At 45.1% G+C, this 288,358-nt stretch overlaps 2 protein-coding genes across 8 annotated transcripts; both read right to left on the reverse strand.

The window, feature by feature from the left end:
* Positions 1-305: 305 nt before the first annotated feature.
* On the reverse strand, positions 306-33,827 carry LOC143767383 (gastrula zinc finger protein XlCGF66.1-like). 2 transcript variants are annotated; one of them, XM_077255685.1, is made up of 7 exons: positions 33,703-33,827; positions 16,790-16,933; positions 16,481-16,660; positions 16,274-16,397; positions 16,102-16,190; positions 15,842-15,932; positions 306-2,837 (listed from the first exon to the last, which is right to left on the reverse strand). In XM_077255685.1, exons 2-7 carry the CDS (start codon positions 16,865-16,867, stop codon positions 1,927-1,929), a joined length of 1,473 nt encoding a protein of 490 aa, XP_077111800.1. In that variant the 5' UTR covers positions 16,868-16,933; positions 33,703-33,827; the 3' UTR covers positions 306-1,926. The 2 variants fall into 2 exon arrangements, with proteins under 2 accessions (XP_077111800.1, XP_077111799.1); XM_077255684.1 differs by lacking the exon at positions 33,703-33,827 and adding an exon at positions 29,311-29,370 and having other exon boundaries at positions 308-2,837.
* Positions 33,828-56,111: 22,284 nt separating this feature from the next.
* LOC143767394 (uncharacterized) lies at positions 56,112-226,756 on the reverse strand. 6 transcript variants are annotated; one of them, XM_077255702.1, is made up of 5 exons: positions 226,660-226,744; positions 148,205-148,313; positions 148,030-148,127; positions 139,869-139,962; positions 56,112-58,837 (listed from the first exon to the last, which is right to left on the reverse strand). In XM_077255702.1, the coding sequence occupies exons 1-5, from the start codon at positions 226,684-226,686 to the stop codon at positions 57,843-57,845; spliced, it is 1,323 nt and encodes a 440-aa protein (XP_077111817.1). In that variant the 5' UTR covers positions 226,687-226,744; the 3' UTR covers positions 56,112-57,842. The 6 variants fall into 6 exon arrangements, with proteins under 6 accessions (XP_077111817.1, XP_077111818.1, XP_077111815.1 ...); XM_077255703.1 differs by having other exon boundaries at positions 226,610-226,663; XM_077255700.1 differs by having other exon boundaries at positions 148,205-148,480; positions 226,610-226,663.
* Positions 226,757-288,358: the final 61,602 nt, after the last annotated feature.

Genomic DNA, 288,358 nt, shown 5'->3' on the forward strand with positions numbered 1-288,358 from the left:
TAATTTAAAAAAAAAAAAAAAAAAAAAAAAACAGAAGCAATTCCTCCCTTGGAAACTCCCTGATTCCAAAGTCACTGAATCACAAGTCACACACTTACCGCCGTTCACACTTACGCTCAGGTCACACTCAGCTCGCTCACACTCGCTGTGCTGAAGATTTATAGATTTTTTTTTTTTCTCTCTATCTCCCCTCAACAGCAATCCACCTTGCTGTTCAGATGCACTTCCAAAAAGGAAGTTGGTTTTCAGACCAAAACGTCCCTGCGTGGTATGACTTGGAAATGGAAATCAATAAGGGTAAACCCCTCAAATCTCTGTTTTTTAAGGCCATAGCTAGCTCCACACTAAATAACCCCTCACACCCATTATTTCAAGCAATTTCCCTTGCTTGGTCCAGAATCTCCAGATTAGAGGGTCGTAGTCAAATCGGACCCACACTTCATAAATTATCTCTATCTTTCATCTACTCAATTCTGAACCAAAACTTACACCCCCTGTGGGCTGACCTAAAAATTCATACCCTGGGTGACATCTCAAATGGACCTAAACTTATGGATTTTAGCTCCCTAAAAAATAAATTCAAAGTCCCACCATCCTCCTTTCTCGAATACATGATACTGAGGGAAAATATAAGATCCTTTCTAGACCTCAAGCTGAGATTTTCGGAGACATCCCTAAAAATTTTAACCAACCCAAACCACCAAATTTTCTGGAGTCATAAATTTATTTACGATAGCTTTAACAAAGACACATCCTTTGTCAAAAACGCTTATATAATAACATGGGAGAAATCCCTTAACCACCATGCCACCGTAGATGAATGGGAAGAGGCATTCTCAGCATCATATCATTCTACAATTTCTATGTCCCTTTTAGAATCCCACCTCAAGGTATGCTCCAGATGGTACTACACTCCAGCGAGGTTGTCTCATATCAATCCATCCAACTCCCCCCCTCTGTTGGAGGGGTTGCGGCCATAGAGGAGACTTATTACATATTTTTTGGAACTGCCCCACCGTTGTTTCCTTTTGGTTAAACATCTCCCCAATTATCTCCAAATTAACAGGATCTACCTTTACTCTCCTCCCACAACTGGCCCTTCTCTCATTGGACACTAACCTCATTGACAAGTCTTTGCTACACATAATTTTACACTTATCTATGGTAGCCAAAAATTCAATTGCCTACCATTGGAAAAAAACAACGCTACCCAGCGTTGATTTTATCATTAAATTAATGTCACAACATAGAGAACTTGAACTCAAATTCGCTTTATTCAACAACGAATTTAGCAAGTTCTACCAGAAATGGTACAAATGGGAACAGTGTTATCCACCCTGACCACCCAGTATCTTATCCCACTTTTATCACCAAGTATGTTTCTGGCACGGTCTGATTATGCCTCATCTAGACAACACCAGTCCTCTAACCTCTCCATAGTCATCTTATTTACCTGCCTACCTTGTCAAGGTTTTCTCTTTCTGTATTGACCTTTGTTTTATAGTTGCCAATTATAAGTAAGTTCTTTTCAAGGGCTGCGCCCCTTGTTTATTCAGGCTAAAAAGTCGCCAAATCGTTTTCCTCTATATGATAAATTCACTGTAGTTGCCATTATAAGGCGATTCGTTTCAAGGGCTGCGTCCCTTGCTTCATTCATGTTAAAATGTTAATATCCTCACTAATAGGTGAGATCTGTTTGTTACACACCCCTTTATTTTTCCTAATACTCATATCCCTTCCCTGCCTACCCTCCCCGGTTAAAATATAAAAACCCCAATAAAGTTTTTGGGAAAAAAAAAATAAAAAAATTTCTAGACATGAAAATAGCTTCCTCCCTATAGGAGTTCTCCAACAGGCAACAAGGCTTTATTTGTAAAATGTTTACTACATTCTGAATGTGCAAAATGTTTTTTTTTTTTTTTTTTTTTACTCTGCATGAGTTCTCTTATGTTTGCTAAGAGTGGAGCTATCATTAAAAGATTTCCCACATTCTGGACATGAAAATGGTTTGTCCCCTGTGTGAATTTTCTGATGTCTAACCAGGTCCCATTTGTTCCTAAAACATTTCCCACATTCGGAACATGAATGTGGCTTCTCATTTGTGTGAATTTTCTGATGTACAACCAGGTATGATTTGCATCCAAAACATTTCCCACATTTTGGACATGAAAATGGTTTCTCCCCTGTGTGAATTCTCTGATGAAAATCAAGCGTTGTTTTCTGTGTAAAACATTTCCCACATATGGAACATGCATATGGTTTCTCATTTGTGTGAATTCTCTGATGTGCATCCAGGTGTGATTTGCATGAAAAACATTTCTCACATTCTAAACATGAATATGGTTTCTCCCCTGTGTGAGTTCTCTGATGATAAAGAAGTGTTCCTTTCTGTGTAAAACATTTCCCACATTCGGAACATGAATATGGTTTCTCCTTTGTGTGAATTCTCTGATGTGCAACCAGGTTTGATTTGATTAAAAAGCATTTCCCACATTCGGAACATGAAAATGGCTTCTCCCCAGTGTGAATTCTCTCATGTATAACAAGATGTGATTTTCTTATAAAACATTTCTGACATTCTGAACATGAAAAGGATTCCTCTCGTGTATGAGTTGGTTGATGCTGCATATCCGTACTGTTATTTTTACTATGCTCAACAGTCTGTGATGAATCAGAAAACAGGACTTGTTGAAAAGGAACAGTTGAAAGCTCTTTGATGTGAAGATTTGGAGGTCGATCTGGGATAAGGATCTGTTCTTCATGCGAATCTCGTGTGACACCATGATCTTCTGCTATAAAATGTGATAACAGATGTCCCTCTGAGCTTCTATAGCCATCTGACAAAAAATAAAATGGATTTTAATTTTCTTCAATAACAGGGAATAAAATTTCTTACATTACATATTTTAAAGCAATTCTGTAGAAGCATTTCTATACATATTGGGGTAAATTTCAATTGAGTAGGAGAAAGTTGACTAATACAACCCCCCGAAAAATTATGGAATCACGGGCCTTGGAGGATTGTTCACTCAGTTGTTTAATTTTGTAGAAAAAAAGCAGATCACAGACATGACACAAAACTAAAAAGTCATTACAAAGGGCACATTTCTGGCTTTAAGAAACACTAAAAGAAATCAAGAACAAAAAATGTGGTAGTCAGTAATGGTTACTTTTTTAACCAAGCACAGGGGAAAAATTATGGAATCACTAAATTCTGAGGAAAAAATTATGGAATCATGAAAAACAAACAAAAAAACACTCCAACACATAGTTACATAGTTATTAAGGTTGAAGGAAGACTTTAAGTCCATCTAGTTCAACCCATAGCCTAGCATGCCCTAACATGTTGATCCAGGGGAAGGCAAAAAAAACCCATGTGGTAAGAGTAAGCTCCATCATGGGGAAAAAAATTCCTTCCCGACCCCACATACGGCAATCAGACTAGTTCCCTGGATCAACGCCTTATCAAGGAATCTAATATATATACCCTGTAATATTATACTTTTCCAGAAAGGTATCCAGTCCCCTCTTAAATTGAAGCAATGAGTCACTCATTACAACATCATACGGCAGAGAGTTCCATAGTCTCCCTGCTCTTACAGTAAAGAATCCGCGTCTGTTATTATGCTTAAACCTTTTTTCCTCCAGACGTAGAGGATGCCCCCTTGTCCCTGTCACCGGTCTATGATTAAAAAGATCAGCAGAAAGGTCTTTGTACTGTCCCCTCATATATTTATACATTAACATAAGATCACCCCTTAGTCTTCGTTTTTCCAAACCAAATAGCCCCAAGTGTAATAACTTATCTTGGTATTGCAGACCCCCCAGTCCTCTAATAACCTTGGTCGCTCTTCTCTGCACCCGCTCCAGTTCAGCTATGTCTTTCTTATACACCGGAGACCAGAACTGTGCACAGTATTCTAAGTGTGGTCGCACTAGTGACTTGTATAGAGGTAAAATTATGTTCTCCTCATGAGCATCTATGCCTCTTTTAATGCATCCCATTATTTTATTTGCCTTTGTAGCAGCTGCCTGACACTGGCCACTGAATATGAGTTTGTCATCCACCCATACACCCAGGTCTTTTTCATTGACGGTTTTGCCCAGAGTTTTAGAATTAAGCACATAGTTATACATCTTATTACTTCTACCCAAGTGCATGACCTTACATTTATCCCCATTAAAGCTCATTTGCCATTTATCAGCCCAAGCTTCTAGTTTACATAAGTCAGCCTGTAATATAAAATTGTCCTCCCCTGTATTGATTACCCTGCAAAGTTTAGTGTCATCTGCAAATATTGAAATTCTACTCTGAATGCCCCCTACAAGGTCATTAATAAATATGTTAAAAAGAAGAGGGCCCAATACTGACCCCTGTGGTACCCCACTACTAACCGTGACCCAGTCCGAGTGTGCTCCATTAATAACCACCCTTTGTTTCCTATCCCTGAGCCAACTCTCAACCCACTTGCACATATTTTCCCCTATCCCCATTATTCTCATTTTATGTATCAACCTTTTGTGTGGCACCGTATCAAAAGCTTTTGAAAAGTCCATATACACTACATCTACTGGGTTCCCTTTGTCCAGACCGGAACTTACCTCTTCATAGAAGCTGATCAAATTAGTCTGACATGATCGGTCCCTAGTAAACCCGTGCTGATACTGGGTCATGAGGTTATTCCTCTTCAGATACTCCAGTATAGCATCCCTTAGGGCTTGTTTCCACATGCGAGAATCACGTCCGTGTCTCGCATGTAGAAACCAAGCTCTGGCGCCGGCACTCAGGAGCGGAGCTGTGCGGCTCCATGTGTTCCTATGCGGCCGCACGCTCTGCTCCGGAGTGCAGACACCCGAGCTTGGTTTCTACATGCGAGACACGGACGTGATTCTCGCATGTGGAAACAAGCCCTTAGAATGCCCTCCAGGATTTTACCCACAGTAGAGGTTAAACTTACTGGCCTATAATTTCCGAGTTCAGTTTTTGTCCCCTTTTTGAATATTGGCACCACATTTGCTATACGCCAGTCCTGTGGTACAGACCCTGTTATTATGGACTCTTTAAAGATTAAAAATAATGGTCTATCAATGACTGTACTTAATTCTTGCAGTACTCGGGGGTGTAACCCATCCGGGCCCGGAGATTTGTCAATTTTTGTAATTTTTAGACGCCGCCGTACTTCCTGCTGGGTTAAGCAGGTAACATTAAATTGGGAATTATTATCACTAGTCATATTGGCTGCCATGGGATTTTCTTTTGTAAATACTGATGAAAAAAAGTCACTTAGCATATTGGCTTTTTCCTCATCCTCATCCACCATTTCACCCAGACTATTTTTAAGGGGGCCAACACTATCATTTTTTAGTTTCTTACTATTTATATGTAGTTAAAGAATATTTTGGGGTTATTTTTGCTCTCTCTAGCAATGAGTCTCTCTGTCTCTGCATTTTGTTGCACCACCTCTGGCTTTTATAACAGCTTGCAGTCTCTGAGGCATGGACTTAATGAGTGTCAAACAGTACTCGCCATCAATCTGGCTCCAATTTTCTCTGATTGCTGCTGCCAGATCAGCTTTGCAGGTTGGAGCCTTGTCATGGACCATTTTCTTCCAAGGGTTGTAGATGTCAAAGCAGGGTCTAGTGGATTATTATGTTTGGTAACCAGGTTGTGCACGTTCAATAGTTCACTTCTCTGTAGCTTTGCCATAGGTTCAGGTTTCTTTGTGCCCTTCGGCAACCATTCGCAGTAAAACATTTAGTAAAGACTCATGATGGCTAATGTAGGTCAGTGGTATTAGATGTCCATCACATACAATAGATATCAAACCACATGAGCCAGGCCTTTGAAGTAAGTGCAGTGCTCTGGTGCCAGGTACATTTCTGTATTAATTTTTTTTATGTTTTTGAAACGTAAAGAGTGGAAGATAAGCATTTGTGGCTTAGTTTTGACCTGAATACTGGATTCTCCTATCATCTGTCTCTCTAGGTGCAGCTAATCTCGATAATGTGATTTTTCTCTTTTGCCTGCCTTAATGGAACTCGAACTGTTGCTATCTATTGACCTTAACGTGTATCTCATCTGCATCCCTCTGCTAAGGCTGTCCGCCTGCCCAACTTCTGTGTATGTGCAATGCCCACCAGGGCTGTGGGATACTTGGTACCGGGTCCGGTACTTAAAGGGGATGTGTCACGGCGGTGGCAACCCGGTCTGTGGCCCTGGGTGCACAAGTAAAAGGGACAATCTTTAAAGGGGTTTGAATAAAGTTTGTTCGTGACACCACCTGTGGTACTCAGTCAAGCGTGACCGACGCTGCTTAAAGGGGTCCTCTGAGGTGATGTTGTAGCAGCAGGGATGGTATGGCTTCCCACAGGCAAAGCTGGGTCCCCAGGGCTCCCGGTGTAGTAGGAACAGGCGGAAGGTGGTGTAGAAAGAAACGGAGGACACAGAGTTGCAGTCTCTTTACCTTTTTTACTGATGGATTCAGGCAGCCACAGTCCAGGGTACTGGATCACAGGTGCAGGTATGGTCCAGCCGGCTTGTAAGCAATTCTGGAATCCCCTTTGCCAGGTAGGGTTGAAAGCCTTCCCTCTAGCGCTGTGATGTAGTCCCTTGCTGCCGTAGGCCTCTCACAAGGTCCTCACGTTCTCTCTGTCCCCTATATTGGTAGGACACTACCTGTACGACAGGTAGCTTGAGCCTTTTTACAGGATCTCTATCATAACCCGGGCTCTTTTCTGCTACTGTGTTCTCAGGTTTTAATGGTGGACAGGTGACTTGCAATCCAGCTGTCCCACCGGTTTCTGCATTGAGACGTAGAGTACTTCACAACCTCGGTCGTCCGGCTACCAGTATCTGAGCTCAGCATGGAAGAAGCCCAATCGCTGCTTCTTCCCAGCTATTCACTCTCCTGCACTCCACTTCCCCTCTCAGTCTCATTACAGACTATTCTGCTTTCTCTTTGCTCTTCCCAGGAGCTGCAGCACCTCTCGGGGCTGCATGGCTCCAGTCTCCTTCCTCACTCTCCTCTCACTGACTGGCTCACTCCTCCTCCAGACCAGAATATATATATATATATCTATCTATCTATCTATATCTAGGAAAACCGGGTTCAGAGCTCCCCCTTCTGGCCTGGAGTCAGAACAGTGTTGTGTGAGCTGAATACCTGATAAAGGGATCCTTCCTTGCTTCCAAGCGTGACATCACTCTCCCCATAAGGAAAGCAATGCCACTGTAACAACCAGGAACCTGGGGTGTTACATATGACCTGATCATCTATGATCATCAGTGTAAACTTATAGTTATTGAATATATTGCAATTTATGTCCTGGGAACTTCCTGTATCAAAATTAAAATCCTTGGGGTTAAAAAGTGAACAGCAGGGACTCTCTGGACTCACTGTCTGGTTTTGTCAATACCAAACACATGGCAGCTTTTTCCACCTTGCTGGTAAGTACATTCATAACATAATCAATGTACTCTACCAATAAGGCCACATTCAGACATCAGTGATTTTTCACATATTGATTAATATTCCAGGTGTCATCATTGTTTTTCATACGAATTTCTACAGTGATGGGTGAAAGTTTCAATTTTTACCATCAGATTGTCAAAAGAGATTTTTAAATTTGGTAAAAGAAATTGCAAAGCTTCTCCTACTGACTGCAAATCATGGACGTACCATGAACTAAACACCGCTGCCATCCGTGTGCTGTTCATTATTTTTATAGACCAATAGACCTGTATGGGTATTTTTAATTTGTGACTTTGATCAAAAACGGACATGTCTCTATTAGGGATGAGCAAACGTGCTCAGTGATACTCGAATATCACTAGATTATTTGGGTGCTTAGATGTACTCGTTACTCAGCAAGCATTAGGCAGTGCTCGATTTCAAACTAATTCCTGCCCAGCATGTTTGGCCCCTGTTACACAGCCAACAAGTATGCGGAGATTGCCTGCTAGTCGCTGTAATGCCATATCACAGCTCTGTGACAGTTCTTACTAGAGTTAGAGTGCTTGTCCAGGCATGTGTGTACACAGCATAACAAATCAGAGTCCTGTATTGTTGATAGTATGATGGTTCAGCTTCAGCACCACTTTTAGTCCATTAGCTTTACTTAGCTTTACTGCTTGTATCAGCTAGAGAGAGAGAGAGAGAGAGTTGCAGAAGCAGAGAGAGTGGCTGAATACAGTCTCTAGGTGGGGATTAGGGCTTTGGAGTCTGTTGCTAAATATACGGCTGCAGCAGTTGACCACATTCGATTTTTTTTGTTTGTGAAAAATTGACTATATTGTTAACCATAGAGTATTACCCACTTTGTGGTACAATTTGTTGTTATATAAAACTCCACAAAAGTGTTGAAACATTTTTCTGTATTCACTTACCATCTATAGATACATAGATGTTTCTATCCATATATCTATCTGGCTAATTTCACACATCAGGTTTTCGCCTTCAGGCACAATTCGGCGAGTTTTGAAAAAAAAAAACGATCCTTTTTTTTCTGCTGGATCCATTTTTTCCTCATAGAGTTGTATTAGCGCCGGATTGCGCCTGATGGCGACACATTTCATCCGTTTTTTGATGGATAGATATAGCCATAGATAGGCCGATGTTGATAAATGAACATAAAGAAAAAAAAAAGGGGGAAAAAAAACGACGTGGGCTCCAGCACAATTTTCTGCGAAAGAAGGGGAAAGCCGACGGCCGGGGGCAAATATTTGCAGCCTGGAAAATAGAATTATTCTTACCGTTAATTCGGTTTCTAGGAGCCTTGCACGACAGCCTCAGGAGGTTGTCTCCATACCCTAATGGGGGACAGGAAGCACAAGAGGTTAAAAACCCCTCCCACCTCCCATTAACCAGTGACTTACAACTGAACCCATAGCACCGGTTACTTTTTAGGTTCTCAGAAAAACATCCAAGAACATCGGGAGGGAATTATCGCTGTCGTGGAAGGCTCCTAGAAACTGAATTAATGGTAAGAATAATTCTATTTTCTCTAGTTGCCTTCCACGACAGCCTCAGGAGGAATGCCAACCAATTCTGTATTTAGGGAGGGACCACAACTTGAAGAACTTTCCGGCCAAAGACTAGATCCCGGTTGGACGAGAAGTCCAATCTATAATGCTTAGTAAAAGGTGTGTAGAGAAGACCATGTTGCAGCCCTGCAAATCTGCTCTGTGGAGGCACCAGCCCTTTCAGCCCAAGAGACGGAGGTAGATCTGGTGGAATGAGCCTTTAGGCCAGCAGGAACCGCAATATTCTGAGCTAGATACGCCTCAGTAATGGCCTTTTTTATCCAGTTGGCAATGGTACTCTTCGCTACTTTCTTGCCCTTGTTTCGGCCAGATAAATGAACGAAAGATTTTGGTCAATTCTTAAGGATTTAGTTTGTTCCAAATAGTGTAATACTAAACGACGTACATCCAAAGTATGGAATCTGTGTTCTTCCGGACTTGTAGGATTGTGACAGAATGATGGGAGGACTATGTCCTGAGATCTGTGAAATTCTGACACTACTTTTGGAAGAAAACATGGATCTGGTCGGAACACAATGGTTCTATGGTTATGCTAAGATAAGGTTCTCTAATTGAGAGAGCTTGTATTTCCCCCACTCGTCTTGCAGTAGAAATGGCAACTAAGAAGGCAGTTTTGCAGGACAAAAGCTATGAGGAACAAGATGATAACGGCTCAAATGGAGGAGCCATAAGGCCCTTTAGGACTATGTTTAAGTCCCATGATGGCACAAAAAATTTGCTATTTTGGACAATGTCTTGATGCCGAGACCATAAACCTTTTTATCCAACGATGACCTGCAAGGTCTTGGTCAAAGACAGAACTCAAAGCTGACACTTGAACCTTTAATGTACTCAGCTTCAACCCCAACTCTAATCCTTTTTGTAGAAAATCTAATATTTGTGAGATATTAGGATGGAAGGGGTCAGGATTATGAGGATGACACCACGAGGAGAACCTTTTCCAAATTTTGCTATATATAGCGTTGGTGACAGGTTTTCTGGATTTTTGTAGAGTAGAAATCACTGACTCTGAAAGACCTTTAGCTCTTAATACCTGGGCTTCAATAGCCAGGCTGCCAGCTTGAATTTTTGGGGGTTCGAATGATAAAAGGGACCCTGGAGGAGAAGATCTTCTGAGGTTTGTAGAAAGACTGGACCATCCACTTGTAACTCTCTGATGAGGTGGTACCAGCTCCTTTTCGGCCATGCCGGAGCTACCAGAATAGTCGGGACATGATCGTCTCAGATCTTCCAAAGGGTCCTTGCAAGCAACGGTATTGGAGGAAACACGTATGCTAGTCGGAACCTCCATGTATGGGCAAAGGCGTCTACTCCTTGAGACTTGTCTTTGGGGTCTAGAGAGAAGTAGTTCTCGACCTGTGCATTCTGACTTGATGCTAAAAGATCTATGTCGGGAAGGCCCCATCTGTTCGTCAACATTCTGAAAACATCCGCCTTCAGGCTCCATTCTCCTGGTTGTAAGTCGTGACGTCTTAGGAGATCTGCATGAACATTTACTGAGCCTTTGAGGTGTATTGCTGATAGTGAGAGATGTTTCTCTGCCCAGCAAAAAATTCTGCTTGATACTACTTTCAACTGGTTGAACTTCGGACTCCCCTGGTGTTTGAGATGCGCTACAGTCGTTATATTGTCCGAGTAAACTCTGACATGTTGACCTACAATTAGACTGTTGGCGGCTAGAAGGGCCCTCTCCACTGCCATCAACTCTCTGAGATTGGAAGAACTGGAGCTCTCTTTCCGATTCCAGTGACCCTGGAATGGGACCTGTGACACCACCGCCCCCCAGCCTTTTTGACTGGCATCTGTTGTCACTGTCACCAGTGGATTTTGTGTCCAGTCCACCCCTCTTAGCAGGTTTGTCTGGATCACCCACCAGGTTAACGAGGCCTTTACCTTCCCTGGAGTGAACACTCTTCTGTTTAGGAAATTTGGATTTCCATTCCAGCTTTCCAGAATATGTGCCTGCAGAACTCTGGAGTGGGCCTGAGCCCACTGGACTGATTGTATGCAGGCCGTCATCGACCCCAGAAGAGACATTGCTGTCCGCAGAGTAGGAGACCTTTGCTTTTTGAAATCTAGGACCTTGGATATCAGGTTCTTCCGGTGCTCTTCTGGTAGAAAGGATTTTTGATTTTCCGAGTCCAATAGGACCCCCAGAAATTTTATCACCTTTGATGGTAATAGATGAGACTTCTTCATATTGGGTATCCAACCCAAAAGTCGTAAGATGTTCAGGGTTCTGGCAATCCTCTGATTGAGAATTTCGGCGGAAGAACCAATAATTAGGAGGTCGTCCAAGTAGGGTACTATGGCGACGTCTTGGTTTCTGATATGAGATACAGCTTCCGCCATGACTCTGGAGAAAACCCTTGGGGCCGAGGAGATCCCGAAGGGGAGAACATCGTCTTGGAAATGCAGAATCTTGTGATTCAACTGGACCGAAAATCTTAGATATCTCCTGTGACCTCGTATGTATCGGAATATGGAAATAGGCATCCTTGAGGTCTATTGTTGCCATATATGAATGAGGAGCTATCAGAGGGATGGCTGATTTTACTGACTCCATTTTGAATTTGCGGTAAGTAATGTATTGGTTGAGAGCTTTTAAATTTATTATGATCCGGGCTTGTCCGGAAGGCTTTTTTACCATAAATATACGGGAGTAATGCCCTTCATCTCTTGGAGTACCCTGAGAGATGTGGTTTAATAATTCCTCTATCCAGCGAAAAAGAGACCGGGCTACGCAGGTGGATGCAATATTGGACCTGAGGGCCGAAGTGGAAGTTTCCCAAGACTTTTTGAGCAGGCTTTCAATCTTCCTATCTAAGGGATCCTTTAACTGGGAGGAGTCTTCGAACGGCAGGGCAGTCTTTTTTGCCACTCTAGCCACCTGAACATCTATTTTTGGGATGTTCCATTTAATGGAATCCTCATCCAGAGGAAACCGGTGTTTGAAGTCTAACGGGGTGGTTAGCCGTTTTTCAGGAAGTTCCCACTCATTATTGATCATATCAATGATGCTTTTGTGTACGGGAAACCCAGGTTGTTTATCAGTATGTGTGCCGAATAACTCATCCTGTATAGACTGAGGAACGGGTTCCTCCTTAAGCCCCATAGTATTCCACACTGCGGACACCAATTCCTCAATATATTCAGAGGAAAAAAGGTATTTTCTGATCTCAGCAGTTTTATGAGGTAGGACCTCTTCCCATTTAACTGAAGATGACGCATAAGAGCCATCAGAATCTGAATATTCCTGGATCTTCCTCTTTTGGGGAAGTGATGGACCAGGTGAGGGTGGTGGTGGCAGTGGAGGGGGAGCAAGCGTGGCTAAAGAGGTCTGAACCTCCTGTCTAACCAAGGAACGTATCTCTTCAATTAATGAAGGATGTTCAGCCCGGATTACTTTGTCCGTACAGGGTTGGCATAATTTTTTCTCCCATTTCAAGGGCAGTTTTCCATTACAAGTAGCACATTTGCATTTAGTAGTAGCTTTATGGCCAGGCTTGTCTCCCTGAAATGATAGAGGAAGCAGTATAAGAAGGTACACAGAAAAACTACCTTTAAATGGGACCCGTCCCTGCCACACTTACTGGGGCTTGGGGAACGCTGGGCTCTGCAGCTTCAGGGCAAGACATATCCATGCTGAGCAGGCTTACCTGAGACGTCTTCTGCAGCTTATATAGAAAATAACGCTGCCCCAGCGCGTGGCAATTAGCCGCCCCTCCCCCTCCGCAGTCCCAGGCAGGCATGCGAGGATGCAGCGTGCCTCATACGCCGTTCAGACGTCCATCACAGCAGAGTAACGCTCCTTCACACAGGAGCGCCGACCCGGAAGTGAAGCGTCACGTGACTTCCAGGTCGCCGAACAGAACACACAGGAGGGGGAGATGCCGGAGAGCTCAGGGAGGCCTCCGGGAGGGGATCACCGGCCCGCTTTATTCCCGCAAGGGGACGCAGGAGGACCGGGAATGAAGTCCCAGAATCCGAAGGAGACAGGAGCACAACGGAGGAGGAAGCCCTGGGGGCCCGACCACAAGAAATAAGGTACACTGCTAGAGCCGGCCGCGCAGCGCACCAGGAACCTCTCCATGCCCCATGGGGAACAGGAAAGACACTGGTTAATGGGAGGTGGGAGGGGTTTTTAACCTCTTGTGCTTCCAGTCCCCCATTAGGGTATGGAGACAACCTCCTGAGGCTGTCGTGGAAGGCAACTAGAGAAAGGGGGTAATACCCATGGCCCCTCCCAGGCTATGAATATCAGCCCGCAGTTGTCTGCATAGCCTTTACTGGCTATTAAAATAGGGGGACCCCCCAAAAAAATGACGTGGGGTCCCCCTATATTTTATAGCCATAAAGGCTATGCAGACAGCTGCGGGCTGATATTCATAGCCTAGAGAGGGGCCATGGATATTGCCCCCCCCCCCCCCCCAACTACAAATACCAGTCCGCAGCCGCCCCAGAAATGGCGCCAATTCCGGCACTTAACCCCTCTCTTCCCACTCCCGTGTAGCGGTGGGATATGGGGTAATAAGGGGTTAATATCACCTTGCTATTGTAAGGAGACATTAAGCCGGGTTAATAATGGAGAGGCGTCAATAGGACGCCTATCCATTATTAATCCTACAGTAGTGAAAGAGTTAAAAAAATAAAGACACAGCCAGAAAAAAGTATTTTAATATTCTTAATTTCTCCATACTTACCATACTTCAGCGCCTGCAAAAAACGTAAAATAAACCGTATACTACCTATCCGCCATAGTCCAATTAATAACGAGTGTCCCATGACGATTTCCCCCATAGAACAGTGACATCTGGTGATGTCACTGCTCTATAGGACCCTCAGTGACACACTGACAGGAGACAATGGCTCCTGCAGTGCATCACTGAGAGGTTACTATAGTTCACTGGTCTCACTTTATGGCAAAAGCTGAGTTGGAACTTTTTCACACAGCAATGCCAAAAGTGAGACTAGGGACTATTTTTTTACAGCGGCGGAAAAATACAGTGCGGAAGGATACCTTCCTCCTGTCATTGTATTCCTGGAGCCCCGAAAGAGCGGTCGCATCAGCTGATGCTACCATTCTCCACGGGAGTTCGTCGTGGGACACTCGTGGATTTCTGCGGATCAGTGAGTATATTGTTTATTTGTTATTTTAATATTTTTTACAGATGACAATGGCTTCAGGGATCAAAGTGACAAGTGATGGTGAGTATGTACTCTGTTATATGTACTGTATGTCTATATGTATGTATTGTAAGTAATGTATGAATGTATTGTATGTAGTATGTATGTATGTGGTATGTTGTATGTATGTATGTAGTATGCTTGTAGTATATAGTATGTTGCATGTATGTATGTATGTATGTATGTATGTACAGTATGTACAGTAGTATGTATGTTTGTGGGTTTTTTTTTACATTCAAGACATTAGCCCGATGATGGGACTACTACTGTCCCATCATTGGCTAATGTGTCAATCACTGTCATTGTAGCAGGCATAGCCCGATGGGACTTGTAGTCCCATCGGATGATGCCTGCACACAGACACAAAGACCCCCGAGAGGCCCGCACAGACCCCTGGCGGCCCGTACAGACCCCCAAGAGGCCCGCACAGACCCCCGCGAGAGGCCCGCACAGACTCCCGGCAGGCCCGCACAGACCCCCGGCAGCCCGCACAGACCCCGAGGCCCGTAAGACCCCGAGAGGCCCGTACAGACCCCCGGCAGGCCTGCACAGACCCCCCACGGTCCCTCGCAGACCCCGCCCGCACACACAGACACACAGTCTCCACCCACGCACCGCCCACACTCTTCCCCCCTCCGGAACTGGCTGTGCAAGGAAAGAAAGGGTTTATTTTCATTCTGACATTTGTGTCCCATTGACTTGCGTTGGTTTCTGGTATCGGTGATATCCGATATTTTTTGGGTATCGGTCCGATCCAACCCGATATTGGAAGGTATCGCTCAACACTAATCATAACTGAAGGCGTTAAACAAGCGGCTGGTCAGAACCAAGTCCAAAGTCAGGCAACAGATCTCAAGGCACAGGGAGCACAATGCACAAACCTCACAAGATGAATGAGCGTCTGGCAGTGGTCTTGGAGAAGCTGCTCAGTTAAGTAGGCATGGCCATTACCCGGGATAGTGAACACCTGAGACAGACAACGCCTCCTAGTCACAGATTGGCTAGTCGTGCTGTCAAACACACCGACAGCTCAACACGCCCCTGAACCCGACTGGATGGTAATGATGTCAATCAAAGTACTGACAGCTTCAGCACACCCCTGTATCAGATAGGTTGGCCGAGCTGTCAGTAACTGCATCCCAGACACCCTGAGGGGTGGAACCATGACAATTAGTTATTTGAGTGACTGGACCAATGTGTCTCTGCTGCGACCAGATATTATCTTTGACCCCTGCCATTAGTTTCAATTGTTCTGGTTTTGGGTATGTGACAATCTAATGCTTTTTAATTTAATATATGGAAAGACATGCCAAATTTTAAAAAGGTGGAGGGAAGCATTAGTAACGTATTTGCTGAAAAGCTAAATGAAATTAAAGTGTCTCCTGTGGTTGGGTGCAGAAACCACATTTGTGGTGATCAGCACTGGATTCTAATTTTTCATTTTGCAAAAACAATATAATTTCAATTTTACAGTTTCAATGTTTCCCAATAAAAATGCAATAATAAAAAGTATAGTTTCAAAAATATGTGTAGGTCAAAACTTAATTGAAGAATCCAGTGACTCAATCACTGCAGAATCAGAATTCTGTGAATTTAGTGGTCACTACTCACCTGTGCTGTCATCTATAGGAATCTTCTCTTTACACCGCTCATCACCCCTCACATATGTCTCTGCAGTATCACTATAGGTCAGATCTTTATTCTGAAGATGGAGAAGTCATGTGATCAGCTGTAATCCTGAGATCTCCACCATTCTAATTACACAAGTATAAACTATATAATACTGGTGCATCAATCAAGAATGAACACAAGATCTTAACAGCCGTCTACACATCACAGGGGAGATCACATGCCATCTTCTCTCCATGTACCTGATGATCCTGAGGAACAGCATGATGTTCTTCTGAACAGTCCTGTTCTTCTGAACATCTCTCTGGTGTTGTCCTCTTACTGAATAGAACTGGAGGAAACACATACAGGGACTGAATTCATTCTTTACATACAAATAATTACAGTTTGTGTATTTTTCGTCCTGTCCATTACCCGGTGATGTGAAGGGCTGTGAAACCTCCATCATGATGTCCTTGTACAGATCTTTGTGTCCTTCTAAATACATCCACTCCTCAATGGAGAAATAGACGGTGACATCCTGACACCTTATAGGAACCTGACACATACAATGAAACCGTCATTCCCTCGTTCCCTTCATAGCATTACTGTATAATGTCCCAGCATTCCCAGCAGTGTCACCTCTCCAGTCAGCAGCTCAATCATCTTGTAGGCGAGTTCTAGGATCTTCTGGTCATTGAGGTCTTCATGTATCAGGGGGTGAGGTGGAGGGTCGGTGATCAGACTCAGGGGTCTTCCCCATCCCTCAGACACAGGGGCCTGACACCGCTCACTAGAGGGCTTCTTCACTACTATGTAATCCTGATTATGGAGAGACACATTAATAAATCTCACTACAGACATTTCCAGAGTCCTCACCTCTCCAGTTCTGTCCATCTGTTATTCCCATAGATAAGAATGATGTAATGTGATGTCATCAGAATCTCTCACCTCTCCAGTAAGCCGGAAGAGGATCTCTACGGTGAGGTGTAATATCCTCTCTGCCATCGTGTCCCTGTCACTATCCATCCTAGATGGGTCAATCAAAAAATTCTCTTGAAGATCTCCACTGAGAGGATTCGATATTGTAGGGAGCTGAATGAAACAAAAATGTAAAATTATAGAGATCCTGATTAAAAATTAGAAATAACATTTAGAAGTTGTATTCTTTTTGCTCATATGGACTAGAACATGAGTGGAATAGTTTACAATGCCAGCTCCTCCATGATCACAATCTTCTTCCATAACGATAATTCAAGTCTCACTTGCCTATACTGGAATCTGCATCAGCAGAAAACTACAATGTAACAAGGATGACACCTTCATTATCCACTAACTTTTCTATAGGATACCAAAGGAAGTGGATCTAATCCGCACTACTGGAATTCCAAAATCAGGATCCAAGACCAAGATTAGAGAGAAGTGGTTTATTGTCAACGTGTTTCAAAGTCGATCTGACTCCTTCTTCAGGACAACCCCAGTTAACAATAAAGATATGTAAAAAAAAACCCAAAATAAACATATTTGGTATCAATGTCTTTAGACAAGTCAGTTTTATGAAAATATAAATTAATTAACCCGATCTGTAAAAACTCTAAAGAGAAGAAAAATCAAAATGCCGGGAGTACGCCTTTATTTCAATTCACTTGGAATTTTTTTTCCAAATTTACAGCAAATCATATGATAAAAAGAATGGTATAGTTCAAAAGTAGAACTATTTCCACACAAAAAAAGCCCACACTTGGCTTTGTTAGCGGGAAAATAAAAAAAGTTTTGGATCTGCGCTAAAGGGGAGGGAGAAACGAAAGAGCAAAAACAAATAATTACTCAATCCTTGCGAGGTTATAGGGACTCTGTCAGCACAGAATGACTGCTCAAACCCAACACAGACATTCGGTGCATCATGGCAGGGCCAAACATTTAAGTGCACCTTCCCACATGCTTTTTTCTTTCTATCTCCATCCTTATCCCCCTTCTTTGACTGACAGCTATAGCTTCATAGAGCAAAAGAAAAGAGATCTGTTAGAATCTATTTCTTTTTGACCATCCGCCATCTTGTTGTGGTTCAGGCTGCTGGTCTTTTTTCTCTGGTGCTGGGTTTGTCCTAGGTCAGGTGATTGTATCACCCTTTATTACCCAGCACCTGCCTCTCAGTCCTTGCTGGACAACAGTGTTCATCCGCTAGGGTTCTGGCTTGGTGCCTTGTTAGCTTTCTGTGTATGATATTGTGCAGTTCTGAGATCTCTAGTTCTGCCAGTTTTGTTTTTGGTTTTCCATTCGTTTCTACAGCTTCCTCTATTTTCCTACTAGGAGGTTACCTGTTTTTGTTCCCAGTCCCTAGATCCTACAGGGTACCCTTCCCTGCTACCTGTAGGTCTACATTTGAGTTTAGCCTAGGAAACGTTGGTGGATCTATTAATAAGGAATAGGTCGCCCACTCCATCGTAGGGTTTCAGCCTAGTCCTAGTACCAGGTCAGCTTTTCCCCCTTCTATCCTAGTCCTGAGTTCAATATAAAAGTCACCAAGCACAAAGTAATGTAGTGGCCGAGAGTGAGAAAGTATCACTCTCCCAAAATAATCACCAAAAAGAGGTAACTGAGGAGGACTACTCCAGATAGGATATGAACAAAAAAAATGGCGTATACACAAAGTCCAACCAATCATAATAAAATATATTTTATTGCGACAAATCATATGTACAAGTAAATTTAATCAACATAAATAACATCCAATAAACAGGAGGGAAAGGAGGAAAGCTGGGTATTTGAGGGGCCGTGGGGGTCATTCTTAACTATGGGTAAGCATATGGACTTTTTTACAGCCCTGTTTGACTTATATTAGGGACTGATTCCTACATATTTAACAATGTTGCTTGATGGATTTAGTTCTTAACAGGTCTATGTGATATGAATACTACCATGCTTATGCCTTTTTTGGGATACATTTGGCCTTCCTACGCTCTCTCTAGCTTATCCCCAGTTTTCCTCCTTTCCCTGCCGTTTATTGGATGTTATTTATGTTGATTAAATTTACTTGTACATATGATTTGTCACAATAAAATTTATTTTATTATGATTGGTTGGACTTTGTGTATACTCCATTTTTTTGTTCATATCCTAGTCCTGAGTTGCAGATCCGTAACAGTTTGTCCAGCCACATATATATATATATATATATATATATATATATATATATATATAAAAAAATCCCTCTCCCGGATTCCGGCAATAGGAACAGCGTCCAAGAACTGGCTCAATGCTTGCAAGGGTTAACTTTGGAAGTAACTAGCATGCAACAGCATGCGAGTAATTGCCTTGGAACACACTCTGAAGAACCAAAGGTAGGATTACCTGAGTTTTTTTTCTGGTAAACGGCAAGAATTTACATTTAAAAAAGCATGTTTACTATATTTTCGGCTTAGACCCAGATCCTCAGGGGATGAATTACAGCGTGTGGGGATTATCATGTCTTTATTGCGAAGTGAACCCCAAATTTGGGCATTTTCATTACATCCTGATGATCCTTGTTTGAAGTCAGTAGAAGCATTTTTTACTGCAATGGGGTTGTTATATGATGATCCTGATCGGGTCACAGCAGCTGAGGCAGAGCTCAGAGCTCATTGCACCCTGTTCAGACGATGGTCTGCAGAGGTCAAGAGTCACTTATTAGCAGGTTTGAGTGAAAGGGTTAAATATTTACTTATTGAATATCCTGCACCTGATACTTCGGAAACTGTTATGCAGTTAGCTATCCGTGGGTATAGAAGATTGAGAGACAGGCAGAATGAAGATAAGTCTCCTACTATGCTGGACCCAGCTCCTAAGGATACCCCCATCGACAGCGGGGAAACGATGCAACTTGGGGCGATGTCCTCTCGTTCCCAAGAGAGGGAGAGGAGGTTCTCTGAGGGTCTATGCTTGTATTGTGGTAGGACTTTTTTTTGTCAAAAAAAAAAAGGATGGGGGTCTTAGGCCGTGTCTGGATTTTCTGGAGATTAATAAGATCACTGTGCGCAATCCTTACCCATTGCTGCTAATTCCGGATTTGTTTAACCAACTAGCCAGAGCAAACTGGTTCTCTAAAATCGACCTTCGTGGGGCATATAACTTGCTGTGGGTGAAGGAGGGCGATGAATGGAAGACAGCCTTTAATACCGTCATTTTGAGTGTCTAGTGATGCCTTTTGGCCTTACTAATGCGCCTGCATTTTTTCAAAATTTCATCAATGACATTCCATTCTGAGGCCGTTGACCGGTAGAAGTGTTATTGTTTATTTGGATGACATTTTGATTTACTCACCTGATCTGTAGTCACATTGGCAGAAAGTCCCCAAAGTTCTACAGATTTTGAGCGAACACACACTTTGCTAAATTGGAGAAGTGCGAGTTTGCGGTACAGAAAATTTGTTTTTTGGGGTTCTTTGTCTCCAATGATGGGTTTGAGATGGACCCGGTGAAGGTTCAGGCAGTTTTGGAGTGGCCTAGGCCTGAATGTTTAAAGTCGGTTCAAAGATTTTTAGGGTTTGCTAACTATTATAGAAAATTCATAAAGAATTTTTCTGTTATTGCTAAACCTATAACTGACCTCACCAAGAAGGGTTCTAATACTGTCCAATGGTCTACTGAGGCTGTTAAGGCTTTTGAGCATCTCTAGGAGAGGTTTAGCTCTGCTCCTGTTTTGATCCAGACAGATGAGACTAAGCCATTTCTGGTAGAGGTGGATGCCTCATCAGTAGGGGTGGGGGAAGTTCTGTCCCAGGTGGAAGAGGATGGGGTGCATCCCTGTACTTTCTTTTTTAAAACATGTTTGGAGACTGAGCTCAACTATGATGTTGGGAACCGAGAGTCGCTGGCTATTAAACTTGCGTTTGAGCATTGGCGACACTTTTTGGAGGGGGCTAGACATCTGATACAGGTTTTTACTGATCATAAGAATCTGATATATCTGGATGCTGCTAAACATTTGAATGCCCGTCAAGCTAGGTGGGCACTGTTTTTGCCTGCATTCATTGCTCTGTAACTTATATCCCTAGAACAAAGAATGTCAAAGCGGATGCTTTGTCTCGTAGCTTCTCTCCAGCTGTTAATACTGAGAGGGAGGAATGTATTTTGGAGAGAGGGGTGGTGGTGGTGGCAGCATTGGGTTCTGAGTTGGAGAATAGCACCCTAGAAGCCCAGAATGCTGCACCAACAAACACTCCGTATGGTAAAGTATTTGTGCCTAGAGCCTTGACGAGAGCTTTGTTTACAAAATGTCATGAGTCTTGTTTGGCGGGTCATCCAGGGATTTCGAAAACTAGAAAGTCGATCGGTCGAAGTTTCTGGTGGCCAGGGTGGCAAAGAGAAATCATCAAGAGGGTGCGTCAGTGTACCGTGAGCGCTAGGTCAAAGGCCTCACATGCCCCGGCTGCAGGGTTGCTTTGCCCTTTAGAGGTTCCTAGTTTACCATGGACGTATCTTGCTATGGATTTTATCACTGATCTGCAGGCTTCTGAGGGTTTTCCTGTCATCTGGGTTGTTGTGGATCGGTTTAGTAAGATGTGTCATCTAGTTCCGTTCAATAAATTACCCTGCACCAAGACTCTAGCTAAGGCATTTGTGAAAGAGATTGTCAGGCTCCATGGTTTTCCCACGGACAATGTTTCCGATAGGGGACCACAGTTTGTGGCTCGATTTTGGCATGCTTTTTGCGACAGATTAAAGGTTCATTTGTCATTTTCATCAGATTATCATCCTGAGTCCAATGGAGAGACCGAAAGGAAGAACCAGGACGTCGAGCAGTTTTTGAGATGTTTTATAGCAATCAGGAGATCTGATTCAAAAATTATAAGTTAAACTGCACATCATGTAGCCAGAGTCCTACAGGACACTATTTAAGACGCATGCCACAACCAGGGAGTTCATCCTGGAAAAAAGTCCATACCAAGTATTAGAAAAGACAGCGCCTCAAACGTTGGTGAAAAATGAATCACATTTTATTCGGCCTCCTGTGGCAACGTTTCGATCCAAAAGATCTTGAGAAAGATCTTTTGGATCGAAACGTTGCCACAGGAGGCGGTATAAAATGTGATTCTTTTTTCACCAACATTTGAGGCACTGTCTTTTCTACTACTTAATCAGGAGATGTGGTCAGAATATCTACCACTAGCTGAGTTTGCTCTTAATAATAATAATATGTCTTCCTCGGCTGGGTGTTTTTTTTTTTGCTGCACAGGGAGACATCCATCTTTCGGACCATTTTCTAAGATTGGGGCGGTGGTGCCTGAGGAGGGGAGTTTTTCTCGATATTTGGAAAGGGTTTGGACCAGGGTACACCATAATTTGAAAGAGGTGAATAGCAGGTAAAAGAAATATTTTGACAAGAAAAGAAGGGAGGCGTTGTTTGAAGTTGGGGACATGGTCTGGTTGTCCTCTAGGAATCTGCATTTGAAGATCCCTTCTAAAAAACTGGGGCCCAAGTTTGTAGGACCCTTCAAAGTGATTCAGGTTGTCAACTCGGCAGCGGTGAGATTGGACATCCCCTCGTCCTGGAGAATTCAGTTTTTCATGTATCTTTACTGAAAAGAGTTGACACGCCAGATAAGGAGACAATACTGATTGTTCCTCCAATTGATGAGGACAGCGAGTTTGAGATTTCACGCATTCTTGATTCCAGGGCACAGGGGAAGGTTGCAGTATCTCGTATCCTGGAAGGGTTTTGGTCCCGAGGATAATTCCTGGGTGAAAGCTTTAAACGTGACATTATTATGTCATAGAAATAGATAGGCTGGAGAAAAAAAATAGAGCAATAGAGTCTTATACGATAAAAATTAAGAATTAAAAATAGCAGATTTTGCTCACCTGATCCACAAAATTGTGTGTTTTAAAATGTTATGCAGCTGCTGCGGATCCAAGGGCCATCAGACCACTTTCAATAGAAACCAGAAGGGATTTTGTGGACTTGCTTGCGCAGCTAATTACTGAAGATGACAAAATCAGAAAATCATTTAAATAATTGGTTTTATTTGACGTGTTTCGAAGTACAATACAGTTCTTCCTCAGGAAAGAGTGTGTTGTATTTCAAAAGATGTCGAATAAAACCATATATTTAATTATCTTTAAATTATCTTCTGAATTAGACGTCTCCAATGATCAGCAGCGCGAGCAAGTCCACAAACCCTTCTGGTTTCTGTTGTTATGCTATGTGAGCTTTGCAACCAATCAGCAGCCACTTCTCTAACTTCTTTTGGGAAAAACTAACACATGGAAGAATTGAGACATCGATGGAATGTTGTCTACACATGGTGAGTATAGCTGTTATTTTTCTACATAGAGGAAATGTGGTGGTTGAAAATGGGTTGTTCCGAGTAGTGGACAACCCCATTATTGTCCATAAACTATAATATTGATAAGTCTCCAGTGTTTTACTTTTGACATCTTTTTAATGTTTGTTTTTTTTTTCACTTTACTCTCAGTATAATGTTTTTTTTCTGCCACTTTCCTATAAGGTTTCCCTACAGGACATGAACAAAAAATAACATCAAAAACAGGTGATAAGTGCCACAAAATAAATTCAGCACAAACAACTCAACTAAAAAGAAACATGACACACAGCATCCGTTTTTACAGACATTTACCACTTTGAACACTACAATGGACATGTTTGTCCCAAGCATGGCATAGTGCCAACTCTAATTCCGACACTTGTCCCTGTCAAAAGTGACCACTTCACCTAAGGTTGACAGTTTGATGGGATGCTCTGTCAGCTCTCCCACTGCAACCAGATGATTGTGAGGTGCTGCTTCAGTCCTGACAATGGCCTCTGGGTCTGCAATGTGTAATAGTCTCAAAGTCTATGAGACACAGAGGCGGCGTCTTATAGACTGGCTGTCAAAATGGACACTGAACGGCAGGGATAGTGCACTGCACTACAGTAGTACAGTGCAGGCCCGGATTAGCAATCTGCCAAACCAGACAGATGCTCAGTGGGCTGCAGTACTAACCCAGAATGCCGGTTACAGCCCTCAGTTTGCAGGCAACTGGCCCTTTAAATCTTCTACATACGGACATTGTGTGCAAGCAAACGCACATGCACTTGCTATGCTGCCGCACGCAGACAGGCCTGTTACTGTCCGACTTTGGCCAGTACCAGGGTCAGAACATTTTCCTGCGGGCAAAGTTTGCACTTTACGGTCCTGTCCTCGGTAGGTAAATTGAATTGGCTCCTCTGTGCCCGACCAAGGACGCGTTGCAGTCTCCTATGGGATGTATATACAGTAGTTGCAGACTCCTATGTGAAGTATATATAGCAGTCAGTTTCCTATATAATGTACACTGACAAGCAAAAGAGTGACAAAGTTTTGAAATGTTGATTTTGAAGCTCTATATCTCACCATGCACTAAAACTTCAATAGTAAAGGCTGAGTCACATATAACAATATCGTTAACGATATCGTTGCAACGTCACGCTTTCGGTGATGTAGCAACGATCCCGCTAACGATCTCGTTATGTGTGACAGCGACCAACGATCAGGCCCCTGCTGGGAGATCGTTGGTCGTTGGAGAATGATCAGGACCATTTTTTGGTCGCTGATCACCCGCTGTCATCGCTGGATCAGCGTGTGTGACACCGATCCAGCGATGTGTTCACTTGTAACCAGGGTAAATATCGGGTTACTAAGCGCAGGGCCAATGGTTACCATTGTAAAAGTTAAAAAAAAAAAACCCAGTACATACTCACATTCTGATGTCTGTCACGTCCCCCGGCGTCCACAGGGTAAAAACTGCTCCGGCCGAGAGCTTCCCTGCACTGACTGTCAGCGCCGGCCGTAAAGCAGAGCACAGCGGTGACGTCACCGCTGTTACTGCCGGCGCTGACACATTCAGTGCAGGGAAGCTCTCGGCAGCAGCGCGTGCATTAGCAGCGCTCTTGCCGAAAGCAGTTTTAACCCTGTGGACGCCAGCGGGGGACGTGACAGACATCAGAATGTGAGTATGTAGTGTTTTTTTTTTTTTTACTTTTACAATGGTAACCAGGGTAAATATAGGGTTACTAAGCGCGGCCCTGCACTTAGTAACCCGATGTTTACCCTGCTTACCCGGGTGCTGCAGGGGGACTTCGGCATCGTTGAAGACAGTTTCAACGATGCCAAAGTCGTTCCCTTGATCGTTGATCGCTGGAGAGAGCTGTCTGTCTGACAGCTCCCCAGCGACCACACAACGACTTACCAACGATCACGGCCAGGTCGTATCGCTGGTCGTGATCGTTGGTAAGTCGTTTAGTGTAACTCCAGCTTTAGACTACCATCTTTTTGAAAACACAGAGCAGTGAAGATTCATTTCCCTTAGTAGTGGGCACAGTATTAGCCACTATTAAACAGAATGAATATTCAGTGCTATCCACTCCTATGGGCATAGAGAGCTGTGAATATTCATTGTTTTATAGCGGGAACACATGATCGCCCAGCGGCTGCAACTAACACTGTGCCCGCTATCAAAGAAAATTAATATTCACTGTTCCCCACGCCCATAATCCTGGCCTTGCAGAGCAGTGTGCATTCTGGCAGCTGTTTTTTCTCATTAACCCCTTACAGACATCGGGCATAATAGTACGCCGATTTCAGTATCCCTCCTTTTGATGTGGGCTCCCACATCTTTCCCAGGACATGTCAGCTGTTTTGAACAGCTGACATGTGCCCGCAATAGCCACGGGTGGAATCGCGATCCACCCACCGCTATTAAAATGAGTTAAATGCCGCTGTCACATGCTGAGAGCGGCATTTAAATGGCGCTTCCGGCAATCGTGCTGGAAATATACACACCAGTGACATGCGTTATCACAGGTCACCGGTGGGTCGGCATGACAACTTGAGGTTTCCTGGAGACCTCTATGGTTTTCAGCATCGGATTGCTGTGAGTGCCACCCAGTGGTCGGATTTGACCTTCGCCTCTCTGTAGCAGAGCCGATTGGGCTATGGCAACTTCTAGTCACCCATGGAGACTATTGAAGCATGCCAAAAGTAAAAAAAAAAGTTTTAAAAATATGAAAAAATATAAAAGTTCAAATCACCCCCCTTTCACGCCATTCAAAATAAAACAATAAAAATAAAATCAGACCTAGACATGTTTGGTATCGCCTGGTTCAGAATCGCCCGATCTACCAATAAAAAAAGGATTAACCTGATCGCTAAACGGCGAAAGAGAGTAAAAATGCCCAAATTACTTTTATTGGTCACCGTGACATTGCATTAAAATGCAATAACGGGCGATCAAAAGAACGTATCCACACCAAAATGGCATAATTAAAAACGTCAGCTCTGCACGCAAAAAATAAGCCCTCACCCAATCAAGATCACGAAAAGTGGAGATGCTACGGGTATCGGAAAATGTCACAATTTTTTTTTTATAAAAAAAGTTTGGAATTTTTTTTCACCATAAAAAAGAACCTAGACATGTTTTGTGTCTATGAACTAATAATGACCTGGAGAATCATAATAGTGGGTCAGTTTTAGCATTTATTGTACCTAGTAAAAAAGCCAAACAAAAAAGTGTGGGATTGCACTTTTTTTGCAATTTCACGGAACTTGGAATTTTTGTCCCGTGTTCTATTACATGACATGGTAAAACCAATGGTATTGTTAAAAGTTGCAACTCGTCCCGCAAAAAACAAGCTCTCACACGGTCATATTGACGGAAAAATAAAAAAGTTATGGCTCTGAGAAGAAGGGGAGCAAAAAACGAAAACCGAAAAAAGCTCAGGGGGCTAAGAGGCTAATGTACACTCTGCACCCCATCTTGACTTAAAAACCCCCAGAAATATAGAAATTTTTGCAATTTTATTAAAAAAGAAAAACTGAAATATCACATGGTCATAAGTATTCAGATCCTTTGCTCAGTATTCAGTAGAAGCACCCTTTTGAGCTAGTACAGCCATGAGTCTTCTTGGTAATGATGCAACAAGTTTTTCACACCTAGATTTGGGGATCCTCTGCCATTCTTCCCAGCAGATCCTCTCCAGTTCCGTCAGATTGGATGGTGAACGTTGGTGCACAGCCATTTTCAGGTCTCTCCAGAGATGCTTAATTGGGGTCAGGGCTCTGGCTGGGCCAGTCTAGAATGGTCACAGAGATTTTCTGAAGTCACTCCTTTGTTATTTTAGCTGTGTGCTTAGGGTCATTGTCTTGTTGGAAGGTGAACCTTCGGCCAAGTCTGAGGTCCAGAGCATTCTGGAAGAGGTTTTCATCCAGGATATCTCTGTACTTGGCCGCATTCATGTTTCCTTCAATGACAACCAGTCATCCTGTCCCTGCAGCTGAAAAACATAGCATGATGTTGCCACCACCATATTCACTGTTGGGATTGTATTGGGCAGGTGATGAGCAGTGCCTGGTTTTCTCCACACATACCGCTTAGAATTATCACCAAAAAGGTCTTTGTCTCATCAGACCAGGTAATCTTATATCTCATAGTCTGGGAGTCCTTCATGTGTTTTTAGCAAACTCTATGCGGGCTTTCTTATGTCTTGCACTCAGGAGAGGCTTCCGTCTGGCCACTCTGCCATAAAGGTCTGACTGGTGGAGGGCTGCAGTGATAGATGAATGTGGAACTTTCTCCCATCTCCCTACTGCATCTCAGGAGCTCAGCCACAGTGATCTTGCGGTTCTTCTTTACCTCTCTCACCAAGGATCTTCTCACACAATTGCTGAGTTTGGCTGGACGGCTAGGTCTAGGAAGACTTCTGGTGGTTCCAAACTTCTTCCATTTAAGGATTATGGAGACCACTGTGCTCTTAGGAACCTTGAGTACTGCAGAAATTCTTTTGTAACCTTGGCCAGATCTGTGCCTTGCCACAATTCTGTCTCTGAGCCCCTTGGCCAATTCCTTTGACCTCATGATTCTTATTTGGTCTGACATGCACTGTGAGCTGTGAGGTCTTATATAGACAGGTGTGTGCCTTTCCAAATCAAGTCCTATCAGTTTAATTAAACACAGCTGGACTCCAATAAAGGAGTAGAACCATCTCAAGGAGGATCACAAGGAAATGGACAGCATGTGACTTAAATGTGAGTGTCTGAGAAAAGGGTGTGAATACTTATGACCATGTGATATTTCAGTTTTTCTTTTTTAATAAATTTGCAAAAATGTCTACATTTCTGTTTTTTTTCAGTCAAGATGGGGTGCAGAGTGTACATTAATGAGGAAAAATTAACTTTTTTTTTTTAAATTTACCAAATGGCTGCAATTAAACAAACAGTGAAAATGTAAAGGGGTCTGAATACTTTCCATACCCACTGTACACATATGTGTGTGTGTGTGTATATAAGCGTCTGGTTTCAACTGTGTGTGTTTGTGTATATATACATTACACACATAGTTGAAGCCATGAAACCAAAATTTTACATACACTATATAAAAAGACAAATATGCATGTTTTTCTCAATATCTGACATGACAATCAGAATAAATCTTTCCTGTTTTAGGTCAATTAGAATTACCATAATTATTAATATTTGCCAAATGCCAGAATAATGAGAGAGAGAATGTTTTAAGGAATTTTTATTACTTACTGAACATCAAAAGTTTACATACACTATACATTATACCAGGATGGCAGGCACTATACCAGGATGGCAGGCATTATACCAGAATGGCAGGCATTATACCAGAATGGCAGGCATTATACCAGAATGGCAGGCATTATACCAGAATGGCAGGCACTATACCAGAATGGCAGGCATTATACCAGAATGGCAGGCTCATTTTTTTTTGCTCTGTCTTTTTTGTGTTGTTACAATACAAAGGAAATAAATGTGTGTATAACAAAAAGTGTGTAATTGCAATAATTTTCTGGAACAATTTCAAGGGTGCCAACATTTTCAGCCATGACTGTATTACTGGAAGGAGCCCAGAATGAGGGACATTATACCAGGATGGGGGATGTATATTACTGGAAGAGACCCATGATGGGGGACATATATTGTTGGAAAGGGCACAGTATGGGGGACATATATTACTGGGAGGGGTGCAGGATGGGGACACTGTTACATAGGAGAGTGAACATGAGGGTCTCCAGAGGATCTACAAGGTCCCATATATCTGACAAACATGTAGGTGGGGGCCCAGGTCCACATTTTGCATCAGAGCCCATCGAACTCTAGTTACACCACTGAAAATGACTCTTCCATACAAAACTGTGCTCCACTTGGAACCGCTGACCTGTGATCCCCCCCGGTACTGACCACCTCTGTACAAAGTGTCATAATGCGCTAGATGTCATCACTACAGGGTATTATGGGAAGGCCCACCCATCAACATTCCCCGATGCTTCAGTGATGGCAAGTTCTGCTTATTGCAACCTGAGACTCGAGTTTCAAAATATTCTAACTGGCGCAAAACTGCGAATTTCAGGAAATCAGCTCATCTCTGCTGTATAGACAAAATACTGAAGGGGTTAATGTCCCCTACACCCAGTAATGGGGAATCTCCAGCACCTACCTCCACCTGCAGAGCCGCACACCACATATATGGCTGTTCTGTGCACACAGGACCTGTGATGAGGTCACAGGAGGGGAGGAGTCAGGGGTCACATGATCAGGGGCCTCAGTGTATGCAGGACTCTGCTGTGCTGGTTGTCATGGTGCTGGATGAGGGGAAGTTTCTGTGTGGGGTCAGGAGGGGTTTACAGTGTGGATATAACAGAGCCGTGTGTGTACGAGGTGGATGGAGCAGAGCCGTGTGTGTACGAGGTGTACGGAGCAGAGCCGTGTGTGTACGAGGTGTACGGAGCGGAGCCGCATGTGTACGAGGTGTATGGAGCGGAGCTGTGTGTGTAAGAGGTGGACGGAGCAGAGCCGTGTGTGTACGAGGTGTACGGAGCAGAGCCGTGTGTGTACGAGGTGGACGGAGCAGAGCCGTGTGTGTACGAGGTGGACGGAGCGGAGCCGTGTGTGTACGAGGTGGACGGAGCAGAGCCGTGTGTGTACGAGGTGGACGGAGCAGAGCCGTGTGTACGAGGTGGACGGAGCAGAGCCGTGTGTACGAGGTGGACGGAGCAGAGCCGTGTGTACGAGGTGGACGGAGCAGAGCCGTGTGTACGAGGTGGACGGAGCAGAGCCGTGTGTACGAGGTGGACGGAGCAGAGCCGTGTGTACGAGGTGGACGGAGCAGAGCCGTGTGTACGAGGTGGACGGAGCAGAGCCGTGTGTGTGCGAGGTGTACGGAGCAGAGCCGCATGTGTACGAGGTGTACGGAGCGGAGCTGTGTGTGTAAGAGGTGGACGGAGCGGAGCCGTGTGTGTGCGAGGTGTACGGAGCAGAGCCGCATGTGTACGAGGTGTACGGAGCGGAGCTGTGTGTGTGTAAGAGGTGTACGGAGCGGAGCCGTGTGTGTACGATGTGTATGGAGCGGAGCCGCGTGTATACGAGGTGTACCGAGCGGAGCCGCATGTGTGCGAGCGGAGGTGTGTTTGTGTACAAGGTATACGGAGCCGAGCTCTGTGTGTATGTGTGTGTGTAAGAGGTGTAAGGAGCGGAGCCGGGCACGTGTGAACGGGGTGTACTGAGAACATTTGGGTGTGCATGGCGTATGTGCGAAGAGGAGCTACTCCTGTATGACGTGTGTGCAGAGAGCTGTGCATGTGTAAGGCTACTTTCACACTAGCGTCGGGCACTGCATGTCACAATGCGTCGTTGTGGAGAAAAAAGCTTCCAGCAAAGGTGCCCGCAGGATGCGTTTTTTTCTCCATAGACTTTTATTAGCGACGCATTGCGACGCAGTGCCACACGTCGTGAGACGGTTGCATCGTGTTATGGCGGACCGTCAGCACAAAAAAACGCATGCGTGGCCGAAACTCCGCCCCCTCCTCCCCGGACTTTACAATGGGGCAGCGGAAGCGTCATAAGACTGCTTCCGCTGCCCACGTCGGGCATTTTTTTCCACAGTATGCGTCGGTACGTCGGGCCGACGCAGCGCGACGGCCCCGTACCGACACTAGTGTGAAAGCAGCCTAAGGGGGACGACTGTACCGCAGGTACCTGGGTGCCCGGTCCAGAACTCATAAGGATGCATCCCCTGTTCCGTGGGGGAGGGTTTAGCGAGGCGGACCTTCCCCTGTTGCCTGGGGGAAGCTTTAAGGTACCGTCACACTAAGCGACGCTGCAGCGATAGCGACAGCAATGCCGATCGCTGCAGCGTCGCTGTGTGGTCGCTGGAGAGCTGTCACACAGACCGCTCTCCAGCGACCAGCGATGCCGAGGTCCCCGGGTAACCAGGGTAAACATCGGGTTGCTAAGCGCAGGGCCGCGCTTAGTAACCCGATGTTTATCCTGGTTACCAGCGTAAAAGTTAAAAAAACAAACAGTACATGCTCACCTGCGCGTCCCCCAGCCTCTGCATCCTGACGCTGACTGAGCTCCGGCCCTAACAGCAGAGCGGTGACGTCACCGCTGTTGCTTTCACTTTCAGTTTAGGGCCGGCGCTTTAGTGTCAGGAAGCAGAGGCTGGGGGACGCGCAGGTGAGTATGTACTGTTTGTTTTTTTAACTTTTACGCTGGTAACCAGGGTAAACATCGGGTTACTAAGCGCGGCCCTGCGCTTAGTAACCCGATGTTTACCCTGGTTACCAGTGTAAAATATCGCTGGTATCGTCGCTTTTGCTGTCAAACACGGCGATACACGGCGACCTAGCGACCAAATAATGTGCAGACCTTCTAGCAGCGACCAGCAATTTCACAGCGGGATCCAGATCGCTGCTGCGTGTCAAATACAGCGATATCGCCATCCAGGTCGCTGCAACGTCACGGATTGCTGGCGATATCGCCTAGTGTGACGGTACCTTTAGGGAGGCGAACCGTCCTCCTGACCGAGGGGGACGGGGACATAAAAGGGAAAAGCATTCACAGCAGCGCAATTTGGCACGATCAGAGGGCAGTGCGCAGTCAGCCGACTGGTGCGCTCCGCGTCCCCTCCCTTCAGAGTACCGGCACTGCAACAGGGCCCCACCGTCTGCAGAGGGACCGCTGCCCGAAGAGAAGCTGTGTGTGCTGCAGCCGTCGGGAGAGAGGGACTGCTGCGCTCAGGGACGCTGCGTGATCATCAGCAGTCAGGGAGAGGAGTGCCCTGTCCTGACAGCGGGGATTAGAGACAGACAGAGGTGCAGTGTGCCACTGACTACCAAAGAGAAGGACGCCGTACGCTCCGTGTCCGTGAGTACAGCACACGTGCCACATAAGAGGGACCGGGACTGACACTTGCGCCCTCAGTCTTGCCAGTTTATTTGCTGCATACAGCATATGGACTAGTGATAGCGGGAGGTACCGGAGACCGACCGCCGCCAGAAGACGAGGTATTGATGCCCACAGGACTCCTTTTGGAAAATAAACCGCACCTGCCGTTGTCGGCACTATTGACTTCAGAGTCTGAGGAGCTACTGACTTTCTAACCGTATTCACCAGAACCGCCGTTACCTGATCCTTCATTCTTGAACTCTGCATGTCCTTTTGCAGTTAGGCTGGCGTCACACTAGCGAGTTTTACGGACGTATGAGCGTGTAAACTACGTCCGTAAAATACGCATTACACACGGCCCAATGAATCTCTATGGCCCAGCTTCTATCTGCCGTATATTACGCATCCGTAATATACGGTCTTGTACGGCCGTAGAAAATCACAGCATGCTGCGTTTGTCACCGTATTGAGCAAAAAAAATCGCCAATGAAAGTCTATGGGGGCGAGAAAAATACGGATTCCACGCGGACCATGCGTGTGACTTGCGATGGCGACTAGCGGTGTTCTATAGAAAAGCCGGTAATTCAATTGCTGGCTTTTCATTTCTCCTTCCCAAACCAAACTGTAGCTTGTAAAATAAAGGGTTAAATGGCGGGAAAATGCCTTTTCTGGGGTGGCTGGGGGCAGATGTTTGTAGCCAGGGGGGGCCAATAACCATGGACCCTCTCTAGGCTATTAATATCTGCCCTCAGTCACTGGCTTTACCACTCTGGCGGAGAAAATTGGGCGGGAGCCCACGCCAATTTTTTCCGCCATTTAACCCTTTATTTTAGCAGCTACAGCGCCCAAATTTTGCACATACACACTACTAACATTAGTAGTGTGGAATATGCAAAAAAAAAGGAATATGAGATGGTTTACGGTACACCATGTCTCATATCATGTCGGGTTTGGGAAGGAGAAATGAAAAGCCGGCAATTGAATTACCGGCCTTTCACATATCTCGCGCTGAATTATATATATATATATATATATATATATATATATATATATATATATATATCTCAATGATATATATATATACACACAGATATATACAGTATATATAGATACTGTATATATGTTTTAAATAACATTTGAGCACATAAATCCATTCGATGTTGGTTTTGCAAGCCTGCGAGAAAATCTCGCAGTACGGATGCCATACGGATTACATACGGAGGATGCCATGCGCAAAATACGCTGACACACCCTGCCCACGGATGACATACGGATCACTATTTTGGGAACATTTCTGCGTATTACGGCCGTAATAAACGGACCGTATTTACATACGCCGAGTGTGATGCCGGCCTTAGGGTATGTGCCCACGCTGCGGATTCTGCTGCGGATTTTTCTGCAGCGGATTTTCTCACGGTTTCTTCTGCGGTTTTTCAACTGCAGTTTCCTATTGGTGCTGGCTGAAAACCGCTGCGGAATCTGCACAAAGAATTGACATGCTGCGGAAAATAACCCCTGCGGTGGGTTAACCCTTGCTCTGCCTCCTGTCCGTCACTGCATCCTGCTACCTGCTCACACATGTATGATGAATAGCTGTGCATGCACGGTGGGAGTACGGAGCAGAGCTGCACATGTACAAATGGAGCAACACAGATACACCTACTTTGTACCAGCACTGAGGGGGTTACTGTCCCCTGAATCCAGTAATGGGGAATCTCCAGCACCTGCAGAGCCGCACACCACATGTATGGTAAATGCTAGAGTGTATGGGCTCCTTCCAGGTGTGACGTCATTTCCGGGGGGGGGCGTGTCCTATTGGGAGGGGGCGTGTTCTCTATTTACCAAGGCGGCAAAGGAAAGGGTTGAGCCTAGACTGTATGGGCTCCTTCCAGGTCCTGACTGCAGCCCATCATACAGTCTAGGCGGCTCACTACTGAAGATGCTAGACTGTATGGGCGACTTTATGGGCTGGGCTGCTGCCTGGCCCTGACTGCAGCCCATACATGACACTAAAATGTATGTGCTCCTTCAAGGTATAAATTCTTAAAGCCAATAGAATATATGGGCTCCTGCCAGGTCCTGACTGCAGCCCATACAGTCTAGCCGGCTCACTGGTGAAGACACTAGACCGTACAGGCTCCTGTCAGGTATATATTATTGTAGATACAGACTGTACGGGCTCCTGTCAGGTATATATTATTGTAGATACAGACTGTACAGGCTCCTGTCAGGCATATATTATTGTAGATACGGACTGTACGGGCTCCTGTCAGGTGTATATTATTGTAGATACAGACTGTACAGGCTCCTGTCAGGTATATATTATTGTAGATAGACTGTACGGACTCCTGTCAGGTATATATTATTGTAGATACAGACTGTACGGGCTCCTGTCAGGTATATATTATTGTAGATACAGACTGTACGGGCTCCTGTCAGGTGTATATTATTGTAGATACAGACTGTACAGGCTCCTGTCAGGTATATATTATTGTAGATACAGACTGTACAGGCTCCTGTCAGGTATATATTATTGTAGATAGACTGTACGGACTCCTGTCAGGTATATATTATTGTAGATATAGACTGTACGGGCTCCTGTCAGGTATATATTATTGTAGATACAGACTGTACGGGCTCCTGTCAGGTGTATATTATTGTAGATACAGACTGTACAGGCTCCTGTCAGGTCTGTCTCTATAAGGATGTCGCTAAAAGGATAATAACAAATATTATAGCAGAAATATGCCAGAAATGAGCCAGAAGTGAACAGAAGGTAAGACTAACCCCTGTTAATAACTGTACTCAATTTCATTAACTTTCTGCCACACTATGCTGACATACGCTATAACAGTTTTGGCTCCCTTACTCCTCACTCTCCTTCGCTATCCTCAAACACCAGCACCCCCTAACCAAGTAATAATCTCTCCTTCCCTCCTGCCTCCCCACCTGACCTCCTCCACTGACCTTCTCCTCAACCTCAGATCTCTCCTAATAAAACACAAAACAAGTCGCCCACTCTCCTTCTCTCACCTGCTCTGTCTCTCTCTGCTTCTCCTCACTGCTGGTGACATATCTCCCAATCCTGGACCCCCACAGCTCATACCAACCATTACTACCCCCTCCTATCGCTCCCAACCCACTATAAAAAACCGTAATCTTGCCAACCTCAAATCCGTGCCCATGACACCCACCCCCCTGCAACCTCTCTCTGGATCACTATGGAATGCCCGCTCCATCTGCAATAAACTCCATGTGATTCACGACCTCTTTACCTCTCGTAATCTTTTCTTTCTGGGCATCACTGAAACATGGCTGACACCCTCTGACACAGCCTCCCCTGCTGCACTATGTTACGGTGGCCTCCACTTCACCCACACTCCTCGCCCTGGCAACAAACATGGTGGAGGAGTGGGCCTTCTCCTTTCTTCCAACTGTACCTTTAACGCAATCCCACCTCTACCCTCCCTTATCCTCCCCTCTTTTGAAGTCCACTCTGTCCGCATCTACTCCCCCTACAACCTCCAAATGGCCATCATATACCGACCTCCGGGCCCGGCCACTGCCTTTATTGACCAATTCTCCACCTGGCTCCTTCACTTTCTCTCTGCTGACATTCCCACCATCATCATGGGTGACTTCAATATCCCCATTGACACCCACCAGTCAGCAGCCTCCAAACTCCTGTCCCTTACTTCATCCTTTGGACTTACTCAGTGGTCCTCCTCAGTCACCCACACAGATGGACACACATTAGACCTGGTCTTCACCCGTTTATGCCCCCTATCTAACGTCACAACCTCCCCTCTTCCTCTATCCGACCACCATCTACTCACTTTCTCATCCCTGCCCTCCTCACCTGTCACCCATGTCCAGCACCATGCGCACCCACGCAGGAACCTCGCACACCTAGACACCCACACACTCTCTGACTCTATCCTACCACTGTCCTCTATATCCTCACTACAAGACACAGACACTGCCACTGCTTTCTACAATGCCACTCTTGCATCAGCTATTGACACGGTTGCCCCTGTCATGCATAGCAGAGCGCGACGAACCAATAGACAACCCTGGCACAATAACATCACTAAAAAGCTTCGGCAAGAGTCCAGAATTGCAGAACGGCGTTGGAAGAAAACGCATTCACAAGATGATTTCACTGCACTCAAACAAGCAACACTGGCATTCAAATCAGCTCTCACCTCTGCTAAACAGGCCTATTTCACAACCCTCGTATCTTCCTTATCCCACAACCCCAAACAGTTGTTCAACACTTTTAACTCCCTCCTCCGCCCACCACTGCCCCCTCCAACTTCCCTAATCGTTGCCGAGGACTTTGCCACGCACTTCAAAAATAAGATAGACCAAACAAGGCAAGTCTTTGTTGTCCAACCACCACAACCCCTTTGTATGAGAGACCAATGCCCAAACCCCATAACTTCACTCCCCAAAATCTCTGAAGGGGAGCTTGCTCATCTTCTCTCCAAATCACACCTCACCACTTGTGCACTTGACCCCATCCCATCCCACGTCCTCCCCAACCTCACCACCACACTAATCCCATCCCTAACCCATCTCTTCAACCTTTCACTAACTTCTGGTACCTTCCCCTCTGCCTTCAAACATGCCACAATCACACCTATCCTCAAAAAGCCATCCCTTGACCCAAGCGCCATGTCCAGCTATCGCCCCATATCTTTGCTCCCATTTGCATCCAAACTCCTTGAGCAGCACGTCCATGCTGAACTTTCCTCTCACTTTGCATCTAACTCTCTCTTCGACAACCTACAATCTGGCTTCCGTCCCCACCATTCCACTGAGACTGCCCTGACCAAAATTACTAACGACTTACTTACAGCCAAAGCTAACAGACAGTTCTCTATTCTCCTCCTCCTAGACCTGTCCTCTGCCTTTGACACAGTTGACCACTGCCTCCTACTACAGATCCTCTCTTCCTTTGGGGTCAAAGACCTCGCCCTATCTTGGATCTCCTCATACCTTGCCAACCGCACATTTAGCGTTTCCTACTCCCATACTACCTCTTCATCTCGCCCCCTCTCTGTTGGTGTCCCTCAAGGCTCTGTCCTAGGACCCTTACTCTTCTCAATCTATACACTCGGCCTGGGACAACTCATAAAGTCCTATGGCTTCCAGTACCATTTATATGCCGATGACACTCAGATCTACCTCTCTGGTCCAGATGTCACCTCCCTGCTCTCCAGAATCCCAAAGTGTCTATCAGCCATATCCTCCTTCTTCTCCTCTCGCTTCCTCAAGCTCAATGTGGACAAATCTGAACTAATTATCTTTCCTCACTCTCGCATATCTTGCCTACCTGATCTATCTATCAAAATAAATGAAATCACACTTTCCCCTGTCCCCAAAATCCGCTGCCTCGGAGTAACCCTTGACTCTGCCCTGTCCTTCAAACCGCACATCCAAGCTCTCGCCACCTCCTGTCGCCTCCAGCTCAAAAATATTTCCAGAATCCGTCCTTTCCTCAACCCACACTCTACCAAAATGCTTGTGCATGCCCTAATCATCTCCCGCCTCGACTACTGCAACATACTCCTCTGTGGCCTACCTTCTAACACTCTCGCACCCCTCCAGTCCATCCTTAACTCTGCTGCCCGTCTAATTAATCTCTCTCCTCGCTACACTCCTGCTTCCCCTCTTTGCAAATCCCTTCACTGGCTCCCAATTTCTCAGCGTATCCAGTTTAAATTACTAACACTGACCTACAAAGCCATCCATAATCTTTCTCCTCCGTATATTTCCACACTAATCTCTCAATATCTTCCCTCACGTAATCTCCGGTCCTCCCAAGACCTCCTCCTTTCCTCCACGCTTATTCGCTCCTCACCCAATCGCATCCAAGACTTCTCCCGAATATCACCCATCCTCTGGAATTCAGTGCCCCAACACATCCGGTTATCCACTACTTTTGGATCCTTCAAAAGAAACCTGAAAACCCATCTCTTCAAAGAAGCTTACAGCCTGTAAAGACTACACGGCCACCTCAACACCACTGGAGCTACTGCAACCCTTGACCTACTGTCTCCTTCCCCACAAACCTGTAGATTGTAAGCCCGCAAGGGCAGGGTCCTCTTCCCGCTGTACCAGTCTGTCATTGTTAGTTTTGTTTACTGTAAGTGATATTTGTATTTTGATGTAACCCCTTCTCATGTACAGCACCATGGAATTAATGGTGCTATATAAATAAACAATAATAATAATAATAATAATAATAAGTATATATTATTGTAGATACACACTGTACAGGCTCCTGTCAGGTATATATTATTGTAGATACGGACTGTACGGGCTCCTGTCAGGTGTATATTATTGTAGATACAGACTGTACGGGCTCCTGTCAGGTATATAGTATTGTAGATATAGACTGTATGGGCTCCTGTCAGGTATATATTATTGTAGATACGGACTGTACGGACTCCTGTCAGGTATATATTATTGTAGCTACAGACGGTACAGGCTCCTGTCAGGTATATATTACTGTAGGTATAGACTGTATGGGCTCCTGTCAGGTGTATATTATTGTAGATACAGCCTGTACAGGCTCCTGTCAGGTATATATTATTGTAGATACACACTGTACAGGCTCCTGTCAGGTATATATTATTGTAGATACGGACTGTACGGGCTCCTGTCAGGTGTATATTATTGTAGATACAGACTGTACGGGCTCCTGTCAGGTATATAGTATTGTAGATATAGACTGTATGGGCTCCTTTCAGGTATATATTATTGTAGATACGGACTGTACGGGCTCCTGTCAGGTATATATTATTGTAGCTACAGACGGTACAGGCTCCTGTCAGGTATATATTACTGTAGGTATAGACTACGGGCTCCTGTCAGGTATATATTATTGTAGATACAGACTGTATGAGCTCCTGTCAGGTATATATTATTGTAGATACAGACTGTACGGGCTCCTGTCAGGTATATATTATTGTAGATACAGACTGTACGGGCTCCTGTCAGGTATATATTACTGTAGATACAGACTGTACGGGCTCCTGTCAGGTGTATATTATTGTAGATACAGACTGTACGGGCTCCTGTCAGGTATATATTATTGTAGATACAGACTGTACAGGACTCCTGTCAGGTATATATTAATGTAGATATAGACTGTACGGACTCCTGTCAGGTACATATTATTGTAGATACAGACCTTACGGGCTCCTGTCAGGTATATATTATTGTAGATACAGACTGTACGGGCTCCTGTCAGGTATATATTACGGTAGATATAGACTGTACAGGCTCCTGTCAGGTATATATTAGTGATGATATCAGAATGTATGGGCTCCTATCAGGTGTATATTAGTGATGATATCAGAATGTATGGGCCTCTGTGAGGTATATATTACAGTAGTGATGATATCAGAATGTACGGGCTCCTGTCAGGTATATATTAGTGATGGTATCAGCATGTACGGGCTCTTGTCAGGTATATATTAGTGATGATATCAGAGTGTATGGGCCCCTGTCAGGTATATATTAGTGATGATATCAGAATGTATGGGCTCCTATCAGGTATATATATTATTGATGGTATTAGAATGTATGGGCTCCTATCAGGTATATATATCAGTGATGGTATCAGAATGTGTGGGCTCCTGTCAGGTGTATATTAGTGATGATATCAAAATGTATGGGCCTCTGTGAGGTATATATTACAGTAGTGATGATATCAGAATGTATGGGCCCATGTCAGGTATATATTACTGATTATATCAGAATGTATGGGCTCCTGTCAGGTATATATTAGTGATGGTATCAGAATGTATGCGCCTGTCAGGTATATATATTACTAGCTGAAGAGCCCGGCGTTGCCTGGGCATAGTAAATATCTGGTTAGTTATAGCACCTCACTTCTCTTATGTTCCCATCACGCCTCTCATTTTCCCCCTCACATCTTTCATTTTCCCCTCACATCTCTCATTTTCTCCCTCACACCTCTCATTTTCCCCACTCCTCTCATTCCCCCCTCACTCCTCTCATTCCCCACTAACACTTGTCATTTCGACCTCACATCTGTCATTTTCCGATCACTCCACTTTTTTCCCTCACTCCTCTCATTTTGCACTCACACCTTTTCATTTTCACCTCCCACCTCATTTTCCTCTCAGTATATACATGTTTGTCATCTCCCTTATATATAGTATACACCTGCATGTCATCTCCTGTATATAGTATATACCTGTATGTCATCTCCCCTGTATATAGTATATACCTGCATGTCATCTCCCCTGTAAATAGTATACACCTACTGTATGTCATCTCCTCCTGTATATTGTATATACCTGTCTCATCTCCTCCTGTATATAGTATATACCTGTATGTCATCTCTTCTGTATATAGTATATACCTGTATGTCATCTCCTCCTATATATAGTATATACCTGTATGTCATCTCCTGTATATAGTATATACCTGTATGTCATCTCCCCTGTATATAGTATATATGTGTGTATCATCTCTCCTGTATTTAGTATATATCTGTGTGTCATATAGTCATCTCCTCCTCTATATACCTAAGTCATCTCTTTTATATAGTATATACCTGCTGTATGTCATCTCCTCCTGTATACAGGTCCTTCTCAAAAAATTAGCATATAGTGTTAAATTTCATTATTTACCATAATGTAATGATTACAATTAAACTTTCATATATTATAGATTCATTATCCACCAACTGAAATTTGTAAGGTCTTTTATTGTTTTAATACTGATGATTTTGGCCTACAACTCCTGATAACCCAAAAAACCTGTCTCAATAAATTAGCATATTTCACCCGTCCAATCAAATAAAAGTGTTTTTTAATAACAAACAAAAAAACCATCAAATAATAATGTTCAGTTATGCACTCAATACTTTGTCGGGAATCCTTTGGCAGAAATGACTGCTTCAATGCGGCGTGGCATGGCGGCAATCAGCCTGTGACACTGCTGAGATGTTATGGAGGCCCAGGATGCTTCAATAGCGGCCTTAAGCTCATCCAGAGTGTTGGGTCTTGCGTCTCTCAACTTTCTCTTCACAATATCCCACAGATTCTCTATGGGGTTCAGGTCAGGAGAGTTGGCAGGCCAATTGAGCACAGTAATACCATGGTCAGTAAACCATTTACCAGTGGTTTTGGCACTGTGAGCAGGTGCCAGGTCGTGCTGAAAAATGAAATCTTCATCTCCATAAAGCATTTCAGCCGATGGAAGCATGAAGTGCTCCAAAATCTCCTGATAGCTAGCTGCATTGACCCTGCCCTTGATGAAACACAGTGGACCAACACCAGCAGCTGACATGGCACCCCACACCATCACTGACTGTGGGTACTTGACACTGGACTTCAGGCATTTTGGCATTTCCTTCTGCCCAGTCTTCCTCCAGACTCTGGCACCTTGATTTCCGAATGACATGCAAAATTTGCTTTCATCAGAAAAAAGTACTTGGGACCACTTAGCAACAGTCCAGTGCTGCTTCTCTGTAGCCCAGGTCAGGCGCTTCTGCCGCTGTTTATGGTTCAAAAGTGGCTTTACCTGGGGAATGCGGCACCTGTAGCCCATTTCCTGCACAAGCCTTTCCACACCAGACTCAGTCCACTGCTTCCTCAGGTTCCCCAAGGTCTGGAATCGGTCCTTCTCCACAATCTTCCTCAGGGTCCAGTCACCTCTTCTCGTTGTACAGCGTTTTCTGCCACATTGTTTCCTTCCAACAGACTTACCATTGAGGTGCCTTGATACAGCACTCTGGGAACAGCCTATTTGTTGAGAAATTTCTTTCTGGGTCTTACCCTCTTGCTTGAGGGTGTCAATGATGGCCTTCTTGACATCTGTCAGGTCGCTAGTCTTACCCATGATGGGGGTTTTGAGAAATGAACCAGGCAGGGAGTTTTTAAAAGCCTCAGGTATCTTTTGCATGTGTTTAGAGTTAATTAGTTGATTCAGAAGATTAGGGTAATAGGTCATTTAGAGAACCTTTTCTTGATATGCTAATTTATTGAGACAGGTTTTTTGGGTTATCAGGAGTTGTAGGCCAAAATCATCAGTATTAAAACAATAAAAGACCTGACAAATTTCAGTTGGTGGATAATGAATCTATAATATATGAAAGTTTAATTGTAATCATTACATTATGGTAAATAATGAAATTTAACACTATATGCTAATTTTTTGAGAAGGACCTGTATAGTATATACGTGTGTCATCTCCTCCTGTATATACCTGTATGTCATCTCCTCCTATATATAGTATATACCTGTATGTCATCTCCTCCTGCATATAACATATACCTGTGTCATCATATACACATACACACACTCACATACACAGTACAGACCAAATGTTTGGACACACCTCATTTAAAGATTTTTCTGTATTTTCATGACTATGAAAATTGTACATTCACACTGAAGGCATCAAAACTATGTGGAATTATATACTTAACAAAAAGAGTGTAAGACAACTGAAAATATGTCTTATATTCTAGGTTTTTCAAAGTAGCCACCTTTTGCTTTGATGGCTGCTTTGCACACTTGGCATTCTCTTAATGAGCTTCAAGAGGTAGTCACCGGGAATGGTCTTCCAACAATCTTGAAGGAGTTCCCAGAGATGCTTAGCACTTGTTGGCCCTTTTTGCCTTCACTCTGCGGTCCAGCTCACCCCAAACCATCTCGATTGGGTTCAGGTCTGGTGACTGTGGAGGCCAGGACATCTGGCGTAGCACCCCATCACTCTCCTGATTGGTCAAATAGCCCTTACACAGCCTGGAGGTGTGTTTGGGGTCATTGTCCTGTTGAAAAATAAATGATGGTCCAACTAAAAGCAAACCGGATAAAATAGCATGTCGCTGCAAGATGCTGTGGTAACCATGCTGGTTCAGCAAGCCTTCAATTTTGAATAAATCCCCAACAGTGTCACCAGCAAAGCACCCCCACACCTCCTCCTCCTCCATGCTTCACGGTGGAAACCAGGCATGCAGAGTTCATCCGTTCACCTTTTCTGCGTCGCACAAAGACACGGTGGTTGGAACCAAAGATCTCAAATTTGGACTCATCTGACCAAAGCACAGAACTTTTGGTCTGTAGTGTATCTCTTTAGATTTTATATACACCTATACTGTGTGTATATATCTATTCTATTGTAACCTGTCAGTGTGATTTTACTGTACACTGCACCTGAATTGTCGGCCTTTCAAAGGACACCGTTGTGTATTTCTCGCAAGTCACACTGATGGCCCGTGTGGTGCGAGTTTTTCTTGCACAAATAGACTTTCATTGGCGAGTCTCGGCTGATATACGGTGCAAATCGCAGCATACTGCAATTTCACTCGCACATATAATATGGCCGTGAAAAAAAAAAAAGTGATGGGAGATTAACATTGGTCCGAGTGCTATGCGATTTTTTTTTTTTTCTTGCATAGCACTCGTCCCTATTCCTCTCTAGTGTGACTCCGGCCTTAAAGGGAAAATCATTCAAAATTTATATTTTTTAAATTTGTAAAATTTCTGATTTTTTACAAAATAAAGCAAAACATATCAACCCAAGTTTACCATTAACATAAAGTCTAATATGTCACGAAAAAAAAAAATTAATCTCAAAGTCAATGGGATGTTGAAGCATTCCAGAGTTATTACTATACAAAATAACAATGGTCAGATTTTAAAAAATTGGCCCCGCCACTAAGGGGGAAAGAGCTTGTACAAGTGAACATTGTTTCAAAAGTGGCTTACCTGTCTCAGGCAGGTTTCACACCAGCGTTCGGCAGCCTTCTTCCTCCATTAAGCCCCGCCCACTGCTGCTCCTCTTTCTTCAGCTCTGCCTAAGTCTGCATGCCTCCCCTATTTTTAACATTGGGTACGCAGGCATGCCTCATTTTGACGATGCGCTGAACTGCATCGAACGCAACATGTTGCATTTTATTGCGGTCGGCGCAGCGTTAAAACAACGCATGCGGAGGCATCCGCTTGGCCTGCGTACCCAATGTTAAAGATAGGGTATGCAGGACGCATGCAGACGTAGGCGGAACTGAAGGAAGAGTTGTGGCAGTGAGCGGGGCTTAGGCTACTTTCACACTAGTCCGTCGGTACGGGCTGTCGCAAACCGTTGGCCCGACGTACAGTGTGTTTTATGTAGCACAACGTGGGCAGCGGAGGCAGTTTTACAACGCATCCGTGGCCCATTGTGAGTTCCGGGGAGGAGGGGGCGGAGTTTTGGTCGTGCTGTTGAAAATAGCGGACTCGAGGCACAAAAAAAGTTACATGGAACTTTTTTTGTGCCGACGGTCCGCCAAAACACGACGGATAAGACGTGTGGCAATCCGTCCCAATGCGTCGCTAATGAAAGTCTATGGAGAAAAAAACGCATCCAGCGGGCAACTTTGCAGGATGCGTTTTTTCTCCAAAACGATGCATTGAGACGTGCGTCACATTACACTAATGTGAAGGTAGCCTTAACGGAGGAAGAAGGCTGCCATCCGCAGCCCTGCCGAACGCTGGTGGGAAACCAGCCTAAGGCTGTTATTATAGCACCTTACATGTCTTACACAGATACATCATGGGCTTGTCCTGCCCTGCGCATGAAATGAAAGGCTAAAATACAATGTGGAGACTTAATGAGAGCAATGTTTTATTTACATTCAGAACTGGTTTAAGAGGAACAAATTTCCCACAGAAATATCAGACTTTTACTTATAGAAATACTGGATAAATATCATTTTAACATTAGATATAGAAACATTTCTAATTTTATAAAACTGCATTTTTTTTGCATTGAATAACTTTATGCCTTTGCTTGTTTCATTTTATGCATTTCTAAAGTATTGTAAAACTGTAATATGCTGTTGGTGCATGCGGGCCGGACTGTCGGTTTGGTATGTGGCTCTGCCCCCCACCCCAGGCCTGCCTCCGGTGTCTGAGGTTTCGGTGTCCCAAACCAGAGATCATAATACCGGCCTTGAATAGTGAAGGACACGGCAGCCGACCCTGAGAAAGATCCAAGGTGGGAAAGCCCCATCATGTCGAAGAGAGTCTGCTAGATCCAGGCCTAGCAGACCAGTGCTGGTGGGTTCATGGATGCCAGGAGGGGGCTGGCCTAAAGGAAGGTCTCGTCTTTTCCTGGCGGGTCGGACAGTTGTCCCGTCGTTTTTTTGGACAGAACATTTCCAAAACAACCAAAATTGAACAGCAGATCTCTTGGCAGGCAGACTTTAGTCCTCTGTTGTAGAAGCGAAGTACTCAAACTGAGTAGTATTATTGAAATCCACTGCACTCCCTGTGTGGAATATCTTAGAAACAAAAGGATTTTTTGAAATTTGCTAATTTATTCAAGTGAAAAACAGAAAATCAAATGTGACAGATCAAATAGTAGGCAGTATAAGCGACTGAGTGATTGACGTTTCGACCCTCCCGGGTCTTACTCTAAAGTCGCACTTAATCCAGGATTTATGAGTGGCTCTTATGGTAATGAGGATGTTATCCCTGTAGTGTCAAGGGGCAGGTACAGTCTTTTTGATACCAAGTATGGCCTGATAGTTGATTTTTCTCTGAGTATGACCTTGCTGAGGAATAGCAGCGGTGCATCAGCGTCTTGCTGTTGTTTGCATATGCGATTCAAATAGAAAGTTGGTATGTCACTGGAGACAACCTTTTTTGCAGGTGCCAATGTATCAGCCTTAAATTGCTGGTAAGTTGTATGTGGTTTAATGGATTTGCCAGTTCTGGATAAAGCCTTGTAGAGGGGTAACAGTGGCGCATCTGCATCTTGCTGGTGGACATGGAGGCTAAGTACCCTTCCCACAGGACGCAGGAGTGCTATCCCCCATCCACTAAGGGTACTAAGCCTGCATGTCCCCCTGACGAAGGAGCTTGCGAGCTCCGAAACGCGCGTCGGGTGACCAGCGGACCGGACCCAGGGACACCGGAGTATTCCTTTTTCTACCCCCCTTCTGTGAGAGGTAACATATTACACAGGCTGAGTGGCCGGTTAACTATGGAGCTATATGGAGACTCTCTATCAGTGTTGCCGATTTGATTGGCGGGGGTCCAGGGAAGCAGGATGTATGGTGTAGCCTTAATTCTATTTCTTATGTGACTTTTCCCAAGGGCGTGGAAGTATGGATGGGCCATAGATATTCAGTGCATGTATACCCTGTGTGGTACATTATAATTAAGAACATTTTTTAGTGCCCATACCCTGGGATTAGGGTGTAATATCACTATATGCCCCACACCTGCAGGATTGGTATTTATACTCCGATGTCCTCTCCTCCATACGGTTATCTTTTATTATCAGGAGTCTGTGGTCTGCTTGTCCGTTGACACAACTATATCTCGGTGCAGTGTCTTGCACCATAACTCCATTTTGTATTCTTCATGTCCTGTTTTTCTTTATGTGTAACATTTTCATATGTGTAATAAAATTATTTATAGAATTGAGTTTCCAGTTTTTGGTCGTTTATGTGGTTTCCACACCTCTTTTATATTCTGGATAAAGCCTTGTAGAGGGGTAACAGCGGCGCATCTGCGTCTTGCTGGTGGACATGCAGGCTTAGTACCCTTAGTGGATGGGGGATAGCGCTCCTGCGTCCTGTGGGAAGGGTACTTAGCCTCCATGTCCACCAGCAAGATGCAGATGCGCCACTGTTACCCCTCTACAAGGCTTTATCCAGAACTGGCAAATCCATTAAACCACATACAACTTACCAGCAATTTAAGGCTGATACATTGGCACCTGCAAAAAAGGTTGTCTCCAGTGACATACCAACTTTCTATTTGAATCGCATATGCAAACAACAGCAAGACGCTGATGCACCGCTGCTATTCCTCAGCAAGGTCATACTCAGAGAAAAATCAACTATCAGGCCGTACTTGGTATCAAAAAGACTGTACCTGCCCCTTGACACTACAGGGATAACATCCTCATTACCATAAGAGCCACTCATAAATCCTGGATTAAGTGCGACTTTAGAGTAAGACCCGGGAGGGTCGAAACGTCAATCACTCAGTCGCTTATACTGCCTACTATTTGATCTGTCACATTTGATTTTCTGTTTTTCACTTGAATAAATTAGCAAATTTCAAAAAATCCTTTTGTTTCTAAGATATTCCACACAGGGAGTGCGGTGGATTTCAATAATACTGATACTAGACCTTACGGTCTGTCTCACCAGCACCCCGATCTAAATTTAGAGTGCAGGCCAAATTATATTTACATTTATGCTCAAACTGAGTAGGACGCACTAGAAAGTTGGAGTGCATGATTGTTCAGGGCACTGGCGGTGTGGACCGGCCACCAGAGAAGGCCTAGACCGAAGCCTGGATATTTTAAGAGCAGGGTCACAGGAGCCTCTGGAAAACATGGAGGCTGCATGAATAGGAAGGTTTCCCCAGGAGACATCCATATTGCTCAGGGGAAAACTAGGACATATTTGGCTGTTCTGTGCGCACAGGACCTGTGATGAGGTCACAGGAGGGGAGGAGTCAGGGGTCACATGATCAGGGGCCTCAGTGTATGGAGCAGAGTCCAGGAGGCTGAAGTTGGATTCTTAAGGCTACGTTCACATTTGCGTTGTGCGCCGCAGCGTCGGCGACGCAACGCACAACGCAAACAAAAACGCATGCACAACGCTGCGTTTTGCGCCGCATGCGTCCTTTTTTTTATTGATTTTGGACGCAGCAAAAATGCAACTTGCTGCGTCCTCTGCGCCTGGACGCGTGCGCCGCAGTGACGCATGCGGCGCAAAACGCAAGTGCGACGCATGTCCATGCGCCCCATGTTAAATATAGGGGCGCATGACGCTGCTGCGACGCTGTGGCGCCCGACGCGGCGCCGACTGCAAATGTGAACGTAGACTAAGTCAGTTTCTTATTCGGAAATTTTTTCTTTTCTGTTTTTTATAGGTATAGCAACAAAAAAATAATTTTTACAATAATAACATACAATTCAGCGAGGAGCCCTGATGTGAATACACTTAAAAACAGCTACAAAAATTATAAAACTGACACAAAAATGGGCATCAAAGTGGGCAATGAAGGGCGTTAATCAAAGGATTAAGTACCTTTTGGCCACTGATACCACACTGCAGACGCAGTGGGCGCCCCACATCAAAGCCAGGTATCTTCACACTGGCCCAAATGGGTTCTAGGCATCAGAACTGGCATCAAAGTGGGCAAACAGCCAATTTTCTCAGATTTGAATAAGTAACTGATGTTTTTAAGGGGTTATATGACTTTGAGCCACTGATGTCACAAAGAACACATATCTGTGTATTCTAAGGCTACTTTCACACTAGCGTCGGGCTCGGTCCGTCGCAGTGAGTCGGGCCGAGGTCACTGATGCTAGCGTTGTCTCCGCCGCACAACGGGGGCAGCGGATGCATTTTTCCAGCGCATCCGCTGCCCCATTGTGAGGTGCGGGGAAGTGGGGGCGGAGTTCCGGCCGCGCATGCGCGGTCGGAAAAAGCGGACCGTCGGGAGCAAAAAATGTTACTCCCGACGGTCCGCCACAACACGGCGCAACCGTCGCATGATGGTTGCGACGTGTGTCAATGCGTCGCTAATGTTAGTCAATGCAGAAAAAACGCATCCTGCAAGCATTTTTGCAGGATGCGTTTTTTCGGCAAAACGACGCATTGCGACGTATTGCAGTTAACGCTAGTGTGAAAGTAGCCTTAGTGTGAGATCAGTGGCCCAAAGTCATATAACCCCTTAAAAACATCAGTTACTTATTCAAATGGCCAAAATCGAATGTCTGCCCACTTTGATACCAATTCTGGTGCCCAGAACCCATTTTGACAAAGTTGGAGTGACCTGGTTTTGAGGTGGGGCATCACTATCTGTCTATTCTTAGTGTTAGATCAGTGGCCCAAAGTCATTTAACCCTTTCTCCAATGCTCTTTGATGCCCATTTTTCTGCCAGTTTTATTGTTTTTGTAGCTGTTAAGTGTATTCACATCAGGGCTCTCGCTGCATTGTATGTTATTATTGTGATGATTATTTTTTGTTGTTAAACCTATAAAAAACAGAAAAGAAAAAATTGCCGAATAAGAAACTGACGAATAAGAAACCAACTTCATCCTCATGCGGAGTCTCACATGTACAATGTGTGTATGGCACAGAGCTATGTGACCGTAGAGAGGAGTGTGTACAGCGTATGTGAGGAGAGGGGCCACGTATGTGCCTCACCCATTTACAATTCCATTCTCTCTTGGACACATGTCTATTTGCTCTGTGTGTGTGTATATATATATACACACACGTACACACACTCACACACACGTTTCTCACTAAGTTAGAATATCATCAAAAGTTAATTTATTTCAGTTCTTCAATACAATAAGTGAAACTCATATATTATATAGAGTCATTACAAACAGAGTGATCTATTTCAAGTGTTGTTCCTGTTAATGTTGATGATTACGGCTTACAGCCAGTGAAAACTAAAAAATCCATTACCTCAGTAAATTAGAATACTTTATAACACCAGCTTCAAAAATGATTTTAAAATCAAAAATGTTGGTCTACTGAAATGTATGTTCAGTAAATGCACTCAATACTTGGTCGGGGCTCCTTTTGCATCAATGTGGCATGGCATGGAGGCGATCAGCCTGTGGCACTGCTGAGGTGTTATGGAAGCCCAGGTTGCTTTGATAGCAGCCTTCAGCTCTTCTGCATTGTTGGGTCTGGTGTCTCTCATCTTCCTCCTTACAATATCCCATAGATTCTCTATGGGGTTAAGGTCAGGCGAGTTTGCTGGCCAATCAAGCACAGTGATACTGTTGTTTTTATACCAGGTATTGGTACTTTCGGCAGTGTGGACAGGTTATCCCGGTGTTTGTGCACCTTTTTCTACCACATGTTTTCCTTCCATTCAACTTTCCATTAAGATGCTTGGATACCGCACTCTGTGAACAGCCAGCTTGTTTAGCAATGATCTTTTGTGTCTTACTCTCCTTGTGGAGTGTGTCAATGACTGCCTTCTGGACATCTGTCAATTCAGCAGTCTTCCCCATGATTGTGGAGTCTACCGAAAGGGGCCTTTGTAAACGCTTAGGAAGCCTTTGCATGTGTTTTTGTTAATTATTCCAATTTACTGATATAATGACTTTTGGGTTTTCACTGACTGTAAGCCATAATCATCAACATTAACAGAAATAAAGACTTGAAATAGATCACTCTGTTTGTAATGACTCTGTATGAGTTTCACTTTTTGCACAGAAGACTTGAAATATTCAGTTTTTGATGATGTTCTAATTTTTTGAGAAGCACCTGTATGTGTCTGTGTGCTCTGTATGTACATATGTGTATGTATGTGCTGTGCATATACAGCGGGTGAAATCAGTATTGAACACGTCACCAATTCTCTAAGTAAATCTACATCTAAAGGTGCTATTGACATGAAATTCTCACCAAATGTTGGTAACAATCCATCCAATCCACACAGGCCAGGAAATCAAATCATATAGATCCATAAATTAAGTTCTGTGTAATAATAAAAAATAACAGTATTGAACACACTTAGTGAAATTTATTTAACAACCCTTTGATGGTAATGATAGCTTTAAGACTCCTCCAAATCCTGAAGGTCCTGTGGACTCCTATGAACTCTGAGCTTTAGTTCCTTCCATACAATTTCGATTGGATTCAGGCATGGTGATTGGCTGGGCCATTCTAGCAGCTTTATTTTCGTTCTCTGAAACCAAGTTTCCCTGGCTGTTTGTCTGGGATCATTGTCTTGCTGAAATGTCCACCCTCATTTCTTCATCATCTTGGTAGATTTTTTTTTTATCAAGAATGTCTCGGAACATTTGTCCATTCATTCCTTCAAATATATGAAGTTCGCCAGTGCCATATGCTGAATAACAGACCCACGCCATGATGTTCCCACCTCCAAACTTCACTGGTGGTATGGTATTTTTGGGGTGATATGCAATGCCTTTTGGCCTCCAAACATGGCGTGTATTATGGCATCCAAAGAGTTCAATTTTGGTCTCATTTTACCATGTTATAATGGGACACCTTTTTATAGGCCATCAGTTGAACCAGCTGATATTGTTTTTCACTAAATGGCAAGATTGCTTTCTAATTACTGATAGATTTCAACTGGTGTCATGACTTTCCATGGCTTTTTGAACCTCTCTTTTTTCATGCATTCTATACTTTTTGCTTGTGTCATTTCTCATTATTGCGCATAACTTAACTTATGGACATCTATAGTCTAATTTCTTTGCCTGCGTGGACTGAATGGATTGTTACTGACATCTGGTGAGAATTTTACGTCAACAGCACCTTTAGAAATATATTTACTTAGAAAAATGGTGACATGTTTAATACTTATTTCACCTTCTATATACACACACACATTCACACATATGTATATACAAATAGCACATAGACATATACACTTCATCCAGCACAGACCGCCATCACTTCCAGACAGGGCTTGTCTCTGCAGGAAATAACAGAGTTAGCTAGAGTACCGCTTGCAGAACACATTACTTAATTTTTTCCAACTTCTAAACTACACCAGATGAAGAAAAAAGGCAACATAGTGTCGCTCTGCACAGTAACAGGACCACCTCCCGCATTTAAAACAGTATCTTAAAAAAATAAAAACATCACTGCCCCGTGTTTCCATCCTGCCCGCTGTGTCTCTATCCTGCCGTCAAAACATGTTGCGGCTTGCCACTTTCAATAAAAATAATAAACCTTTCTCCTTACCTGACTGCACAATCTGTCTCCATCATGCACCATGTATCCATCCTGCACCCTGTCTCCATCTTGCCCCCTGTATCTTCCTTCCTGCCCCGTGTCTCCCATCCTGCCGCCGTGTCTCCCATCCTGCTCCCATGTCTCCTATCCTGCCCGTGTCTCCCATCTTGCCCCATGTCTCCCATCCTGCCCCCTGTGTCTCCATTCTTCCCCCTGTATCGCCATTCTTCCCCGTGTCTCCATTCTTCCTCCTGTGTCTCCATTCTGCCCCGTGTCTCCATACTTCCCCGTATCTCCATAGCTCCCCGTGTCTCCATCGCTCCCCGTGTCTCCATCGCTCCCCCTGTGTCTCAATACTTCCTCCTGTGTCTCCATTTTCCCCATGTCTCCATTCTTTCACCCTGTATCTCCATACTTAAAAGGAAAAGAATCCAGCTCAACGATGCAGTGAAAGATCCGTAGCTTTATTTCACTTCAAAATAGCGTGTGAGGACAAAACATCAGCACATTAAAACCAAGATCAACGCGTTTCCGGTGACTGAGCACCCTTAATCATCTTCATGATTAAGGGTGCTCAGTCACCGGAAACGCGTTGATCTTGGTTTTAATGTGCTGATGTTTTGTCCTCACACGCTATTTTGAAGTGAAATAAAGCTACGGATCTTTCACTGCATCGTTGAGCTGGATTCTTTTCCTTTTATGTTTGCCTACGCCCTGACACAGCGGTTCCGTGCTCCGAGCCTCCGGGAATGTCGATATGGTGAGCTGGACTTTGTTTTTTCTATCTCCATACTTACCCCTGTGTTTCCATACTTACCACTATGTCTCCATTCTTCCCCCTGTATCTCCATTCTTCCCTCTGTATCTGCATTCTTGCCCATGTCTGTATTCTTCCTCCGGTGTCTCCATTCTGCCCCCTGTGTCTCCATTCTTCCCCTTGTCTCCATTCTTCCTCCTGTGTCTCCATTCTGCCCCGTGTCGCCATACTTCCCCGTATCTCCATAGCTCCCCCTGTGTCTCCATCGCTCCCCCTGTGTCTCCATCGCTCCCCCTGTGTCTCAATACTTCCTCCTGTGTCTCCATTTTCCCCATGTCTCCATACTTACCCCTGTGTTTCCATACCACTATGTCTCCATTCTTCCCTCTGTATCTGCATTCTTGCCCATGTCTGTATTCTTCCTCCGGTGTCTCCATTCTGCCCCCTGTGTCTCCATTCTTTCCCCTGTGTCTCCCATCCTGCTCCCTGTGTCTCCCATTCTGCCCCGGGCTTGCCGCTTTCAAGAAAAATTTAAAAAATCTTCTTACCTGGCCGTGCTCTTGCGGTGAAGTTCCCTCAACGCACTCCAGGCTCTGCACTCACCGGTGAATGACAATGACGTCATACTCTGACAGCGTGCTCTGACGTCAGCTGCTAGCCTCCGATTGGCTGGCATCTTTTAACTATTGCCGTGCGGGCCCGGGCAATAGAGTTTAACTGAACCTGCGTCTCGGATACAGGTTCAGTTACTTCGGGCCCCCTCTGATCATCAGGCCCCATATACCAGTTAGGGCAGTAATGCCCTGATGGCGACCCTGCTGACACAGACAAGAGACACTGCCCAGTGTGGTAAACACTTGCAAGTTACAGTGCGCTGTTGCCATCTAGTGCCCTTTTTGAGAATTGTGCCTGTTGCACATAATTATGCAGTAAAACTGAGTAGCATACCTCGCAACTAGGGTTGAGCGAAACGGGTCGGCAATTTTCAGAAGTCGCAGACTTTTGGCAAAGTCGGGTTTCATGAAACCCGACCCGACCCCTGTGTGGGGTCGGCCATGAAGTCGGCGATCTTCTGAATCTGGAATCGGAATTCCGATACCGATTCCCGATATGTTTAAGATATCGGGAATTGGTATCGGAATTCAGATTTAAGTGTAAAATAAAGAATTAAAATAAAAAATATCGCCATATTTACCCTCTGACGGGCCCTGGTACTAACCGGGAACCTTCCTTCCTTAGAATCAGCCTTCTAGGACCTTGCGGTGACGTCGCGGCTTGTGATTGGTCGCGCGGCCGCCCATGTGACCGCTCGCGCGACCAATCACAAGCCGCGACGTCACCGAAGGTCCTGGAAGGGCTGATTCTTAGGAAGGAAGGCTGCCGGAACGAAGCCGAGGGTGAGTATATTCCTATTAGGTATATACTCACCCTCGGACACGCCCTGCTTCTTTCCGGCAGCCTTCCTTCCTAAGAATCAGCCCTTCCAGGACCTTCGGTGACGTCGCGGCTTGTGATTGGTCGCGCGAGCGGTCACATGGGCGGCCGCGCGACCAATCACAAGCCGTGACGTCACCGCAAGGTCCTGGAAGGCTGATTCTAAGGAAGGAAGGTTCCCGGTTAGTACCAGGGCCCGTCAGAGGGTAAGTATAGCGATATTTTTTATTTTAATTCTTTATTTTACACTTAAATATGGATCCCAGGGCCAGAAGGAGAGTTTCCGCTCCTTCAGACCCTGGGAACCATTGGAAACCCAATGCACTGCATTGGGTTTCGAGTTTCGGCCGACCCCGACTTTTTTATAGGATCGGCCGATTTCACTCGACCCGACTTTTGAAAAAGTCGGGTTTCGTGAAACCCGACCCGATCCTATAAAAGTAAAGGTCGCTCAACCCTATTCATGGTCCTTTACAGTCTGAGAATACCGGCTCCCAGCTGTCAGCTTTAGCTTGGCTGGTTGTCAAAAATGTGGGGACCCCATGGCGTTTTATAAAATTATTTAAATAACGTGATCTTTTTCGGCACTTACGTTAACGCAGTCCGTTTAACGCATGCGTTGAATGGACTGTACTAACGCAATGTGATCCTAGCCTAACACTGACAGCTGAGGGTTGCAGCTTGCAGCTGTCAGTTTTGCCTGACTGCTTATCAAAACTACTAGGGAACTCACATCAATTTTTGTTAAATTATTTATTTATAACACAATTGAAGCCACTTTTCCTGGTGTCTGTACCTAAGTTTAGCTGTTTTGGCCGCTTGTTGTCCCCCTGAAGGTGTTATTTATGTGTTTATACATGAAGGGATGCGTTGAACTGCACTAGTGGGGTATGTGTGCCACACCTTAAGATAAAAAAAGGTTTAAAAAAATATGAAATAAAAAAAAATATAAAAGTTTAAATCACCCCCCTTTCGCCCCATTCAAAATAAAACATTAAAAATAAAATCAAATATATGCATATTTGGTATCGACGCGCTCAGAATCGCCCGATCAATAAAAAAAAGAATTAACCTGATCGCTAAACGGCATACCGAGAAAAGAATTCGAAATACCAAAATTATGTTTTTTTGGTTGCCACAATGTTGCATTAAAATGCAATAACGGGCGATCAAAAGAACGTATCTGCACCAAAATGGTATCACTAAAAACGTCAGCTTGGCACGCAAAAAACAAGCTCTCAGCCAACCCGAGATCACGAAAAATGGAGACGTTACTGGTATCGGAAAATGGCTCTTTTTTTTTTTTTTTTTTTTTTAACAAAGTTTGGAATTTTTTTTACCACTTAGGTAAAAAATAACCTAGACATATTTGGTGTCTATGAACTCGTAATGACCTGGAGAATCATTAAAGCAGGTCAGTTTTAGCATTTAGTGAAGCTAGCAAAAAAGCCAAACAAAAAACTAGCATTGGGATTGCACTTTTTTTTGCAATTTCACCGCACTTGCAATTTTTTCCCATTTTTAGTACACGACATGGAAAATCCAATGATGTCGTTCAAAAGTATAACTCGTTACCAGCGTAAAAGTAAAAAAAAAAAAACAGTACATACTTACATTCCGATGTCCGTCAGGTCCCTAGCAGTCTGCTTCCCGCACTGACTGAGTGCCGCCGTAAAGTGAAAGCACAGCACAGCGGTGAAGTCACTTTCCGGCCGGCAGTCAGTCAGAGCGGGAAGCAGACTGCGAGAGACCTGACGGGCACCGGAATGCGAGTATGTACTGTTTTTTTTTTTTTACTTTTACGCTGGTAACCAGGGTAAACATCGGGTTACTAAGCGCGGCCCTGCGCTTAGTAACCCGATGTTTACCCTGGTTACAAGCGAACGCATCGTTGGATCTGTGTCACACACACTGATCCAACGATGACAGCGGGAGATCCAGCGACGAAAGAAAGTTCCAAACGATCGGCTATGACGTACGATTCTCAGCGGGGTCCCTGATCGCTGCTGCGTGTCAGACACAGCGATATCGTATGGATATCGCTGGAACGTCACGGATCGTACCGTCGTAGCGACAAAAGTGCCACTGTGAGACGGTACCCTTAAGCTGTTAAAACAAACATAGAAAAAGAAGTATGCAAGTGCATAGCGATCACCAAATAAAAGCCTTTATTATGAATGGCATTGGAAGACAAAAAAGGTACAAAAATGTAAAACACATTAAAAAAGCCAATAGGCCATTTATTCACAAATCTGTGTCTATAGTTATTTTAACACGTACCCTCATATGCCTGATACATTACAGTTCACAGGATTTCCAGCAAAGAAAATAAAAGGTTAGTTTATACTGACATAGAATGATAACCAAAGGAATATGAACAATTTTATAATGCCAAGATAGCAAAAAATAAACAAGTATTGTTCAATTACAATTAATAACGCTAGTGATATGCATGTCAGCACATAAGGACTTATACTAAGCACAGATGACCATGAGAATAATTAAACAAATAGGACAAAATAAATATAACAAGGAACCTGTGAATGAAGCAAAAATAGCATGAGGAGAAAAAATTCTGTGTGTTTCGCCGCACAAGCTGTGGCTTCTTCATGGGGCCTCCTTTCTAATGGTGCCTGATAATGTCCCTTATATACACAAAGATAACAGAATAATAAAGTACATGATTTAATTATCAGGTGTAGGAAGCAGAGGGAATATATCAAGGGGTTATATCAGGTTGGAAATGTGTAATGCACATGCATGAACTTAAAATATAAATAAAGTTGATTTGAGGTTGCCATTTCACAGGAGTGAACTTGCTATATTGATAAAATTTGCTTGAAAGATTTATTGCGTATGTGTAAACAAGTGTCAATAAAGTTTATCAAGGCGTATACGCGAGCAAAGCATTTGTAGGTGAGAGCTGCGCGTGTGCACAAAACGTGGACCCCTTGTAATTTGTAGACAAGCTGCGCATACGTGCAAGAATAATCATACAGAATATAGGAATGTTCAATTGAGTTATAGCGCATGCGAGCAAAGTAAAATGTGATATCGACAAAGTGATTGGTAAGTAGACCTGTGTGATAAGATAAATCCATACATAATAAGCAGAACGCTAAGTAATCCATAGCACAGATTACAAATCAATCACTGAAGTCAAGAAAGATATGTGTTTAAAGAGGAACACATCAGAGAACAATGGAAAAAAAAAATAAAAAAAAAAAATATATATATATATAACATTCCGTAGATCTAGAACACATGCGCGCATGATACAACATTGATTCCTGGGCAGAAGTAGCAGATAAGTGAGAGATAATAGTTCAGGAAATATACATTATTAATGACAGAGATAAAGGGTAGGGATCATTCATCACATCTGAATAATCCAATATAATTTAACACATATTTATATGCCATTATAATGTCACATATATAAAAAATATTATAGATATATAGAAATCCTATTTTTATAGAAGAAGGCCCAAATAAAGAATTGTAATTGTTGAAAATAAAGGAAGATATAAAAGGTGTGTAAATTAGATCTCTACCCTTTTCGATAACAGGTGTACATTGGTAATTGCATGCATTGCCAGGTCATCACTGGGTGTTCTAAATAACTTTTCTTTCCTTCCATAACATGACTTTACTTTTACTAACAGTTTTACTGAATTTGTGAAAAAAAAAAAAAAATCGAAAATAGCTGCTTCCATGTGTGATTTCTCTGATGTTAACGAAAATGTGATTTGTGAGCAAAATGTTCTAGACATGAAAATAGCTTCTTCCCTATAAGAATTCTCCAAAAGGCAACAAGGCTTGCTTTATTTGTAAAATGTTTCCTACATTCTGAATGTGCAAAATGTTTTTTATTTTTTACTCTGTATGAGTTCTCTTATGTGAGCTAAGAGTGGAGCGATCATTAAAACATTTCCCACATTCTCGACATGAAAATGATTTTCCCCCTGCGTGAATTCTCTGATGTCTAACCAGGTCCCATTTGTTTCTAAAGCATTTCCCACATTCGGAACATGAATGCGGCTTCTCATTTGTGTGAATTCTCTGATGTACAACCAGGTATGATTTGTCTCCAAAACATTTCCCACATTTTGGACATGAAAATGGTTTCTCCCCTGTGTGAGTTCTGTGATGAAAATCAAGCGATGTTTTCTGTGTAAAACATTTCCCACATATGGAACATGCATATGGTTTCTCTTTTGTGTGAATTCTCTGATGTGCATCCAGGTGTGATTTGCATGAAAAACATTTCTCACATTCTAAACATGAATATGGTTTCTCCCCTGTGTGAGTTCTCTGATGATAAAGAAGTGTTCCTTTCTGTGTAAAACATTTCCCACATTCGGAACATGAATATGGTTTCTCCTTTGTGTGAATTCTCTCATGTGCAACCAGGTTTGATTTGAGTATAAAGCATTTCCCACATTCGGAACATGAATATGATTTGTCCTTTCTGTGAATTCTCTGATGTGCAGCTAGGTTTGATTCGCTTATAAAACATTTCCCACATTCTGAACATGAAAATAGCTTCTCCCCAGTGTGAATTCTCTCATGTATAACAAGATGTGATTTGCTTATAAAACATTTCTGACATTCTGAACAAGAAAAGGATTTCTCTTGTGTATGAGTTGGTTGATGCTGCATATCCATACAGTTATTTTTACTATGCTCAACAGTCTGTGATGCATCAGAAAACAGGACTTGTTGAAAAGGAACAGTTGAAAGCTCTTTGATGTGAAGATTTGGATGTCGATCTGGGATAAGGATCTGTTCTTCATGCGAATCTCGTGTGACACCATGATCTTCTGCTATAAAATGTGACAACAGATGTCCCTCTGAGCTTCTATAGCCATCTGACAAAAAATAAAATGCATTTTAATTTTCTTCAATAGCAGAGAATACAATTTCTTACATTACATATTTTAAAGCAATTCTGTAGAAGCATTTCTATACATATTGGGGTAAATTTCAACTGAGTAGGAGAAAGTTGACTAATACAACCCCTGGAAAAATTATGGAATCACCGTCCTTGGAGGATGTTCACTCAGTTGTTTAATTTTGTAGAACAAAAGCAGATCAGACATGACACAAAACAAAAGTCATTACAAATGGCAAATTTCTGCCTTTAAGAAACACTAAAAGAAATAAAGAACAAAAAATGTGGTAGTCAGTAATGGTTAATGTTTTAACCAAGCACAGGGGAAAAATTATGGAATCACTAAATTCTGAGGGAAAAATTATGGAATCATGAAAAACAAACAAAAAACACTCCAACACATGACTAGTATTTTGTTGCACCACCTCTGGCTTTTATAACAGCTTGCAGTCTTAGGCATGGACTTAATGAGTGTCACACAGTACTCTTCATCAATCTGGCTCCAACTTTCTCTGATTGCTGTTGCCAGATCAGCTTTGCAGGTTGGAGCCTTGTCATGGACCATTTTCTTCCATGGGTTGTAGATGTCAAAGCAGGGTCTAGTGGATTATTATGTTTGGTAATCAGGTTGTGCACTTTCAATAGTTCACTTCTCTGTAGCTTTGCCATAGGTTCAGGTTTCTTTGTGCCCTTCGGCAACCTTTCGCAGTAAAACATTTAGTAAAGACTCATGATGGCTAATGTAGGTCAGTGATATTAGATGTCCATTACATACAATAGATATCAGACCACATGAGCCAGGGCTTTGAAGTAAGTGCAGTGCTCTGGTGCCAGGTACGTTTCTGTATTGGTTTTTTTATGTTTTTGAAAAGTAAAGAGTGGAAGATAAGCATTTGTCGCTTAGTTTTGACCTGAATACTGGATTCTCCCATCATCCGTCTCTCTAGCAGCAGCTAATCTCGATAATGTGATTTTTCTCTTTTGCCTGCCTTAATGGAACTCGAACTGTTGCTATCTATTGACCTTAACGTGTATCTCATCCGCATCCCTCTGCCAAGTCTGTCCGCCTACCCAACTTCTATGTATGTGCAATGCCTACCAGGGCCGTGGGATACTTGGTACCTGGTCCGGTACTTAAAGGGGATGTGTCACGGTGGTGGCAACCCAGTCCGTGGCCCTGAGTGCACAAGTAAAAGGGACAATCTTTAACCCCTTAATCCCATATGACATACTATCCTGTCGAGGTGACCTGGGACTTCATTCCCAGGGATGGGATAGTGCGTCATATGCGATCGGCCGCGCTCACGGTAAGCCAGGAGCAGGGCACGCCAGATCACTGATCTGACACAGTGCTCTGCAAAGTGTCAGATCAGCGATCTGTCACTATACAGTGATGTCCCCCCTGGGACAAAGTAAAAAAAAAAAAATTTAGATGTGTAAAAAAAAAAATTCCTAAATAAAGAAAAAAAAATATTGTTCCCATAAATACATTTCTTTTAATTAAAAAAAAACAATAAAAGTACACATATTTAGTATCGCCATGTCAATAACAACCCGACCTATAAAACTTCCACTAATTAACCCCTTCAGTGAACACCGTAAAAAAAAAAAAAGAGGCAAAAAACAACGCTTTATCATCATACCGCCGAACAAAAAGTGGAATAACACGCGATCAAAAAGACAGATATAAATAACCATGGTACCGCTGAAAACATCATCTTGTCCCTCAAAAAAGGAGCTGCCATACAGCATCATCAGCAAAAAAATAAAAAGTTACAGTCCTCAGAATAAAGCGATGCAAAAATAATTATTTTTTCTATAAAATAGTTTTTATCGTATAAAAGTGGCAAAACAAAAAAAAATGTAAATGAGGTATCGCTGTAATCGTACTGACCCGAAGAATAAAACAGTTTTATCCATTTTACCAAACGTGGAATGGTATAAACGCCCCCCCAAAAGAAATTCATGAATAGCTGGTTTTTGGTCATTCTGCCTCACAAAAATCGGAATAAAAAGCAACCAAAAAATGTCACGTGCCCGAAAATGGTATCAATAAAAACCTCAACTCGTCACGCAAAAAACAAGACCTCACATGACTCTGTGGACCCAAATATGGAAAAATTGTAGGTCTCAAAATGTGGTAACGCAAAAAATATTTTTTGCAATAAAAAGCGCCTTTTAGTGTGTGACAGCTGCCAATCATAAAAATCCACTAAAAAACCCGCTATAAAAGAAAATCAAACCCCCCTTCATCACCCCCTCAGTTAGGGAAAAATAAAAAAAATAAAAAATGTATTTATTTCCATTTTCCCATTAGGGTTAGGGTTAGGGTTAGGGTTGGGGCTAGGGTTAGAGTTGGAGCTACAGATAGGGTTGGGGCTAAAATTAGAGTTAGGGTTGGGGCTAAAGTTAGGGTTTGGATTACATTTACGGTTGGCATTAGGGTTAGGCGTGTGTCAGAGTTAGGGGTGTGGTTAGCATTATGGTTGGGATTAGGGTTAGGGGTGTGTTTGGGATAGGGTTTCAGTTAGAATTGGGGCTTTCCACTGTTTAGGCACATCAGGGCTCTCCAAACGCGACATGGCGTCCAATCTCAATTCCAGCCAATTCTGCGTTGAAAAAGTAAAACAGTGCTCCTTCGTTTCCGAGCTCTCCCGTGTGCCCAAACGGGGTTTACCCCAACATATGTGGTCCAATTTCTCTTGTTACCCTTGGGAAAATAAAAATTTGGGGGGCTAAAAAACATTTTTGTGGGAAAAAAAATAATTTTTATTTTCACGACACTGCGTTATAAACTGTAGTGAAACACCTGGAGGTTCAAAGCTGTCAAAACACATCTAGATAAGTTCCTTGGGGGGTCTAGTTTCCAAGATGGTGTCACTATAGGTGGTTTCTACTGTTTAGGTGCATCAGGGGCTCTGCAAATACAACATGATGCCTGCAGACCAATCCATCTAAATCTGCATTCCAAATGGCGCTCCTTCCCTTCCGAGCTCTGCCATGTGCCCAAACGGTGGTTCCCCCCCATATATGGTGTATGAGCGTACTCAGGACAAATTGGATAACAACTTTTGGGGTCGAATTTCTCCTGTTACCCTTGGGAAAATACAAAACTGGGGGCTAAACAATTTGTGAATTTTTATTTTTTATTTTCACAGCTCTGCATTATAAACTGTAGTGAAACACTTGGGGGTTCAAAGCTGTCAAAACCCATCTAGATAAGTTTCTTAGGGGGTCTACTTTCCAAAATGGTGTCACTTGGGGGTTTCAATGTTTAGGCACATCAGGGGCTCTCCAAACGCAACATGGCGTCCCATCTCAATTCCAGTCAATTTTGCATTGAAAAGTCAAACGGCACTCCTTGCCTTCCGAGCTCTGCCATGCGCCCAAACAGTGGTTTACCCCCACATGTGGGGTATCGGCGTACTCAGTACAAATGGCACAACAACTTTTGGGGTCCAATTTCTTCACTTACCCTTGGGAAAATAAAAAATTAAGGGCAAAAAATCATATTTGTGAAAAAATATGATTTTTTATTTTTAGGGCTCTGCATTATAAACTTCTGTGAAGCACTTGGTGGGTTAAAGTGCTCACAACACATCTAGATAAGTTCCTTAGGGGGCCTACTTTCCAAAATGGTGTCTCTTATGATCCGGTGACTCTGGAGTAGCATGAGACATTATCTGGAGTAGGTGGTACCTGTACTGACCGCAAACCCTAAACTGACACCGCAACTAGAAGTAGACATGGGGTGTACCTAACACGTCCTAGACACCTAGACACAGCCGGAGGACTAAATACCCCTATAGATGGAAATGGGAATTCTATCTTGCCTCAGAGCAGAACCCCAAAGGATAGGCAGCCCCCCACAAATATTGACTGTGAGTATAAGAGGAAAGACACGCAGGCAGAAAACAGGATTTAGCAAAAGAGGCACTACTAGCTAAATAGAAAAGGATAGGGCAGAATTCTAAGCGGTCAGTATTAAAACCCTAAAAATATCCACAGCAGATAATACAAATATTCTACATCTAACTAAAGACATAGAATGTATATCTGCATCTCCAGAGAATCCAGCATGACTGAAAAATCCAAACAAAGTCTAAGCTGGACAAAAACACAATGAATTGCACTGAATTGAAAAGCACACAGCATGTGTGCTACAGAGACAAAAAAACAGACACTTAGCTGAATTGACAGCAGGGCATGAGGAGCCAGAGATGCAATCCCTCCAAGAACAATGGACAACTGGCAGGGACTCATGGATCCAGCACACCTAAATACCTAGTAAAGCTGCAATCAGCAGAAACAACTGCCCTGGATTACAACCCAGAGACAACTGCACTACCACCAACAACCACCGGAGGGAGCCCAAGGACAGAATTCACAACAGTACCCCCCTTGAAGAGGGGTCACCGAACCATCACCAGAGCCCCCAGGCTGATCAGGACGAGCCAGATGAAAGGCACGGACCAAATCAGCAGCATGGACATCAGAGGCAAAAACCCAAGAATTATCCTCCTAGCCATAACCCTTCCATTTGACAAGGTACTGAAGCTTCCGCCTCGAAAAACGAGAATCCAAAATCTTCTCAACCACATACTCGAACTCCCCATCAACCAACACAGGGGCAGGAGGATCAACAGAGGGAACAACGGGCACCATATATTTCCGCAATAAAGATCTATGGAAAACATTATGGATGGCAAAAGAGGCCGGAAGGGCCAAACGAAAAGACACCGGATTGATAATCTCAGAAATCCTATAAGGACCAATAAACCGAGGCTTAAACTTAGGGGAAGAAACCTTCATAGGAACATGACGGGAAGACAACCAGACCAAATCCCCAACCCGAAGCCGGGAACCAACACACCGATGATGGTTAGCAAAACGCTGAGCCTCCTCCTGAGACAACACCAAATTGTCCACCACATGAGCCCAAATCTGCTGCAACCTGTCAACCACAGAATCCACACCAGGACAATCAGAAGGCTCAACCTGCCCTGAAGAAAAACGAGGATGAAAACCAAAATTACAAAAGAAGGGCGAAACCAAGGTAGCCGAACTAGCCCGATTATTAAGGGCAAACTCGGCCAATGGCAAGAAAGCCACCCAATCATCCTGATCAGCAGACACAAAGCATCTCAAATAAGTTTCCAAAGTCTGATTAGTTCGCTCGGTCTGGCCATTTGTCTGAGGATGAAATGCGGAAGAAAAAGACAAATCAATGCCCAGCCTAGCACAAAAGGCCCGTCAAAACCTAGAAACAAACTGGGAACCTCTGTCGGACACAATATTCTCCGGAATAACATGCAAACGAACCACATGCTGAAAAAACAACGGAACCAAATCAGAAGAGGAAGGCAATTTAGGCCAAGGCACCAAATGAACCATCTTAGAGAACCGGTCACAAACCACCCAGAAAACCGACATCCTCTGGGAAACCGGAAGATCTGAAATAAAATCCATAGAAATATGTGTCCAGGGCCTCTCAGGGACCGGCAAAGGCAAAAGCAACCCACTAGCACGGGAACAACAAGGCTTGGCCCGCGCACAAGTCACACAGGACTGCACAACAGAACGCACATTACGCGACAAACAAGGCCACCAAAAGGACCTACCAACCAAATCTCTGGTACCAAAAATACCAGGATGGCCAGCCAACACAGAACAATGAACCTCAGAAATCACTTTACTAGTCCATCTATCAGGAACAAACAGTTTCCCCACTGGACAGCGGCCAGGTTTGTCAGCCTGAAATTCCTGAAGAACCCGTCGTAAATCAGGGGACATGGCAGAAAGCACCACCCCTTCCTTCAGAATACCGACCGGTTCAAGGACCTCAGGAGAATCAGGCAAAAAACTCCTAGAGAGGGCATCAGCCTTAATATTCCTAACACGTCCTAGACACCTAGACACAGCCGGAGGACTAAATACCCCTATAGATGGAAATGGGAATTCTATCTTGCCTCAGAGCAGAACCCCAAAGGATAGGCAGCCCCCCACAAATATTGACTGTGAGTATAAGAGGAAAGACACACGCAGGCAGAAAACAGGATTTAGCAACAGAGGCACTTCTAGCTAAATAGAAAAGGATAGGACAGAATTCTAAGCGGTCAGTATTAAAACCCTAAAAATATCCACAGCAGATAATACAAATATTCTACATCTAACTAAAGACATAGAATGTATATCTGCATCTCCAGAGAATCCAGCATGACTGAAAAATCCAAACAAAGTCTAAGCTGGACAAAAACACAATGAATTGCACTGAATTGAAAAGCACACAGCATATGTGCTACAGAGACAAAAAACCAGACACTTATCTTAGCTGAATTGACAGCAGGGCATGAGGAGCCAGACAGAGATGCAATCCCTCCAAGAACAATGGACAACTGGCAGGGACTCATGGATCCTGCACACCTAAATACCTAGTAAAGCTGCAATCAGCAGAAACACCTGCCCTGGATTACAACCCAGAGACAACTGCACTACCACCAACAACCACCGGAGGGAGCCCAAGAGCAGAATTCACAACAGGTGTCACTTGTGGGGGGTTTCAATGTTTAGGCACATCAGGGGCTTTCCAAACTCAACATGGCTTTCCATCTCAATTCTAGTCAATTTTGCATTGCAAAGTCAAACGACGCTCCTTCCCTTCCGAGCTCTGCCATGCGCCCAAACAGTGGTTTACCCCCACATGTGGGTATCAGCGTACTCAGAACAAATGGCACAACAACCTTTGGGGTCCAATTTCTTCTCTTACCCTTTGGAAAATAAAACAAATTGGAGCTTAAGTAAATTTTATGTGAAAAAAGTTAAATGTTAATTTTTTTTTAAACATTCCAAAAATTCCTCTAAAACACCTGAAGGGTTAATAAACTTCTTGAATGTGGTTTTGAGCACCTTGAAGGGTGCAGTTTTTAGAATGGTGTCACACTTTTTTATTTTCTATCATATAGACCCCTCAAAATGACAAAAAATGTGATGGGGTCCCTAACAAATATTGGTGTTGTAAAAATGAGAAATTGCTGGTCAACTTTTAACCCTTATAACGTCCTAACAAAAAAAAAAAATTGGTTCCAAAATTGTGCTGATGTAAGGCTACGTTCACATTTGCGTTGTGCGCCGCAGCGTCGGCGACGCAACGCACAACGCAAATGTAAACGCATGCACAACGCAGCGTTTTGTGACGCATGCGTCCTTTTTTTGCTTGATTTTGGACGCACAAAAAATGCAACTTGCTGCGTCCTGTGCGCCCTGACGCGTGCGCCGCAGTGACGCATGCGTCACAAAACGCAAGTGCAACGCATGTCCATGCGCCCCCATGTTAAATATAGGGGCGCATGACGCATGCGTCGCCACAGCGGCGCCCGACGCTGTGTCGCACAACGCTGATGTGAACGTAGCTTAACCCCTTCACCCCCGGAGCTTTTTCCGTTTTTTTCGTTTTTCACTCCCCTCCTTCCCAGAGCCATAACTTTTTTATTTTTCCGTCCATATGGCCATGTTAGGGCTTATTTTTTGCGGGACGAGATGTACTTTTAAACGATATCATTGGTTTTACCATGCCGTGTAACAGAAAACGGGAAAAAAATTCCAAGTGTGATGAAATTGCAAAAAAAGTGCAATCTCACACTTGTTTTTTGTTTGGCTTTTTTGCTAGGTTCACCAAATGATAAAACTGACCTGCCATTATGATTCTCCAGGTCATTACGAGTTCTTAGACACCAAACATGTCTAGGTTATTTTTTATCTAAGTGGTGAAAAAAAATTCCAAAGTTTGCTACAAAAAAAAAAAAAATGTGCGATTTTCCGATACCCGTAGTGTCTCCAATTTTCATGATCTGGGGTCGGGTGAGGGCTTATTTTTTGCGTGCCAAGCTGGCGTTTTTAATGATACCATTTTGGTGTAGATACATTCTTTTGATCGCCCGTTATTGCATTTTAATGCAATGTCGCGGCGACCAAAAAAACGTAATTTTGGCGTTTTGATTTTTTTTCTCGCTACGCCATTTAGCGGTCAGGTTAATCCTTTGTTTTTATTGATAGATCAGGCGATTCTGAACGCGGCGATACCAAATATGTGTAGGTTTGATTTTTTTCAATAGTTTTATTTTGATTGGGGCGAAAGGGGGGTGATTTGAACTTTTATATATTTATTTTTTTTTATATTTTTAACCACTTTTTTTTTTTTTATTTTGCCATGCTTCAATAGCCTCTATAGGAGGCTAGAAGCATGCACAACTGGATCAGCTCTGCTACATAGAGGTGACATACAGATCACCTCTATGTAGCAGAAAGGCAGGTGTACTTTGAGCGCCGACCACTGGGTGGCGCTCAAAGCAATCGGCCATCAACAACCATAGAGGTCTCAAGGAGACCTCTGGTTGTTATGGCGATGCACTGCTGACCCCCGATCATGTGATGGGGGTCAGCAGTGCGAGCACTACCGGCCGTGCGGCCGGGAGCGCTAGTTAAATGCCGCCGTCAGCGCTTGACGGCGGCATTTAACTAGTTAATGGGCGCAGGCGGATCGCGATTCCGCTCGCGCTCATTGCGCGCACATGTCAGCTGTATAAAACAGCTGACATGTCGCGGCTTTAAGGTGGGCTCGCCGCCAGAGCCCACCTTAAAGCAGGGGATCTGCCAGCTGACGTACTATTCCGTCCGCTGGCAGAAAGGGGTTAAAGTAGACATGTGGGAAATGTTACTTATTAATTATTTTGTGTGACATATCTCTGTGATTTAAGGGCATAAAAATTAAAAGTTGGAAAATTGCAAAATTTTCGCCAAAATTTCCGTTTTTTTCACAAATAAATGCAAGTTATATTGAAGAAATTTTACCACTATCATGAAGTACAATATGTCACGAGAAAACAATGTCAGAATCCCCAAGATCTGTTGAAGCGTTCCAGAGTTATAACCCCATAAAGGGACAGTGTTTAGAATTGTAAAAATTGGCCCGGTCATTAACGTGCAAATCACCCTTGGGGCTTAAGGGGTTAAAGGAGTTAGAATAAAGTTTGTTCATGACACCACCTGTGGTACTCGGTCAATTGTCACCGACGCTGCTTAAAGGAGTCCTCTGAGGTGATGTTGTAGCAGCAGGGATGGTCTGGCTTCCCACAGGCGAAGCTGGGTCCCCAGGGCTCCCGGTGTAGTAGGGACAGGCGAAAGGTGGTGTAGAAAGAAACGGAGGACACAGGGAAAGCAATGCCACTGTAACAACCAGGAACCTGGGGTGTTACATATGACCTGATCATCTATGATCGTCAGTGTAAACTTATAGTTATTGAATATATTGCAATTTATGTCCTGGGAACTTCCTGTATCAAAATTAAAATCCTTGTATTGGGGTTAAAAAGTGAACAGCAGGGACACTTTGGACTAACTGTCTGGTTTTGTCAAAACCAAACACATGGCAGCTTGTTCCACCTTGCTGGTAAGTACATTCATAACATAATCAATGTACTCTACCAATAAGGCCTGGGTGAAAGTTTCAATTTTTACCATCAGATTGTCAAAAGAGATTTTTAAATTTGGTAAAACAAATTGCAAAGCTTCTCCTACTGACTGCAAATCAAGGACATACCATGAACTAAACACCGCTGCCATCCGTGTGCTGTTCATTATTTTTATAGACCCATATACCTGTATGGGTATTTTTAATTTGTGACTCTGCTCATCCCTAACAGAGACATGTCCGTTTTTGATCAAACGTGCTCAGTGATACTCGAATATCACTAGATTATTTGGGTGCTTGGATGTACTCGTTACTCAGCAAGCATTAGGCAAAGCTCGATTTCAAACTAATTCCTGCCCAGCATGTTTGGCCCGTTACACAGCCAACAAGCATGCAGAGATTGCCTGCTAGTCACTGTAATGCCATATCACAGCTCTGTGACAGTTCTTATTAGAGTGAGAGTGCTTGTCCAAGCATGTGTGTACACAGCATAACAAATCAGAGTCCTGTATTGTTGATGGTGGTGCTGAAGCTAAACCATCATACTAACAGCCCGTTAGCTTTACTGCTTGTATCAGATAGAAAGAGAGAGAGTTGCAGAAGCAGAGAGAGTGGCTGAATACAGTCTCTAGGTGGGGATTAGGGCTTTGCAGTCTGTTGCTAAAGATACGGCTGCAGCAGTTGACCACATTCGATTTTTTTTGCGTGTGAAAAAATTGACTATATTGTTAACCATAGAGTATTACCCACTTTGTGGTACAATTTGTTGTTATATAGAACTCCACAAAAGTGTTGAAACATTTTTCTGTATTCACTTACCATATTTTTTGGCGCATAAGATGACTGCGCATATAAGACGACCCCCAACTTTTCGGGGGTCATCTTATACACCGGGTGTCGTCTTCTACGGTGTTTGCAGGCAGGGAGCATTCCCGGATGGTTTCAGCGTCTGGAGAAGGGGAGACTCTCCTTCAGGCCCTGGTATCCATATTCATGTATAAAAAATGAATAAAAATAAAAAATATGGATATACTTACCTTCCGACGGCCCCGGGAGTTCTCCCGGCTCTCAGCGGTGCATGCGGCGGCTTCCGTTCCCAGGGATGCATTGCGCAAAGGACCTGAGATGACATCACGGATGGTACTCATCCATAGAGTTTTGTGTGCTCTGTGATGCATTTCTGTTGCATGTAACACTCCAATAAAGCGTTGAAAAATGTTTCTGTATTCACTTATCAATAGAGTATTCAATGCTTTGGAGGTACATTTCTGTGTTATATGACACACCAACAGTGTTGAAAAATTGGTCTGGATTCAATTAGTCTTCCATACAGTGTAACGTGCTTAGTGGGCAAGATTCTCGAGGGAGTGACTTCTCGAGGGAGTGAGAGCTAGAGGAAGCTGGCGCGACAGTGGAGAAGGTAGGAGCCTGTGGCACGAACTGGCTGCTTTCCTGGAACCATCAAAGCCTGAACCCAGACTGCAGCCTTTACTGCTGGGGACCAAGGCCGAAGAAATGCCATCGAGACTGCAGGCTGCAAGATAATGACAATTGGCATCCCAGGGTTAGGTCGCTACGTATGACTGGCAGTGGAGAAGGGAGTCCATTGAAGAGTTTGCGACCCGTCCTCACATTTCGTTCAACCAGTGAGCAATAGAGATGAAACATTTGCTTTGAAGGCTGTAAGAACTGACGACTGGAACCAAAGTCATGTTCCTCAAAATGTAGGGGTATCATCACTGCTTTGCGGGGGTTGTGACATAAAGAAGGGAGCAGGGTTAACTCTTCTTGAGGAATGAATGGGCCTAGGAGAGGCTCCTTGAGGCAGTTTGAGATGTGGCTACCATCCCTTAGAGACTGAACTGTACTTGAGGTTCCCCACCTCCCAGGCTGGAGCAGGCAATGGTGCAGTTGACAAAGGAGGCTGTCAACACTTCGGGTGCTCCAGCAATGCCTGAAGCCCATGCATCTGGAAATCGGGCTCCAGGAGGCAGGTGGAGGCAGTCCTCACAGCCTCACAAAGGGAAAAAGTAGCGGACACCTGAAGAGAATTGTTGCATTACCGTTCTTATACTTTTTTCCTTTCATTGTGCAAAACATTTATGAGTGTTGAAGTACATCATTAGGGCAATCACATGGCAGTGACGTCATCGCAGGTCCTACAGCTATTTGCTGTGCAGCAGATCCATCCTGGTGTTTTGTGGATGTCTTTTGTTCTCTGGTATCAGCCATTACATCAGACGGCCAGAGCTTACTGCGTCTGCGCAGGACACCAGTACACAGAGCAGGCGCCGGATTTGAAATGATAACAGCGCTGAGGGGGCGGCGCCGAAAGCGCAGGAAGATGTGAGTGACGGCAGAGGAGCTGGCCAAGCTGGGGAGTGAGGACCCGCCTACCTGGCTAGAGACAGGAATTGTGGCTAAGTATAAAAACGTTTTATTTGGGGTATGCTTGAACCTAAAACTAAAAGAGCCACCTTGTTAGAATGCAGCATTACTGCTGCACAAGGTGGCTCTTTTAGTTTATAACGGCTGGAGGGGGGTGACAGTGGCCCTTTAAAGTCAAATTTAATAACATACAGTAATCCTAGAAACATGAAAATTAGATTTCCAGGATCTGGGTAATTGGGGCTACTCATGGAAGTGTTTTGCGGAATTTAGGGCCATTGGAAACCTGGGAAATGAATTTCTGCCCATCAGTAAATCACAGACATACCGTTTGGACTCTAAAGAACGGTAAAATCCTAAGGGAAAAAAAATGCCAATATTGTTGGCCTGTGAGCTTCCAGGCCAAAGATATGGAAAAAAGGAGTTTTTGATAACTTTCCAAAATAGGTGTACCTCCCAGGAAACAGTGCACATGTGAGGTCAGAAAGGTGGGAGTCCCTAAGTTTTGTAATATAGTTTGTATTTTTTTGTAAACACTGACGATTTTTTGTGGAGTAAACTTATAAATTTGTTAGCTTTGTTCTTTTTGCTCTATGATCGAACTGACTGTTCTCCATGCAAATTCACGCTACCTGGGGTTGGTTTCTGACCCGATATAGGTTGGTAACAGACAACAAGGAACTGGGGGCAGCATACCATTCTGGTGTTATTGGGGGATCCTGGCAGTGACGGACAGATGGTCTATATGTCCCCGGCCTGGGACTGGTGATATACATACCGCCCTCACTGCAGAGTGCCCCGATAACCAGTATGTGACAGGGCGATCAGTCTGTGGCACTGCTGAGATGTTATGGAAGCCCAGGTTGCTTTAATAGCAGCCTTCAGCTCATCTGCATTGTTGGGTCTGGTGTTTCATCTTCCTCTTGACAATACTCCATTGATTCTCTATGGGGTTAAGGTCAGGCAAGTTTGCTGGCCAATCAAGCACAGTGATACTGGGGTTTTTTTAAACCAAGAATTGGTACTTTTGGCAGTGTGAACAGGTGCCAACTCCTGCTGAAGAATGAAATTTCTATCTCCAAAAAGCTTGTCGGCAGAGGGGAGCATAAAGTGCTCTAAAATTTCCTGGCAGATGGCTGCGCTGACTGTGGTCTTGATAAAACACGGTGGACCTACACCAGCAGATGACATGGCTCCCGAAACCATCAATGATTGTGCATAGTTCACACTAGACCTTGGAAATCAAGGTCCCAGAGTCTGGAGGAAGAATGAAGAGACAGACAATCCAAGCTGCTTGAGGTCTAGTGTGAAATTTCCACAATCAGTGATGGTTTGGGGAGCTATGTCATCTGCTGGTATTGGGGTACTGTCAAGAGGAAGAGGAGAGATACCAGACCCCACAATGCAGATGAACTGATGGCTGCTATCAAAGCAACCTGGGCTTCCATAAAACCTTAGCAGTGCCACAGGCTGATCGCTCCCATGCCACACCACATTGATGCATTAGTCATCTGGACGGAGTCTGAGCCACAGCTAAAGACATTCCATGAACAGTTAAATCAATTTCATCCCACCATCAACTTAACACTCAACTACTCCTGCACTGAAATTAACTTTTTGGACACCATCATTAAGCTGCAGAACAATGAAATAGAAGCATCCCTGAATCGGAAGCCAATCGACCATCCAACATACCTTAAATGGGACAGTTTCCATCCAAAACACACAAAAAATTCTATTGTCTACAGCCAAGCCATCAGATACAATTGTATATGTTCCAACCCCATGGATAGAGATGAACACCTTGGTCGCCTCAGAAAGACCTTGTTGAATCACGGCTACCATCCAAGAACAATTCAAAACCAAATTACAAGAGCAACTAGAATTTTAAGGAATGACCTGCTACATTACAAAGCTAAAAGAAGAAAATAATCGGCTGCCTCTAGTAGTCACCTACAATCCAAGTCTGTAGGTGCTAAGAGGAGCTGCATGGAAATTACCACCTTTACTACAAAAAGATGCCCGCTTTCCATTTTTCCAGACCCCCTACTACTGTGTTTTACGCAACCCCCAAATCTAAGAAGCATCATTGTCAGAAGCTCACTGTCCTCTCCAACAGCTGCAGAAACCTTTCCTTGCAACCAGAAAAAATGTATTGTACGTGGTCATTATAAATGGACAGGTTTTACAAAGATCCCCAATTCACATCAGGACTACAAGATACCAGGAACATTCAGCTACGTCACTTTTAATGTGGTGTACTTAATTATTTGTACTAAATGTCCAACTGGGGGACTGTATGTAGGGGAGACAGGGCAGAAACCGAGATGAAAGATGAACTCTCATCACCATACATTGAGAAAAAAAGAATGGATCTACCTGTGGCAATACATTTTTGTCTCCCTGATCACAGCATTATGGACATGAAATTACGTGTACTAAAAGGTAACTTCAAATCTCAGAGAGACATAAGAGTATGTGAATATACACTGATGATGACCTTTGACACTCAGTGCAGGAATGAATGTGTCGCATTGATTTATGTCTTTTTACATCAACTAAGGAATTTGCTCCTCAGACCATGTGGGGTCACCATAACATAGAACCAGACCCAACTCAGAGGACAATAAAACATTCACACTCCTTATTCTATGAACTGTTCCAATATTTATGGACTTAACTGTTTATCACTCACATAATGGTAATTCTGCTTAACGTCACCTGTCTTATTTATGGCATTTTTCTGTGCTGTGCATAAATATGTGATTCTTCAGAATTTCTATTAGTCTGTGCCTGATGAAGAGACCTGTGTAGTCTCAAAAGCTTGCAATTTGTTACCTTTTAATGGCTAACTGAAAAGATGGTATCAGCCACTGAGGACTCTCAATTCTAAATATTTTTCTATCCACTGGCCAACAGGGTACCAAGATATACATCTTTCCTGTATCACATTGATGCAGTAACTGATGCCAAATGAGCTCAGACCAAGTATTGAGTGCATTTACTGAATATAAATTTCAGTAGGCCAATATTTCTGATTTTAAAATAATTTTTTTCAAGCTGGTGTTATACAGTATTCTAATTTTTTGAGATAATGAATTTGGGGTTTTCATTGGCTGTTAGCCATAATCATCAACAATAACAGAAACACTTGAAATAGATCACTCTGTTTGTAATGACTCTATATAATATATGAGCTTCACTTTTTGTATTGAATAACTGAAATAAATTACCTTTTTGATGATATTTTAATTTTATGAGATGCACCTGTAAATATTATATATGTAAAATATTATGTATGTATATATATATATATATATATATATATATATATATATATATATATATATATATATATCGTATATACTCGAGTATAAGCCGACCCGAGTATAAGCCGACCCCCCTAATTTTGCCACAAAAAACTGGGAAAACTTAATGACTCGAGTATAAGCCTAGGGTGGAAAATGCATCAGCTACCAGTAAATTTCAAGAGTAAAAATAGATACCAATAAAAGTAAAATTAATTGAGACATCAGTAGGTTAAGTGTTTTTGAATATCCATATTGAATCAGGAGTCCCATATAATGCTCCATAAAGTTTGATGGGCCCCATTAGATGCTCCATATTAAAATATGCCCCATATAATCCTGCATAAAGGTTAATAATGGCCCCATAGATGCTCCATACAGACACTTGCCCCTTATAGTGCTGCACAAACATTATGGCCCCATAGATGCTCCATACAGTCACTTGCCCCTTATAGTGCTGTACAAACATTATGGCCCCATAGATGCTCCATACAGGCACTTGCCCCTTATAGTGCTGCACAAACATTATGGCCCCATAAGATGCTCTATACAGACACTTTCCCCATATAATGCTGTACAAACGTTATGGCCCCATAAGATGCTCTATACAGACACTTGCCCCATATAGTGCTGCACAAACATTATGGCCCCATAGATGCTCCATACAGGCACTTGCCCCTTATAGTGCTGCACAAACATTATGGCCCCATAAGATGCTCTATACAGACACTTTCCCCATATAATGCTGTACAAACGTTATGGCCCCATAAGATGCTCTATACAGACACTTTCCCCTTATAGTGCTGCACAAACATTATGGCCCCATAGATGCTCCATACAGGCACTTGCCCCTTATAGTGCTGCACAAACATTATGGCCCCATAGATGCTCCATACAGGCACTTGCCCCACATGCTGTGGCTGCGATAACAAAAAAAAAAATCACATACTCACCTCTCCGTCGCTCAGGCCCCCGCAATTTTAATATTTACCTGCTCCTCTTTCTTGTGTGGCTCCGTCTTCAGCGTTCTCCGCACTGACGTTCAGGCAGACGGAGCGCACTGACCACGTCATCGCGCCCTCGGACCTGAGCGTCACAGCCAGAGGACGCCGAAGACGGAGCCACACCGGAACGGAGGAGAGGTGACTATCGCGCAGCGCTCCCCCTCCCCGTATACTTACCTGCTCCCGGCGCGGTCCCTGCACGTCCCTGCTTCCAGCGCTGCATCTTCTTCCTGTACTGAGCGGTCACATGGTACCGCACATTACAGTAATGAATATGCGGCTCCACCCCCTGGAAGCAGGGACGTGCAGGGACCGCACCGGGAGCAGGTAAGTATAATTACACAGCCCCCGCTCCCCCTCCCCTGCCGACCCCTGGCCCAAAAAAATGGGCTGAAAATCTCGGCTTATACTCGAGTATATACGGTATATATATATATATATATATATATATATATATATATATATATATATATATATATATATAGTTGAACAAAATGTAAACTGTTCATTTATTCTATAAACTTCTGACAACGTGTCTCCGAATTTCCAAGCAATGCATTTTGTATTTTTTTTCCCGACAAAGAAAAATGGTCAAAATTTGAAAAAGAACCCCCAGTGCTTTCAGATCTCAAATAATGTGAAAGTGCATAATCATATAGAAACAAAAATAGGGCCATCAACCTTTATGGAGCAGCATATGGGGCATATTATTCTATCGAGCATCTTATGGGGCCATCATTAACCTTTGTGCAGCATTATATGGAACGTATTTTAATATGGAGCATCTTATGGGGCCCATCATGAACTTTATGGAGCATTATATGGAGCGTATTTTGTATGGAGCATCTTATGGGGCTCATCATGAACTGTATGGAGCGTTATATGGGGTGTATTTTGTATGGAACAACTTATGGGGCTCCTGATTCAATATGGATATTCAAAAACATTTAACCTACTGATGTCTCAATCAATTTCACTTTTATTGGTATCTTTTTATTTTTGAAATTTACCAGTAGTTTCTGCATTTCCCACCTTAGGCTTATATTTGAGTCAATAAGTTTTCCCAGTTTTTGTGGCAAAATTAGGGGTCTTGGCTTATACTCGGGTCGGCTTATACTCGAGTATATACGGTACCTATCCGGTATTGCTGCGGGGTCTCTTCCGGCCAGAGGCCGGGACATGAATTTTCCTTCGGAATTGGCGCATGCGTATAGCGCACTTTAGGCGCCATTTTGTAAGTTACGCATCCGGGGATGAGGATTGTGGCACCGGCGCCATTTTATATGCTGAATCTATATATAAAACGGTTCCCTGAAAAATCCCCACAGGAAAATTGCCCACACGGAAAATTACGCACACGGAAAATTGGCAATTGCAGCATCACAAAGTTTCAGATCTATGATATTTGAGGTGCAAGAAGATGATGCAAGGTGACGTATGAATTGCCTCCTCATTCATTATGTAGTAATGTCCCCCATACTGGTATAAATGCCCATCATCCTGGTGAATATGTCTGCATCCTGGTATATATGTCCTAATGCTGGTATATATGGTCCCCATCCTGTTATGTATGGTCCACATAATCTCCATCCTGGTATTTATGCCCCCTTTCTGGTATGTATGTCCCTATCCTGGTTTACATGGTCCACAATCCTAGTGTCTGTGTCCTCGTTCTGACCCTAATGCATAATTAAAAATAATAACATTCTACTCACCTTTCCTCTACTCCCATTTTGTAGCCACCACACAGCCCGGCAGCTGACATCGGAGTGTGCGCCATTTCATGCACCGCTCCCTGTGGCTGCACCTCTGATGTCAGCTCACAGCCAACGCGCCGGCAGCATGTATCGCAGTGCAGGGACCCGACGGGTCTCTGCAACATGATGCATGTCATCTGGATCTGCATCTTCAGTGAGGACGCAGATCCAGCAGAAGCAGGCACCTGTACCCCCTTATACCCCAAAGAAATATTTACTGACAATACAACAATTAAATCAAATTTATTTTATTTTCACAAAGGACATTACACAACAAATATCATTATTTTATTAAAAGGTTGACACCGTTAAAATAACTATAAAAATATAAACTGTATGTGGGGGGCTGGGGTACAACAAAACCAATTGGCAAAACAAACGACAATTAATTATCCAAGGTGTAGATGCAATCAAAGCAAAGATATATGTACATCAAATATTTAAAATACAGTCATTGGCCGGCCGTTGTATGTACATAAAATAAGGTATGTAGAAAAGATAAAATATAAAAATAGCACAAATATAAGCACCTAATTGATATATAGTTGGATAGATAAAATATGCTCTACAAATAATTATTAATATAAGAAATATATATAAAAATGTATATAAAAGAAGGGGGATGTATATAAATGAATATGTGAAAAAATAAATACCCAAACAATTATTGCCAATATAATGTGAATCTATAATAGTATATACTATATAAAAATTAATATTGTGCAAAAATAACTAATATCTCTATATATAAATGTATGAAAAAGCGTGTGTAAGGAATTGTGAGCACAAAAAAACTACAAAATCATATGTGCAAAACTCAAAAAGTGAACATTCTAAAATTTCTATATAAAAGACACATCAAGCAAATGTTTGTGAATGTGTAACATAAAAAATATATTTATATCATGTGTATATGTGCAAGGATGTGACCAATTAATATTAATGTAACCAATTGTATTAAAACCAACTATTTATCTATAATACAGATTCAGTATAATGACAATCCTCAAGGTGCTAAAGCTGAGTATTCCTCAGCGCAAATAGTAACAACATATCCTTAAAATTATGCACATAAATATAAAAGCATATGCAGACAACAGCCAGGATCTTACCAATCAGTAAAGTGTGCCACAGCCCCCACACACACCACTCCAACGCACGTTTCGCACCTGCTTCGTCAGGGAGTGGCGTGTGTAGGGTGCAAATGTATTATATACTTGCCCACCAGCTGCGAGATGTTAAAAATAAGGAAACGCCATAATTACATGGCGCCGACACAGAGCACACGCGCATCCCTGCCTCCGAAACCGGAAACCGGAAGTACGTCACCGAGTGCGGTCAAAGACCACAGTCAGCGAAGCTCCAAGTCCCCGGCCTCAGGGCAGAGCGCGCGCATGCGCTGCCCGGCGCTCAGCGTACCTGCAGCCATTTTAGTTCAGGGAAAACTATAGGACAGAAATCAAACTTCGGAGAAAATGTTTGATAAACCATGATATATATAATTATCGCTTTTGTGTATATCGAACTGTCATATTTTAAATACAAAAAATATATAAGTATACAGAATAAACTTTTAATCCATAACATGTTAATAAATCCATACAAACTATCAATAATATATAAAAAAATTATATTAAGACTGTAAAAAATATGAAAAATAAAAAATAAAAATAAAAAACCTCATTCATTCCCACTTATACCATTCAAACATCAATTAAGCCCATAAAATAATAAATGAATAATAATTAAGAAACAAAAAAACAATAAAAAATATTAAATATAATAATTAATAATTAATAAATAATAATTAAATAAGGAATATATTGAATAAAAAATGAATAATAAATGAAAATGAATACAATAATAAAATAATATGTAAATAATAATGAACAATAAAATTTGATAATATAATGATATAAAAAATACAAAATATATATATATGTGTATATATTAAAAAATAAATATATCAAAATAATAAAATAATACGTATATAGACACATATAGATTTTCTCCGAAATTTTAAAAATATAACTATAAATCTAAATGCCAAATTAATTTGCTCATAATTCTCATTTAAAATTATTGTATACATAAGAAAGTGCACAAAGGACAATGAAAAAACTGTACTTCATCAGAAAGTAAAACTTAAAGAAAACTGGAAAAACCCCATTGCTCATTGAGACCTATGGGAGCCATGCTCTGTAATAAGGTAATCCACTTACATTCTAACTGTGCAAGTTTCTTACTAGCATCCCCCCTTCTATTACCTACATGTAATCTATCTATTCCTTTGACTTGAAGTGCATGGGATTGATTAGGATGGTGATTGCGAAAGTGTCTCGCTAAAGGTTTTAATTTGGAAATGGCATCTACATCATTACTCTCAATTTTATCTGCCATTTTAATGTCCTTAATGTGTTCTAAAGTGCGAACACATAGTTCTCTTGTCGTCATGCCCACATAAATACGACCACAAGGACATGTAGCTTGGTAAATCACCGTCGATGTGCGACAATTGATATAATGTAAGATCTTATACTCCCGAGTTCTCATTGAATTATGAAAAACTTCTGTTCTTGTTATGTGTCTACAGGCCTTACATGATCCACAGTTGTATGATCCCCATTTAGGACCCTTTGAATTAAAAATGAAATTAGAGGCTGGGGGAACATAGTGACTATGGACCAATGACTCGCCTAGAGTTTTACAACGCCTAGCAACTATAAGAGGTTTTTTTGGAATTATTTTTTATATAGTTGGGTCCTGTAGAAGTATAGGCCAAAATTTTGAAAAAATGTCAGTCATTTCTCGCCATCTTGAATGGTAATTAGTCACAAACTGTATCTGTCCATCCGTTTCTCTGTTCTTCTTTTGGGAAGTCATTAAAGATTGTCGTTCAGTTTCCCTTGCTCTTGTGTAAGCTCTATGTATGACATCGTTCTTGTATCCCCTTTTCAGAAATCTATGAGTAAGATCTTGAGCTTGTTGTTCAAAAATGGAGTCTTGATCACAAATTCGCCTTGTTCTAAGAAATTGTCCAGTTGGGATTGCACGAATCACATGGGCAGGATGGGCAGATTGAGCATGTAAAAGTAAATTAACACTAGTTTCCTTTCTATATATAGATGTATGAAGGTGGCCGGATTCATCGATTCTAATTCCTAGGTCCAAGAAGTTGATGGTATCCTGTGTCATCATCCAGGTAAGTTTGATATTATCATCATTTCTATTCAGGTACTGAAGATAATTGTTTAATTCATCCTGTGGACCCTGCCAAACAAGAAGAATATCATCTATAAATCTGATCCACAGTATTACTGCACCAGTCATAACGTGATCCTCATTTTGAACATGATCATGCTCCCATGATCCCATAAATAGATTGGCGTAGGAGGGCGCGAAAGCCGCGCCCATCGCTACGCCTCTCTTTTGTAAGTAAAACCGATCCTTAAAAACAAAATAATTGTGAAACAACGCATACTCTAAAAGTTCCATCAAAAATTCCATGAAGGATGTATCAAGATTACGATTAGCCAAATAGCGTCTGGCAGCAGATAAACCACATTCATGGGGTATTGACGTATATAAAGATTCGACGTCGCATGTTACGATATACATATCAGAACTCATGTGTATACCGTCTAATCTTTGAAGAGCTTCAGTGGTATCTCTAATGTATGATGGTAATTCCGCAACGATGGGTTTCAAATAGAAATCCAAAAATTTTGAAATTGGTTCTAATAAACTCCCATTCCCAGATATAATGGGACGTCCAGGAGGGTCTATCATACTCTTGTGGACCTTAGGCAACAAATATAGCGTTGGAACTGTTGGTAACTCGGTCCGTAGTCCCTCCCAGATAGATTTAGGGATTATGCCTTCCTCCAATGCTGAATCTAAAATCCTAAACAATTTTTTCTGATACTCACAAGTAGGATCCTGAGATAATCGCTCATAACATGATGGGTCACCTAGCTGTCTAAATGCTTCTTTTTCATATTTCGTGCATGGCCAAACCACAATGTTGCCGCCCTTATCAGAAGGTTTAAAAACAACTTCTTTCATTTTGGTTAACTCATCAAGTGCCCTCCTCTGTTCATACTGAAGATTATCATAAGGTCTATGTGCAGATATCTTAGTAACCTCTTCACATACCATTTTAACAAAGACTTCCACTGAGGAGTTTTGTGACAAAGGAGGAAAAGTTTTTGATTTCTTTTTTATGAACTCAGGAAATTTACCTGGTGTATCTTCCTGTTCTGCAATTAAGGCTTCAAGTGCCTGTAATGCTTCCAGTTCCTCTTCTGTGGAAAAAACATTGGACATCAATTTATCAGTATGGAATTTCTTTAATAAAATCTTACGAGCAAATAAAAAGGTATCTTTGATAACCGAAAATTGTTCTAATTTTGCTGTAGGGCAAAAACCTAATCCAAGGGATAATACAGAAATATGGACAGGTGTTAATTGTATATCAGATAAATTGATTACCTTTAAGGTACCCTCATTATTGGAATCTTGTTCCCGATGGTTTTTCCTTTTTACACCCATAAATCTTGTATTATATCCATTAAATCCCTCTGACGAATCTCCAATAGAAGTGTTCGTTGCACCCGATGAGCCAATACTTGACAGCGAAGTGATAGATGCGGATCTCTTCATATTTGGTTTGCCACGCCATTTATAGATCCTGCCATTCTGATAATCATGTATATCTCTCTGAAATTTAGTCACCTTCAGTTTTTGGACTTCTGACTCCCATTTAGTAAAAGATGCATTGAGGTCATTATCAAAACTCAGTAATTGTTCTGCAGAGAGATTCTTCTGAATTTTCTCCTGAGTGGTTTTAATGTCTACTTCCAATTTTTCCACAGTCCTTTTATCAATCTCAATTAATATTTCCATAAAGGTGCGTGAACATAAGTTACACGCATCCTCCCATTTTTTCAGCAATACTTCATCATCTAATGAAAACGCTGGGAATACCTGAATACGAAGACCACGGGGTATCAAATTTCGTTGTATATATTGTTCAAGTGAATTCTTATTCCACCAAGATTTGGTCCTCTTATATAATAATTCTTTCAAATATATTTTATCTTCCTGAATATTATCAGGTATCCCATCATTAGTATTCCTTCCCACTTCCTTGAAAATGTTATTCAATTGTGACAGCCAATTAGTGTCTCGGTTCTTATAATCCATATTAATTGGTCTTTTCAAACAAACAAACAAGCCAAAAAAATCCTATATAGAAAAGAAATACCAAAAAATTCTCAGAATATAATCAATCCAGTAAATATTGCACTACAAACATATACCCCAAAGAAATATTTACTGACAATACAACAATTAAATCAAATTTATTTTATTTTCACAAAGGACATTACACAACAAATATCATTATTTTATTAAAAGGTTGACACCGTTAAAATAACTATAAAAATATAAACTGTATGTGGGGGGCTGGGGTACAACAAAACCAATTGGCAAAACAAACGACAATTAATTATCCAAGGTGTAGATGCAATCAAAGCAAAGATATATGTACATCAAATATTTAAAATACAGTCATTGGCCGGCCGTTGTATGTACATAAAATAAGGTATGTAGAAAAGATAAAATATAAAAATAGCACAAATATAAGCACCTAATTGATATATAGTTGGATAGATAAAATATGCTCTACAAATAATTATTAATATAAGAAATATATATAAAAATGTATATAAAAGAAGGGGGATGTATATAAATGAATATGTGAAAAAATAAATACCCAAACAATTATTGCCAATATAATGTGAATCTATTATAGTATATACTATATAAAAATTAATATTGTGCAAAAATAACTAATATCTCTATATATATAAATGTATGAAAAAGCGTGTGTAAGGAATTGTGAGCACAAAAAAACTACAAAATCATATGTGCAAAACTCAAAAAGTGAACATTCTAAAATTTCTATATAAAAGACACATCAAGCAAATGTTTGTGAATGTGTAACATAAAAAATATATTTATATCATATTACAATTACAAAATATTATTTTGTATTTTTGAGGTTTTTTATTTTTATTTTTTATTTTTCATATTTTTTACAGTCTTTACAGTCTTAATTTTCACATTAGTCCTTTGTGAAAATAAAATAAATTTGATTTAATTGTTGTATTGTCAGTAAATATTTCTTTGGGGTATATGTTTGTAGTGCAATATTTACTGGATTGATTATATTCTGAGAATTTTTTGGTATTTCTTTTCTATATAGGATTTTTTTTGCTTGTTTGTTTGAAAAGACCAATTAATATGGATTATAAGAACCGAGACACTAATTGGCTGTCACAATTGAATAACATTTTCAAGGAAGTGGGAAGGAATACTAATGATGGGATACCTGATAATATTCAGGAAGATAAAATATATTTGAAAGAATTATTATATAAGAGGACCAAATCTTGGTGGAATAAGAATTCACTTGAACAATATATACAACGAAATTTGATACCCCGTGGTCTTCGTATTCAGGTATTCCCAGCGTTTTCATTAGATGATGAAGTATTGCTGAAAAAATGGGAGGATGCGTGTAACTTATGTTCACGCACCTTTATGGAAATATTAATTGAGATTGATAAAAGGACTGTGGAAAAATTGGAAGTAGACATTAAAACCACTCAGGAGAAAATTCAGAAGAATCTCTCTGCAGAACAATTACTGAGTTTTGATAATGACCTCAATGCATCTTTTACTAAATGGGAGTCAGAAGTCCAAAAACTGAAGGTGACTAAATTTCAGAGAGATATACATGATTATCAGAATGGCAGGATCTATAAATGGCGTGGCAAACCAAATATGAAGAGATCCGCATCTATCACTTCGCTGTCAAGTATTGGCTCATCGGGTGCAACGAACACTTCTATTGGAGATTCGTCAGAGGGATTTAATGGATATAATACAAGATTTATGGGTGTAAAAAGGAAAAACCATCGGGAACAAGATTCCAATAATGAGGGTACCTTAAAGGTAATCAATTTATCTGATATACAATTAACACCTGTCCATATTTCTGTATTATCCCTTGGATTAGGTTTTTGCCCTACAGCAAAATTAGAACAATTTTCGGTTATCAAAGATATCTTACGAGCAAATAAAAAGGTTTTATTAAAGAAATTCCATACTGATAAATTGATGTCCAATGTTTTTTCCACAGAAGAGGAACTGGAAGCATTACAGGCACTTGAAGCCTTAATTGCAGAACAGGAAGATACACCAGGTAAATTTCCTGAGTTCATAAAAAAGAAATCAAAAACTTTTCCTCCTTTGTCACAAAACTCCTCAGTGGAAGTCTTTGTTAAAATGGTATGTGAAGAGGTTACTAAGATATCTGCACATAGACCTTATGATAATCTTCAGTATGAACAGAGGAGGGCACTTGATGAGTTAACCAAAATGAAAGAAGTTGTTTTTAAACCTTCTGATAAGGGCGGCAACATTGTGGTTTGGCCATGCACGAAATATGAAAAAGAAGCATTTAGACAGCTAGGTGACCCATCATGTTATGAGCGATTATCTCAGGATCCTACTTGTGAGTATCAGAAAAAATTGTTTAGGATTTTAGATTCAGCATTGGAGGAAGGCATAATCCCTAAATCTATCTGGGAGGGACTACGGACCGAGTTACCAACAGTTCCAACGCTATATTTGTTGCCTAAGGTCCACAAGAGTATGATAGACCCTCCTGGACGTCCCATTATATCTGGGAATGGGAGTTTATTAGAACCAATTTCAAAATTTTTGGATTTCTATTTGAAACCCATCGTTGCGGAATTACCATCATACATTAGAGATACCACTGAAGCTCTTCAAAGATTAGACGGTATACACATGAGTTCTGATATGTATATCGTAACATGCGACGTCGAATCTTTATATACGTCAATACCCCATGAATGTGGTTTATCTGCTGCCAGACGCTATTTGGCTAATCGTAATCTTGATACATCCTTCATGGAATTTTTGATGGAACTTTTAGAGTATGCGTTGTTTCACAATTATTTTGTTTTTAAGGATCGGTTTTACTTACAAAAGAGAGGCGTAGCAATGGGCGCGGCTTTCGCGCCCTCCTACGCCAATCTATTTATGGGATCATGGGAGCATGATCATGTTCAAAATGAGGATCACGTTATGAACTGGTGCAGTAATACTGTGGATCAGATTTATAGATGATATTCTTCTTGTTTGGCAGGGTCCACAGGATGAATTAAACAATTATCTTCAGTACCTGAATAGAAATGATGATAATATCAAACTTACCTGGATGATGACACAGGATACCATCAACTTCTTGGACCTAGGAATTAGAATCGATGAATCCGGCCACCTTCATACATCTATATATAGAAAGGAAACTAGTGTTAATTTACTTTTACATGCTCAATCTGCCCATCCTGCCCATGTGATTCGTGCAATCCCAACTGGACAATTTCTTAGAACAAGGCGAATTTGTGATCAAGACTCCATTTTTGAACAACAAGCTCAAGATCTTACTCATAGATTTCTGAAAAGGGGATACAAGAACGATGTCATACATAGAGCTTACACAAGAGCAAGGGAAACTGAACGACAATCTTTAATGACTTCCCAAAAGAAGAACAGAGAAACGGATGGACAGATACGGTTTGTGACTAATTACCATTCAAGATGGCGAGAAATGACTGACATTTTTTCAAAATTTTGGCCTATACTTCTACAGGACCCAACTATATAAAAAATAATTCCAAAAAAACCTCTTATAGTTGCTAGGCGTTGTAAAACTCTAGGCGAGTCATTGGTCCATAGTCACTATGTTCCCCCAGCCTCTAACTTCATTTTTAATTCAAAGGGTCCTAAATGGGGATCATACAACTGTGGATCATGTAAGGCCTGTAGACACATAACAAGAACAGAAGTTTTTCATAATTCAATGAGAACTCGGGAGTATAAGATCTTACATTATATCAATTGTCGCACATCGACGGTGATTTACCAAGCTACATGTCCTTGTGGTCGTATTTATGTGGGCATGACGACAAGAGAACTACGTGTTTGCACTTTAGAACACATTAAGGACATTAAAATGGCAGATAAAATTGAGAGTAATGATGTAGATGCCATTTCCAAATTAAAACCTTTAGCGAGACACTTTCGCAATCACCATCCTAATCAATCCCATGCACTTCAAGTCAAAGGAATAGATAGATTACATGTAGGTAATAGAAGGGGGGATGCTAGTAAGAAACTTGCACAGTTAGAATGTAAGTGGATTACCTTATTACAGAGCATGGCTCCCATAGGTCTCAATGAGCAATGGGGTTTTTCCAGTTTCCTTTAAGTTTTACTTTCTGATGAAGTACAGTTTTTTCAATGTCCTTTGTGCACTTTCTTATGTATACAATAATTTTAAATGAGAATTACCAATTTTTAGCAATTTATTTTATCATTATTTATCTTATTAATCTTAATATATAGATATATAAAAAATGTATTATATTGCAAAAAATTTATTTTTTGTTCCTTCCTGTGGTTGTAGGGTGCTTATTATATATATATATAGAACATTTTTTTTTAAATATCAACATCATAAGTTTTATATTATATATAATATTATAGGCTAATGATATTGTTATGCAGGTGTATGTACATGCACGTGCATGTGTGTTCTTACACGTATGCATATGTGTGTGTGTATGCATATGAGCAAATTAATTTGGCATTTAGATTTATAGTTATATTTTTAATATTTCAGAGAAAATCTATATGTGTCTATATACGTATTATTTTATTATTTTGATATATTTATTTTTTAATATATACACATATATATATTTTGTATTTTTTATATCATTATATTATCCAATTTTATTGTTCATTATTATTTACATATTATTTTATTATTGTATTCATTTTCATTTATTATTCATTTTTTATTCAATATATTCCTTATTTAATTATTATTTATTAATTATTAATTATTATATTTAATATTTTTTATTGTTTTTTTGTTTTTTAATTATTATTCATTTATTATTTTATGGGCTTAATTGATGTTTGAATGGTATAAGTGGGAATGAATGAGGTTTTTTATTTTTATTTTTTATTTTTCATATTTTTTACAGTCTTAATATAATTTTTTTTATATATTATTGATAGTTTGTATGGATTTATTAACATGTTATGGATTAAAAGTTTATTCTGTATACTTATATATTTTGTATTTAAAATATGACAGTTCGATATACACAAAAGCGATAATTATATATATCATGGTTTATCAAACATTTTCTCCGAAGTTTGATTTCTGTCCTATAGTTTTCCCTGAACTAAAATGGCTGCAGGTACGCTGAGCGCCGGGCAGCGCATGCGCGCGCTCTGCCCTGAGGCCGGGGACTTGGAGCGTCGCTGACTGTGGTCTTTGACCGCACTCGGTGACGTACTTCCGGTTTCCGGTTTCGGAGGCAGGGATGCGCGTGTGCTCTGTGTCGGCGCCATGTAATTATGGCGTTTCCTTATTTTTAACATCTCGCAGCTGGTGGGCAAGTATATAATACATTTGCACCCTACACACGCCACTCCCTGACGAAGCAGGTGCGAAACGTGCGTTGGAGTGGTGTGTGTGGGGGCTGTGGCACACTTTACTGATTGGTAAGATCCTGGCTGTTGTCTGCATATGCTTTTATATTTATGTGCATAATTTTAAGGATATGTTGTTACTATTTGCGCTGAGGAATACTCAGCTTTAGCACCTTGAGGATTGTCATTATACTGAATCTGTATTATAGATAAATAGTTGGTTTTAATACAATTAGTTACATTAATATTAATTGGTCACATCCTTGCACATATACACATGATATAAATATATTTTTTATGTTACACATTCACAAACATTTGCTTGATGTGTCTTTTATATAGAAATTTTAGAATGTTCACTTTTTGAGTTTTGCACATATGATTTTGTAGTTTTTTTGTGCTCACAATTCCTTACACACGCTTTTTCATACATTTATATATATAGAGATATTAGTTATTTTTGCACAATATTAATTTTTATATAGTATATACTATTATAGATTCACATTATATTGGCAATAATTGTTTGGGTATTTATTTTTTCACATATTCATTTATATACATCCCCCTTCTTTTATATACATTTTTATATATATTTCTTATATTAATAATTATTTGTAGAGCATATTTTATCTATCCAACTATATATCAATTAGGTGCTTATATTTGTGCTATTTTTATATTTTATCTTTTCTACATACCTTATTTTATGTACATACAACGGCCGGCCAATGACTGTATTTTAAATATTTGATGTACATATATCTTTGCTTTGATTGCATCTACACCTTGGATAATTAATTGTCGTTTGTTTTGCCAATTGGTTTTGTTGTACCCCAGCCCCCCACATACAGTTTATATTTTTATAGTTATTTTAACGGTGTCAACCTTTTAATAAAATAATGATATTTGTTGTGTAATGTCCTTTGTGAAAATAAAATAAATTTGATTTAATTGTTGTATTGTCAGTAAATATTTCTTTGGGGTATATGTTTGTAGTGCAATATTTACTGGATTGATTATATTCTGAGAATTTTTTGGTATTTCTTTTCTATATAGGATTTTTTATACCTGTACCCCCTTGCCTGGCCGTGGACTTGATTCTTGCGACCACAGTCCTTACACATATTTTTTTCTATTGGTTAACCAATAGTCTTACCAATGTGTGTTCTACTCCCCCTGTGTTGTCTGAATGGTGTTCAACCCACGGGGAGTGCAGGCGTTAAGTGGGATGAGCCCTGGTCCTTGCAGGTTCTCAAAAGACAGCCAGGCCAGCAGACAAGAGCACCCACTGACCCATGTGTCTCCATAGTGATGTCACTCACCAACAGAGGAGCCGGAAGTGCCATAGCAGTGTTGCTCTCCCATTGACTTCAGTGACAGTGAATCTGGTGACTGCACTTCCTTCCTTGTCTACTTATGACTACGAAGAGTAAAAGTTAACAGATCCTACGTAGTTATGTATCATACACATATACTGCAGGTCTAGGCAGGCAGGCATAGGATGAAAGAAAATGCAGAATGGTTTTGAGTAAGGGTCTCTAGGTCCAGACACACCACACTGAGTGGAATGATAACTCGTAAGAACAGAATCTGTACTCTGAGACTAGGGATGAGTGAACCAAACCTGTAGAACCTGGAGAAGTAAACTGGGCCCAGAGACCTTTGTTGAAATCCAGTCTGCATTTCCTTTGCTGCCTGTTTTATGCTGTATTTTATTTCAGTGGAGCCCATAGAAGTCAACTGGCTTTCCTTGTTGACATTATTTCAAATGGGCTTTCCAGCGCTCCCCCACCTCCATTGTTTCCAATAGGCAATCCTGTCATTCCTTTTGGTACAACCCCAGTAAACAATGACTTTCCTGCTGTGCCAGCCAATTGTGTTTTGGTTAGTTAAAATACAGATCTATTAAAGTATATGTTTTGAGTTAATCTAAAGTATTCTTTTTCTTCTTGTAGCGCCAACAATGGAGTTTTCGGAAAGCCAGAGGAACAACAAAGTTATGATTTACTTGGGGTTTGAATATCTTGCATTTCGTACTATCAACACAGTGGTTGACTTGGAGATGCCGAATGCACCGCTCTTCAAAGTGCCATTCAATTCTCAAAACAAAAGATGGCAACGTGGTTCAAGAACCAACAGAACATTGTCATGACTCCTGCCCTCAAAAAGCAGAAGCAAACGTTGCCAGAAACAAAATGAGAGAAGACATGAGAGCGATAAGTTCTACTCCTCGTAAGGTGATGGGAAAGGTGTTGGCTGTGTTGAGTAATGATGTATTGGCCCATACAGGTCCTTCTCAAAAAATTAGCATATAGTGTAAAATTTCATTATTTACCATAATGTAATGATTACAATTAAACTTTCATATATTATAGATTCATTATCCACCAACTGAAATTTGTCAGGTCTTTTATTGTTTTAATACTGATGATTTTGGCATACAACTCCTGATAACCCAAAAAACCTGTCTCAATAAATTAGCATATTTCACCCGTCCAATCAAATAAAAGTGTTTTTTAATAACAAACAAAAAAACCATCAAATAATAATGTTCAGTTATGCACTCAATACTTGGTCGGGAATCCTTTGGCAGAAATGACTGCTTCAATGCGGCGTGGCATGGAGGCAATCAGCCTGTGACACTGCTGAGATGTTATGGAGGCCCAGGATGCTTCAATAGCGGCCTTAAGCTCATCCAGAGTGTTGGGTCTTGCGTCTCTCAACTTTCTCTTCACAATATCCCACAGATTCTCTATGGGGTTCAGGTCAGGAGAGTTGGCAGGCCAATTGAGCACAGTAATACCATGGTCAGTAAACCATTTACCAGTGGTTTTGGCACTGTGAGCAGGTGCCAGGTCGTGCTGAAAAATGAAATCTTCATCTCCATAAAGCATTTCAGCCGATGGAAGCATGAAGTGCTCCAAAATCTCCTGATAGCTAGCTGCATTGACCCTGCCCTTGATGAAACACAGTGGACCAACACCAGCAGCTGACATGGCACCCCACACCATCACTGACTGTGGGTACTTGACACTGGACTTCAGGCATTTTGGCATTTCCTTCTCCCCAGTCTTCCTCCAGACTCTGGCACCTTGATTTCCGAATGACATGCAAAATTTGCTTTCATCAGAAAAAAGTACTTGGGACCACTTAGCAACAGTCCAGTGCTGCTTCTCTGTAGCCCAGGTCAGGCGCTTCTGCCGCTGTTTATGGTTCAAAAGTGGCTTTACCTGGGGAATGCTGAAATGCTTTATGGAGATGAAGATTTCATTTTTCAGCACGACCTGGCACCTGCTCACAGTGCCAAAACCACTGGTAAATGGTTTACTGACCATGGTATTACTGTGCTCAATTGGCCTGCCAACTCTCCTGACCTGAACCCCATAGAGAATCTGTGGGATATTGTGAAGAGAAAGTTGAGAGACGCAAGACCCAACACTCTGGATGAGCTTAAGGCCGCTATTGAAGCATCCTGGGCCTCCATAACATCTCAGCAGTGTCACAGGCTGATTGCCTCCATGCCACGCCGCATTGAAGCAGTCATTTCTGCCAAAGGATTCCCGACCAAGTATTGAGTGCATAACTGAACATTATTATTTGATGGTTTTTTTGTTTGTTATTAAAAAACACTTTTATTTGATTGGACGGGTGAAATATGCTAATTTATTGAGACAGGTTTTTTGGGTTATCAGGAGTTGTATGCCAAAATCATCAGTATTAAAACAATAAAAGACCTGACAAATTTCAGTTGGTGGATAATGAATCTATAATATATGAAAGTTTAATTGTAATCATTACATTATGGTAAATAATGAAATTTTACACTATATGCTAATTTTTTGAGAAGGACCTGTATGCCAAGGCAATCCTCTCTTGCGAGAAGCTCGGTCTATCACAGAACAGATGGTAATTTGCCTAACCCAAAAACTATACATTTTTGCATTCCGGAAAAGTATAGTCAACTGATACTTAATGATTCAGGAAAGGAAGATCGAAACTGGTTTTAGGAGATAGATATCTTATGCTTGAACTGAACAAAGATACAATCTATGGAGATGGCACCTTTGATAAAGTGCCCAATATGTTTTACCAACTGTACACTTGGCATGCCAAGGTGGGTAACTCATATCCGCCATGTTTGTACATTTTACTACAAAGAAAGGATATGAACACGTATAAGAAAATGTTTGAAATAATGAAGCTATTTATTCCAAATCTGGCACCTCAACAGGTTTTAGTGGATTTCGAGAAGGTTTATATGATTGCAGTAACGATTGCCTTTCCACATGCTGATGTTAAAGGGTGTTATTTTCATCTTTGTCAGAGTCTCATTAGAAAAATAAAAAAATGTTGGTTTGAAAACAGAATATGAATCTAATATCAACATAAAAATTACACTGAAGTCTCTTTCTGCATTAGCCTTTGTGCCAATTGAAGATGTGAGATGTGTTTTCGATAAGCTTGCTGCCACATTCCCAGATGAAGAATGCCATAATGAGGTGCTCACATACTTTTTTTCTACATATATTGAGGGTACAGCTGGTAGCGGTCCTCAATTTCCTAGAAGAATATGGAATCATCATGATACAGCCCTGGAACAGTCACCAAAAACCACAAACTGTTGTGAGGGATTTCACAATGCACTTAATTCCATGTTCCACTGCAGTCCATGGTCCAGCTTGTGGTTCCTCTTTGATAGATTGCAGTAAGACCTGGCTTGCCACAAATTAACACTGGCTAATGCACAGGCAGGTTCCCTTGAGATAAAAAAAAAAAAGAAGTATGAGGCGCTGTATCACATGGTGGCAACTTCTGTACGGGACTACCCCCAGGTGGAAGAGAAACTAAAGTGCTTAAGGAGAATAGCTAATCTGCAGGTATGCAATGATTGATTATTAAACCGGAGTTATTATTGTTATTAGACCTCTTTAATAAACTGTTCCTGTTCAGGACAATCACCAGGTGGCGAATTATTTGCATGTGTAAAATGATTGTTTAATAAACTGATGTTATTGTTGTTATGAGATCTCCTTAATAAACTGTTCTTAAACTTGTGGGTAATTTTCTGTGTGGCCAATTTTCGCCGGCATTCTTCTGTGCTGCAGAGCATCTCACCTATAACTCTATACTATTCTCCTGCCTGGTAGAGCATCTTAATTATAGGGTAGAGGAACACCAGGGTATGCGTTATCGGAGCAATTTTGATGCATGACAGTGGCGCGACTGCTTTCTGTATGGTCATGCGAGTGTGGTGTGAGTGATATGAGATTTTGCTTTTTTTTTTCTCAGCTAACATCAGTGTGACATCAGTGTGGTGTCTGTGTGCTATGCTTTTTAACACTTTCTCATCTTAATATATATTTACCTAGTAATGTCTTCACATCCTGTTCCTTCCAGATGTATTCGAATCTCAGAATTCCAAGCGGCAGAAGTTCACCGACCAACCGCCATACAGGGACACCCAAGTGATGGGTGTCTCATTATGGAAACTGCTGGTGGTGCCAGCCTCTTGCGCGGTACACCGTCGCACCCCACAAACACACACTGTATACGTCATACGCACCACACACACTGTATATGCCGTACGCACCACACACACTGTATACGCCATACGCACCACACACACACCCTGTATACGCCGTACGCAGCCTATTGCGTGGTACCACCAGCGGAACACCATCGTGAACACACCGCGGCCTGGATCAGCCAAATGATTCATTGACCGCCGCCATCTTTGTACAGGAAGAGCGCATGTGCAGTATTAATGTGACCGGCGCTATCTGCACAAAGATGGCGACGGTCTGATTTACTGCATCTGCGCGAATTCAGCACAGGCACAGTGAATAATTCGGCTGATCCCGGTGGCAGATGCGCGAAATGTCTACAGGCAGAGGAAGCCGGTCACATTAAAGGGGTTTTCCCACGAACGAAAGTTCATTTTAAAAATGGTCTGTGTCTGATCGTGTACGAAGCATACCACATCTCCTGGGCAGGGGAGGAAGCAAAAGACAATACGGACATTACAGCAGGGGATCACAGTGGATTCATTTTGCCAGGTAAAATGGTGGCAAGAGAGAGCACACAAGGGGGAGAGCACATGGGGTACACAGGTCAAAGAAGAGATGACATGAGAGGAGAAGACAGCAGATGGGGAGAGAGAAAGCGCACAGGGGTGAGAGAGACAGAGCACAGGGGGGAGACAGCTCAAACGTGACAACACATGAGGGGAGAACACAGCACAGGAAAGAGATAGCAGACAAGGGGGATAGCACATGGGGTAGACAAGTCAAAGAAGAGAGCACAGACGGGAGAAGTCAGCACATGGGGAGAGAGTGGATAGGTGGGTGATCACATGGGGCGAGAGATTCTCAATGCTGCAAAGCCTGCCCCCATCGTGACAGCATCAGGCCTCCATCTAGTGCTGTATAACGTTCAAAAAGAGAAGACAGACAGATAGATAGATGCTGTAAAAGTTTTACAACTATTGTGGACTTATATTGTTTTAGCCACATGAAGAGAACCAAAATATATATTTATAAAAATTCAATCTTTATTATATCCTTTAACAATAAAATCCATAAACAAACAAAACATAAAATCATGAACAGAGTGTCAGTGGAATGGAAAAGGGGAACTCTCACATAGCTACACTGGTTATTGAAATACCAATGTCATCTGCCTGGTATGGTCAGCTCAAAAATCCTACAAATACACAGATAGTGGACGCCCCCGGAAGAAGCTTGCGGGCGAAACGCGCGTCGGGGCGCACGAGGAAGGATTCGGTGGACTCTCACCTCATATAGCTGCCGGTTTTTTGGTTCTTGCTCTTATTGTAAGTAATAAGGACCTGTGCACCATTATAATTACTTATACCCATGTACCTCTGACATTTATATGCTACACAGTAATATGTATTGTTATAGCACGAGGGTAGCTAAATAGCGGTGAGTGACACAGGGGCGGTGGAAATTTGTCCCCCCTTTTTTCAGGGGTGGTTATTAGATTCATAATATATACCACTATCTGTGTATTTGTAGGATTTTTGAGCTGACCATACCAGGCAGATGACATTGGTATTTCAATAACCAGTGTAGCTATGTGAGAGTTCCCCTTTTCCATTCCACTGACACTCTGTTCATGACTTTAAGTTTTGTTTGTTTATGGATTTTATTGTTAAAGGATATAATAAAGATTGAATTTTTATAAATATATATTTTGGTTCTCTTCATGTGGCTAAAACAATATAAGTCCACAATAGTTGTAAAATTGTTTGGAAGTGCCATAAATTAGGATATAGTGGACTCAGGGATAATTAAATGCTGTAAAAGGTAGATCAGGCTTTCCAGTCTCCCGCCCATTAAGCCTCATGCATATTCACTGCATTGACCGGCAAACAGCCAATCACAGAAACTCACACTCTGTGAGAGCCTCTGTGATTGGCTGTTGCAGTCAGACTGAATTTCCTCAATCTTTGTGCTTGGTTGCCACCCTTGAAAATGGAGCTAGTGTGGCTGTACCCATACCTGTATACTATCCCCGTGTCCTGCAGAGCATCTCACCTATAATTCTATATTATTCTCCTGCCCTGCAGAGCATCTCACCTATAATCTATTTATATAATTACCTTAAATTATCTGTCATCCACTTCCACCTGGACGTCCTCGAATCCCACAATCCACTGCGCCGCACCGGAAGTACGCTGACCGCCATATTGGAATACCCAAGTGATGGGTATTCCAATATGGCACCCACTGGTGGTACCAGGCCCTTGCACAGTACCACCAGGATGGGAGCAGCACATGACAGAATGGGGGCGCAGGATGGGTGCAGCACATCACAGAATGGGGACGCAGGATGAGAGCAGCACATAACAGAATGGGGGTGCAGGATGGGAGCAGCACATAAGATGGGGGTGCAGGATGGGGGGAAGCACATGACAGGATGTGAGCACCACATGACAGGATAGGGATGCAGGATGAGAGCACCACATGACAGGATGGGGCACAGGATTGGAGCAGCACATGACAGGATGGGGGTGCAGAATTGGAGCAGCACATGACAGGATGGGGCGCAGGATGGGAGCAGCACATGACAGCATGGGGGTGCAGAATGGGAGCAACACATGACAGGATGGGGGCTCAGGATGGGAGCACCACATGACAGGATTGGGGCGCTGGATGGGAGCACATGACAGCATGGGGGTGCAGGATGGAAGCAGCACATGATAGCATGGGGATGCAGGATGGGAGCACAAGACAGGATTGGGGTGCACGATGGGAGCACATGACAGGATGAGGGCACAGGAAGAGAGTAGCACATGACAAGATGGGGTGCACAAAACAGGATGAGGGCGCACGATGGTGGCTGCACATGACAGGAAGGGGGTGCAGGATGGGAGCAGCATATAACAGTATGGGGGCGCAAGATGGTAGCAGCACATGACAAGATTAGGGAACAGGATGGAATTGGAGAAGGGTGAGGAGGAGGACAAGAAGGAAGAGGTGAAAACACGCAACAGTTAGGAGATGGAGGGGATAATGATTCCCTCTCTGTTGTCTGTGGTTGCCAGGAGGGGATGGAGGAAGCAAACATGATTGTTATCCCGACACCAACACACTATGGACTTGTACCTCATGAAAGCGACCGACCAATGAGCACCTTCTTGCAGCATCTACAATATGATTGTTGCCTGTATTAGGATTCGAAATAGTGCTGACCACTGGGTTGCCAGTCTGTTCGATCCATGATACAAAAGTAAATTTTGGCAGTTGCTTCCCCTCCTGAAAAGGGACGTACCTATACAGCAGTATCAAAACATGGTTAAAGACAATCTTGGCAGTGGTTTTCCCCAAGACATCAGTACACACAGTGCGATAGGCTTCCAACCCCGGGTTTGAGTCATCAATGCAAAAACATTAGCAGAATCACAGCGCTGGAGTCCTGGGTTCCAACCCCACTAAGGACAGAATCTGCAAAGAGAGTACTCCGGTTTCTTCCCACATTACAAAGACATACTGAGCCCTTTCTCCTAACTGCTCAGCCCTCCTCCTCCAAAACGAACTTCTCCACCATTACAGAAGATCGACTCTCCACTCTACTTTCAAGATCACATCTCACCACCTGTGCACTTGACCCGATCCCATCCCACTTCATCCCAAACCTCACCACAGTCTTCATCCCAACCATAACCCATCTCTCCAACCTATCACTAACAACTGGTGTCTTCCCCTCAAGCTTTAAAACATGCCTCAATCACACCTATCCTCAAAAAGCCCTCTCGACCCATCCTCTGTATCTAGCCATCACCCTATATCACTTCTCCCCTATGCCTCAAAACTACTGGAACAACACGTCCATCTTGAACTGTCCTCCCACCTATCTTCTTGCTCCCTCTGTGACCGCTTACAATCTGGCTTCCGGTCATACCACTCCACTGAAACTGCTCTAACTAAGATCACCAATGCCCTATTAACCGCCAAGGCCAAGCGACACTACTCTGTCCTCCTCCTCCTGGACCTGTCCTCTGCCTTTGACACAGTGGACAATTCCCTATTACTACAGACCCTTTCATCCCTTGGCATCACAGACTTGGCCCTATCCTGGATTTTGTCTAACCTAACAGACCGGACATTCAGCATCTCCCACTCACACACCACCTCCTCACCTCACCCCCTATCTGTCGGAGTCCCACAAGATTCAGTCATAGGGTCCCTGCTCTTCTCCATTTACACCTTTGGCAGGGGACAGCTCATGGAATCTCACGGTGTTCAGTATCACCTCTATGCTGATGACACACAGATCTACATTTCTGGACCAGATATCACCACCCTACTAACCAGAATCCCACAATGTCTGTCCACTATTTCATCCTTCTTCTCCGCTAGATTTCTAAAACTTAATATGGACAAAACAGAATTCATCATCTTTCCCCCATCTCACTTGACCCCCTCAACAGACCTATCCATTAAAGTAAATGGCTGCTCACTCTCCCCAGTCCCACAAGCTCGCTGCCTTGGTGTAATCCTTGACACTGATCTCTCCTTCAAACATATCCAAGCCCTTTCCACTTCCTACTGACGTCAACTCAAAAATATTTCCCGGATCCGTACATTCTTCAACCAAGAATCTGCACAAACCCTAGTCCATTGTTGTGAATTCCGTTCTTGGGCTCCCTCCGGTGGTTGTAAATGGCACTTTTGTGAATTCTGCCCTTGGGCTCCCTCTGGTGGTTTTGAGTGGAACTGCTGCTCCTTGGGTTTAGCATTAGCAGCTGCTTCCACTGATCGTCTCTCCTGGCTCTGCTATTTAACCTGGCTCTGGGCTTCAGCCAGTGCCAGCTGTCAATGTTTCTTGGTTGGATTCAGATCTCTCCTTGGATTTCTCTGATTGCCTGTCCATTTCAGCAAAGATAAGTCCTTGCTTGTTCTTTTGTTGTCCACTTGCTGTGGACTTGATCGTTCAGCTCATGTTATGTTTTTTCTTGTCCAGCTTTTCAGTCTGATATATTCCACTTAGCTGGAAGCTCTGAGGAAGCAGATTTGCCCTCCACACCGTGAGTCGATGTGGAGATTATTTTTGTAAACTCTGCGTGGATTTTTTAGCTTTTAATACTGACCGCACAGTGTCCTTTCCTGTTCTGTCTATCTAGGTAGTTTTGGCCTCCTTTGCTAAATCCTGTTTTCATTCTGTGTATGTCATTTCCCTCTCCACTCACAGTCAATATTTGTGGGGGCTATCTTTCCTTTGGGGGTTTTCTCTGAGGCAAGATAGCTTCCTGTTTCCATCTTTAGGGGTAGTCAGTTCTCCGGCTGTGATGAGATGTCTGGAGAGTGACAGGAACATTCCACGGCTACTTCTAGTGTTGGTGTTGGGATTAGGAACTGCGGTCAGTACAGATACCACCTCCTCAGAGCTTGTCCCATGTTGCTTCTTAACCACCAGGTCATAACAGTACAATTACAGCTGGCTCACAATGTGTTGAATGCATCTCAAAAGAGGGAAAAAAAAGTTCTGAGCCATTTTGTTTTTTCTTTTTCTCTGCAGCCTGTTTTGTCCTTTTTTTCCCCTTAATCTCTGGGTGGTTCAGGATTCTGGCGCTGACATGGATATTGAGGGTTTGTTCTCTCATGTGGATCAACTCGCTGCAAGGGTACAGAGTATCCAAGACTGTTGTTCAGACTCCGGCTTTAGAGCCTAGAATTCCTACTCCTGATTTGTTTTTTGGGGATAGATCCAAATTTTTGAACTTTAAAAATAACTGCAGATTGTTATTTGCTTTGAGACCCCGTTCCTCTGGTGACCCCATTCAGCAGGTGAAGATTGTCATTTCTCTGCTGCGTGGAGATCCTCAGGACTGGGCATTCTCCCTTGAGTCAGGGGATCCTGCATTGCTCAATGTAGACGCATTTTTTCAAGCGCTCGGATTGCTGTATGACGAACCTAATTCTGTGGATCAGGCAGAAAAAACCTTGCTGGCTCTGTGTCAGGGTCAGGAAGCGGCAGAAGTATACTGCCAGAAATTTAGAAAGTGATCTGTGCTCACTAAATGGAATGAGTATGCCCTGGCAGCAATCTTCAGAAAGGGTCTTTCTGAAGCCCTTAAGGATGTTATGGTGGGGCTCCCCACGCCTGCTGGTTTGAACGAATCAATGTCTCTAGCCATTCAAATTGATCGGCGCTTGCGCGAGCGCAAGGTGGTGCACCATATGGCAGTGTCCTCTGAGCAGAGTCCTGAGCCTATGCAATGTGATAGGATTTTGACTAGAGCAGAACGGCAGGAATTCAGACGTCAGAATAGGCTGTGTTTTTACTGTGGTGATTCTGCTCATGCTATTTCTGATTGCCCTAAGCGTACTAAGAGGGTCGCTAGGTCTGTTACCATTAGTACTGTACAGCCTAAATTTCTTTTGTCTGTTACCCTGATTTACTCATTGTCGTCCTTTTCTGTTATGGCATTTGTGGATTCAGGCGCTGCCCTGAACTTAATGGACTTAGAGTTCGCCAGACGCTGTGGTTTTTCCTTGCAGCCTTTGCAGAGCCCTATTCCCTTAAGGGGGATTGATGCTACACCATTGGCCAAGAATAAACCTCAGTACTGGACACAGTTGACCATGTACATGGCTCCAGCACATCAGGAAGATTGTCATTTTCTGGTGTTGCATAATTTGCATGATGTTGTTGTACTGGGTTTTCCATGGTTACAGGTACATAATCCAGTGCTGGATTGGAAATCTATGTCTGTGACTAGTTGGGGTTGTCAAGGGATACATAGTGATGTTCCTTTGATGTCAATTTCCTCTTCCCCCTCTTCTGAAGTTCCTGAGTTTTTGTCGGATTTCCAGGATGTATTTGATGAGCCCAAGTCCAGCTCCCTTCCTCCTCATAGGGAGTGCGATTGTGCTATTAACTTGATTCCTGGCTGTAAGTACCCTAAGGGCCGACTTTTCAATCTGTCTGTGCCAGAGCATGCCGCCATGCGGAGTTATGTAAAGGAGTCTTTGGAGAAGGGGCAGATTCGCCCATCCTCTTCACCGTTGGGAGCTGGATTCTTCTTTGTTGCCAAGAAGGATGGCTCCTTGAGACCCTATATAGATTATCGCCTTCTCAATAAGATCACGGTCAAATTCCAATACCCTTTACCTTCTGATTTGTTTGCTCAGATTAAGGGGGCTAGCTGGTTTACTAAGATTGACCTTCGAGGGGCGTATAATCTTGTTCGTATTAAACAAGGTGACGAATGGAAAACAGCATTTAATACGCCCAAAGGCCATTTTGAATACCTGGTGATGCCATTCGGGCTCTCTAATGCTCCATCTGTGTTTCAGTCCTTTATGCATGATATCTTCCGGAATTATCTTGATAAATTCATGATTGTATATTTGGATCATATTTTGGTTTTTTCCGATGATTGGGAGTCTCATGTGAAACAGGTCAGGATGGTATTTCAGATCCTTCGTGCTAATGCTTTGTTTGTGAAGGGGTCAAAGTGCCTTTTTGGAGTTCAGAAGGTTTCTTTTTTGGGTTTCATTTTTTCTCCCTCGGCTATAGAAATGGATCCTGTTAAGGTCCAAGCCATTCATGACTGGATTCAACCCACATCGGTGAAGAGCCTTCAGAAATTTTTGGGCTTTGCTAATTTTTATCGCCGTTTCATTGCTAACTTTTCCAGTGTGGTTAAGCCCCTGACCGATTTGACGAAGAAATGCGCTGATGTGATGAATTGGTCCTCTGCGGCTGTTGAGGCCTTTCAGGAGCTTAAACGTCGTTTTACTTCTGCCCCTGTGTTGCGTCAGCCGGATGTTTCTCTTCCTTTTCAGGTTGAGGTTGACGCTTCTGAGATTGGGGCAGGGGACGTTTTGTCTCAGAGAAGTTCTGATGGTTCTTTGATGAAACCGTGTGCCTTCTTCTCCAGAAAGTTTTCGCCTGCTGAGCGTAATTGTGGTGTCGGCAATCGGGAGTTGTTGCGTTATGATCCTTAGTGGTTGCGGATCACAAATTACTCCAGCTAAGTGACAAACATAGGACAAGCTCTAGGGAGGTGGCAAGCTGGACTGACCGCAAATCTGAACCTAACCTAACACACTAGAAGTAGCCGGTGAACGTGCCTGAATTCCTAGACGTCTTGAGCCAGCCTGAGGAACTAACTACCCCTAGAGAGAAAGAAAGACCTCTCTTGCCTCCAGAGAAATAATCCCCAAAGATATAGAAGCCCCCAACAGATAATAACGGTGAGGTAAGAGGAAGGCACCTACACAGGGGTGAAAGCAGATTCAGCAAATGAGGCCCACTAATACTAGATAGCAGAAAATAGAAAAGGGAATCTATGCGGTCAGTAAAAAACCCTTACAAAAATATCCACTCTGAGATTTCAAGAACCCCCACACCAACTAACGGTGTGGGGGGAGAAACTCAGTCCCCTAGAGCAACCAGCAAGCGAAGAAATCACATTTTAGCAAGCTGGACTAAAAGCATAATGAACACTGATAATCAAAAAATGATCAAAAAAAAACTTAGCTTGTCTTGGAGAGACTGGGAGCAAGGTAGACACATGGAATCTGAAGAGCACTGAATACATTGATAGCAGGCAAGGAACTGAGTATCCAGGTGGACTAAATAGAAAACCAACCAAGGATAACAAACCAGCTGATGAAGCCAACCTGCAGAAAGACAACACTACACAGTACCGCTTGTGACCACTAGAGGGAGCCCAGAAATAGAGTTCACAACAGTACCCCCCCCTTGAGGAGGGGTCACCGGACCCTCATCAAGACCCCCAGGGCGATCAGGACGAGCTGCGTGGAAGGCGCAAACCAAATCGGCCGCATGAACATCAGAGGCGACAACCCAGGAATTATCCTCCTGACCATAGCCCTTCCACTTAACCAGATACTGAAGTCTCCGTCTAGAGATACGAGAATCCAAAATCTTCTCCACCACGTACTCCAATTCGCCCTCAACCAGCACCGGAGCAGGAGGCTCAACAGAAGGAACCACAGGTACCACATACCTCCGCAACAAAGACCTGTGGAACACATTATGGATGGCAAATGATGCCGGGAGATCCAAACGAAAAGACACCGGGTTAAGGATTTCCAAGATCTTATAAGGACCGATGAAGCGAGGCTTAAACTTAGGAGACGAGACCTTCATAGGAACATACCGAGAAGACAGCCACACCAAATCCCCAACACTAAGTCGGGGACCCACACCGCGGTGGCGGTTGGCAAAGCGCTGAGCCCTCTCCTGTGACAATTTCAGATTGTCCACCACATGGCTCCAAATCTGCTGCAACCTATCCACCACAGAATCCACCCCAGGACAGTCAGAAGACTCAACCTGACCCGAGGAAAAACGAGGATGGAAACCAGAATTGCAGAAAAAAGGTGAAACCAAGGTAGCAGAACTAGCCCGATTATTAAGGGCAAACTCGGCCAATGGCAAAAAAGTCACCCAATCATCCTGATCAGCAGAAACAAAACATCTCAAATAAGTCTCCAACGTCTGATTAGTTCGCTCGGTTTGGCCATTAGTCTGAGGATGGAAGGCCGACGAAAAAGACAAATCAATGCCCATCTTAGCACAAAAAGTTCGCCAAAACCTGGACACAAACTGGGATCCTCTATCAGACACAATATTTTCAGGAATGCCGTGCAAGCGAACCACATTCTGAAAAAATAGAGGAACCAAATCAGAGGAGGAAGGCAGCTTAGGCAAGGGCACCAAATGGACCATCTTGGAAAAACGATCACACACCACCCAGATGACAGACATTCTCTGAGATACTGGCAGATCCGAAATAAAATCCATGGAGATGTGCGTCCAAGGCCTTTTCGGGACAGGCAAAGGCAAAAGCAACCCGCTGGCACGAGAACAGCAAGGCTTAGCCCGAGCACAAATCCCACAAGACTGCACAAAGGAACGCACATCCCACGACAAGGAAGGCCACCAGAAGGACCTAGCCACCAAATCTCTGGTACCAAAAATCCCAGGATGACCCGCCAACACCGAAGAATGAACCTCGGAAATAACTCTGCTGGTCCATCTATCCGGGACAAACAGTCTCTCTGGTGGACAACGGTCAGGTCTATCCGCCTGAAATTTCTGCAGCACTCGTCGCAAATCTGGAGAAATGGCAGACAAAATCACTCCCTCTCTAAGAATACCAGCCGGCTCAGAAACTCCCGGAGAGTCAGGCACAAAGCTCCTAGAAAGTGCATCAGCTTTCACGTTCTTCGAACCAGGCAGGTATGAGACCACGAAGTTGAAACGGGAGAAAAACAACGACCAACGAGCCTGTCTAGGATTAAGGCGCTTGGCCGACTCGAGGTAAATCAGATTTTTGTGATCAGTCAGGACCACCACACGATGTCTAGCTCCCTCGAGCCAATGACGCCACTCCTCAAATGCCCACTTCATAGCCAACAACTCCCGATTACCAACATCATAATTTCGCTCGGCAGGCGAAAACTTTCTTGAAAAGAAAGCACACGGCTTCATCACAGAGCCCTCAGAACTTCTCTGTGACAAAACAGCCCCTGCTCCAATCTCGGAAGCATCAACCTCGACCTGAAAGGGGAGAGAGACATCTGGCTGACATAAGACTGGAGCTGAAGAAAACCGGTGCTTAAGCTCCCGAAAGGCCTCCACGGCCGCAGGAGACCAATTAGTCACATCAAAGCCCTTCCTGGTCAAATCCGTCAAAGGTTTAACCACGCTAGAAAAATTAGCGATGAAACGACAGTAAAAATTAGCAAAACCCAAGAACTTCTGAAGACTCTTAACAGACGTGAGCTGAGTCCAGTCATGAATAGCCTGGACCTTGACTGGGTCCATCTCCACAGCAGAAGGAGAAAAAATAAAACCCAAAAAGGAGACCTTCTGTACTCCGAAGAGGCATTTTGAGCCCTTCACAAATAAAGCATTGGCACGCAGGACCTGAAACACCATCCTGACCTGCTTCACATGGGACTCACAATCATCAGAAAAGACCAAAATGTCATCCAGATAAACAATCATAAATTTATCCAGATATTCACGGAAAATGTCATGCATGAAGGACTGAAACACCGAAGGAGCATTAGAGAGTCCAAAAGGCATCACCAAGTACTCAAAATGGCCTTTGGGCGTATTAAATGCTGTTTTGCATTCATCTCCCTGCTTAATGCGCACAAGATTATACGCACCACGGAGATCTATCTTGGTGAACCAACTGGCACCCTTAATCCGAGCAAACAAATCAGATAATAGTGGCAAAGGATACTGAAATTTGACTGTAATTTTATTCAGAAGGCGATAATCTATACATGGTCTCAAAGAACCGTCCTTCTTGGCCACAAAAAAGAATCCTGCACCAAGAGGGGAAGAGGATGGGCGAATATGTCCCTTCTCCAAAGACTCCTTTATATAACTCCGCATCGCGGCATGCTCTGGTATAGACAAATTAAAAAGTCATCCCTTAGGGAATTTCCTACCAGGAATTAAATTTATAGCACAGTCACAATCCCTATGAGGGGGCAGGGCACCGGACCTGGGCTCATCAAATACATCCTGGTAGTCAGACAAAAACTCAGGGACCTCAGAAGGAGTGGAAGAAGCAATAGACACCAATGGAGTATCGCCATGAATTCCCTGACAACCCCAACTAGACACAGACATAGCTTTCCAATCTAAAACTGGATTATGAGCCTGCAACCATGGCAGACCCAAAACGACAACATCATGTAAATTATGCAGAACAAGAAAGCGAATCACCTCCTGATGAACGGGAGTCATGCACATGGTCATTTGCGTCCAATACTGAGGTTTATTCTCAGCCAATGGCGTAGCATCAATTCCCCTCACCGGAATAGGAAATTCCAAAGGCTCCAGGACAAAACCACAGCGCCTGGCAAATGACAAATCCATCAGATTCAGGGCAGCACCCGAATCCACAAAGGCCATAACCGAGTAGGACGACAAAGAACAAATCAAAGTAACAGACAAAATAAACTTAGGCTGTATAGTACCAATGGTGACAGGTTTAGCGACCTTTTTTAAGCGTTTAGAGCATGCTAAGATAACATGAGCAGAATCACCACAGTAAAAGCACAACCCATTTTGACGTCTATGACTTTGTCGCTCAATTCTGGTCAGAGTTCGATCACATTGCATAGACTCAGGTCTCTGTTCAGAAAATACTGCCAAAGGATGAGCAGATCTGCGCTCCCGCAAACGCCGATCAACCTGAATGGCTAAAGCCATAGAATCACTCAGACTTGTAGGGGTGGGGAACCCCACCATAACATCCTTAATGGCTTCAGAAAGACCTTCTCTGAAATTTGCAGCCAGGGCACACTCATTCCATTGAGTAAGCACTGACCATTTCCGAAATTTTTGACAATACACCTCTGCTTCATCCTGCCTTTGAGAAAGGGCCAGCAACGCTTTTTCTGCCTGATTCTCAAGATTAGGCTCCTCATAAAGCAGTCCAAGAGCCAGAGAAAACGCATCCACATTAACCCCTTCCCGACATCTGACGTAATAGTACGTCAGATGTCGGGTCCCCTGCTTTGATGTGCGCTCCGGCGGTGAGCGCACATCAAAGTCGCGACATGTCAGCTGTTTTTTACAGCTGACATGTGCGCGCAATAGCGGCGGGTGAAATCGCGATCACCCGCCGCTATTAACTAGTTAAATGCCGCTGTCAAACGCAGACAGCGGCATTTAACTACCGCATCCGGCCGTGCGGCCGGATATGAGCGCATCGCCGACCCCCGTCACATGATCGGGGGTCGGCGATGCTCCTCCATTGTAACCATAGAGGTCCTGGAGACCTCTATGGTTACTGATCGCCGGTGGCTGTGAGCGCCACCCTGTGGTCGGCGCTCACAGCACACCTGCAAATCTGCTGTGTAGCAGCGATCTAATGATCGCTGCTGCATAGCAGAGCCGATCGCGTTGTGCCTGCTTCTAGCCTCCCATGGAGGCTATAGAAGCATGGCAAAAGTAAAAAAAAAAAGTAAAAAAAAATGTGAAAAAAATAAAAAAAATATAAAAGTTTAAATCACCCCCCTTTCGCCCCAATCAAAATAAATCAATAAAAAAAAACCCCAACCTACACATATTTGGTATCGCCGCGTTCAGAATCGCCCGATCTATCAATAAAAAAAAGCATTAACCTGATCGCTAAACGGCATAATGAGAAAAAAAATCGAAACGCCAGATTTACGTTTTTTTGGTCGCCACGACATTGCATTAAAATGCAATAACGGGCGATCAAAAGAACGTATCTGCACCAAAATGCTATCGTTAAAAATGCCAGCTCGGCACGCAAAAAATAAGCCCTCACCTGACCCCAGATCACGAAAAATGGAGACGCTACGAGTATCGGAAAATGGCGCAATTTTGTTTTGTTTTGTTTTTTGCAAAGTTTGGAATTTTTTTTCACCACTTAGGTGAAAAATAACCTAGTCATGTTAGGTGTCTATGAACTCGTACTGACCTGGAGAATCATAATGGCAGGTCAGTTTTAGCATTTAGTGAACCTAGCAAAATAGGCAAGCAAAAAAAAAGTGTGGGATTGCACTTTTTTTGCAATTTCACTGCACTTGGAATTTTTTTCCCGTTTTCTAGTACACGACATGGTAAAACCAATGATGTCGTTCAAAAGTACAACTCGTCCCGCAAAAAATAAGCCCTCACATGGCCAAATTGACGGAAAAATAAAAAAGTTATGGCTCTGGGAAGGAGGGGAGCGAAAAACGAACACGGAAAAAGCTCCGGGGGTGAAGGGGTTAAGCAATGCAGGATCTCCTGGCGCCAGAGAGAAGGCCCAATCCTGAGGGTCGCCACGTAACAAGGAGATAACAATCTTTACTTGCCGAGTGGAATCACCAGAGGAACGAGGTCTCAGAGATAGAAATAACTTACAATTATTCTTAAAATTCTGAAACTTAGATCTATCTCCAGAAAACAACTCAGGAATGGGTATCTTTGGTTCTGACATAGGGCTATGAATAACAAAATCCTGAATACTTTGCACCCGTGCAGCAAGATGATCCACACTAGAAGTCAGAGTCTGAACATCCATGTCTGCAGCTGAGCTCAAAACCACCCAGAGTTCAAGGGGATGAAAGAAGCTAAACAGACTGCAGCAAAGAAAAAGCGGGAGGAGGAAAAAAAAAAATGTATTCAGGTCTTTTTTTTTATCCCACTTCTGCGATGCATTAAACACTTTTTGGCCTGCTATACTGTTATGATCCTTAGTGGTTGAGGATCACAAATTACTCCAGCTAAGTGACAAACATAGGACAAGCTCTAGGGAGGTGGCAAGCTGGACTGACCGCAAATCTGAACCTAACCAAACACACTAGAAGTAGCCGGTGAACGTGCCTGAATTCCTAGACGTCTCGAGCCAGCCTGAGGAACTAACTACCCCTAGAGAGAAAGAAAGACCTCTCTTGCCTCCAGAGAAATAATCCCCAAAGATATAGAAGCCCCCAACAGATAATAACGGTGAGGTAAGAGGAAGGCACATACACAAGGGTGAAAGCAGATTCAGCAAATGAGGCCCACTAATACTAGATAGCAGAAAATAGAAAAGGGAATCTATGCGGTCAGTAAAAAACCCTTACAAAAATATCCACTCTGAGATTTCAAGAACCCCCACACCAACTAACGGTGTGGGGGGAGAAACTCAGTCCCCTAGAGCAACCAGCAAGCGAAGAAATCACATTTTAGCGAGCTGGACTAAAAACATAATGAACACTGATAATCAAAAAATGATCAAACAAAAACTTAGCTTGTCTTGGAGAGACTGGGAGCAAGGTAGACTGTTGTGAATTAGACTTTTTGGCTCCCTCTTGTGGTTACTAGTGATATGACTCTGGGATTGTCTTTCCTCAGTTTAGCACCCACCTGGGTCGTTAGTCCAGGGGTGTTGCTATATAAACTTCCTGGATCCTTAGTCCAGTGCGTGGCATCGTTGTAATCAGATCCTTTCTGTTTGCTGCTGTCTGCTGGTCCTGGTTCGTGCTAAATTAAGCTAAGTCCTGCTTCTTTGTTTTTTGGTTATTTGCTTGCTCTCATTTTTGTCCAGCTTGTACTAAATGTGATTCCTGACCTTGCTGGAAGCTCTAGGGGGCTGGTGTTCTCCCCCCGGGCCGTTAGACGGTTCGGGGGTTCTTGAATATCCAGCGTGGATATTTTGATAGGGTTTTTGCTGACCATATAAGTCATCTTACTATATTCTGCTATTAGCTAGTGGGCCTCTCTTTGCTAAATACCTAGCTCATTCTTACGTTTGTCTTTTCCTCTTACCTCACCGTTATTATTTGTTGGGGGCTTGTATCCAACTTTTGGGGTCTTTTCTCTGGAGGCAAGAAAGGTCTTTCTTTTCCCTTCTAGGGTTAGTTAGTTCTCCGGCTGGCGCGAGACGTCTAGAACCAACGTAGGCACGTTCCCCGGCTGCTGCTATTTGTGGTGCTAGGATTAGATATATGGTCAGCTCAGTTACCACTGCCCTATGAGCTGGTTTTTTGTGTTTGCAGACTTAGTAATTATTTCTGAGACCCTCTGCCATTGGGGTCATAACAGTAGACACACGGAATCTGAAGAGCACTGAATACATTGATAGCAGGCAAGGAACTGAGTATCCAGGTGGACTAAATAGAAAACCAACCAAGGATAACGAACCAGCTGATGAAGCCAACCTGCAGAAAGACAACACTACACAGTACCGCTTGTGACCACTAGAGGGAGCCCAGAAATAGAGTTCACAACATTGTTGGCTATGAAGTGGGCATTCGAGGAGTGGCGACATTGGCTTGAGGGAGCCAAGCATCGCGTTGTGGTCTTGACCGATCATAAGAATCTGATTTACCTCGAGTCTGCCAAGCGGTTGAATCCTAGACAAGCTCGTTGGTCCCTGTTTTTCTCCCGTTTTGATTTTGTGGTCTCGTATCTTCCGGGATCTAAGAATGTGAAGGCTGATGCCCTCTCTAGGAGTTTTTTGCCTGATTCTCCGGGTGTCCTTGAGCCGGTTGGTATTCTCAAGGAGGGGGTGATTCTTTCTGCCATCTCCCCTGATTTACGGCGGGTGCTTCAGGAGTTTCAGGCTGATAAACCTGACCGCTGTCCAGTGGGGAAACTGTTTGTTCCTGATAGATGGACAAGTAAAGTATTTTCTGAGGTTCATAGTTCGGTGTTGGCTGGTCATCCTGGGATTTTTGGTACCAGAGATTTGGTTGCTAGGTCCTTTTGGTGGCCTTCCTTGTCTCGGGATGTGCGTTCTTTTGTGCAGTCCTGTGGGACTTGTGCCCGGGCCAAGCCTTGCTTCTCCTGTGCTAGTGGGTTGCTTTTGCCTTTGTTGGTCCCTGAGAGGCCCTGGACGCATATTTCCATGGATTTTATTTCGGATCTTCCTGTTTCCCAGAAGATGTCTGTTATCTGGGTGGTTTATGACCGGTTTTCTAAGATGGTCCATTTGGTACCTTTGCCTAAGTTGCCTTCCTCCTCTGATTTGGTTCCATTGTTTTTTCAGCATTTGGTTCGTTTGCATGGCATTCCGGAGAATATTGTGTCTGACAGAGGTTCCCAGTTTGTTTCTAGGTTTTGGCGGTCCTTTTGTGCTAGAATGGGCATTGATTTGTCTTTTTCTTCAGCATTTCATCCTCAGACAAATGGCCAAACTGAGCGAACCAATCAGACCTTGGAAACCTATTTGAGATGCTGTGTGTCTGCTGATCAGGATGATTGGGTGACCTTCTTGCCGTTGGTCGAGTTTGCCCTTAATAATCGGGCTAGTTCGGCTACCTTGGTTTCGCCTTTTTTTTGTAATTTTGGTTTTCTTCCTCGTTTTTCTTCAGGGCAAGTTGAGCCTTCTGACTGTCCTGGTGTGGATTCTGTGGTGGACAGGTTACAGCAGATTTGGACTCATGTGGTGGACAATTTGACGTTGTCTCAGGAAAAGGCTCAACGTTTTGCTAACCGTCGTCGGTGTGTTGGTCCCCGGCTTCGTGTTGGGGATTTGGTCTGGTTGTCTTCTCGTCATGTTCCCATGAAGGTTTCTTCCCCTAAGTTCAAGCCTCGCTTTATTGGTCCTTACTCCTTATAAGATTTCTGAAATTATCAATCCAGTATCTTTTCGTTTGGCCCGTCCAGCTTCTTTTTCCATCCATAATGTTTTCCATAGATCTTTGTTGCGGAGATATGTGGTACCCGTGGTTCCCTCTGTTGATCCTCCTGCTCCAGTGTTGGTTGAGGGGGAGTTGGAATATGTGGTGGAGAAGATTTTGGATTCTCGTTTTTCGAGGCGGAAGCTTCAGTATCTGGTCAAGTGGAAGGGTTATGACCAGGAGGATAATTCTTGGGTTGTTGCCTCCGATGTCCATGCTGCCGATTTGGTTCGTGCTTTTCACTTGGCTCATCGGGATCGGCCTGGGGGCTCTGGTGAGGGTTCGGTGACCCCTCCTCAAGGGGGGGGGTACTGTTGTGAATTCCGTTCTTGGGCTCCCTCCGGTGGTTGTAAATGGCACTTTTGTGAATTCTGCCCTTGGGCTCCCTCTGGTGGTTTTGAGTGGAACTGCTGCTCCTTGGGTTTAGCATTAGCAGCTGCTTCCACTGATCGTCTCTTTTGGCTCTGCTATTTAACCTGGCTCTGGGCTTCAGCCAGTGCCAGCTGTCAATGTTTCTTGGTTGGATTCAGATCTCTCCTTGGATTTCTCTGATTGCCTGTCCATTTCAGCAAAGATAAGTCCTTGCTTGTTCTTTTGTTGTCCACTTGCTGTGGACTTGATCGTTCAGCTCATGTTATGTTTTTTCTTGTCCAGCTTTTCAGTCTGATATATTCCACTTAGCTGGAAGCTCTGAGGAAGCAGATTTGCCCTCCACACCGTGAGTCGATGTGGAGATTATTTTTGTAAACTCTGCGTGGATTTTTTAGCTTTTAATACTGACCGCACAGTGTCCTTTCCTGTTCTGTCTATCTAGGTAGTTTTGGCCTCCTTTGATAAATCCTGTTTTCATTCTGTGTATGTCATTTCCCTCTCCACTCACAGTCAATATTTGTGGGGGGCTATCTTTCCTTTGGGGGTTTTCTCTGAGGCAAGATAGCTTCCTGTTTCCATCTTTAGGGGTAGTCAGTTCTCTGGCTGTGATGAGATGTCTGGGGAGTGACAGGAACATTCCACGGCTACTTCTAGTGTTGGTGTTGGGATTAGGAACTGCGGTCAGTACAGATACCACCTCCTCAGAGCTTGTCCCATGTTGCTTCTTAACCACCAGGTCATAACAGTCCATGCCCTCATCATCTCTCGCCTGGACTACTGCAACCTCCTGCTCTGTGGCCTCCCCTCTAACACTCTCGCACCCCTCCAATCTATCCTAAACCGTGCTGCCCGACTAATCCACCTATCCCCCTCTATTCCACAGCCTCTCCCCTCTGTCAATCCCTGCACTGGCTCCCCACTACCCAAAGACTTCAGTTCAAAACCCTAACCATGGCATACAAAGCCATCCACAACCTGTTTCCTCCATTCATGAGACTTTATCTCCCGGTACTTACCTGCACACAACCTCCGATCCTCACAAGATCTCCTTCTCTACTCCCCTCTTATCTCCTCTTCCCACAATCGCATACAAGATTTCTCCTGCGCATCCCCCATACTCTGGAACGCTCTACCCCAACATATCAGACTCACGCCTACCGTGGAAACCTTCAAAAAGAACCTGAGGACCTACCTCTTCCGACAAGCCTACAACCTGCAGTAACCACCGATAGACCAAACCGCTGCACAATCAGCTCTAATCTCGCCTACTGTATTCTCACCCATCCCTTGTATATTGTGAGCCCTCGTGGGCAGGGTACTCTCTCCTCATGTACCAGTCGTGACTTGTATTGATTAAGATTATTGTATTTGTTTTTTATTATGTATACTCCTTCTCACATGTAAAGTGCTATGGAAAAAATTGTGCTATAATAATAATAATAATATTAATAATAATAATAAAGAATTTAGATTGTGAGCCCCATTGGGGACAGTGATGATAATGCATATAAAGTGCTGCGGAATAAGATTCACTACATAAGCAAAGCATAATAAAAATAATTCCAGACCAAAATAGATTAAGAGATTAAATGTGACCTACTTAGGATATGTGCACACGTTGCGGATTTGCCTTGCGGAAATTGCGCCAAAATGTATATCTTTACATAGAGATGTGTTTAGTGCATGTTTTGGGTATATCCCCCACATGTATACCACATGGAGCAAAGCCCCCCCCCCCCCTCCAGCCTGCTGTAAAGCAAAGCTGCCATGAGCTAGAAAAACAAGTTTCATTTAGTACTGAGGGGGTGTATCTTAGTGGACAATAGACCGTGACCTCATCTCACACACCTGGGGCTGGACACACCTCTTTCAGCTGGTCACTTATAAGGGACAAGACCAGGTGGTTCTGCTTCTCTTGCTGTGCCTGCATGCAGGAATCACCATGGATGGTGTATAAGTATACTCTATATCCCATTTGCTTTCTAGGCCCTGTAACCTCTTATGCCTTAGGGTTAGTAAGCTATAGATTGAGAGGGCTGATATTGCATGTGTGATCTGGGTAATCGGGCAGCTAATTGTGGTTTTTATATTGTGATATTACTGGATATTGTGGATTATTACTGTGTGATATTGTCATATTACTGCATACTGTAGTGATATTACTGTATTAGAGTTGTAGTATCTGTATATTATGTGTGTGTATATATATATATATATATATATATATATATATATATATATATATATATATATATATATATATATATATATAGTAGTCACCAGCTTGAGTATAAATATATATGTATGTTATAGACTGCAGACGTGTGTGTGTGTGTGTGTGTGTGTGTGTGTGTGTGTGTGTGTGTGTGTGTGTGTGTGTGTGTAATAAATATCCTTTATTGATGCACAGTTTTTGTCTCAGTTAGAATATAGTATTAGGGTATGTGTCCACGTTCAGGATTGCATCAGGATTTGGTCAGGATTTTCCATCAGTATTTGTAAGCCAAAACCAGGAGTGTAACAATTAGAGGAAAAGTATAATAGAAACATATGCACCACTTCTGCATTTATCACCCACTCCTGGTTTTGGCTTACAAATACTGATGGAAAATCCTGACCAAATCCTGATGCAATCCTGAACGTGGACACATACCCTAAGGAATATATAACAGTTAGTGTACAGTATAAGGTAAAGATAACGTTGAGGCATATTTAGTGGATATTAATTATTAATAGTCAAGTTTGGCGATAATAGTTAATATTGGACCTCGTTAGAGGTGTAAGGAGGTTTCCCCCTTTTGGCAACCATAAGGTTTGATATTTTGAGGAGGTAAAACCCTGTCCTTTTACATGTAATTTCTTGTCTAACCTCCTCTTTTACATTTGGCCAACCCACACTCCATTACACAGATAGATAGATAGATAGATAGATAGATAGATAGATAGATAGACAGGTAGATATGGGATAGATATTATCTATAGATCTATCTATCGATCTATGTATAGATCTATCCATGTCATTCCTTCTATCTATAGATCTATCTCATTCCTTCTATCTATCTATAGATCTATCTATCTCATTCCTTCTATCTTTCTATAGATCGATCGATAGATAGAAGGAATGAGAGATATATCTATGGATAGATGTAGATAGATATATGGACAGTTGGATAGATATATCTATATTTCTCTCTCTCTCTCTCTCTCTCTCTCTATATATATATATATATATATATATATATATATATATATATATATATATATATCTCTATCTATATCCATAGATATATAATGGCGAGGCCGATGTTTATTAATGAATATGTTTAATATTGAAAATAAAAAAAATAAAAAACGGGAAAAAAAAAAAACAGGAAAAAAATGGCGTTAGCCTTCATTGGCTATTAAAATACGGGGACCCCCCAAAAAAATGACTTGGGGTCCCCCCTATATCTTATAGCGAGAAAAGCTACGCAGACAGCTGTGGGCTGATATTCATAGCCTAGGAAGGGGCCATGGATATTGGCCCCCCTGCCTACAAATACCAGCTCCCAGCCACCCCAGAAATGTTGCATCTGTAAGATGTGCCAATTCTGGCACTTAGCCCCTCTCTTCCCACTCCCGTGTAGCGGTGGTATATAGGGTAATAAGGTGTTAAAGTCACCTTTTTATTGTAAGATGCCTATCCATTAATAATCTTATGGTAGTGAAAGAGTTAAAAAAAAAAGAAAAAAAAAAAGACACAGCCAGAAAAAGCATTTCAATATTCTTAATTTCACCATACTTACAAACATGCCTAATTCCTGCGACGCCCTTCATCGCCTGCAAAAAAAAAATAAAATAATAATAATAATAAACCAACCGTATACTCCCTGTCCGACGCAGTCCAATTAATAACGAGTGTCCCACGACGATCTCCCCTATAGAACAGTGACATCGGGTGATGTCACCGCTCTATAGGCCTCCAGTGACACACTGACAGGAGACAATGGCTCCTGCAGTGCATCACTGTAGAGTTCATTGCTCTCACTTTATGGCAATGCTGCGTGGAAATTTTCCCAAGCAGCAGTGCCGCGAGTGACAGTCTGAACTATACTCTACTCACAGCAGAGGGATACCTTCCATCATTGTGTTCCGGAGCCCCTGAAGAGCAGTTGCATCTGCTGATGTGGCAGCTCTCCACAAGAGATCATCATGGGACAATTGTATTACATTGATTACTGCGGACACAGGGAGTATATTGTTGGTTTATTATTTTAATTTTTTTTTCAGGTGAGTAAGGGCTTCGGGAACAAGGTGATTGGTGAGTATGTACTCTATGTTGTATGTACTGTATATGTGTGTTTTTTTATACATTCAACACATTAGCCGGATGATGGGACTGCTACTGTCCCATCATTGGCTAACGTGTCAATCACTGTCACTGTAGCAGGCATAGCCAGATGGGACTTGTAGTCCCATCGGACGATGCTTGCACACACAAACACGCCCGCAGACAGTCATGGACAGCCCCACTGACTCTGCAGATGCAGACCCACACACACAGACACGCAGACCCCACCCGCATACACAGACATGCACATAGCTCCGCCCCCACACACTCCCTCCTCCCGATCTGCAGCATTTCATCCGCAGTTAAACCGCAGATCTTTTTTACATTTACAGTTTTGCTTCGGATGTGCCTGACTCAATGCAAGTCAATGGGTGCAGATCCACACAAAGAATTGATATGCTGTGGAAAATGCACAGCTGCGGTTCTGCGTGTTTTTTTCCGCAGCATGTGCACAGCGGATTTGGTTTTCCATAGGTTAACAAGCTACTGTAAAAAGCATGGAAAACTGCTGCAGATCCAAAGCGTCAAAAATGCTGGCAAATCCGCAATGTGTGAACATAGCCTTAACCCCTTAATCCCATATGACGTACTATCCCGTCAAGGTGACCTGGGACTTAATTCCCAGTGATGGGATAGTACGTCATAGCGATCGGCCACGCTCACGGGGGGAGCGCGGCCGGGTGTCAGCTGCCTATCGCAGCTGACATCCGGCACTATGTGCCAGGAGCGGTCACAGACCGCCCCCGGCACATTAACCCCTGGCACACCGCGATCAAACATGATCGCAGTGTACCGGCGGTACAGGGAAGCATCACGCAGGGAGGGGACTCCCTGCGGGCTTCCCTGAGACGATCGGTACAAGGGAATGTACTCACTTTGTACCGAGCGTCTCCTCCCTGCAGGCCCCGGATCCAAAATGGCCGCGGGGCTGCATCCGGGTCCTGCAGGGAGTACTTCCGGGTGCCGTGCAGGCGCTGGTAAGCCTGCGGCGATGTGAGTGAGATCGCCGATCTGATAGAGTGCTATGCAAACTATCAGATCGGCGATCTGTGATGTCCCCCCTGGGACAAAGTAAAAAAAAAAAATTCCTAAATAAAAAAAAAAAAAAATATTATTCCCATAAATACATTTCTTTATCTAAAAAAACAACAAAAAAAACAATAAAAGTACACATATTTAGTATCACCGCGTCCGTAACGACCCAACCTATAAAACTGTCCCACTAGTTAACCCCTTCAGTGAACACCGTAAGGAAAAAAAAAAAACGAGCCAAAATACAACGCTTTATTATCATACCGCCGAACAAAAAGTGAAATAACACGCGATCAAAAAGACGGATATAAATAACCATGGTACCGCTGAAAACGTCATCTTGTCCCGCAAAAAACGAGCCACGATATAGCATCATAACCAAAAAAATAAAAAAGTTATAGTTCTCAGAATAAAGCGATGCCAAAATAATTATTTTTTCTATAAAATAGCTTTTATCGTATAAAAGCGCCAAAACATAAAAAAATGATATAAATTGAGATATCGATGTAATCGTACTGACCCGATGAATAAAACTGCATTATCAATTTTTCCAAACGTGTAACGGTATAAACGCCTCCCCCAAAAGAAATTCATGAATAGCTGGTTTTTGGTCATTCTGCCTCACAAAAATCGGAATAAAAAGTGATCAAAAACTGTCACATGTCCGAAAATGTTACCAATAAAAACGTCAACTCGTCCCGCAAAAAACAAGACCTCACATGACTCTGTGGACCAAAATACGGAAAAATTATAGGTCTCAAAATGTGGAGACGCAAAAACTTTTTTGCTATAAAAAGTGTCTTTTAGTGTGTGACAGCTGGCAATCATAAAAATCCGATATAAAAACGCTATGAAAGTAAATCAAACCCCCCCTTCATCACCCCCTTAGTTAGGGAAAAATAATAAAATTAAAAAAATGTATTTATTTCCATTTTCCCATTAGGGCTAGGGTTAGGGTTAGGGATAGGGCTAGGGTTAGGGCTAGGGTTAGGGTTAGGGCTAGGGCTAGGGTTAGGGCTAGGGATAGGGCTAGGGTTAGGGCTAGGGATAGGGCTAGGGTTAGGGCTAGGGTTAGGGCTAGGGTTAGGGCTAGGGTTGGGGCTAAAGTTAGGGTTGGGGCTAAAGTTAGGGTTAGGGTTGGGGCTAAAGTTAGGGTTAGGGTTTGGATTACATTTACGGTTGGGATTAGGGTTGGAATTAGAATTAGGGGTGTGTCAGGGTTAGGGGTGTGGTTAGGGTTACAGTTGGGATTAGGGTTAGGGGTGTGTTTGGATTAGTTTCAGGTAGAATTGGGGAGTTTCCACTGTTCAGGCACATCAGGGGCTCTCCAAACGCGACATGGCGTCCGATCTCAATTCCAGACAATTCTGCGTTGGAAAAGTAAAACAGTGCTCTTTCCTTTCCGAGCTCCCCCGTGCGCCCAAACAGGGGTTTACCCCAACATATGGGGCATCAGCGTACTCGGGACAAATTGGACAACAACTTTTGGGGTCCAAGTTCTCTTGTTATCTCTGGGAAAATAAAAGTTTGGGGGGCTAAAAATCATTTTTGTGGGAAAAAAAGGATTTTTTATTTTCACGGCACTGCGTTGTAAACTGTAGTGAAACACTTGGGGGTTCAAAGTTCTCACAACACATCTAGATAAGTTCCTTGGGGGGTCTACTTTCCAATATGGGGTCACTTATGGGGGGTTTATACTGTTTGGGTACATCAGGGGCTCTGCAAATGCAACGTGACGCCTGCAGACCAATCCATCTAAGTCTGCATTCCAAATGGCGCTCCTTCCCTTCCGAGCTCTGCCATGCGCCCATACAGTGGTTCCCCCCCACATATGGGGTAGCAGCGTACTCAGGACAAATTGGACAACAACTTTTGGAGTCCAATTTATCCTGTTACCCTTGTGAAAATACAAAACTGGGGGCTAAAAAATCATTTTTCTGAAAAAAAAGGAATTTTTATTTTCACGGCTCTGCGTTATAAACTGTAGTGAAATACTTGGGGGTTCAAAGCTCTCAAAACACATCAAGATAAGTTCCTTAGGGGGTCTAGTTTCCAAAATGGTGTCACTTGTGGGGGGTTTCAATGTTTAGGCACATCAGGGGCTATCCAAACGTGACATGGTGTCCCATCTCAATTCCAGTCAATTTTGCATTGAAAAGTCAAATGGCGCTCCTTCGCTTCCGAGCTCTGTCATGTGCCCAAAAAGTGGTTTACCCCCACATATAGGGTATCAGCGTACTCAGGACAAATTGTACAACATCTTTTGGGGTCCATTTTCTCCTGTTACCCTTGGTAAAATAAAACAAATTGGAGCTGAAGTAAATTTTGTGTGAAAAAAAGTTAAATGTTCATTTTTATTTTTAAACATTCCAAAAATTCCTGTGAAACACCTGAAGGGTTAATAAACTTCTTGAATGTGGTTTTGAGCACCTTGAGGGGTGCAGTTTTTAGAATGGTGTCACACTTGGGTATTTTCTATCATATAGACCCCTCAAAATGACTTCAAATGAGATGTGGTCCCTAAAAAAAAAATGGTGTTGTAAAAATGAGAAATTGCTGGTCAACTTTTAACCCTTATAACTGCCTAACAAAAAAAAATTTTGGTTTCAAAATTGTGCTGATGTAAAGTAGACATGTGGGAAATGTTATATGCAAAAAAACGGAGCAGAAACATCCACAAGAACATAGTTGTATGTAAAAATAGAAAATTTTTATTAAATTCAACTCATTAACATCAATAGTATAAATACTGCAGTGAGTGCTGTATGCACTATGCAGAGACAGAGAGGTAACACAAAAGGGAAAGAATGGTAGCCAAAAACAAGGAGGGAAAGCACAACGTACTGTGCCTTTTTAACCCTTTTACATCAATAGGGTGCCCAACCCAGAACCATCATAGTAACATACAGGGTCCTTCCGGTGTCCCCTTCTCACAACCAATAAGGCACTAATGCAAAGAGAGTACGATCTGTTCAGTCAGGCTTACCCATAATGATATCTTGAAAAGGGTTCCCCTTCCTAGTGTGGCTCCCCTGGACGCGCGTTTCGCGTTGTCGCTTCCTCAACAGGGTTAGTGTGTAACCGTTCTCATGCTGTTAAAATACTAAAATGACCGGAAATTAAGCCGGCATGTCGGCGCATGAGCAGTGGCACCCGGGTCGCGTCATCGGCTAGGCCGTCATAGCAGGGTGGGCGTAAGGGGGAAATACCTCCCATAGACATCATGTAACGCCCCCCTGCCATTGGAGACGGACACAGCAGAAGACGCACTCCCCGGACGGCAACGGGCATGCGCGCACCAGGCATCCATTTTTAAGAAGACCGCAGCAACGGCCATGTTTAGAAGGATCAAGGGGCTGCATATTCCTACACATCATGCAAGTGAACGAAAAATATAAAACATAAGTGTATGGTGCTGCTGTATATAATACACCAGTGCACAGGGAAGATAAAAATACTCAGCACAACTGACATAGTTGTGTAAATATAACACAAATCTCCAACCATATAAAACATATATAGAACATATATCAAAAAAGTGCATAAAGTGACATGTGCATGTAGTGACAACATTTATATACCGTATATACTCGAGTATAAGCCGAGATTTTCAGCCCAAATTTTTGGGCTGAAAGTGCCCCCTCGGCTTATACTCGAGTCACGGTCGGCGGTGGGGTCGGCGGGTGAGGGGGAGAGGGCGCTGAGGCATACTTACCTAGTCCCGGCGTTCCTGACGCTCCCCCTGCCCGTCCCACGGTCTCCGGGTGCCGCAGCCTCTTCCCCTGAGCGGTCACGTGGGACCGCTCATTAGAGAAATGAATAGGCAGCTCCACCTCCCATAGGGGCGGAGCCGCCTATTCATTTCTCTAATGAAGCGGTGCCGGTGACCGCTGATAGAGGAAGAGGCTGCGGCACCGAAGACAGGCCGGGAGAAGGAGCGGGACGCCGGGAGCAGGTAAGTATCGCATATTCACCTGTCCTCGTTCCACACGCCGGGCGCTGTCTCCATCTTCCCGGCGTCTCTCCGCTCTGACTGTGCAGGTCAGAGGGCGCGATGACGCATATAGTGTGCGCGCCGCCCTCTGCCTGATCAGTCAGTGCGGAGAGACGCCGGGAAGATGGCGCCGAGGAGCTGCAAGCAAGACAGGTGAGTATGTGTTTTATTATTTTATTGCAGCAGCAGCAGCACAGCTATGGGGCAATAATGGACGGTGCAGAGCACTATATGGCACAGCTATGGGGCAACGGTGCAGAGCACTATATGGCACAGCTATGGGGCAATAATGGTGCAGAGCACTATATGGCACAGCTATGGGGCAATAATGGTGCAGAGCACTATATGGCACAGCTATGGGGCAATAATGGTGCAGAGCACTATATGGCACAGCTATGGGGCAATAATGGTGCAGAGCACTATATGGCACAGCTATGGGGCAATAATGGTGCAGAGCACTATATGGCACAGCTATGGGGCAATAATGGTGCAGAGCACTATATGGCACAGCTATGGGGCAATAATGGTGCAGTGCACTATATGGCACAGCTATGGGGCAATTATGAACGGTGCAGAGCACTATATGGCACAGCTATGGGGCAATTATGAACGGTGCAGAGCACTATATGGCACAGCTATGGGACAATAATGGTGCAGAGCACTATATGGCACAGCTATGGGGCAATAATGGTGCAGAGCACTATATGGCACAGCTATGGGGCAATAATGGTGCAGAGCACTATATGGCACAGCTATGGGGCAATAATGAATGGTGCAGAGCGCTGTATGGCACAGCTATGGGACAATAATGGTGCAGAGCACTATATGGCACAGCTATGGGGCAATAATGAATGGTGCAGAGCGCTGTATGGCACAGCTATGGGACAATAATGGTGCAGAGCACTATATGGCACAGCTATGGGGCAATTATGATCGGTGCAGAGCACTATATGGCACAGCTATGGGGCCATAATGAACGGTATGGAGCATCTTTTTATTTTTGAAATTCACCGGTAGCTGCTGCATTTTCCACCCTAGGCTTATACTCGAGTCAATAGGTTTTCCCAGTTTTTTGTGGCAAAATTAGGGGGGTCGGCTTATACTCGGGTCGGCTTATACTCGAGTATATACGGTACATGGAATTGATAATATTGACATTCCAATTTTTCTTTTGTGCCAGCTTTTTCTCCTTTTCTCTCTTTATTACTTCTTAAAATAGCAATGTGATATTATTGCATGGAGGAAGGGGATATTATGCAGCCCAAACACCGTCCGCGGCCATAGGTATGCTAGAATAAACTAAAAATAAAACAAACACAAGAGCAATTAGTGTTAAAAGAATAAAAAACAGAATAGTGAATTGACTCGAGAGCAGAGAATACTAGGGCTAAAAAAGTCCCATGTATTCAAATTTCAAAGTTCCATTTCATCCATAACATCAGTGGATGAAACTAGTATAGCCTCTGACCGATCTAATACATCTGGTGGAGGGAGGGAGCGAAAGATACAGCCGAACAGAGCTGCCAAGGTTAAGTACATTGGAAAAAGAAGGAAACTTACCCCTCCGCCATCTTATGAACGGAAGGCCAAGAATACAGGCTTAGAGGTGATTAATTTGTCCTCTCATCCCCTATCTAGCACACAAATTGAGGTTTTAAAATTGGGTCTTAATTTTGTTCCATCTAACCAATTTGATTTCTTTACAGTCGTAAAAGACACCCATCTATTTTGCCGCAAATTACTCCTCAAAAAACTACATGGCCAAAAAAATCTTGGTGAGATCTCATTGAATGAGGCGGAGGCCGACGCTTTGTCAGCGTTGGAGGATCTTCTCAAGGAGCAACAATCAGATTCTTTAGGTAAATTCCCTTCCGCACTCATGCCTAGGTCAACCACATTCCCCCCCTGTCTCTATGCCCACAAGTGGATATATTTTGTAGACTGGTTATTGAAGACCTGGCTAAGATATCGAGGGGTCTATATAATGATAATCTGACAGTGGGCCAAAGGAAAGCTTTAAGAGAATTGCAGGAACTTGACTCTGTAGTGATAAAACCAGCTGACAAGGGGGGGAATGTGGCGATTTGGCCAACCGAGAAATATGAAAGGGAGATTATGCAGCAATTGAGGAATAAGGATACATATCGGGTGTTACCTCAAGATCCCACTCGGATCTTTACTAATAAACTGACGCACATCCTGGATCTGGCGGACGGGCTGGATGCTGTCCCTAGGAAGGTGCTTGAGGGACTTATGCCTAAGTTCCCTAGAATTGCTACATTCTATGCCCTGCCCAAGGTGCATAAGGATGCTGTGAACCCGCCTGGACGACCGATTGTCTCTGGCATAGGGGGGGTTATGTGATAATATCTGCAAATTTGTTGACTTTTACTTAAAACCATTGGTCGAGATGCTTCCCTCCTATGTCAGAGACACCACGGATGTATTGAGGAGGGTGGACGGACTGTCTCTTGAAGCGGGTATGATTCTTGTCACTATTGACATTGAGTCATTATACACATCTATTAGACATGTGGACGGACTTAGGGCCGCCCGTTTCTTCCTTGAAGGCACTAACTGGGATGGCCATTTAGTTGAATTTGTTTTGGAGTTACTTGAGTTCATTTTAACTCACAATTATTTTGTTTTCAAAGATAGGTTTTATTTACAGTTACAGGGTACTGCGATGGGCGCGGCGTGTGCCCCGTCTTATGCAAACCTCTTTCTGGGATTCTGGGAGAGGCACATTTTTCAGGGAGATGGGGCACAGGCTGCTGACCCAGTGGTGGGCTGGTTTCGCTACATTGATGATGTTCTGATGATCTGGAACGGTAGCGAAGCCAGCCTATCCAACTTCATGCAGGAATTAAATCACAATACTTTTAATTTGAAATTTACCTATTCTTGGCACAAAACCACTATTGATTTTTTAGACATCACTCTATGTGTAGCCGGGGATGGTTCTATTGAAACGGATCTTTACAGAAAAGAGGCACTGGTCTGTATTAGACCGATTCAATATTGGCCTCACATTTAACAGAATATCCCCTTATGACTCAACGGAGGGGTAGGAACTTGAGAGATAATCTGGTGAGGAGCCATTATGTAGCCAAAAATAGTAATAAAAATTTCTTGGATGCAGGCAGCCCGAGACAGGGGTGCTATCCATGCGGCTCATGTGTCGCGTGTCCGAATATCCTTAGATGTGGGACCTTCAAGACCTCAGATGGGAGCAAGGAATTTAAAATAAGGGAATTTATCTCATGCAGTACGGCTTGTGTCGTTTACTATGCAACGTGTCCCTGCTCCCTAATTTATGTGGGTCTCACATCTAGGGAATTAAGAATTCGGACGCGCGAACATGTACGTGACATTATTGCCGCAAAAAAGGCAGTGGATGTGGCAGGTCTAAAAACTCTACCTAGACACTTCCGGAAGTTTCATGGATGTGACCTGTTGTGAATTCCGTTCTCGAACTCCCTCCTGTGGTCATGAATGGTACTTCGGTGAGTTCTGTCCATGGACTCCCTCTGGTGGCTGTGAGTGGAGCTGCTGGTTCTGAGATTCCTTTCCCACCTGCCCTCGTTTAGGGCTAGGCTGGATTCTCTATTTAACTCCACTCAGATCATTACTCCATGCCAGCTGTCAATGTTCTAGTACTGGTTCAGATCTCTCCTGGATCTTTCTGAGGACCTGACTACTCCAGCTAAAGCTAAGGTCCGGCTTGTTCATTTGTTACTTATGGTTTTTCTTGCTAAGTTCTAGTCCAGCTTGCTATCATGAAACTGCCTGGCTAGCTGGAAGCTCTGGGGGTGCAGAGTGGCACCACCGCACCGTGAGTCGGTGCGGGGGTATTTTTTGCACACTCTGCGTGGTTTTTTGTAGTTTGTTGTGTTGACCGCAAAGATCCCTTTTCTATCCTCAATCTGTTTAGTTAGACTGGCCTCTCTTTGCTAAAGCCTATTTCATCCTGTGTTTGTGATTTCCTCTTAACTCACAGTCAATACTTGTGGGGGGCTGCTTTTACCTTTGGGGAAATTTCTCTGAGGCAAGTGAGGCTTTGTTTCCTTTCTTTAGGGGTAGTTAGCTCTTAGGCTGTGAAGAGGCGTCTAGGCAGAGTCAGGCACGCTCCACGGCTATTTCTAGTTGTGTTGATAGGAGTAGGGTTTGCAGTCAGCAGAGTTCCCATTTCCCCAGAGCTCGTCCCGATTCCGTGTTAAACTATCAGGTCATTCCTGGTGCACCTAACCACCAGGTCCATAACAGTGACCCCAGAGGCTTTAAAATTAGAGGCATAGAGAGGATACATGGAGGGATCAGGGGTGGCAATACCACCAAAACACTTGCACAACGTGAGTGTAGGTGGATTGTCACCCTTGATACCGTAGCTCCAAAGGGGTTGAACGAGAAACTAAGTTTCGCCCCTTTTCTCTGATATGTCTGGTATACCACCGTTTAGTCCTGTTGCGCCTGTGTGGCAGAGAGAAAAGGAGAAAAAGCTGGCACAAAAGAAAAATTGGAATGTCAATATTATCAATTCCATGTATATAAATGTTGTCACTACATGCACGTCACTTTATGCACTTTTTTGATATATGTTCTACAGGTCCTTCTCAAAAAATTAGCATATAGTGTTAAATTTCATTATTTACCATAATGTAATGATTACAATTAAACTTTCAGCACTTAGCAACAGTCCAGTGCTGCTTCTCTGTAGCCCAGGTCAGGCGCTTCTGCCGCTGTTTATGGTTCAAAAGTGGCTTTACCTGGGGAATGCGGCACCTGTAGCCCATTTCCTGCACACGCCTGTGCACGGTGGCTCTGGATGTTTCCAAACCAGACTCAGTCCACTGCTTCCTCAGGTTCCCCAAGGTCTGGAATCGGTCCTTCTCCACAATCTTCCTCAGGGTCCGGTCACCTCTTCTCGTTGTACAGCGTTTTCTGCCACATTTTTGCCTTCCAACAGACTTACCATTGAGGTGCCTTGATACAGCACTCTGGGAACAGCCTATTTGTTGAGAAATTTCTTTCTGGGTCTTAGGGTACCGTCACACATTGAAATTTCCATCGCTACGACGTTACGATTCGTGACGTTCTAGCGATATCGTTACGATATCGCTGTGTCTGACACGCTACTGCGATCAGACACCCTGCTGAGAATCGTACGTCGTAGCAGATCATTTGGAACTTTCTTTCGTCGCTTGATCACCCGCTGACATCGCTGGATCGTTGTGTGTGACAGCGATCCAGCGATGTCTTCGCTTGTAACCAGGGTAAACATCGGGTAACTAAGTGCAGGGCCGCGCTTAGTAACCCGATGTTTACCCTGGTTACAAGCGTAAACGTAAAAAAACAAACCGTACATACTCACCCGTCGGTGTCCTTCAGGTCCCTTGCCGTCTGCTTCCTGCTCTGAGTGCCGGCCGGAAAGTGAGAGCAGAGCGCAGCGGTGCTGCGCTCTGCTCTCACTGTACGGCTGCACTCAGAGCAGGAAGCAGACGGCAAGGGACCTGAAGGACACCGACGGGTGAGTATGTACGGTTTGTTTTTTTACGTTTACGCTGGTAACCAGGGTAAACATCGGGTTACTAAGCGCGGCCCTGCACTTAGTTACCCGATGTTTACCCTGGTTACCCGGGGACTTCGGCATCGCTCCAGCGCCGTGATTGCAACGTGTGACCGCAGTCTACGACGCTGGAGCGATGATCATACGACGCTGCGACGTCACGAATCGTGCCGTCGCAGCGATGAAAATTTCAATGTGTGACGGTACCCTTACTCTCTTGCTTGAGGGTGTCAATGATGGCCTTCTTGACATCTGTCAGGTCGCTAGTCTTACCCATGATGGGGGTTTTGAGTAATGAACCAGGCAGGGAGTTTTTAAAAGCCTCAGGTATCTTTTGCATGTGTTTAGAGTTAATTAGTTGATTCAGAAGATTAGGGTAATAGGTCGTTTAGAGAACCTTTTCTTGATATGCTAATTTATTGAGACAGGTTTTTTGGGTTATCAGGAGTTGTATGCCAAAATCATCAGTATTAAAACAATAAAAGACCTGACAAATTTCAGTTGGTGGATAATGAATCTATAATATATGAAAGTTTAATTGTAATCATTACATTATGGTAAATAATGAAATTTAACACTATATGCTAATTTTTTGAGAAGGACCTGTATATATGTTTTATATGGTTGGAGATTTGTGTTATATTTACACAACTATGTCAGTTGTGCTGAGTATTTTTATCTTCCCTGTGCACTGGTGTATTATATACAGCAGCACCATACACTTATGTTTTATATTTTTCGTTCACTTGCATGATGTGTAGGAATATGCAGCCCCTTGATCCTTCTAAACATGGCCGTTGCTGCGGTCTTCTTAAAAATGGATGCCTGGTGCGCGCATGCCCGTTGCCGTCCGGGGAGTGCGTCTTCTGCTGTGTCCGTCTCCAATGGCAGGGGGGCATTACATGATGTCTATGGGAGGTATTTCCCCCTTACGCCCACCCTGCTATGACGGCCTAGCCGATGACGCGACCCGGGTGCCACTGCTCATGCGCCGACATGCCGGCTTAATTTCCGGTCATTTTAGTATTTTAACAGCATGAGAACGGTTACACACTAACCCTGTTGAGGAAGCAACAACGCGAAACGCGCGTCCAGGGGAGCCACACTAGGAAGGGGAACCCTTTTCAAGATATCATTATGGGTAAGCCTGACTGAACAGATCGTACTCTCTTTGCATTAGTGCCTTATTGGTTGTGAGAAGGGGACACCGGAAGGACCCTGTATGTTACTATGATGGTTCTGGGTTGGGCACCCTATTGATGTAAAAGGGTTAAAAAGGCACAGTACGTTGTGCTTTCCCTCCTTGTTTTTGGCTACCATTCTTTACCTTTTGTGTTACCTCTCTGTTTCTGCATAGTGCATACAGCACTCACTGCAGTATTTATACTATTGATGTTAATGAGTTGAATTTAATAAAAATTTTCTATTTTTACATACAACTATGTTGTTGTGGATGTTTCTGCTCCGTTTTTTTTGCATATATCTTTGTTTGGAGCTATCTTGTGTGGCCTAAAGGGCATGTAGAGGGAGTTTTCGTGGTCTGCTCCCCTTCAATACCATATACAGTGGTGCTTCAGTTTTCTTCTATTAAATGTGGGAAATGTTACTTATTAAGTATTTTGTGTGACGTATTTCTGTGATTTAAGGGCATAAAAATTCAAAGTTGGAAAATTGTGAAATTTTCAAAATTTTTGCCAAATTTCTGTTTTTTTCACAAATAAACACAAGTTATATCGAATAAATTTTACCACTAACATGAAGTACAATATCTCAAGAGAAAACAATGTCAGAATCGCCAAGATCCGTTGAAGCGTTCCAGAGTTATAACCTCATAAAGGGACAGTGGTCAGAATTGTAAAAATTGGCACGGTCATTAATGTGCAAACCACCCTCGGGGCTTAAGGGGTTAATGTAGCACGGTAGTAACAGAAAAAATTAGATTTGTTACAGTGGATGAGCCTTGGATACAGCAGAATCGGAGCACAAAAGAATGACAACATGAGCACGGTAGTAGCAGAACAAATTTATGTTTTATATGAACTCCTGTATGGAGAATAATATCAGCACCCAAACATTTAAAAGGACATCTAGCCAGCTGTATAACGTTACTAACAGAAGAAAGTGTTTTTTTAACTGTGGATGAGGGCTGTATACAATTGAATATACAGCTGTGTTCAAAAGCTTACATACCCGGCAGAATTTTTGCTTTCTTGGCCTTTTTTCAGAGAATGTGAACGACAACACCAAATCTTTTTCTCCACTCATGATTAGTGGTTGGATTAAGCCATTTATTGTTTAACTACTTGGTTTTCTCTTTTTAAATCATAATGACAAGCCAAAACATCTAAATCACCCGGATCAAAAGTTCACATACCCTGGTGATTTTGGCCTGATAACATGCATAGAAGATGAAACAAATGAGTTTGAATGGCTACTAAAGGTTACATCCTCACCTGTGGCCTGTTTGCTTGTAATCAGTGTGTGTGTATAAAAGCTGAGTGCGTTTCTGGCATACAGACAGACTGTTGCATCTTTCATCCAGCCACTGACTCTTCGGGATTGTGAGTCATAGGGAAAGCAAGAGAATTTTCAACGGATCTACTGGAAAAGGTAGTTGAATAGTATAAAACAGGAAAAGGATACAAAAAGATATCCAAGGAATTGATCATGCCAGTCAGCAGCGCTCAAACTGTGATTAAGAAACGGAAAATCAGGGGCTCTGTAAAAACAAACCACGGTCAGGTAGACCAACAAAGATTTTGCCCACAACTGCCAGGAAAATTGTTTGGGATGCAAAAAAAACCCCACAAACAACATCAGCTGAAATACTGGACTCTCTGAAAACTAGCAGTGTGGCTGTTTCAAGATGCACAATAAGGAGGCACTTTAAGAAAAATGGGCTGCATGGTCGAGTCGCCAGAAGAAAGCCATTACTGCGCAAATGCCACAAAGTATCTCTCCTACAATATGCAAAACAGCACATAGAGAAGCCTCAAAACTTCTGGAACAAGGTAATTTGGAGCGATGAGAACAAAATTGAACTTTTTGTCCACAAACAAACATTATATTTGGAGGGAAGACAACAAGTCCTATGATGAAAGGAATACCATTCCTATTGTAAAGCACAGAGGTGGATCGCTGATGTTTTGGGGGTATGTGAGCCACAACAGAACTAAGTGAAAGTTCTGGAGTGGACATCTCAGTCTCCTGACCTCAATATCTTTGAGCCACTCTGGAGAGATCTCAAGCACGCAGTTCATGGTAGACAGCCCAGGAATTTACAGGAATGGAGGCTTTTTGCCAAGAAGAGTGGGCAGCTTTACCATCTGAGAAACTAAAGAACCTCATCCACAACTACAACAAAAGACTTCAAGCTGTCATTGATGTTAGAAGGGGCTAGACACAATACTAAGATATAGGGTAAGTGAACTTTTGATCAGGGTCGTTTGGATGTTTTGGGTTGTCATTATGATTTAAAAAGAGAAAACACAGTAGCTACAGAATAAATGGCTTCACCCAACCACTAACCATGAGTGGAGAAAAAGTTTTGGTGCCATCAGTCATATTCTCTGAAAAAGGGTCAAAAAAGCAAAAAAGGGTGTGTAAACTTTTGAGCACAACTGTATATGCTCAAAGCTATTTCAAAGTCAGATCTAGCCTGCTGTCTGCATGAGCTATGCAGACAGCTTCATTTTACCGCCACAAAATTACACCATGGAATATGGCGGGCTGAATCACGTTTAGCAACAGATTTTTTTATTTTTTATTTTCGTGAGCTATACAGACAGTTAAATTTCACTGCCACTAAATAATACAGTGAGATATGGCATGGTGAATCACGGTATAAACTGCAAAAAAATAAATTTTCCTGGAAAACAGCTCAAATCACAGAACAGTGTGAGGAATATGCAGTCCAGACTCCCAGCTACTCAGACCATGATATGCGATCCGTGTGGCGGACAAAACCCAGTGTAAAATATCTGCCCTGTAGCTAAATATTTTATTGGCAGCAAAATGGTGTCAAGAAATTATATAAATAAAATCAATAGTGGGCGGTTTGCTTCAGAGTGCCAAGAAGGTAGCCCCAAAGGAAGGGGGGAAAATGCAAAGTCCTCCCACAGCTCCAGCTGAACACCTCCAATGGAGGATACAGATGCAGCGCCCCAGAGTCCTGGTCGTTGCAGTACTGTCGCTCCGCCGCTAAGGGGAGTGATGGTATGTCTGATGGCACTGAAGGAGTTCACCTGACCAGGTATCACAGACACCAATACACTTCATAGTCTGGCCTCCAGGGGGAGCTAAGGGTGCTATGTATTAGGCCACTCCTCACAATCTGGTAAAACTGGGGGTTGGATAGAAAGTTAGACAGAAGCTGACTGGGTTGGAACCAGGCAACATCCTGTGGCAGAGGGTGTTGCCGGGGAAGATTCAGGGGGGATCCCTGTCAGGGGTGGGATCCTGACAGAGGCCTAGCGAAAAGGAAAGAACGTTAAGGAACCGCGCCTGCACTACATCGCGGCGGTATCTCAAGAAAGGACAAGAAGCGAGGTTTATTGTGGAGAGTGAGAAACGAGATCAAAGCAAAAAGGAGATAACACCAGTAGGAGTCATGCTGTAAGATTGAAGCAACATCCTACTGAGGCGCGTAGCCGGTGGCCGGAACGCCGAGGAAGTATTTGGCTCCAAGCATTACTTCAAACCAACGGCAGGACAGTTAATTATAGGTTGTCTGTCTCACCTAAATCACCTAAGCAGACATAGGGGGCAACTGTGGGAGAGGGGCGTCACTAGGGTCCCGGAAGAACTCCAGGCCTACCCGTCATACGGGTGCGTCCTATCCATATCATCTGGGGGACGGAGAAGAACATCAGAACAGACATATGTTGTGGGAAAGAACATCAGAAACAGTTGTGAGGACTATCCCGTGGTGCTCAGCAGGGAAGTACTACAACACACAGGCGCTAGAAGGTAGGCACAGATTTCCACCTGCAAAGGGAACTCTGGAGGTGCCATCGGACCGGCCGGTCTCAGACAGCCCTGTTAACCGTACTCTGGATTGAGGATCTTGAAGCCTTCAGTAAAGAGGTAAGGAGAATGCAACCCTGTGTCCTCGTTATTCACCGCGAACTGCACCACGCACCACTACCTACAGCTTTCATTGGACGCCCCTTAGCAGGGTCACGGACCGGGTCTAGCCACCGTGACAACCCCAGAACTGAGACAGAGAGGCCCGGTACCGAGTATCCCACGGCCCTGTGTCTGGGGGCGCTCCACAGACACAGAAAAAAAATGAAAGCTCAGTCTAAGGAGCGCAGAAAGAAGACTCTGACACCAGGATAGGGTTAAGCCACAACACGTTTCAACGGAAATACCATCTTCATCAGGTGAACACCTGATGAAGATGGTATTTCCGTTGAAACATGTTGTGGCTTAACCCTATCCTGGTGTCAGAGTCTTCTTTCTGCGCTCCTTAGAAAAAAAAATGAAAGCTCTGTCTAAGAAATTATATAAGACACTCCAAAAAATTTTACAGTACCACAAAAATGGCAGCATTTTCGGCGCACTCAGATGTGATGGCTTGGTGTCATGGTTCTCAATGGCAAGAGACCGTAGTAAGCATACAAAAGGACTAGCTCTTGGAAGATGGGAACTCGAGCTGACTGTGAGCTAAACCTACCGCACAACTAACAGTGGCCGGGTAGCGTGCCTACGTTTTATCCCTAGACGCCCAGCGCCAGCCGGAGAACTGACTGACCCTAGCAGAGGAAAATACAGACCTGGCTTACCTCTAGAGAAATTTTCCCCAAAAGGCAGACAGTAGCCCCCACATATATTGTCGGTGATTTTAGAGGAAAATGACATACGAAGTATGAAGATAGGTTTAGCAAATTGAGGTCCGCTTACTAGATAGTAGGAAGACAGAAAAGGGAACTTCACAGTCAGCTGAAAACCCTTTCAATACACCATCCTGAAATTACTTTAAGACTCTAATATCAACTCATGACACCAGAGTGGCAATTTCAGCTCACAAGAGCTTCCAGCCTCAGAAATATTCAAAAACAGAGAACTGGAACAAAAATGCAAAACAATCTTAGGACTACAAGTCCAACTTAGCTGATAGTAGTCTAGGAGCAGGAACATGCAACAGAAAGGCTTCTGGTAACATTGTTGGCCGGCATAGAAATGACTGAGGAGCAAGGCTAAATAGAAACTCCCACATCCTGATGGAAACAGGTGAACAGAGGAGATGAAGCACACAAGTTCAGTACCACCAGTAACCACCGGGGGAGCCCAGAAACCAAATTCACAACAGTACCCCCCCTCAAGGAGGGGGCACCGAACCCTCACCAGAACCACCAGGGCGATCAGGATGAGCCCTATGAAAGGCACGGACCAAATCGGAGGCATGAACATCAGAGGCTGTCACCCAAGAATTATCCTCCTGACCGTAGCCCTTCCACTTGACCAAATACTGAAGTCTCCATCTGGAAACACGGGAGTCCAAGATCTTCTCGACAACGTACTCAAACTCACCCTCAACCAACACCGGAGCAGGAGGCTCAACGGAAGGCACAACCGGTACCTCATACCTGCGCAACAATGACCGATGGAAGACATTATGAATAGAAAAAGATGCAGGGAGGTCCAAACGAAAGGACACAGGGTTAAGAATCTCCAATATCTTGTACGGGCCGATGAACCGAGGCTTAAACTTAGGAGAAGAAACCTTCATAGGGACAAAACGAGAAGACAACCACACCAAGTCCCCAACACAAAGACGAGGACCAGCACGACGACGGCGGTTGGCAAACTGCTGAGTCTTCTCCTGGGACAACTTCAAATTGTCCACCACATGCCCCCAAATCTGATGCAACCTCTCCACCACAGCATCCACTCCAGGACAATCCGAAGACTCCACCTGACCGGAAGAGAAACGAGGATGAAACCCCGAATTACGGAAGAAAGGAGAAACCAAGGTGGCAGAACTAGCCCGGTTATTGAGGGCAAACTCCGCCAAGGGCAAAAAGGCAACCCAATCATCCTGATCCGCAGACACAAAACACCTCAAATAAGTCTCCAAGGTCTGATTAGTTCGCTCGGTCTGGCCATTAGTCTGAGGATGGAAAGCAGACGAAAAAGACAAATTAATGCCCATCCTAGCACAGAACGCTCGCCAAAATCTAGACACGAATTGGGTTCCCCTGTCAGAAACGATATTCTCCGGAATACCATGCAAGCGAACCACATTTTGAAAAAACAGAGGAACCAGCTCGGATGAGGAAGGCAATTTAGGCAAGGGGACCAAATGGACCATCTTAGAGAAACGGTCACACACCACCCAGATGACAGACATCTTCTGAGAAACAGGGAGATCAGAAATAAAATCCATGGAGATGTGAGTCCAAGGCCTCTTCGGAATAGGCAAAGATAACAACAATCCACTAGCCCGAGAACAACAAGGCTTGGCCCGAGCACAAACATCACAAGACTGCACAAAACCTCGCACATCTCGCGACAGGGAAGGCCACCAGAAGGACCTAGCCACCAAATCCCTGGTACCAAAGATTCCAGGATGACCAGCTAACGCAGAAGAATGGACCTCCGAGATGACTCTACTGGTCCAATCATCCGGAACAAACAGTCTACCAGGCGGGCAACGATCAGGTCTATCCGCCTGAAACTCCTGCAAGACCCGTCGCAAGTCTGGGGAAACAGCAGATAATATCACTCCATCCTTAAGGATACCTGTAGGTTCAGAATTACCAGGGGAATCAGGCTCAAAACTCCTAGAAAGGGCATCCGCCTTCACATTTTTAGAACCCGGTAGGTAAGAAACCACAAAATTAAACCGAGAGAAAAATAACGACCAGCGCGCCTGTCTAGGATTCAGGCGCCTGGCAGACTCAAGATAAATCAAATTCTTGTGGTCGGTCAATACCACCACCTGATGTCTAGCCCCCTCAAGCCAATGACGCCACTCCTCAAAAGCCCACTTCATAGCCAAGAGCTCCCGATTACCAATATCATAATTTCGCTCAGCGGGCGAAAATTTACGAGAAAAGAACGCGCAAGGTCTCATCACGGAGCAGTCGGAACTTTTCTGCGACAAAACCGCCCCAGCTCCGATTTCTGAAGCGTCGACCTCAACCTGAAAAGGAAGAGTAACATCAGGCTGACGCAATACAGGGGCGGAAGAAAAGCGGCGCTTAAGCTCCCGAAAGGCCTCCACAGCAGCAGGGGACCAATCAGCAACATCAGCACCCTTCTTAGTCAAATCAGTCAACGGCTTAGCAACATCAGAAAAACCAGTTATAAATCGACGATAAAAATTAGCAAAGCCCAAAAACTTCTGAAGGCTCTTAAGAGAAGAGGGTTGCGTCCAATCACAAATAGCCTGAACCTTGACAGGGTCCATCTCAATGGAAGAGGGGGAAAAAATGTACCCCAAAAACGAAATCTTTTGAACCCCAAAAACACACTTAGAACCCTTTACACACAAGGAATTAGAGCGCAAAACCTGAAAAACCCTCCTGACCTGTTGGACATGAGAGTCCCAGCCATCCGAAAAAATCAAAATATCATCCAGATACACAATCATAAATTTATCCAAATATTCACGGAAAATGTCATGCATAAAAGACTGAAAGACTGAAGGGGCATTTGAAAGACCAAAAGGCATTACTAAATACTCAAAATGGCCCTCAGGCGTATTAAATGCGGTTTTCCACTCATCCCCCTGCTTAATTCGCACTAAATTATACGCCCCACGAAGATCAATCTTAGAGAACCACTTGGCCCCCTTTATTCGAGCAAACAAATCAGTAAGCAGTGGCAAAGGATACTGATATTTAACCGTGATTTTATTCAAAAGCCGATAATCAATACACGGCCTCAAAGAGCCATCATTTTTAGATACAAAGAAAAAACCGGCTCCTAAGGGAGATGACGAAGGACGAATATGTCCCTTTTCCAAGGACTCCTTAATATATTCCCGCATAGCAGCATGTTCAGGCACAGATAGATTAAATAAACGACCCTTTGGAAACTTACTGCCCGGAATCAGATCTATAGTACAATCGCAATCTCTGTGCGGAGGTAGTGAACCAAGTTTAGGCTCCTCAAAAACGTCACGATAATCAGATAAAAATTCCGGAATCTCAGAGGGAATAGATGACGAAATGGAAACCAAAGGTACGTCCCCATGAGTCCCCTGACATCCCCAGCTTAACACAGACATTGCTTTCCAGTCGAGGACTGGGTTATGAGATTGCAGCCATGGCAATCCAAGCACCAACACATCATGTAGATTATACAACACAAGGAAGCGAATAATCTCCTGGTGATCCGGATTAATACGCATAGTTACTTGTGTCCAGTATTGTGGTTTATTACTAGCCAATGGCGTGGAGTCAATACCCTTCAGAGGTATAGGAACTTCCAGAGGCTCTAAATTAAACCCACAGCGTTTGGCAAAGGACCAATCCATAAGACTCAAAGCGGCGCCAGAGTCGACATAGGCGTCCGCGGTAATAGACGATAAAGAGCAAATCAGGGTCACAGATAGAATAAACTTAGACTGTAAAGTGCCAATTGAAACAGACTTATCAACCTTCTTAGTACGTTTAGAGCATGCTGATATAACATGAGTTGAATCACCACAATAGAAGCATAACCCATTTTTTCGCCTAAAATTCTGTCGTTCGCTTCTGGACAGAATTCTATCACATTGCATAATCTCTGGCGCCTTCTCAGTAGACACCGCCAAATGGTGCACAGGTTTGCGCTCCCGCAAACGCCGATCAATCTGAATAGCCATTGTCATGGACTCATTCAGACCTGTAGGCACAGGGAACCCCACCATAACATCTTTAATGGCATCAGAGAGACCCTCTCTGAAATTCGCCGCCAGGGCGCACTCATTCCACTGAGTAAGCACAGACCACTTACGAAATTTTTGGCAGTATATTTCAACCTCATCTTGCCCTTGAGACAGGGCCATCAAGGCTTTTTCAGCCTGAATCTCTAAATGAGGTTCCTCATAAAGCAACCCCAAAGCCAGGAAAAACGCATCCACATTCAGCAACGCAGGATCCCCTGGTGCCAAAGCAAATGCCCAATCCTGAGGGTCGCCCCGGAGCAAGGAAATTACAATCCTGACCTGCTGTGCAGGATCTCCAGCGGAGCGAGATCTCAGAGACAAAAATAATTTACAATTATGTTTGAAATTCTGGAAGCGAGATCTATCCCCGGAGAAAAATTCAGGTAAAGGAATTCTAGGTTCAGATATAGGAGCATGAATTACAAAATCCTGTAAACTTTGAACCTTCATAGCGAGATTATCCAAACCAGTAGCTAAACTCTGAGGATCCATTTTAATCAGGTGAAATCAGAACCATTCAAGGATTAGAAGGAGAGAGAGACGAAGGCTGCAGTAAGCAGAGATGCAAGTGAATCAACTAATGAGCAAACTCAGAGAAAAAAAAAATAAAAAATTCTCTGCAGACTTCTTTTCTCTCCTTTCTTCTGCCAATTATTTTAACTCTTGTCCGGCCAAACTGTCATGGTTCTCAATGGCAAGAGACCGTAGTAAGCATACAAAAGGACTAGCTCTTGGAAGATGGGAACTCGAGCTGACTGTGAGCTAAACCTACCGCACAACTAACAGTGGCCGGGTAGCGTGCCTACGTTTTATCCCTAGACGCCCAGCGCCAGCCGGAGAACTGACTGACCCTAGCAGAGGAAAATACAGACCTGGCTTACCTCTAGAGAAATTTTCCCCAAAAGGCAGACAGTAGCCCCCACATATATTGTCGGTGATTTTAGAGGAAAATGACATACGAAGTATGAAGATAGGTTTAGCAAATTGAGGTCCGCTTACTAGATAGTAGGAAGACAGAAAAGGGAACTTCACAGTCAGCTGAAAACCCTTTCAATACACCATCCTGAAATTACTTTAAGACTCTAATATCAACTCATGACACCAGAGTGGCAATTTCAGCTCACAAGAGCTTCCAGCCTCAGAAATATTCAAAAACAGAGAACTGGAACAAAAATGCAAAACAATCTTAGGACTACAAGTCCAACTTAGCTGATAGTAGTCTAGGAGCAGGAACATGCAACAGAAAGGCTTCTGGTAACATTGTTGGCTGGCATAGAAATGACTGAGGAGCAAGGCTAAATAGAAACTCCCACATCCTGATGGAAACAGGTGAACAGAGGAGATGAAGCACACAAGTTCAGTACCACCAGTAACCACCGGGGGAGCCCAGAAACCAAATTCACAACAGCTGGGACAGGCAAACCTGTTTAAAATAGCTGGATTTTCACTATGTACTATGAAAAGGATCTGACTATTCTGCAGCGTCAACAAGCAAATGGAGAAAAAAAAGGGGGCTCTGAAATGCTTTGGAATAAAATAATCAGGATTAAGATGCAAAAAAAAAAAAAAAAATTCCTGGTCACTCATAACCGGGGCTATGTATATACGGTCAATATATACAAAGAGCTGACAAGGTTCCTCTGAGTGTGTACGGTCAATATATGTAACAGGCAGCAGCAGACAGTAATGGAATGGACCCTCTTGATGTATGCAATGAAGTATGCCACATAAAGTGCCTGCCTGCTACTGATATCTACACTCACTGGCCACTTTATTAGGTACACCTGTCCAACTTCTTGTTAACACTTAATTTCTAATCAGCCAATCACATGGCGGCAACTCAGTGCATTTAGGCATGTAGACATGGTCAAGACAATCTCCTGCAGTTCAAACCGAGCATCAGTATGGGGAAGAAAGGTGATTTGAGTGCCTTTGAACGTGGCATGGTTGTTGGTGCCAGAAGGGCTGGTCTGAGTATTTCAGAAACTGCTGATCTACTGGGATTTTCACGCACAACCATCTCTAGGGTTTACTGAGAATGGTCCGAAAAAGAAAAAAAATCCAGTGAGCGGCAGTTCTGTGGGCGGAAATGCCTTGTTGATGCCAGAGGTCAGAGGAGAATGGGCAGACTGGTTCGAGCTGATAGAAAGGCAACAGTGACTCAAATCGCCACCCGTTACAACCAAGGTAGGCCTAAGAGCATCTCTGAACGCACAGTGCGTTAAACTTTGAGGCAGATGGGCTACAGCAGCAGAAGACCACACTGGGTACCACTCCTTTCAGCTAAGAACAGGAAACTGAGGCTACAATTTGTACAAACTCATCGAAATTGGACAGTAGAAGATTGGAAAAACGTTGCTTGGTCTGATGAGTCTCGATTTCTGCTGCGACATTCGGATGGTAGGGTCAGAATTTGGCGTAAACAACATGAAAGCATGGATCCATCCTGCCTTGTATGGAGCATCTTTGGGATGTGCAGCCGACAAATCTGCGGCAACTGTGTGATGCCATCATGTCAATATGGACCAAAATCTCTGAGGAATGCTTCCAGCACCTTGTTGAATCTATGCCACGAAGAATTGAGGCAGTTCTGAAGGCAAAAGGGGGTCCAACCCGTTACTAGCATGGTGTACCTAATAAAGTGGCCGGTGAGTGTATATACCCACAGACATTCCCTGCCTGCCTAGCACTGCAATCTATATACCCTGTAATTAGTCCTTAGAAGGACTGTTGATTAAGCTGGATTTGTGTATTCTATTATGGTATACCCACACTAACTTATACACCCCCAAATCTGACCCTCTCCAGCCAGCAAATCTCCCTACACTGTCCGATTCCGGAGGTGACTGTGCTGAGCAGGGCGGTGTCAGGTCTGATATAGACCTGTTGATGCTGTCTGGCCAACCAATCACTGTAATGCCACAACCAACATGGCTGCGGCATTACAGTGTGTGGCAGACAACCACTGCATGTTGATTGGCACTCTAAAGAGCGCCAAACAGAGAGGGGACCTGAGCTCCCGCTGAATAATCCCGGAAATGCTCAGCGCTTGCCAAGCACCACGAGTACAGCGATGCTTGGGCGAGTAACGAGCATTACCGAGTATGCTCGCTCATCGCTAGACCTCAGTAATGGCACAAAAAAAAGTGCTGGAAGGTCATTTTCACAGCTACACTGGACACTACCTAGCTAAACTATCTGAGTAAGAAACAACCGCCAAGCTAACTAGCTAAAATCCAGCTGCCAACAGAGCCAGCATCAGGTTAGAGTGTCAAAATGGCGCCAAGACAAGATGTCTGGTCTATATATGGAGAGGTACATGTAATTTCAGCAGCCAATGACACAAGCAGTTGTGCCAGGACATTGTGGATGTTTCCTGCGCCCTGAATGGCTAGCCACAATGGGCACACAAAGTTATAAAGCTCCACTGAGCTCTGCCAACCCCCTCCCGTCATCATACACCACCATTATCATAGCCAAAGTGCTCAAGATGCTTTACCGGCAATTTTTTTCGAATGTTTCCGATTTTATAACATTTTGCTCGGGCTTCCGATCACGAATCCGAATGTGCCATATTCGTGCTGATTTTGTTTGGTGATCGTTTTTCAAACGAATTCGCTCATCACTAATCATGTACTTATCACCTCTGAGCGGTCTCATCACACCAGATGCCATCGCAGTAGATTCTATGGCGTCCAATAAACACGATCACCCAGTCAGTCCTAGTTTTCCCGACATTATTTATTACTAATAATTTGCAAAGTTATTACTTTTTGGGGGGGACAGAATATCTTTTACCTCTTGGTTTTCTAACAGTTGTAAGTCTCATATTGCAGAGCTTCTTGCCCTCACTTCATCTTTCATCTGGTTCTCAGTTGTATACAGTTTGTTTCAGGGTTTCAGAGTGAACTCTGGATTATTACAAGCCAACATCGATCTTCAATCAAAGGCCAAACTGAATGAGTCAATCCATCTGGAAACAAGAGCTGGCGCAACTCAAGATACATGGAAAAGGTCACTAATGGGATACTCCATTATTTCTTGTGTCTTCTCTTCAGCCACTAACTGTAAATTGTTTCTCTAGGAGCTCCTCTGTTACTTTGGAGTTCAATATAAATCAAAATAATAGAATGCAGCACACTTACATTACCGATCCCCTAAAGCTTTTCCTCCAATGTTGCCCAGGTACCTTGTTAATATCTGCATTTCATCTTCTGATTGGAACAACATGTCACTGACCACTCTACAGCGGTAAGCAATACTTCTTTGCTGCTGCCAGATATTATCTTGGCCTACTGCTATTACTTTTATTTTTTGTGGTTTTCTGTATGCGACAATGTAATGCTGTTTATTTTAATATATGGAAATAAATGCTAAGTTTTAACTAGGCGGAGGGAAGCATTGGTAACATGTTTGCCTAAAAGGAAAATGTAATTAAAGTGTCTCCTGTGGCCTGTGATTGGGTGCAGAAACCACATTTGTGGTCATCAACCATGGATTTTATTTTTCCTTGTTGTAGGTAGACGACATTTCAACTTTACCAATACAAATACATACGAAACAAGTTTTCAAAACTTGTGTCAACGCAATTGTAGCATCCAGTGGCTCAAAAGAATATGTGATATCTGTGAAGTTCACTATTACTACTCACCTGTGCTGTCATCTGGAGGAATCTCCTCATTATTACTCTGCTCATCACCCCACATATATGTCGCTACAGTATCAATAAGGGTCAGATCTTCATCCTGAAACAAATATTGTAAAAGTCAAAGACAGATGGAGAAGTCACATCTATGATCAGCTCTAATCCTGTCATCTCCATCATTCTCATTACACCAGTATAAAACATATTACTGGTGGACAGGGCCGTATTTGGTCTTCATGCTGCCTTAGGAACTTTTCGTGGCCGCGCCCCTTACTGATGTCACACACTGAGTCTGTGCACACGACATCTATATAAGGCAGGTCTACTCTGTAAAATGCATTAAAAATCGATAATTAAACACTAAAAGAATGAACGTCTGCACTTGCTGCGCACAGGTTCAGTCTTTTGAGCATTTTTTTATTTTTAACACCTTCAGCTTTTCAAAGTCATCAAGAGATTAAAATAGGTGACCTAACCATTGCTTCATTGAGGAGAGGCCTAATGATATAGAGACATGCTGTCTGCTCCTTTACCCTCCTCTTTACTGAAGGTGTTCAAAGGGAAGCCAAGAGCAGAGAGGTAGCAGGCATCAGAGCGAACCTGCAGCCACATTGTGTGCACCCACACTGACACTTGGAGCGCACTGCTGCACTCAACTCATCCAGTGTCGCTGGTTTCACACTTGCGTTTTTCTTCAAATCAGGCAAAATCAGGTTTTTCAGCCAAATCTTGATCCTTTCAGAATCCATTTTTTTTTGCCCATTCACTTTAATGGTGTCAGGTAGAATCCAGTTACTTCAAGTTGCTTCCTTACACCATTAAAGGGAACCTGTCACCCCGTTTTTTCCGTATGAGATAAAAATACTGTTAAATAGGGCCTGAGCTGTGCATTACAACAGTGTATTTTGTGGACCCCGATTCCCCACCTATGCTGCCAAAATACGTTACCAAAGTAGCCGTTTTCGCCTGTCAATCTGGCTGGTCTGGTCAAAAGGGCGTGGTGTCTTCCCCCAGATCTTGCTTAGTTTTCCGTTGGTGGCGTAGTGGTTTGCGCATGCCCAAGGTCCCGAATCCACTGCACAGGGGAGTGAAAACAGCGCGATGTGTGCTATTTCATTGGTGATCGGTGGGGGCGGCCATCTTCCTTTGGCCGCGCGTGCGCAGAAGCGGCGCTCTGCTGGCCGCGGCTTCAGGAAAATGGCCGCGGGATGCCGCGCATGCGCAGATGGAGATCGCGGAGTCCATTTTCCTGAAGCCGAGATGCGAATTCTGCTTCAGGAAAATGGCCGCCGCGATCTCCATCTGCGCACGCGCGGCATCCCGCGGCCATTTTCCTGAAGATGCGGCCAGCAGAGCGCTCCATCTGCGCACGCGTGGCCAAAGGAAGATGGCCGCCCCCACCGATCAACAGGGAAATAACGCACATCGCACTCTTTTCACTCCCCTGTGCAGTGGATTCGGGACCTTGGGCATGCGCAAACCACTACGCCACCAACGGAAAACTAAGCAAGATCTGGGGGAAGACACCACGCCCTTTTGACCAGACCAGCCTGATTGACAGGCGAAAACGGCTACTTTGGTAACGTATTTTGGCAGCATAGGTGGGGAATCGGGGTCCACAAAATACACTGTTGTAATGCACAGCTCAGGACCTATTTAACAGTATTTTTATCTCATACGGAAAAAATGGGGTGACAGGTGCCCTTTAAAGTGAAAGGACAAAAAAAATGGATCTTGAAAGAATCAGGATTTGGCTGAAAAACCTGATTTTGCTTGACTTGAAAAAAAAAAAACACAAGTGTGAAACCAGCCTCAGTGAGTAAGCGCAGACTTGCAAGCTGATTTTAGATAGCACTCACTTTTACCAACGGAGCGCTGACAATAAAGACAAGCTTTAGTGTACAAATATTTGAGTGCTGCAAAACACCCTCATTTGCATATTAAATAAAGTAGATAAAAATTTATAGCGCCAATAAAAACTATTCTATAGGAATGACCCCCTAATCCCCATTCTAAAGCGTCAGCCTCCCACAAATCCCCAGCCTGCATAGCACCAGCCTCCCCTGTTCACCAGTTTATAGCAGCAGCCTCACCTGTTCACCAGTATACAGTACATAGCAGCACCAGCCTCCTCTGCTCACCAGCATACAGCAGCTCCAGCCTCCCCTGTCACCAGTATACAACAGCACCAGCCTCCCCTGTCACCAGTATATAGCAGTACCAGCCTCCCTTGCTCACCAGTATACAGCAGCACCAGCCTCCCCATCTTGCGCTCAAGTGCTCTGGTGTCCTCCTCACATGCACAGACGCTGCAGCACCTCGGATGCAGGTACCTCTCTGACCCCGGAAGTTGTGGCACCACTACTTCCATGGTCAGTCAGCTCCCTGCATCAAGGGGAATATGTAGATGCACCCCTGCCCCCTCCTCCCCAGAAAAAAAACTGATTTCCTGGATTATCTAACGGAGGGGAGGTTAAAAAAAAATAAAATAAAAAATGTTCTTCTCTGTCTTGGTGCCACCCCCTGCAGCCCGGTGCCCTAGGCACGTGCCCTCCAGTGCCTTGTGGCAAATACAGCCCTGCTGGTAGATAAAGCAAGACTTAGCACAAGATCTTCACAGCCGTCTACATGTCATGAGTGTCATGCCCACAGTTGGTGCACATGGTTAGTGGAGCCACTGCAAAGTGGATACTAGGAGCTCCTGATGGTTAAGACAGACTGGGCTGCAGGAAGCCAGCAGGTAATATTTCTGGGCAGACTTCAGTACTGCAGCTGCCGATCTCAAGTGGCCGGGTTCACTGGACAAGGAGACTTGACTGGAGTCACTGCCGTGCAGGATTCGAAGACAGGCAGACAAATTGGATCTTGAAGATAGTGTCTTGTTCACACTCTCAGTTATTGGGAACAGTTTGGTAGCTGGCCACACCAGGACCAGGGACTATGGATTCAGTACTGGCAGCCACCAGGACCAGGGGTCCAGTTCAGGTACCGCCAACGTGGTTTTAGGATTCGGATATGGATACTACCAAATCGGCTACAGAATAAAGAACACACTACACTAAACTAATGGAACGACAAGGGAAAGGGAATAATTATAACAGACTAAGGATGGGGGATGTGAAAACGTACAGCTGCACACACCAACCCACAGGGCACCTCCCTATTGGGGAGGGTTCCTTTTAGACAAGATGCCTCCCAGCTATTGGCTGGAGGCATTTTACTACCTACGTCTTTAAGAGCAGGGAAGCACGCACACTAGGTGTGCTGCTGGGAAGTGCACTCACACAGAAGACAGGGTGCACACAGATGTGAAAGCAACAATGTAGCGCCCCCACTGCCGCAGGGCCGAGGGGTACCCGGTACCGGGCCTCTGAGTCTCTGCTTCTGGGGTTGTCACGGCGGCTAGGCCCCGGTCCGTGACCCTGCCGTGGGGCGCACAGTGAATGATAGGTGTGGATGTTGGTGGTGCAGTTGTGGGGGTGCAGGTCGCGGTAAATAACGAGGACACCAGGTTGCAGTCTCTTTACCTCTTTACTGGAGATCTCTGAGTCCTCAGTCCAGAATATGGTTCACCAGGCTGCGCAAGTCCGGCCGGTCCAATGGCACCTACAGAGTTCACTTCACAGGTGGAAATCGGTGCCTTCCTTCTTAGCGCTATGTGTTGTAGTCCTTCCCTGCTATGCTTACGGAAAGTACCCCACAACCGTTGTGTCTGTTTCTCGTGTTCCCTCACAACTCGATTAACTGATCTTCTGCTAATCTTCCGTCCCTTCCTGATGTTACAGTTAGAACGGCACCCGTTTGTCGGGTAGGCCTGGAGTTCTTCCGGGACCCTAGAGACGCCCCTCTCCCGCAATTGCCTCCCAAGACTTCATAGGTGATTTAGGTGAGACAGCCCGCCTGAGACTGACTGTCCTGCCGCTGTTTAGAGTATTGCTTGAAGCTCTCTAATGAAATACTCCCTCGGCGTTCCGGCCACCGGTAATGCGCCTCAGTAGGGTGTTGCTCCGGTCTTACAGCATGACCCCTACTGGTATTCTCCTATTGCTTGATCTCGTTTCTCACTCAGCACAATCTATCTCGCTTCTAGTCCTTTCTTGGGTCCCGCCGCTTCCCGGAGCTGGCGCGGACCCGTTACGTTCTTTTTCAATGCCAAGCCTCTGTCAGGATCCCACCCCTGACAGAGACCCTACTGTCTCTTCCTCCACAACACCCTCTGCCACCAGGTGTTGCTTCGTTCAATCCAGTCAGCTTTCTCTCCTAACTTCCTGCCTGACCCCCAGTTTACCCACTATGGTGGGGAGTGGCCTAATGAATAGAACCCTTAGCTCCCCCCGGAGGCCCAGCTGTGAAATCTATTGGTGTCTGTGATACCTGATCAGATGAACTCCTTCAGTGCCATCGGACGCACCGTAGCTCCCCATAGTGGCGGAGCCACAGTACTGCAACGACCAGGACTCTGGGGCGCTGCACTCCCCCCTGGTTAAACACAGTACTCCGGGACTGGGAAGAAAACAACAATACAAGTTAGCAAAAAGACATACAGTTTCGTTGAGTGTAATAACAATAAGTATACTTGAACAGAGCTTCCCTTTATGGGAGGTGAGGACACTTAAACGTTACAAACATGGTTAACCTTATAAATTACAGGTTATAAATAACTCCTGTTACCCAACCGGGTATTCTACTAAGTGCAAAATTGTTGAACAATAATTTAACTTTGCCTTTAAGGACATACACTCTTTATCCACTAAAGACCTTCCTATAATCACATTATAAGGTATTTTAACTTTTACATTCTCCTACTTTGGATCTGCAGGACCGCCTGTCCTATCGGCACCAGACCTACTGCCTCTCCTTTCTATTACAGGACCGCCCCGTTCAGCCAGGGCCTACTGCCTTTTCAACTACTATACACAGTATAGAACATAACATTACTTTCAGTTTTAAGAGCACTGAGCCATCTCTACATGACTCCTATGAGGACTCAGGGTTTACCTTCTATCCTAACTATCTATCAACATTATCAAGCATTTTCTTCTGAACATTAAGCCTTCTCATTATCTTTCTTTCTATCATGCATGCTGGACTCCACGTCTATCCCTACGGGTCCACTGCATCCTTCTTCTATCTTTCACCTTTTTACTTCTCAGAGCACATCATCAGTATTTCTTCACATTTAACTCATTAAGCACATATAACTTTTCTCGTACAACATTATCATCACTTTTCTCTTCATCAACGTTATTGCTACTTGTCTTAAGCAATATTACTATCAAAATGCGGCAAATGAACATCCCCTTTAAGAGGGGATCAAGTCTTTCTGAGGTAGTTCGTCTTCTCAGACTACCAGTCCATGCTCAGCAAAGGTTCCAGTGCGGTATCTTCGCAAAGAGTCTTTAAATAAAACCAGTAGGGAGCGCCTTTAATAAGGTGCAAACTATTTACAAAAAGTTCGGATCATGCACTGTTCATGATTTCACAGTTTTTGAAGTAACGTAGAAAAATAGAAAATAACCAAAAACAATAGGGATCCCGGGTCAACAAAGGGATCCCTTTAGGAGTTTACCCGGAGCGGGTTTAGCAGGACAACATGAAAGCAGTAAAACAGTAACTATTTACAAGTAAGAAAGAACAGTAAAATCTTACTGTGGTGGTCTCCGATCTGGCCTCACCAGGCCAACGGATCGCACTGGTGAGCCAGGAAGCGGTTCCGGTCCCAGCAGTGATAAAATCCCTCGCCAGGAGGCCCTTCTCACTGGCAGGTGCACACGTTCCTCCGGGGCACGGTGAGGCCGGGCTTCTCGAGGTTCCGCGGGGCCGGGCTCGGCTGCTTTCCCCACGGGATCATCTTCTTCCGGTGTTCCGGCAGCAGCCTGGAGGGCAATGCATCGCTGCACGCCTCGCGCCATCCATCCAGCCTCTCCCGTAGCCCTCCTCCATCTGGTGTAAGTCACCGCATCACCTGGCTCCAGGTCGCGGGGAAATCTTCCGCTGCAGGGCTCCACCTCCTCCCGATCCACATGAATTTGTAGCGGCTCCCCGATTTCCTGGATAACCCCGCGCCCATATCGGGGGTTGAAGGAGACCACTACACCCCAGTGGGACAGCGGGATCTCCGGAGCTCTGACCAAGTCAATCGATGCTGCAGGCTGGGGCCGGTTCCGCCATGCTGTCATCAGACGCCGCAGATGTTCGGCGTCCGGCAAGATCTTCAGGTCCGGCGTCTGTAGCGTACCTTCAGCCGCGGCCAGGCGGGAAGGAACAGGGGACACTGGGGACAAACGGATCTCCGTGGGCTGGCCTAGCCGAGTAAGCACGCGGGCATCAGCCTCCAGCCGGCGGGCTAGCTGTCGGGCCTCGGCTGCAGCCACACACTCCTCAGACAGCGGCAAAGGGGGTCGGCCCATCGGTGGTTCCGTAAGGGTCAGATCCCGCAGCGTCGGCGCTTCTGGGGCTGTGTCGGGTTGCGCAGCCTCAGGCCGGATCGGGTCAGTCCCACGCGGGGTTCCTGGTGTCGCCATCTTTGCCTTCTCTCCAATGTCCTCTTCCCGCGGTCTCTTTCGTGGGCGGCCCCGTCTCCATGGTCTCCACCCTCCAAACAGGATCAGGAGGCGGACCTCGGCCGTTGACGGACACGTCCTCAGGACCAGGAAATGTTTAGACTGGGCGGCCATTGCCCTTCGCGCTCTCTAGCTTGTCTACGCCCACTTCACGCCCCTCTTCTTCTCCTGCACTCTCCTCAGCGCTGCAATGGCGGCGGATTTTGGCGGCAAGTGGCGCAGCACACAGTCTTTGCAATAAAGTACAGTCCAAGCACAGTACATCACAGTTCCAAGGCACACATGACCTGATTCTTCAGGCTTAAGTAGATCCTGTTCGTGACGCCAAGTTGTAGCGCCCCCACTGCCGCAGGGCCGAGGGGTACCCGGTACCGGGCCTCTGAGTCTCTGCTTCTGGGGTTGTCACGGCGGCTAGGCCCCGGTCCGTGACCCTGCCGTGGGGCGCACAGTGAATGATAGGTGTGGATGTTGGTGGTGCAGTTGTGGGGGTGCAGGTCGCGGTAAATAACGAGGACACCAGGTTGCAGTCTCTTTACCTCTTTACTGGAGATCTCTGAGTCCTCAGTCCAGAATATGGTTCACCAGGCTGCGCAAGTCCGGCCGGTCCAATGGCACCTACAGAGTTCACTTCACAGGTGGAAATCGGTGCCTTCCTTCTTAGCGCTATGTGTTGTAGTCCTTCCCTGCTATGCTTACGGAAAGTACCCCACAACCGTTGTGTCTGTTTCTCGTGTTCCCTCACAACTCGATTAACTGATCTTCTGCTAATCTTCCGTCCCTTCCTGATGTTACAGTTAGAACGGCACCCGTTTGTCGGGTAGGCCTGGAGTTCTTCCGGGACCCTAGAGACGCCCCTCTCCCGCAATTGCCTCCCAAGACTTCATAGGTGATTTAGGTGAGACAGCCCGCCTGAGACTGACTGTCCTGCCGCTGTTTAGAGTATTGCTTGAAGCTCTCTAATGAAATACTCCCTCGGCGTTCCGGCCACCGGTAATGCGCCTCAGTAGGGTGTTGCTCCGGTCTTACAGCATGACCCCTACTGGTATTCTCCTATTGCTTGATCTCGTTTCTCACTCAGCACAATCTATCTCGCTTCTAGTCCTTTCTTGGGTCCCGCCGCTTCCCGGAGCTGGCGCGGACCCGTTACGTGCTTTTTCAATGCCAAGCCTCTGTCAGGATCCCACCCCTGAAAGAGACCCTACTGTCTCTTCCTCCACAACACCCTCTGCCACTAGGTGTTGCTTCGTTCAATCCAGTCAGCTTTCTCTCCTAACTTCCTGCCTGACCCCCAGTTTACCCACTATGGTGGGGAGTGGCCTAATGAATAGAACCCTTAGCTCCCCCCGGAGGCCCAGCTGTGAAATCTATTGGTGTCTGTGATACCTGATCAGATGAACTCCTTCAGTGCCATCGGACGCACCGTAGCTCCCCATTGTGGCGGAGCCACAGTACTGCAACGACCAGGACTCTGGGGCGCTGCACTAACGCATCCACAGCAGTGAGCATGTCGGCATTCCTGCATGGGAGGGGAAGGGGAACCATGCAGGGTTGTCGGCATTAGCATTACAATATGGGAGATTTAATGGCACCTTCTTTTCATCTACCTGATGATCCTGAGGAACATTGGGATTCTCTTGATTATAGTCCTGATGAACAAGAGGATGGGGACATCTCTCTGGTGTTGTCCTCTCACTGGATTGAACTGGAGGAAACATACAGGGGCTGAATTCATTCTTTACATACAGATAATTATAGGCCGTGTGTATTTAGTCCTATTACCTGGTGATGCGAGGGGCTGGGGAGCCAAGTATATATGTCTGAATTCATCTAAATACTCCCACTCGTCCATGGAGAAATAGACGGTGACACCTTGACACCTTATAGGAACCTGACAGAAACAATAATAAGGATGATGTAATGTGACATCATAAAAATCTCTCACCTCTCCAGTAAGCCAGAAGAGGATCTCTATGGTGAGGTGTAATATCCTCTCCACTATCTTGTCCCTGTCCCTATCCATCATTGATGAGTCTTAAAGGAAAAATTTGTAGGAACCTGAAAAAAAACAGAAAGTAAAATCATACAAAACCTTGGGAAACCTTTGATGAGATATTAGAAGCGAATCTAGGTTTTCCTGCACTCAGGGCAAAAATTCAGCTTGGTGCCCCCTCCAATACACAGGTTAAGCAGTTTGAGGAATTGTCATTTGACCGCTCATATATGATTTTGATACTTGGTCATGTGTCAATGAGCTGGGTTTCTTAATTCTCACAATGTTCAGTAAAATACTGCAGACGCTGCTTTGTTGATAAAAGCAGGAAGAGCAGCAAATCAGCACAAGACCAGAAGTATGAAAATCACGTGTGGTCACATGATGACCGCTGGTATTGGTAAGCAAAGCCAAATCCTGACAGACTCTATATTTCAAACTGTTAGGATTTGCATGCTACAGTGATGAATTTTATAATTAGTGCTCATAGCATAAATACAGATGTAGTTATCTTTACTTGTCAGATGAAAATACGTCATGAATATATCCATGTATCACAATATCTGACAACTTATGGATTGTTACATGCGTACAGGATCAGCACCAATAAAACAGGAATACAGCACCAGAACCACCATCAGTACATGAATACATAACATAGCCTAACACAGTGATCAATTGTAATTTAACATCTAAGTATAATTAACTTCTTCACCCCGAAGCCTGTTTTCTATTTCCTGACTAGCCAATCCAGCATAGTCAACTATTATTAAAACATAACTTTTACTCACTTATAGTTAAAATTGGTACCAGACAACAAACAATAACTACATATACATATATATATATATATATATATATATATATATATATATATATATATATATATATATATATATATATATATATATATATATATATATATATATATATATAGTGCTCATAAATACCAGTGCACATAAAAAAAGGTTTGGTGTCACCCAATTACTGAGTCCTATTTCCTGAGATCAGGCTTGCGTTTTTTTGACCCAACTGAGAGCATTTCAGGGGGAGAATACTGGGATCTGACTTCCCTGTCGTGCCCGCTGTAAGAGACTCCCGCCCTAACAAGGGCAGTACCCGAGTGTGGAACTGCCTTCAAATACCCATGGAACATATGGCCTCCCTGGGTGTTGTGTATATCGCTTCCCAACGCGTTTCCCCCCCTGTTCAGGGGGTTCGTCAGGGGAAGTAAATCAAATTAGTAGTCTCCTGCAGTGGCTAGTAAGACCCTTCTCTGTATTACGTGTCTCTCTTTGAGGGTATGCTATCTCTGAGAGAGATATGAGCGATATACACAACACCCAGGGAGGCCATATGTTCCATGGGTATTTGAAGGCAGTTCCACACTCGGGTAAAATTTGGCGAAGTGAAAGTAGGAATTAGTCCTACCGGTAATTTGGTTTCCAGTAGTCCATCTTGACAGCACCACCAGGAGGTTGTCCTTCATATCCTTGATAGGGACAGGAAACACAGAAGAGGTTAAACAGCCCCTCCCCACCTCCACCCCTCAGTGTCTTTTCCAAGTACCACACCAGGATGGATGGGACTCTATTTTATTAAATTTCCATTACAAAATGTTTATATCACATCAGAAAGGAAATATACGGGAGGGAATATAAGGAGTGCTGTCAGGATGGACTCCTGGAAACCAAATTACAGGTAGGACTAATTCCTACGGCCCTGCAAATTTCATCCATGGAGGCCCCTGCACTCTCTGCCCAAAAAGCCGAGACTGCTCTCAGTGAGTGAGCTTTAAGGCCTTCCAGTGGAATTTTTCCTGCCGAGGTATATGCTGTGGAAATGGCTAGTTTTATCCACCTAGCTAGGGTGACTTTTGATGCCTTCTTCCCCCTATTTTTCCCTACCATCTGGACAAAAAGATTTCAATCTAGCCTCCAACCTTCTGTGAGTTTATGTATTTTAGGACTGTCCTTTTAACATAAATCAACCTAGGTCCAAAAAATATGCCAATGGGCACTTCAAATAAATACAACCACCAAGTCCCACATGAATACATGTTAGGGACAAAGAAGCGATCCCACACTTTATAAAATCAAATGTAAAGCCAAAAAAGGACAATAAACAACAAAGAGTAAAAAAGCAAGATTGGCGTGCGTGTCATTGAGCGTTGCTAGGAAGGGAGAAGGAAGAGGTGGGATGGACATGCGCCGAATCACCTGAGAGTCACCAACCATTTTGATAGGTTAGCGCTCATAAAAACAAGGTTGCCCCTCACCCTGACACGCCCCCGGAAGAAGCTGGCGGCGAAAAACGCGTCGGGGTGAGGGGACGCCAGATCTAAACCACACACCAGGTAAATATCCATCTTTATCCTCTAACATTGGATTGTCTTTAATATAACCACTAACACCAGGGGAAGCTTATTAGTACATGAATAGAGTGGAGACCATGCAGTGACTTATACAAGACAGGTCTCCGTTTTCCTGGGTATTATATTATATTATATTAGGTTTGGAATACAATTTAAAATCACGGATGAGAATACATTGAGGTTCGGACATATGTCCGGTTGGAGTTAAAAGGTGTGGAAAAATCCTGGATTCTTGTCTATTGAATGACTAATGGTACAAAGTCTCATCTAATGTTGATTGATAGCTGGACAACCTATTTTTGTTTTGAATTGTTAATCATGTGTGGGGAATTCTTTCTATCATAGTAATCTGGCGTCTCCTAGACGGTATTTTTGCTTTTTTACTCTATGTTGTTTATTGCCCTTTTTTGGCTTTATTAAAAATACATTTGATTTTATAAAGTGTGGGATCACTTCTTTGTCCCTAGTGCAGCGCCCCAGAGTCCTGGTCGTTGCAGTATTGTCGCTCTTCCACTAGGGGGAGTGATGGTACTAAAGGAGTTCACCTGACCAGGTATCACAGACACACTACACTTCACACCCCGGCCACCAGGGAGAGCAAAAGGTTCTATCTATTAGGCCACTCCTCACACTCGGGTAAAACTGGGGGTTGGATAGGAAGTTAGTCAGAAAGCTGCCTGGGTGAGACCCAGAGAAGACCTGTCAGGCAGACAGGGAGAGAAAAGGAGGAACATCTGAGCTGCAGACAGAGGTCCCCGTCAGGGGTGGGATCCTGACAGAGACATAGCAAGAGATAGAACGTTACGGAGCTGCGCCTGCACCTCATTGCGGCAGCATCCTAAGAAAGGACAAGAAGCGAAGTATATTGTGGAGAAATGAGAAATGAGATCACAGCACAATGAGATAATACCGGGAGGAGTCTTGCCTTACGACCGGCAACATCCTTCTGAGGTGCGTAGCCAGTGGCCGGAACACCAAGGGAGTAATTGGCTCTACGCATTACTTCGAAACACGGCAGGACAGTTAATTCCAAGTTGGCTGCCCAACCTTTAACCTAATGAAGACAACGGAGGCAAATTGTGGGAGAGGGGCGTCTCTAGGGTCCCTATAAAATAGCTCCAGGCCTACCCCGTCATACGGGTCGTCCTAGCCATACCATCTGGGGGACGGAGAGAGAACATCAGAAATATACACGAGAGTTGTGAGGACTATCCCGTGGTGCTCAGCAGGGAGGTACTACAACACACAGGCGCTAGTAGGAAGGCTCCTGATTTCCACCTGCAAAGGGAACTCTGGATGTGCCTTTGGACCGGCCGGACTTGTGCCTGCCCTGTGAACCTTTGTGTCCTCGTTATTCATTGCGCCTTACAACATCCACCATTACCACCTACTCTTCAAGGGAAGCCCTGGGGACATACTTCACCTGTGGGAAGGTATGACATCTAGCTGCCATTCCATCACCCCAGCGGACCTCTAGCAGCGTCGGTCACCCTGACCGAACACCACAGGTGGCGTCATGAACACTTGACAAACTACACCTTTTTAATTGGGCCACGAACCGGGTCGGGCCACCGTGACATCCCCAGAACTGAGACAGAGGGACCCGGTACAGAGTACCCCACTGCCCTGCGCCTGGGGGCGATCCAACAACATGTATTGATGTGGGACTTGGTGGTTGTCCTTTTAACATCTAAAAAGTGGAGTGCGCGTTCTTTTTTGTTTTTATGGTCCTGACAGAAGGTGGGCAATATTATTTCCTGGCTCCTATGAAAGTTAGTTACCACTTTTGGGAGGAAGGACGGATCTAGTTTAAGAATCATACAGTCTTCCTGGAACTTTAGGTATGGGTGTTTTATGGAAAGGGCTTGAATTTCCCGTATAGGTCTGGCTGAGGTTATTGCCACCAGAAACACTGTTTTAAGTGTCACCGATCTGAGATCGGTCTGGTCTAGGGGTTCGTAAGGATTTCCCCATAAATTATTCAGGACTAAAATTTAGGTCCCAAGGAGGGACGGTACTATGTATTGTAGGTCTACCCATAGAATGTAAGTCTGCAAGGACAGGGTCCTCTCCCCTCTGTACCAGTCTGTCACTGTAAACTTGTTTACTGTAAACGATATTTATAACCCTGTATGTAACCCCTTTCTCATGTACAGCACCATGGAATTAATGGTGCTATATAAATAAATAATAATAATAATAATAATAATACGTTGAGTGGCTCTAATAAACCTTACCACCCAAGGGTATTCTGCCAGAGGGTAATCAAAGAAGGAGCTCAGAGCCGAGATTTGTACTTTTAGCGTATTGGGCTTTAGACCTTTGTCAAAGCCAGCCTGAAGAAAATCTAAGATTTGCGGAATATCAGGTTCTTGTTTAAGGGGTATTGGGCCTGTACAATATGAACATAATCTCTTCCAGACTTTAAGATATATGGCTGAAGTGACTGGCTTTCTACTCATTTGTAAGGTAGATATGACTGACTGAGAGGCCTTTCGATTTTAGAATTTCTTTCTCAGGATCCAGGCTGAAAGCCGTAGGAACTCTAGATTGTGATGAACAAGAGGGCCCTGTGTCCGGAGGTTTCGTTGTAGTGGTAGAAGAATTGGATCTTCTAACGCCATCTGTTTCAGTACTGGGAACCAGCTCCTCCTGGACCAGTATGGCACTATTAGAATAACCGTCGTCTGACTCTCTGGAATCTTCCGTAAAACTCTCGGAATTAAGGGCAGTGGAGGGAAGGCATATGCCAGTTCCATATCCCAATCCTGGGCTAAGGCGTCCACTGCTGTCAGGTTGTCTCCTGGATTCAGCAAAAAGAAGCATCTTGTTTTTGAGTTTATCCTTGAAGCGAATAAATCTATCTCTGGGAAGCCCCAGGCATTGGTAAGATGTAAAAAGACTTCTTGATTTAAGGCCCACTCTGTGGGTTGGATTTTCTTCCTGCTGAGAAAATCTGCTAATTAGTTCCTTTCGCCTTTTAATTGTACTGCCGTCAAGGATCTTATGTCGATTTTTGCCCAGGACAATATTATGTTTGCTAGGTCTTGAAGATGACGATGTCTGGGACCTCCTTGATGTAGGATGAAGGAGACTGTAGTTGAATTGTCGGAGAATATTCTGACGTGAAGGTTGTTGAGCTGTTGCTGAGACCTGCTCAGCACTTCCCAGACTGCTCTGAGTTCTCTGAAATTTGATTAGCTGTTTCGTATCCATGAGGGCCATGTTCTCTGAAGGCAACAACCGTCTATGTGAGCTCCCCAGCCACTGAGATTTGTGTCTGTAGTTATATTTATGCATGGTGACATCCTCCAGGGTCTGCCTTGCTGCAGATTTGAGATGTTGATCCACCAGGACAGGGAGCGTCTTCCTTCTTCGGTTAAGGACATTTTGTCATCCAATGACGCTTCTTTTCCATCCCATCTGGAGAGTATGTCCCGCTGTAATCCCCTTGAGTGAAACTGGCTCCACTGGACACTTGGAATGCATGAGATCATCAGGCCTAGAAGTCTCATGGCCTTCCTGATAGTGGTGTTCTGTCTTTTCTCCAACATCTGAGCTTCCCGTGAGGCAGCAAGTTGTTTGTGAGCTGGAAGAAATGAACATTACTCTTTCTCTGAGTCCAGAAGGACCCCCGAGAAGGTTTTCCTTTTTTCTGCTTCTAGACTTGACTTTTTTAGGTTTATTACCTAACCCAGGGTTTCTAGAAGCGACATACTGTCTTTTAGAGACTGTTCCTTCTGCCGCCGAGAGTCTGCCACTAACAGCAGGTCGTCCAGGTACGGCACTATAAAGATATTTTTTGCCCGTAGAAGGCCATTGCTTTTGCCATGAGTTTTGTAAAAATTCTCAGTGCTGAAGAGAGTCCGAATGGTAGACACTGGAACTGGAAATGAAGAATCTTCCATTGGTCTTTTATAGCGAACCTGAGGCATTTCTGGTGTAGGGGATGAATGGGCACATGATAATATGCACTTTTGAGATCTATTGTACACATTACATAATCCTTCTTTATTAATGTTATGACAGATCTGATGGTCTCCATTTTGAAGCGTCTGTAAAGAACCCACTTGTTCAGAGGTTTTAGGTTTATAATGGTCCGGTATTCACCTCCTGGCTTTTTTATAGAAAAGAAACTGGAATAATGGCCCTGGTAGTGCTCTGATAGAGGTACCGGAATTATGGCTTCTACTCGTATGAGTTCCTGTATATCATCTAAGAGTCTCTGATGGACCTCTGAGGATTGGCTTCGGGTCAGGCAATATCTTCTGCAGGGTATCTGAGTAAATTTTATTCTGTATCCCTGAGAGTCTGTTTGGGGTATCCAACGGTTTTGGGTAATACTCTGCCATCCTTCCAGAAACCGTTGAAGTCTTCCTCCGTCCGATGCGCTTGATGTCATTGTTTACCTGACCCGGTCCCTTGGCCAAGAAAGGAGCCTTTACCCTTGCCTCCTTTAGGGTAGCTCCACCTTCCGGTTTTACCCTTGCCACTATAATCCTGCCTTGGATTATATCGGGGCCTACAAAAAACTGGCATTTTCTTTTGTTTCTGTTCTGGAAAGCCCTTCTTATCTGATGCTTTGTCCAGTAGATCATCCAATACTGGGCCAAATACATGGAGACCAGAGAATGGAATTGAGCAAAGTTTATTTTTAGATTGCATGTCCCCTGACCATGATCTTAACCATACGGCACGTCTTGCAGCATTAGATACTGCATTACCCATGGCTGCAAAACGGACTGACTCCGCCAAGGCATCCGCCATGAAATCAGTTGCCATCTTTAACAGTGGTAAGGATTTTAAAATTTCTTCTCGGGGAGTTTTATTCTTTATTTGATTTGAGTTTCCCACTCCTCAACTCAGATACACATTGATCTGGCTACTGAGGTTGCAGCTACATTCGCTTTCATAATTGCTGCTGATGCTTCCCATGATTTTTTAAAGGAGGTCCTCCGCTCTTTTGTCCATCGGGTCTTTAAGGCCTGAGGAATCTTCAAATGGAATGGCTGTTTTCTTTGACACTCTGGCCACTGGTATGTAAATTTTCAGAACCGTCTCCCATGTCTTAGTATCCTCAGGGTTAAAAGGGAAGTCGGAATTTAAAGTCCTTCGGGACTATAAGCTTTTTACCCACATCTTCCCATTCTTCTAATATCATTGCTGATATGTGATTATTCATGGGAAATACCCTATCTCTTCAGGCCCTTAGTCCTCCAAACATCTCGTCCTGGACTGTCATTGGCTCCGTCGATTCTTCCACCTTCATGCTGTTTCGGACTGCCTGTAACAGGGTGTCCGTGTCTTCAGAAGAAAACAAGTATCTTTTCCGATCGCCAGAAAGAAGTGCAGAGGAGGCTTCACCTTCCGCTGAGTAAAAACTAACCACCAGAGCTAAAGACCTAACTCCAAAAGATATAAAATGGCAAGGATAAACATATTATCACAATAGTACTTTATTTATAATGGTATTAACATATTTATAAGTGCACATGTTGGAAAAATATATAAAAACAAATGACAAGGATAAAATCACCAATAATATATAAAGACCTAAATAGGTATAAGTGCACCAAAAACAAGGAAGGGTTAATCTCAGGACTCCTATTACAAATCAGGAAGAGTAATAAAATATAGTGTACCACAAGTGCTAAAAAGATAATAAAAAAAAAATATATAATATAAAGAGGACATATAACACCAAAAAACCTTGGAGTTAAATTAAATGGCCCATAATATAAGTAGATCATATGGCAAAATGCCATACAAAAAAGTGCAATGTGCAAACATGTGGCAAAGAAACCAAGGTACAAACTGTGCAAAATAGCAATATGTAAACAGGGGAGTGGAAGGGGAGATTTATAACGAAGTTCCTGTACCTTAATGGCATCACCGAATCCAACCAATGCGCACCCCGATGCGCGTTTCGGATATAAAATCCTTCATCCTGAGTAGTGTTGAGCATTCAGATACCGCAAGTATCGGGTATCGGCCGATACTTGCGGTATCGGAATTCCGATACTTGCCGCGTATCGGATACCGGAATCGGAAGTTCCCAGATTCAAACTGCACAAATTCAGCCAATGAGAATGATTCCAAGTGTGGGCACATCCTGTTCAGCATGGAGGGCATGAAACTACTGGCATGGCTGTGATTGGCTGCTGAAATGATGTCATGATGCAGTTTAAAAGTCGCTGGCGCCATTTTGCACTCACTCTGCTGTGAATTCAGTTAGTGACAGGACGCTGTTTGCTGACTGAGGGCCAGTTTACAGATAGCGATTTGCTTCTTTGTGCTTTTCAAAGGCTAATTTAGCAACCGCTGTGTTCACCTACTATTCACCTTGCTTTTGCCTTGTAGCGCTGTTTTCACAGCGATCTGCAAGGTCTGTGTGTGTGTGTGAGTGCAGCCCACGCTCTAGTCTGAGTGCAGCCACATAGGCCATCCATAGCTGGTTGTATTCAGTTCAGGGAGGGTGGTTCATTGCCTCATACTGTTCTTTTTTTTTTTTTCCAAGTAGTGTAGTCTGCTGCTAATTTTTTCAAAAAATTCCTATTAGTGTCTTTCCACCCGTCTCCAGCTAATTTGTGGAAAAAAAACAACATACGATAACGTAGAGGAGGGTTTTTGGGCCTTGCAGCGCCGTTTACGGCTGTCTGCACGGTCTCCGTGTGACTGCAGCTCGCCCTGTAGTCTGTGAGCAGCCATAGCCTGGTTGTCTCCAGCTCAGGGTTCTTCACTGCGTCATACCGCAAAATCAATTTTCCTTTTATTTTAAGTAGTGCAGGCTGCTGCACATTTTTTCAAAAAATTCCTATTAGTGTCTTTCCACCCGTCTCCAGCTAACTTGTGGAAAAACACTACATAGGATAACGTAGAGGAGGGTTTTTGGGCCTTGCAGCGCCGTTTACGGCTGTCTGCACGGTCTCCGTGTGACTGCAGCTCTCTCTGTTGTCAGTTCAGTCCCCAAAAAATAAATAATAAAGTTCACCAAACACACCAGTGACACCACTTTACATTTGTGTAGGCCACATTAGCTCATATTAAAGTCTAGTTCACACTTTAGAAAATTAGTGTTTCTTATACCTGTTAGGAGTTGTTCAGGAATAAGCACACAAAGCCTTTAGTACTTTTCTGCTTATCTTTATCAGTCAACCAAGATGAAGAAGGCAGTGAGTAAGGCACGTGGGCGCGGAGCAGGGAGAGGACGTGGGGATTCTGTGCCTGCTGCGGGCACCGGTGACTCCTCAGCACCCAGTTTCACCAGGGAACAGTCGTTCATGCGCAGCTTTGTCGCAGAGCGCCGTACACCGCTGCTGCGTGAAGAACAAATTGAAGCCGTTGTCGGATGGATGGCAGCTAATGCATCGACTTCAATTAGTGCCACATCCTCTCAGACACAGAGCACTGGAGAGCAGCCATCTGTCTCTTCACCACCTGCCAAATTGCCCAGGCAGACAGAGAGCCCAGGACAGGAGCCGTCTCTACTTCTGTTCTCTGAATCTCTTGGCTTGGAAACAGGGGGCCAGCCAAGCAGCATTGGAGAAATGGAAGAAGAGGCAGGGTGCAGTGATGCCAAACAGCTTTTTCTCTCTTCCTCTGAAGAGGCGGGTGGGCCAGTGCTTCCGGTCACCACATCGCAGGCCGCATCCGCTGATGATGACACTCAGGTGCCACTTTCTGGTGCGTGCTCTGCTGCTGAGACTACCCAGGAGGAGCAGTTTGGGGCAGAGGGTAGTGTAGATGATGAGGTCCTTGACCCATCTTGGCGTGAGGGACAGGAAGGTGGTGGGAGCAGCTCTGAGGAAGAGATTCCCCGTACGGCCCAAAGAGGGAGAGGGAGGGGGAAGACTGCAGATCCTGCAGCCTCCGCTTTGGCACCCGTTAGGAGCATGTCTCTTCCAAAAGCCAAAAAGGGCGCTCCCAAGACTTGCAGTGTCTGGTCCTTTTTTGACACAGTTGCAGATGACATTTGCTATGTCAAATGCAAGGTGTGTCATCACAAAGTAAAAAGAGGTCGAAATGTCAGCAACCTCAATAGCTCCAACATGTGGAAACATGTACGCAACAGGCACGCGGCGGAGTTACAAAAACACACTGAAGAGCTAGGCCAAACAACAGCGGCAGCTACCACCTCTTCAGCTCGTGTTGCCTCTTCCTCCAGCTCACACGCAGCTGGTTCGGCTTCCTCCCAGGATCGCCGTGGAAGAACCTCTGGCCCTGTTGTCCAGAGACCCGCTGTAATTCCACCAGCAGCACCACGTTCCCAGTCATCCACACACTCCCAGCCCAGTGTACAGCCATCGGTAGTACAGGCATGGGAGAAAAGGCGGCCTTTCTCGTCAAACCACCCACGAGCACAGTCTCTGACTGCAGGCATTGCCAAACTTCTGTCACTGGAAATGCTGTCATTCAGGCTGGTGGAGACTGACAGCTTCCGTGACTTGATGTCATTGGCAGTCCCACAGTACAATGTGCCCAGCCGCTTTTACTTCAGCAGGCAAGCCATCCCTGCCCTGCACAAGCATGTGGAGGGACACATAAAACACGCGCTACTGAATGCCGTCAGTAGCAAGGTCCACCTCACCACCGATGCGTGGACCAGTCAACATGGACAGGGGCGATACCTTTCCCTCACTGCCCATTGGGTTAATGTCGTTGAGCCGGGTACAGATCGTGCGAGTGGCGCAGGACGTGTCCTGCCCACTCCAAGGATTGCAGGAATCCATTCTGTACGCATTGACTCCTCCTCTTACACCAGTTCCTCAGAATCATCGCTGCAGGAGCCGTCACAGTCCACCTCCACATGGACCCGTGATGAACGTGTACCTGTTACGACCGACATGAGCACAGCCGTGGCCAAACGTCAACAGGCCGTTTTGAAATTAATTTCTTTGGGGAATCGAAGCCACACAGCACAGGAGCTCTGGAATGCCATCAAGCAGGAGAGCGATGTGTGGTTTGTGCCAGCGAATCTCCAGCCAGGCATGGTAGTGTGTGATAATGGCCGAAATCTGGTGGCAGCTCTGGGCCTCGGCAACCTCACTCACATCCCATGTCTGGCACATGTGCTCAATTTGGTCGTGCAGAGTTTTTTGAGGGACTATCCGGATCTTGATGCACTGCTGCACAATGTCCGCCTAGAGTGTGCTCACTTGCGGCGTTCCAGCACGGCAAAAGCGCGCATTGCGGCTCTGCAGCGCCGACACCGCCTGCCGGAACATCGCATCATATGTGACCTACCTACCAGGTGAAATTCCACGTTACATATGTTGGAGCGGTTGTGTGAGCAGCAGCAAGCTGTAATGGAGTACCAGCTGCATCAGGCGCAAAGAAGTCGCACTCCGCGCCGTTCTGACTTCACAGCCACAGAGTGGGCCACTATGAAGGACGTCTGCCAGGTTTTGCGTCCCTTCGATTATTCCACGCGGATGGCGAGTGCAGATGATGCACTAGTCAGCATGACTGTCCCCCTTATCTGCCTGCTTGAAAAATCACTGCAAGCGCTAAGGGATGATGTTGTGGAAGAGGTGGAGGATGAGGATTCACCATTTCCATCATCTTCTGGACAGTCAGCGCCACGTGGTTCCTCACAAACGCGTAGGCAGGGGACAGTTTGTGAGGAGGATGAGGAGGAGTCAATGGAGGAGGAAGACATCCATCCAGAGGAGGGAGTTACACAATTGTCCAGTACTCAGTGTGTACAGCGAGGGTGGGGTGATGACGAGCGGGCAGAGATCACGCCTCCAGCAGGGGACAGCGTTTCTTGGGCAGTTGGCAGTCTGCAGCACATGGTGGATTACATGCTGCAGTGCCTGAGAAACGACCGCCGCATCGCCCACATTCTCAACATGTCTGATTATTGGGTGTTCACCCTCCTCGATCCTCGCTACCGGGACAACGTAGAAAGCCTCATCACACCGTTGAACCGGGAGCGAAAAATGCGGGAGTACCAAGACACACTGGTGAATTCCATCATCTTCTCCATTCCAACTGAGAGAAGTGCTGCTAGTGCATTACAAAGCAGCTCAGTGCGTCCAGGTAGTGGTGGAGGCTCTGCACAAAGAGGGAGCAGAAGCAGTGCCTCTGCCCAAGGCAAGACCAGTATGGCCGAACTGTGGCACAGTTTTCTGTGCCCGCCACAAAAGTCTACACCATCACAGACGGCTCCAGTCAGCAGGAGGCAACGGTTCCGTCAGATGGTGACAGACTACATGTCTTGCCCTCTTGCTGTACTCCCAGACGGCTCTTCCCCTTTCAAGTTTTGGGTCTCAAAGCTGGATACATGGCCAGAGCTAAGCCAGTATGCATTGGAGGTGCTGGCTTGCCCTGCGGCTAGTGTATTATCGGAACGCGTCTTTAGTGCTGCAGGTGGTGTACTAACTGACCGTCGCATGCGACTATCCTCCGATAACGTTGACCGGCTTACTTTCCTGAAAATGAACAAGGCCTGGATCTCGTAGGAATTTGCCACTCCTCTTCCTGATTAAATAATTAGGTGACTGTCTACGTTATCCAGGTCTCCTGTTGTGTTCATCTTTCTACCACCTGAACTTAAATTCCTGGGCTCCAACACCGCCAGTTGAGGCTCAGAAGTGCCGTCTGCACAGTCAAAACATACGACCCAGTGTTATTGGGTTTCAGTAACGTCAGCTGATCCCCAGCTGTGTAGCCGGCAATGTGTCCTGCGACCGTCACGCTGACACAACAACTGAAATGTAAGGGAACCTGTCCCCCCCCCAAGGCGTTTGTTACTGAAGGAGCCACCTTGTGCAGCAGTAATGCTGCACAAGGAAAAGGTAGCTATTTTTGTTTAGCTCCTTGCACACGCAGAACTTAACACTTATAAAATGTGTCCACTGATACCGTAAAACCGTCCCGGAGGTGGGACTTTCCTTCGTAATGTGACGCAGCACAGCCGTCATTCTTACCCCCCCGGCGCGGTGCGCCGGCTGCTCAGCGTTGTTTGATTCCATCCCAGAGCCTGCGCTGTTATGTTATCCCTTGGCCAGGCACACTTAGCGCTGCCCATATTCTGACATCATTTGTGTCAGGCTGGCTGCGCCTGTGCGGCCGCGCTGGCCGAGAGCCCGCCTCGCAGTGTCTTCTGATTTAATCCCACTGGGGGCCTGAGATCCATGGACATGCGCAGTGCATATCTGAACCTCCACCTCTCACTCATCTCCCTACAGCTTCACAGTCTGAAGAAGCCGTAGGGAGGGGAGTGAAAGGCGAGGATATGCACTGCGCATGGCCATGGATCCCAGGCCCGCAGTGGGATTACATTAGACGACACTGCGAGGCCGGCTCTCGGCCAGCACGTCCGCACAGGCGCAGCCAGCCTGACACCAAATGATGCCAGAAGATGGGCAGCGCTAAGTGTGCCTGGCCAAGGGATAACATAACAGCGCAGGCTCCGGGAAGGAATCAAACAACGCTGAGGAGGCGGGGCACGGCGCCAAGGGGGTAGGAATGACGGCTGTGCTGCGTCATATTACGAAGGAAAGTCCCACCTCCGGGACGGTCTCACGGTATCAGGGGACACATTTTATAAGTGTTCAGTTCTGTGTTTGCAAGGAGCATAATGAAAAGAGCCACCTTTTCCTTTTGCTGCACAAGCTGGCTCTTTCAGCTACAAACGCCTTGGGGGGGGTTAAAGGTTCCCTTTCGACTTTCTCCAATCAGGCTTCGGCCTACACTGTGTTCCTCTCCTCCTCCTCCTGTCCCTGGGCTCCAACACCGCTAGTTGTTGCCTGGTAGTGCTGTATGCTGAACCTAACACTTTTGAAATGTGTCCCCTCACAAGGTTAAACCGTCCGGTCGGTGGAACTTTCCTTTGTCATGTGACGCAGCACAGCCGTCATTCTTACCCCCTTGGCGCCGTGCGCCGCCTCCTCAGCGTTGTTTGAATCAGTCCCGGAGCCTGCGCTGTTAGGTTAGCCCTTGGCCATGCACACATTTTGCGCTGCCCGTCTTCTGACATCATTTGGTGTCAGGCTGCCTGCGCCTGTGCGGCCGCGCTGGACGAGATCCCGCCTCGTAGTGTCTTCTGATTTAATCCCACTGGGGGCCTGAGATCCATGGACATGCGCAGTGCATATCTGAACCTCCACCTCTCACTCATCTCCCTACGGCTTCTTCAGACTGTGCGGTGTCAGCTGATCCCTAATAGCATGCCACGGCCGTGACACCGCCCAGTCTGAAGAAGCCGTAGGGAGGGGAGTGAGAGGTGAGGATATGCACTGCGCATGGCCACGGATCCCAGGCCCGCGGTGGGATTACATTAGACGACACTGCGAGGCGGGATCTCGGCCAGCGCAGCCGCACAGGCGCAGCCAGTCTGACACCAAATGATGTCAGAAGACGGGCAGCGCAAAATGTGTGCATGGCCAAGGGCTAACCTAACAGCGCAGGCTCCAGGACTGATTCAAACAACGCTGAGGAGGCGGCGCACGGCGCCAAGGGGGTAAGAATGACGGCTGTGCTGCGTCACATCACAAAGGAAAGTTCCACCAACCGGACGGTATCACGGTAGGAGGGGACACTTTTCATAAGTGTTAGGTTCAGCATGTGCAAGGACCATAATTAAAAGAGCTAAGTTTACCTTTTCCAGCATTAGTGCTGTACACGATGGCTGTTTCAGCTACAAACGCCTGGGGGGGGGGGTTTAAAGTTTCCCTTTCAACTTGCTCCAGTGCAGGCTTCGGCCTACACTCTGCTCCCTCTCCTCCTCCTGCTGACCCTGGGCTCTAACACCGCCAGTTGGTGCCCGGTACTGCTAGCTGCACAGAGAAAAACACCAGCCAATGTGTCAGTGGGGTTCAGCACCGCCAGCTGTTCCCCTGCTGTGCAGCCGGCAACGTGTCCTGCAACAGCCACGCAGACACAAGAACTGAAATTGAAGGGAACCTGTCCTCCCCTCCCCCAGGCGTTTGTATGTTTTACAGCCACCTTGTACAGCAGTAATGCTGCATGTGTGCAAGGTGGCTCATAAACGTATTCTCCTCGCACATGTGGAACTGAAAACACGTCTAAAATGTGTCCTCTGTGTGACCATTTAACCGTCCCGGAGGTGTGACTTTCCTTTGTAATGACACGCTGCAACCCCCCTCGGTAGCGCTGCCCGTCTTCTGGCATCATTGTTTGGCTGCCTGCGCCTCTGCGGCCACCCTGCCCCACACAACGCCCCTCGGTGTCTTATTTATTTGGACTGCGAGGGTGTGATTGATGGGCATGAGCAGTGCATAAGTTCGCCTGTCCCTCATCTCCTTCCGCCTTCCTCAGACTGTGCGGCTTCATGGCCGCGGCATGCGATAAGGGATCAGCTGACGCCGCACAGTCTGAAGCGGGTGTAAGAAGCCGAGTGTGAGAGGCCAACATATGTACTGCGCCAGGCCATGAATCCCAGCCCCGCAGTGTTTTAACTATGTCAAGACACTGCGGGGCTGGGATTCATGGTCATCGCAAACCGCAACGGCCGACATTAAATGATGCCAGAAGATGGGCAGCGCTAACAGCGCAAGGCCAAGGGATAAAACGACAGCGCAGACTCCTGTACAGCAAATAACAACGCTCAGGAGGCTGCGCCCAGCACCAAGGTGGGATTCTTGACATCTGTGCTGCGTCTCATTACGAAGGGAACTCGCGCCTCCAACACAGTTTGACTGTATAAAGGGCTAAATGTTATACGTGTTTCATTCAGCGTGTGCAAGGAGAAAAATTAAAAGAGCAACCTTTGACTTGTGCAGCACTACTGCTGCATAAGGCGTGGCTCTTCTACTTTGTAACACCTGAGGGGGGGTTAAAGGTTACCTTTGAAATTGGTTCAATTAGGCTTCGGCCTACACTCTGCTCCCCCTGCAGAGCCTGGGCTCTAACACTGCCAGTTGGGGCCCAGTACTGCTAGCTGCACAGAGCAAAACACCAGCCAATGTGTCAGTGGGGTTCAGCACCGCCAGCTGTTCCCCTGCTGTGTAGCCGGCATCGTGTCCTGCAACAGCCACGCAGACACAAGAACTGAAATTGAAGGGAACCTGTCCTCCCCTCCCCCAGGCGTTTGTATGTTTTACAGCCACCTTGTACAGCAGTAATGCTGCATGTGTGCAAGGTGGCTCATAAACGTATTCTCCTCGCACATGTGGAACTGAAAACACGTCTAAAATGTGTCCTCTGTGTGACCATTTAACCGTCCCGGAGGTGTGACTTTCCTTTGTAATGACACGCTGCAACCCCCTTGGTAGCGCTGCCCGTCTTCTGGCATCATTGTTTGGCTGCCTGCGCCTCTGCGGCTGCCCTGCCCCACACAACGCCCCTCGGTGTCTTATTTATTTGGACTGCGAGGGTGTGATTGATGGGCATGAGCAGTGCATAAGTTCGCCTGTCCCTCATCTCCTTCCGCCTTCCTCAGACTGTGCGGCTTCATGGCCGCGGCATGCGATAAGGGATCAGCTGACGCCGCACAGTCTGAAGCGGGTGTAAGGACCCGAGTTTGAGAGGCCAACATATGTACTGCGCCAGGCCATGAATCCCAGCCCCGCAGTGTTTTAACAATGTTAAGACACTGCGGGGCTGGGATTCATGGTCATCGCAAACCGCAACGGCCGACATTACATGATGTCAGAGGATGGGCAGCGCTAACAGCGCAAGGCCAAGGGATAACACGAAAGCGCAGACTCCTGTGCAACAAATAACGATGCTCAGGAGGCCGCGCAAAGCACCAAGGTGGCATTTTTGCCAGCTGTACTGCGTCTCTTTATGAAGGGAACTCACGCCTCAAAATCAGTTTGACTGTGTAAGGGCCTAAATGTTATACGTGTTCCTTTCAGCGTGTGCAAGGAGCAAAATTAAAAGAGCAACCTTTGACTTGTGCAGCATTACTGCTGCATAAGCTGTGGCTCTTCTAGCTTGTAACACCTGAGGGGGGTTTAAAGGTTACCTTTGAAATTGGTTCAATTAGGCTTCGGCCTACACTCCGCTCCCTCTCCTCCTCCTGCTGACCCTGGGCTCTAACACCGCCAGTTGGGGCCCAGATGTGCTCGCTGCACAGAGCCAAACACCTCGCCAATGTGTCAGTGGGGTTCAGCACCGCCAGCTGTTCCCCTGCTGTGTAGCCGGCAACGTGTCCTGCAACAGCCACGCAGGCACAACAGACCCAAAGCTGCCGCCAGTGCAGGCTTCGGCCTACACTCTGCTCCCTCTCCTCCTCCTGCTGACCCTGGGCTCTAACACCGCCAGTTGGTGCCCGGTACTACTAGCTGCACAGAGAAAAACACCAGCCAATGTGTCAGTGGGGTTCAGCACCGCCAGCTGTTCCCCTGCTGTGCAGCCGGCAACGTGTCCTGCAACAGCCACGCAGACACAAGAACTGAAATTGAAGGGAACCTGTCCCCCCTCCCCCAGGCGTTTGTATGTTTTACAGCCACCTTGTACAGCAGTAATGCTGCATGTGTGCAAGGTGGCTCATAAACGTATTCTCCTCGCACATGTGGAACTGAAAACACGTCTAAAATGTGTCCTCTGTGTGACCATTTAACCGTCCCGGAGGTGTGACTTTCCTTTGTAATGACACGCTGCAACCCCCCTCGGTAGCGCTGCCCGTCTTCTGGCATCATTGTTTGGCTGCCTGCGCCTCTGCGGCCACCCTGCCCCACACAACGCCCCTCGGTGTCTTATTTATTTGGACTGCGAGGGTGTGATTGATGGGCATGAGCAGTGCATAAGTTCGCCTGTCCCTCATCTCCTTCCGCCTTCCTCAGACTGTGCGGCTTCATGGCCGCGGCATGCGATAAGGGATCAGCTGACGCCGCACAGTCTGAAGCGGGTGTAAGAAGCCGAGTGTGAGAGGCCAACATATGTACTGCGCCAGGCCATGAATCCCAGCCCCGCAGTGTTTTAACTATGTCAAGACACTGCGGGGCTGGGATTCATGGTCATCGCAAACCGCAACGGCCGACATTAAATGATGCCAGAAGATGGGCAGCGCTAACAGCGCAAGGCCAAGGGATAAAACGACAGCGCAGACTCCTGTACAGCAAATAACAACGCTCAGGAGGCTGCGCCCAGCACCAAGGTGGGATTCTTGACATTTGTGCTGCGTCTCATTACGAAGGGAACTCGCGCCTCCAACACAGTTTGACTGTATAAAGGGCTAAATGTTATACGTGTTTCATTCAGCGTGTGCAAGGAGAAAAATTAAAAGAGCAACCTTTGACTTGTGCAGCACTACTGCTGCATAAGGCGTGGCTCTTCTACTTTGTAACACCTGAGGGGGGGTTAAAGGTTACCTTTGAAATTGGTTCAATTAGGCTTCGGCCTACACTCTGCTCCCCCTGCAGAGCCTGGGCTCTAACACTGCCAGTTGGGGCCCAGTACTGCTAGCTGCACAGAGCAAAACACCAGCCAATGTGTCAGTGGGGTTCAGCACCGCCAGCTGTTCCCCTGCTGTGTAGCCGGCATCGTGTCCTGCAACAGCCACGCAGACACAAAGCTGCCGCCAGTGCAGGCTTCGGCCTACACTCTGCTCCCTCTCCTCCTCCTGCTGACCCTGGGCTCTAACACCGCCAGTTGGGGCCCGGTACTGCTAGCTGCACAGAGCAAAACACCAGCCAATGTGTCAGTGGGGTTCAGCACCGCCAGCTGTTCCCCTGCTGTGCAGCCGGCAACGTGTCCTGCAACAGCCACGCAGACACAAGAACTGAAATTGAAGGGAACCTGTCCCCCCTCCCCCAGGCGTTTGTATGTTTTACAGCCACCTTGTACAGCGGTAATGCTGCATGTGTGCAAGGTGGCTCATAAACTTATTCTCCTCGCACATGTGGAACTGAAAACACGTCTAAAATGTGTCCTCTGTGTGACCATTAAAATGTCCCTGAGGTGTGACTTTACTTTGTAATGACACGCAACAACCCCCTTGGTAGCACAGCCCTTCTTCTGACATAATTGTTTGGCTGGCTGCGCCTCTGCGGCCGCCCTGCCCGACACAACGCCCCTCGGTGTCTTATTTATTTTGACTGCGAGGGTGTGATTGACGGGCATGAGCAGTGCATATCTTCGCCTGTTGTCACTCATCTCCTTCCGTCTTCTTCAGACTGTGCGGCTTCATGGCCGTGGCATGCGATAAGGGATCAGCTGACGCCGCACAGTCTGTAGCAGGTGTAAGGACACGAGCGAGAGGCGAACCTATGTACTGCGCCAGGCCATGAATCCCAGCCCCGCAGTGTTTTAACTATGTAAAGACACTGCGGGGCTGGCATTCATGGGCATCGCGAACCGCACCAGCCGACATGAAATAATGTCAGAAGATGGGCAGCGCATGGCCAAGGGATAACGCAACAACGCAGACTCCTGTACATCAAAATGCGATGCTCAGGAGGCCGTGCCACGCACCAAGGTGGTGTTTTTGCCAGCTGTGCTGCGTCTCATTATGAAGGGAACTCCCGCCTCCAAGACAGATTGACTGTATAAGGGCCAAAATGTTGTACGTGTTTCATTCAGCTTGTGCAAGGAATAAAATTAAAAGAGCAACCTTTGACTTGTGCAGCACTACTGCTGCATAAGGCATGGCTCTTCTAGTTTGTAACCCCTGAGGGGGGGTTAAAGGTTACCTTTAAAATTGGTTCAATTAGGCTTCGGCCTACACTCTGCTCACCCTGCAGAGCCTGGGCTCTAACACCGCCAGTTGGGGCCCTGTACTGCTAGCTGCACAGAGCAAAACACCAGCCAATGTGTCAGTGGGGTTCAGCACCGCCAGCTGTTCCCCTGCTGTGTAGCCGGCAACGTGTCCTGCAACAGCCACGCAGACACAACAGACCTACAAATGCCTCCAGTGCAGGCTTCGGCCTACACTCTTCTCCCCCTGCTGACCCTTTGCTCCAACACCGCTAGTTGGGGCTCTAGGAAGACAAGCTTGAATAGGTCCCCATCCTGGTTCCAGCACCGTCAGCTGGTTCCGGGCAGAGCCTTTGGCTTAGGTGCCTCCCTCTGGGTATCCGAGTTCCACCAACGTCAGGTGGTCCTTGGTAGTGCTTTCAGGCACGGGTACCTCCTGCTTAGTAACCGGGTTCCAGTAACGTCAGCTGGTCCTCGGTAGTTCCATTGGCTCTTGGACCTTCGGGTAGCCATCCGAGTTCCAGTTCCATCAGCTGTTTCTCGGCATTTTCTCAGCCTTCTTGTACCTTCTGCTACATTTCCAAGTTCAAGACCCTAAAGACGACGACCCGGAAGACCACCCCTAAGATGACGACGACACCAGAGACGACGACCACTGAGATGACGACGACCCTGGAGACGATGACCCTGAAGACCACCCCGATGACGATGACCCCGGAGACGACGACCCTGGAGACGACGACCCTGGAGACGACGACCCTGGAGACGACGACGACGACGACATGGGAGACCGAGAAGCAGAAGAACAAGAGGCTGCAGAACAAAGAGCAGAAGAACATTAAGCATAAGACTAAATATCAGAGCAAAAGATATTATCTAAATTATAAGCAGAAGAAGACTAAGCAGTGTATGGGGGTGAGTCCGTTCCTCCTCGTGGTGCCCCTGGATAAAGCCTGATGCTGCAGGCCAAACTGAACGTGGACAAATGTAACTCTTTTGTGACAGGCAGAACTGAAGGTGTAATCTTCAAACTTTTATAGATAACAACTACGGGAATGCCTGTCACAAATAAGAATATGATGAAGAAGTTGAATATGAAAAAGATAATAGTTAAATAAAAAGAATATGAACAATGTAAAAAAAAAAATATATAGGTAGAAGAAGAAGAAGATGAATAAGGTGAAGATAGTTGATGTCAAAGAAGCTGATGATGAGGATAATGAAGAAAAAAGTGGGAGAAGTCAAAAAGAAAGTGAAGGACGTGGAAGTAGTGAAACATCAATATCTGAAAAAAAAAAACAAAAAAAAACCATAGTCAAAATCTTTCTAACGCCGAACGTCATAAAAAACAAAACAAAAACCTGCTATTCTATTTGTTTGGGCTAAACCTCTGTGCCTTTAATGTCTCCGCCACCTCCCCCAATACATCCTACATTATTCTTAGTTTTCCTTCATGTAGAATGAACCTACAAGGAAAGAAAGGGTTTATTTTAATTCCGATATTTTCGTCCCATTGACTTGCATTGGGATCAGGTATCGGTATCGGATTAGATCCGATACTTTGACGGTATCGGCCGATACTTTCCGATACCGATACTTTCCGATATCGGAAGGTATCGCTCAACACTAATCCTGAGTCTAGATCAGAGTAGCCTGAAATTTCTCCTTCCTTGGAGCTCGGATCCATGCTCCATCTAGATCTTTTAGGGGAGGGAACTCGGGGCGGTTCAGTAGTAGCTATAGTAGCCTGAACCTCTTCTCTGATCATTGTGCGTATATTGTCCAATACGAACGATTGCTCCTGTTTGAGAAGTTTGGCGATGCATGGCTCGCACAACTTCTTGTCGTATGCGTCTGGAAGTGCATAATGGGCACTTATTAGATTTCCTTTTGACCATTGTCGTGGAGCGTTTAGTCATTTCCATATCCTAGAAAATATGGAAAGGAAGGTCCTATAGCTATCTGTATGTAGCCTGGCTAGGAAAATGCTATTGTAGCTCACTCACATGATCCAAGAAAAATTTGGACTGAACATCAGGACGAATAGCACTCTCCATCTTACTGGGTCAGTGTGTGCTGTCAGCTGTCTGTCTTTAGTAGTCTGTCTTACCCAGCTTCAAGACATCTGATTCGTCCTCCTTCCGAGCACAGCTGCTGCTCATTTTGATCCTTGCTTGCTCTGACAGCGCCTGCATCCCCTGGAACGCACGCTGTGTTACTGGATCCTCTGTCAATAACTGCGCCCCCTCCAGCAACGTCAGCCGGCTGCCTCTGCGCCGCCCAGGAAGTCATCACCGCATGACTTCCAGTGTCATGGCGCCGAACAGGAGGGAGACGCCGACCCGGCGAGTGGCAGCCCAGCCACCTGCAGTGGCACGCCGCATCATTTACCGCGGACATCCGCCCGGAGGGTGCCGCGCAGCAGCTGCAGCCCAGGGTCCTCGGAGGAATGTGGCCGATGTCGGGAGTGCCTGCTCTACCGACCGCTGAGGGACCTCTCGCGGTATCAGCGGTATCGTGGGCCCCATCGCCCACTGCCCCAACCCCGCTGTAGGAGCTGGAGCCTTCAGGTAAATAGAATCTTCGCACGTCTGTGCTCCTCTCCTGCGTTGGTCCCTGATAGGGACAGGAAAAACACTGAGGGGTGGAGGTGGGGAGGGGCTATTTAACCTCTTCTGTGTTTCCTGTCCCCATCAAGGATATGAAGGAAAACCTCCTGGTGGTGCTTGTCAGGAGGGACGTCCTGGGAAATATTTGATTTATTCGCATTGCTTCCCTAGGCCCAAATTTCTGAATAAACTCCTGCCTATGAAGCAATACATTAAATGGAAAACAAATATGTTTTAATAAAAGGTGATCCCCTTCAACTTCCACCATGAGAAAGTGAGGCTCAAGGCCGGGTATAAACACTGGATTATGGAAGAGGGAAAGTAATGGGGATGGGTTAGACTGTAATTTAAATTTAAATCTTACTGTCCTCCAAAGAATCAGAGAATGCGTCGTAAAAACGATTAATCCTTTTGGAAGCCTCTCCGTAGTCCACATTACACCTGGTAATGAGAGTGGTTTAGTAAGAAATGATTCCAAGTGGACCCATCTAGGTTTGCTATTGGGTGAACATGTATTAGTTAATTGGGCTATTTGGGCAGACTTGTAATATAAAGCAAAATTAGGCAATGATAGTCCCCCAAATTTCCTGTGAAAGAACAGTTTTTTGTGAAATTCTAGTTTTTTTTCCCCCTGCCATATAAATTTGGAAATCATAGTAAGAATATTGATGAATATTTTATTTCGGGCCGTAATCGGGAGGGATCGGAACAAGTATAAAAAACGAGGTAGTGAAACCATTTTTATTGCAAGCAACTTACCGAGCCAGGACAGAGTTAAGGGAGACCACCTTTTCAGATCGGCCTGAAGATTTTGTATTAATGGGTTATAATTCCATTTTAATAGAGTCGTCCTGGTAGTTGGTAAATTGATCCCTAAATAAGTTAATGTTCTCGTCTTGTGAATCCAAAGTGAGAGACTGTTGGTTTGCATTTCTTTTGGGGTGTTTAAAAATAGTGCCTTGGATTTATCTATATTTATTTTAAGACCTGAAATCGCCTCAAAATCATGGTGGAGCGAAAACAGGATTGGAAGGATGGTTTGTAGGTTGGTTAAGGTCAGAAGGAAGTCGTCCGCGAAGAGACTAACTTTGTATTGGTCCCCAAAATTGTCAGGGCCCTTTATATTGGGGTCGTTTCTTATAGCCTCTGCCAGGGGTTCCATGGCTAAAGCAAAGAGGGCTGGTGATAGAGGGCAGCCCTGTCTGGTGCCTCGTCTTATATTTATCAGAATTGGATGTGTCGATGGGAGTTTTAGGCTATGTGCACACGTTGCGGATTTTGCTGCGGATTCGCAGCAGTTTTCCTATGGAAAACAAAATCCGCAGTGCACATGCTGCAGAAAAAAAACACGCGGAAACATAGCGTTGTTTATTCCATAGCATGTCAATTCTTTGTGCGGATTCCGCAGCGGTTTACACCTGCTCCAGAATAGGAATCCGCAGGTGGAATCCGCACAAAATGTTAAAAAATATATTTTACCAGTTTACCTGTGGATTTACCAAAATCAGTCTGGAAAAATCCGCAGAGTAATCCGCAGCATGTGCACATACCCTTAAATAAGCTGTAGGGCTATTGTATGTTAACTGAAGACAAGAAATTGACTTGGAGGAGATGCCAAATTTGGACAGGACCGTAAAAAGATATGGCCATGTTAGCGAGTCAAAGGCTTTTTCAATGTCCAAAGCCAAAAATAAAGAGTGTTTTTTATGGTAATTTGCCAAATGAATAATATTTAGGGTCTTTCTAATATTATCTGGCGCTTGCCTCATGGGTATGAAACCAACCTGGTCATGGTGGAAAAGAGAGGGTAGTAATTTATTAAGCCTATCAGTAATAATGGACGTGAAAATTTTTAAGTCTATGTTTAATAAGATGGGTCTAAAAAATTTTGATAGCAAATTATCTCTTTTAGGTTTGGGTAACAGTCACATGTGTCACATAGAACTCAGGTGGCATCTGAGTAGCATTTAGGAGTGAATTACAAAAGTTTAATATTGGGCGCAAGCGTCTCACCAAATTTTTTGTAGTACATTGCTGTGAGGCGATCGGGACCAAGGGCTTTTCCCTTTTTTAAATTTTTAATTAGCCCTTACCTCATCCTTTGGACTTACTCAGTGGTACTCCACAGCCACCCACACAGACGGACATACGCTAGACCTCATCTTCACCCACCTCTGTTCCTTATCTAATCTCACAACCTCTCCCTTCCCCTTATCTGACCACCATCTACTCACCTTTCCTTCCTTGTCCTCCTCACCTGCCCCCCACGTCCAGCCAGTACCACATCCTCCCAGAAACCTTGCACACCTAGACATTCACAGACTCTCAGATTCTTCTACCCCTGTCCTCTATATCTTCACTCCACGACACGGATAGCGCCACCGCTTTCTATAACTCCACCCTCACATCAGCCATCGATTCAGTCGCCCCTCTCATGCATGGCAAAGTGTGACAAATCAATAGGCAACCCTGGCATAACCTCACCCAAAAACTCAGACAAGCATCCAGGGTCCCTGAGCGGCGTTGGAAAAAAACACGCCTGCCAGACGACTTCACCGCTTTCAAACAAGCTACACTTGCCTTCAAAGTTGCCCTCACTTCTGCTAACAGACCTATTTCACTAACCTTGCATCTTCACTATCCTGCAACCCAAAACAACTGTTTTAACTCTCTCCTTCGCCTCTCAACTGCCACCTCCAACTCCCCTAATCTCTTCTGAGGACTTTTCCACCTACTTCAAAAACAAGATCGACCAAACAAGGCAAACCTGTTCCACCACCCCAACCACTCCATATACCAGACCTCTGCCCTTCATCAATAACTACCCTCTCCAACATCACTGAAGGAGAACTTGCTAGCCTGCTTTCCAAATCACACCACCACCTGTGCACTTGACCCCATTCCTTCCCACCTGCTCCCCAACCTCACTAACACACTCATTCCAGCCCTAACCCATCTCTTCAACCTATCGCTATCTTCTGGTACTTTCCCCTCTGCCTTCAAACAAGCAACCATCACACCCATCCTCAAAAAAGCTAACCTTGACCCAACTGCTATGCCCAGCTATAGCCTCATATCACTGCTCCCGTTTGCTTCCAAACTCCTTGAGCAGCATGTCCATGGTCAACTTTCCTCCCACCTCTCATCTAACTCTCTCCTTGACAACCTCCAATCTGGCTTCTGCCCCCACCACTCCACCGAAACTGCTCTGACCATAATTACTAATGACTTACTCACAGCCAAAGCTAACAGACAGTTCTCCATCCTACTTCTTCTCGACCTGTCTCCTGCTTTCGACACAGTCGACCACCTCCTACTGCTACAGATTCTTTCTTCCCTCGGCATCAAAGGCCTTGCCCTGTCCTGGATTGCCTCATACCTTTCCGACCTCATCTATACCCTTGGCCTAGGACAACAAAGTCCCATCGCTTCTAGTTCCACCTTTCTGTTCTGCCCTGCCCTTCAAATCGCACGTCCAAACTCTTGCCGCCTCCAACTCAAAAATATTGCCAGAATCCGTCCCTTCCTCAGCCCACAATCTACTAAAACTCTTGTGCATGCCCTCATCATCTCCCGCCTCGATTACTGCAACACCCTCCTCTGTGGCCTCCCTGCTAACTCCCTTGCACCATTCCAGTCTGTCCTCAACTCTGCTGCTCGGCTAATCCACCTCTCTCCTCGCTACTCCCCTGATTCACCCCTCTGCAAATTCCTCCACTGGCTCCCAATTCCCCAACAAATCCAGTTCAAACTACTAACACTGATCTACAAAGCCATCCACAACCTGTCCCCTCCCTATATCTCTGAACTAATCTCCCACTAGCTCACCTCACGTAATCTTCAATCCTCCCAAGACCTCCTACTCCCCTCCACACTTATTCGATCCTCACACAACCGCCTCCAAGATTTCTCCCGAATATCCCCCATCCTCTGGAATTCCATGCCTCAACACGTCCGATTATCCACCACCCTCAGATCCTTCAGACGGAACCTGAAAACCCATCTCTTCAGGAAAGCCTACAATAACCATTCTGCCCCCTCACCAACCACCCGAGCTGCCGCCTCACCAACCACCCGAGCTGCCGCCACGTTGCTGGGCTGTAGGTCCCGTAATCCTGGGGAGATGAAGGTCTTGCAAAAAAGATTGTAGGAGTTGTGGTGGGTGTGGCTGTGGAGTTGAATATAATTTCTGATAAATAGGCATGGAATGTATAGTAAATAGTATCTGGATGTGCTGATACTTGACCTGCAAAATCTTATGGAGGATATAGTATTGAGTGATTCTCTCATTCTAAGTTTGCGCGCTAGCATTCCATTGGGTTTATTAGCCTGTTTATAGAATGTAGCTTTAGTCCAGGTCAGGGCTCTCAGTCCTTGTGGTAAAGGTAGCATCTAATTGTAATTTAATGTCTTGTATTTGTTTAGTTAGGTAAAGAGAAGTGGAAATCTGGTTTGCCAATTCTAGTTTTAAAAGGTTATTTTCCAAACTAGCTTGTAATTCAGATCTCTTTTTTTTCTTATTAGCAGCCAGTTGGATCACATAGCCAGTCATATATTTTTTATGAGCCAGTCAGACCATTCCTGGGGAGGAGTCCTTTGTAACATTGGTTTTAAAAAAACTTTTTTATGTCCTCTTTAATTAGATTGTTGACCACAGGATCTGTCAATAGGGACTCATTTAATCTCCATCGATATAGTCTGGACATGGGTATGTAAAGTTTGAAGACTGAAAGTACTGCGTCATGGTCAGACCATGAGGAGGGTACATGGCGAGTGTATAGGACAGTCGGGAGTGAGATTTATTCTGGAGTATGTTTTGTGGGCTGGAGAAAAGTATGTGTAGCCTTTTTGGACCCATTTATCTCTCTCCATATGTCCACCACACGGTTCTCCCTCATGAGGTGAAGTATTTTTTTCTTATCTGTATTTGTAATGTCAGAACGTCTCAAGGCACTACTGTCTAGACCTGGATTTATTGTAAAGTTGAAATCGTCACACTCACACCATATCAGGTGATGGAAGGATAGAGAAATGAGTTTGGATATTAATTTAAAGACAGTTGAGTTGATGCAGGAAAGTAGCTATTTACAATGCAAACATTCTGTCCCTGTAGAGATCCCCTTAGCACTATAAATCTACCCTCCGGGTCTGCGTATGAATTGGTAGGTTGAAATGGGAAATTATTCTTGATAAAAATAGCTACTCCCCTCGTTTTATGGTCCCAAGAGGATATATAGAAATGAGAATAGACAGAATCAAAATATTTCGGGAGTGAGGAGTTGGAGAAGTGAGTCTCCTGGAGACAAATGATGTCAGGACCCTGTTTTTGATAGTCTAGGAAGGTCTTCTTTCGTTTCATGGGGGGAGTTAAACCCCGTACATTGTGAGATACCTTACACATAATTAAACAGATGTGTGATGCTCGGTCATGACTTACCCCACATATCTTCCCAACTAAAATAAACTCCGGAGTGTAATTCATCGCATAATGAGTACTTCTAAACAAAGTGAGTGAAATAAATGAAGACATCTCTGTGGGGGAAACAATAGGAAAAATGGGAAGGGGGGGTAGACAAGGACACATAATACAGAATTAGAACTAAATAAGCAAAATGCTCAGTAATCATAATGAACTGGAGACCCATATTTACAGGGGGATCCAGATATCACTAAAGCTGGGCAACATGAAATAATCCCGACAGTCAAACCCCAGCTTATGATAAGACTCCATGCCCTTAGGTTTCAAGTAGAATGTTTAAATAACTGACATGGGTTGTAGAAAAAAGGATCAATTCGGTGATGGTATGAAGAAGTTATTTGAATACGGTAAGATTCACCCTCAGAAGCTCTATATAACTCTTGAATAACAACCAACATTGGCACAGAGCCAGTAAACTAGAGATTGAGAACAATTAAACCGTAACCAGACTTCAAAAGTCCATTCAGCTCATGACAATATATTCTGTTTAATGATTTCTTGGTCCTCCTCCAGCGCATCTGTCATGGCATCCATTTTCTCTTCTAGACTAAAGGTATGCTGTGCAAGATCCTGCAACTGTGAAGAAATGCTCTGCATGGCAGAAGTTAATTCTGCTTTAAAGGTCTCTTGTAGCGTTTTGATTAATGTTAATATGGGCACTACAGAGTCTGCACCCACTGGGGAATCAGAGATTTCTGCAGAGTTCATTTGTTGTGCAGAGGCAGTGACAGAAGTTATGGTGGTGGCCATTTTATGAGCGCTAGTGCTTGTGAGGAGTTCAGATATCGGGCGGCTTACCGACTGCATTTGTCCTCCGCTCTTTGGCATCGCAAGTCTGGAGGATCCCAAGTGTATGGGGACCCCACAAATGAAGAAATCACCGCATTCCGTGAGGTACTAGGGGCTGTAGTGGTTCTCTAAAGTTGTTGCGCAAATTCTCCCGAGTATGCCGATACCCCATTTATTGTGGAAAACAATTGTTTGGGCGCACGGCAGGGATCGGAAAGGAAAAAAGAGTGATGTTTTGGATTGCAGACTTTGATGGAATGGTCTGCGGGTGTCAAGTCGCGTTAGGAGAGACCCTGATGTGCTTAAAAACAGTGGAAATCTGCCACAAGTGACCCCATTTTGGAAACTACACCCCTGAAGGAATATCTACAGGCATAGTTTTATAGTAATTTTTATAATGCTTTTGGTTTTGCTAGTGCATGAATTTATAATGTAGTGTTATATGTAAGTTGTGTGGGATACATCAGATTATAAAAGTGTGTTGTGTCAGGGTAAAAACAAAGTGTTATTAATTTGCGAACAAATGATACGCTTTGAAGCAATTCTTAATGCAAAGGCCGGTTTCTCAGGGCAGGTTTCACAATGGTAAATTGTGTCCTTTTGGATTCCCCTCTTGGAGCACTCCCTGCACGGTTTTTGTGATCGTCCTTTAGTTGCTGTTTGGGGAACCTCTCCTGGAAAATTGTGACCTGGGAAAATACAGGCACTATCAGTTTTAGAAGTACTGGGGCCCTCACCTCCCTGAGTGCCAAACATTAGGGCCTTGATGACTACCTCATGAAACTAAAGGAAGGTTGCCGTATTGCCTCCAGATCGGAACAGCACGAAAGCATTGTACAGTGCCATCAGGACAATGTGCATGGCCAATTTTTTGTACCATACTTAAGCTTTTCACATGGCACTGTATGCTTGGAGGACCTGATCTGAGAGATCTACACCCCCCCCCCCCCCATGTGCCAACTGTAATCCAAGATACAATCTGGCTTTGGGACTTGTGTTGTGGTACCACGAACCGCGACAAGGGAGTTGTTGTCACAGTGTATAGTGGTCAAGATAAGGACATCCATTTTGTCCTTATACTTGAGCACCAGCATGTTGTCGCTGCATTGGGCTCTGCTGCTCAGCCTTTGACCAATTAGCGGCTTAGGGAGGCCTCCCTGATTTTTTTCACATGATGCCACTGTAAGCAGGTGCTGGGATTCAGTACGCAGGGATTGCAGAGCAGTACAGTAGAACAACACTATTTATTCTTTTAACAGTAATAGGTAAAATAGCCTCCTCGCAGGGAGTTAAAAGACAGTAGCAAAGAGCTATTTGAACAACAAGGATTAAATGAGAAACAAGACGAGTGCGACAATCTAAGTTTCAAAACAACACTTATCGTAGCTCCTGGTTGGGTCCTTAATCCACAGTCCAATGGGGTAGTAGTACCAGCAACGGCTGGTGTAGAGTCCTCAGATGGGGTCCAGGGTTAACAATCTGTTTTCTCGTGGTAGCGGGTGGCCTCCAGTTTTACCCTTTGAGCCCCTAGTCCATAAGACCACGCAATCAAAGTGGAACAGCTGCAGAAGTCTCTGTGTAAGAGGGTGAACTGTAGTCCCACTGAGAGGGCACTAGGACCCTGTGGTTTTTGCCTGTTGCAGCATAGAACAGATCCTGCAAGACTCCGAGAGACAATGTGTGCTGGGGGGTGGGGTCTGGTATCTCGTGTGTAAAGTGAAACAAGGAAGTGAGAGGAGAGTGAGAAAGGCGGGAAGAGAGAGCAGAAGCTGCTGCTGTGATATAACCAAGAGACTGTTTGTGGATTTTACTGTGAGTTTGTTGGAGAAAAAGAAGCTATTGAGAGACTTTGCATTGCTAACGTTTTCCTGGAGAAAAGCTAACCTTTTGTTCAACTCTGTAAGACTTTTGTTGCTAACGTTTTTTCTGGAGAGGAGCTAACCTTTTATTTTGAAAGACTGAAACTTGACTGCAAACCCACTACGTATTTGAGAGTCTGTGGAATACCTGTGCATTGATTGGAGAAACAAGTCTGACAGATTGCTGATACAGAGACAGACGGGTTGTCGTGGAAGCATTCCTAGGAGCTACAGAAGAAGAGACAATATCGTGAGGCCACTAAGTCCCCGGCGTTTGGGCTCGGCATCCGCCGATCAGACAAGAGGAGCTTGCTGTAACTTATTGGCGCTGAAGATATAGACTGGGCTGCAGCCTGTGCGGATTCCTACCTGAGAGGAGATCCATCTCAGGATACGGTACCATAAGTTATAGATACCCGGGTATCTCTGCTCAGAGTGTTTAATTGTTACTTAGAGGTGTATCTTATAATAGAGTTGTGTAAGTTATACTCAGTGTGCCATTCCAGGGGCTCCCTTTATAACACTACAATCAATTTACACTTGTTCCTGATTAGTTGCCCTGTTAGGTAAATTTCTTACTAGTCTTTTGTAGCATACAGTTCTCAGGAGACCTTGGAGTGGCACAGTGATTTCAGCTGCTGCTGAGCTGGTGTATCTTTGGGGTGCATCTACTTTAATATTCTCCATATTACCTTTATTATTTTGCCTTTGAGTAAATACCGTTGGAGATTTCTGCCTTAGTCTTGGTTTGTGACTCACTGGATCTTATTCGGACCTCTGGTCATTACATTTTTGGCGTAGTCGGCAGGATCCAGTGTTTGTCATGGACGAGGGCGAGGGTAGAAATGACCCCGCTGTATCCGCATCCTCCTCGGGGGTTGGGGTTCCCCTGGCAGCCGCGGCGATTTCGGGAGGGTATGTGCCTGTAGGAGCTTTACTTCAGCACATGCCGAAATACGACGGGCGCAATATGGCGTTGCAAGATTGGGCTGAGAGAATCCGGAGTATTCTGCGCATGTGTAATTTGACCCCCGCGTTACGCGCTGAGCTGGCATTAAATGCACTGGAGGGCGATATTAGACGTATGGTGATGGTGCACCCAGAATCAGAGAGGGATACGTTAGAAAAGATTTTGGAACTGTTAGAGGGGAGTTTGGGGGGCCGAGCGCGTGTGGCCCAGCTTCGGTCTCTATTCTTTAATCGTCCCCAGAGAGAATGTGAGTCCCTGATGCAGTACTCTAATATCTTGCAAGAGACGCTGAATGAGATGCAGCGACTAGACCAGGGGGCCATGGGAGCGTTCCGGGAGGTAGACCGCTTGCTCCGGGATCAATTCATCACCGGTTTAGCTAATAGACTTCTCCGGGACAAACTGTTGGAAATGGCCCGGGCTGCACCAGAATTATCCTTCTGGCAGATTTACCGAGCTGCAGTGGAAAGGGAAGAGAAATCTACCCATGTGCCCAAGGGGTCAGTGAACAGTGCCCAGCTGGAAGAAGGTGGGTCATCAGGGTCAGGGGGAGAGGGGCTGGTGAGCGTGGTACAAGCTTTGCGTGCTGAGGTGAAGGAGTTGAAGCTGAAATTGTCTCAACTGACAGTTGATCCCGCCTCTACCCCCCCACGGGGGCCTCCTGCCCCACCCCCTGGAACGGTGACCCCACAGACGGCCAGGTCGTCCTATCAGAATGAGTCAAGCCCTCGTTCACGAGGAGCAATCACCTGCTGGAAGTGTGGGCGCCAGGGACACATCTCTCATTACTGCCGGACGCTTGCAGCCCCAGAAACCCCGTCGCCGGCTTTAAACTTCCGGCCGCTGCCATGAGAGGGCAAGCAGCAGCGGCCCCACCCACACAAAGCCCTCGACGGAATGAGCAAGATTTGTTTGCATGTAGTCCAGTGATAGAAGCAGAATTTGAAGGGCGGAAGATGAGGTGCTTGGTTGACACGGGATCCGAATGTACTATAATGCCACTAGAAGTATATGAGAGATACTTCAGTCGACTAGTGATTCCAGAGGATGGCCGAGTGATACGACTGACCGCCGCAAATAATGGTCAACTGTCAGTCAAGGGAATCGTGTGGATGCAACTAAAAATGTTTGGTCAAGAGCTGGGGCAGAAAGGGGTAGTACTGGTGGATCACGCCCCTAGAAGAGGGATGGAAGTGAGCTCGGAATGAACGTGCTGCGAGACTTGAATCACCAGATGTATGCCAGTGAAGGACCCCGATACTGGGCCCGTGCGACAAGACACCGACCCACACAGAAAATTCTACACCGTCTAGTGGTGAGTTGCGACTTGCTGAAAAGTGCGGTCCCAGGCGACCGGGTGGGCCGGGTCCGAGTGCCATCGAGGGCCCCGATCCTGCTGGGACCAAGACAAGAGGAGCTCTTAATGCTGCCTGTGGGAGCTGCACAGAGATTGAATGGGCTTGAAGTGCTACTTGAGCCCGCCCGAGAGGGTTCCTCATTTGCCAAGGTACATGTGGCCCGGTCTCTGGCGATTGTGAAGAATGGACGAGTGCCGGTCCGATGCATCAATGTTTTAGATGAAGCTGTTGCAATTCCTGCTGGAACCATACTGGCTGAACTGTTCGTGCCGGCAGAAAAGGTGCCGGAAAATACAGGATTCGAACTGCGACCAGACCAACAGTCATCCTGGACCTTTGCGGTCGAGGTAGGCCGGACTGAGCCTCCTACGGAGGAATGGAATGGTCATGTGATCATGGAGCAGATGGGAGTGGATCGGGAGAAGCTGACCCCCGTGCAGTTGGAGCAGTTGGAGAGAGTTTTGTGGGAACATCAAGAGACCTTTTCCCGACATGGAGAGGACTTCGGGTGTACCCAGATGATTGAGCATGAGATTCCAACGAGGGATACTCCACCTATTAGAGAAAGATATCGGCAAATTCCTCCAGCACTTTATCAAGAGGTGAAGAGCATGGTGGCCAGTATGCTGGACAACCAAGTGATCCGAGAGAGCCGGAGTCCCTGGGCAGCTCCTGTAGTCTTGGTCCGCAAGAAGGATGGGACACTCCGATTTTGTGTGGACTATCGAAAATTGAACGCCCACACCGTACGGGACGCATATCCTTTACCCCGTATTGAAGAATCCCTGTCAGCCCTGGGTCGGGCCAAGTATTTCTCAACGTTGGATTTGGCAAGCGGGTACTGGCAGGTCCCAATGGCTGAAAAAGATCGGGCCAAGACGGCGTTTGTCTTGCAAATGGGGCTCTTTGAGTTCAACCGGATGCCCTTTGGCCTCGCTACCGCCCCGGGAACCTTCCAACGGCTGATGGAACATTGCTTGGGCGATCTAAATTTTGAATCAGTCCTGATATATCTAGACGACATTGTGGTGTTCGGAACCTCATTTGAAGATCATCTGGAGAAGCTGCGTCAAGTTCTCCGGCGGCTCAAGAGCTACGGCCTGAAAATAAAGCCAAAAAAATGTCAACTGTTACGAAACCAGATTGAATATTTGGGGCATCTGGTGACCCCGGACGGGGTACTACCTTTAGACAGTAAGATCAAGGCGGTACAAGAGTGGCCACCTCCTTGTGACCTGCGAGGAGTGCGGGCCTTCCTGGGTCTAGCAGGATACTATCGGCGGTTTGTGCCTAAATTCTCACAAGTGGCGAGTCCCTTGAATGAACTTTTGAGAGGGACAGCGCTGGGTCCTCGAAATCGCCCCATTCCATGGGGGCCCCTACAGAAAAAGGCATTTGATGAAGTGAAAACCGCCCTAACGAGTGCCCCATTGCTGGCCTACGCCCGGTTTGACACCCCTTTTTTGTTGTATACCGATGGTAGTCTCCATGGGTTGGGGGCAGTACTAGCATAGGTGCAGGACGGCCGAGAGCGAGTGATTTCTTATGGCAGCAGATCTTTAAGAGACTCCGAGCGAAATCCGGCTAACTACAGCTCATTCCGGCTGGAATTGCTGGCCCTGGTGTGGGCAATGACAGAACACTTCGCCGAGTATCTCACAGGAGCTGAGGTGCTAGTCATGACAGATAACAACCCGCTAGCTCACTTAGAGAATGCAAAACTGGGAGCGTTAGAGCAGCGGTGGGTCGCCAGACTAGCCAAGTTCAATTACCCATTACATTTCGCTCTGGTCGAGAAAACGGCAATGCAGATGCATTGTCAAGAGCGCCCCTTGGGCCATCAGGGGAAGATGTTGACGAACTACTTGAGGACACTGAAACTCCAGCTTTGGGGCAGATACCTATCTTCCAAAGTGTGGTACACTCAAGTGGGGTGGCCACCGGGATGCCCTGTGTTCTGGGTAAAACATCCTCAGATTGGACAAGAGTCCAGGATGAGTGTCCGGACGTTGCACTTGTGCACCGTTGGGTACAAAACAAGGCCTGGCCCAGTGCAGAGGACAAGGCTCAGTTGTCCATGGAAGGAATGAAACTCCTTCGACAATGGGATAAATTGTGTGTGGAACAAGGTCTTTTGTATCGTAAGGTGTACCTGCCATCGGAGCTGCAGCATCGGTACCAACTGATAATTCCTGTGGGGATGGGTCCAGTGGTCGCTCGTGAGGCGCATGAGAAGGGGGCCCATTTTGGAAGTGAAAAGACACTTCAGTGGTTGCAGCGAGTCCTCTATTGCCCTGAGTTGGGAGGGATGGTGGCCGACGCGTGTCGGCAGTGCCGAATTTGTGGGCTCAACAAAAGCCCTGAGCAGCGGGCTCCCACACAGTCTATTAAGACTTCAGCTCCACTGGAGCTACTCATGATTGATTACGTGTTGATAGGGTACTCTACGTCAGGGTACTCCTATTGCCTGGTGATGACAGATCACTTTACCAAGTATGCTGTAGCGGTGCCGACAAGAGATCAGACGGCCAAGTCAGCGGCTGAGGCAGTGTGCCGACACTTCTTCCAAGTGTTCGGGTGTCCGCAGAGAATACATTCTGATCAAGGGGCCTGCTTTCAGGGGACGCTGATGAAAGAGTTGCACCAGCTCTATGGTATCGAGCAGTCGAGAACAACGCCTTACCACCCTCAGGGTAATGGGGCATGTGAGCGTTTTAATCGGACCTTGTTGCAAATGTTGAGGTCCTTAGAGAGTCAGCAACAGACATGCTGGCCTGAGTATCTCCCCGAATTGATGTGGGCTTACAATAACAGGGTGCACAGTACTACTGGTTACTCACCACACATGTTAATGTTTGGTAGACCTGGCCGAGACATTGAGGATTTGAACGTGCCAGATCCCTCCTCCGCCCCCTCTCAGACTGCATCCGAGTGGGTACGAGAGCATCAGCGGCGGTTGAGGGTGGTGCATCAGGTGGTGGGCGATCACCTTCGCCAGGTGGTCCATAGAGACACGCGACCTGTACAAACAGAGCTGTTCTCTCCGGGAGACAGAGTGTTGGTGAGGACAAAACGACGGTCAGGAAAGCCGAGTGACCGATGGGAGGCGATACCGTATCTGATAAAAAAAACAGGTGAACCCTGAGATTCCAGTGTACGAGGTCGAACCGGTGGGGACAGGGGGGCCAACCCGTAATTTGCATCGTAACATGTTACAACGGTGCTGGTTTGAAGATTCGGCGCCTACTCCCCTAGAGCCAGAGGCCATGTTCCAAGGGGCGGGAACTCTGAATGATCTTGAGTTTGATGGTGTACTTACTCCTGTGCCTGCTTATTTGCCCCCTGTGACCAATATGGCCTCGGGTGAAGAGAATGTTGGGGATATGGAGGATGTTGTTGAGGAGAGTGCATCAGGACAACTGCTTGGTCCTGACGCTGTATCACAGGACATCGAGCCGCAGGAGGAGACAACTCCGCTTGCGCCCACTAACACGACCACAGAAGAGACTTTAGCTCCCTCTAAGGTTGCACCTGTTGATGTAGGACTCAGGAGAACTACACGATCTACGGCAGGAATACCGCCTCAGCGATATGCTCAAGATGAATTTGAGTGGGAAGGTATGTCGAAGACGCCAACCTCTAGTGGGGTGGCATGTAAGAGGGTGAACTGTAGTCCCACTGAGAGGGCACTAGGACCCTGTGGTTTTTGCCTGTTGCAGCAGAGAACAGATCCTGCAGAGAACAGATCCTGCAAGACTCCGAGAGACAATGTGTGCTGGGGGGTGGGGTCTGGTATCTCGTGTGTAAAGTGAAACAAGGAAGTGAGAGGAGAGTGAGAAAGGCGGGAAGAGAGAGCAGAAGCTGCTGCTGTGATATAACCAAGAGACTGTTTGTGGATTTTACTGTGAGTTTGTTGGAGAAAAAGAAGCTATTGAGAGACTTTGCATTGCTAACGTTTTCCTGGAGAAAAGCTAACCTTTTGTTCAACTCTGTGAGAGACTTTTGTTGCTAACGTTTTTCTGGAGAGGAGCTAACCTTTTATTTTGAAAGACTGAAACTTGACTGCAAACCCACTACGTATTTGAGAGTCTGTGGAATACCTGTGCATTGATTGGAGAAACAAGTCTGACAGATTGCTGATACAGAGACAGACGGGTTGTCGTGGAAGCATTCCTAGGAGCTACAGAAGAAGAGACAATATCGTGAGGCCACTAAGTAAGTCCCCGGCGTTTGGGCTCGGCATCCGCCGATCAGACAAGAGGAGCTTGCTGTAACTTATTGGCGCTGAAGATATAGACTGGGCTGCAGCCTGTGCGGATTCCTACCTGAGAGGAGATCCATCTCAGGATACGGTACCATAAGTTATAGATACCCGGGTATCTCTGCTCAGAGTGTTTAATTGTTACTTAGAGGTGTATCTTATAATAGAGTTGTGTAAGTTATACTCAGTGTGCCATTCCAGGGGCTCCCTTTGTAACACTACAATCAATTTACACTTGTTCCTGATTAGTTGCCCTGTTAGGTAAATTTCTTACTAGTCTTTTGTAGCATACAGTTCTCAGGAGACCTTGGAGTGGCACAGTGATTTCAGCTGCTGCTGAGCTGGTGTATCTTTGGGGTGCATCTACTTTAATATTCTCCATATTACCTTTATTATTTTGCCTTTGAGTAAATACCGTTGGAGATTTCTGCCTTAGTCTTGGTTTGTGACTCACTGGATCTTATTCGGACCTCTGGTCATTACATCTGTACCAACTGTGGGGTGATGCATACTGGCCAGCAAATGAAACCACACTTCAATGTCCTGTAAGCGGCCCACGCTTCTCTGCACACACCCGATCTTATGTTTAGCGGGGTGCACGGCGCTTCCCACACTCCCTGTCCCGCTGGCGTTACCCGGAGGTGTCAGCTGCCACATGTCACAGCGCCGGGGCTTGGGGTGCAGAGATCGCTTCTCACTTTCCTGCACTCTCCCTGACAGCAGGAACCTGAACTCCTGCTTTGTGCTCTTTTTCTCTCTTTCCGTCCTCTCTGAGGTACTCTCTGTTGGCAGCGGGTTACTGTATTAGGCTACGTTCACATTTGCGTTGTGCGCCGCAGCGTCGGCGCCGCAACGCACAACGCAAACAAAAACGCAGCAAAACGCATGCACAACGCTGCGTTTTGCGCCGCATGCGTCCTTTTTTTGATTGATTTTGGACGCAGCAAAAATGCAACTTGCTGCGTCCAATGCGCCCGGAAGCGTGCGCCGCAGGGACGCATGCGGCGCAAAACGCAAGTGCGACGCATGTCCATGCGCCCCCATGTTAAATATAGGGGCGCATGACGCATGCGGCGACGCTGCGGCGCCCGACGCTGCCGCGCCGACCGCAAATGTGAACGTAGCCTTAAGGATACTCTCCAAGCGTGTGACAACAGACCTTCTTTATTCAGGAACAATATATGATAAGCTTAACCCCTTTCTGACATTGGACGTACTATCCCGTCGAGGTGGGGTGGGCCCCTATGACCACCAACGGGATAGTACGTCATATGCGATCGGCCGCGCTCACGGGGGAGCGCGGCCGATCTCGGCCAGGTGTCAGCTTACTATCGCAGCTGACATCCGGCACTATGTGCCAGGAGCGGTCATGGACCGCCCCCGGCACATTAACCCCCGGCACACTGCGATCAAACATGATCGCAGTGTTCCAGCGGTATAGGGAAGCATCGCGCAGGGAGGGGGCTCCCTGCGTGCTTCCCTGAGACCCCCAGAGCAACGCGATGTGATCGCGTTGCTCCGAGGGTCTCTTACCTCCTCCTCCCTGCAGCAGGCCCTGATCCAAAATGGTCGCGACATCCGGGTCCTGCAGGGAGGTGGCTTCACAGCGCCTGCTCAGAGCAGGCGCCGGGAAGCCTGGAGCTGTGCACGTCAGATCGCCGATCTGACAGTGCACAGCAAAGTGTCAGATCAGTGATCTTACACTATAACATGATGCCCCCCCCCCTGGGGCAATGGTATAGTGTAAAAAAAAAAAAAATCACATGTTTAAAAAAAATAAAATAAAAAAAATAAAAAACATATATATATATTGTTCCTATAAATACAATTCTTTATCTAAATAAAAAAAAAAAAACAATAAAAGGTACACATATTTCGTATCGCCTCGTCCGTAACGACCCGACCTATATAACTGTCCCACCAGTTAACCCCTTCAGTAAACGTAAAAAAAAAAAAAAAAAAACCGAGGCAAAAAACACTTTATTATCAAACCGCCAAACAAAAAGTGGAATGACACGCGATCAAAAAGATGGATATAAATAACCATGGTACGGCTGAAAGCGTCATCTTGTCCCGCAAAAAAAGAACTGCCATACAGCGTCAAAGAAAAAAGAAAAAAAAGTTATAGACCTCAGAATACAGCGATGCAAAAATATTTTTTTTTTCTATAAAATAGTTTTTATCGTATAAAAGCGCCAAAACATAAAAAATGATATAAATGAGGTATCGCTGTAATCGTACTGACCCGAAGAATAAAACTGCTTTATCCATTTTACCAAACGCGGAACGGTATCAACGCCTCCCCCAAAAGAAATTCATGAATAGCTGGTTTTTGGTCATTCTGCCTCACAAAAATCGGAATAAAAAGCGATCAAAAAATGTCACGTGCCCGAAAATGTTACCAATAAAAACGCCAACTCGTCCCGCAAAAAACAAGATCTCACATGACTGTGGACCAAAATATGGAAAAATTATAGCTCTCAAAATGTGGTAACGCAAAAAATATTTTTTGCAATAAAAAGCGTCTTTCAGTGTGAGACGGCTGCCAATCATAAAAATCTGCTAAAAAACCCGCTATAAAAGAAAATCAAACCCCCCTTCATCACCCCCTTAGTTAGCGAAAAATTAAAAAAATTAAAAAAATGTATTTATTTCCATTTTCCCATTAGGGTTAGGGTTAGGGCTAGGGCTAGGGTTAGAGTTAGGGTTATTATTATTATTATTATTATTGTTTATTTATATAGCACCATTAATTCCATGGTGCTGTACATGAGAAGGGGTTACATCAAAATACAAATATCACTTACAGTAAACAAAACTAACAATGACTGACTGGTACAGCGGGAAGAGGACCCTGCCCTTGCGGGCTTACAATCTACAGGATTATGGGGAAGGAGACAGTAGGTCGAGGGTTGCAGTAGCTCCATTGGTGTTGAGGTGGCCGTGTAGTCTTTACAGGCTGTAAGCTTCTTTGAAGAGATGGGTTTTCAGGTTTCTTTTGAAGGATCCAAAAGTAGTGGATAACCGGATGTGTTGGGGCACTGAATTCCAGAGGATGGGTGATATTCGGGAGAAGTCTTGGATGCGATTGGGTGAGGAGCGAATAAGCGTGGAGGAGAGGAGGAGGTCTTGGGAGGACCGGAGATTACGTGAGGGAAGATATTGAGAGATTAGTGTGGAAATATACGGAGGAGAAAGATTATGGATGGCTTTGTAGGTCAGTGTTAGTAATTTAAACTGGATACGCTGAGAAATTGGGAGCCAGTGAAGGGATTTGCAAAGAGGGGAAGCAGGAATGTAGCGAGGAGAGAGATTAATTAGTCGGGCAGCAGAGTTAAGGATGGACTGGAGGGGTGCGAGAGTGTTAGAAGGTAGGCCACAGAGGAGCATGTTGCAGTAGTCGAGGCGGGAGATGATTAGGGCATGCACGAGCATTTTGGTAGAGTGTGGGTTGAGGAAAGGACGGATTCTGGAAATATTTTTGAGCTGGAGGCGACAGGAGGTGGCGAGAGCTTGGATGTGCGGTTTGAAGGACAGGGCAGAGTCAAGGGTTACTCCGAGGCAGCGGATTTTGGGGACAGGGGAAAGTGTGATTTCATTTATTTTGATAGATAGATCAGGTAGGCAAGATATGCGAGAGTGAGGAAAGATAATTAGTTCAGATTTGTCCACATTGAGCTTGAGGAAGCGAGAGGAGAAGAAGGAGGATATGGCTGATAGACACTTTGGGATTCTGGAGAGCAGGGAGGTGACATCTGGACCAGAGAGGTAGATCTGAGTGTCATCGGCATATAAATGGTACTGGAAGCCATAGGACCTTATGAGTTGTCCCAGGCCGAGTGTATAGATTGAGAAGAGTAAGGGTCCTAGGACAGAGCCTTGAGGGACACCAACAGAGAGGGGGCGAGATGAAGAGGTAGTATGGGAGTAGGAAACGCTAAATGTGCGGTTGGCAAGGTATGAGGAGATCCAAGATAGGGCGAGGTCTTTGACCCCAAAGGAAGAGAGGATCTGTAGTAGGAGGCAGTGGTCAACTGTGTCAAAGGCAGAGGACAGGTCTAGGAGGAGGAGAATAGAGAACTGTCTGTTAGCTTTGGCTGTAAGTAAGTCGTTAGTAATTTTGGTCAGGGCAGTCTCAGTGGAATGGTGGGGACGGAAGCCAGATTGTAGGTTGTCGAAGAGAGAGTTAGATGCAAAGTGAGAGGAAAGTTCAGCATGGACGTGCTGCTCAAGGAGTTTGGATGCAAATGGGAGCAAAGATATGGGGCGATAGCTGGACATGGCGCTTGGGTCAAGGGATGGCTTTTTGAGGATAGGTGTGATTGTGGCATGTTTGAAGGCAGAGGGGAAGGTACCAGAAGTTAGTGAAAGGTTGAAGAGATGGGTTAGGGATGGGATTAGTGTGGTGGTGAGGTTGGGGAGGAGGTGGGATGGGATGGGGTCAAGTGCACAAGTGGTGAGGTGTGATTTGGAGAGAAGATGAGCAAGCTCCCCTTCAGAGATTTTGGAGAGTGAAGTTATGGGGTTTGGGCATTGATCTCTCATACAAAGGGGTAGTGGTGGTTGGACAACAAAGACTTGCCTTGTTTGGTCTATCTTATTTTTGAAGTGCGTGGCAAAGTCCTCGGCAACGATTAGGGAAGTTGGAGGGGGCAGTGGTGGGTGGAGGAGGGAGTTAAAAGTGTTGAACAACTGTTTGGGGTTGTGGGATAAGGAAGATACGAGGGTTGTGAAATAGGCCTGTTTAGCAGAGGTGAGAGCTGATTTGAATGCCAGTGTTGCTTGTTTGAGTGCAGTGAAATCATCTTGTGAATGCGTTTTCTTCCAACGCCGTTCTGCAATTCTGGACACTTGCCGAAGCTTTTTAGTGATGTTATTGTGCCAGGGTTGTCTATTGGTTCGTCGCGCTCTGCTATGCATGACAGGGGCAACCGTGTCAATAGCTGATGCAAGAGTGGCATTGTAGAAAGCAGTGGCAGTGTCTGTGTCGTGTAGTGAGGATATAGAGGACAGTGGTAGGATAGAGTCAGAGAGTGTGTGGGTGTCTAGGTGTGCGAGATTCCTGCGTGGGTATGCATGGTGCTGGACATGGGTGACAGGTGAGGAGGGCAGGGATGAGAAAGTGAGTAGATGGTGGTCGGATAGAGGAAGAGGGGAGGTTGTGAAGTTAGATAGGGGGCATAAACGGGTGAAGACCAGGTCTAATGTGTGTCCATCTGTGTGGGTGGCTGAGGAGGACCACTGAGTAAGTCCAAAGGATGAAGTAAGGGACAGGAGTTTGGAGGCTGCTGACTGGTGGGTGTCAATGGGGATATTGAAGTCACCCATGATGATGGTGGGAATGTCAGCAGAGAGAAAGTGAAGGAGCCAGGTGGAGAATTGGTCAATAAAGGCAGTGGCCGGGCCCGGAGGTCAGTAGGGCTAGGGTTAGAGTTAGGGTTAGAGTTAGGGCTAGGGTTAAGGCTACAGTTAGGGTTGGGGCTAAAGTAAGGGTTAGGGTTTGGATTACATTTACGGTTGGGAATAAGGCTGGGATTAGGGTTAGGGGTGTGTCAGGGTAAGGGGTGTGGTTAGGGATACCGTTGGGATTAGGGTTAGGGATGTGTTTGGATTAAGGTTTCAGTTATAATTGGGGGGTTTCCACTGTTTAGGCACATCAGGGGCTCTCCAAACGCGACATGGCGTCCGATCTCAATTCCAGCCAATTCTGCGTTGAAAAAGTAAAACAGTGCTCCTTCCCTTCCGAGCTCTCCCGTGCACCCAAACAGGGGTTTACCCCAACATATGCGGTATCAGCATACTAAGGACACATTGGACAACAACTTTTGGGGTCCAATTTCTCCTCTTACCCTTGGGAAAATACAAAACTGGGGGCTAAAAAATAATTTTTGTGAAAAAAAAAAAGATTTTTTATTTTCACGGCTCTGCGTTATAAACTGTAGTGAAACACTTGGGGGTTCAAAGCTCTCACAACACATCTAGATGAGTTCCTTAGGGGGTCTACTTTTCAAAATGGTGTCACTTGTGGGGGGTTTCAATGTTTAGGCACATCAGTGGCTCTCCAAACGCAACATGGCGTCCCATCTCAATTCCTGTCAATTTTGCATTGAAAAGTCAAAAGGCGCTCCTTCGCTTTCGAGCTCTGCCATGCCCCCAAACTGTGGTTTACCCCCACATATGGGGTATCGGCGTACTCAGGACAAATTGTACAACAACTTTTAGGGTCCATTTTCTCATGTTACCCTTGGTAAAATAAAACAAATTGGAGCTGAAGTAAATTTTTTGTGAAAAAAAGTTAAATGTTCATTTTTATTTAAACATTCCAAAAATTCCTGTGAAACACCTGAAGGGTTAATAAACTTCTTGAATGTGGTTTTAAGCACCTTGAGGGGTGAAGTTTTTAGAATGGTGTCACATTTGGTTATTTTCTATCATATAGACCCTTCAAAATGACTTCAAATGAGATGTGGTCCCTAAAAAAAAAATGGTGTAAAAATTAGAAATTGCTGGTCAACTATTAACCCTTATAACTCCCTAACAAAAAAAAATTTTGGTTCCAAAATTGTGCTGATGTAAAGTTGACATGTGGGAAATGTTAATTATTAAGTATTTTGTGTGACATCTCTGTGATTTAATTGCATAAAAATACAAAGTTGGAAAATTGCAAAATTTTCAAAATTTTCGCCAAATTTCAATTTTTTTCACAAATAAAAGCAGGTAATATCAAAGAAATTTTACCACTATCATGAACTACAATATGTCACGAGAAAATAGTGTCAGAATCACCGGGATCTGTTGAAGCATTCCAGAGTTATAACCTCATAAAGGGACAGTGGTCAGTATTGTAAAAATTGGCCTGGTCATTAACGTGCAAACCACCCTTGGGGGTAAAGGGGTTAACAGATCAGGAATAAATCATTTGTGTGTATCTGTGCAGCATCTACAGCAGGCTGCTTCTCTCAAACACAGACACAGGAAAAACAGTCACATGCTCTCCCTGTGTGAGACTCTGAGAGGCTTTTTTGTTCTTATTTTATAAATAGTGATGAGCGAACGTGCTCACCACTACTCGTTACTCGCCTGAGTATCACTATGCTCGGTGTACTCTGTTGGATAGCAGATAATACTTCCAGTCACTTAGCCACCACCACCACCTTGTCTTCCACACGGTCAAGTCTGAGTAGCTGTGGGTGTGGCCAGGATATTCCTTAACTTGATACCCCTTCCTCCCACCATGCCGAGTGCCCTGAGACAACTGATCCCACACTTGGACACTCTGAAGAGCTGTTCAGTTTCCATTTCAAGATTCAGAAATCTCTGCCGGTCAACTTGAAGTGGGGACAGATGAGATCGCATGTAGAGCTGCCTAAAGCTTTGACCAGCCCCGGTCACACGAATGTGATGGTGGGAAAGTGTCACAAGAGGCAGACGATGATGAGACACAATTGCCAGAAAGTCAGGAGGAGCAGGGTGCAGATGTGGAAGACGAGGTGGTGGATGACATAGTGACTGACCCAACCTGGCAGGACATGCATAGCGAGAACAGCAGCACAAATGGGGAAGGAGGCATATCCCACCAACAGGCAGGAAGAAGCAGTGTGGTGGGCACAGACAGAAGGCGTGCATCTGTTCCCAGTAACACCAACATGAGGGAAGTTGCCATTCCAACTGTTAGATCTTCCCGAGTCTGGTTATTTTTTAAAGACTCTGACGATAACCCCAAACAGGCCATTTGCAGCACCTGCCATGCCCACATCAGCAGGGGTAGCAAAGCAACCAGCCTGACCACCACCAGCATGATCAAGCACATGCAAGCAAATCACCTGACTTTGTGGGCCGAACCCCAGGCTCCAGGACCACTGCCTGCTGGTTACATCACTGCTTCTTCCACTGTTTTGCATAGAAGCCAATCCCCAGTACACCGTGCATGTGAAGATGCCTCTAGCCCTGCACCTGTTGTGGCCCACAGTCAAGCAGCACCATCAGCAACCCCGTCCACGTCCTTGTCCCAACACAGCGTTCAGTTGTCTATAACCCAGTCTTTGGAATGCAAGCGGAAATACCCAGCCAACGCCTCACAGTCCACGGTCCTCAATTCTAATATTTCTCTTCTGCTTGCGCTCGAAATGCTGCCTTTTAGGCTTGTTGAGATGGAAGCTTTCTGCAAACTGATGGCGGCAGCCATCCCAAGGTACTCGGTCCCCAGTCACCACTATTTCTCCCGGTGTGCCGTATCGGCATTACACCAGCATGTGTACCACAACATTACCTGTGCCCTCAACAATGCTGTTACAGGGAAAGTCCACCTAACCATGGACACATGGACAACTGCTTGTGGGCAGGGATGGTACATCTCAATGATGGCACACTGGGTTAACATAGTGGAAGTCGGGACTCAGTCGGACCTTGGGATGGAACACATCCTCCCCACACCGAGGATTGCTGGCCCTACATCAATCAGGGTTGCCCCCACAGTCTACAGCTCCTGCACCACCTCCTTTTCTTCCTCCTCCATCTCTGAAATCAACACATTTTTCAGAAGCTGGAAGCACTGCCTCAGCCAAGCGGCAAAATGCTGTGCTGAAGCTAATCTGCATAGGTGACAGTCAGATGTTTGGATGACACTGCTGAACGTAGCCAGGCATGGTCATATGTGACAATGGCCGTAACCTGGTGGCGGCTCTGAGGCAAGGTGAGCTCACACACGTACCTTGCTTGGCCCATGTGCTTAACCTCGTGGTTCAACGCTTTCTGAAAAGCTATCCGGAGCTGCCGGATCAGCTAGTGAAAGTACGACGTCTTTATAATCTTCAGAAAAGGAATGGCACTAGGACCACATGAATCACAGCACGCAGACTTTCAATCACATCTCTCCATGCGGGTGCAGTCGGCGTGGAACAACTGGGTTTATGGTGCTCAGCTATGTATTCAAGAATTGCAGTGCATCATTCCAAAAGTTAATTGTAAGAAAATAGCGGCACTCACCAGTTGGCTGATCCACAATGTTTAATCCATGTGCAGGTTAATACAAACACATCTTGGAAAGTGCAGAGGGTGCGGGGAGTGCAGAGGGACGACGGCCGTTTCGTGCGATTAGCACTTCTACGGGTACAACGTCTGTCTGCCCATTTTAGTAAGTCAGCTACAGCTTCAGCCGCCCTTGCCGTGCTTCAGCAGCGTTTTCAGCTTCCAGCTCACCGACTGTTGTGTGATGTCCCACGCGCTGTAACTCTACTCTGCATATGTTGGAAAGGATTTGTGAGCAGAAGAGGGCCGTTGTTGACTACCAACATCAACAAGGCCTTTGAATTTCAGGTTAGACTCCACACATAAGACCTCAGGAGTGGACATGGATGTCAGACATATGTAACATCCTCCAAAACTTTGAGGACTGCACCAAGATCGTGAGCGGCGATGATGTCATAATTAGCGTCACCATCCCACTTCTAAGCATTCTGAAAACCTCTCTGCTCACAATGAAAGGGGATGCATTGCAGGCGGAGCACGAGGACATCAATCAAGGATTCGTAAAAGTTGTAGCTGTTTGCGTTCTGACCCAATGTCAGACATGCCAGATCACCAGTGAGGCCAAATCAGGAGGTTACGCCCGTCATTTTACAAGCACGCTTGGAGACAAAGGACACCGCACACATATTCTGTGAGCAAGTCACTTTTATCTGATGTAATGCAGCAAGATGCAGTATTTTATGCCATTTACAACAAATGTAACTCTCAATGTAATTCATGTAGCCCTCCCCCGTTACCCCGGGGTCATACAGACCTTTATTTCTTACGTACCCAGAGCATGTTGTGGCTGACTATTGAGAACATACATGATAAGAAGTGTAGTCTCCTTGAAGAGGAGACCATCAGACTACTGCGTCAGATTCTAGTAATTCTAGCAATTAAAGGCAAAAGGCACTTAAAGGCAAACTATTAACCCATCTATATCAATTTCCCCTTTTGTAAATGGTATAACCTCTGCCACCGGGTCAGCTGATATCCATAAAGGAGCTACTGTCTCATGGGACTAGTACCCATAACGGGGCTTTCTACCTGCTTCGGCCATCCACCCTCAGAGTGGACACTCACTTTCTCAGTCAGTAGTGGTTATTCGGGGTCTATGATGCACTATAGATGGCACAGCCTTAGATTCCTTCCTTAAACATACACTCTTCAATAGCTTACGTGGATTGGTAGGCAATGAGGAGGATGAAGAACAGGAGCTAATTTCATGCCCTATAGACGGTACTACAAACATCTGTATTAGCTTCTGTTCAGCGGGGATGGCCTGAGGACAAGGAGGAGGAGGAGGACAGCATGATCAGTCATCCTGTTGGTGAGGACACGGAAGTCTTGCCTGTTAGCAGTCTGGCACGCATGGCTGACTTTATGTTGCCCTGCATTTCACGTGACCCTCGGATTATCCAAATTTTGGGTGACACTCATTACTGGTTGGTGACACTTCTAGAGCCAAGCTACAAGGAGAACTTTTAATCTCTCCTGCCTGAGGCAGAGAGGTGTACTAAAATATTGCAGTACCAGAGGGCCCTTGTAGCGGAATTACTTTGAAAATTCCCATGTGAGAACGCTGGCAGCAGACGTCAGTTTGCTATACAACCAAGGAGTCCAAGCGAGAGAGACAGAAATACAATCCAGCTCAGGCAGGGGAACAAAGGCCAAGTTCTGAGATAGTTTTCTCAGACCCTCCCATCGTAGTGGCACAGAGGCAAGGGGTGCTGTCACAAGAAGTGCAATGTTTGGGAAGATGGTGAGGGAGTACCTTGCAGATCGTACAAACGTCCTCCGTGATTCCTCTGTGCCTTTTAGTTATTGGGTATCCAAGTTGGACATGTGGAATGAACTGGCTCTCTATGCCTTGGAGGTCCTGGCCTGCCCTGCTGCTAGCGTTCTGTCAGAGAGGGTTTTTAGTGCCGCTGGTGGAATTATAACAGATAAGAGCATCCGAATGTCAACTGAAAATGCTGACAGGCTGACTCTTATCAAAATGAACAAGGCCTGGATTAGGAAAGACTTCTGTACACCACCAAGTGAAAACAGCGAAACAACCTCAAATACATTCTCTCTTGGGGAGGTGTATTCTCATTCGCCTCTTCACAACCACACATGGGTATATGCTTCCACATTTGGTCTGTTTGTTGTTATCCTTATCCTCATCATCCAGAACCACTAGATGACCAGGGTGAACGTCCTCTGTACTGTTATAGGCCGGTGATTTTTGGGCACGGGGGCTGTGAAGGCACTATTTTATTTTGTGAAAACAGGACCCCACATTGGGGAATTGGGCATTACATTGGGCCTACTTCTTAAGTCTGTATCTTGCAATGTGTCCTTTAACTGCCAGTAGATCACCAGGGTGAACATGCTCTGTACGGTGCATTTTGGGCAAAGGGGCTGTGATGGCACACATTTTTTTTTTTTTTTTTAAAGGACAACACATTGAGGAATTGGGCATGACATAACTTTGGGCCTACTTCTTAACTCTGTCTCCTGCAATCTGTCCTGTTCCTGCCAGTAGATCACCAGGGTGAACGTGCTCTGTACTGCAAAGACTTCATAACATAAAATTAGTATGGAGCACAAAATGCATATTGTGAAGTGGATTTTCATGGGCTCATCCAGTATGTGGGTTCCAAAGGATGTACCTTGACATATTTCCCAGCAAAATCTGTTTTGGTTTCATTTTAATGTGTTTTCTGTGGCATTGAGAAAAATGGCATGAATCTCGGAAACAATTGATTAAAGCTGTGAACTAGGAGTCAGGAATGCTTCCAGGGGCGAACCCCAGGAGGTTCCTGTGTCATTTGAGCAGTGTTTCCATCATTTTCAGATGTTTTTAGACCTTAAAAGGACCCCCGGGGGCAGATCGTGGTAAAAATACTCGGGTCTCCCATAGACTTACATTGGGCTCGTTGTTCTGGCCGAGCACCCGAGTATTCCAATTTTCTCGACCCGAGCAAAGAGCACCTGAGCATTTTAGTGCTCGCCCATCACTATTTATAAACAGCATACAAATCTAGCAACCAAACACTCAGATAGGAATGGAGTTGTTGCACCAAACATATCCCAATACCCCCACTCAACAACTACTTAACCTGTTAGTCCCATTGCGGTTCTGAAGTCCACAAACTTGGCTCTTGATAATCGCTTTATCATACCATCGGCTATCATCCTGTCAGACTCGCAATAAACAAACTCGAATACATCACGTTCCTCTGAGTCACACAAGTGGTGATGTTTTACATCAATGTGCTTAGTCCTTGCACTAAAGTTATCACTGCTGGCAAGTTTAATGCATCCTTGGTTGTCCTCATAGATAACTGTTGGTTGAGCTAGTGGCTTGCCGAAATCTTCCAAAAGTTGATTCAACCAAATTACTTCTTGACTTGAAGAAGCAGCAGACATATATTCTGCTTCTCTAGAAGATAATGCGACTGACACACTTGTTTGCTGCTGGAACAAGAAATTGAATTTTCTCCTAACTTGAACAAGTAACCACTTGTTGATTTCCAATCACTTGAATCTCCAGCCCAATCTGCATCCACCTAACCTCTGAGAGTGAGATCTCCTGATGCAGATATCTTAAGATTTAGCCTTTGAGTTTCTTAAAGATATTGAAGAATTCTCTTAATTGCATTACAGTCTCTTTGGCATAGCTTGCTTACATGTCGGCAGAGAATTCCGACTGTGGCTGTGATATCCGGACGAGTTATGGTTGCCATGTACAGAAGCGCCTCCCACTGCTTGTCTGTAACTCTCATTGCTGGGTAACAAATCTTCTTTTAACTTTAAGGGTACCGTCTCACAGTGGCACTTTTGTCGCTACGACGGTACGATCCGTGACGTTCCAGCGATATCCATACGATATCGCTGTGTCTGACACGCAGCAGCGATCAGGGACCCTGCTGAGAATCGTACGTCGTAGCAGATCGTTTGGAACTTTATTTCGTCGCTGGATCTCCCGCTGTCATCGCTGGATCGGTGTGTGTGACACCGATCCAGCGATGCGTTCGCTTGTAACCAGGGTAAACATCGGGTTACTAAGCGCAGGGCCGCGCTTAGTAACCCGATGTTTACCCTGGTTACCATCGTAAATGTAAAAAAAAAAAAAAACGTACATACTCACATTCCGGTGTCCGTCAGGTCCCTAGCCGTCTGCTTCCCGCACTTACTGACTGCCGGCCGGAAAGTAAAAGCAGAGCACAGCGGTGACATCACCGCTGTGCTCTGCTTTCACTTTACGGCCGGCACTCAGTCAGTGCGGGAAGCAGACAGCGAGGGACCTGACGGACACCGGAATGTGAGTATGTAGTGTTTGGTTTTTTTTACATTTACGATGGTAACCAGGGTAAACATCGGGTTACTAAGCGCCGCCCTGCGCTTAGTAACCCGATGTTTACCCTGGTTACCCGGGGACTTCGGCATCGTTGGTCGCTGGAGAGCTGTCTGTGTGACAGCTCCCCAGCGACCACACAACAACTTACCAACGATCACGGCCAGGTCGTATCGCTGGTCGTGATCGTTGGTAAATCGTTTTGTGTAACGGTACCTTTGGTGTTGACGCACATTTGGCTTCTGACATTCCAAACTGTTTTAGGATTGTGGAAATTTTAGAACTTTGATAAGAAAGCTCCCTTGTCTGGAGTTGGTGAAGGGACTCCATCTCTTCATTAGTTGCATTTATCCACTTCTGTTTCTCGTGGACAGGCAGTTTTTGCATCTCATGCCATAACTGTGGCTCTAATTCAGGAAGTGTTCTGACCATATAAGAAAGGAGTCTAGCTGGGATACCTTTGTTTGGCCTTTCTGATCTCCTGACTGGAGGTTGATTTGGTTCTTCTGTGTCTTCCTTGGTGACTTCAGAGCTTATCCACACTTCAGTGTTTTCCTTTTCGGTGTCTGGGTTTGGTGATTGAGATTCTTGTTCTTGCTTCATAGGTTATAACTGGTGTAACTTCAATTTACAGAGCTTTGATCAATCAGTACATCTCTGCTGATTGTTCTGGGTGCAGGATTCTGTATCCCTTTTGAGTTTCACTAGAGACCACCAGAACTCCTTGCTTTGAATGCGATTCCCACTTGGAACATTTTTTTTTGGGAACATACATAAATGTTTTGCTTCCAAATATCCTGAGGCGCTTCAGGTTAGGCTTCTCGCAGTTCCATAGCTCATATGAAATTTTATTTGTGGCTTTACCTGGCAGTCTGTTTTAAAGATAGCAAGCTGTCATGATGGCTTCTCCCCAATACGTTGTAGGTAGATTTGCATCAAGCAACATAGTTCTTCCACTTTCACAGAGAGTACGGTTCTCTCTCACTGCAATGCCATTTTGTTCTGGGTTGTATTGAATGGTAGTCTGGAACATGAATCCATTCTTTTTTCAAAAAGGTTTGCACCTTACCACTTGAATATTCGGTTCCATTATCTGCAAGCAGGGCTTTTAGTATTCTTCCAAATTTGTTAAACACTACAGCAAGATATTCTTCAAGTTTCTGTGAAACTTCATCTTTACTGTGAAGCAGGTGGGCGACTGTATATCTGGAGTAGTCATCAATAAATGTGAGAAAATATCTCTTCTTGCTAGGAGTTCGAACACTGATTGGACTGTATACACCTGTGTGTATCAGATCCAGTGGTTGTGCAGATCTAGTGGTGCTTATTTTAGGAAAGGATTTTCTGGACTTTTTCCCTTTAAGACATCTAGTGCACTTCATCATTTGACTACGCTGGTTCATTTCAATACCATTTGCAAGTTGAGCTAGCTTCCTTACTGCTTCTGGGTCTCTGTGTCCAAGATGTATGTGCCATACATGGATACAGTTCTTACACAGATCTTGTCTAGCACTGTACACTCTTTCTTGGCAGTTTAGCTGATAAAGTTCATCTTGGATTTTCCTTCTACAAGAGCGTGACCCTTCTTTGAGATGATGCAGCTGTTATCTTTAAAAGTAACTACATTCCCCTTTTGCATGATGATCTTTACTGAAGGAAGATTGCTTTCAAGGCTGGGAACATAGAGAACATCCTTTACTGTGATCTTTCTGCTTTGTGCTGAGTAAACTGGACAGTTGAGGTAGCCATCTTCTACTCCTTCTGAAGTCATATAGTGACCATTAGCTAAGATTACCTTTTCTGACTTGCTTTCATTAAGGTCAGTGAAGAAATCCTTGTTATTTGTCATATGCTTGCACCAGGATCTATACACCATATGCTTTGCGGATGGGCTTGTACTGGCATTAAAAGCAGCTTCAACACATGCAGAATCTTCCTTTACAGCTGTTCTAACCAGAGGCATAGCTAGGGTTTCAACTTAGGGGGGGCGAAACATCTGAGTGGGCCCCTAACCAGCTAACCCTGATTACAGCTACGGTTGCGCACTTATTGTGAATATAGTGGAACCTCAGAATATAACCGCTCTGTTATTGAAAATAAATCTATATACAAAAACGAACATTGACTTTACCGCCATATTTTGACCATATGCAACTTTGATGGTCACAATACTCTGAGTGCCCCTATAACAATAATGCTTAAGTGCCCACTTAACATTTAATAATGTCCCCTAAGTTCCCCCATGTACTGCTCCATTATACACAGTATGGTGAGCTTAAAGCTTCCCTATACACAGTCTAAGGCCCCCACAGCTCCCCTATACACAGTATGGTGATTCTATAACTCCCCTGTACACCGTATGATGTTCCCACTGCTCCCCTATAGATAATGAGCCCAATGCTCCCCTATACACAGTATAATGCTGACAGAACTCCACTATAGAAAGTATAATGCCCCCAGAGCTCCCCTATATACAGTGTAATGGGCCAACAGCTCCCATATGCACAATATGCCTTCACAGTTTCCTATACACAGTATGATGGGCCTGCAGCTCCCGTTAAACAGTATGATGTCCCCCACAGTTCCCCTGTACACAGTATGATAGGCCCACAGCTTCCTTATACACAGTATGATGGGCCAGCAGCTCCCGTCAAACAATATGATGTCCCTCACAATTCCCCTGTACACAGTATGATGGACCCACAGCTTCCTTATACACAGTATGATGGGCCCACAGCTCCCTTATATACAGTATGATGGGCCCGCAGCTCCCTTATACACAGTATGATGGGCCGGCAGCTCCTTTATACACAGTATGATGGGCCCGCAGCTCCCGTAAACACTGTATGATGGACCCACAGCTTCCTTATACACAGTATGATGGGCCCGCAGCTCCCTTATACACAGTATGATGGGCCCGCAGCTCCCTTATACACAGTATGATGGGCCCGCAGCTCCCGTATACACAGTATGATGGACCCACAGCTTCCTTATACACAGTATGATGGGCCCACAGCTTCCTTATACACAGTATGATGGGCCCGCAGCTCCCGTATACACAGTATGATTGGCCCGCAGCTCCCATATACACAGTATAATGGACCCGCAGCTCCCTTATACATAGTATGATTGGCCTGCAGCTCCCTATACATAGTATGATGGGCCCGCAGCTCCCGTATACACAGTATGATGGGCCCGCAGCTCCCGTATACACAGTATGATGGACCCGCAGCTCCCTTATACACAGTATGATTGGCCTGCAGCTCCCGTATACATAGTATGATTGGCCCGCAGCTCCCTTATACACAGTATGATGGGCCTGCAGCTCCCTTATACAGAGTATGATGGACCCGCAGCTCCTTTTTACACAGTATGATTGGCCCGCAGCTCCCTTATACACAGTATGATGGACTCACAGCTCCCTTATACACAGTATGATGGGCCCGCAGCTCCCTTATACATAGTATGATTGGCCTGCAGCTCCCTATACATAGTATGATGGGCCCGCAGCTCCCGTATACACAGTATGATGGGCCCGCAGCTCCCGTATACACAGTATGATGGGCCCGCAGCTCCCGTATACACAGTATGATGGACCCGCAGCTCCCTTATACACAGTATGATTGGCCTGCAGCTCCCGTATACATAGTATGATTGGCCCGCAGCTCCCTTATACACAGTATGATGGGCCTGCAGCTCAGTTATACAGAGTATGATGGACCCACAGCTCCTTTATACACAGTATGATTGGCCCGCAGCTCCCTTATACACAGTATGATGGACTCACAGCTCCCTTATACACAGTATGATGGGCCCGCAGCTCCCTTATACACAGTATGATGGACTCACAGCTCCCTGTCATGATTTGGATGCCCTGGCCATTTACTCATCCTCCGGTGTATTCACTATTTTGTGGCACTGCTGCAGTGCCGCTGCTCAAACTTGTGAGCGCAGCTTCTGACTGGCCAGAAGTGAGAAGCTATGTCACAAGCGCTCAATGTAAGACTATGAGGCTATGTGCACTTGTTGCGGATTTGTGCGGATTTCCTGTGTTTTTTGTGCAGATTTCACCTGCGTTTTACTACCTGCGGAATCCTATACAGGAGCAGATGTAAAACGCTGCGGAATCCGCAAATAGAATTGACATGCTGCAGAAAATAAAACGCAGCGTTTCCGCGCAGTATTTTCCGCCCCATGGGCACTGCGGATTTCGTTTTCCATAGGTTTAAATGGCACTGTAAACCAGATGGAAAACTGCTGCAGATCCGCAGCGGCCAATCCGCACCGTGTGCACATAGCCTGACAGTGAGAACGAGGCCAGAACGAGGCTCCCACAGACTCACACTGATTAGTGACCTCTGCGCTGCTCCATGAAACACTGGAGCCTCGGACAGGCCACAAACTGCAGGAGACGGAGCCGAGCGGAGACTAAAACAGATGTAAATGCCAGAAGGTGAGTATCAGACAGGGGGCAGGGGACGGGGATTGTCAGCACCGCTCCAGCAATGAAATAAAATATAATGCCGGAGTGGTGCTGTAAATGTGCTGCAGCTCTTGGTTACTGTATGGGGGCTCCTTATACTAATACTCATAAAGACCCAGGTGGTACGTATCAAAAGCCCCCTACTCCCCATCTCCAGCCTCCCCAGACAGCAACTATTACATGTGATGGAGTACATATAATATCATAACTAAACATTATAATATTCAGCCCCCAGTGACCTGGGGGAGGGGGGCTCCCCCACTTCAGCCCCAATACCCCCATCATCTCACATCCACCCCTCAGTGCCTTGTCCCACCTCACCCACCTTCTGCCCTCACAACCCCCAAATGGTCTCACATTCACCCCCCAGTACCCTGTCTCCCCTCCCCCACAATACCCCCATGGTCTCACACTCACCTCACAGTGACATACCTGAATTTAATAAAGCTAATAAGTTCCATTCCCAGCACTTACTGATAAAGTTTACACTGCAGGCAGTACCAGGAAGTGTCTAGGTGAAATGCAAGGTGGACACTAGGACCCAGCGTGCCTGAGCCAATTCCAGCGTGCACAGAGTGAAGAAAACTGCAGCCGGGGAAACCATTCACTGCAGGAGGGAGACTGCAGCCGGCCCCTGTGCTAGTAGCCAGCCTGCAGCTTGTCAGACGGGAGCAGACATTATACTGCTCTGCTCCTATGCTGTGTTCTGCCTCGTCACAGAAATGGCCCTGGCTCCCGGTGGGCCCCTTCATGTGACAGGGCCCGGGGCGACGGTCCCTTCTGCCCCCCCAGTAGCTACGCTACTGGTTCTAACCCTTTGATGACTGTTCTGCTTTTTAAGCTGACTCATTCTGGCTTTCCAAATTCTGCAGTCTGCTTTATGGTGGCTTGGCTTTTTACAGACAAAACATTCACAAGTTTCTCTTAGATTGCTCTTATATTTAGGGAACTCCTGTGTCTTTAATGCTGTTTCTGCTCTGGATGCATTACTGCTGCTTACATGCTGCATTTTTCTCTTGAATTCATCCACAAATTTGCCTTTAACATACTCCAGTGTCAGCTCATCATCTGGCCGTGCATCTAGTGCAGTCACGAGTGTGTCATAACTTTCTGGAAGACCACTTAATAGAAATGCAGCTACATGAAAATCTTTAATATCTTCTCCAATACCCCTGAGATGCTCCACAATTTTCACGGTGTTTTTTATATAATCCTGCATATGCCATCCATCACTTAGCTTTGATTGATACAATTTTCTCATGAGATAAAGCTTACCATATGCTTTTACCATATGCTTTGGCAATGCTAACGTGTACTTAGTCCTGCCAATAAAGCTCATTTGAATTGAATTGCTTACTGTTGAGATTTGATCTTTCATGCACTTTCTGTAACTCATCCCACATCTTTGCAGTTGCACACTTGCACATATGCACAACTTATTATCATCTACACTGAGGGATTGTTTTGTGCTTTCTGATCCTTCTCTAGTAAATCATCTGGTAATGGATGAGGCACTTGTTCCTGAATATATTTCCACATACCTTCTCTTATGAGCAGCATCTTCACCTTGAATTTTCATTACTGGTAGTTCTGGTTAGTCAGGTTTGGCACTGAAAACGTGCTGCTAGTGGACATCTCCTCTGTTGCTCTGTGCTGCTTTTGCTTTGGGCTTCTGTTGCTGTGTTACTCTGGGGTTCTGTATCACTCTGAGCCCATAACCTGTTGGCAGTGGATTATTCAGGATACTCTCAAGCGTGTGACAACAGACCTACTTTAATCAGGAACAATATATGATAAACTTAATAAATCAGGAATAAATCATTTGTGTGTCTATCTGTGCAGCATCGACAGCAGGCTTTTTCTTCTCTCATACACAGACACAGGAAAAACAGGAAATACAGTCACATGCTCTCCCTGTGTGAACGTCTGGGAGGTTTTTTGTTTTATCTGTATAAACAGCATACAAATCTAGCAACTAAACACTCATAGACCGGAATGGAGTTGTTGCATCAAACATATCCCAACACTCTCGCCGTTTGTACAGTTTTATTCCGTACCTGGACCTCTTACTGGGCAGGTACTGTCGGAATTGTAACCTCCCTTTGAAATGAACCAGAGATTCATCTATAGCGATGTCCCTCTGGGGTGTGTACGCCTCAGAAAATTTTCTGCTGAACAGTTCAACCAGTAGCCAAATTTTATATAGACGATTAAAGTTTGGATCATCTCGGTAAGGACACTGCACATTATCACTATAAGGCTGGAGTCACACTTGTCGAGAATCGCACGAATGTTCTCCGTTTGGTCATCTGTATGTAATCCGTTTGCAATGCGATTATGCAATTTCCTCGCATGCATGTATCCGTGTGACATCCGTATGTCTTTACATTTATCACTGATTTTCCCCATTGAATTTAATGGCTCAAAGGGCTGAAATGAGGAAAATGTGTGCGTAATTCTTGCAAGTCACACTGATGGTCCTTGTGGTGTCCAAGTTTTTTCTCCCACCCATAGACTTGTATTGGCGAGACTTGGCCGTGCAAATCGCACCTTGCTGCAATTTCACTCACGTATAATACGGCCGAGAAGAAAGAATGGATGATAGGAGCTGCCCCACAGATTAACAGTGGTTCTGGTGCTATTCGATTTTTTATCGCATAGCACTCATCCGTATTCCTCTCTAGTTTGACTCTGGCCTAAAGCAAACATTTTTGGATTGTCTCAGATCGAGTCCTTGTCATGGCCATATGTAATACCGGTGTACAGTATAGAATATCACTACTCTAGCATTGCCAAATCTGTATTAGTATTATTAGTATTATTATTATTCCCAGATGCAGCATCATTCCCCAAAATGTCCATCTCTGCTGAATTTACAGGGGTCCATCTGGCGTATGATGACGTGGGATTTAGGGTGAAAAATTGTTGGGCATACACGTTCATCTGGGCTGCCAAAAGATTTATTATTTCCTCACAGAAAAAGAAGTTGAAGTCAAATTCAGTGAGGCCAGTGGTGTTAAACTGAATTCTTGAGCTGCCGATGAAATCCGGAATGATGGGCTGATAATTTTTGGGGGGTGCAATCCATATGGGATCGATTGCTGCAGGACGCTGGAGCAAGAGATTGCTGGAGAGATCACACTGGCCACCAATGAAACTTTGAATCAGGTACACAGAGGGGGGGGGGGGGGGGAGAACTGCTCTGCATGCCAAATCTGAGATAAAGATGGCGTGCAGGGTGGTGATCGCTATTTTAGATTAACCCCTTTGGCACTGATTGGCCAGAAACTATTGTTCAGTCAATTGGTGCCATATGAGTTAATCAGGTGAAGGTGGCGTCGCGATCACACCACCCATTGTGACTGCTGTGATTGGTGCTGTATAACACAGCACCAATGACAGCATGTCACTTTTTTTTTTACTAATTTTATTGTCACATTGCTATGATTGGCTGGTCAGGATTGACCAGCCAATCACAGCGATCGCTGATGTGGGGGGGCAGTGCAGGGATGGTCTGCTGTCAGGGACAGCAGTTGTCATAACCCTATCTCAGCGTGATGCCCGGAAATGGCGCTGCTGTACATATACTGCTCTTTGCGGGAACGCACCTCCTGCGGAGCAGTATATGTACGTGCAGCGCCCCAGAGTCCTGGTCGTTGCAGTACTGTTGCTCCGCCACTAAGGGGGGCTATGGTACGTCTGATGGCACTGAAGGAGTTCATCTGACCAGGTATCACAGACACCAATACATTTCACAGTCTGGCCACCAGGGGGAGCTAAGGGTACTATGTATTAGGCCACTCCTCACAATCTGGTAAAACTGGGAGTTGGATAGGAAGTTAGATCAGAAAGCTGACTGGGTTGGAACCAGGCAACACCTTGTGGCAGAGGGTGTTGTAGGGGAAGATTCAGAGGGGTCCCTGTCAGGGGTGGGATCCTGACAGAGGCCTAGCAACCAGAGAGAACGTTACGGGACCGCGCCTGCACGATATAGCGGCGGTACCCCAAGAAAGGACAAGAAGCGAGGTTTGTTGTGCTAAGTGAGAAACGAGATCAACGCAACAAGGAGAATACCAGTAGGAGTCGTGCTGTAAGACGAGGCAACATCCTACTGAGGCGCGTAACCGGTGGCCGGAACGCCGAGGAAGTATAGAGCTCCAGGCCAAACTTCAAACCTACGGCAGGACAGTCAGTTATAGGCGGGCTGTCTCACCCAATTGACCTAGGAAGACACAGGGGGGGTAACAACAGGAGTGGGGCGACGCTAGAGTCCCGGAAGAGCTCCGAGCCTCCCCGTCATACGGGTGCGTCCTAACCATAAGATCTGGGGGACGTGGAAGAACATCAGAATCGAGTTGTGAGGGAACACGAGAAACAGACACAACAGTTGTGGGGACTATCCCGTAAGCACAGCAGGGGAGGACCACAACACAGAAGCGCTAGAAGGTAGGCACAGATTTCCACCTGCAAAGGGAGCTCTGGATGTGCCATCGGACCGGCCAGGCTTGCGCGGCCTGGTTAACCATATTCTGGATTGAGGATCCTGAAACCTTCAGTAAAGAGGTAAAGAGACTGCAACCTGGTGTCCTCGTTATATACCGCGACCGGCACTTCACCGCACCATAACAACATCCCATACCTCCAACTTCATTGTACGCCCCTCAGCAGGGTCACGGACCGGGTCTAGCCACCGTGACAACTCCAGAACAGAGACTCAGAGACCCGGTGCCGGGTACCCCTCGGCCCTGCGACAGTGGGGGCGCTGCAAACTTGGCGTCACGAACAGGATCTACTTAAGCCTGAAGAATCAGGTCATGTGTGCCTTGGAACTGTGATTTATTGCGCTTGGACTGTGACTTATTGCAAAGACTGTGGACTGCCACTTGCCGCCAAAAGTTCCCGCCAAAACCGCCGCCATTACAGCGCTAAGGAGAGCGCAGGAGAAGAAGAGGGGCGTGAAGTGGGCGTAAACAAGCTGAAGAGCGCGAAAGACAATGGCCGCCCAGTCAAAGTATTTCTGTCTCTTGAGGACGTGTCCGTCAGCAGCCGAGATCCGCCTCCTAATCCTTAATGGAGGGCGGAGGCAAAGAAAGCGAAACCGCCCACGGAGGAGAGAGCGGGAAAAGGATGAGGAAGAAGAAGCGAACCATGTGGAGGATGCCATGGCGAGCTGCCAGGTACCGGAGCGTGGGGTCGGAGCAGAGGACTCCCCCAGCTACCCGGAGGAACACCGTGACCAGGCCTCCACCGCTGATACTGACTTCCTGCCGGCCGGAGTGGGTGAGCTCAGCGACCAACTCCTGCGGACGCAGCTGAGCACTGAGGCCAGGTGGAAGAAGACCTTCATCGGGAGCCTCACCAGACGTCTGTTGGCAGCCTCGTCTGGTCCGGAGCAAAAAAGAAGTTCCAGCGCTCTGAAGCCAGAAAGCAAGGCTCTGCCGGAAAGCGAAATGCTGCAAACGGAGATGACAACGCCGCAGCGCAAGGCCCTGCAACCAGCGTTCCAGATCCCAGCGGAGACGGAGCAGATCGGCACCGGAGGGACCGCATCTGAAGCAGGTATGAAGAACGACCCTGCCTCACCAGTAGAGGACCTACTGATAGGCCCCGCTGCGTTACCCCCTCTCCCTGGGACCTATAGACTCCGGCGCTTTACACCCTGGGATTGGGCCACGGGTATGGAGCACTTCTTAAAGGCCCCGATCTCGCCGATCACCTTGCCGAGCGAGGTCTATGCGGAGCTACGGCCGCCAGAGCGAGAGTAAACCTCGATGCCATGGATATGTAAATAGTTAACTGTTTGTCCTCTTGCTGCTATGACCCGACTAGGGTTAACTCTTAAAGGGATCCCTTCTTCTGCTTTTTGTTTTGTTTCCTGTTTTATCATTGTTGAAAGAACTGCTGGATCATGAACACTGCATGATTACAAACTCCTTGTAAATAGTTTGCACCTTCTTAAAGGTGCCCTCTACTGGTTTTATAAAAGAAAGGACTCTTTGCGAAGAAACTATTCCTGGAAGTAGTACTGGAGTCCTTGCTGCGTACGGACTTGCAGCTTGAAAAGTTGCCCTACCTCATAGAGACTTGGTTCCTTCTTAAAGGGAACGTTCACCCATAGCACTTAAAGTATAATGATTTCTTAAGAGAAATAGTGATAATGCTTACGTGTAAAGTTATATGTAGTGTTATGAATCCCAATGGCAGGGGATCTCAGAGATTAAAGCAAGTCTACAAACATAAATACCAGCTCATAGGGAAGTGGTAACTAGGCCGACCATATACCTAATCCTAGCGCAAACACTAACAGTAGCCGGGGAACGTGCCTACGTTGATCCTAGACGTCTCGCGCCAGCCGGAGAACTAACTAACCCTATCAGGGAAAATAAGACCTCTCTTGCCTCCAGAGAAAAGACCCCAAAGTAATACAAGCCCCCAACAAATAATAACGGTGAGGTAAGAAGAAAAGACAAACGTAAGAATGAACTAGATTTTAGCAAAGAGAGGCCCACTGACTAATAGCAGAATATAGTAAGATGACTTATATGGTCAGCAAAAAACCCTGCAAAATATCCACGCTGAATATCCAAGAACCCCCAAACCGAATAACGGTGTGGGGGGAGAATATCAGCCCCCTAGAGCTTCCAGCGATATCAGGAATCACATTTTGTACAAGCTGGACAAAAATATAAACAATGCAAAAGAACAAAAATAAGAAAGCAGGACTTAGCTTATCTTGCAAGGAACCAGGACCTGAAGACAGGAGCAAACAGAAATGAACTGATTACAATGATGCCAGGCACTGGACTGAGAATCCAGGGAGTTTAAATAGCAACACCCCAGGCCTAACGAAGCAGGTGAGTACCAACCTGGGAAAGGACAATCCAAGTGCCAAAACCACTAGTGACCACAAGAGGGAGCCAAGAAAGTATAGTTCACAACAGTACACCCCCTTTAAGGAGGGGTCACCGAACCCTCACCAAGACCACCAGGGCGATCAGGATGAGCAGCGTGGAAGGCACGAACCAAATCGGCCGCATGAACATCCGAGGCGACCACCCAGGAATTATCCTCCTGACCATAGCCCTTCCATTTGACCAAATACTGAAGCCTCCGTCTAGAGAGACGAGAATCCAAGATCTTCTCCACCACGTACTCCAACTCGCCCTCAACCAACACCGGAGCAGGAGGCTCAACAGCAGGAACCACAGGCACAACGTACCGCCGCAACAAAGACCTATGGAACACGTTGTGAATGGCAAACGACACAGGAAGATCCAAACGAAAAGACACCGGGTTAAGAACTTCCAAAATTTTATAAGGACCAATAAAGCGAGGCTTAAACTTAGGAGAGGAAACCTTCAGAGGAACATACCGAGAAGACAACCAAACCAATTCCCCAACACGAAGTCGGGGGCCCACACCGCGGCGGCGGTTGGCAAAACGCTGAGCCTTCTCCTGTGACAACTTCAAGTTGTCCACCACATGATTCCAAATCCGCTGCAACCTATCCACCACAGAATCCACCCCAGGACAGTCAGAAGACTCAACATGACCCGAGGAGAAACGAGGATGAAAACCAGAGTTGCAGAAGAATGGCGAAACCAAGGTAGCGGAACTAGCCCGATTATTAAGGGCAAACTCAGCCAATGGCAAGAAGGTCACCCAATCATCCTGGTCCGCAGAAACAAAACATCTCAAATAAGCCTCCAGTGTCTGATTAGTTCGCTCCGTTTGACCATTAGTCTGAGGATGGAAGGAAGATGAAAACGACAAATCAATGCCCATTTTAGCACAAAAAGATCGCCAGAATCTGGACACAAACTGGGATCCTCTGTCAGACACGATATTCTCCGGAATGCCGTGTAAACGAACCACATTCTGAAAAAACAAAGGAACCAGATCGGAAGAGGAAGACAACTTAGGCAAGGGTACCAAATGGACCATCTTGGAAAAACGATCACACACCACCCAGATGACAGACATTCCTTGAGACACCGGAAGATCAGAAATGAAATCCATGGAAATGTGTGTCCAAGGCCTCTTCGGGACGGGCAAGGGCAAAAGCAACCCGCTAGCACGAGAACAACAAGGCTTAGCCCGAGCACAAGTCCCACAGGACTGCACAAATGACCGCACATCCCGTGACAAGGAAGGCCACCAAAAGGACCTAGCCACCAAATCTCGGGTACCAAAAATTCCCGGATGCCCTGCCAACACCGAGGAATGAACCTCGGAAATGACTCTGCTGGTCCATTTATCAGGAACAAACAGTCTGTCGGGTGGACACGAGTCAGGTCTACCAGCCTGAAATCTCTGCAACACACGTCGCAAATCAGGAGATATGGCCGACACGATTACTCCCTCTTTAAGAATACCAGCTGGCTCCGAGACTCCTGGAGAGTCAGGCACAAAGCTCCTAGAGAGAGCATCAGCCTTAACATTCTTCGAACCAGGCAGGTATGAGACCACAAAGTCAAAACGAGAGAAAAACAATGACCAACGAGCCTGTCTAGGATTCAGGCGCTTAGCAGACTCGAGATACATCAGATTTTTGTGATCAGTCAAGACCACCACACGATGCTTAGCACCCTCGAGCCAATGACGCCACTCCTCAAATGCCCACTTCATGGCCAACAACTCCCGATTACCAACGTCATAGTTCCGCTCAGCAGGCGAAAACTTCCTAGAGAAAAAGGCACATGGTCTCATCACAGAACAACCAGAGCCTCTCTGCGACAAAACAGCCCCAGCACCGATCTCAGAAGCATCCACTTCAACCTGAAAGGGAAGTGAGACATCAGGCTGGCACAAAACAGGCGCCGAAGTAAACCGGCGCTTCAGCTCCTGGAAGGCCTCCACGGCTGCAGGAGCCCAATTAGCCACATCAGAACCTTTCTTGGTCATATCCGTCAAAGGTTTAACAACGCTAGAAAATTTTGCGATAAAGCGACGGTAGAAATTAGCAAACCCCAAGAACTTCTGAAGACTCTTAACAGACGTGGGCTGAGTCCAATCATGAATAGCTCGGACCTTGACTGGGTCCATCTCCACAGCAGAAGGGGAGAAAATAAAACCCAAAAAGGAAACCTTCTGCACTCCAAAGAGACACTTTGAGCCCTTCACAAACAAAGCATTATCACGCAAAACCTGAAACACCATCCTGACCTGCTTTACATGAGAATCCCAATCATCCGAGAAAACTAGAATATCATCCAGATACACAATCAAAAATTTATCCAGATACTTCCGGAAGATATCATGCATAAAGGACTGAAACACTGAAGGGGCATTAGAAAGCCCAAAGGGCATCACCAAGTATTCAAAATGACCTTCGGGCGTATTGAATGCAGTTTTCCATTCATCTCCCTGCCTAATGCGCACAAGGTTGTACGCACCACGAAGATCTATCTTGGTGAACCACTTGGCACCCTTAATCCGAGCAAACAAGTCTGACAATAGTGGCAAAGGATACTGAAATTTAACAGTGATTTTATTCAGAAGCCGATAGTCTATACAAGGTCTCAAAGACCCGTCTTTCTTGGCCACAAAAAAGAATCCCGCACCAAGAGGGGAAGAGGATGGACGAATATGCCCCTTCTCCAAAGACTCCTTGACATAAGAACGCATCGCGGCATGCTCGGGTACAGACAAATTAAATAATCGTCCCTTAGGAAATTTACTGCCAGGAATCAAATCTATAGTGCAGTCACAGTCCCTATGAGGAGGAAGAGCACTGGACCTGGACTCACTGAATACATCCTGATAGTCACACAAATACTCAGGAACTTCTGAAGGAGTAGAAGTAGCAATAGACACCGGCGGAGAATCACAATGAATTCCCTGACAACCCCAACTTGACACAGACATAGCCTTCCAATCCAAAACAGGATTATGGGTCTGTAACCATGGCAGACCTAAAACGACCAAATCATTCATTTTATGCAGGACAAGAAAACAAATCACCTCCCGATGTTCAGGAGTCATGCACATGGTCACTTGTGTCCAATACTGCGGTTTATTTTCTGCCAGTGGCGTAGCATCAATTCCTCTGAGAGGAATCGGAACTTTTAAAGGCTCCAGGACAAAACCGCAGCGCTTGGCAAACGACAAGTCCATAAGACTCAGGGCAGCACCTGAATCCACAAATGCCATAACAGGGTAGGAAGACAATGAACAAATTAAAGTCACAGACAAAATAAATTTAGGCTGTAAATTACCAATGGTGACAGGACTGACAACCTTGGTTAGGCGTTTAGAGCATGCTGATATAACATGTGTAGAATCACCACAGTAAAAACACAGCCCATTCTGACATCTATGATTTTGTCGTTCGGTTCTAGTCAGGATTCTATCACATTGCATTGAGACAGGTGTCTGTTCAGACAACACCGCCAGAGGTTTAGCAGATTTGCGCTCCCGCAAACGCCGATCAATCTGAATAGCCAGCGCCATAGAATCATTCAGACTTGTAGGAATTGTAAAACCCACCATCACATTCTTAATGGCCTCAGAAAGGCCATTTCTGAAATTTGCGGCCAGAGCACATTCATTCCATCGAGTAAGCACGGACCATTTCCGAAATTTTTGGCAGTACACCTCAGCTTCATCCTGGCCCTGAGAGATGGCCAGTAGAGCTTTTTCTGCCTGAATTTCAAGATTAGGCTCCTCATAAAGCAATCCGAGCGCCAGAAAAAACGCATCAACATCCGCTAATGCCGGATCTCCTGGCGCTAACGAGAAAGCCCAATCCTGAGGGTCGCCACGCAAGAAGGAGATAACAATTTTAACTTGCTGAGCTGAATCTCCAGACGAACGAGGTTTCAAAGATAGAAACAATTTACAATTATTCCTAAAATTCCTAAATTTAAATCGATCTCCAGAGAACAGCTCAGGAATAGGTATCTTAGGCTCTGACATAGGACTGCTAACAACAAAATCCTGAATGCCCTGCACACGTGCAGCAAGCTGATCCACACTAGTAATCAAGGTCTGAACATTCATGTCTGCAGCAAAGCTTCAAGCCACTCAGAGATAAAGGGGAGGAAGAAAAAAAAAAAAAAACAACTCAGAACTTCTTTTCTTTTAATCCCACTTCAGCAATGCATTAACTATTTATTGGCCTGGCATACTGTTATGAATCCCAATGGCAGGGGATCTCAGAGATTAAAGCAAGTCTACAAACATAAATACCAGCTCATAGGGAAGTGGTAACTAGGCCGACCATATACCTAATCCTAGCGCAAACACTAACAGTAGCCGGGGAACGTGCCTACGTTGATCCTAGACGTCTCGCGCCAGCCGGAGAACTAACTAACCCTATCAGGGAAAATAAGACCTCTCTTGCCTCCAGAGAAAAGACCCCAAAGTAATACAAGCCCCCAACAAATAATAACGGTGAGGTAAGAAGAAAAGACAAATGTAAGAATGAACTAGATTTTAGCAAAGAGAGGCCCACTGACTAATAGCAGAATATAGTAAGATGACTTATATGGTCAGCAAAAAACCCTGCAAAATATCCACGCTGAATATCCAAGAACCCCCAAACCGACTAACGGTGTGGGGGGAGAATATCAGCCCCCTAGAGCTTCCAGCGATATCAGGAATCACATTTTGTACAAGCTGGACAAAAATATAAACAATGCAAAAGAACAAAAATAAGAAAGCAGGACTTAGCTTATCTTGCAAGGAACCAGGACCTGTAGACAGGAGCAAACAGAAATGAACTGATTACAACGATGCCAGGCACTGGACTGAGAATCCAGGGAGTTTAAATAGCAACACCCCAGGCCTAACGAAGCAGGTGAGTACCAACCTGGGAAAGGACAATCCAAGTGCCAAAACCACTAGTGACCACAAGAGGGAGCCAAGAAGTATAGTTCACAACAATGTAGTCAAACAGTTGATAGTAAGAAATGATTAATGATGTTGCTAGAAGAATGAGGACAGGAAGTGAACCCGTACGGGGTTAGTCGGTGAGTCCTCCTAGGAGCCATACAGAGATGGCTCGGTGATTCTGAACTGAGAGATGGAAGATAAGTTCTATACCGTGTATAGTAGTAGAAAGGCAGTAGGCCCGGGCGGAAAGGGGCGGTCCTGTAACAGAAAAGAGAGGCAGTAGGCCTGGAGCGGATAGGACAGGCGGTCCTGCAGATGTAAAGAAGGAGAATGCAGAAAAGTTGATTAGCCTTATAATGTTTTATAAGAAGGTCTTTAGTGGATTCAGCGAGTACGTCCTTAAAGGCAAAGTTAAATTATTGTTCAAAAATTTGCACTTAGTAGAATACCCGGTTGGGTAAAAGAAGTTATTTATAGTATGTTACTTAAATATTTAACCATGTTTGTAACGTTCAAGTGTCCTCACCTCCCATAAAGGGAAGCTCTGTTAAAGTTTACTTGTTATTGCATTTCAAAAATTGTATGTCTTTTTGCTGACATGTATTGTTGTTTTCTTCCCAGTCCAGGAGTACTGGATTTAACCGGGGGGGGGGGAGTGCAGCGCCCCAGAGTCCTGGTCGTTGCAGTACTGTTGCTCCACCACTAAGGGGGGCTATGGTACGTCTGATGGCACTGAAGGAGTTCATCTGACCAGGTATCACAGACACCAATACATTTCACAGTCTGGCCACCAGGGGGAGCTAAGGGTACTATGTATTAGGCCACTCCTCACAATCTGGTAAAACTGGGAGTTGGATAGGAAGTTAGATCAGAAAGCTGACTGGGTTGGAACCAGGCAACACCTTGTGGCAGAGGGTGTTGTAGGGGAAGATTCAGAGGGGTCCCTGTCAGGGGTGGGATCCTGACAGAGGCCTAGCAACCAGAGAGAACGTTACGGGACCGCACCTGCACGATATAGCGGTGGTACCCCAAGAAAGGACAAGAAGCGAGGTTTATTGTGCTGAGTGAGAAACGAGATCAACGCAACAAGGAGAATACCAGTAGGAGTCGTGCTGTAAGACAAGGCAACATCCTACTGAGGCGCGTAACCGGTGGCCGGAACGCCGAGGAAGTATAGAGCTCCAGGCCAAACTTCAAACCTACGGCAGGACAGTCAGTTATAGGCGGGCTGTCTCACCCAATTGACCTAGGAAGACACAGGGGGGGTAACAACAGGAGTGGGGCGACGCTAGAGTCCCGGAAGAGCTCCGAGCCTCCCCGTCATACGGGTGCGTCCTAACCATAAGATCTGGGGGACGTGGAAGAACATCAGAATCGAGTTGTGAGGGAACACGAGAAACAGACACAACAGTTGTGGGGACTATCCCGTAAGCACAGCAGGGGAGGACCACAACACAGAAGCGCTAGAAGGTAGGCACAGATTTCCACCTGCAAAGGGAGCTCTGGATGTGCCATCGGACCGGCCAGGCTTGCGTGGCCCGGTTAACCGTATTCCGGATTGAGGATCCTGAAGCCTTCAGTAAAGAGGTAAAGAGACTGCAACCTGGTGTCCTCGTTATTTACCGCGACCGGCACTTCACCGCACCATAACGACATCCCATACCTTCACCTTCATTGTATGCCCCTCAGCAGGGTCACGGACCGGGTCTACCCACCGTGACAACTCCAGAACAGAGACTCAGAGACCCGGTGCCGGGTACCCCTCGGCCCTGCGACAGTGGGGGCGCTGCATACGGCGCATGTTGGGAAGGGGTTAATGGCATGAACGTTTAATCCTCTGTATGTCCTTAACAATGGTAAGGGGATACTGAGTGTTGTTATCAGCAACTATTGGACCATACAGGAACTTCTGTAACGTAGAAATGTAGTTGGTATCATAAACAAGCGTTTAACCCCTTTCCCAACCTAGACGTATAGTTACGTCTGTTGAATAGTTTGGTCGCAGAAGAAACTTGAGAGAGTAGATTATATGGGGCAATTCAACTTTTATCTACATAGAACATGAGGTACATGCATCAGCTTCTTAACACAGCATAACAGGAAGTCTAAAAGACCTTTTACCAGAGAGAAAATGAAACCTAAGTACAACAAGTATATGCATTACATTCAACAAAGTAAGCATGTGGCAGTAAAAATATCGCCATCTACTGTCAGAATAGTGTAGACTCCTCCTGCACACAAATAAGTCTGCATCTGTTGCATATCTGCCAATGTCTAAGGTAGGATCCTCCTCTTTGATGCGGGCCCCGACGATGATTCGGCAACTTTTCCGTCACATATCAGCTGACATGTGCCCCTAACAGCCACGGGTGGATTCGTGATCCACCCGCGGCTTTTAATGTGTTAAATGCTGCTGTCAATCTCTGACAGTGACATTTAACATGCCTGTGCCAGAAGCATGTAACTAATCCCATCCTGCTGTGCCTATGTCGCATGACTGCGGGTCGCCGATGGGTTGGCATGATAACCTCAGGTCTGCAGCAGACCCCTATGATTGTCATTGCCAGGAAGCTTTGAGCATTATAACTGCATAGAGCAAGGCTTCAGCCCTTGTCTCTGTAGCAGAAGCAATTAGATGATCGCAGCTTCGAGTCTCCCATGGAGACTATTGAAGCAAGTTAAAAAGTAAATTATAAAAAATAAGAGAGATATAAAAGCTCTAATCACCCCCCCATTCAAAATAAAACAATGATGATAGCAAAAAACGCCAACAAACAAGCGGGATTGTCTGTTGTACATGGTAATGCCGTAGCCATGTTGGCAACTGGCATTACTGTTATTGGCCAGGGGCATTGAGTCATCGGGTTATATGTAAGACCCTGTGACACGATGCTCAACAAAATGTCAGGAAGCAGTTCAGGGAGAGATGTTATTGGAGCGAGTGCTTATTTTAGAGCAGACATATGTGCAAAGTTTAATATTGTTATTGCAGTACATTTATGCCGCTGCTTCACAATTGAAAGAAAAGTCCTTTTCAGGGTCACATTTTATTTTCCCTATTAATGCCGAATAGTTTGCAGGTATATATTATATACCCAATTTAAAGTGTCAAGGTGTGCAGTAAGATGGGGAAATGAATGTGCTGCTGATGGCGCACACAGGGGTTGAGTCCTTGGGCCAGGCGAAACTGTACTTGCTGCGGGAGCACAACAAACACATTCATCCATGAGATCTTGCTTCCGGTCACACTTTGGACGGGGGCACAGGACCTCACACTTGAAGCCAGAACAGTGCAAACAGGTGGTCTGTAGGATGGCAGATAATGTTTCCAGTATGTTTCCCAGCACCATGTTGGTGACACAGGTCTGAGGTCCGTCTTCCGGAGACCCAGACTAGGTAACTGTACTAGACCCGCTCCGAGTCCTGTTGCATCCCTGCTTCTGGTTGCAGCAGGTTTTTTGGTACGAGTTTGGGGTACATAATATTTTTGATCACTTTTTTTGTATAAATAAAGTGTATTAAAGTACTAGCTGTTTCCAGCCAGCTAACGCTCGTCATGCTCATTGCTATCTAATTAACGCTGCCAGTGATTAAACTAAAGTAAATAATGACAACATTCAATAGTGCTTACGCTGGTGGTAAATTAACTTAAAATGAAGTTAATAACAATAATAATAATAATTAAAAATCAGAATAATACTAATACATTTTATTCACAGTGTAAAATCAAAAGCAAACTGGATTTGTGTGGTAATGTGTGGGGACAGAGCCTCATGTGGTAATGTGGAGGGACGGAGCCTTGTGTGGTAATGTGCGGGGACGCAGCCTCGTGTGGTAATGTGTGAGGACGGAGCCTCGTGTGGTAATGTGGAGGGACGGAGCCTCATATGGTAATATGTGGGGACGGAGCCTTGTGTGGTAATATGGTGGGGGGCAGGATTATGTGTGATAATATGGTGGGGGGGCGGGATTGTGTGCGGTAATGTGGTGGGGGGCGGGATTGTGTGTGGTAATGTGGTGGGGGACGGGATTATGTGTGGTAATGTGGGGGCGGAGCTACTGTGCAGGGGGCAGGATTAGCGAGTAATCACGATGCTCTCTCTCTCTCATATATATCATGTAGGAAAACAATCAAGAATATTAGATATTACTTAATCGCCGACCGTTATTTAGCAATACATCATTTCTATAAATTTGTGCTTGAACATATATGGTCACAGTTTCTGTTTGTTATTAATTGCTATGACAATACATCAATAAAGAAGTTTCTGCAAAAAAATTACAGCAATATTGTATTGTCTATTCATAAGAACTAAAGAATAGAGAGTCTAAATAGGAAAGAGAAAGCAAACAAGAATAAGAAGGGAGAAAGAGAAAAGAAAAAGGAAAAAAAAAGGGGGGAGGGTAGGATGGAGGAATGAATTGTGTGGGATATTAAACACGAAAGCAAATCTCCTTAATGGGCAGGCCTTTGCCTCCCAACCAGTAGGAGGAGGGATGCAGGTCCAGTTTAATGCTTCTAAACTCTCAACAGACTGGATGGGCCAGAGGTGCACTATTCATATTACGGGCACAGCTAATTTTAGTTGTGGGAGTAAGTTGAGATCTTGACTGCCAGAGATCTATTTCTGGAGTATCCCTAAATACGATCCAGGGAGCCCAAGTGTTATAAGTTTTATGTGGATCTCCCATTATCTGGCCTATCATTTGTTCCATTCTGTAAATGTTGTTGAGTTCTGCAACAAATTCAGAGCATGAAGGGAATTTCTCTTGTTTCCAGAATTGAGGAATCTATTTCCTGGTGGCAGTAAGGAAGTGCCTAAAAAGGTTCTTCTTAAACCGAGATATTGAAAGATCACTTAAGGAGAGTAAAGCTAATTCTACTGCACCAAAAAAACATACAAAAACTGAACCAAAATGGATTTTGCTGGGAAATATGTTAAGGTACATCCTTTCCAGGTTAATGACTTGTATATAAGGCAAAATAATTTACCCCAGACCGAAATGTTCCTCCACCACTTGGGCTATGTTCACACGCAGCGTTTTTTATGCGTTTTTCTACTTTTACACTGCTTTCAACCAATACAAATGCATTCACTGTGAAATGTCATTGTAACATTTAACACCCCTAGCTGGCCATGTGTTGTGTGACACATAAGCAGACCCATCTTGGTTCATTTATGAAAGAGGGACTCTTAAAAATCACAAAGCCTATTTTTAGAGGGGCATCAGGCTGGAACTAATATTCTTAAAGGGCCATTATTAAACATTGGGTCTCCTATGCTGTTATTGCCTATGCAGCGAGTGGCTGGGCTGCCAACAAATTACAATGCACTTCAAAACCCCTTTCAAGAGAGGTACCGGAGGGACTCCTGAAAAAAAGTTGCATTGAATGCAAGGCCTGCCCTGCTATCAAGTCATATGCACCCCAATAAGCCTTTGAACCCAGGTACTGGATGGAGACAGGAAAACCCACTTCACATTCTTCAGTTGGTCCTGCCATACTGTTTCCTTATGCATTGAATGCAAGGGCCGCCTTGACCCAAATTTGCACGCAACACAATCCCCCCTTGGAAGAATCATGGAGGAGGGCCTCATAAAAAAAAATCCCAATACAAAGGAGCGGGTCTCCTTGACTCGTAATGCCCATACACTAAGTGCGTGGGTTGACAAATATTTCTCCATGGGGGTTATATTATTTAAAAATTATTTAATGGGGATCATAGATGCCCTTTCCCCAAAATTGAATGGCTGTGGCAGCATACAACACGTTCACCATGATGTTCTAGTGGCGGAGAATGATGATTTGTGGAGGAAGGCAATATTAAAAAGTAGGCCCAATGTTAAAGGGAACCTGTCACCCCCAAAAATCCAAGGTGATCTAAGCCCACCGGCATCAGGGGCTTATCTACGGCATTCTGTAATGCTGTAGATAAGCCCCCGATGTATCCTAAAAGATGAGAAAAAGAGGTTAGATTATACTCACCTGGGCGGGTGGTCCGATCTTATGGGTGTCGTGGTCCGGCGCCTCTCATCTTATGATGACGTCCTCTTCTTGTCTTCACGCTGCGCCTCCGGTGCAGGCATACTTTGTCTGCCCTGTTGAGGGCAGAGCAAAGTACTGCAGTGCGCAGGTGCCGGGCCTGTCTGACCTTTCCCAGTTCCTGTGCACTGCAATACTTAGCTCTGCCCTTAACAGGGCAGACAAAGTATGCCTGCACCGGAGCATGAAGACAAGAAGAGGATGTCATCGTAAGAAGATGGGAGGCGCTGGACCGGACCGTGACACCCATCGGACCGGACAGCAGCGGGAGGCCCCTAGGCGAGTATAATCTAACCTCTTTTTCTCATCTTTCAGGATACATTCCAGAATGCTGTAGATAAGCCCACCTTCGATTTTGGGGGTGACAGTTTCCCTTTAAGGAGCGGATCTTCTAGACTTGTAATGCCTATACACTAAGTGCATGGGCTGACAAACCTTTCCCCCTGGGGGAGTAAAATTGTTTAAAATATTTTATGGGCATCATAATCACCCTTGAAACAAATTTGACTGGCTGAAGCAGCACAGAACCCATTAACATCTAGTGGCAGAGAATGAGGAGACACAAAGAATGATCAATCATACTGAAATCCAAAAAATGAATAAAGGATATGAATCCACCTATGAAAGAAAATAACAAAAGGGAGGGGCGAACACAGGTTCATACATACGAAGCCAGAATGTGTCCAACGAGATATGTTGGTCCCTAGCAACAGTTCAGAGACAGATATAAATACAAATATAATATAATAGTATTTCAATATTTTTAGATTGGAGAGGTATACACTAGGTCATAAGAGGATGTTCCAGAGATCGGAAAAATGGAAAGACCGTGTGGAATACATGGTGGTGGCGGCTAAGTGACTGGTAGCATTATCCACTATCCAACCAACAACCGTTTCACACTGCTCTGGCTTCAATAGTGGTGTGCTGCTGTCCCCTAGAAACTGGGACAGGAAGGTCAAGCGTGAAGATGTGGGTCTTTGTTGTAGACCACTTTCAGCTTGGCCATGGCCTCATCCTCTGCATGCACCATCACTTCCACTTCCCTTGCCCATTTTAAATGGACTACTGAAATATGTGAAAACCTCAATACAAATGGATTTATTTGTAGAACAATTATATGTGGTCAGTATGCTCACTAAGCGGAGATTTTTCCACCACAGACACACCAGGCCGCAGCCTGAGATAACAGACTGTATCAATTTTTTTTTTGTTTGTTGGTAATTTTTGCAAAAAATAGCAAATGAGTAGAACAAGGGTAGCAGACAGAACTATGCAACATATGCCTGCCAATAGAATATTTTTTCACCACAGATACCACCGTCCTCAGCCTGAGATAACAGAACATCTATATTTATTTTTTTTTTGTAATTTTTTGAAAACAATAAAAAAAAAATGAGTAAAACAAGGCTAGCAGACAGAACTATGCAATGTATGTCTGTGAATAAAAGATTTTACCACCATAGATACCCCAGCCGCCAGCCTGAGATAACAGACTGATCTAAATGCAGCCTTGATTTTTATGGGCACTCCAAAATTGTATCAACAAGTTGGCTATGACACAAAAAAAGAAAAGGGAATACTAAAATTGAAATATATTTTGCGCAATGTTATGTGATGCGTGTGGCGTATAACTCACAGTGATAAATCTAAGAACTGTAGCTAAATCTTTTTGGGCCAGCTACAGATTTTTTGGGCAGCAAAGTGGTGCCCCAATATGCTGTAAGACTACAAAATATTAGATAGCACCAAAAAAAAAAAAAAAAGAACAGATTTTTTTGGCGTACTCACATCTGATGCCTGGGACAAAGAAACAAAAATTCTAAGATTTGCACATTCTTCACAATGACCTGGCTGTAGTCTGCAGCGTGACCAAGCAAACAAATGTAGAAAAAAGGAGGCTATGGATTCCTTTAGAATAAAATGAGCACGTATAGGCAGAAAAAAAATTGCCACGGATAACTGCAGCTAGGTATATAGAAAATAAGCAGCAGCAGACAGTAATGGAGCTTTTTGATGTATGCAGTTAGATCTATGTACTCACATACAGTGCCTGCAGGCCTTGCACTGATGTGGCTATGTGCACATAGACTCCCCTGTCTACCTAGTGCTGCAATCTCTACCCCCGAATTAGCCCTAAAAAGGACTGTTGGTTTATCAGGATTTGTGGACTGAACACTAGCAGACCCACACTAACTATTAAAAGTATGATTCTGACCCCATCGCGGCAGCTGGTCTCTCTACACTACCTAAGTCCGGAGCAGAATGCGGAGAGCAGGGCGGCGCCAGGTCCATAAGAGACCTGATGATGCTGTACGGCCAGCCAATCACTGTAATACCACAACAAAGATGACTGCGGCATTACAGTGCATGGCAGCCAATCCCTGCATTGTCATTGGCGCTCTAAAGAGCGCCAGAATTGCAGGGCGGAGACCCGAGATCGCGACGAATAATCCTGGAAATACTCGGTGCTCACCAAGTACACCGAGCACAGTGATAATCGGGCGAGTACAGAGTAGTGGCGAGCACGTTCGCTCATCACTAATCATGAGTCATTTAATTACTGTGTATTGTTACAAAATCCTAGGAAAGTGATTATAAGGGGAATCGTATTTATATCCAGAAATAGGATTGCTGCTTTATTGTTTCTGCCCCTTGCTGCTTGAAAAAGCCGCTGAGTGAACTCTCCACGTTCCCTAGACCCAGTCCTGATCACAGAAACATGCCTACCCCTCAGATCTCAATTCCCAAGATGGTGGCCTCTCTCTGTTGGGGGAAAACTCCGTAGGTAGGAGATACAATGGCGGGCACTCCTGGGGTCATCAACCTCCTTCCATCCGACCCTCCTCTGTCTTTCATCTGCGGCAACCGAGCCTGTTTCAGGCACCCACGAGTGCTTCCTCAGCACGGGGCCCAGCCAGAAGAGTCGATACGATATGGAGCATGCTGCACAATGGGGGCCAGGAGGTGAGCAGGGTCTCTTCTTACCTCAAATTCACTGTCCTCTCAGGGCGAGCAGGGATCCCGGTCCATGACCCTTTCAGAGCCGCTGTGCTCTCCTAGGCACATCCCTCTCTATCGCGCACCACCGGTGAAGCCGGTCTACGCTCTCCTGGGCTGCACCGCAGATTTGTGAGGAGGATCGCAGCCTCTGAATCGCCTGTGGACCGCAACACCGGAGCCGATGTTTCCGCCTCAGGGGCCCTGAATTGAGGAACCCCACGTCTCGGTTCTCTCCCTGGATGCTTCCCCTTTTGATTGCTTTTTATTCAAATTTTTCAGACACAGAATGAACAAAAACCAGCAATTCAGTTTTTGTTTTTATTTTATTTTATTTGTGCCATTCACCGTGCGGTAAAAGTAATAAGGCCAATTAGCTTATTGGGTCAATACAATAAGGCTGCCGTCACACGTTCAGTATTTGGTCAGTATTTTACATCAGTATTTGTAAGCCAAAACCAGGAGTGGGTGATAAATACAGAAGTGGTGCATATGTTTCTATTATGCTTTTTCTCTGATTGTTCCACTCCTGGTTTTGGCTTACAAATACTGATGTAAAATACTGACCAAATACTGCTAGTGCGACGGCAGCCATACAGTGATACCAGATTTGTATAGTTTTTCTATGATTTGTTCTTTTTACAGACTAAAAACAATATTTTAGCAAAATTAATTTGCCTTTGCATCGTCCTATTGCGAGACCTGTAACTTTATTATTTTTTTGCCAAATGAGCCATATCAGTGCTTCTTTTTTGTGGGTCGGCCTGGCGGATTATATATATATATATATATATATATATATATATATATATATATATATATATATATATATATATATATATTATTTTTTATTTTTTTTTTTTTTTCCCTTTCACATATGGCTTTTTGATCACTTTTTACTCACTTTTTTGAGAGTCACTACGATGAAAAAGCGTCATATTTGCCATGTTTTTTTTGTGTTTTTTTGGCGTTCGCCAAAAGGAATAAATTATGTGTCAGTTTTATAGAGCAGGTCGTTCCAGATGCGGCAATACCAATTATTTGCACTTTTTTTTGTTTATTATCGTTTTATCACATGACCTCAGGGTTACCATGGTAACCATCAAGACCCAAAATTCTCCTCATGGGGTCCAATGGCTACTAAGGGTGTCTTGTGACATCATTGTAGCAGCTTAGATACCGCTGTCGCGATTGACAGCTATATTTCAGGGGTTAATCGGCCCCGATCTGTCGTAAAACCAGTCAGGTCAGATACTTCAAGGTTTCGGCTGTCACATACAGCTGACACCCATGGGAATTGCCTCTGCTCGGTGGCACTGTTCTCTTACTCCTCAGTACTAGTGATGAGCGAATATACTCGTTACTCGATATTTCCCGAGCATGCTCAGATGTCCTAGTATTTTTTAGTGCTCGGAGACTTAGTTTTCATCGCCGCAGCTGAATGATTTACTGTACATCCCTTAGCCAGCTTGATTACATGTGGGGATTCCCTCGCAACCAGGCAACCCCCACAGGTACTTATGCTGGCTAACAGATGTAAATCATTCAGCTGCGGCGATGAAAACTAAATCTCCGAGCACTAAAAAATACTCGGAGGACCCCTGAGCATGCTCGAGAAATCTCGAGTGACGAGTATATTTGCGCATCACTACTCAGTACCCTTAATGACTGCCGTTAAAAAGTGTATCTGCAGTCGTTTAGCAGTTAAAACATGAAATACCAAAAAAAAAAAGAAAATTAAAACACAAATAACCTAAATTATTCAACAGGTACAGAAAATCTGCAACATCAAAAACTTGTCAAAATGTTATCGTGTGAACGCAGCCTGAAGACGCTGCTGAACTGTGCAGCTTTGGAGCTTTTTTCCTATCGGCCTCTATGTGGAGCCTGCGTACCACGTGTACTGAGTGGAGCCGCCTGAGTACCACGTGTACTGAGTGGAGCCGCCTGAGTACCACGTGCGTACGATGTGCACAGAGCGGAGCCGTGTGCATGATGTGCGCTGAACAGAGCCGCATATGCATGGAGTAGAGCCACGTGTGCATGAGAGGAGCTACACATGTACGGCGTGTGTACAGAGAGCTGTGCATGTATGATGAATAGCCACGCACGCACGGTGTGACCACGGAGCAGAGCTGCACATGTACAAATGGAGAAACACAGCTACACCTACTTTGCACTGAGGGGGTTAATGTCCAGTAATGGGGAATCTCCAGCACCAACCTCCACCTGTAGAGCCGCACACCACATATATGGCTGTTCTGTGCCACAGGATCTGTGATGAGGTCAGAGGTTAGGAGGAGTCAGGGGTCACATGATCAGGGGCCTCAGTGTATGCTGAGAATGGAGCGGAGTTGTACATGTAGGATGAGGAGTCGCGCATGTACAATGCATGTATATGGCATGGAGCTACGTGAGAATGGAGAGGAGTGAGCGTATGTGTACATGTGTAAAGAGATGGACAAACTGCCCACGTTCCCCCTTGAAGAAAATTCAAATTGTTGTGATGTATATTGTGAAATGTGACTTGTGATAATGATGTTGATAATGTGTGTAGTTTAACAGTAAAGATAGCCTTAATGTTTGGGATTATCCCAGATTGGGAGGGGCTAAATTGAAGGGAAAGTGACGGTTTCCAGCCAGGGAGTCCTATAGGGCCTGGAGAAAGAACCTAAGGTCCAGTGTGAGCAGAGCCATGTACTGGGGTGTCCCAAAATATAGAGGAGACCGTGGCAGAGATAGTGTTATCCAGTGTAAAAGTGACTGAAAGACAGAGTGACTTGCCGGAGATGGGTCCTGGGACACATAGCAGTAAGGCCCAGAGCTTATAGCTCCTGAAGGTAACAGGCCCAGGCAGCACTGAGTTCCAGAGTAGTGATGACCAAATGTGTTTGGAAAACGATCACCAAACTTAAATTCGGCATGAATATGGCACATTCGGATTTGTGATCGGAAACATGAGCAAAATTATATAAAATTGGAAACAATGGAACAGCAGAAAAATATTGCGTTGCCACAAAAGTATTTTCAGCACTTTGGCTAAAATAATGTTGGTGAATCATGAGCGTGGGGCACGTGTTTTATGAGGGGAGGAAGATGGCAGAGCTCAGAGGCACGGCGTTCTTGTAAACTGTAGTTGTTTTTTTTTCTTCTAACTTTATGTGTGCACATAGTGGCTTGCCAATCAGGGCACAGGAAACATCCACAATGTTCTGACACAATGGCTTGTGTCACTGGTTGCTGAAATCACATGTCCCTCTCCATATAAATAGCGGACATCTTGTTTTAGCGCCATTTTAACACTGTAACAGCGCAGAGAGGCTGCTCCTGATGTCGGCAATGTTAGGCTGCACATATCAGTTTTTTGCCATCAGGCGCAATCTGGCGAATTTTGAAAAAAACTGATCCGGCGAATGATCCGGCGACGGATTGCGATGGATGGCCTCAAGTTTCATCCGTAATTTGCCGGATCCATTGAAAATTGTTTATCTGGTGGCGGGAAAAAATGGACAAAGTAACGTTTTTTGTCTCTGGTGAATAAACAGTCAGTGCCGGATCTGGCACCGTCCGGTGTTTGCTGTAATGGAAGCCTATGGGCGCCGGAAGGCTCTGGATCTGTCACATGATGGAAACCAGTGCCGGATTCTGTTTTTTTAAATGCGCATGCTCACATACAATTGGCCAGCCCCCAATTAGGAGGGTGATAAAAAGCCTGCCAGATAGGGCTTCATTCATCCATTTACCAGCCAGCAAGCAAGCAAGACACAGACCTGCCGCCAGAGCTGAAACCTGCCGCCAGAGCTGAAACCTGCCGCCAGAGCTGAAACTTGCCACCAGAGCTGAAACCTGCCCCAGGCCAGCCAGCCACAGCCTGCCAGCAGCCAGCCACAGCCTACCATGCCAGCAGCCTGCCACAGCCTACCAGGCCAGCAGCCAGCCACAGTCTACAGCCAGCCACAGCCTACGAGGCCAGCAGCCAGCCACAGCCTGCCAGCAGCAGCATGTCTTCTTCTGGGAGTCCTCCCCCACGTCGTCAGCGCTGTGAGGTAAATAAATGTTTTTTTGTTTGTTTTTTTTCTTTTTGGTGGTGTTCACGTAATATACATATATATATTATTAATATATAATTTTTATAACCGGAAGCTCCAGCATCTGAGGTGCTTCCAGAAGGAAAAGGACAGGGTAGGGAAATACCCGGAGCGGGCTCGCAATTGGTAAGTTACTTACATGCATCGCAGAACCACATCATCACAGAACCACATCATCACAGTACACACAAAACCTAAAAACAGATTGTTACAGACATCACAGTACACACAACACATAAGTGTAACATTCCAGGTAACCGGTTGTTACAGTGATGTCCTTTCGGGGAGGGTAATATCATGCTTGGAGGCAAGGGGAGTTTCCTTTACCTGGTAAGGCACCCACGTACAACAAATTCTGAATCCAGGCCAGAAGGGGAAGCTCAGGACCCGGATTCAGGGGAGCTTCCCTCAGCTTTAAGCATTCTGGTCTGGAGGAGGATTTAGGTCAGTGGGAGAGAGACACTGAGGAGAAACGAAGTCTGGAACAGAGAGCTGACTATGGAGCCGTGCAGTCAGGACTGAGCTGCAGCTCCAGGAAAGGACAAGAACCCAAGGGATTGTTGTATGTAATGTAGCCATTGAGGAAAGGAGCACAGGAGTGGAAAAGTGTTCAGATGGGAACTGTGACCGGGCACCCTCAGAGCCGAAGCGCAGAAACTGGGCACTGGGAGCCCGAGGCTTTTGTGGTACTCTAGGACACATAGCAGGACTGGAGGGCTTAGAACTGTATGTGATTTACCCACACCACACCTGGAGATGAAGCAGCACCTGAAGAGCCCGGGTCGTGATATAGACCCTGTAAAACGTCTCAAGCTGCCCATCATACAGGTACCTGTTCTACAGCCAGGCCCTCAGATATAACAGTATCTGTTCCAGTCCTAAGGACAGGGATGAACACCTAACCCAACTTAAAATGTCATTTTTAAATCAAGGTTACCATCCCACTTCCATTGATGATTAGATCATTAGGGCCACAAGGATCCCTAGAAGTCAAGTACTTCAATACGGAAAAAAGAGGAAAATCATCGTGTACCTCTGGCAGTGACCTACAACCCACAGCTTGAAATACTGAGAAAAACGGCTAAGAAACTTCACCATTTCCTACACAAGGATGACTGGTTAAAAATATTATTCAAAGACCCCCTTGCTATGTTACAGGCAACCTCCTAATTTAAGAAACATCATGATCAAAAATTCAAAGCCCTCACATTCACCAAGAGGGACATATCCTTGCAATGGGAGAAGATGCAAAACCTGCATTCATATAGAGACCAACGACAAGATCAAAATCCCCAACAAACAGCAGGACTATAAGATCCCTGGGACATTCACATGTTCCTCTTCCAATGTGGTGTATTTAATTCTATACAATATATGTCCTGTGGGGGGACTCTATGATGGAGAAACAGGACAGAGGCTGAGAGCAAGGATGAGGTCTCATCGCCATACAATTACAGACAAAACAACCCATTTACCTGTGGCCAAACATTTCTGTGGTGCAGGACACAACATAGACAATATGAAAGTTGTCATTTTGAAAGGCAACTTCAAATCACAGAAACATCGCGGGGTTTAGGAATGCAAATTCAGCATCAATAGTACAAAGACATAATGTTAAAAATAGTAAAAAAAATAAAAAATCGTGATATTCTTACCTTCCGGCGGCCCACGCAGCCTTCCTGCTCCTCGCGATTCTCCCGGCAGTTCCCGGTCCCAGTAATGCCTCGTGGCAATGACCCCAGATGACGTAGCAGTCTCGTGAGACCGCTAGGTCATCACAGGTTATTGTTGCAAGGCATTACTGGGAACGGGAGCATCGCGAGGAGTGGGAAGGCTGCGGGGGCCGCCAGAGGGTAAGAATATCACAATTTTTTTATTTTAATTATTTGTTTTTAAACAGGTATATCATTCCCAGGGCCTGGAGGAGAGTCTCCTCTCCTCCACCCTGAGTACCAACCGTGCATGATCTGCTTACTTCCCGCATGGTGGGCATAGCCCCATGTGGGAAGTAAGCTGATCAATGCATTCCTATGTGTGCTGAATTCCCGTTATCTGCATAAGGAATGAACATGCTGTGTTTTTTTCCAGAATGCGATTCTGGTGCAGGCAAAAACACAGCATGTGCACACAAAATGCGGAATACATTAAAAATGATGGGATGCTTATGTAAGCTTTTTTTAGCGTTTTTTCGTTGGAAAACAGCCGAAAAAATGCTAAAAATCCTGAACGTGTGCACATAGTTTTACCCAACCCTCTGACACTGCTGCCACCTCTAGAACACCTGTAGGTTCTGGGCGGCAGTGCCAGAGGGGTCAGGAAAAGAGCTATGCGTCCGAGTTCTTGCATCTGAATGCAGCCTTCCAGAACTGTCTCAAACTGTTGTCGGAGCAAATTACTGCAGGATTTAACCTCCTCAACAGTATTCTTGAGTTGCAAACACATCTGGATAGGATGCATTCAGATGCAAGTAAATTGCCAAATCACTCCTTTTTCCAGGCAGCAGTCGAGCACATAGACAAACTGATCAGCAGATGCATGTAATGCATGCCTGCCAGTTTGCCCTAGTGTATGTTAGCTCCCAAGCCCCTCCACCCGCCATGGTAGTTCCTCCAGCACCTGCCCCCCTCCAGTTACTGTCCCTCCCCCTCCTATACAATACCATCTTCCTGCCCTGTGCCAGTTTTCTGCCCCATACCAGCTCCCTGCCCCGTCCCAGCATTCTGCCCCATACCAGTTCCCAACCACATCAACTGTGCCTCCACTCCCTGCCCGACCTGTACTCCCTGCCCACTACCATTCTCCTTCTACACCCATCATGCCCCAAACACAACCCTCTTCTCCACCCACCACCTCTTCTGCCTCCCAATCGCTCCACTTCTCCCCTCAAACCTTCCAAATTCCCATCCCTACTCCCGGTTTTATGTCCACCCGTTCTCTTTCTTTCCCTACCCCTTCACCTTCTGTTTTACCTTCTGATCCGTCACCACCACAATCCTCTCTCCACACTGCCACTTTCGAAGTGGTCCAATCTGACAGCCCCTCCAGTATTATCTCCAGCCCACACTACTTAAACTTATAATTTTTTGTATAAAATTTGTAAATAAAAAAATAGTTTTTTGGTTTAAAAATTTGTCTTTCATTTATTTAATTATAAGGTTAAATACTTTGGGTAAAACCCAACCAGGTACAATACTTGGGGTAAAACAGATACAATACTTTGGGTAAAACCCAACCAGGTACAATACTTTGGGTAAAACCCAACCAGGTACAATAGTTTGGGTAAAACCCAACCAGATACAATACTTTGGGTAAAACAGGTACAATACTTTGGGTAAAACCCAACCAGGTACAATACTTTGAGTAAAACCCAACCAGGTACAATTTTTTTGAGTAAAACAGGTGCAATACTTTGGGTAAAACCCAACCAGGTACAATACTTTGGGCAAAACAGGTACAAGACTTTGGGTAAAATACAACCAGGTGGTTATCAATGGCAATCTATTCCTTGCATATTACGGAATTGTGCAGGACCACACAAGCTTTCACAACCTTGTCCACTGTCAGTCTTCATGTTTATAGTGGTTAACAGAACTCGCCATTTCGCTGTTAGAATCCCAAAAGTGCACTCCACCATTCTTAGTGCTCGTGTTAGGCGATAATTAAAAACTTTTAGTTGGCATCAATCCACTACTTGTGTATGGCTTCAGCAGGTGTTCCGAGAGTTGGAATGCTTCATCTCCAACACATACAAATGGCATTGGAGGTCCAGAGGTTTCAGGCAGCGGTCTTGAGGGTGGAAATTGGAAGTTGTTTCCATAGAGATGACGCCCCATTGCAGACACTTTAAAAACTTATGAATCATATGAGCATCCATAGTCCCAATATCGACTGCCATAAACTTGTATTCTGCGTCTGCGATGGCCATGAGCACAATGGAGAAATATTTCTTGTAGTTGAAGTATTCTGAGCCAGATGCAGCAGGTTTTATGATGCAGATGTTTCCCGTACACTGCACCCAAGCAATTGGGAAACTGACAAATTTGTGAAACAGCCTGCTGTATTCCACCTTGTCATTTAGTGGTATGGTGACATAGTTCTATGATTTGAGCTGTTGTACTTGGGAAAAATTTATTTGCAGTTGCTACTGTGATTCACCATGCCATGTCTCACCTTGGTATTTAGTGGCAGTGAAATTCCATAGTTTGCATAGCTAGTGCACATTAAAAAAGAAACATATTTTGCTAAACGTGATACAGCCTGTCATATCACCTGTTGTAAATTTGTGGTGGTTAAATGAAGCTGTCTGCAGACCTCACACACATAACACATAAAAAAAAAGAATTATCTTGCTAACTGTGATACAACCCACCATTTCCCCAGTTGTAATTTTCTGGCAATGAAATGTTGAACTGAAGCTGCCTGCAGACCTCAAACACATTTTAAAAAAAAATTCTGTTGCTAAACGTGATACAGCCCGCCATATCCCCCGTTGTAATTTAGCTATCTGCAAAGCTCATGCACATTAGAAAACATATTTTTTCCTGTTGCTAAACGTGATACAGCCCACCATATCACCCATTGTAATTTTGCTAGGTTGAATCTAAGCTCTCTGCAGACCTCACGCACATAAAAAAAAATCTTCTGCTAAACGTGATACAGCCCGTCATATCCCACATTGAAATTTTGATGTGGTGAAATTGTGTGTGCAGAACTGTTGCACATAAAAAGAAAATTAGGAGTTTTACAAGCGTGACACAGCAGGCTAAATCTGATTTTGGCCTCTTTCACACATCCGTGTCTCCCATACATGTGATGACAGTTTTCACATGTACCGGAGACACTGACACATTTAGAATCTGTGCACATGTGTGTGTTTTCACAGACTGTGTGTCCGTGTGCCCCACACATAGACAGGTCCATTTTTTACCGTCAGCACGGGTCACAACACGTCCCGCACACGTGCACATGGAGAAAGCACATGGATGTCATCTGTGTGACATGCATCAGTGCCAGGGAAGAAGCACTACAGTATGCGCTGTTCCCCGGCACCGGGTGCTGAAGACGGCTTTCATCATTCTCCCCTGCTCTGCCGGCGATCAGCGCGAGCAGGGGAGAATGATGAGTGTTATATTCAAGTCAGAACAATGACAGCAGGTGGGGGCTTTTGGGACTATTACTCCCATCAACCTACACCTGCTGCCACTAATAAGTGACAGCACAAATGGATGATGGGGTATTCATCAGCCGCCTGCGCTATAACTAAATAAATGCATGAAAAACCCGGCACGGGTTCCCCCGTATTTTCTATAACCAGACAGGCAAAACTCACAGCTGGGGTTGGCAACCCTGAGCTGCCAGCTTCAGCAAGGCTGGTTATCAAGAATAGAGGGGTCCCCACGCTATGTTTTTTAAAATTATTTAAATAAATAATTTTAAAATATGGCATGGGGTGCCCCCCATTTTTGACAACCAGCCTTGCTAAAAATGACAGCTGGGTGCTGTTATTCTCAGGCTAGTAAGGGGCCATTGAGATAGGCCCCAGCCTTAAAAAAAGAAGCTCACAGCTGCCCAGAAAAGGCGCATCTAATAGATGCGCCAATTCTAGCACTTTGCCTGACTCTTCCCAACTGCCCTGAAGTGGTGGCAAGTGGGGTTTATATTTGTGGGGTTGATGTCACCTTTGTATTTTCAGGTGACATCAAGCCCACGGCTTAGAAATGAATAGATGTCTATAAGACACCTATCCATGACTAATCCTATAGATATATGGTAAATATAGACACAGCCAGAATAAATTCTTTCATGAGAAATAAAATTGTCACAGAATTTTCTCAAAACAGAAATTATGACGGTGATCTGATGTGAAGACACTGGGCTTGAACTGCGGTGACCTCTTGACTGACTTTTTCCCATGGTCCTGAGGATGTCACAGTTCAGTCGCAGTGATCGGAGGTAAGCTTTATGATGTCACCCCCGGTCACTGATGCTGCGCTCACAACAGCAGCTCATTCACCAATGGTTCTCAACCTGGGCGGTGGCATCTTGGCACCAACTATTTATCCCCCAGACATGGATTATGGCGTGGTACAGAATGACGGATAGGTGAGGGATATTGTTGTTTTTTAGTTTTAGGCTTTTGGTGAGTATAACTGTGTTTGTTATTTTTAAATAAAAAAGGAAAACTGTGTTTTGTTTTATTTCTAATAAAAGACTTTATTCTGGCTGTGTCTTTATTTACAATATAACTGTAGGATTAGTAATGGAAAGGTGTCTTATAGATGCCTCTCCATTACTAAGCCGTAGGCTTGATGTCACCTGACAGTACAAACGTGACATTAATCCCACAAATATAAACCCCACTTGCGTCCACTACAGGGAAGGTGGGAAGAGCCAGGCAAAATGCTAGAATTGGCTTATCTAATAGATGTGCCTTTTCTGGGCAGCTGTGGGCTGCTATTTTTAGGCTATGGGGAGTCAATATCCAAAGCTGTCAGCTTTAGCAAGGCCAGTTGTCAAAAATAGGGGGACCCTACACCATTTTTAAAAAATATTTATTTAAATAATTTAAAAAAACAGCGTGGGGACTCCTATATTTTTGATAACCAGCCTTGTTGAAGCAGACAGCTGTGGGTTGCAGCCCCCAGATTATAGTTTTGCCTGTCTGGTTATAAAAAATAAAAACTCATGCCGGGTTCATTCATTTATTTAGTTAGTTATAGCACAGGCTGCAACTGATGAATACCCCCATCATTCACTCCTGATGTCACTGTTATTAGCGGCAGCAGGTGTAGAGTGATGGGAGTAATAGTCCCAAAAGCCCCCACCTGTTATACAGTCCTCATCCACAGGCCCAAAAATATTTCATCTGTTACTAACGTCATACAATATGGGACATCTCACTTTCAAAAAATTTGTATCATCTAGTCAATGTTATACAGGCCTCATCCACAGGCCCAAAAATATTTCTTAAGTTACTAATGCCATACAGTAGGGGAGATCTCATTTTGAAATTATTGTAGTATCTAGCCTATGTTATACAAGTCTCATCCACAGGCCAAAAAACATTTCTTCTGTTACTAATTTCATACAGCAGGGAGATTTAATTTTAAAATTGTTTGAAGCATATCTTTTTGTCATACAGACCTCATCCACACAAACAATTCTTTCTTCTGTGACTAACGGGATTCAGGACACCTTGTCATATTTCACCTTGTCATTTACTGCCGCTGAAATTCAGCTGATTGCAGAGCTGGTGCAGAGTTTAAAATCTAATTTTTTGTTGCTAATACTGTGCTTCTACCACAGTATCTGATCGACATGACTGGGAAAAAAATCGAGGTCGTGGTGGAAGGGAGATTAGACCTGGTTTTCAAGGTGTACGTGGGGTAGGTGGTAATGTATGTGAAAGCACTAGTGAACCAACAACGTCACGTCCTATACAAAGACAACTGACAACTTCTGCTACTGGACGGGCTGCTCCACTACCTTTCTTTGGCAGATGCACAGCAGTGCGCCTTGCTGATGAGGCCCAGAAAAACCATGTGATCGAGTGAATAGCAAGCGCAGCTTCAATGGCCTCTCCCCTCCTTTTCCTCCACCTCAACATTACACCCAGCACAGTCTACATAGATGGCACCTAAATTACCCTAGCTTCCCCCTGCATCACAGCTCTTCAACATTACAACTGACTGTAGGGAAAAACAAATGGGTGAGTCTGAAGAACTGTTCACACATTCTATGCCATGGGCATCAGAAATGTATTCAAAAGCTTCACAGAGTCAAGAAGAGGAAATCTGCACTGATGCCCAAATTTTCATTAGCTTGGATCGGGGGCAGGACAAACTAGGATGCGAGCAGCCTCCTGACCCTCATGACAGATGTTAACCCACGGGGTAGGTGGGAGTGTACTGCGCTCTCAGGGCAGGAAGAGGAGGAGCGTGACTCTAAGAGCAAGGAATGTGAAAACACAGAGGATGATAATGATGAGGTAGTAGATCCCAGTTGGCATGAACACAGGCACACAGCTGAGTAGGTAATCTGAGCAGGAGGAAGATGAGGAGGTTACATTGTGCCGTATGTCACAGACACGTAGTGATGCAGCCACAGTGAGCAATGCATCCTCAGCCACAATTGTGGCTGTGACCAGCAGCATTCACTGGTCTGCAGCTCACAGCGTTGACAAGGGTTGCCTAGCCTGGGCCTTTTTTGACAGTGCAAAGGATGAGCCAACTGACGTAATCTGCCAATTTTGCAAAAAAACTGTGTAGAGGGTAAAAATGCAATAATTTGACTACTGTATGTATGAACCTTCACATGTGCAATTAACCTGCGCTACTCTGAGGAGGACCAGCGGCCCTCAACAACCATCAGCCGCCCCATGAATCGCATATGCTGCTTCTTCATCCTCGTCTATTACTGTGCCAAATGATGTAATGCAGGTCTCCGACCACAGAACCTCAGGTTTTTTACACACCCCAGTCACGCTGACTGAGTGCCCACCATCAGCTGTAAGTGAAGTGTACATGCCTGCTCATTTTGACTAATCTCAGAAAACAAGTACACCACAACTTTCTCAATCCACCATAACAACTCTGCCTTCATCTCCCTCAATGTCAAGCACAGTGTAGAAAAGACTAAGTGCAACACAAAGGGATGAGGGGAAAGGGAACCAAACACTAGGGAAGGGGGGAAGTGGAGACCCCCTAGACAGATCTATTGTCACCCTGTCTGTCCTATTGTTCCTATATACCGTATATACTCGAGTATAAGCCGAGATTTTCAGCCCAAATTTTTGGGCTGAAAGTGCCCCTCTCGGCTTATACTCAAGTCATGGTTGGCAGTGGGGTCGGCGGGTGAGGGGGAGAGAGGACCGTCGCATATTCACCTGTTTTCCCGGCGCTCCTAACGCTGTCCCATGGTCTCCCATGCTGCAGCTCTTCCTCTATTCAGCGGTCACGAGGTACCGCTCATTAAAGTAATGAATATGGACTCCACTCCCATAAGGGCGGAGCCGCATATTCATTACTGTAATGAGCGGTACCGGTGACCACTGATTACAGGAAGAAGCTGCGGTACCATGGGACAGGCAGGGACAGCGTCAGGAGCGCCAGGACCAGGTGAGTATTTCATATTCACCTGTCCGCGTTCCATTCGCCGCCGTCCTCTTGCTGTGACTGTGCAGGTCAGATGGCGCGATGATGTAGTAGTGTGCGCTCCACCCTCTGCCTGAACAGTCAGTGCGGAGAGACGGGACGCCGAGGAGCAGCGGGCAACGACTAGAGGTGAGTATGTGATTTTTTTTTTATTGCAGCAGCAGCAGCATTTAATGTGGCACAATGCTGTATGGAGCGTCTATGGGGCCATAAACAACTGCATGGAGCATTATATGGGGTATCTATGGGGCCATAACTGTATGGAGCGTTATATGGGGCATCTATGGGGTAATAACTGTATGGAGCATTATATGGGGCCATAACTGCATGGAGCATTATATGGGGCATTATATGGGGCCATAACTGTATGGAGCATTATATGGGGCCATAACTGCAAGGAGCATTATATGGGGCATTATATGGGGCCATAACTGCATGGAGCATTATATGGGGTATCTATGGGGCCATAACTGCATGGAGCATTATATGGAGCATTATATGGGGCTATAACTGCATGGAGCATTATATGGGGCCATAACTGCATGGAGCATTATATGGAGCCATAACTGCATGGAGCATTATATGGGGCATTATATGGGGCCATAACTGCATGGAGCATTATATGGGGCATCTATGGGGCATTAACTGCATGGAGCATTATATGGGGCATCTATGGGGCCATAACTGCATGGAGCATTATATGGGGCATTATATGGAGCCATAACTGCATGGAGCATTATATGGGGCATCAGCGGGCAACGACTAGAGGTGAGTATGTGATTTTTTTTTTATTGCAGCAGCAGCAGCATTTAATGTGGCACAATGCTGTATGGAGCGTCTATGGGGCCATAAACAACTGCATGGAGCATGATATGGGGTATCTATGGGGCCATAACTGCATGGAGCATTATATGGGGCATCTATGGGGCCATAACTGTATGGAGCATTATATGGGGCCATAACTGCAAGGAGCATTATATGGGGCATTATATGGGGCCATAACTGCATGGAGCATTATATGGGGCATCTATGGGGCCATAACTGCATGGAGCATTATATGGAGCATTATATGGGGCCATAACTGCATGGAGCATTATATGGGGCATCTATGGGGCCATAACTGCATGGAGCATTATATGGGGCATCTATGGGGCAATAACTGTATGGAGCATTATATGGGGCATCTATGGGGCCATAACTGCATGGAGCATTATATGGGGCATCTATGGGGCCATAACTGCATGGAGAATTATATGGGGCATCTATGGGGCCATAACTGCATGGAGCATTATATGGGGCATTATATGGGGCCATAACTGTGTGGAGTATTATATGGGGCATCTATGGGGCCATAAAGAACTGCCCAATATGGATATTCAAAAACACTTACCTGATGTCTTAATTAATTTTACTTTTATTGGTATCTATTTTTATTTTTGACATTGTCAGTCGCTGGTGAGTGCGCACTTCAGCTGCGTGGAGGGAGCTTTGCCGCTGGAGCGCAGCCAGGTAAGAATTGTTGTTTTTTTGTAGAGCGGCAAACTGGGGGGCCTGGGGCAGAATGCTGGACACAGTGGGGGCAGAATCCTGGACACAGTGGAGGCCGGATCCTGGACACAGTGGGGGCAGAATGCTGGACACAGTGGGAGCGGAATGCTGGACACACTGGGGCAGAATGCTGGACACACTGGGGGCAGAATGCTGGACACACTGGGGGCAGAATGCTGGACACACTGGGGGCAGAATGCTGGAGACACTGGAGGCAGAATGCTGGACACATTGGGGGCAGAATGCTGGAGACACTGGGGGCAAAATACTGTATACACTGGGGCAGAATGCTGGAGACACTGGGGGCAGAATACTGGACACACTAGGGGCAGAATACTGGAGACACTGGGGGCAGAATGCTGGAGACACTGGGGGCAGAATACTGTACACACTGGGGGCAGAATGCTGGAGACACTGGAGGCAGAATGCTGGAGACACTGGAGGCAGAATGCTGGAGACACTGGGGGCAGAATGCTGGAGACACTGGGGGCAGAATGCTGGAGACACTTGGGGCAGAATTGTTATGATCCTGATGGCAAGGATCACTAAAACTGACCTGCTAAGTAAGAGGACAAGCTCTGGGGATGTGGGAGCTTTACTGACCGCAACCCTGATCCTATCCACACACACTATAGGCAGCCGTGGAGCGTTTCCTAAAATCCTAGACGCCTCTTCACAGCCTGAGAAACTAGCTACCCCTAGAGTGAAAACAAAGCCTCACTTGCCTCAGAGAAAATACCCCAAAGTTTAGACAGCCCCCCACAAATAGTAACAGTGAGTTAAGGGGAAACCACAAACGTAGAAATGAAAACAGATTTAGCAAATGAGGCCTGCTAACTCTAAATAGTCAGAAGATAGCAAGGAATCTGTGCGGTCAGTATTAAAATGCTATCAAAAATAATCCACGCAGAGATCACAAGAACCCCCACACCGACTCACGATGTGAGGGGCGCAACTCTGCACCCCAGAACTTCCAGCAAGCAAGAAAATCACATATAAGCAAGCTGGACTAAACTCATCATATACTGAGAAACATTTTCAAGGAAACAATGAGCAAACATGAACTAGCAAGACTTAGCTTCTCCAGGAGGAGACAGGTCACAAGCGAAGTCCAGAGAGATCAGAACCAGTACTGAATACAACGACAGCAGGCAACCAGTAAAGGTCCAGGTGAATTAAATAGGAACCAGAATAGCAGGAAACGAGACAGCTGAGCCACCTACAAACCAGCCGTATCGCTAAAGGCCACAAGAGGGTGCCTAAGAACAGAACTCACACAGTACCACTCATGACCACGGGAGGGAGCCTGAGAACGGAATTCACAACAGTACCCCCCCCCCCCCCCTTGAGGAGGGGTCACCGAACCCTCACCAGAGCCCCCAGGCCGATCAGGATGAGCCAAATGAAAGGCACGAACCAAATCGGAGCATGGACATCAGAGGCAACAACCCAGGAATTATCCTCCTGACCATAGCCCTTCCATTTGACTAAGTACTGAAGCCTCCATCTTGAAACACGAGAATCCAAGATCTTCTCCACCACATACTCCAATTCTCCCTCGACCAAGACCGGAGCAGGAGGATCAACAGAAGGAACCACTGGCACCACATACCTCCGCAACAAAGACCTATGGAACACATTATGAATGGCAAACGATGCTGGGAGGTCCAAACGAAATGACACAGGGTTGAGGATTTCGAGAATCTTATAAGGACCGATGAACCGAGGCTTGAACTTAGGAGAGGAAACCTTCATAGGAACATAACGAGAAGACAACCAAACCAAATCCCCCACACGAAGTCGTGGACCCACACAGCGACGGCGGTTGGCAAAGCGCTGAGCCTTCTCTTGTGACAGCGTCAAATTGTCCACCACGTGGTTCCAAATCTGCTGCAACCTATCTACCACAGAATCCACCCCAGGACAGTCAGAAGGCTCAACCTGACCTGAGGAAAAACGAGGATGAAAACCAGAATTGCAAAAAAAAGGCGAAATCAAAGTAGCAGAACTAGCCCGATTATTGAGGGCGAACTCCGCCAAAGGCAAAAAAGTCACCCAATCATCCTGATCAGCAGAAACAAAACATCTCAGATAAGTTTCCAAGGTCTGATTAGTTTATTCGGTTTGGCCATTTGTCTGAGGATGGAAGGCCGACGAAAAAGATAATTCAATGCCCATCTTAGCACAAAAGGACCGCCAAAATCTGGACACAAACTGGGATCCTCTGTCAGACACAATGTTCTCCAGAATACCATGCAAACGAGCCACATTCTGAAAAAACAGTGGAACCAAATCGGAGGAGGAAGGCAGCTTAGGCAAGGGCACCAAATGGACCATTTTAGAAAAACGATCACAAACTACCCAGATGACAGACATTCTCTGAGAGACTGGAAGATCCGAAATAAAATCCATGGAAATATGCATCCAGGGCCTCTTCGGGACAGGCAAGGGCAGAAGCAATCCACTGGCACGAGAACAGCAAGGCTTGGCCCGAGCACAAATCCCACAGGACTGCACAAAGGAACGCACATCCCGCGACAAAGAAGGACACCAAAAGGACCTAGCCACCACATCCCTGGTACCAAAAATCCCAGGATGACCCGCCAACACCGAAGAATGAACCTCGGAAATGACTCTACTGGTCCATCTATCCGGGACAAACAGTCTCTCCGGTGGACAATGGTCAGGTCTATTGGCCTGAAATTCCTGCAGCACCCGTCGCAAATCAGGGGAGATGGCAGACAAAATCACCCACTCTCTGAGGATACCAGCCGGTTCCGAAACTCCCGGAGAGTCAGGCACAAAACTCCTAGAAAGGGCATCAGCCTTCACGTTCTTCGAACCCGGAAGGTATGAAACCACGAAATCGAAATGGGAGAAAAACAGCGACCAACGAGCCTGTCTAGGATTTAGCCGCTTGGCAGACTCGAGATAAGTCAAATTCTTGTGATCCGTCAAGACCACCACACGATGTTTGGCTCCCTCAAGCCAATGTCGCCACTCCTCAAATGCCCACTTCATTGCCAACAACTCCCGATTACCAACATCATAATTCCGCTCGGCAGGCGAAAACTTTCTTGAAAAGAAAGCACATGGTCTCATCACAGAGCCATCAGAGCTTCTCTGCGACAAGACAGCCCCTGCTCCAATCTCAGAAGCATCAACCTCGACCTGGAAGGGAAGAGAGACATCCGGCTGACGCAAAACAGGAGCCGAAGAAAACCGACGTTTCAGCTCCTGAAAGGCCTCCACGGCCGCAGGAGACCAATTCGTCACATCAGAACCCTTCTTGGTCAAATCCGTCAAAGGCTTAACCACACTGGAAAAATTAGTGATGAAGCGACGGTAAAAATTTGCAAAACCCAAGAACTTCTGAAGACTCTTCACCGATGTAGGTTGAGTCCAGTCATGAATAGCCTGGACCTTGACTGGATCCATCTCAATAGTAGAAGGAGAAAAAATAAAGCCCAAAAAGGAAACCTTCTGGACTCCAAAGAGACATTTAGAGACCTTCACAAACAAAGCATTGGCTCGCAGGACCTGAAATACCATCCTGACCTGCTTCACATGAGACTCCCAGTCATCAGAAAAGACCAAAATATCATCCAGGTACACAATCATAAATCTATCCAGATACTCTCGGAAGATGTCGTGCATGAAGGACTGGAACACAGAAGGGGCATTAGAAAGCCCAAAAGGCATCACCAAGTACTCAAAATGGCCTTCGGGCGTATTAAATGTTGTTTTACATTCATCGCCCTGCTTTATACGCACAAGATTATACGCTCCATGAAGATCTATCTTGGTGAACCAACTGGCTCCCCTAATCCGAGCAAACAAATCGGACAACAGTGGCAAAGGATACTGAAATTTGACCGTGATGTTATTCAGAAGGCGATAATCTATACAGGGTCTCAGAGAACCATCCTTCTTGGCCACAAAAAAGAACCCCGCACCCAAAGGGGACGAGGACGGACGAATATGCCCCTTCTCCAGACTCCTTTATATAACTCCGCATAGCGGCATGTTCTGGTACAGATAAATTAAAAAGTCGTCCCTTAGGGAACTTACTACCAGGAATCAAATTTATAGCGCAATCACAATCCCTTTGAGGAGGTAGGGCACTGGATTTGGGCTCATCAAATACATCCTGGTAGTCCGACAAAAATTCAGGGACTTCAGAAGGAGAAGAAGAAGCAATTGACACCAAAGGAGCATCGCCATGAATCCCCTGGCAACCCCAACTTGACACAGACATTGCATTCCAATCCAGGACTGGATTATGAGCCTGCAGCCATGGCAGACCCAACACGACAATGTCATGCAAATTATGCAACACAAGAAAGCGAATCACCTCCTGATGTGCAGGAGTCATGCACATGGTCACTTGAGTCCAGTACTGAGGTTTATTCTTGGCCAATGGAGTAGCATCAATTCCCTTTAGTGGAATAGGGAATTGCAAAGGCTCCAAGATAAAACCACAGCGCCTGGCAAAAGACAAATCCATCAAATTCAGGGCAGCACCTGAATCCACAAAAGCCATAACTGAGTAGGATGACAGAGAGCAAATCAAAGTAACAGACAAAATGAATTTAGGCTGTACAGTACCAATGGTGACAGACTTAGCGAAGTTTTTTGTGCGCTTAGAGCATGCTGAGATAACATGAGCAGAATCACCACAGTAAAAGCACAACCCATTCCGACGTCTGTGATCCTGCCGTTCAATTCTGGTCAGAATCCTGTCACATTGCATAGACTCAGGCTTCTGTTCAGATAATACCGCCAGATGGTGCACAGGTTTGCGCTCCCGCAAACGCCGATCAACCTGAATGGCCAAAGACATTGACTCATTCAGACCCGCAGGCGTGGGGAACCCCACCATAACATCCTTAAGGGCCTCAGAAAGACCCTTTCTGAAAATCGCTGCCAGGGCACACTCATTCCACTGAGTGAGCACAGACCACTTTCTAAACTTCTGACAGTAAACCTCTGCTTCATCCTGACCCTGAGAAAGAGACAGCAAAACCTTTTCTGCTTGGTCTACCAGATTTGGTTCCTCATAGAGCAATCCGAGCGCCAGAAAAAATGCATCCACATTTAGCAATGCAGGATCTCCTGGCGCCAGAGAGAATGCCCAGTCTTGAGGGTCACCACGTAACAAAGAAATAATAATTTTAACTTGCTGAATAGGGTCACCAGAGGAACAAGGTCTCAGAGAAAGAAATAACTTGCAATTATTTTTAAAGTTCAAAAACCTAGATCGCTCTCCAGAGAATAACTCAGGAATCGGTATTTTAGGCTCAGACATAGGACTGTGAATTACATAGTCCTGAATGCTTTGTACCCTTGCAGAGAGATGATCCACACTAGAGGACAGACTCTGAATGTCCATATCTGCAGCTGAATTCTGAACCACCCAGAGATTAAGGGGAGGAGAGAAGCAAAACACACTGCAGAGAAAAAAAAATGAACTCAGGATTTCTCTTATCCCTCTTCTGCGATGCATTAACACTTTAAGGCCTGCTGTACTGTTATGATCCTGATGGCAAGGATCACTAAAACTGACCTGCTAAGTAAGAGGACAAGCTCTGGGGATGTGGGAGCTGTACTGACCGCAACCCTGATCCTATCCACACACACTATAGGCAGCCGTGGAGCGTTTCCTAAAATCCTAGATGCCTCTTCACAGCCTGAGAAACTAGCTACCCCTGGAGAGAAAACAAAGCCTCACTTGCCTCAGAGAAAATACCCCAAAGTTTAGACAGCCCCCCACAAACAGTAACGGTGAGTTAAGGGGAAACCACAAACGTAGAAATGAAAACAGATTTAGCAAATGAGGCCTGCTAACTCTAAATAGTCAGAAGATAGCAAGGAATCTGTGCGGTCAGTATTAAAATGCTATCAAAAATAATCCACGCAGAGATCACAAGAACCCCCACACCGACTCACGATGTGAGGGGCGCAACTCTGCACCCCAGAACTTCCAGCAAGCAAGAAAATCACATATAAGCAAGCTGGACTAAACTCATCATATAGTGAGAAACATTTTCAAGGAAACAATGAGCAAACATGAACTAGTAAGACTTAGCTTCTCCAGGAGGAGACAGGTCACAAGCGAAGTCCAGAGAGATCAGAACCAGTACTGAATACAACGACAGCAGGCAACCAGTAAAGGTCCAGGTGAATTAAATAGGAACCAGAATAGCAGGAAACGAGACAGCTGAGCCACCTACAAACCAGCCGTATCGCTAAAGGCCACAAGAGGGAGCCCAAGAACAGAACTCACACAGTACCACTCATGACCACAGGAGGGAGCCTGAGAACGGAATTAACAACACAGAATACTGGACACACTGGGGGCAGAATGCTGGAGATACTGAGGAGAGAGTGGAGATATGGGCATTATGGGAGACACGGGGCAGAATGAAAGTCATGGGGGCATGTTTGGAGACACTGGGGGCAGGATTGGAGACAGATCGTTCAGGATCATGGGGCAGGTGGATACGATGGAGACAGATGGGGCAGGATGGGGAGATCATATGGGGCAGAATGGATACTCATGAGGGCAGGATGCGAGAACATATGGCTGAAGCCAGGAATGAGATACACGGGGCCCGGATGGGGAATATTATTACCATTGGGGCTAATTAAGGGATATTATTACTGCAGTAATGTATTTATTTTATTTTTTGAGTATACTGTTTTAAATGGGGGGCGGTCTTGTTACTGTGCAGAACGACACTATGTCACCTTTTTTTCTTCATGTAGTGTAGTGTAGAAGTTCGGAAAAATTAAGTAATGTGTTCTGCAAGTGGAGCTCGAGATAACTGTGTTATTCCCTGCAGAGACGAGCCCTGGCTGGAAGAAGTGATGGCGGTCTGTCCTGGATGAAAGATGAAAAACAAAGATGAAGGACTTCACCTAAAAACGTCACTAGTGAGTCAGTGTGTTACCTTTACACTGATGCTATACACTGTATACTATATAGAGAGGTCCTGTGTATAATGTCACCAGTAGTGTTGAGCGATACCGTCCGATACTTGAAAGTATCGGTATCGGAAAGTATCGGCCGATACCGGCAAAGTATCGGATCTAATCCGATACCGATACCCGATACCAATACAAGTCAATGGGACTCAAGTATCGGACGGTATCCCTGATGGTTCCCAGGGTCTGAAGGAGAGGAAACTCTCCTTCAGGCCCTGGGATCCATATTACTGTGTAAAATAAAGAATTAAAATAAAAAATATTGATATACTCACCTCTCCGACGCAGCCTGCACCTTACCGAGGGAACCGGCAGCCTTCTTTGCTTAAAATGCGCGCGTTTACTGCCTTCCGTGACGTCACGGCTTGTGATTGGTCGCGTGCCGCCCATGTGACCGCGACGCGACCAATCACAACAAGCCGTGACGTAATTTTCAGGTCCTGAATGCCTAATTCTAGGCATTCAGGATTTGAAAATTACGTCACGGCTTTGTGATTGGTCGCGTCGCGGTCACATGGGCGGCACGCGACCAATCACAAGTGGAAGGCAGTAAACGCGCGCATTTTAAGCAAAGAAGGCTGCCGGTCCCCTCGGTAAGGTGCAGGCTGCGTCGGAGAGGTGAGTATATCCCTATTTTTTATTTTAATTCTTTATTTTACACATTGATATTAATCCCGATACCGATTCCCGATATCACAAAAGTATCGGATCTCGGTATCGGAATTCCGATACCCGCAAGTATCGGCCGATACCCAATACTTGCGGTATCGGAATGCTCAACACTAGTCACCAGTGATCACTGTATTACCTGTACACGGACACTACATACTAAGTACAGATCTCCTGTGTATAATGGCACTTATGGTGATAGTATTGTGGTTTTTTAAATTACTGATCAGTATTGTAGTATTCAGTCTATATGTGGTGGTAATATGTGGTCTGGACATGGTGTAGCGGTATTTGTTCCTTGTATGTGATATTATTGGTCATTTTAAAAATAAATAATAATATACCTAAATTGTATTGCATATTTTAACAAATATATTTAATAGGTTACAGCAGAGTGGGGCCCGGCCAAACGTGTCTACCGTATTATGGTGGCAGCTTAAAAAATGTTTTGGCCAATACAAAAGCTGCCAGCTATATGTGTGATCTGGTGATGGGAACTGTTAATGTGTGATAGGTGAGAAGTGGAGTTTTTCCAAGAAAGAACAGTAGGCCTGTGGACAGTTCGAGGGGTGGAGCGTGGAGGTGGGGATGGGGTGGAGCCTGGGTGGAGTCTCAAGGGGGCCCCGAAAATGTTGCCAGTATGGAGCCCGAAATTTCTAGTGACAGCCCTGTATATATATCTTTATATTAGAGAGAGTTAGATAGCAGAATAGCCGATAATTCAACTGTTGGCTTTTGCTAAATCATTACCGAACCCGACTGGATATAAGACATGGTTTACATACAGTAAACCTGCATATCTGTTATATTTTTATATATCCCTCACTAATAATGCTAGTAGTGTGTGTGGCATTTTCTCAGGCTGAAGATTTCATTTGAGTTCATGCTGACAGGGGGCGCAGCTTCGATGACAGCACCGCTCTGCTCCCTGCATTTCATTAATTCCCCAGTTGTTTCCAGCCAGGAGTGGACGCATTAGGAGCACTCCCAGTTGTAAAATGTAAATGCCACCAGATATGGAATACTGCATGGGACTTGACTGTACGGCAGACAGGTATGGGATATTGTTGCTTTTTTATTTTGGAATTTTTTACAGGAGAACGAGGGCTTCACTTGGATTGAGAGTGCAATAAAGATGTTAAAACCTGTGTGTTTATTTATTTAATTTAAAGACTTTATTCTTACTGTGTGTGGGAATTTTTAACCCTTTCAGACTATTGGATTAATAATGGATAGGTGTCTTATTGACACCTCTCCATTATTAACCAGGCTTAATATCACCTTACAATAGCAAGGTGACATTAACTCCTTATTACCCCATATGCCAATGCTAAAGGACAGTGGGAAGAGATGCACCTTTTCCTGGGTGGCTGGGGGCAGATGTTTTTAGCCGGGGGGGGGGGCAATAACCATGATCCCTCTCTAGGCTATTAATATCTGCCCTCAGTTACTGGCTTTCCCACTCTGGAGGAGAAAATTGCGCAGAAGCCCACGCCAGTTTTTTCAGTGAATTAATCCTTTAATTTAACACCTACAGCTGCCAAATTTTACACACACACACTTTACTAACATTATTAGTGAGGGTCATATAAAAATATAACAGATATGCAATGGATTACTGTATGTAAACCGTGTCTCATATCCTGTCGGGTTCGGAAATAATTTAACAAAAGCCGACAATTGAATTACCGGCTATTCAGCTCTGTATGAAATAAAATATATATATATATATGTGTGTCTCACTGACACATATACATATACAGTGGGGCAAAAAAGTATTTAGTCATTCAGCAATAGTGCAAGTTCCACCACTTAAAAAGATGAGAGGCGTCTGTAATTTACATCATAGGTAGACCTCAACTATGGGAGACAAACTGAGAAAAAAAAATCCAGAAAATCACATTGTCTGTTTTTTTATCATTTTATTTGCATATTATGGTGGAAAATAAGTATTTGGTCAGAAACAAAATTTCATCTCAATACTTTGTAATATATCCTTTGTTGGCAATGACAAAGGTCAAACGTTTTCTGTAAGTCTTCACAAGGTTGCCACACACTGTTGTTGGTATGTTGGCCCATTCCTCCATGCAGATCTCCTCTAGAGCAGTGATGTTTTTGGCTTTTCGCTTGGCAACACGGACTTTCAACTCCCTCCAAAGGTTTTCTATAGGGTTGAGATCTGGAGACTGGCTAGGCCACTCCAGGACCTTGAAATGCTTCTTACGAAGCCACTCCTTCGTTGCCCTGGCGGTGTGCTTTGGATCATTGTCATGTTGAAAGACCCAGCCACGTTTCATCTTCAATGCCCTTGCTGATGGAAGGAGGTTTGCACTCAAAATCTCACGATACATGGCCCCATTCATTCTTTCATGTACCCGGATCAGTCGTCCTGGCCCCTTTGCAGAGAAACAGCCACAAAGCATGATGTTTCCACCACCATGCTTTACAGTAGGTATGGTGTTTGATGGATGCAACTCAGTATTCTTTTTCCTCCAAACACGACAAGTTGTGTTTCTACCAAACAGTTCCAGTTTGGTTTCATCAGACCATAGGACATTCTCTCAAAACTCCTCTGGATCATCCAAATGCTCTCTAGCAAACTTCAGACGGGCCCAGACATGTACTGGCTTAAGCAGTGGGACACGTCTGGCACTGCAGGATCTGAGTCCATGGTGGCGTAGTGTGTTACTTATGGTAGGCCTTGTTACATTGGTCCCAGCTCTCTGCAGTTCATTCACTAGGTCCCCCCGCGTGGTTCTGGGATTTTTGCTCACCGTTCTTGTGATCATTCTGACCCCACGGGGTGGGATTTTGCGTGGAGCTCCAGATCGAGGGAGATTATCAGTGGTCTTGTATGTCTTCCATTTTCTAATTATTACTCCCACTGTTGATTTCTTCACTTCAAGCTGGTTGGCTATTGCAGATTCAGTCTTCCCAGCCTGGTGCAGGGCTACAATTTTGTTTCTGGTGTCCTTTGACAGCTCTTTGGTCTTCACCATAGTGGAGTTTGGAGTCAGACTGTTTGAGGGTGTGCACAGGTGTCTTTTTATACTGATAACAAGTTTAAACAGGTGCCATTACTACAGGTAATGAGTGGAGGAAAGAGGAGACTCTTAAAGAAGAAGTTACAGGTCTGTGAGAGCCAGAAATCTTGATTGTTTGTTTCTGACCAAATACTTATTTTCCACCATAATATGCAAATAAAATAATAAAAAAACAGACAATGTGATTTTCTGGATTTTTTTTTCTCAGTTTGTCTCCCATAGTTGAGGTCTAACTATGATGTAAATTACAGACGCCTCTCATCTTTTTAAGTGGTGGAACTTGCACTATTGCTGACTGACTAAATACTTTTTTGCCCCACTGTATATAGACTGTATATATGTTTTCACGAATATTTGCGCCCATGGATCCATTTTATGTCCATTTTGCAAGCCGGCGAGAAAATCTTGTCAAACGGATGTCACACGGAAGCTTACATGCGAGAAAATCGCATCCTCGCACTGCACACAGATGACATACGGATCACTGTTCAGGGACCATTTCTGCAATTATCGTCCGTGTAAAACGGACCAATTTTTTCTACAGAACATGTGCAGAACATTTCCGAACTGTTAGATAAACAGACGATTTAGAAAACGGTTCTTTTAGTTTCTTTTAGTTTCTTATGGGCCTTTTTTGTTATATTTTTTTGTTATATTTTATTTTGTTTTTTTATTTTTCTTGTGTTGTGTTTTGTATGCTCTATTATGTGATTTTAATTATGCTTAATCTTTCAGATTTATTTATAATTGTGGATATGATCTGATGTCTTGCTCTACGGATTGGAAGAACCCTTTGGAAAATCGGAGGATGTGACTGCTTAAATATCCAATGACATTGGACACTATTATAATAAGTTTGGACTATTATATCAAGCCATGGACTAACTCTTTTAAATATTGCTGTCCTTTTGGACTTGGTGAAGAATTTGTATGCATGCATATACTGGGGTCTGCTAGTACTATTTTTTTCCTAATTATATTATAATGATTGTCACATATATCATGTGCACACAATTATACATTTTTCTTGCATATAACATATATACCCTTTCACTTATTCTTTCACTTCTATATTTATTATTCCCCTTTAATTATATACCACACATATGCAAATATAATTATCATAAAGCACTTAGCTTTTTTATTTTTATTTTTTTATTCACTAATATTGACATCTATATCCACATCTTTTACCCTTATTATAATTATTTGGACCTTAGACATGTCCCCAATAAGTGTGCGGCACACTATCCACATGTCACTTTTCTGCTTGAATTTTATCTTTCATATATCCCTCAAACAGGCACATCCATATTGAATTACTAATTGCAGTCAGTACGCATACCCAGACCTCCTGCACCCGGCCTTCTCGATGTGTTATCTCAGAAAGCACGTGATCCCCGCTGCTTAGCAGAGGTGAATGGCGTGCATTCCACTTAGTGCGGACAGAAGTGCCTGTGTCTATCATTTGATTGGTCCGAAGCACTATTTATACCGACACACACGCGATAGCAAACCACGCCTCCTGACGAAGATCGGCGAAACGCGCCTTAAGGCAGCAGGTGGCGATTCACAACTTTCATTTCATGTAAGTTTCATTGCTTATCATGTGTTAGTTACACCTACACATGAGCACTTATGGTCTACATATATAGTACGCACTATTGCACTTTACCTTAGGCTTGATCATACAACAAGCGCTGTTGCACTTTGCTTTGGGTCTAGTTGCCCATTCCTACAGACTTGTGCATGTGATGTTGCCATTTTGTTTGGTTTGAGCAGTTGTGCTGCATTATCATGATATAATAGGATCCCTGATGGGACCATTTGATAATTAAATGCAGTTCCGCTATTCATTGATGTATAAAATCTTTACAGTGCACTATATGTATTTTCTATATTAGCATCTAATATATAATTGCCTAGAATACTACTTCCTGCAATTTGTGCCAACTTCCGTGGCTTTGTCCGGAGCTATTGTCCAGAGCTATTGTCCGGAGCTAATGTCCGGAGCTAATGTCCGGAGATAAGTGACGTCACCAGTGTCCTACACCCAGGCAGAGCACAGGGGCCCCAGGCAGCATATGGGGCCCCAGGCAGAGCACAGTGGCCCCAGGCAGAGCACAGGGGCCCCAGGCAGCATATGGGGCCCCAGGCAGAGCACAGTGGTCCCAGGCAGAGCACAGGGGCCCCAGGCAGAGCACAGGGGCCCCAGGCAGCATATGGGGCCCCAGGCAGAGCACAGTGGCCCCAGGCAGCATATGGGGCCCCAGGCAGAGCACAGGGGCCCCAGGCAGCATATGGGGCACTAGGCAGAGCACAGTGGCCCCAGGCAGAGCACAGGGGCCCCAGGCAGAACATGGGGCCCCAGGCAGAGCACAGGGGCCCCAGGCAGAGCACAGGGGCCCCAGGCAGCATATGGGGCCCCAGGCAGAGCACAGGGGCCCCAGGCAGAGCACAGGGGCCCCAGGCAGCATATGGGTCCCCAGGCAGAGCACAGGGGCCCCAGGCAGAGCACAGGGGCCCCAGGCAGAGCACAGGGGCCCCAGGCAGCATATGGGGCCCCAGGCAGAGCACAGGGGCCCCAGGCAGCATATGGGGCCCCAGGCAGAGCACAGTGGCCCCAGGCAGAGCACAGGGGCCCCAGGCAGAACATGGGGCCCCAGGCAGAACATGGGGCCCCAGGCAGAGCACAGGGGCCCCAGGCAGAGCACAGGGGCCCCAGGCAGCATATGGGGCCCCAGGCAGAGCACAGGGGCCCCAGGCAGCATATGGGGCCCCAGGCAGAGCACAGTGGCCCCAGGCAGCATATGGGGCCCCAGGCAGAGCACAGTGGCCCCAGGCAGAGCACAGGGGCCCCAGGCAGCATATGGGGCGCCAGGCAGAGCACAGTGGTCCCAGGCAGAGCACAGGGGCCCCAGGCAGCTTATGGGGCCCCAGGCAGAGCACAGTGGCCCCAGGCAGAACATGGGGCCCCAGGCAGAGCACAGTGGCCCCAGGCAGAGCACAGGGGCCCCAGGCAGAACATGGGGCCCCAGGCAGAGCACAGGGGCCCCAGGCAGAGCACAGGGGCCCCAGGCAGCATATGGGGCCCAAGGCAGAGCACAGGGGCCCCAGGCAGCATATGGGGCCCCAGGCAGAGCACAGTGGCCCCAGGCAGAGCACACACCAAATCGGAGGCCGAGGGGCCCCGCCAACCAAATCGGAGGCCGAGGGGCCCCGCCAACCAAATCGGAGGCCGAGGAGCCCCGCCCACCAAATCGAAGGCCGAGCGGCCCCGCCCACCAAATCGGAGGCCGAGGGTCCCCACCCACCAAATCGGAGGCCGAGGGTCCCCGCCCACCAAATCGGAGGCCGAGGGTCCCCGCCCACCAAATCGGAGGCCGAGGGGCCCCGCCCACCAAATTGGAGGCCGAGGGTCCCCGCCAACCAAATCGGAGGCCGAGGGTCCCCGCCCACCAAATCGGAGGCCGAGGGTCCCCGCCCACCAAATCGGAGGTCGAGGGTCCCCGCCCACCAAATCGGAGGCCGAGGGGCCCCGCCCACCAAATCGGAGGCCGAGGGGCCCCGCCCACCAAATCGGAGGCCGAGGGTCCCCGCCCACCAAATCGGAGGCCGAGGGGCCCCGCCCACCAAATCGGAGGCCGGGGGTCCCCGCCCTCCAAATCGGAGGCCGAGGGGCCCCGCCCACCACATCGGAGGCCGAAGGGCCCCGCCCACCAAATCGGAGGCCGAGGGTCCCCGCCCACCAAATCGGAGGCCGAGGGTCCCCGCCCACCAAATCGGAGGCCGAGGGTCCACACCATCCAAATCGGAGGCCGAGGGTCCCCGCCCACCAAATCGGAGGCCGAGGGTCCCCGCCCACCAAATCGGAGGCCGAGGGTCCACACCATCCAAATCGGAGGCCGAGGGGCCCCGCCCACCAAATCGGGGGCCGACGGGCCCCACCCACCAAAGCGGAGGCCGAGGGTCCCCGCCCACCAAATCGGAGGCCGAGGGTCCCCGCCCACCAAATCGGAGGCCGAGGGTCCCCGCCCACCAAATTGGAGGCCGAGGGGCCCCACCAACCAAATCGGAGGCCGAGGAGCCCCGCCCACCAAATCGAAGGTCGAGGGGCCCCGCCCACGAAAGCGGAGGCCGAGGGTCCCCGCACACCAAATCGGAGGCAGAGGGACCCCGCCCACCAAATCGAAGGCCGAGCGGCCCCGCCCACCAAAGCGGAGGCCGAGGGGCCCGGCCCCGCCCACCAAAGCGGAGGCCGAGGGGCCCCAACCACCACATCGGAGGCCGAGGGGCCCCGCCCACCAAATCGGAGGCCAAGGGTCCCCGCCCACCAAATCAGAGGCCGAGGGTCCCCGCCCACCAAATCGGAGGCCGAGGGTCCCCGCCCACCAAATCGGAGGCCGAGGTTCCCCGCCCACCAAATCGGAGGCCGAGGGGCCCCGCCCACCAAATCGGAGGCCGAGGGTCCCCGCCCACCAAATCGGAGGCCGAGGGTCCCCGCCCACCAAATCGGAGGCCGAGGGGCCCCGCTCACCAAATCGGAGGCCGGGGGTCCCCGCCCACCAAATCGAAGGCCGAGGGGCCCCGCCCACCAAAGCGGAGGCCGAGGGTCCCCGCACACCAAATCGGAGGCAGAGGGACCCCGCCCACCAAATCGGAGGCCGAGGGGCCCCGCCCACCAAAGCGGAGGCCGAGGGTCCCCGACCACCAAATCGGAGGCCGAGGGTCCCCGCCCACCAAATCGGAGGCCAAGGGTCCCCGCCCACCAAATCGGAGGCCGAGGGTCCCCGCCCACCAAATCGGAGGCCGAGAGTCCCCGCCCACCAAATTGGAGGCCGAGGGGCCCCGCCAACCAAATCAGAGGCCGAGGGGCCCCGCCAACCAAATCGGAGGCCGAGGAGCCCCGCCCACCAAATCGAAGGCCTAGCAGCCCCGCCCACCAAAGCGGAGGCCGAGGGGCCCGGCCCCACCCACCAAAGCGGAGGCCGAGGGTCCCCGCCCACCACATCGGAGGCCGAGGGGCCCCGCCCACCACATCAGAGGCCGAGGGTCCCCGCCCACCAAATCGGAGGCCGAGGGTCCCCGCCCACCAAATCTGAGGCCGAGGGTCCCCGCCCACCAAATCGGAGGCCGAGGGTCCCCGCCCACCAAATCGGAGGCCGAGAGTCCCCGCCCACCAAATCGGAGGCCGAGGGGCCCCACCAACCAAATCGGAGGCCGAGGGTCCCCGCCTACCAAATCGGAGGATAAGGGGCCCCGCCCACCAAATCGGAGGCCGAGGGGCCCCACCAACCAAATCTGAGGCCGAGGAGCCCCGCCCACCAATTCGAAGGCCGAGCGGCCCCGCCCACTAAAGCGGAGGCAGAGGGACCCCGCCCACCAAATCGGAGGCCGTGGGGCCCCGCCAACCAAAGCGGAGGCCGAGGGTCCCCGCCCACCAAATCGGAGGCAGAGGGACCCCGCCCACCAAATCGGAAGCCGAGGGGCCCCGCCCACCAAAGCGGAGGCCGAGGGTCCCCACCCACCAAATCGGAGGTCGAGGGTCCCCGCCCACCAAATCGGAGGCCGAGGGTCCCCGCCCACCAAATCGGAGGACGAGGGGCCCCACCAACCAAATCGGAGGCCGAGGAGCTCCGCCCACCAAAAGTAAGTGCGGCCCCAAAAGTAAGTGCGCCCCCGGGTGCAAAAGTAAGTGCGCCCCCGGGTGCAAAAGTAAGTGCGCCCCCGGGTGCAAAAGTAAGTGCGCCCCCGGGTGCAAAAGTAAGTGCGCCCCCGGGTGCAAAAGTAAGTGCGCCCCCGGGTGCAAAAGTAAGTGCGCCCCCGGGTGCAAAAGTAAGTGCGCCCCGGGTGCAAAAGTAAGTGCACCTCCGGGTGCAAAAGTAAGTGCGCCCCCGGGTGCAAAAGTAAGCGCGCCCCCGGCCCCGGGTGCAAAAGTAAGCGCGCCCCCCAGTCCCGTGTGTGAAAAGTGCTGCTGTAAAGCTGGTAGCGCTGTTCAAGCACCATGTATTTCCTTCAGGAAATGCCCATCTAATATATAATTGCCTAGAATACTACTTCCTGCAATTTGTGCCAAGAAAGAACATACCAATATACATAGTTATTGATACATATTATTTATTATTTACATTATTGTTCTTAAGCAAAGAACCGTTGTTGTGGCATTTGCCACAACACGCAAAGTTGTTGTCTGATGTCTTTCATCACTCCCCTCATAAGCATGTTCATGGATCCTGTGTAACTGTACCTTAAATAACAAGAATTGTCAAGAGCTGGTGAGTGCAGCCATTTTTTGTTCTTTCTTACTATTATTTATTAATTGTATTATTCTTACATTTGAATAAATAAAGTATATATGGATTCTAGACTCCCGATTCTTTAGAATCGGGCTGCCATCTAGTGTATATTATATTCCATTTGTTGGAACAGACATAATAATTTCTTTATTATCCCCTGATATCCCTGCTATTAGTGTCACTCTGATCTAATTCTTATTTTATCAACTTGATTAATACATTTTGTAAGATTTTTTTAAATAAATATTCTCTGACCTTTTTTCTGATGTTTAACTAATAGAATGGGTTACAAGTGGTTGATTTAGAAAACAGGATGCGCAGAAATAATATAAGGCTGGTGGGGGTCCCCGAAAAAGTGGAAGGAAAGGATCATGTGGGATTTTTTGGAAAGTGGCTATATAATACCATAGGAAAGGAGGCGCTATCATCAGTTTTTGCAATTGAACGAGCTCACATGGTCCCCAGCAGACCCCTCCAACCAGGTGCTCCCCCACGTCCAGTCATTATGCGCATGATGCACTACCGTGACAGAGATGCTATTCTATAAAAAGCCAGGGAACTTAAAGATCTCTATATTAATTGATATAAAACTTCCATTTACCTGGATTTTTCTGCAGAAAAACAAAAAGGCGAGCAAAGGTTTTTTTATATTAAAAAAAGACTGAGAGATAATCAAGTGCCCTACTCCATGGTTTATCTTGCTAAACTCCGAGTAGCTGCAAAAGGAGAGATACATATCTTTGAGACCCTGCATGATGCTTTGGTGTGGCTGGACAATAACAAAAAAGACTTACGGAACAGGTGCCCCTGAGAGCTGTGTGATCCTGACACAAGAGGACGGTTATGGTTTCTTTTTTTACCTCTTCCCTGCATATAATATTTTTCAATATATATATGTCTGTTCTATGTTAGGTTGCCACTTATTACCTGTTTAGATAAGCGGCTGGAATTCAAATGGACAGTTTGCTATATAACAACAATACAGACAGCTGGTCACACGACTCCAGGAACATACAAAGCCTCAATCCTCTTATTAGAAGAGGAATGTCTATTAAGTTGTTTATATGTGTTATTAGTTTTTTTATATGTAGTTGGATTAGGGAATTACTGTATGCATGACCAGCTACCTGCCAGTGTGCTATCTCTGCAGGTGGAAACAACAGTGATATCATATGCTAGATACTTTGCTCTTTGTCCAAAATCTCCAAAAACGTAAATTTTATAGCTTGCAATGTCAGAGGACCGGGTGATCCATCCAAGAGATGCGCAATATTTTCGTGGTTGCGTACTTACTATCGTAGCCGTTTTCATTCTGACCCAAAGTTAGATATGCCGGATCACCAGTGAGGCCGAATTAAGAGATTGGCCCACAGATAACAAGCGCTTGGAGAAAAGAATGCACACTGGTTGTGAGCAAATCACTTTTCTGGTTTATTCAAACAAGAAGCAGTATTTTATATCATTTACAGCAAAGTAACTCAATGTAACTCATGTAGCCCCCCTGTAACCCAGGTCATGATGACCTTTATTTATCATGTACCCAGAACATGTTCTTGCTGAGTCTTGAAAACATTTCATATGAGACAAGAAGTATAAAATCTTTGAATTGGAGACTATAAGGCTACAACAATATAACAACAAATTCTAGCAAAAGAAGGAAACATATTTAACCCTTCTATATCACTACCAACCAGCAATAATATGCTTAATGGAAACACATATGGTGAGGGAAAAAATGCATCTATTGCATAGGTCATGGATGTCATTTGAATATCATTCTGTCTATAGCACGCAGTCAAGATGAGCGAGTCTTCTGGTTCATAGGGCCATCCCGTTCACGTACATCAAAGTCATGGTAGACTCAGAGGGGCCCTTTGTCTCTATATTTTGTACTATATATATCACCCCAATACTTATAGTAGCCATTTAAATCCCTCCACCTTACTCCAGTGAGGTGTTAAAAAAAAATGTTCACTCTCTCCTCCACACTTCCATACGTGCCTTTGCTCATAATAGGGGATTTCAATATGTATTTACACCTGTAATGGGTTAAATTTCATACATGAACCATATCTGAGTTAGCCTCACTGACCTCTCTATTTAGAGTTCTCTCAGAGCTGGAGTTGATAGATATTTGGCGCACTAAGCACCCCAATATGAGACAATACTCTTGTTATTCAACGTCTTACCATTCGTTATCGAGAATTGACATGGCAGTTGGAAATGTAAATATTATGTCTCTAGTAAAGGAGGTTGAATATTTACCAAGAACCGTGTCGGATCAGTTCCCCATATGGGTACAACTGAAATTGGGCACGGAGGTCTTGGTCACCCAGAACATATGGCAGTTAAACCCATTTTGGATTCAGACTATTGGGGGTTCTCTACACGACAGATTGCGCGAATACTTTAACATTAATATGGACTCTACTTCGAGGTTAATAGTATGGGATGCTATGAAAGCATTTGTTTGGGGGCTCTATATTGGTGAAATTAGCAAATGGAAAACTAAAACAGGATCAAATTTTGCCAGATGCTTCCCGCCATGGAAAGGAACTCATGAATTCTGGAGTATCGAAACATGCATTTGCACAGCCTTAAGAGAGGTTTTCTCCAAGACGGCAGTGAGGTACACAGTGTGCATTGCATGCTCTAGTCTTCCAACCACCGGAACGTCAATTTGTCAACGCTAAAACATTAGCAGCAGCAGCAGTGGTGGGAGTGGAAGAAGAAATTTCTGTGAGTCATTTGACACTTTTCTTTTTACCAACTCTTGTACCAGCACAACAAAGTCCAAGTCTGACATGACGTGAACGAATTGAGAGGATGGTCAGGAATATCTAGAACTGAATAACAATACCATCAGGGAGGGTTTGGACTCTTTCAAATTTTGATCTTCAAAAATGGATGAGAGGCCTGAACTCGCCTCTCAAACCTTGGAGGTTTTATCATGCCCGACAGACAGCGTTCTCCCAGAGCGTGTCTTCAGTGCTGCTGGTGGTAATCTGATGGATAAGCGCAGCCAGCTGTCCCCTGACAGTGTAGACTGCCTAACTTTCATCAAGTTGAACAAGTTATGGCTTTCCAAGGACTTTTGCACCCCAATCACATACTGTACAGACTAGGCGATGTTAAAATTTTTAGTCTGCTGCATTAACCTCGCGTAATTGCACTCTGTGATATCTTTAGTATGGCTTCTGTGCCTGCTGTTGCTGTTGCTGTATATGTTAACATAAATTTGTGGAAATGTGAACAGTCATGGTTGGTCTCCATCTGCTGGGCTGGCTGTAGTGGAAGACATATCGGTACCTATTATAGTAGTGCAGCGCCCCAGAGTCCTGGTCATTGCAGTAATGTCATTCCTCCACCAGGGGGAGTGATATTACGTCTGAAGGTAACAAAGGAGATCTTCCTACCAGGTATCACAAACCATACACTACACTTCACACTCCAGAACACCAGGGGGAGCCTTGCTCCTATCTACTAGGGCACTCCTCACAGAAGGGTAAAACTGGTGTGCTGGATAGAAAGTTAGAAAGACGCTGACTGGGCTTTGCCCAGGCAATACCTGTCAGGCAGACAGGGGGTAAGGAGGAACATCTGAGATGCAGACAGAGGGTCCCTGTCAGGGGTGGGATCCTGACAGAGGCCTAGCGGGATAGAAAGCTACGGATCTGCGCCTGCCCCACGTGCGGCAGCATCCTAAGAAAGGACGCAAAGAGAATTGTATTGTAGAGGGTGAGAAATGAATTCACAGCACAAGGAGATAACACCAGAAGGAGTTCTGCCCTGTAAAGGCTGCCTCCTTCTGAGGCGCGTAGCCGGTGGCCGGAAAACCGAAGGAGTAATAGACTTCAGAGACCGGCAGGACAGTCAATTCCAAGTTGGCTGCCCGACCTTAATACCTAAGAAGACACAGTGGCAACTTGTGGGGTCGGGGTGTCTCTAGGGTCCCTATAAACACGCCTCAGGCCATCAGTCATATGGGTTTGTCCTATCCATACCATCTGGGGGACAGAGAGGAAGAAATAACATCTAGAACATCTACAAGAGTTGTGAGGACCTTACCGGGAAGCTCAGCAGGGAGGTACTACAACACACAGGCGCTAGTAGGAAGGCTACTGATTTCCACCTGGATAAGGGGACTCTGGATTTGCCTTCGGACCAGCTGGACTCTGCCTACCCTGTGGTCTGTACCCTGGACTGTGGATGCTGAAGCCTCCAGTAAAAGGTAAAGAGACTGCAACCTTGTGTCCTCGTTATTCTCTGTGCCTTACATCACCCACCATCACCATCTACACTTCTGGGAAGCCCTGGGGATACACTTCACCTGTGGGAAGGTATACCATCTAGCTGCCATCACATCACCCCAGCGGACCCCTAAGCAGCGTCGGTCACCCTGACCGAATACCACAGGTGGCGTCACAAACTTTATACAAACTCTAGCCTTCATTGGACGCCCCTCTAAGGGCCACGGACCGGGTCAGGCCACCGTGACATCCCCCGAACCGAAGGAACCGGTACCGTGTACCCCATTGCCCTGATGTGGGGGCTCTCCACTATTTCTACTCTTGTGAAATTGATGCCACTTTGGTGGTGTCTGCCAATAATTTGGGGAAATGTGAAGAGTCCTGGTTATGTCTCCTTCATGCATGTTGCCTGTAGCAGTAGACCTCCAAGACCGTTAGGCCTCCACTGCCTTTGATTCAACTACCCGTGTTACTACTATGCTTAGATTTTTCTGACAAGAGTAGTATACGAACTGATATTTGTACCACCTGAGTGTGGCTGAGCATGAAAGCAAGTTGAGCTGTTTCATGTGGTATCAGTGCTCCCAACACACTAGGCCTACACTCATCTCTCACCCACCTTGTCTTACTTTGATGGTCAATTCAAAGCTGTAAATGCTGGACCAGACCCCAATACCTCTTGCATGGCTGATTGCTGCCGTGCCATGCTACAATTTGTACTGTGGGTGAATTGAGGCCACTTTCCTAAAGGTGTTGTGCATGCATATGTTTTTGCCTCCCATTGACTTGAGTGGCGTTTGGTTATGTTCAGCAAATATTTGACTATTAAATCGGTGAATATCGCAAATTCAGCAATCGTAATCCGAACCAAATATTAAAGTATTCGCTTATCTGTATTCCAGAGCGTCAGCATCGGAGAAGATAAGTACCAGCCATACTGGCACCTTAACTCCTCTAAAGGGAAATGATAAGTGGAACCACTAGTCAATTAAATGGCTCATTCTAAACAGGACTGTAGTGTCGAGCTGGGCTGTGGTGAAGTAGTGGGAAACAGTAAAGAGAAACTGTAAGCGCAGAAGACAAGAGAGAGAAAAGAGGCAGGAGACTGTGCATGGAGTATACTCTGTATTGAAAGAAATGTTCACCAAGATATGTGCCTGATATCTCCTGTATATAACCCTACCCGAGTTAATGTTCAGTAAAAACTTTATTTTTGACTGGTGGTCTCCCTATTTCAACTGTCCAACACCTGATCCTGGCAAAACAGCAACATTGGACACATGTGGCCTGCACGGTTGTAAGTCCACACACCTAGCCAGATCTCTCCCACCTACCTGGAGATCTTATGTGCTCCGACCCCAGAAGGTCCCACACTGACCCTGGAAGTGGTCCCCAACCCTGGGAGCACACCTCGTCACCTGGGTGGATTGCTTCACGGGTGTAGAATGGGCCAAGAACAGTAGAGAGGGGTGTATCCAGGCCCAACTGGATAGCCAAACTGGAGATTTTATGCAGCAGATGACTCGGAGACTGGTGGTTTACTTTGACCTCGGAAGGGGCTTTGGCTTCTTTATGGAGTGCACCTGGGTCAAGGTGTATGTGAATGCTAGATCGCTTATCCACGGATCCAGTCTACAGCCCAGAGAGCGGGTTCAATTCTTGAAGGAGGATGGGCCACTGGGGTGGTTCGCAACAGGGGTCTTCAGTATAAGATTGGAGGAGAAAGGAGTGCCTGCGACAGTGCAGCATCGATGAGAGGTTTCAGTACTTAGGATATCTAGAGATGAGAGAACTTGTTCGGAAAATGTAAACCATTCTCAATTTTGGCCTAAACGTAGCATATTCAGATTCGTGTTCGGATTCCCAAGCTTTTTTCCTAAAAATTTTCAAAAGTCGGCCAAACTTCAATAAATGACAGAGTTCACTAAGGGCTCTTTCAAATGTCAGGGTTCCGAGTAGCAGCACATGCCGCAAAACGTCCTGCACACGTGCACACTGATGACATCCCTATGTCATCAATGTGACACGTACAAAGGCTTGGGAATCAGCAGTACTGTACAAACGGTTCCCCGATGCTGAAGTAAACATCTCACATCACTGTCCCCTGCTAGTACTGCGATAAGCACTAGCATGGGACAATGCTGAGCATTGTATTCAGCTGTTAAAGGGAATCTGTCACCTCATTTTTTCCCTATAAACTGCAGCCACCGCCATCAGGGGCTTATCTACAGTATTCTGTAATGCTGTAGATAAGCCCCTGATGTAACCTGAAACATACAGTAAGAAAAACAAGTTAGATTATACTCACCCTGGGGCAGTCCGGTCCGATGGGCGTCGCAGGTCCGGGTCCGGTGCCTCCCATCTTCATGCAATGACATCCTCTTCTTTGCTTCCTGTCGTGGTTCCTGTGCAGGCATACTTTATCTGCCCTGTTGAGGGCAGAGCAAAGTACTGTAGTGCACAGGTGCCGGGAAAAGTCAGAGGCCTGGCGCCTGCACACTGCAGTACTTTACGCTGCCCTCAACAGGGAAAATCAGTACACCTACGCAGGAGCTGCAACAGACGCAAGGAGAATGATGACATCATATGAAGATGGGAGGCGCCGGACCCAGACCTGCGACGCACATCAGACCCGAACCGAACAGGGACCGCCTCTGGGTGAGTATAATCTAACTTGTTTTTCTTGTCTTTCAGGATACATTGGGGGGCTTATCTACAGCATTACAGAATGTTGTAGATAAGCCCCTGATGGCAGTGGCCACAGTTTATAGGGCCAAAATGAGGTGACAGATTCCCTTTAACAGCGATAGCAGGCGTTGGCTGATGGGAGTATATGTCAGCCATCGCCTGCGCTGTAAATAAATATATATATATATATATATATATATATATATATATATATAAAGATGTGGGTTCCCCTGTATTTTTGATAACCAGGCAGGCAAAACTGACATTTTAGTCTGGAGGGGCAATATCCTTGGCCCCTTACCAGCCTTACCAGCCTTAGAATACCAGTCCCCAGCTTTCAGCTTTACCTTGGCTGGCTGTCAAAAATGAGGAGACCTCACACTGTTTTATTAAATTAAAAACAGCATGGGGACCCCGCTATTCTTGATAGCCAACCTTGCTAATGCTGACAGCTGAGGGTTGCGGCCCACAGCTGTCAGTTTTGCTTGGCTGCTTATAAAAAAATACAGAGGAAACTACATCACTTATTTATTTATAGCGCAATTGATGCCACTTTTCCTGGTGTGTGTACAAGTTTAGCTGTTTTGGCTGCCTCTTGTCCCCTCAGAAGGTGTTATCTATGCATTGGCTTTGTCTCCCATTGAAGTCAATGGTGTTTGGGTGCGTTCGTCAAATCGTTTGGCGAATATCAGGATGTTGGCCAATCTGAACCGAACTTTGAAAGGTTCGCTAATCTCTAACCTTGATACCTGGGTCCAGAAGCTCATGTGAGGAATAGTGGGGTGACCTCCCTGCGTCGCTATGATTCCTTGGTGGCGGGAAGAACCATGTGATTACAGGAGGTAGTAGCAAATCCAGCCATGGTATGTGTGGCCAGGATGTCAACTCCACTATGTACATGCAGAGAATGGAGGCCAAAGAGATCTAGGTCTGGCATTTTGCCAGTTGTATTTGATATAAGGAACAGTTCGAGCTTCCTGTGGGCCGAGGTTCCAACGGGTCAATGACCCATTTGTCTTGGACTCCTCCACGGTTATGGTCAAAATTGTTATTTTCCCGCTTGTTTAGTTTCTTGCGCTTGTTGAAAGGTCCTCTGCAGCATTAAGAGACACTGCAGCCTCTGAATGTAATTACACCCTCAGTCAAGGACTGAACCTCATCCAGTGTGTACATCATCCCTAAGGGACTATACGTATGTTCGTGCCTTGAAGATAGTAGAGGAGTTAAAGGACTTTAATAGACTGTGCCCTTGCCACAAGGGAGCTAATTTTAGAGGTTTTGAGGGATAGACTCAATCCTGTATTGTTGGTTTGAGGGCCTTGCTCAGAAGGGCCCAAGTAACTCAAATGACTCATGTCGGCGTAAGGAAAATGAAATGGACTCTGATGGTCATAAATTCCAGGATCCAAACCGAAAAGATGAGTTCAAACAAAAGGAAAGAAGCATTATCTGGTTTAAGTAATGTGCAGGAGGATGATCTAGCATTCTTCCCAAGCATCTGGTGATACATGATACAGTATGTGCACAAGTGTGATGGTGAAGGGGAAATGTAAGGACATGGACATACTGCCCACATTCCACCTGGAAGAAATGCAAATTGTTATGATGTATAATGTGAAGTGTGACTTGTGTTAATGATGTTGATAATGTGTGTAGTTTCACAGCAGGGATAGTTATTCTGATCTCATTGAAGAGTTAAGCTGTTAAAACAAACATAGAAGAAGAAGTATGCAAGTGCACAGCGATCACCAAATAAAAGCCTTTATTATGAATGGCATTGGAAGACAAAAATGGTACAAAAATGTAAAACACATTAAAAAAAGCCAATAGGCCATGTATTCACAAATCTGTGTCTATAGTTATATTAACACCTATCCTCATATGACTGATACATTCCAGTTCACAGGATTTCCAGCAAAGAAAATAAAAGCTTAGTTTATACTGACATAGAATGATAACCAAAGGAATATGAACAATTTGTAATGCCAAGATAGCAAAAAATAAACAAGTATTGTTCAGTTACAATTAATAACTCTAGTGATATGCATGTCAGCACATAAGGACTTATGCTAAGCACAGATAACCATGAGAATAATGAAACAAAAATGACAAAATAAATATAACAAGGAACCTGTGAATGAGGCAAAAATAGAATGAGGAGAAAAAATTCTGTGTTTTGCCACACAAGCTGTGGCTTCTTCATGGGGCCTCCTTTCTAATGGTACCAGATAATGTCCCTTATATACACAAATATAATAGAATAATAAAGTACATGATTTAATTACCAGGTGTTAGGAGCAAGAGGGAATAAATCAATGGGTTATATCAGGTTGGAAACGTGTAATGCGCATGCATGAACTTAAAATATAAATAAAGTTGATTTGAGGTTGCCATTTCACAGGTGTGAACTTGCTATATTGATAAAATTTGCTTGAAAGATTTATTGCGTATGTGTAAACAAGTATTAATACATTTTATAGAATTATCAAGGCGAATGCGAGAGCAAAGCATTTATAGGAAAGAGCTGCACATGTGCACAAAACATGTGGACCCCTTGTAATTTGTAGACCAGCTGCGCATACGTGCAAGAATAATCATACAGAATATAGGAATGTTCAGTTGAGTTATAGCGCATGTGAGCAAAGTAAAATGTGATATCGACAAAGTTATTCGTAAGGCCTGTCCCACACGTCCAGATAATTCCGGTACCGGAAAAATCGGTACCGGAGTTATCCGTGTCCGTGAGCTCACGTAGGCCATCCGTGTGGCACACGTGCGGCACACGTGTGCCGACTGGGTACCACACAGAGCGTGCAGGAGACAGCGCTAGAGATAAGCGCTGTCCCCTGCATCTGGTGCTGAAGCGGCCATTCATATCTTCTCTCCAGCAGCGTTCCAGGGGTGGAGCCGCATATTCATTACTGTAATCGGCAGCCCCACGTGACCGCTCATACAGGAGAAGGTGCGGCGAGGACAGGACGCTGCGAGGGAGCCGGGTGAGTATTTTAGTAACAGCGGGGGGCGCACAGGGGGTGGGAGGGGTGTGGTGACAGGGATCTTTATTTTAAACACGAGGACAAAAAAAAGGGATTTTTCCATATCTTCTTTCCAGCGAACGCTGCTGGAGAGAAGATATGAATGGCCGCTTCAGCACCATGTGGGGGGGACAGCGCTTACTGTAGCGCTGTCTCCTGCACGGCACACGGACAACGTCCGTGTGCGGTACGTGTTTTACACGGACCCATTGACTTTAATGGGTCCGTGTAATCCATGCGCTCCCACGAACACTGACATGTCTCCGTGTTTGGCACACGGAGACACGGTCCGCAAAAAAATCAATGACATCTGCACAGATGCATTGATTTCAATGTGTCTACGTGTGTCAGTGGCTCCGGTACGTGAGAAAACTGACACCTCACGTACTGGAGCCACTGACGTGTGAAACCGGCCTAGGAGAAAGCGGAGTATGTGAAGAGCTCCGCGCCACTAATGATTTGTAATTAGACTGCGCATGTGTGATAAGATAAATCCATACATAATATGTAGAACGCTCAACTAATCCATAGCACAAATTACAAATCAAACATTGATGTCAAGAAAGATACGTGTTTAAAGAGGAACACATCAAAGAACAATGGAAAATGGAGTATGTCCATGCAAAACGTAAATATGGGACATTCAGTAGATCTAGAGCGCATGCGCGCACTATACAACATTGATGCCTGGGCAGAAGTAGCAGATAAGTGAGAGATAATAATAGTTCAGGAAATATAAGGTAAGAAACCCATATATATTATTAATGACAAAGATAGAGGGAAGGGATCATTCATGATGATATATCTGAATCATCCAATATAATTTTACATATATTTACATTCCAATATAATGTCACTTATAAGAAATATTATAGGTACAAAATCCTATTTTTATCGAAGAAGGCCCAAATACAGAAATGTAATTGTTGAAAATAGAGGAGGATATACAGGTTTTGTAAATTGGACATCCCTTTTCGATAACAGGTGTTTATTGGTAATTGCATGCATTTCCAGGTCATCACTGGGTGTTCTAAATTACTTTTCTTTCCTTACGTAACATATGACTTTACTTTTACTAACAGTTTTTAATGAATTTGAAAAAAAAAAAAAATCGAAAATCGCTGCTTCCATGTGTGATTTCTCTGATGTTTACGAAAATGTGATATGTGAGTAAAATTTTCTAGACATGAAAATGGCTTCCTCCCTATATGAGTTCTCTGATAGGCAACAAGGCTTTATTTGCAAAATGTTTACTACATTATGAATGTGAAAAATGTTTTTTTGTTACTCTGTATGAGTTCTCTTATGTGAACTAAGAGTGGAGCGATCATTAAAACATTCCCCACATTCAGGACATGAAAATGGTTTGTCCCTTGCGTGAATTCTCTGATGTCTAACCACGTCCAATTTGTTTCTAAAACATTTCCCACATTCTAGACATGAAAATGGCTTCTCATTTGTGTGAATTCTCTGATGTACAACCAGGTATGATTTGTATCGAAAAAATTTCCCACATTCTTCACATGAAAATGGTTTCTCCCCTGTGTGAGTCCTTTGATGACAAACAAGCGTTACTTTCTGTGTAAAACATTTCCCACATTCGGAACATGAATATGGTTTCTCCTTTGTGTGACTTTTCTGATGTGTAACCAGGTGTGATTTGCATAAAAAACATTTCTCACATTCTGTACATGAAAATGATTTCTCCCTTGTATGAATTCTCTTGTGTATAATAAGATTTCCTTTCTGAGGAAAACATTTCCCACATTCTGAACATGAAAACGGCTTCTCCCCAGAGTGACTTCTCTGATGTATAACAAGATGTGAATTGCTTATAAAACATTTCCCACATTCTGAACATGAAAATAATTTCTCTCGTGTGGGAGTTGTTTGATGTTGCATATCCGTATTGTTATTTTTAATATGCTCAACAGTCTGTGATGAATCAGAAGACAGGACTTGTTGTAAAGGAACAGGTGAAAGCTTTATGATGTGAAGATTTGGAGGTCGATCTGGGATAAGGATCTGTTCTTCATATGAATTTCGTGTGACACCATGATCTTCTGCTTTAAAATGGGAAAATAACAGATGTTTCTCTGAGCTTCCGCTACAGCCATCTAACAAAAATAAAATGGATTTTAATTTTCTTCAATAACATTGAATAATATTTCTTACAATATTACATATTTTAAAGCAATTCTGTAGAAGCATTTCTATACATATTGGGGCAAAATTCAATTGAGTAGGAGAAAGTTGCCATTAACAGATGTCAAAGCAGGGACTAGTGTATTATTATGTTTGGTCACCAGGTTGTGTACTTTCAATAGTTCACTTCTCTGTAGCTTTGCAATAGCTTCAGGTTTCTTTGTGCCCTTCAGCAAACTTTCACAGTAAAACATGTAGTAAAGACTCATGATGTCTCATATAATATTGTGATATTAGATGTCCATCACATGCAATAGATATCAGACCACATGAGCCAGAGCTTTGGAATAAGTACAGTGCTCTGGTGCAGGCTACGTTTTTGTATTTTTTTTATGTTTTTGAAAAGTAAAGAGTGGAAGATAAGTGTTTACGGCTTGGTTTTGACCTGGATTCTGGATTCTCCTCTCATCTGTATCTCTAGCTGCAGCTAATCTCCATAATATGACTTTTCTCGTTTGCCTGCCTTAATGGAACTCGATCTGCTGCTGTCCATTGACCTTAATGTGCATCTCACCTGCATCCCTCTGCTTCGCTGTCCACCCTCCCTGACTTCTGTGTATGACCTGATCATCTATGATCATCATCAGTGTAAAGTTATAATCATTGACTATATTGCAATTTATGTTCTGGAGACTTCCTGTGATAAAATATAAATCCTTGTATTGGGGTTAAAAAGTGATTAGCAGGGGCGCTCTGGACTCACTCTTTGGTTTTGTCAATACCAAACCCATGGCAGCTTGTTCCATCTTGCTGGTAAGTACAATCATAACATAATCAATGTAATATCCAATAAGGCCTAATTCATACATCAGTGATTTTTCACATATTGATAAATATTCCGGGTGTCATCATGGTTTTTCATCCAAATTTCCTTACTGTTCGGTGAAAGTTTCAATTTCCTGAGATTTTCATCAGAATTTTTTAATTATGGTAAAATAAATTGCAAAGCTTCTCCTACTGACTGCAAATTATGGACATACCATGAACTATGCACCACTGCCATCCATGTGCTGTCCATTATTTTTATAGACTCATAGACCTGTATCTGTATTTTTGATTTGTGACTTTTCAAAAATGGACACGTCTCCGTAAGGGATGAGCGAACGTTCTCAGTGATACTCTGATATCACTAGATTATTTGGGTGCTCAGATGTGCTCGTTACTCAGCAAGCATTAGGGCTCATACTCACATGTGAGAAACTCGGATGAGTCTTGCACGTCAATACCTGGCACTGCTCCCGGCACTCAGGAGCGGAGCGTGCGGCTGCATGTATTCCTAAGCGGCTGCATGCTCCGATCTGAGTGCCGGATGCAGTGACGGGTATTGATGTGCGAGACTCATCAGAATTTCTCGCATGCGAGTATGAGCCCTTAGGCAGTGCTCGATTTCAAACTAATTCCTGCCCAGCATGGTTGGCGCCTGTTACACAGCCAACAAGCATGCGGAGATTGCCTGCCAGTCACTGTAATGCCGTATCCATCTTGATGACGCCATTGCACAGCTCTGTGACAGTTCTTATTAGAGTGAGAGATTGTTTTTCCAGGCATGTGTGTACACAGCATAACAAATCAGAGTCCTGTACTGTTGATACTGGTGCTGAAGCTGAACCATCATACTAACAGCCCATGAGCTTTGCGGTTTGTATCAGATAGAGAGTGAGAGAGAGTTGCAGAAGCAGCAGAGCAGGGCTTTGCAGACTGTTGCTAAATATACAGGTGCATCTCACGAAATTAGAATATCATCATAAAGTTAATTTATTTCTGTTGTTCAATACAAAAAGTGAAACTCATATATTAGATAAAATCATTGCAAATAGAGTGATCTATTTCAAGTGGTTATTTCTGTTAATGTTGATGATTATGGCTTACAGCCAATGAAAACCCAATAGTCATTGTATCAGTAAATTAGAATACTTTATAACACCAGCTTTAAAAAATAATTTTAGCATCCAAAATAGCGGTCTACTGAAATGTATGTTCAGTAAATGTACTCAATACTTGGTCGGGGCTCCCTTTGCACCAATTACTGCATGGCATGGCGGCGATCAGCCTGTGGCACTGCTGAGGTGTTATGGAAGCCCAGGTTTCTTTGATAGCAGCCTTCAGCTTGTCTGCATTGTTGGGTCTGGTGTCTCTCATTTTCCTCTTGACAATACACCATATATTCTCTATGGGGTTAAGGTCAGATGACTTTGCTGGCCAACCAACCACAGTGATACTGTTGTTTTTAAACCAGGTATTGGTACTTTTGGCAGTGTGGGCAGGTGCCAAGTCCTGCTGGAGATTTAATTTTACATCTCCAAAAAGCTTTTCGGCAGAGGGAAGCATGAAGTTATCTAAAATTTCCTGGTAGACGGCTGCGCTGACTTTGGTCTTGATGAAACACAGTGGACCTACATCAGCCGATGACATGGCTCCCCAAACCATAACCGATTGTGGAAACTTCACTGTCAAAGTTGACACCATTTGCTTTATCATTTAATGTACAGGAGAATGAGCAAAAACTTCCAAGAGATCTGCAATGTTTTCATAGTTATGTCAACGGAGCCGTGTATGGCTGTTTACTAATTGGTGAGCTAACATTTTTATTGATACCATTTTGAGGTAGATATGAAGTTTTTACCACTTATTGCATTTTTGGTGGAGCTGTGGGGAATGAAAGTCTAATACTGGCCTTTCAATTTTTTCCTCTTGATGGCAAATACCAACTGGGTAATTTTATATATTTTGATAGGTCAGACTATTGTACACAATGATACCAGCTGTGCTTTTTTTAATTAAAATTGTTTCTTTACTTTTATTGGAGGAACTAATTGTATATATACACTACAGACCAAAAGTTTGGCCACACCTTCTCATTTAAAGATTTTTCTGTATTTTCATGACTATGAAAATTGTACATTCACACTGAAGGCATCAAAACTATGAAATAACACATGTGTAATTATATACTTAACAAAAGAGTGTGAAACAACTGAAATTATGTCTTATATTCTAGGTTCTTCAAAGTAGCCACCTTTTGCTTTGATGACTGCTTTGCACACTCTTGGCATTCTCTTGATGAGCTTCAAGAGGAAGTCACCGGGAATGGTTTTCACCTCACAGGTGTGCCCTGTCAGCTTTAGTAAGTGGGATTTCTTGCCTTATAAATGAAGTGGGATTTCTTGCCTTATAAATGGGGTTGAGACCATCAGTTGTGTTGTGCAGAAGTCTGGTGGATACAGCTGATAGTCTTACTGAATAGACTGTTAGAATGTGTATTACGGCAAGAAAAAAGCAGCTAAGTAAAGAAAAACGATTGGCCATCATTACTTTAAGAAATGAAGGTCAGTCAGTCAGAAAAATTGGGAAAACTATGAAAGTGTCCCCAAGTGCAGTGGCAAAAACAATCAAGCGCTACAAAGAAACTGGCTCACATGAGGACCGCCCCAAGAAAGAAAGACCAAGAGTCACCTCTGCTTCTGAGGATAAGTTTATCTGAGTCACCAGCCTCAGAAATCGCAGGTTAACAGTAGCTAAGATTAGAGATCAGGTCAATGCCACACAGAGTTCTAGCAGCAGACACATCTCTACAACAACGGTTAAGAGGAGACTTTGTGCAGCAGGCCTTTATGGTAAAATAGCTGCTAGGAAACCACTGCTAAGGACAGGGAACAAGCAGAAGAGACTTGTTTGGGCTAAAGAACACAAAGAATGGACATTAGACCAGTGGAAATCTGTGCTTTGGTCTGATGAGTCAAAATTTGAGATCTTTGGTTCCAACCACCGTGTCTTTGTGACACGGATGGACTCTACATGCCTGGTTCCCACCGTGAAGCATGGAGGAGGAGAAGTGATGGTATGGGGGTGCTTTGCTTCTGACGCTGTTGGGGATTTATTCAAAATTGAAGGCATACTGAACCAGCATGGCTACCACAGAGTCTTGCAGCGCCATGCTATTCCATCCGGTTTGTGTTTAGTTGGACCATCATTTATTTTTCAACAGGACAATGACCCCAAACACACCTCCCGGCTGTGTAAGGGCTATTTGACCAAGAAGGAGAGTGATGGGTTGCTACGCCAGATGACCTGGCCTCCACAGTCATCAGACCTGAACCCAATCGAGATGGTTTGGGGTGAGCTGGACCGCAGAGAGAAGGCAAAAGGCCAACAAGTGCTAAGCATCTCTGAGAACTCCTTCAAGATTGTTGGAAGACCATTCCCGATGTCTACCTCTTGAAGCTCATCAAGAGAATGCCAAGAGTGTGAGGTGGCTACTTTGAAGAACCTAGAATATAAGACTTAATTTCAGTTATTGTACACTTTTTTGTTAAGTATATAATTCCACATGTATAGTTTTTATGCCTTCAGTGCGAGTGTACAATTTTCATAGTCATGAAAATACAGAAAAATCTTTAAATGAGAAGGTGTGTCCAAACTTTTGGTCTGTACTGATATATATATATATATATATATATATATATATATATATATATATATATACAGTATATATATATATATATATATATATATATATATATTAGATGGTGGCCCGATTCTAACGCATCGGGTATTCTAGAATATGTATGTATGTATGTATGTATGTATGTATGTATGTATGTATGTACAGTTAGGTCCATATATATTTGGACAGAGACAACATTTTTCTAATTTTGATTATAGACATTACCACAATGAATTTTAAACAAAACAATTCAGATGCAGTTGAAGTTCAGACTTTCAGCTTTCATTTGAGGGTATCCACATTAAAATTGGATGAAGATTTTAGGAGTTTCAGCTCCTTAACATGTGCCACCCTGTTTTTAAAGGGACCAAAAGTAATTGGACAGATTCAATAATTAAAAATAAAATGTTCATTTTTAGTACTTGGTTGAAAGCCCTTTGTTGGCAATAACTGCCGGAAGTCTTGAACTCATGGACATCACCAGACGCTGTGTTTCCTCCTTTTTGATGCTCTGCCAGGCCTTCACTGCGGTGGTTTTCAGTTGCTGTTTGTTTGTGGGCCTTTCTGTCTGAAGCCTAGTCTTTAACAAGTGAAATGCATGCTCAATTGGGTTGGGATGAGGTGACTGACTTGGCCATTCAAGAATTTTCCACTTCTTTGCTTTAATAAACTCCTGGGTTGCTTTGGCTTTATGTTTTGGGTCATTGTCCATCTATAGTATGAAACGACGACCTATCAGTTTGGCTGCATTTGGCTGGATCTGAGCACACAGTATGTCTCTGAATACCTCAGAATTCATTTGGCTGCTTCTGTCCCGTGTCACATCATCAATAAACACTAGTGACCCAGTGCCACTGGCAGCCATGCATGCCCAAGCCATCACACTGCCTCCGCCGTGTTTTACAGATGATGAGGTATGCTTTGGATCATGAGCTGTACCACGCCTTCGCCATACTTTTCTCTTTCCATCATTCTGGTAGAGGTTGATCTTGGTTTCATCTGTCCAAAGAATGTTCTTCCAGAACTGTGCTGGCTTTTTTAGATGTTTTTTAGCAAAGTCCAGTCTAGCCTTTTTATCCTTGATGCTTATGAGTGGCTGCACCGTGCAGTGAACCCTCTGTATTTACTTTCATGCAGTCTTCTCTTTATGGTAGATTTGGATATTGATACGCCTACCTCCTGGAGAGTGTTGTTCTCTTGGTTGGCTGTTGTGAAGGGGTTTCTCTTCACCATGAAGATTATTCTGCGACTATCCACCACTGTTGTCTTCCGTGGGCGCCCAGGTCTTTTTGCATTGATGAGTTCACCAGTGCTTTCTTTCTTTCTCAGGATGTACCAAACTGTAGATTTTGCCACTCCTAATATGGTAGCAATTTCTCGGATGTTTTTTTTCTGTTTTCACAGCTTAAGGATGGCTTGTTTCACCTGCACGGAGAGCTCCTTTGACCGCATGTTTACTTCACAGCAAAACCTTCCAAATGCAAGCACCACACCTCAAATCAACTCCAGGCCTTTTATCTGCTTAATTGAGAATTACATAACAAAGGGATTGCCCACAACTGTCCATGAAATAGCCTTGGAGTCAATTGTCCAATTACTTTTGGTCCCTTTAAAAACAGGGTGGCACATGTTAAAGAGCTGAAACGCCTAAACCCTTCATCCAGTTTTAATGTGGATAGCCTCAAATGAAAGCTGAAAGTCTGAACTTCAACTGCATCTCTACTGTTTTGCTTAAAATTCATTGTGGTAATGTCTATAACCAAAATTAGAAAAATGTTGTCTCTGTCCAAATATATATGGACCTAACTGTATATAGCAGCCACGTAGTATGTAGCACAGGCCACGACATGTTGTAGAATACCCGATGCGTTAATACAGGCCACGCAGTATATAACAGTGGCCACGCAGTATATAACACAGCCCAAACAGTATATAACATTTCCCACGTAGTATATAACATTGCCCACATAGTATATAGCAGCCACGCAGTATATAACACAGCCCACGCAGAATATAACACAAGCCACATAGTACAACACTGTTCATGTAGTATATAGCAGCCATGTAGTATATAACACTGCCCATGTAGTACATAGCAGCCATGTAGTATATAACACAGCCCACATAGTATATAACACAGCCCACATAGTATATAATACTGTGCATGTATGTATGCTGCGTTGCTCTGGGGGTCTCAGGGAAGCACGCAGGGAGCCCCCTCCCTGCACGATGCTTCCCTATACCGCCGGAACACTGCGATCATGTTTGATCACAGTGTTCCAGGGGTTAATGTGCCGGGGGCGGTCTGTGACCGCTCCTGGCACATAGTGCCGGATGTCAGCTGCGATAGCTGACGCGTGGCCGATCGCATATGATGTACTATCCCATCGGTGGTCATACGGGCCCACCCCACCTCGATGGGATAGTATGTCTAATGTCAGAAAGGGGATAATAGGATCAATCTGGGCGGTAGCCCAGGGCCCAGTGGTGTGGGGGGGCCTGGGCAATCGCTCAGATTGACCTCGGCCACCATCAGGGCATTACTGCCCTGACTGGCGTATGGGCCCGGTGGGCAGAGGGGACCCGCATCGGGCCCAGTCTCATCAGCTCACCGGGCCCCCCCTACAGGCGCTGCGGCAGTAAGGCTATTGACGTGCAGGTGCGGACCCGCACATCAATAGTTAACAGCCGCCAACCAATCGGAGGCTGGCAGCTGACGTGTGCCGCAGCTCGCACATCGCCGGCGTCTGACGTCATTATCAGCGTCTGACGTCATTGTCAGCCGCCGGTGAGTGAGCGCTTCACCTGAGTGGAGGGAGGAAGCTTCGCCCGCTGCAAGAGCGCGGCTAGGTAAGTAAGAACTCGTGTTTTTTTTTGTTTGTTTGTTTTTTTGAGAGCGGTGATCCCGGGGCAGAATGCTGGAGACATTGGGGGCAGAAATGCTGGACATGCTGGGGGCAGAAATGCTGGACAAGCTGGGGCCAATATGCTGGAGACACTGGGGCAATATGCTGGAGACACTGGGGAAGGATGCTGGAGACACTGGGGGCAATATGCTGGACACACTGGGGGCAGGATGCTGGACACACTGGGGCAGAATTCTGGACACACTGGGGCAGATTGCTGGACACACTGGGGCAGATTGCTGGACACACTGGGGGCAATATGCTGGAGACACTGGGGCAGAATGCTGGACACACTTGAGCAGAATGCCGGACACACTGGGGGAAAATATGCTGGACACACGGGCAGAATGCTGGACACACTGGGGGCAGAGATGCTGGACACACTGGGGGCAGAGATGCTGGACACACTGGGGGCAGAGATGCTGGACACACTGGGGGCAGAGATGCTGGACACACTGGGGGCAGAGATGCTGGACACACTGGGGGCAGAGATGCTGGACACACTGGGGGCAGAGATGCTGGACACACTAGGGGCAGAGATGCTGGACACACTGGGGGCAGAGATGCTGGACACACTGGGGGCAGAGATGCTGGACACACTGGGAGCAGAGATGCTGGACACACTGGGGGCAGAGATGCTGGACACACTGGGGGCAGAGACGCTGAACACACTGGGGGCAGAGACGCTGGACACACTGGGGGCAGAGACGCTGGACACACTGGGGGCAGAGACGCTGGACATACTGGGGGCAGAGATGCTGGACATACTGGAGGCAGAGATGCTGGACATACTGGGGGCAGAGATGCTGGACATACTGGGGGCAGAGATGCTGGACACTGGGGGCAGAGATGCTGGACATACTGGGGGCAGAGATGCTGGACACTGGGGGCAGAGATGCTGGACACTGGGGGCAGAGATGCTGGACACACTGGGGGCAGAGATGCTGGACACAGGGGGCAGAGATGCTGGACACAGGGGGCAGAGATGCTGGACACACTGGGGCAGGACTGGAGACATGGGCAGAATGTAGATATGGGGCATGATTGGAGACAGATCGTGCAGGATCATGGGGCAGGATGGATACGATGGAGACTGATGGGGCAGGATGGGGAGATCATATGGGGCAGGATGGATACTCATGAGGGCAGGATGGGAGAACATATGGCTGGAGCCAGGAATAAGATACACGGGGCCAGGATGGGGGATATTATTATTACCATAGCGGTTAATTAAGGGATATTATTACTGCAGTGATGTATTTGTTTTATTTTTTTACTGTGTAGAGTGACACTATGTCGCCTCTTTTTCTTCATGTGGTGTAATGTAGAAGTTGGGAAAAATTAAGTAATGTGTTCTACAAGCGGAGCTCGAGATAACTGTTATTTCCTGCAGAGACGAGTCCTGGCTGGATGAAGTGATGGTGGTCTGTGCTGGATGAAAGATGAAGGACTTCACCTAGAGATGTCACTGGTGAGTCAGTGTTACCTATACACTGACACTATACACTGTATACTATATACTGAACTGAAGGGTAAATTGACTAGATCAATGGATGTTTGACAGGTTATAGTTTCACACAGCAACTATTTTTCTGGAATAATCTGGTTCAGGTATATGATGACCCCGTCACATGCCCGGGGGGCCCACAGTGTCTGAACAACCCGGGGCCCTAGCTACCCTTAATCCTCCCCTGGATATGTCACAAAAATTAGTTCATAAATAACATTTCCCACATGTGTACTATACATCTTCACAATTTTGGAACCAAAATATTTTTTGGGTCAGGAAGTTATAAGGGTTAAAATATGACCTGCGATTTTTCATTTTTTCAATAAAATTTAGGAAACCATTTTTTTAGGGACCACCTCACACTTGAAGTTACTTTGAGGGGTCTACGTATATAACAGAAAATACCCAAAAGTGACACCATTCCAAAAACTGCACCCCTGAAGGTACTCAGAAGCACATTCAAGAAGTTTATTAACCCTTCGGGTGGTTCACAGGATCTGAAGCAATGTGGAAGGAAAAAATGAACATTTAACTTTTTAGTGACAAAAATGATCATTTGGCATCAATTTGTTTATATTCACAAGGGTAAAAGGAAAAAATGATCCACTAAATTTGGTGAGCAATTTCTCCTGAATACGCCGATATCCCATATGTGGGGAAAACCACTGTTTGGGCGCACAGCAGGGCTCGGAAGGGAAGGATCGCCTTTTGACTTCTTGAACGCAAAATTGGCTGGAATTGAAAGTGGACGCTATGTTGCATTTGAAAAGCCCCTGATGTGCCTAAACATTGGAAAACCCCCACAAGTGACCCCATTTTGGAAACTAGACCTTTTATTGAATTTATGTAGTTGTGTTGTGAGCACTTTGAACCCCCAGCAGGTGCTTCACAGAAGTTTATAACGTAGAGCCGTGAAAAAAAAATCACATTTTTTCCACGAAAATGATCTTTTAGCAATGATTATTTTATTTTCACAAGTGTAAAAGGAGAAAATGGTCCACTAACATTGTTGAGCAATTTCTCCTGAATACGCCGAAACCCCATATGTGGGGGAAAACCACTGTTTGGGCGCACAGCAGGGCTCAGAAGGGAAGGAGTGCCTTTTGACTTTTTGAACGCAAAATTGGCTGAAATTGAGAGTGGACGCCATGTGCATTTGAAGAGACCCTGATGTGCCTAAACATTGGATATGTAGCTGTGTGGTGAGCACTTTGAACCCCCAGCAGGTGCTTCACAGAAGTTTATAACGTAGAGCCGTGGGAAAAAAAAATCACATTTTTTCCACAAAAATCATCTTTTAGCCCCAATTTTTTTATTTTCACAAAGTTAACGGAAAAAAATAAACCACAAAAGTTGTTGCACATTTTCTCCTGAGTACGCCGATTCCCCATATGTGGGGGAAAACCACTGATGTGGACACGGCAGGGCTCAGAATGGAAGGAGTGACATTTTGGATTGCAGACTTTGATGGAATGGTCTGCGGTAGTGTTGAGCATTCCGATACCGCAAGTATCGGGTATCGGCCGATACTTGCTGTATCGGAATTCCGATACCGAGATCCGATACTTTCGTGGTATCGGGAATCGGAATCGGAAGTTTCCAGTGTATGGTTCCCAGGGTCTGAAGGAGAGGAAACTCTCCTTCAGGCCCTGGGATCCATATAAATGTGTAAAATAAAGAATTAAAATAAAAAATAGGGATATACTCACCTGTCCGGAGGCCCCTGGACTTTACCGTCGTAACCGGGAGCCTTCTTTGCTTAAAATGCGCGCGTTTAATGGTTTCCGTGACGTCATGGCTTCTGATTGGTCGCGTGCCGCCCATGTGACCGCGACGCAACCAATCACAACAAGCCGTGACGTAATTTTCAGGTCCTGATGCCTAATTCTAGGCATTCAGGAGTTGAAAATTACGTCACGGCTTGTGATTGGTCGCGTCGCGGTCACATGGGCGGCACGCGACCAATCACAAGCCGTGACGCCACGGAAACCATTAAACGCGCGCATTTTAAGCAAAGAAGGCTCCCGGTTATGGCGGTAAAGTCCAGGGGCCTCCGGACAGGTGAGTATATCCCTATTATTTATTTTAATTCTTTATTTTACACATTTATATGGATCCCAGAGCCTGAAGGAGAGTTTCTTCTCCTTCAGACCCTGGGAACCATCAGGGATACCGTCCGATACTTGAGTCCCATTGACTTGTATTGGTATCGGGTATCAGTATCGGATTAGATCCGATACTTTGCCGGTATCGGCTGATACTTTCCGATACCGATACTTTCAAGTATCGGACGGTATCGCTCAACACTAGTCTGCGGACATCATGTTGTGTTTGCAGAGCCCCTGATGTGCCTTAACAGTGGAGATCCTCCACAACTGACCCCATTTTGGAAACTACACCTTTGAAGGAATTTATCTAGAGGCATAGTTTTATAGTAATAACTATAATGCTTTTGGTTTTAGTGTATCAATTTATAATGTGGCGGTATGTGTAAGATGTGCTCGGTACATCAGATTATAGATGTGCTGTGTCAAAAGGGTATAAACTAATTTTATTAATTTGTGTATGTGCGGTACGCTTTGAAACAATCCTTAATGCAAAGGCCAGGTTTCTCAGGGCAGGTTTCACAATGGTAAATTGTGTCCTTTCGGATTCCCTCTCTTGGAGCATACTCGCTGTTTGAGGAACCTGTCCTGGGAAATGTTGACCTGGGACAATACGGGTACTATCAGATTCAGAAGTACTGGGGCCCTCACCTCCCCAAGTGCCAAACATTAGGGCCTTGATGACTTCCTCCTGAAACTGAAGGAAGGTCCCCGTATTGCCTGCAGATCGGGACAGCACAAAAGCATTGTACAGTGCCATCTGTACAATGTGCACGGCCAATTTTTTGTACCATACTTTGGCTTTTCGCATGGCACTGTATGGTTGAAGGACCTGATCTGAAAGATCCACACCCTCCATGTACCGATTGTAATCCAAGATACAATCTGGCTTTCTGACTTGTGCTGTGGTCCCACGAACAGTGACAAGGGTGCTGTTGTCACGGTGTATGGTGGTCAGGATAAGGACATCCCTTTTGTCCTTATACTTGACCACAAGCATGTTGTCGCTGCATTGGGCTATGCTTTCCCCTTTTCTCATCATTTGCCCAATTAGCAGCTTAGGGAGGCCTCGCTGATTTTTTCGCACGGTGCCACATGCAGCTGTACCTCTGGCAGAAAGGGTCTTGAAGAGTGGGATGCTGGTGTAAAAGTTGTCAATGTAGAGGTGATAACCCTTATCCAGCAGTGGGTGCAGCAATTCCCACACAATTTTCCCTCTCACCCCCAGGATGGGGGGGCATTCAGGGGGTTAATTTGGGTGTCCTTCCTCTCGTAGACCCTAAATCTGTGGGTGTACCCTGCAGAGGTGTATCTAGCGTTTCTGGCACCCGGGGCAAGGATTCATTTTGGCCCCCCCCTTCCCCAAGGACATATGCCCCCCCGTCAGCCCCATCATTGCCCTCCCCTCCCCCCACACACACACCATTCACTTCTCTGCACATTCCCCTGCAGCGCGATACACACACACACACACACACACACACACCCAATACTGAGCCACACACACACATTCACACACACACACATATACACACACACTCAGCACTCACAACCCGTCAAAAGAGCAGTCCTCAAGAGCTGCTCTGTTAATATGGAGCAGTAATATCGCCTGCAGGAGCCGTCAGTGACCGATCTGAGGTGGCGCTGGATAGAACAGGAAGGTAGTTGATAACTAGGTAGCAACTACCCGCCTGCTAGTTTTTTTGGATCATAGTAAAAAAAACTATTTAATCTTGAATAGCCCCTTTAACAAAGGACTTTCAGTGCGTTTTTAAAACATTACAATTTATTTTTCAGTAATTCCATGTATAAATTCCATGTCTGCTGAAATGAATGCAGGCCCTAACAGGTGCAATAGGCCATGCTCCCCTTTATAGGCCATACCCTTCATAGCCAGTTTGCACCCCATGCTCATTTTCCACCTTTTCAATGCTCTGGTGCCCACTTCCCTGAAATGCTAGAGCACAAGAAACCTTCTGAAATAATTGATATCCAGAATGTTTGTGCAGGTCCTACTTTAATGGCCGTCCAAGAGGTCTCGTCTTTTTTGGAGAGCCTCACAGACATTCTGGTAGAGTTGACAAGTATGCTGATTGCTTGGGGCAGGGAGTTGTAGTCCTGATTGTTGGTTTGCCTGCAGTCCGAAAGCACCAAAACCTGATCATCCGAGAAGATGGTGCTGAATGATGAATGTACCCGTTGGGTTGCTGCAGACCAAATTTCTAAGCACTATTACACTTTATAGGACAGTTACGTTCTGTGTTTGACAAGATGTATCATTTCCATATTACTATATTTCCCTCGTTTTTAGCAAAGGAATTCATTATTTTGAGCAGACAAAGCAACCATCAGATTGTGAGATCCACGTACACTTTGAGGACTTACATTGTTATTTTCATTCATTGCTTTACCGTATTTTCCTAAAAGGTCCCACGCATGTTAGTCTGTCCAGCTAAACAAATAGGACACAGTGGGTATTCCACCCTAATTATCAAAGCTAATTATGGTCATAGTTACCCAACTCTCTCAGACAAAAGGTAGGAATACCTGAAAAGTTTGGAAAATCTCACAAGTCCTGACAAAATCTTCTCTACATTTACTAGACTTTTTGGTCCAATGGATCAGCTTGACAGTCGGCACAGAGAACAGCTGACTCCCAGTGCGGGGGGGCGGCAGAATGCAGCCGCCGGGGGAGACACTGCGGACCGCCGCTTTAGGCGGCCCGACTGCGCCCCCCTGCCGGCTGTGCCCGGGGCAAGTGCCCCGGCTGCCCCCCCTAGATACGCCACTGGTACCCTGAGGTACTGTTGCACAGTTTGCACAGCTTTATTCCGTACCTGGACCTCTTACTGGGCAGGTATTGTCGGAATTTTAGCCTCCCTTTGAAATGAACGAGAGATTCATGAATAGCGATGTCCCTCTGGGGTATGTACGCCTCAGAAAATTTTCTGCTGAAGTGTTCAACCACTGGCCGAATTTTATATAGACGATCAAAGTTAGGATTGTCTCGGGGAGGACACTGCGCATTATCACTATAATGCAAAAATCTTTGGATCCCTTCAAATCGTGTCCTTTTCATGGCCATGCGGAATACCGGAGTACTGTAGAGAATATCAGTACTCCAGTACTAACGAATCTCTGTTTTTTTTATTATGCCCATATGCAGCACAATTCCCCAAAATGTCATCATCTCTGCTGCATTTACAGGGGTCCATCTGGCGTGTGATGACGTGGGATTTTGGGTGAAAAATTGCTGGGCATACAGGTTCGTCTGGGCCACCATATGATTTATTATTTCCTCACTGAAAAAGAATTTGAAGAAGTCAATTTCAGTGAGGCCAGTGGTGTCAGACTGGATTCCTGAGCTGCTGCTGAAATCCGGTATGACGGGCTGAAAAGTTTAGGGGGGTGCAATCCATACAGGATCGATTGCTGCAGAAGTTGCCTGGGTCCTAGGGCGCCTTGTTGGGGGTCCTTCCTCACCAGATGAGGAGGATGAAGAGGAGGAGGAGGAGGAATAGAGGAATGTGGGATCTTCCTCACTGGCTGTATCCGTGTCGGCCGCAAGGATGGCATAAGCCTCCTCTGGGGAATAGCGCCTTGTAGACGAATTTTTTTTTTTTCTAAAAAAACTTGGACGTCGCTTAGACTGCGAAGTCCACTACACTAACTAGCTAAAAAAGAAAAATTCCCGTGGCGCAGTCTCTGATCAACAGCGATACTGATCAAAGCGCTGCAGACACAGGAAGAGCACAAATGCTCTGCGCGGGACGCCGCGCACAGGAAAAAAAGCGCAAAAGAGTGCTCAAAAAAATCAATTGGAGGGAGGGGGGATGGGAAAGGGGACGTCAAACACTGAAGCTGGCTACAAGCCTGAAACTATAATGTACTAACAAAGATTATTATTTTTTCTAAAAAAAAAATAAACCAAAAAAAATAAAAAAAATCGGACTTCGCTCAGACTGCGAAGTCCGCTACACTAACTAGCTAAAAAAGAAAAAGTCCTGTGGCGCAGTCTCTGATCTGCAGCGATACTGATCAAAGTGCTGCGGACACAAGAAGACCATGAATGCTCTGCGCGGGATGCCGCGCACAGGAAAAAAAGCACAAAAAAGTGTGCAAGAAAATCAATTGGAGGGAGGAGGGGGAGGGGGTACTGGAACAGGGATGGGGATGGGAAGGGGCAGGGGAGGTGCTGCTGCTGTGATCACAGGCCTCACACAGCAGGCAGATGGCAGCAGAGAGCACAGAACACGAAGCTGGAGCAGGAGATCAGCACAGCACAGGAGTGCAGGAGATCGCCAGGTTGATCACACTGGCCACCAATAGATTCCTTCACTCAGGTACACAGAGGGGCTTGGACAACCGCTCTGCACACCAAATCTGAGAGAAAGATGGCATGCAGGGCAGTGATCGGTATTTTAAATGAACCCCTTTGGCGCTGATTGGCTAGAAGCTATTGTTCAGCCAATCAGCGCCATAGGGGTTAATCAGGTGAGGTGACGTGGCGATCACCCCACCTACTGTGACGATCACACAGCGCCAATCACAGCCTGTCACATGTTTTATTTTTTTATTTTTAACAACTTTATTGTCAACTTTGCGGTGATTGGCTGGTGAGAGTTCACCAGCCAATCACAGCGATCGCCGACGCGGGGGGCAGATCAGCCCCTTGTGGTGACGTGCCAGGATGGCCTGCTGTTAGCGATATAGCGCGGTGACCGGAAATAGCAGGAAGGGGTTAAAGATATTTTTAAGGGTTGTTTTTCCTTTTTGGTTTATGCACTATAAGGCCAGCCAATCACAGTAATGCCACACCAAAGATGGCGCCAGCATTACTGTGATTGGCAAGCAAGCCCAGCATGTTCATTAGCTGCAAAATGTGCTGGGCGGGTCACTCGAATATACCTTGGCGAATATCTAATTACTCACCAAGTAACAAATATCCTACTATTCGCGCGAGTAACAAATAGTGCCAAATGTATTCGTTCATCGCTAAATATTAACCGTACCCAGATCCTGCAATGGGTTTATGGTTAAGTTGAATCTTATTTATTATTGTCTGGCGCTTTTGAGCTCATTTGAACAGATTGTTGTCTGGGTGTACATTCATGCATTCAGTTGTTACTCTCTCATTGACTTAGGACTACACAACCAGATAAATAACATTGTCATTCATATGCACTTCAGCAATTTATCTAGCTGAATTTGAATAAAGTCTGGGGTCTTTGTATCTACTTGAGTGAGACCAATTCTTATCAGTTCTATTTGAATGAGACCAAACAGCTGTTTGCATATTTATGCACTAAAATGTTACTTCCTTTAAGTAGGACTGTAAGGCCACACAAATATGTATTTTTCCTACCATTTATAAGCACTTTAGCACTTTATATGGGTGATGGGGGTGGTGTCTTAGGGGACACCACAATAAGGTCATTTATGGACAGCCTATGTTGAGTGAGAGTGCCAAATCGACATATTACAGTGTCAACCTTCGTGGTTATGTAGGGTCAGTGAGAGTCAATACATACCCCTTACCCCCCTATAGACTTTGTTGACTAGTTTGACAATAATCTGGTAGTTTTATCTGTCGATGTTTTTGACCTTATCTATATATATAATTGTCTAAGGGTTTTTCCGTCTGTCTGTCTGTCTGTCTGTCTGTCTTTCTGTCTGTCTGTCTGTCTGTCTGTCTTTCTGTCTGTCTGTCTGTCTGTCTGTCTGTCCTGGAAATCCCGCGGCTCTGATTGGTCGAGGCCGCCAGGCCTCGACCAATCAGGGACGGGCACAGCATGGCGACGATGATGTCATAATGGAAATCCCACGTCTCTGATTGGTCGAGGCCGCCAGGCCACGACCAATCAGCGACGGGCACAGTATCGACGTAGATGTCATAATGGTTGCCATGGTGACGATGATGTCATAAAGGTTGCCTCGACCAATCAGCGACGGGCACAATCTGCCGCGAATTCTGGAATCATCATTCTGTCCCGTTTATTCATTCGCTGATTGGTCGAGGCCGCCTGGGCCTCGACCAATCAGCGACAGGCACAGTATCGACGTAGATGTCATAATGGTTGCCATGGCGACGATGATGTCAAAAAGGTTGCCTCGACCAATCAGCGACGGGCACAGTCGGAATCATCATTGTCCATATACTACGGGGACATGCATATTCTAGAATACCCGATGCATTAGAATCGGGCCACAGTCTAGTATTGTAATATATTGTATGTGATAGACTATCTTTTACAATGCAATTTAAACTTGATAACTAATAGAGGTTGTTATTTAAGGGGTCTTGTTCTACTACTTTTCATTCGTCTCTTTTCCTACTGAACACAAATGTCAAAGCTTGGACCCTACAGACCAAGCTAATGACCCTTCATTCATTACCATGTGCAAACGTATTATGCCAGAAACTATTGTACTCATCCATGATATCCTGCCCAGAAAGATCATCGTTCAATAGATTCAAAGAAAAAATATTCCATCAGTGGAGCTTTTTCTCAAGTTGGCCAAACATCCAGGTGTGCATAAATCATTAGATTTTATTTAACATTTCTGTTGGCCTACTTTAGCTCAAGAAGTTAAGGACTTTCTTGTCGCTTGTTCTACTTCAAAATATAAGTTCTCAAATCAAATCTGCCAGCTTGCTATCTTCTTCTGTGACCGATTCGTCATGGACCCTTATCACTATGGGACAGATTTGTTTTAAGGCTTAACTGATTGTTTATTCATTTGAGCATTTAAAAACAGATTCTCTAGAATTGGTGCACCTTCTTCTTCCTCTTCGTTTTCAAACACCTGCAAGTCTGACACTAAAAGGCATCTTTACTACATCTTTCATTTGGCTTTCATGGTTATATACAGTTTGCTTCAAGGTTTTGGAATGAACTCTGAATTATTATAAGCCAAGCTCGATCTTCGATCAAAAGTCAAACTGAATGAGTCAAATCATCTTGGCCTTGAAATAAGGACTGGCACAAATCAAGATGTATGGAAACAAGGCTTTGTAATGGGATTCTCCATTATTTCATGTGTCTCCTCTTCAGCCACTTATTCTAAACCATTTCTCTAGAAGTTCCTCTGTTTTACTTTGAAGTTCAGCATGAATCAAAATAACAGAATACAGCACACTATCCTAACCGATACCCTAATGCTTTTCCTCCAATGTTGCCCAGGTACCTTGTTAATATCTAGATTTCATCTTCTTGGTGGAACAATATGTCACTGATCACTGACCACATCGGTTAACAATGCATCTTTTCTGCTGTCAGATATTATCTTGGCCCATTGCCATTACTTTTAGTGGTTGTGGTTTTCTGTATGCGACAATCAAATGCCTTTTAATTTAATATATGGAAATAAATTCTAATTTTTAGTAAGGAGGAGTTAAGCATTGGTAACATATTTGCTGAAAAGCTAAATGAAATTAACGAGTCTCCTGTGGCTGGTGATTGGGTGTAGAAATCACACTTGGAGACCAGCCATGGATTTTATTTTTCCGTGTTGTAAGAAGACAACATTTCAGTTTTAACAATACAAATACATTTAAAAAAGTTTTCAAAATCTGTGTCACATACACTAAAATAAATCAAACACATAATTTTAACAATCAGGGACTCAAAAGAATCGGACTTCTCTACATTTAGTGGTCCCTACTCACCTGGGCTGTTATCTGTAGGAATCTATTCTTTACACTGTTCATCACCCGTCACATATGTCTCTGTAGTATTAATATGGAGCATATCTTTATCCTGAAACAAATATTGTAAAGATCACAGACAGATGAAGAAGTCATATCTATGATCAACTCTAATCCTGCCATCTCCACCGTTCTCATTACAAAAATATAAACCATATAATACTGGTGGATAAAACAAGACTGAACACAAGACCTTCACAGCCGTCTACACATCATAAGGGAGATCTCATGACACCTTCTCTCCATCTACCTGATGATCCTGAGGAATATTGGGATCTTCTTGTTTACAGTCCTGTTGAAGAAGAGGACTGGGACATCTCTGGTGTTGTCCTCTCACTGGATACAACTGGAAACACATAAAGGGACTAAATTCATTCTTTAGAAACAGATAATATGCCATGTTTTTAATCATGTCTATTACCTGGTGATGTGAGGGGCTTGGGAACCTCCATCATGATGTCCTTGTACAGATCTTTGTGTCCTTCTAAATACTCCCACTCCTCCATGGAGAAATAGACGGTGACATCCTGACACCTTATAGGAACCTGACACATACAATGATAAGAATGATGTAATATGACAATAAGAATCTCCTACCAGGTGTAAATCTTCTCCATCCTTGATGAGTCAAATTAGCAAAATTCTCTTCTAAATATTCACTGAAAGGAGCTAATATTGTAGGAACTTGAATAAAAAAAAAGTTAAATCATACAAAACCTGAGAGGAAACCTTTGATGAGATATCATAAGCAAATCTATGTTTTCCTGCACTCATAGCAAAAATTAAGTTTGGCGCCCACTCCTATACAGAGAGTGAGTAGTTTGAGACGTTGTCATTTGATGGCCCATATATGATTTTGATACTTAGTCATGTGCCAATGAGCTGGTTTTCCTATTCATCTCAATCTTCACTGAAACACCGCAGGCCCTCCTTTGCTGATAGAAGCAGGAAGAGCAGCTAGTCTGCACAGGACTATATAGTATGAAACTCTCATATAAGTGGTCACGCGATCACCACTGGTATCGGCAAGCAGAGCCAAATACTAACAGTGCATTTTTTGCAAACTGTTAGGATTTAACACGCTGCAGTGACGAATTTTATAATCAATGCTCATATCTAGCGATCAGCTAATTTGTTGGGAAAACGATCGCCAAACACATTTGGCACAAATATGACACATTCGGATTCGTGATTGGAAACACGAGCAAAATTTTATAAAAAAAAAAAAAAAAAAAAGTGTAACATTCAATAAAAGTGTGGGAAAATATTTGCATTTGCACAAAAGTA

This window comes from Ranitomeya variabilis, chromosome 4 (assembly GCF_051348905.1).
Source record: "Ranitomeya variabilis isolate aRanVar5 chromosome 4, aRanVar5.hap1, whole genome shotgun sequence".
In the NCBI taxonomy this organism is placed as follows: Eukaryota; Metazoa; Chordata; class Amphibia; order Anura; family Dendrobatidae; genus Ranitomeya; species Ranitomeya variabilis.

Coding starts and splice junctions, on each gene's coding strand:
- LOC143767383 (XM_077255684.1), bottom strand. CDS start 29,337: ATGTGGTGTGCGGCTCTGCAGGTGGAG. Junction 16,191..16,273: donor ACAGCCCTTCACATCACCGG/GTAATGGACAGG, acceptor TGTTTCCTCCAG/TTCTATTCAGTAAGAGGACA. Junction 15,933..16,101: donor CTGTTCCTCAGGATCATCAG/GTACATGGAGAG, acceptor CTCCATCTTCAG/AATAAAGATCTGACCTATAG.
- LOC143767394 (XM_077255700.1), bottom strand. CDS start 148,448: ATGATGGATAGGGACAGGGACAAGATAGTGGAGAGGATATTACACCTC. Junction 139,963..148,029: donor ATGTTCCTCAGGATCATCAG/GTAGATGAAAAG, acceptor TATTTGTTTCAG/GATGAAGATCTGACCCTTAT. Junction 58,838..139,868: donor TCCTCCAGATGACAGCACAG/GTGAGTAGTAAT, acceptor ATTTTTTGTCAG/ATGGCTATAGAAGCTCAGAG.